At 48.2% G+C, this 208,436-nt stretch overlaps 3 protein-coding genes and 2 pseudogenes across 14 annotated transcripts; all 5 read right to left on the bottom strand.

The window, feature by feature from the left end:
• Positions 1 to 41,865: 41,865 nt before the first annotated feature.
• LOC129126594 (protocadherin alpha-C2-like) lies at positions 41,866 to 208,168 on the bottom strand. Of its 12 annotated transcripts, XM_077186627.1 has the most exons (5): positions 164,207 to 167,342; positions 79,603 to 79,661; positions 77,463 to 77,551; positions 43,684 to 43,785; positions 41,866 to 43,246 (listed from the first exon to the last, which is right to left on the bottom strand). In XM_077186627.1, exons 1-5 carry the CDS (start codon positions 166,700 to 166,702, stop codon positions 43,176 to 43,178), a joined length of 2,817 nt encoding a protein of 938 aa, XP_077042742.1. In that variant the 5' UTR covers positions 166,703 to 167,342; the 3' UTR covers positions 41,866 to 43,175. The 12 variants fall into 12 exon arrangements, with proteins under 12 accessions (XP_077042742.1, XP_054498604.2, XP_077042738.1 ...); XM_054642629.2 differs by lacking the exon at positions 164,207 to 167,342 and adding an exon at positions 205,533 to 208,168 and having other exon boundaries at positions 41,866 to 43,785; XM_077186623.1 differs by lacking the exon at positions 164,207 to 167,342 and adding an exon at positions 191,364 to 193,991 and having other exon boundaries at positions 41,866 to 43,785.
• Positions 158,274 to 161,154, bottom strand: LOC143695303 (protocadherin alpha-6 pseudogene; annotated as a pseudogene).
• LOC143695276 (protocadherin alpha-8-like) lies at positions 171,083 to 173,886 on the bottom strand. Its single transcript, XM_077186456.1, has one exon. The coding sequence runs from the start codon at positions 173,675 to 173,677 to the stop codon at positions 171,098 to 171,100; it is 2,580 nt and encodes an 859-aa protein (XP_077042571.1). The 5' UTR covers positions 173,678 to 173,886; the 3' UTR covers positions 171,083 to 171,097.
• LOC129126936 (protocadherin alpha-13-like) lies at positions 184,367 to 187,876 on the bottom strand. The gene is made up of 2 exons (XM_054643181.2): positions 184,734 to 187,876; positions 184,367 to 184,396 (listed from the first exon to the last, which is right to left on the bottom strand). The coding sequence occupies exons 1-2, from the start codon at positions 187,242 to 187,244 to the stop codon at positions 184,367 to 184,369; spliced, it is 2,541 nt and encodes an 846-aa protein (XP_054499156.2). The 5' UTR covers positions 187,245 to 187,876.
• On the bottom strand, positions 199,662 to 202,530 carry LOC129126940 (protocadherin alpha-6 pseudogene; annotated as a pseudogene).
• Positions 208,169 to 208,436: the final 268 nt, after the last annotated feature.

The raw sequence follows: 208,436 nt of genomic DNA, 5'->3' as shown, positions 1-208,436 counted from the left end.
TCCTAATGCTATTTTTTTCTTTCTGAGTATCACACCTCGCCTGACTTTGACACTTTTCTATGTGAAAAAGATGCTAAGCTTGAAGTCCTGTATCTGCCTGGGGATGTATGGCCAAGAGCCGGTTAATACGAAAGGCAAAGAAACAAACAGGGAGCCCCTAAATAAACTCCGCGATACACAAACGCTAACGAGGAGCTAACGGAGACAATGGCAAAGATAAAGCTCTCATCACACTAACAGACGGGCCATTAAAAGAATAATCTGTTGAACTCAGAGGTTCAACAAAAACTCTGTAAAAGATAAAGAAAAAAGTTCTAAAGATTCTCACGGATTATCAGGAAAAAAATGTCATGGAAGAGAACGAATTGGTTATGAGGCGTTTCAGGGGGGCTTCAGGAATTTGTAAGACTTATTGTGAGATGATGAGAGGCAGAATCAAACTCGCTAAGAAGGAGATGTCTACAGCAGACCTGTTAGGAACAGCCACGGGAAAACGGAGGTGGAGGGGATATCGAGGGGTTCTGAGCACAGTCGAGTACTGTGAAGCAGAATTTGCGCCGGAAATCGGATGAAAACCTCAGAGTCACACAGGCCCCGAAGACAGATTTACACCTCGACTGCTTCTGCAACGAATGCACTAAGGATGTGCACAGCTGCCTGCGAGCCCAGCCCAGCCTTTCTCTTAGAGAATTAAAAAATGAAGGAGGGACCAAAATACTTCTTGCATTATTTACCTGTGTCTCGAGCATTTTTAGTTCGGATTTTACTATAAAAGAAACTACGCTATTAAAAATTTTTCTAATAAAGTATCATAACCCTCTTGGGTTTGGTAACTTTTCTTTAATTTCCTAGATGTTTTCCCCTTATTTTTGTTTGCTAAAAGGAGTGACGCTGTCAAACAATACTCAAGAGATCAAGTCCTGGAAATTCTCTGATGTCTTCATTTGTTTTAAAGTAAAAACTTCGTACCTGTATAGGAGAAAGTAACAATTAGGGTTGACTTCAGGATTCCCGGAAATTTTTAACTACTAAGATCTTGCACGAACGAAGTGATTTCCGGAGACTTCCTCTTTTCACCCCTTGACTTGGAAGCGTGATAAGATCTAAACCACTGGCATAACTCAAAGGGCAGCTCCTCCTGTCTTCCCTTCGAGTGCCACGTCCATCTCTCGAGCTGCGGTCATTATCGCCAACAGAGAACTCAAACCGTAGGCCAAGCACAGCAGCAGATGTGCTGCGAAAGTGCCTTCTCTTTTTTTTTCTTGCCACACAAAAACAACTGTGACACCTGTAATCCACTTGCTTTGTGCCCATTTTTTCACCTCCGAGGGGGAAATGTGTATTTCCTTCTCCTTATCCTAATCTTTGGCATCGCTGCGCAGCAGGGGGAAAGACTCAGGCCGAGAAAAGCCTCCACAGACATTTCCTACCCTGAGGGCAGGAGCTCAATTATTGCTGCTGCCATCATTTCAGCAAGGAAATGGTGTCCTTCGGCTTCAGGTGTAAGAACAGTGATTCCTAACGGAGCTCTTGGCTGTAACAATATCTTTGCTCATCAGAAGATGCTGCTCTTCCACCGACGTTTATATTCTTTCAGAGTATATTCAGAATTCTTTTGGAGACATGAAAGAGGGTCACTTACCGTGCAGCACTAGAGAGACAATGCTGGTGTTTTCCTTTGGGTCACAACAGTGAAACGGATGGGTATTAATTAAAAAAAAGAAGTTTGAATACTGCTAGACGGAGGCACACTGTATTTTAGGACAAACGGAGGAACTATAGCCATAACAAGAAAGATTTGCATAAATGTGCCAAAGAATTCACTTATCTCCTCGGGCATACAGTGATATTGAAGGCTTCCTCATCTTTTGTTTTACTGATGACATCTTTATCCTTAGAAGACCCAAAAAACCAGTTCTCTTCATTCTGTCATTTGAAACTATGCTAGAAAAGCATTACAGCAGCAAATCCTGCTCAGTTCCTGGTATGGCTTCGTGTTTCAGGACACAGCCGGGCTAAAAGAAAATTCTGCCCGCACTTGAAACCTGAGCGATTTCAATTTCCAAAATCCTTCCTGGTCTTTCATCTGGGAATTCAGATCCGCTGAATGAAATCCCAGTGGTCCCATGCCCGGTTCTGTGGTGCCCTCGGATAAAGGTTCCTTCTCCATCCCTGGAGCCACTGCCTGCTCCCCTCCAGCACACCCTGAGGATGGGATGGCTCGGGAGGAGCCTGCAGAGCAGGAGAACAGACACTTCCCTGAGTCACAGCGTTTTCCACATCTGAGTGCTAGGACGGACCAACACTCCCGACTCTCCTTCCCGGCCAGCTCCCACGATGGATTTTTTCTTCCATCTCTGTAACAATCAGGCTGCACTCGGAATTCCCGTCTATCCCGCGGAACAGGGGCCGGAGCTCTCAGCTGGCTGCAAACGTGAGCAAAGCTGGGAGAATCATTCCTAACCTTCCGGCTCTCGGTTGTGTTGTAAACACCCGGGTACCTGTTCTGAGGCTCATTTTCCGAGACACACAGCAGCCTCCTCCCTCTGTCTGCCCTCGGTACAGCGATGCTTTCCCCGTCAGTCTGTTAAAACCAAACATTTACTTCTCCCGGCAGCAACTCTGTGCTTACCAACCAACCGACCCGGAGCTACCCCAGACCTCCGGTGAAATCCTCCCAGATCCCGCAGGGATGGCCCTGGGAGGCGATCTCCGTCCTTCACGTCCCCTGTTTCACTTTGTGCTCTCGGCTTTTCCAGGCGCGTCTCGATGCGGCGATTCCCAGCTCATCCTTTGGAAAGGCTTTAAACCGGGGCGTTTCTGCGGGCTCTCAGCCGGTGCCAGCTCCGCAGGGTCCCTCTGCTGTGACCCTGGTGTCTCCCCGGTGTCCCCCCCCGCTCCCCGCAGCACCAACGCGCGCCCAGCACGGGCCGAGAGCGCCGCTGGGCGGCCAGAGCAGGAACTGCAAGCGGAGCGTCTGCCCCGAGCCTCGGCTGGAATCTCCTCTCTCGCTTTTCGGCTACTGCAAGGACGAATTCTGAAATGTATTTCCCATCCGGACTCTTTGGCACGTAAATGCGCTCCCTTAGTATTTGTTGAGACGTTTGGTTTGGCATTAATAATCCAGGCAAAGGTGAAATGTTCTACACAAACCTTCCAACGAGTGTGCTTAACAAAGTCACAGGAAAATGTAGCAAACGCTGCTCATGTGCTGTGCACTACATTTTCCAGGAAATAAAGGCGTTTTCAAGCACAGGCTGTTTGTGAGAGGCTGAGTTTTGAATACTTTCTATTTCAGGAGATCTCCAACTGCTGTCTGTCCTCTCCTAAAGTTAAGAACCAATTCAGTGTTAACAGCAGCACGAACCTCCACTGCCTCTTGGGTCAGCTGCAATAGATTTCCAAAGAATACCTTAAAGATGAGCCTGCAGGCATTGCTCTGTGGACAGATCTCCCCCTGTTCCAGTGACTCCTTTAAAGTCAGGGCTTCTGTGTTTTGATTTAGGCAGAAATTCTGCTGCTGCTCCTCAGACAAAATGGAGAACATATTTCTTCCTAGGCATCAGTATTTCCTTTCAAATGACACCAGTTCATGAGTCCATCTGCTCTAAAACCTTCCTGTGTACCTTCCAGCTTCAAAGAATAAAGGAAAATCTCCTGCTTCAAAAGTCTAAGTTCATGGAATTCCTCAGAGACATTCTGCGTTCTCCAGTCTCCAAAGACTCTTTTGAATTCTGGACAGAAGATACCTGCCAGATTGACAGAGAGCAGGTTTAGATGAGACATTAACAAGAAATTCCTTACTGTGAGGATGGTGAGGCTCTGAGGTTGCCCAGAGAAGCTGTGGCTGCCCTGTCCTTGGCCAAGTTGGACCTGGGATAGTGGCAGGTGTCCCTGCCCATGGCAAGGGGTTGGAACAAGATGATCTTGAAGGTCCTTTCCAATCCAAACCGTTCTGTGATTCTATGTGTGCTGATTTTTCTAGCTGTAAAAGGCAAAAAATTCTCTCCTTCCTCTCTATCCATGACTATCTCAGTACTTCTCACTTGGAAATGAATCCTCTCAACTGCAACACTTTTCTACCATGAATGCCTTTTGAAGGCAAGTAAGTATTTTCATCTTTGTAAACTTTGTGCTTAGTGGGATCAAATTTTTCCACCTTTTATCTCATGCCTAGATCAAATATGCGGAAATTTTCTTCACAAATTCCTAAATCCAGGTGGGGTTTTTGTGTCCTGAAGTCTCAAATGGTCAACAAAAAATATTTCAATTTCTAGAAGTTGTGGGGCAAGTGTCATCTACTGAGATTTTTTCCCCATGTCCTTCTGTTCAATTTCTTTATGACTCCTTGCACAGTTTCCTGCAGTGGCTGTTTCAGTTGACTCAGAGGAGAAATTCAATTGGAAACTCATGTGGTCGACAGCCAAGCAGCACAAGGTTTTCAGGTAATTCAAGTTCATTGGGTAAATAACCTTGGTTTTCTCTGTGCTTTTCACAAAACAACAAAGAACAGGATGATTTTCTCAGCAACATTTGGAAAGCCTTGAAAAAGACATTTCAGGGATAGAAGTACCACACAGGCATTCATGAACAAGGGCAAGAATCCCCAGGCTTGTGGAGAAATCTTTCTATGACTGGTTAGCCAAAGATAGGAATTAGAGCTGTTTGAGCATTATAGTAAGAACCAGGCAGACCATGTGCTGTCCAGGGCAGAGAAATAGCACATTTTGTCTTAAAAGGACGTGTCAGGAAGGAATAGATATGGGAAGAGATTGGCTTTGGACAGGCTAATTTTGGAAATCTCTCTGGTCATCTGAGCAAGAAAACAGGGATTCAGCTGAGAAGCAAATTTGAGAGTGAAGGAGAGAGTGGGAGAGCAGAAGAAAGGGACAGCCAGCAATGATTTGAGGAGGGAAAGATGCTGTGCAAGAGGGACCAAGAGAGGACCAGCATGAAGCTGTTTGGTTGACAAGGCTGACCAAGCAGGGTAAGGACAAAGAAACACGGGTAGGATCCATCCTAAGAACAGCTTAGGAAGGGCTGGTTGATGTGACAGCTGTAAGAAAGGAATCACAAAAGGCATTAAAAGGAAAGTGGGGTCCAATCAGCAAGTAAAAGGGTATAGGGAATTCTGTGGAGAAGCAGGAAGGGCAGTAAATGCAGTTTGAAGTCAAAGTAGATGCATGGATCAGAAAGGAGCCAACATGGACACAAAGGATGAAGAAATAAATGAGTTAGGTAGGAGGGAGAAAGTGTATATATGATCCTGTTGTTGGGGAAGATGAAACAGGAAAGCTTTATAAATATGATTGCTTGGCAAAAGATTTTGACAATATGGAAACTATAAGTGAGATTGAAATGAAAGCAAGCTTTGAGATCCCTCAGTTACTTGAACAAGTGGAAAACAATGGCATGGCCAGCTGAAGGTGATCCCCTTTTGATGGAACAACACCCTCTGCTTGCAGACAGGCCCAAGGCTCAGAGCAGACCCTGCCAGCTTGGCAGAGGGGCCCAAAGAGGAGTTTTTAGGGTTTAAAATGTAACACAGTATGGTAATGTAATGATTCTTATAGGCTGTATGTAAATACTACAGGATTTGTATATTGGACTGGATTGGTTAGTGAGAATCAGAATATTCAACACAGAAGAAGATTTATTGTATTGTAACAGGAACCTCGCTCTCTTACCCCTTTTACTCTCTCCCCCTCTCATCCTCTCTCCCCCTCTCTTCTTTTGGGCCTGCTCTGAGCTGTGTCTGGCAGCTCCCAGCAGGGCCCTGCCCCCAGGCCCTTTGCAATAAACCCCAAATTCCATGACCTGGCTGCAGAGATCTCTCGTCTCCATCCATCCTGACCGTCCCAGCCCCCAGTTCTCCTACACCTGTAAGCTTGCACTGGTCTTTCTCCAGTTCTCAATGTCTGGCTTAAGACTTAGATTTCCTCACTTCCACTTCCTCAGAATGTCTTTCTTTCCAATGGGAGAGCAAAAAATTATCAGAAGGTATCAGCAAACCAAAAGGAACCCTTCTATCTCAGCCAGTGTAACAGGAAGTGTCCAGTACCCAACTTTCTGTCTCCTGATGCCAGGTTTGGCCCTTCTGTAAGCCAGGTTCTGAATGCTGTACCCCTTGGATGGCATGAACATACTGAGATGAGCTCTGGAAACCAGGGCCCAGTGGTACCTGAAGGGAAGGTCAGAGGAGAAGGGATTCAAGCACAGCTTCATGGACAGCCTGGCCACTGCCTGGAAGGAAAGCAGGAGTTCTGAACTGAGAACTTTTCAAATGATGCATGTGTTGGTGTGGGTTTTTTTCCTTTTCACAAACAGGATGGGACTGCTGGGATCTGTTCCTGGAGCTTTATTTGCAGCATCAGCTTCATGACACGGTTGAGACAGTAGGAAGATGGCAAAGCTCATGTACAGCCAGCAGCAGCCAAAGATTTCTTTTACAGAACATTTAAAAAACTTTTTAGCCAATGGCATATTGCTAAACCTACAGACAGTTAGTTTAGCCAATTATTAAAAGCACACACCTGCTTCACACAAAGCTTGCTTGTCTGCTTTCTATTAACAATACATAATACTCTATTATTAAGCTTAAAACCTTCTACTACCCTGCTAAGCCTATTTTTTTCTGCAGTCTTAAGGTCTATCTTAGCCAAGCCTAAGACTCAAGCTATTGTTCAATGTCCTTGCTTGCTGTACCATTGTAACTTTCTGTGCTTTCAGGTTTTGCCGCTGCAGCTAGCTCTAATTTTTCTGGTTTTTTCTGTTTCTAAGGCCTGATTTCCCAGCTTTCAGAAAATCTTCTTACCTTTACTAATTCCCACAATGTTAGCGTTCAGGAACACACAGTCACAGAATGATTCTATGCAGGTGCCTTTATTGAAGAGCTCTGGGTGTTCTCAGGGACTCTGGCTGCTCACAGTGACCCTGAGATGTGTCAGAAAGTCTCTTTTCCCTGCCTGATGCTCGAAGGAGTCAGAGCTCTTCAGTTCTCGGTCTCAAGGTTGTTTATTGTTTCTTATCTGTAAAATTCTTTCTCCTGTCCAGCTGAGGCTCGCTCAGCAGGTCAGACAGAGGCACTCTGCCTGCCCCTGGGGCAGTGTTATCTTTTTATACTAAAAACTACCTGTACAATATTTACAATTCCTTTCCAATACCTATCACCTATGTAAGACACTGAGCTCCTACTCTAAACCAATCTAAAAGTGCCAACATCACAGCAGAAGATGGAGGCCAAGGAGAAGAAGAAAGGCTGGATACACCCAGATTCCTCCATCTTGCCCCCTGAACCCCCATTCTAAAAACCCCAAAAATCTATTTTTCATGCTGTGATAAATTCACCATCATTCTACTTAAACTGTCGTGGCTTGCAGATCTTCATCTAAGCTTGGCCATTTGCTCCCCAGGTTGTAATCAAAACCACTCAGGCATCTTGGGCTCTGTGCCAGGGTCTCTGAGCCCCATGGGAGGGGTCCTGGCACTCCAGGACAGCCAGAGGGATGTCCTGGGTTCTGACAGGTGTCAGGGGCACAGACCCAGATCTGACTCTGACATGGGTTTGGGATGAACACGTTTTTGTACCCTTGTCATTACAAAAGTACATATTAATTATTAAACTTACATTGTTCTATTGCATGCATTGATTTCATCCAAGTATAGTTTTTGTAATTTCCATCAAACCCCTCAAACATTGTTTCTCATGATTCTTGTTACAATTAAACAATAATTATATCCAATTACCAAACAACCATTGCATCTAACAATCATATAATTTATCATAGTCATCAAATGATGATGTGATTATAAAAATGCAGCCTAACATTCTCCTAGGGCCTACCTTAACATTTTCTCATGGCCTACCAGGCCTACCCTTCCTTTCTAACTCCCCTGAATATTCCATGATTTTAGAAACATTTTATCCCTATACTATGAACAAGACAGAGATGAAGGGAGTGATGGTGTCTGCTCATGGCACAGGTGAACACAGATGCACCAACACGAGGGGCTCACCCCTCAATTCATGTCTTGTGCTTCTGAAGACACTGGGACCAGTTCAGCAGTTAAATAAGTGGCCAACACTATTTCTAAACCACATCCAGCTGAGTGGTAAGAGCTGTGTAACCCCAGCATAAGGGAAATCTGGTTTATGTTTTACTGAAACAGCGGAGATGTCCTTTTCTGGGAGGATATGTGGGAAAGCAAAGGGGTTTGGGGCCCTCAGTTTAACTTCCTTTGGCCTCAGCTGCAGGTCACTTTCTCCCACATGATTCCAGCAGCAACTGCAAACCAGGCACTGTCTGGGATCACAGGATGGACCTTGGGCCTCTGACACAGCTAAACCATCCCCCAGAATACAGAGTGACCACTGAACTACCCAGGTCATCCTTCACACAAAGCAGTGAAGTTTAGACTCTTGTTATCCCACTTGTATCTTGTCTTTTATTTTATATTTAAATACTTTTCTATTTTGACAAAGCTGGGCAGTGAATACCCATCTTTCTTTTGGATGATCCTTTGACATGCTCAGTGTTTTTGCCAACAACATGTAGATACTCTGAAAGAAAAGAGACTCACAGAAAAGAAAAAAAATCCATTTTGTAGGCAGAAATCCAGAGTTTATTCACTGTTTAGGCAACAGACAGGTACTCATACCTGTATCACATTTTCTAAAGGAGGGGACACACTGGTAAAGGTACACTGAAAACCAATTTCAGATTTGACAGATGCACAAACTGTTCCTAGTGAAAAATAAGGTAAACAGATACAAACCCAGCACATTTAGCAGGTACCACTGAAAGTGCATGGCAACTAATTTATTTTCCAAAGAGTTTATATCTGGATAGGTGAAACACAATCCTGATGTCATAATATTCCTACTTCCAGGTTCATACACTTGGGAGGGGGAAAAAAAGTATTTTTATATTAAAACCCCTAGATTGCATCAATGATGGAGAAGGCTAATAGAAAACAGCCGGTAGTCCCTGTAGATCTGTCATATATAAAACTATTACCACTTTTTTTTGGTCAGGCTTGACCAGATGAGACTTGGACGTTCCTTGGGATCACTTAAACGCAGTTTATTGACCAGCAGCAAGTGGCTCCTTGCCCTGGGAGCGCCGGAGGCGGCGGGGTCCAATCCGGCTGCTGCAATTCTCCCATTTTTCCACCAGATAGCAGCCGCCACAAAGGAAAAACCCAGCGGAAAAGATGCAAGTCACGGGGAGGAGCGGAGGGGCTGGACCGGGAACAGCCGGGCTGGGCAGCATCGCGGGGCCAGCTGGGAAGGGACAATCCCCCAAGAGAGGCAGGTCTCTGTATTGTCTATCATCTGTCTGTCTGTCTGTCTATCTATCTATCTATCTATCTATCTATCTATCTATCTATCTATCTATCTGTCTATCTATCTATCTGTCTATCATCTTTCTATCTATATCTATCTATCATTTCCATCTATATCTATCTATCTATCTATCTATCATCTACCTATCTCTATCTATATCTATCATCTTTCTATCTATCTATATCTATCTATCTATCTATCTATCTATCTATCATTTCCATATCTATCTATCTATCTATCTATCTATCTATCTATCTATCTATCTATCTATCTATCATCTATCTAATTTTCTTCATTTATAGATCTACCTATCGATTTATCCATCCATTCCTCCATTTATTCATCTACCTACCCATCCATTCATCTGTTATCCACCCACCCATCCAGCAGCATCCCCGTCCACAGGATCTGGGTTCTGTTCCTGCCCTGGGGAAAGGAGCACACACTCACATCCAGGGAAACCATTTCAGATCACACTCAGACTCAGAGCAAGAGGCTGGGGAGAAGGGGGAGATGTGAGGTCATGAGTGAAGCAGTGAGATTGAGAGGGGGGATCCAGAACACTGGACTGATCAGGGTTTGGGGGGGATGTAGGTCATGGAGCAGCCACAGGGATCAGTTTATCCCTTGGGGTCCCCAGTGCTGCTTTCTGTCCTTGCCACTGAACAGAAATGCAATTGCAGCAGTATTGAGCAGTGTGCTGGTTTCCCCCAGCACTGGGGCTGCAGGGCAAGTGAGGACAGCAGCCAGCTTAAACCCTGGGAATCTGGGATTGGTGTGGAGACACCAGCAGCTCAATAATCTCCTAACTTGCTTCCCTGTCAAGCCAGAGTCTCTAATGCAGAAAGTACTTGTACCTTTTAAAACATGCTTAAAGAATTGTGCCACATTCATTACTACATGCTTGTCTTCTGTTTCATCTTTACAGAAGACAAAGAAAGGGTCAGAGGCACCTCTTCAGAGAGGCTGTTGTCAGGAATACATGTATATAAAATATTTCTCATCACATGCCTTAAAGTAAAATTCCCAGATATGTCCATGACTGATTCAGTGATTTAAAATACATTTTGAGAAGCAAGCATACCCTGCACTACTGTAAATCTCCCATTTATACCTTAGGGATTTAACAAAATAGTTTGTGTCCTTTTTCTTCTTCTAAAAGTGATACCTGAAGAAGGTATGTATATATACACACATATATATCCTCTGGATATCTAATGACAGGAACTTCAGCACAGGACTGGAGTGATTCTTAGCCTTCCACTCAAAACATGCATTACATTCATTAGGAAGTGGCACTTAACAACTGAATAAGTGTCTCTTTTCTTCCTCATTTTTTTCTTTCATCTACCTCATTCTATTTTTTTATGTATTAATCAAGGTAGGTAAAGAAAGAAATACCAAAGAAAAAGGCCCCAAATCCAGTACAAAGTCACAGGTGATTCTAAGAGTGGTTAGGAATTACTCCTAATGGGCTGCCTGGGTGAATAAATTCCTTAAATTGAACTTTTTAATCCCAAACTCAAGTGAGTATTCTTTGGAACATATGGGGAAAAAAGCTCTGCCATTCTGCCCCAAACATCTGCCATTCTGAGGGGAAAACTGGGGTACTGAATACAGGGACAGGAACAGGCAAATGTTCTCTACAGCATTGCTCACTAGATGGAGCACGAGTTATTTACATTAAAATGCTAAACCAAGTAACTCCCACTTCCTACTAAATGCTCATAAAAAAGCATCACAGGATCTATTTGGCAAAACCTTTAAGATGAACAGAATAAACCTGTGTTCTTGCCTTACATAATCTTTACTTATTTATGCTCGTGGTTCACAAGTAAAACATCAGAAAATCAAGACAGATATTGAACTGCACAGGTAATTGAGGTCCAGCATCACCAGACACAGCAAAAATTTTCTCAGGAGCAGTCTTGCCTAAAGGTGAACTGCAACAGCAACAAAAGCAAATATGATAATACTGTTTTCATTTATGTAGTATGCAGAATGATGGCCCAGAGGCTCAGCAGCCTTGGAACAGTGAGACACAGCTGGCTGGAAACACAGCTTCCACAAGGAAATACCAAACTGGTCCAGGGTGTTGCAAGGGAGAAAAGCAGTGAGGCCTGGTACCAACAATAAGAGGTGGATTAAAGCAACAGCTCTAATGTGATATGACTGAGAATCTTACTTAATTTTAAACTAACAACAACAAAAAAAACCAGGCTTGTTTGTAGTTGATGAGAGAAGAAATTCTGAAAGATAATCACACAAATCTAGTAATACTGACAGCCTTTGTTCAACAGCTTCTGATTTACACTGCCTTTAAGGATAGATAAATATTTTAGGAAAGAGATCCCATCTTCTGAAACACACTCCTGCTTTCTGCTCTCACACAGAAGCCATCCATCTGTTGTCAGCTCAGTAATTTGAAATCTAGTTTAACATTACCACAGTGCACATGCTGTGTATGGCACATGGGAGCAGCCACCTCCATGCTGGACACAAATTTTTGTCAGAGATCCATGACCCCACCCCAGGGGTCAATAGCAGTAAGCACAATCCACTTAAAGAATTCCTGAATGGAAGATGCATCATGTAATGCAGCCTCCTGCATGTGTTGCAGGGTATTTATAAAGCTTCTAAAGCTTTGCAGAGAGCTTTGTTTTGTACTAAGGTGATGATTAAGAGATATAATGAAGTTTTGTCCAGCAGAGAGAGCACTTTATCAATTCCAGGTAGATAATGGCCAGTGGGTGCTCAAGACAAATAAGAAGGAAATGCAAGTTATCATCAGAAGTGTTTTTTCAAAGGTGAACCAACCAAACCCTTAAAGCTTCCCCTAGGAATAAACTCTTCTGAGCTGACAGCAAATGATAAAATCAGAAAATCTCCCCCTGACTGCCCCTCCACCTGTACCTAACAAAAGCAACCCCCAAGCTGGTGTAGCTACCAATCCACCTGAATACCCAAATTAAAAAGACTCACTAAGAATGGTCAAATGCATTTCTTTCAAAAGCCAAAGCAGTGCTCCAACAAAAGTCTTCATGCATCATTTGAAGTTTCACATCGAATTAGAGGGAGGGAGAGATGAGAAGAAATCCTTCCTGCTGGACAGACATTTGCACTTGCCTCTGAAATAAAAATGTGTGAGACCATACATAGTAAAATCTCTTGGAAAGGGATTCTCCTGTCAGCTAATGGAATGGTGAGAGACACTGAGGGCATTTCAGAGGGCTGCAGGTGCTGGTTTCTTGGCCCCTGGGAACAAATCCCTAAGTTTATTCTATTAATTAATATTGCAAATTTCTCTATATGTACATATATACTCTAATTACATATTCTTGAATCATAGCAGAATGTATACAAATAAATTTGCATAAGATTTTTCTTCCATACTTGTTCAGAGAAACTGGAAATGGCTCCTTTTTTGGTTTTTTTTATGAGGTGTAAATTCCCTAAATTCTTAGAACCCTTTGGTTTCTTAGGACCCAATAAGAAACAAAAAGTAGATAAACTTTCTTGTTACTTGTGTTATCTGAATGAGTAGAAAAGTAAAGACAGTAATAAATTATTTTAAATTGTTACAAAAGCATGTCAGTTTAAATGTGATATTTTGGTGGTTGGGCCCAAAATTATCATCATACTTTGGAAAAATATGTATGAGAATAATAAGAAAGCTGTGCTGGCAAAGATTGCATACTTCAGAGGAAAAGCACCTCATATTGTGGGTTCTTTCCCTTTCTGCTCCATTGAATGTTTTCTATAATTTTTAATAATTCAGGAGGTGGCTGTATCACCCTGAGATCACCCTGACCTTGCCTCTACTGCTCTTGTCCTGCCAGTGCCTTGGAGATTTCCTGGCTCTTGTCATGGACCCCTACTCAGAGACCCACAAAAAATTCACCATTGCTCTGCTCCTGCCTTTCTACCAGTGCTGGAAGATCCCCTGTTCAAGTATTATGGAATTGCATCATTAGAATCAGATTTCTGAAGCAGATTCTACATAGAAACCTTCCAGTCCTCTGTGGATGTTCCAGTTACTGCTGTGTGTGGTACAGACTGTCAGCCAGTACACAAATAATAATAATTAAACAGATCAGGTTAATTTATCTGTTTATTTATTTATTATTTAGCTGTTTGTTTAGTTATTACATGGATGCCCCATCCCTGAAAGTGTTTAAGGCCAGGTTGGGTGGAACTCTGAGCAACCTGCTCTGGTGGGAGGTGTCCCTCTCATGGCAGAGGGTTGGATGATCTCCCCTCAAACCCAGGACATTCTGTGATTTCCAAAACACAACTGTGGGACTTGCACACAAAGGCAAATGTCACAAGCAAGGGGAAGGAAATGTTTCAGCCATCAGGAAGCAGAAGCAATCAGGCCAACCCCCAATTCCTACACTATCATATCTTATTTATTGCTTTGTTTTAGATATTCCTCTCATTGTGTGGCAACAGCTTAAACTCATCACAAGCCTAATGAGGAGAGTGCAGCTTAATGGAAAGCAGATTATGCCAAAGAGATTTGATATCTTTCTCTGACAAGATTAAAAATAGGAATCGTAATGGAGACTGTATTGTTGATATAATATAATCAGACTTTTTTAGACTTCTGGCTTTGTGCCTCTAACATTCAGATAAAAAACCTAAAAACAAGAGCATCATGGAAAATCAGAATGGCACATACTAAATCAAATTGAATGTGTCAAGCTGATAGGCTCACTGCAATTAATGTGAATGCATCAAATAATTGCAATGAGACTTGTCCTATAAATACTGTTCTATTGTATACATATAATCTTATTTTACAATGATACAGATACATAATGACAGTATAAACGTACATTTGTTCCTGGAAAGTTTTCAGATTACATAAACATTGAGATGTGATAGTCAAGAAAGCCTGTGAGCAGATCACAGAGCTGTGAAATATTTGGCATGGCACACCAAGGGGTTTTTAATACAATAAATCCCAGTGTTCTTCCTACAGGAACAAAGAATCACATGCAGAGACCTGGCTCTGGACAGGCTGGAAATTTCTGTAGGCAACCTCTTGAACACCACTGGGATGGATGACAAAATGCATGATACCAGAAGAGCACTGAGGAGAAAATGAGCATTTCTTTGTAGCTGCTGTGACTCAGCTTCCACATGTGCCCTTCAAAACTATCTCTGGCTCACAGAGGAGGAGTCAGAGCAAAAACTGGTCTGGAACAGGACAGAGACCATAGGAACTACAGTCTCCAGCTTAACATTGGGAACTTACAGGTGGTTTGGTCAGAGTCTGATGAACAGAAATCTATCAGATGCCTCTTTAACCCAGCAAGGGCATTTGACACACCCCTGTTATTATCCAGCAGTTTAAAGAAATGGAAACAGGGAATAAATCACAATTTATAACACCTAAAGGACATGGCCAAGGCATTTGCTGTGTCACCTCCCATCTGATCCCTTTAAATCAATAGGTGGGGTCTTTCTAAAGGTGGTTCATGTTCTCCCATGAGTCAGTGGTCTTGTTGCAGGGAGAAGTGCATGTGAATATGCACAGAGCAGGTTGGAGGATCACAAAATACATCCTGTATCTGTGAAATATAAACTTTGGATCTGATGTGTTCCAGGTCAAATATGGCTTCTGTATTTGACTCTCCACTATTTAATTCCCAAATTCCAGATAACTGTTAGCTTTCAAAAATAATCTAATATGCCAATTAACGCTCAGAGTGCCCAGAAAATACATTTTTTAGCAATAGCATAAATTAAATTCAGCTTTTACTCCACTTTGTGCCCCTAGTAGTGATAGAGAACTGGAGATTTTCTCACAAGTTACTGGAACAGCAAAGTTACAAAAAGGTTCAGATTTCATACCTTTGGAAACACACAGAAGTCCCTGTCCTTCTGCTCAAGACATATGTGAGCATCAGATGCTGCTTCCTGGGAATCCATTTCCCACAGGATTCTCTCAAATGACAGAATCTCTGTGTTACCCCCCCCAGGGACTGCACACATGGGTATTAAGTAGAATAAGCTGGTGTGGTTTTCTTTTTATTCTGTCATTTTGGAAATATAACTTAACAATTCCAATTATCTTCTGAAATATAGATATAAATATAGGCTGATTCTTCAGCTGTTGCTTCTGCTGTTTATTTTCCCCTTTGAGATCTGCAGATCCAGTTCTGCTCTGCCTTTCAGTATCTCAAATATGAACTGAAGTGTTAATGCAGATGCATCTGCAGTGCCAGATGTTGGCCTCAGCCATGGCTGGAGCCAGCTCCTTGCCTCTCTGCCATGCTATATTCTGAAATTATGATTTTTTAAGAAGATGAAAATTGATGGGATGTGTTATATAATATCTTCCTCTGGCATCTGCCCATCAGACAGTGCAAAGAGTCTGACTTTAACCAGGAATGGTGTTTTCTGATGAGAGAAAATATGCTCCTTGCTGACATTAGGAACATGCTTGATCTGTGTTCTGACAGTAAACAAGGGATTCTTTAACCCTGCATTCACAGCCTGGAAGAATCCATCTGCCAAACCCTCTGCTGTAAAAGTTCCTCTGTTTCTGAAAAGGCAAAAATACAACACAGTGACTGCTTCACTGTTCCAGCATGGCCTGATAGAATCTAATAACTTACATTAGTTCTATTTGCAGCTGAAATGGTCCAGAAGGTGTAAAAGAGCAGGCAATGAAGGTGGCAGAGCTTTGGATATGAAGCTGGAGAAGAGAATGTCTGAGACAGAAACCCTGTTTGAGGCACCCCCAGAGCAGTTCACAAGGACAATGTGAGGCAAAACCAGCATCCCTTGGGAAACATTTCATTGCATAAAGCTTTTGATGCCACATTTATTGGGCTAAGAGGCAATCTGAGATGTGATAACTCAGAATGGGGGAAATATCTCACTGAAGATGGACACACTTCAAATGTTGTTAGTTACTACTTGGAATTTCAGCTGTTTGTTCAAATTCTGTGTTTGTACCTATCTAGGTCTATAAGGCATGAGCTCCAGGATGTGATTTTTGGGTAAATTCTTCTACCATAACATAACTACCTCTGCAAATAATTATTGGTTTTTTTAGTCCAAGGGAAATGCAGATTATTAAGCCATTTTTCAGTGTAATATAAAATTAATATAATTGTTATTTTTAGTTAAGGCAACACAATTATTTATCGAGCCAGCTCTGTAAATATTGATTTTGGGAAGCATTTTTGATTATCTCTGAAATAATACATTAACATTACATAATATAATCATATAGTATAATTATATGACCTGCTTATCTCTGAAATATCCTGAAAAGCAGCATCTCCTCTGGGCTGTCAGCATGGTTTTAGCTGGTGTAATCTAAGGTAAAAGGCAATGTACTCTGCAAGTCACTTGTGCACTTCGGCCATTTTTACATCACTGCTTGCTGCTTTGTTTGGTTATTTCTTTAAACCATCTACTCTAAATTAAAAATACAAGGAGTTCAAATACACTGCTGCATCTCTGTACTCTGGCACAATGATTTTCCAGAAAGCTTCCTATTTTCTAAACAGCAGTCATGAAGCTTTTGTTGTACTTTTAATTAACTCCAGCTCCAGATCCATGTGCAATCCCAGCTGATTTGTATTCTCTCTGTTTCTCTAATATCCGGGTGGCCACATCACACAGGAGAGCTCAAATGCAACACGTTCATAAATGAAGCCAGACCAAAGAAATATTATCAACTGATGAAAGTCTTGAAGGAAATTAAATGTGAGGCAAGAGAGTTTAAAATGTTTAGCTTAGGGAGAAAAAGATGAGAAAGTGAGATAGAAGTCTACAAAAATCAAAAGTGTGCCAAGACTGAAGCAAGAAGCAGCAGAGGCACAGGGACACAGAACTAAGCATGTGCACAGACTTAGAGGAAAATGTGAACTGAATGCTAAGGAGCTGTTGGGGTTTATTTACATATAGATCCCTGCAAGTCCAAACACTATCTCCATATAAAAGCACATTCTAAAATCGAAAATAGCATTTTTTGGTGAATATTCTGGAGTGAAATAGAGACCATGAAAGAAAACATTCAATCTTCTTGACCCACATGATCATTTGCCTTCTAATATCTTTTCTCCAGCTACATGTTATATTAGAAAAATTTAAAATTTACAGGGAATTTTAAGAGGAATTGCTGCAATTCCTGAAACAAATAAACATACTTAATACAAAAATTCTAGGCTTAAATTTATCCAGCTGCACAAAGAGAAGGAAAGGCATGAATAAAAATGATGAAATTTTATCTCTGCCTTACAGCTGTGCTTTTTATATGTGTCTCTAATGAACTGATCAGCATAATGCAAAGGAAGTTTATGTGCTCACCTTGTTTTTATCACCAGCAAGCCCATAATAATTCTGAACAACTTTGTTTTTGACCAGGTTGCATAAGGTTTTGACAAAGAGCACATGGCCTGTGACAGCTCAGAAATAATCAAGATATCAGCAAAACTGGCAGCAGCATTTCAGCCACGTGAGAAACAAGAACACCCATGGGAATTACTGAAGAAATGGAGTCATTAAAACAAGTCACTTTTCCCAGGAACAGCTGGTATTATTTTAGAAAACAAAACTTGCTAAAGGGAACTGGAATCTTGCCAGATCTGGTACTTAAAAAGAAAGGCAAGAAGAAGATAATAAAGGAAAAAAAATTAGAGCATTTGAAGATTAGCAACTGTGCAAAAAGGAGAAAACCTCCTTTGCAGCATCCTGAGGCAAGCACCAAAAAATGGGCCAATATTAGCATATGCATTCAGCACACTTCTGGAAGCAAGGATGTGTTTAGAAAGATTCATGTGCAATACCTGTCTTTTGTACTAAGGAAAATACAAGACTGAAAAAATTCAGAAAGGGTAACAGAGGACACCACTAAGGCGAGATGGAGCAGGCCAGCTGGACTGTTATGATTTAATTAAGGAGAGTTTGACTCAGTGGGATTCACACATGGGAGATTATTCCTATCAAATCTGACAGAATTTTTCACAGTGGTAACATATCACAGAGGGAAGCTGTGGACATAAAACCAATTTGACACTGTACTGCACACTGTTAAATTAGAAAGTTAATGATTTGGGGATATACAGCATGAAAAGCTTGCAAAAGGAAAGAGCTGACTTTGAAATCTAATACATGAACTAAAAAGATACAGTGTAGACCACATTTTAATTTATTCAGCTTCATCAAATTACATGTATCAGCCTACTCCTAATATCTTTTGGTCAACTAACCATAGAGGCATAATACTCCACTTCCAGCAAAACATGAATTCCCATCTTCTACCTAAAAATGAATAAATTGCATATTATCTAAATGTGATGAATTCTTTCTTGGATTCCAGTCTTGTCTTTTTGTCCCAGCAGCTCACTGTCAAGCACCTTTATTAAGTTCCTCCTACAATTTACAGAGCCAAAGAATTATTGAGGTTAGAATGGACCTTGTGGAGATTGTCACCACATCACACCCACTCCCTCCACCCCCCAAATCCTGGGGGCAGGAGCAGGTTGCTGAGGTTCTCAACCAATTGAATTTTGAATACATCCAGGAATGGAGATCAGTGACAGCAAGAAAGCTTTTTCCTTAATTTACCTGAATTTAGTATATTTCTATTCCTGTCTTTTTTCTAGTCTGTTTGCTTTACTCCATCTTTACTACCCTCACAGCTATTTGACTGACTTTTAATTCCCCCCTGATTCTCCTCTCCTCTCCTCTCCTCTCCTCTCCTCTCCTCTCCTCTCCTCTCCTCTCCTCTCCTCTCCTCTCCTCTCCTCTCCTCTCCTCTCCTCTCCTCTCCTCTCCTCTCCTCTCCTCTCCTCTCCTCTCCTCTCCTCTCCTCTCCTCTCCTCTCCTCTCCTCTCCTCTCCTCTCCCTACCCCCTTATCCAGGCTGTAATCCATCCCTTTGTCTGTAGGAGTATTTCAGGAGTAAGGACTGAAAGCCTTTCTCACATCAGGGTAAACAAAATCCACCATTCCTCCCTCATCCAGTGATCTAACAATGATTATGAAAAGACATCAGGTGGATCAAACATGATTTCCCCTTCGTGAATTCATGGGTACAACTCACAAACACTTCCTTGTCCTTCATGTGGCTCAAAAGGGCTCACAGGGTTATTTGCTCTGCATCCTCCCAGGGACTGAGGTGAATCTCATGAGCTCTGGTTCTGTAGATTCCTCTTCTTACCACCTTGTTCTTTGTCACCACCTCCCTCATGTCATTCAGCAGTGGGCCTATGGAAACCCAGGGCACTGGGAATATTTCTGTGTCTGCTCTGGGGTGCCCTGACCCCCAGGGCAGCACTGACTCTGACCCTCATCCATGGAGAAAGTTTCCCAGACTTCTGGATAAACTGGAATCCACAAAAGTGTGAAATAGATTATAGAGAGTAGTGTAGGTGTATCACTTGGTGAGAAATTGAGGTTTTGGGATTTTTAGTAGGTTGTGGATGGAAGCAAGATGGAGGGCACAGGGTGTCATCCTGGGTTTCTTCTTCTTCCTTCTTCTTCATGGGTTTGTTTGGCATTTTGTAATTGGGCAGAAAAGTCTGCATTGCAGCTCTTTGGGATCAGATATTGGGTTAAAAGGGAAAATAATCCAGGTGTCAGTTCTTAATTGGATAGTTTAAAGAACTCATAACAAGAGATTGTTGGCCCTTTTGTGCCTTCTAATGAAAAGCTGCCAAATCCACAGCAGTGAGACTGTTTTACTGATAAGGAATAATAAACACCTGAGTCTGAACAGGAATTACTGTCTCAAGTGCCTTCAATCCAGACCCAGAGAAACCCACAGCTGGTACCCCCACGTGGGCCCTCAGTTTATTCATCTTCCTCCTGCTGCCAGCACACCTTGCTTTTCCCACCCTTCATTACATTTAACTCCAGCTGAGCTTTGGCTTCCTTATCCTACACCTGCCTGAATATTGAACAGCTTCTCTGTGTTCCTGTGGGGTCACTCATCCCTTCTTTCACCTTCTGTATGCTTATTTTTGATATTAGAGTTGAGCCAGGAGCTATGTGACCATCAATGCAGGCTTTCTGCCACTCTCATCTGATTTTCTGGATATTCTGGAGCTTGGAGAAGGTAAAAATGTGAAATCTCCAGAGCCATCTTCTACATGGTTCTTATTTCAGCAGTTCCTGAACAGGCCAAAGCCCACTCTGCTGAAACCCGGGAGGCCACTCTGGGGTTCAGAGGCTGATTTCTGCCCAGTTCCCTCCTCACAAAATTCTTCCCTCCACTGCATGATCCCTAAATCCAAGGCTGACCCAGCCTTCACACTCCAGAGCAGTTTTTCTTGTCTATAAGCATCAGGTCCAGCAAAGAAGTTCCTCTCCTTGATTCCTCAATCAGGGAGTTTCAAGTGGGGCACTGCAGAGCCTTCCTGGCTTGCTTGTGTCCCTTCTGTTGCTTTTTCAGCAAAAATCAGAGAATGGTTTGGTTTGGGAGGAACCATGGGCCACCTTACACCAGACCAGGAAACTCAGAGTCCCGTTCAATCTGGTCTGGAACATCCCAGGGATGAGGAACCCACACCTCTCTGAACCCAGAAAATAATTTTAGAGAAACTCCAGGACAATGCTTGTCGACAAAGTTTAGAGAATATTCCTAAGCTCCCTGCTTGGCTAAGAACGAAAAGTTTGGTGATTTTGGCCCTGAAATTGTACTTGGCTAAGGCTGAAGTTATTTGTGCAAGTCCATAATGTTTCTGGATAAAAGTTTAGGGTTGAAGGCAGTCACTCTAGATATTATCACAAAAAATAACAAAGAATGGTAAAGTTTAAGAATGACTCATTTATTTTACCGAGTATTGTTTACAGCAATGTAATCTGTTACAAAGATCACTCCAAAATAGCCTAATATTTGGAAGGAAATTAAAAGCAGGCTCTGACAGTTATCTGTCCTGAAGATCAGAACTGAGGCCACACATAATGATTCTCTGTAATAACATTCAGACTCTCAGAACTCTCAGCTTGGCAGCAAGAAAGCAACATGTTTATCACTGTCAGGCTGATATTGTGGTTATTTCATAGCCAAAAAAAAATGAAAATATAGTAAGCTTCTTAGCAATAAAATGTAATAACATGTCTAAGTAAGTAAAGTCTGGAAAGTTGAGTCCTGTGTTTTCATACACATTGTAACACATTTTATAACCCACACTCTGGTGTGGCATTTAGGGGCAGATCTCACACATGTGTGAAAGCTGCATCACACCCTGCATCATGGGATCCCTGAGCTGGAAGGGGCACACAGGGATAACTGAAGTGCAGCTCTGGCTCTGTGCCTGACAGCACTGTCCAAATGCTGCTGGAGCTCTGGGCAGCCCTGGGGCCCTGCCCATTCCCTGGGAGCCGGGCAGTGCCCCACTATAGCAACGCTGCAGGGACCCCAATGAAGGAGGAACGATGAGGGGGACTCCATGGATATCATCAGAAGGCTAATTAATTACTTCATTATACTATATTATTCTGTACATCTAAAACTGCATCTGCCAAGCACTCAACCCTGCACACAACTGCACACACTGCCCTGAATGACTCATGACTGTCACCTGACAGTCCCAACACACACACACACACACACACACAGCCCTGACAGGCCAAGGAAACAAAACACCAACACTTTGGGTAAAAAATCTCCATATTGCATTCTGCTTTTGCACAAACACAGGCACAGCAAATGACAAGAATTGTGTTTTCTTTCTCTGAGGTTCAGAGAATGTGAATCCCAGAAATATTCTTGGGAAGAATTATCCCTTGCTTTTCTCTGTGAAGAGAAATGTGGGGAAAGAATCTTTTCCTGATATCCAGTCAAACCCTCCCCTGACACAGCTCCAGCCATTCCCTGGGGCCCTGCCCTGGTCACAAGAGCAGAGCTGGGAGCTGCCCCTCATGAGAAAGCTGCAGACCCTGCTGAGGTCTGACCTCAGCCTCCTCCTCCAGCTGAACCAGCCAAGTGTCCTGAGCTCCTGTGCCTTCCCCCCAGGCCCTTCACCAGCTTTGCACCCCCCCTCACAGTTTTAGAGGTCTCTAACAACTTTAGATCTCTCCTCTGCTGTGGGCCCCAAAAGTGCCCCCAGGACTCGAGGCATAACCTGCACAAAGTGGAAGTGCAGCCCTGAAACCTTGTGTCAGTATTATTCCTCAGGGAAGAAGATATATAAATTATTGTTTTTGGAGTGATTTGCAAATGGAGGGAGAAAGTCAGAGGAGGAATTCTTGCATGCCACCATGTTGTGAGGCACTTCTACACCACAAATAGAAGGGGATATTTTGCATATAGACTCTAAGTATAAGGCAACTAGATTTTAAAATTATTTTTCTTATTATCATTCTTATTCTTCTGCAGACTAAATCTCTAAGGAAAGCTTTATATTGTATGTGGATATTTTAGTAGCTCTCTGCTCTGCTGGTAAATCATCATCTATGTGAAATTTATATAAATCTGCTCCTCACAGCATCTCACTGCAGTTTTTGTTGTTCTCACAGCTTCCTGGAGCAGGGACTCTGGAGTAGCTTTGTCAAGCCAGGCCAACCTCAGGCTTGTTGTTGGGAATGCCAAGAGTCAGCACTGCCCCATCCCAGAGCTGTGCCACTCTTCCTCTGCTCAGAATTACACAGCTCCTTCAAACCTTGCTGTTTCTGGGTCCTCCCCATTACTGCTCTTCACAGCATCTGCATTGTGACAAAAGGCTGCAAAAATCTGCATTTTGGACTCTGGCCACACCATCTCTCCTTGATTAACCCCTCTTCTTCTCAAATCTCATTTACTTGATACCCCTCACAGTGGTCTCTACCACAGCCAGTGCACAGAATAATACCAGGAAAAACTTCCCAGTTGTCCAAAATGTCTTGATGTCTCAGTTGGCCCCTTGTGACATTTATATAACCACTTCCTTATTTCCCTCTTCTTACAGAACCTTGTGTGCCCTTGTGTGTGTGTCTGAAGAGCACCTACCTTTCTTACAGCTACTTATTTATGCACAGAGTTTGTGCTGACTGGTGCCCCAGAAAGCAGAAAAGGACAACCTAAAGGTAGGCATCAGTGAGCTGAAATTCAGATTCAACAGCTCTCAAACACAACTGAACTACAGCAAAGCATCAATGGAAGGAGGATGCAGATTTCTTTAAGTAAAAATAAAAAAACCTTGAGCAACAAAGGGATGCAGAGTGAAGGAAGCATGAGCAGAACAGAATGATTCACACCTGAGAGAGGCTGTGCAGCAGCAAAAGGTGATTCTTGTGCCCAGGAGCATCCAATCACACGGGCACCAGTGGGCTTGGCTCACCCCTCTGTGCTCTCAGCCTGGGCTACACAGAATTCAAGTGACAGGAGATGTACAGGGAAATCCCAGACTGCTGTGACACAGAGAGATGGCACACAAAGGAGGGGTGTGCATCATGGGGAGGGGTTACCCAGTGAGGTTTTGGTTCTTTACACATATATACAGCTTTAAATACCTCTGCTGACTGGGCTCTCCACAAAGAGGTAAATCAAATACAGCTTCTTCAAGGGTTAAACTCCTGAAAATCTCCATGGTTTAGCAAGATAGCTTTGAAAAACCCTCTGTGAGTTAAGCTTGCACTGTGCATAATCCATCTCAATTCCCATGTTTGCTACAGTGAGCACCATCTATTTTTGGAGAAGATAAACAAGTATTTATTAGCTCTTACTGCTCTTTCCCTTCATCTGGTTGTTTACCTGCTGTCCACATTTTCAATCTCCTCTTAGAGTCCTCTCCTGCCCCATCCTTGAGGTTACTGCCCTGTTTTCTCTGCTCTCCTTCCATCCCAAAGGGAGTGGTATCCACAAGCAAGGCTTGGGGTCCACATCCCAAACACATTTCTGCTTTAGCTCATGATGTTTTCATTCTGCAATTCTGCAAGAATTTGTCTTTTGGTGATGTGATCTGTCTGCTTTCCAAATAAATTTTGTTCTTCAAATCTGGTCCACTCCTAGCTAAGGAAAATTGTGTCTCTCTTCACATTTTCTTCTCAACCTCCAGGATATCTGTTATCTGTCTGCTAATATTCCTCTGTTCCTCTTCTTCCAGAAGACCTTTGTGAATCCTTGTGCCTGGCCTCATCTTCTTTTTCTCCAGTACATTTTCATTTCTTCTCTTTTGTTGACCATGTAGGTCAACAGTCCTTTTAATGGCATTTTCCTCCAACTCTGACTTCCTCTTTCTCCTCTCCTCAAACTGAAACTTAAATTTTATGTACTTGAATTTGCAGATGGATTTCAAAAAGCAACCTGGTCATATCCTAGAAATGATATGGATTAAATCACCACAATGCTGATAAAAAATTGGATCTGAAAAAAACCCAAAAAAACCAAGTCCATTGTTTAAACTATGGTTTCTGTCAATATGGGATGACATTTCAAGCATACTCCTGCAGGAATCTGTCATGCATCCAGCTCCACAAAATTATTTTACAAGCACCTTATATGCTGCTGCCATGCACAAAAAATCCTGGCTGATGCCAAACCAGAACATGGAAATAGGGAAACTTTCTGGAATTCAAAAGAGCCTTGTCAATTTGGGGGGAGAGTTTGAAATAAGACAAAATTTCCTAATGACACATTCAAAAAGGTACAGTCAGGAAGGGCAGAGCAAATAGAGCAAAATGAGGAATTAAATGAGTGAGCAGTACTGCAGAAAATATCTGGGGTTATAGTGGTTCACAGGCCATAAGATGACACTTCCAAAAAACCAGAAAATCTCATTCTGGAGTATATTATCAGAAGTGCTGTGTGTAAGACAAGGGAGGTAATTATTCTGCTCTACTTGTTACTAGTGAGAGCTTGGTTCCTGCTGTGAGTACAGCATTTAAAGAAGCAAGAACACAAAGAATATCCAACAGAGAGCAAGAAAGATAAGGGTTGTATCCAAAATCACAGTCCTGAAGATTTGTTTAGATGATAAATAAGGAGTCTGGGGAAAGGTGAGAAGAGTCTTCCAGTTTATTAAAGGTTATTGCAACAAAACCTGTGATCCATTGTTCTCTGTGTCCTCTGGAGGAGGGCAAGAAGTAATCTGCTTAATTTGCAGCAAAGAGGATTTACATTACACCCCAGAAACATTTGCCTCTCCAAGGATGGTTAAGCTCTGGAAGAGGCTAAATGGAGAGTTAGTGACATCCCTTAAGAACAGGTTTGACTGGTGTGTCAGGGATAGGATCTGCATGGATTTAAAGTTTCAAGTGAGGTAGAAAAACATTTGGTCATCTCTTGCATCTTCACTGCTCATTTTACACTACACCTACACAAACTCTGCATGTTTTGCCACTGGCCAGGCTGTGCCTCTGACCTCACTCACACTGATCAGCATTTTCACTGCAGAGCTCGCAGGAACTCCTGTGAGAGGCCTGCTGAAGTGTTTGCTAAATTACATCAAGATCTATTCCAACCATCTCTGATATAATTTGTTATTTACACACATGCTGACAAGTTTCATTAGCAGCATTATTTGATGACAACATTTTATTATGAACCAGAACAGAAACAAAAGTAAATTATTACAGGACAGATCCTGCTAGAGCAGCCTGTGACTATCAGCAGGTTGCTACAGGATTTTTGACACTGGACTTCACTAATTTCTAAAATTCTTTTGTCAAGCAATACCCACAGAATACATCATACCTGTATTTTGAAGTGCAATATTTCTCATTTGAAAACTCCAATATATTGCTTTTAATTTATAAAGCTTAATTTGTGGGTTTTTTTCCCTTGAAATCCTCTTTTTCCCCACGTGACACTGAGTGAATTCCTAGTTCCTGAGCTGCTTTGACACACAACAACCTTTTCAAATGGCAGAAACCCATTAGCCTGATATTTTCTTTTGTGACCTGCATGTAGAATTCACCTCCTTCCTAGATATGACAAGACACAATGTTAGTCTCTCAACATATAATGTGGTTAGTGGGGTTAATTACACTGAGCCTAGGAGCTTTAGATTTGCAGAAGAATAAGGTATTTTTAAGGACAGAAAGTTTGCTGCAATTTTACATTTAATGAACTCATAAACCTGTCCAGTGCCCCAAGTTAAGTGCTTTGAGTAAATTAAATTTGAATAAACAGATAAACAATATGCTTATACTGAGCTGTGATCCTGACTTTGCATTTTTAAATTTTCATAATCTTTCACTTGTCTGTTTCTGGGACTTGTATTTTTTCATGCCAGTATCAGAATCAGAATTGTTAGAGTTTCAAAATACATTACATGTTTTCTTTCTGAATGATCAATAATGTTTTCTTTCTGAAGGATCAAAAATTGCTTGAGTTCCTTTCAAAACCTCAGTTCTTGCTTTTGTGCATTATTTGAACAGGCAAGCAGTGACTGATGCACACAGCAAGGTGAGAGACTTGCACCTCCAATGAACACAAGATCCAGCAACCAAACCACAAAAGCTGGGAGAAAATAGGCAAGAATTAACATCCACCAATTATTATTACACTAGGATGGAGATGAAAGAAAATATTGTTAATGCAGACTTAAGACAGCTACTTAACATAAAACAGATCTATCAGGGAAAAAATCCAGCAAAACCGAAGTGCCAAGAGTCACAAAGTGAAGCAATCTGAACCAAAGGTGCATAAAATATTCTAGAGCAACAGGCTGGCCCAAACATAAGCCAGTTAAATTGCTGCAGCAGTTAATGTCTGAGGAGCTCAGAATTTTACCTGTCTCCATTGCTTTAAGCTTGTGAGAAGTGTACCCCATCAAGTGCTTTCAAAGGTCTCAGATTTCCAGTAGGAGCAAAGGAAATAAAAATGCTCTTTCCCTACTACTGTAAAAAACCAAAACAACAACAGCTAAAACCATCAAATAACCCAACAAAAACAACAAAAAACCCAACCACCAACAAAAAAACCCCAAAACCAACCAACCAACCAACCAACCAACCAACCAACCAACCAACCAACCAACCAAAAAAACCCAAGGAAACCCCATTGACAATTTTGTCCTTTCCTCTGGGCCTAGGTAGGAAAGGATTACTTTTCAATGCTGGACTAGCCAGATGCCAACTGTGAATCTTTTTATTACATTGAAGAACAATCATTGGTTCCAACCCAATGTTTTCCACTTTCATCTGGTATTTAAAACTATTAATTCAGAAAAACCCAGCAGAATCTCAGGAATAAGAGTGGGACAGGTTGGGATGTGTTCTCTTCACACTCACATAATAACAGAGCCAGTTCCATTGTATTTGCATGGTAAGAGCAGAAGAAAAAACACCAAAATCAGCACAGGCCCCAGTGGATCTGCCTCAGGAGCCCTGGGAGAAGCACTCTGGAGTTGCTGGAATTGCTCAGGGAATCCAAAGGCACACTGATAGCCTCGTGACTGAGAAGAAAACAGAAGGGGACAGAAGATGTTCTACACCATTTTTTGTCTTTTACTGCCTGAACCTTCATGTCATGCTTACCATACTTTAGATTTAAAGCAAATGGAGGCACCTTGACTTGTGTTCCTAATTTGTCCAGCAGATTAGGGAGATGGTGGTGGAGCTGGAACACATGAAAAAGGGAGACAACTTTTTTTTTCCATTGAGTCAGCAACATGCAGCCAGTGTAAACCACTTGTGTTTGTTCCATGCCTTTAATCTGTCTGCAGTCTGTAGAAGAATACATCCCCAGAGTCTTTAGTAGACCTTGAATTCGAGCAGCTGTCACTTTAAATTTATTTCTTCCTGTCTGGGAGCTATTTTAGTGCAAATGCAAGCACACATGCTCTGAGCACAGCTCCCAGGAGCAGCCACCATGACAGGTACACTCCCACATATCTGTGTTATCTTCTTTCAACAGGCTTGAAGCTGGAGGCAAATATTTTTCCTTTTAGTGTATTTTTTGTCTTTTGTGTATTTTTTGGCCAGTTGTGGTGGTCCTTTCCCCCACTGTTTCCAAAATCATCTTCTGTGGCATAAAGCCTTGGGTGCAGCAGTTTTGTAGAGTCTGGGGAGGTGTTGGGCTCACAGCAGCCAAAAGATCCTGGGGAAGGAGGAGCACAAGGAGCTGTTCCATGGCTCAGACCTGTTACAGATTTCTCCACTGCAATCCTTCCATGTCTGCATCTCTTGAGGTCCAGCCTGCTCTGTCAGCAATTGCTTTTCAATCATGAGAAAAGGAAATCTCAGGCTCAGGAGTCACACTGCCTCATTTCTGGCTTTTTCATTGTTCCCTGAATCCCTACAGCAAATTCTCCAGCTCTGCCTCTTTCTGTGCCTGTTTGTGCTAAATTATGAGATAGTGACCTCTAGAAGAGCCTGGATTCTATTCCATTAGTCATCCTTCCCTTTACTCTGGATAAATTGTGTTGTCATCATCCCTTGCTCCCCAAAATATTTCTAGTTTTAGAATTAGGAAGCCAAAGAAAAAAGGGAAACTTTAAATTCTAAAAATCAACCCCACTTGATTTGCCTGATGTTAACAATAACCTTTAATCTTTTCATCAACCTAGAAACCTGCATTTCTCCCACACAAACAACAATCTGCTGGGATTCAAACTGGGGAGCACAGCAGGGTGTGGCAAGGCTTAGGGAGAAGAGAGGATGGGAGCAATTTAACCAGGGGGAAAAAACCCCACAGCTCATTTAACTTATTCACTCAGGACTTGTTAATGACTAATCAATAACTACTTGACTCCAAAACCTGAACTGCTTGAAGAAGATTAGAAATAACAAAAAGTAATTTTGCTGGGCTTTCTTGCTCTGTCTAAATCAATATTTTAGTAGCTTTGCCCTGTGAAGAGACAGAAGAGGAACCTCTGGCTAGACAAGCTTCCAGAGGCAGACATCCCTAATAGCCAAAGGGTGAGATTCCCCTGTCAAAAGGAGATGTTGGTGGTGCACACTGTCACCTTGGAGTTCATTGTCTGGGCTGTCTTGACAAGGAGACAGAAATAGGCCTTTCAGGGATCACCTCACCTCACTCAGGGATAGACAAATGACTAGAATTTCAGAAGAATTTATTTCCCTCCAATGGATATGAAAGGAGACTTCGAGATTAGATCAGATGCAGATATCTGTGATGCAGACTTCTCAGATTAGTGAGATGAGTCTCACTAGACTTTGTAAATCTTGCCCACACACTTCTCATTTCTCCTATGTAACACGAAGTACATAAACACCAGATATAATATTAAATATTAGATATTTTATTCTTTCTCTAATGAGAATAGAATTCCTTAGCAGATCCCTTACCATGCTGTAACTGAGTACAACTGTACTGATTAGGGAAAAGGAGACTGCTGCCATAGGAACATTTAGGAGCCAGATAAAAGAAGACAGCTTCAAATTCTAAAAGATCTACCCCACTTGATTTGTTAGGTATTAACAATACACACAATGAATGTTTGTTGGTGCTTACTATTAATAACCATCACCAATTAGTCCCACAGGTTATTTTAACAACCTTATTCCAATTTAGCTGTAAATGGCCAATGCCATGGAGAGGGTGTCATGTAGGCAGGGCCAAGAGCTGCAGTTCTTGATAATCTCTCATTCCATGAGGTGAAGGTGATCAGTTCTGAGAAATAATTCCCCCTTTCTTTACAACCCACAAATGCAATGTTTTCTCCTTTTATAAGTGTTTCATTTTCTGGACAGTTCTAAGCCGTTCACTTGTTTGCTGCAGGGTGCTGGGGCTGGGACTTCCCCAGGCTACTAAATGTGTCTTGGCCTGTGCTGTGTTTCTTGCTTGGTGCTAGCATTTCTGTGTTTTTTTCTTTTTTAATCTCTTGCTAAGCTGCTGCACTTGCTGCCCTGACCACCACCTCACAGCTACAGCAGTCCTTTCCCAGCTTTTCAGGGTTCTTTAATCACCAGTGGCTGATCAGCAATGATCAGTTCATTGCTGGGGGCTCTGCATCAAAATGTGCCTGTATTTTCAAGGCCTTCACTGCCAGCCTGTGTTTAAATTGTGTATTTAGCTGAAGTTCACACAAGGTTCTTGGAGGAGGATTGCAACCTGGCACAATTAATATAAAGCCTGTGAGCTCTTGCTGGAAATGCCATTATTACTTTTACTGGGACAGCAGGCACATAAATGCTTATCCACTGTTTGACATGAATGTTTGACTATGGAGTTTTATCCACTGAAATAGGAATGTCCTTGTGTTTGAATTCAAAACAAAGTGGTATTAATAATATCCTGCCTATGGACTTCCTACTTCCAGGGCTGCAAAAGGTTTCCAATTTGGCTGCAGAATGTTTTGAAAGCTTCATCTTCTCTAGAAAGAGCCATCAGTCTCAAGTGCCTTGTCCAAAAGACAAGTACTCATTATACTAATGAACAAACTATAGCCTTATTTACAATTTAAAAAACTTCATTCTTCAAGCTGCTCTGTTTGAATTAGTAGCTCTTACTCCATTTATTTTTCAGTGGGATTTCTCTGCTTGCTTTAAAAAGAAGCATAAAAAGTTCAGTGGAGATGAAACAAGACTGTTACAGAAAAAAATAAACAGCCTCATCTGGAAAGTCTGCTAAGTCTTCAACAGCATAATTTCAAACTTGTGATTTAGAGTAAAACTATTTATGACAGTTTGCAACACTGGGGACTAAGAAAACATGGATAACATTTCACATATTTGAAAACAGGGGATTTTCTTTTAGACTGAATTTTCAAAAACAGCTAAGATTTTCTTACCTGGTACTGTTCAGGAAAAAAAGAGCTTAAAAGGCAGCATTTAGACCAACATCCAGCTATGTGAGGTTTCATCTTAGAAATGCCTTCCTAAAAAATTTCACAGAGAAAGAAAACAACAGATTTCTTGAAGGAAATAAATTTTGTGTAATAAGGATCATAACTAACACCAAATACTACTTGATCTTTTTCTCCATCAGAGAGCTGGTGATTTATTTGTAACAAGTTTCTGAGTCATTACTGGGGAAAAATAAATTAGAATAAAAAGGCATAAAGAAGAGAAAAGGCCAGCTCTCCTAACAAGTGAGAGAGCATCTCCTCCAATGCAACAAGGAAACTCTAAATACTTTTCCAGCTGTAAGGATATGGTTTCATCAGGCTCCACTCAGTCTTCTGGACTTCTTAAGCAGACAACTACCAAAATTTGCCATTTCTGGACAATTTCTCTAACAGCAGTAACACCACTTCTTGTAGGATCTGGTGTGGTCACTGCCCAGGCAGGCACCCCCAAAGAACAGACACTTTTATTAACATTACTCAGGTGGAAAAGGAATAGTGCCTGTAAATGCCTGGAGTCTGCATGAGCCTTTTCTTACCCATATTCACAGATAATCTTTTATTAACAAGGGAAAGGAGTGGTCACAGTGGCCTTGTTGGATGTGCTTGAGGAAGAAGCCCAGCTATGAGGCTGCAGCAGAAAATGTCTTGCACTGACAGAAAAAAGAAGTGTATGCAATAATCCACTTTTACTAAAACATGCCAGCAAAGTCAAACTTGCCCCCAGCTTTTATTGTGGAATGCTACATTTCATTACTGTTAAAAACTAGAGGTTGATGAAAGACCTTGTGCCATTTGCCCACTGCATGATCAAATTCCTGTTTTATTTGTTATTTCCTGCTTGTCCTTGTCACACAGAAGATGAACTTGACAGGGTGTCTCCATTTTGAGAGGTTGTCCTAAGTTGCCAGTCAGCCAGAGAAATGTGAACTGCCACATCTCAAAGAGCTGAAAATGGTGAAATGAAACATTCATAGTTCAAAAATCAATGCCTTTAACTCTTTCATTTTTACAGAAAAGCTCCTTTATCTACAACTCTCTTCCACATTTTTTCATGTGCTAAAAGCTCCAATTCTTTTCTAATAATTTTTGACACTTTCTCTGAGATTGTTTTCTGAGAATAGGACAATCAGGGCTCTGGAGAAAAAAAAGAGAAAGTGTGTCATGTATGCAATTTCATATTAAAGGAAACAGTTCAGAAGAACTTTACTGATTATGTGAGCAATTGAAAAAGAAACCACTGCAAAATTTCTCATCTTTTGCACCAGGGAACTGTGGAATGAGCTGATTGAAAGTAGGATTTAGGACTCTGTCTGCTGCAGCATGTACATGGCCTTGACAATTAGATTTGTGACATTTCCCTATCCTACACTAAACTGCAGCTGGCAGTGGCATTACTTTGATTATTACACATCACTGTGGCCCAAGTAAAAGATTTCATCAGAGTCCAAGCTTCAGTACACCCCACTGTTAATAAGAGGGTGACTTTCATGAGATAAGAATCAGGCCCTGAGAAGCTGTGAGAACATTGAAGGGAATGAGAAATTGCTAGATAAGTATCTGTCAAAAATGACTGCAAGAAATGAGAACATTTCTGGACAGGTTTCTTACGTGCTGTGCATGGATTTTCATTAGTGATTGTTATTTTATCACAGCATTGGCCCATGGGCTTTATCTAAAATGGCTCTTCTTCTTTGTTAAATATAAAATAGACCTTTGGTGTGATGACAGGCTGAGGAAGTTGGGGGGTTGTTCAGCCTGGAGAAGAGAAGGATGCATGGAAACCTTAGAGCAGCTCTCCAGTGTCAGAAGGGGCCTACAAAGAATCCGGAGAGGGACTTTTCATCAGGACCTGACAAGATCCAGTGAGTTCAAAGTGAAAGTGGGGAAATTTAGGTCATTCATATGGGAGAAATTCCCCCCTGTGAGGGTGGCAGGCCCTGGCACAGGTGCCCAGAGCAGCTGGGGCTGCCCCTGGATCCCTGGCAGTGTCCAAGGCCAGGCTGGACAGGGCTTGGAGCAGCCTGGGATAGTGGAAAATGTCATGTCCATGGCAGGGATTTGGAACTGGATGGGCTTTAAGGTCCCTTCCTCTCAGAATCTCTGCTGCTCACAGTGACCCCAAGATACATTAGAAAGTCTCTTTTCCCAGCCCGGTGCTCGAAGAAGGAGTCAGAGCTCTTCAGTTCTTGGTCTCAAGGTTGTTCATTGTATCTTATCTGTAAAATTCTTTCTCCTGTCCAGCTGAGGTCCACTCAGCAGGACAGTCAGAGGCACTCTGCCTGCCCCTGGGGCAGTGTTATCTTTTTATACTAAAAACTACCTGTACAATATTTACAATTCCTTTCCAATACCTATCACCTATGTTAGACACTGAGCTTCTACTCTAAACCAATCCAAAAGTGCCACCATCACAGCAGAAGATGGAGGCCAAGAAGAAGAAGGAGAAAGGCTGGACACACCCAGATCCCTCCATCTTGCCCCCGGAATCCCCATCCTAAAAACCCCAAAAAATTGATTTTTCATGCTGTGATAAATTCACTATCATTCTACTTAAACTGTCGTGGCTTGTAATTCTTCATATAAGGTGGGTAATTGTTTTTTCCAAGGGCTAAATCAAAGGCACTGGGGTCTTGGGCTCTGTGCCAAGGTCTCTGAGCCCCCTGGGCTGGGGCTCGAGTCCTCCAGGGCAGCCAGAGGAATTTCCTGGGTTCCCACACCTTCCAACCCAAACCATTCAGTGATTTTGTTCTATGATTCTTTATCTTCATTCAAGTGCAATACAAGAATTGGCTCAGGCACCTTCAGTGACTGAGTATTTTTAACACCTCTTGGAACTCTGGAGAGAGATCTGTGAAAGAGACTGAGCCACTTTGCTAAATTAGTGGGCAAAGAGCCTGAAATTTGTGTCAGGAAAAAAAAAAAAAAAAAAAAAAAGAGAAAAGATTGGAATGGTAAGTAAACAGTAAAAAGCAAAACCATGGTTTTATGAAAAATGAGTCTCATCAAATAAGTGCAATACAATTTTTAATCACTCATTGGCCTGATTTATATAGAAAAGTGTGTTAACAAAAAACCCAATCAATTTCTGTGCTTTAGTTTTCCACAACAGTGATGATATATAATAAAGCTGTAATTGAGTATCCTGAGTTGGATGGTACCCACAATGGCCATTGAAAGATTCTGGCTACAAAATATAACAGCTAGAACATGACCAGTGTGAATTTTTGGGATCTTCTGTACATCCTCAGGGGATTTCTTCTTCACCAAAGCCTTCTAAATGAATAATATATGAGAAGATACAAAATTATTTAAGGAAAAACATGCAGATGGCACATACTATCAAAATGAGACACTTAGGTCAGACTGAGCTCAACTGGTTTGGAAGGTGGAGAGCAACAGAGACACAACTCCTTTATGACATCTAAAGGCATTATCTTACAAGATGAAGAATGTAGGTCATGTGTCTGACTGGAGGAATCACATCCATAACAGCCAGGCCTGAAAAGGGCTTGGGAGCAGTCACTGAATGAATCCAGGGGAGCTTATGCTGAGCATGTCAGGGACAGTCCTGGGTGTGTAGGGGTTGCTAGGGAAGGATTGGGACACTGCCTAGTGGACTTTGGGGATGTTTGACTTTGTGTCAGCCATTGGCCACTCAAATTTACAAATGGCTAAAAATCCATGAGCCATCTGTAGCCATGAAGGAGGGACATGGCATTTCAAAGCATTTTTATGAGTTTTCTGGAGCAGAACTTGGGGTAGGTGGGAGGGTAGGACAGCAGAAAAGAAGCCAACATGATGGGCTTAGACAGGAAGTGTTTGGACAGTTTTTTCATTTTAAATGTGTGTCTAGACATGGGCAGAAATCCAGTCTTGCTGAATAAGCCCAGTTCTGCCCTTCAGGAGTGCTGGAGCAGGGGAGGAGAAGGAAGCACATAGAAAATACAGGAAGTTGTGGTTTCCTCCCTGCATTTAAAGGAAGCCAAAGGACTCATGGTTGAGCTAATTTACCAGAGCAGAGGAAATGGCCTCATCCAGCTGCACGGGCAGGAAGAAACTTGGGATCTTTCTGGATGGGATGAACCAAATCATTATTTGCCCTGTGGGTGGGTAAGCATCAGATCATCTATCTCATTTGCCACCATAATGCCATCATTGATTAGCTGCATCTATGGATTTTGTGCCTTTACACAGAGCTGGTACCAGCAGCCCAAAGCCCAGTGGCACCTACAGCCAACAACATAAACAGTATCAACACTCCTGGTGCAGTGTACACATGTCCTTCCTCACTGAGGCCAGGCAGCATGGCCAAATGCCCCTGGGGTTTAAGAGATTTTTAGTGCAAACCTCTGTGCAGGGGAAGGACAAGACCTGGCGCTAAATCAATGACCCTGTGGGGTGTGCAGCCCTCCTGTGAGTGCTCACTGCATGTGGAACATCTGGGCTGCACACACACCTGCAGTCTGGCCTATTTCTCATCCCCCACAGCTGCACAGGTCTGGCAGCAGAGCTTCACCACAGAGCTCATTTACCAGAGGGGTTTTGCTCTGGAAGTTAATCAATGCAGAACTAACTGCACCATCCATATTGATCAGGCTGTGGAGGCTTTGGCATTACAGCTCTGCAATATCCTGCTCCTTCCAGGCTGCTTTGCAGGAGCCTCTGTGCATATTAATGACTGAACCCACATGGCCTGGCAGGTTCACAGAGGAGCCCAGCAGGGCACAGTAAGGGCCTGGGCTAAAATGCTTCATAGGAATTTTAATGTTTTTCTTAGATACTAAAAAAATGGAGCAATACAACTCACAGGTCAGCAGTTCCTGCCACGAGCCCAACAGCATATTTGACAGCTTTAAAGATGCTATGGGCTGTGCATTTGTGAAAGCCTGCTTGACCCAGGGGGCCATTAACAAGCTCTGTAAGCAGACCAGCCACTCCCTGTGACTGAAAGTAAGTGCATTTAGTGACCTGGACTGACCTGTCACACTTCCAATCTCTGGTACCTTCTAATGTTGTGAAAGAATTCAGTCACACAACCCTTTTATCACTTTCTAGCTAATAAATATCTCTTTGCTGGTGCTGCTGCTGAAAATCTGACTCAATGTGGCCAGATGAGACCTACTCTTGTGCATGTGAAGGGAGCCTGAGGATAAAATAAAACTGGTTTCACCTTTTCGTGTCATTTGTTCCTTGAGAACAGAAGGAGGTATTTGTGCCTGCCATTTTCAGTGCAGTCACCCTTCAGGGTAAGATGCAGCTCATCTTCAGGATTGTATTTATATTGTGGCTGCACTAAAGTAGATTAACATGAGATTGTTACATGTGGCTTTGGAAAGATTAAGGTAGCTTTTGTGATGCTTGGTGGCTGCTTATGTTTGTACAAAGAACTTCCCGAGTCTACAAGTAGCTGGACTAACACAATTTACACACCCTTGGGGTTTGGCAGATCCTCTTTATTGTGTAAACACCCATCAGGAGCTTTGTGGATCATTTCCTCCAATGTCAGTACCTAAGTGTTCATAATCCCCTTTTAAGCATGTAAGAAGACAAGCAGATTTTAGTCCAGATTTTTCATTATTTTAGGCTTGTCTTTTATCTAGCACACACCTCAGGAAACTTCTATCCTGAAGGTGAAAGGTGAGAGCAAGTTCAGCAAAGTTAAGCCCCTTATCCTGTGACCATGTGGTGCTGGATGAAACTGCTCACAGCTGGGGTTCAGAGCATCTGGGGAGAGCCAGGTTGAAAAAGCTGCTCTGGACAGGTCCTGAGCCTCTTGTGGCAGCCCATGGAACAAGATCCTGGGTCCTCACTGAGCCTAAGGCTGTTTGCACCACGGGTGATGATGAGGAAGTTGGACATCAGCCAGTAAAGGCTTGAACAGTGTGGATAATTTGGGGGTAGGAGTGGCAATGTATGGAAGGCCTTAAGTGCCAACTTACAGAGTTGATTTGGTTTGTAATTGCTCAGCACATCACTCCACTGAGAGACTTCAGGCAGGACTCTTTAAACACCCACAGAAGGAAGTTCTTCAAGGTAGGGAGTGAGTCATGCCTCCCTTCATGGGGGCTAAGACACACTGGGGGCTTGCTTAGGATATTTTCAGTCTAGCTTCCCCCAAACCACACACATTGCTCCCACTGAGTCTGCACTAAATGGAATTTTAGCCACTGAACAGCTGAAGGATTTATTTAACAGGAAAACTATTACAGGATTAAAAGTCTAGGCTGGCTGTGATTGATGTGTTTCAACAATTATACATCTTGTCAGCCTTGCTGTGCAGCACCATTCCTGTAATTAATGGGCAAGGACTTTCTAATTCTCCTCAGTGCAGCTCAAGTGGTGCCAAGACACTCGAGGTGTTCATAAAATATTGCCAAAGGAGGTGGAATGGGGCTGCCAGGGCCAGCTCTGCTCCCCCAGCTCAGTGCTGAAGCCTGAGATCACATCTGATGCCCCAGCAGGGATGCACCAGCCACTGCTGAGCTCCCAGGGAGCCCTTCAGGGTCTCACACTTGGTTCAGGTTCAGGCATGACTCCTGCTGGGATGGCACCTTGGTGACATGGTCACCCTTCACCTTCACTGTGCCCCCCAGGTGTGCCCACACCCCAGAATTTCTGTGCCTGCTGCCATGCTGTGCCTGGAGGGGAATATTTCCCACCTGGCAGCATAAATGGGATTTTCTCTTCAGGATTCCTGCTCCACCACAGTGAAGGAACAAGGGAGCTGAGGAGTGGCAGTGACACAGACTTAGGGCTGCTCCATTGGGTGTGAAGGCCAGCTTGGTATTTCTGACCCTCTGTCAAGGTTTTAAAATCTGGTTTTTAAGCCTAGCATATCTGTTTTGTAATATGCTTCAGACATCAGTTCCTGAATGTGGATGAGTCACTTGCTGTCTCTTTGCAGACAAGAGTGACACAGCTCTGGGCACCACTGCCAGGCAAACATTTTTAACATTTTTAGTATTTTCAAGCTGTGTGGCGTTCTGAGAGATGTTTACTTCACCACATCTCTGTCATCTTTTGATGTTAATACCTGTGTCAGAGTGATTTCATGGAGGCTGTCCTCCATATGAAAGGCAATCCATGGTGCAGTGTAAGATATGCTCTTTTCATGTGGCAGAGATAAATCTGTGGTACTTCATGCTGGAGGATTTCATTCATTGGTTCTCTAAGGCAGCCTAAGGCACCTGGACTACAAATACTCTAGAAGTAGGTGCCTAATGTCACCATATTAGAATCGCTCTGAAAAATCAGATTTTCATGATACCTAAGCAGCATTATCACTGACAGTGGGTATTGAAGTGTTCTGTACAACAACATAACCATGTCCCAGATTTTTATATATACAATCATAGAATGGTTTGGGTTGGCAAGGACCTTAAATATGAACTACTTCCACCCCTCTGTTATGGGCAGGGACACATTCAACCAGACCAGATTGCTCCAGATCCCATCCAGCCTGTGCCAGGGCCTCCCCACCCTCACAGGGAAAGATTTTTCTCTAACATATAATCTAAACTGACAATCTCTTAGTTTGAAGCCATTTCCCTTGTCCTGTCACTCCAGGCCCTTGTCAATTGTCTCTCTCCATCTTTCTTGCCAGCTCCCTTCAGGCCCTGCAAGGCCACCCTGAGGTCCCCCCAAAGCTTCTCCTGTGCAGGTGAACAATGGCAGCTGTGCCAGCCTTTCCTCCCAGCAGAGCTGCTCCATCCCTCTGCTCATCCTGGAGCCTCCTCTGGCCTGGCTCCAGCAGCTCCAGCTCCTGCCTGTGCTGGGCCAGGGCTGGGGCAGCTCTGCAGGTGGGAAATCACCTGAGCACAGGGACACAGGGACACAATCCCCTCCTTTGGTGGCCACACTCTGAGATGAGCCCAGGACAGGTTTGTCTCTGTAAGTGCTTGGATGCCCACACCTCCCTGCAAAGGCAGAGCAGCGACACTGGATCCTGCAGGGATCCCTCTGGGCATCCAGAGAGAGCAGAATGAACCCAGGAGAGCAGAGAGCACAGCATCCCCCATCCAGAGCTAATGGAAAATTAATGTATATGCCATCAATATTGATTCTATAGCATGCTGGTGAAAGCTGCACAAGGTCAGCCCAACCTGATAAAGCATTTATTCTGTCAGAGCTGTGCTCTGCACTCTCTGTCTGCTCAGTTTTGGTACAGCCAAGCCACCCAGGCATGTGTGAGCCTAATTCTGATTCCAGCCACCACAGGAAGCCCTTCCCATCCAGGATTTATTATGGCTGTGCTTGGAGCCCTCAGCTCTGCTTTCCAGAGCAGCTGTTTGCTTCATGCAGGTTCAGCTGTGTGTGATACCAAAACATTGTCAGCTGTTCACTCCTTTCTCCTTCAGAGACTTGTAGAGGAAGAAACCAAAGGACTTCAGGGTACACTCACTTACCAAAGTCAAACTTTTGATTAAAGTTTGCATATTTAAAGTTTCTGCATATTTACAGGAGCCTTAGCAGAACACAGGGCTCTTGGCACTGTCTCAAAAAGGTGTTTTTGTCAAGGAGCAGTCAATAGTTTCTAAGCAATCAAATAACAGCAAAACTGAGGACCCTGCTCATTTTTTTAGGACTCAAATTATAAAAATGGCTCAGCTCTTTCCTTAATATTTGTCTTACACCAGAGCCACGAAACTGCTGGGAGGGGAGAATTGGATTTGGAAGGAAAATTGCACCTGGTTTATTTTACCCAGTTGTTGACACAAGCAGATCTTGAATGAGTGAAGTAGAAGCAGAAATGAAAGAAGATTCTACAAGGTATCAAAACTACCTGCAATTAATTTTGACTGATCTTCATATATGAAGTTTGGGAATGGCATTTTGGGTTCTGTGTTCTTCCCCTGATGTGAGATGATTGGAATATTTTTAATCAGATCCCCTCATATGATGTGCAATGACCCATGGACTGAGCAGAAAGAAACTGCACAAGACCAAGTCTTAGAAGCCTAATGTAAAATGAGATTTTTTTTAATGACAGGATGTAATTAATACACAACATAGCTCAGGTTTATTGTTATAAAAGCCCAATAGTTTTCATCACTGATCTTGTATGCACAGAAACCAGACTTCCAAAGACAATATGCTCACAGAGGGTATATATGGATTCTGAAAGGCATAAATTGCTCAAGTGGCAAAAAGCCCCAAAACTGTAATTTCCTTGTTAGCAAACTCTGCAGTGTATTTTGTCGTGCTCATTTCATTGTCAGCAGGAGGATTAAAGAATTTTTTTTTCTTCATTTGTGCTGTTATTGGCCACCTCTGGTTCTCAATTTGCATTGTTGTGTGGTGTTAAAACAGTAACCCCTAAACTGTGGTAGAATGTGCAGATCCTGCCCCCACCTACCCCTGTCCTCCAAACATATTTCTTGCCAGGGTTTCTCCTCCTGGACACCCAAAATAAGGATGTCAATGGTATCATTTGTATATTAGTTATGAAATAGCCAAATTTCACTGTAGACATCTCAGCATTCCAGTTGTCCCAGAGGGTCCAAATATGGAAAAATCTTTATAAAATCTGGTGAGGTGCCTGATTCAGTATTCAGACAACACAGTGAGTGTGTGGGATGTATATTCTCCCAGTGCATCCCAGCCTCTTTTGAAACAATTCCAGCAAGAGCTTCTCCTCTCCTCTGAGAGTTTTTTCTCTGTTCTATCAGCTCTCCAGACTGGAATGATTATCATCATTGATAATCATGCTGGATTATCTTCAGATTATGTTTTGTCTCTCCAGGCACTCAAGCATACAGTCCCCCTGCAGTAAGCACCTGCAATAAAGGCAGCATTGGTAAATGTAATATTGTGTTAAAACCAGCAAATTTGAGATATGCTGCAGCTCTTGGTTCATTTTAATAGATGCAAGCCTTGGAAAACCAGCTGTGTATGGCCACTGATGAAAAATGAATGAGTCAGACTGGCTTGCATAGGGGAAAATGCAAGCACTCAAAAGAAAAACCAATATTCAATTAAAATCTAAAAATAATCAAGTGTAGAAGATTCCTGTAAGAATTCAATCTTTGTACTGAATTTTTGCCAGAGGCATTGAGAGAGCTATTTTATGATGACTACATAACAACAGTATTCTTCTGTGTGTTTAAGCTACCACTGTAACTACAGTTGATGAACGTTTTGGGAGCTGTTGGATTAGTCACCAAATAAAAATAAACACCTAAATGTACTTGCATAGCACATTTGCATAAAAGAACAGTTCCCTCCCCAAAACTTAAGGTTTTTTTTTCCTCTTGTCTAGCCTTTAAAAGTGAATCAAGGATTATCTTTCTTAAGTAGCACCTTTTTATTGCCAGTAAAACAAGACTGGTAACAAAAGAAGACTCTAAATAGACCACATGAGGCCATTGGTGGTTCATGCTTTGAGATATGAATTCTTTTATTAGAGCTTTGCTGTGATGTTTTAAGATTTGCTGCAGGTTCTTAAAAATGAATAGGAATTGTTCTATTCTGAACTGTCAGCAGTTTGGAAACTTAAAACATCCAGGACATGTCTCAAGAAATCCAGCTGTTCTCTTTGATCCTAGATTAAAGGGCCTTTGGAAATTTCAGAGCTATGTAGTTTCTTACACAGTTCCAATTAACACGACACTTGAGCTTTATTCTGTGAATGTACAATAATGTAGAAAACTCCTTGGAATTCCCTCATCAGCCATATTCTATTTAAAAATACATGTATTGGTTTTAAATCAACATCCTCAACCACATTCAATACTCCATTTATACCCTTAGGTTTAGTAATTCACAGAACTTCAGCTTCACAGATTCTCACCAATAAATCCCAAAATGCATGCATGGCTTGGTTTAAGAAAGATATTTTACTTGTGTTTCATACACAAAAGAAACTGATAATCAACAGTGGCTTAAAAAATTAACACTACTCCACTTTTCCACAAGTGTACAAAAAAGAAATAATGAATTTACATTCAACGGTAAAGCTTAAAGTCCACTCTAATAATAGTTGCATTGACATTCACATACACAAGCACAGAATAAATATTTCAGGATTCTTATAAGAGCATACAGCATACATACAGTACTTGAATTTTACATAAGGAGTGTTAGTAGGGTCAGAAATTCATAATCTCATAGAAAAGTAAAACTAAAATCAGAAAAGGTCGTGTGGGAGGTAACACCAAGGTACTGCACAGAGCTAGCAGGTTAGTAAATCCATCTGTGTGAGGAGTTTGCTTCTGCTTCTTCATATTAGGACAGTTTGTTTGCAAAGGTGTATTCAAAGTGCAGAATAATGCAAAAAAAAAAAGATATTCTTGTATTTATTATTACATGCAAGAGGCAGCCCCCAAGTCACCCGACAGAATAAAGCTGTGATTGGCAAGTGGCCGATATAATACAGATGTTTCAGGCAATTTTTCTAAAGCACTTTAATAGCAGCAATTGTAATTTATAATGGCTCTAGACTGACTTCTGTTTGGGTTAAAGGGCATCATATTTCTTTAACATTTACAGCTATATTTCTTTATAAATAAATATCTCAAATAACAAATAGCATAGTTAATGTTACTTTTTTTCTCTCTTTTGCATAAGTGTCGTGGAAAAACTCTGACCTTTTCAGAGACATAATGTGCAAAATTATGTGGAAATAGGGACACACAGCATCACAGTTACATTCCTGGGATGTCAGCCCAGCCCTTGTTACTCTCTGAGGGCTAGCCTTACCAGGGCAATGCAGGGCTTTAAGGGACAATTTTTCCAATGGCTTGCTTGGTAAAGAGATAGAATTTATGGTGTCTTAAAGAGCTGTAAATGTGAGGTTTCATTTGAAGCAGTGTGTACAATACGTCATGTATAGGAGTCAGTATTTCCACACAGTGACTTCTCAGGATTTGATAAGTCTGCTCATCTCCTTTCAGACATTTTCTCCCCAGCCTGAACATCTTTGAACATTTGTGTTCATTAGGTGTTTCCTCTGTTGCATATTTACCAGCTCTTCTTGCATTTTATAATCTGATCTCGTATCACCTAGCTGACATCTGCACACAAATATTTCCAATCAGATAGAGGGTGCACAACATTAAAACTTTTAAACCTGTCCTGTAAGTGTCATCAAGACAGGAGCACAGGAACCACAGTGCAGAGTCCAACCTCTCACTGGCTGTACTGTGAAGATTCTCCTTTTCGGCGTAGGAGAAAGGAAACTTGTGTCTGCTTTTTAGATTCTGAAAACAAGCCAGAGTGGAGAAAAAGAGTTAACACCAGACTTAATAAAGCTTTTAAGACAAAACCTGTTAAGCAATTTAGACAGACACTGAATTTCCTGCTGATTTTCTCAAGTCTGTATATACAGGAAATTTGTTAACAATAGGAAGAAGTTGGGATTTGCTACATAGGAGAAATCTGCCATTATTACAAAAACTGGCTAAGAGGGTTTTTTCAGTATAACTCCCTCACTGGTCACTGTTCTCAGTGGTGCTGTTGCCCTTTTCTTTTTTCTCCTGAGTCTTGTTCCCCTTCTTCTTTTTCTTCTTTTTCTTGGTCTCTTCTTTCTTGCCAAAGGTTATGAAGTCACTTTTGTCAATTTGGTTGTTTGGTGGCTCCTGCCGGATGGAGATGATTGCAGGAGATCCTGGGATAATGAATTTGTCTGGCAACTCACCAGGACCACCTTGTTTGGAATTGCCGGGTCCGAATTTAAAGGTCCAGCTGTTGCTGTTCACACCAGCTCCCACTGGGGGGGACACCTCTCCCGCCTCAGGTTCTGAAAAAGTCAAAACAGCAAGAAAAGCTTAAAGCATCTTTAAACACAGGCACTCAGCGAGCAGCAGCTTTCTGTCTGAAAGGCTTCAGCCTACAGTCACTCTCTTTTGCCTGGCTGCTCGTCTGGGGGTTATCCACTGGTTCTTGTCCAGTCTGCTCAGTGTTTGCATGCACTGACCCCCTCCTCGTGCTCTTGGGTGCAACAGGCTCTGGATCCCATTTTGTTCTTTTGGATTTGAAGTGTTTGGAGTAAGAGATCACTGTGATGAAGTGTTTTACAGCAGGAAACACAGGCACGTGCATGGCATGGCAGAAGGGTGTGTTTGAGGGTGTTGAGCCTTTTGGGACAGGGTTAGAAGAGTGGCCAGGGCAGGGGGTGACAGCCTTGGCATTATGCACATCCAGGTGGGTATTTTAGCAAACCATCCTGTGATGGATGTGCCCAAAAACCCTCATGCAGGGAAAGAAGGGAGAGTGTCAAGAGGGTGGAATGGAGCCAGGCTCTGCTCAGTGGTGCTGAGCAGCAGAACAAGAGGGGACAGGAAAGGATCAGGACAAGAGGGGACAGGAAAGGATCAGGACAAGAGGGGACAGGAATGGATCAGGACAAGAGGGGACAGGAATGGATGCCCAGGAAGTTCCACCTGAACATAAGGAAGAACTTCTTTCCTGTGCAGTGACCATGCTCTGAACAGACTGCCCAGAGAGGCTGTGGGGTTGCCCTCACTGGAGATATTCCAGAACCATCTGGATGCAATCCTGTGCCATGTGATCTGCTTGAATAGTGAGGTTGGACCAGATGAGCTGCTGTGGTCCCTTCCAAGCTGACCCCCTGTGTGACTCTGAGCTGGTGCATCCCAGAGAGGAACCTGAGGCCAGCCAGCATGTGTGTTTGTGGGTAGGTATGGATGCAATGTGGCTGAGCAGCAGACACAGAGCAAAAGCAGAATAAACTGAACTGCCTGGGCAGAGACACTGCAGGATTGCTTCCATCAGGGTGCACAGTCTGGTCTCAGAAACATTGATGGTCTTCACATAATCATAGAATACCCTGATATTCTCTCTAGATCACAGTATTTTATACAGGCAAATATAAAGTGAAGTCCTATCCCCAGTTTTAGGCTTGCAGGATGAAGTCAGTTTTAATTTTGTTTCCATTATTTTGATTAGATTGAGTTAATCAGATTGAAATGTTTGCGCACGTTGCTCTGACAAGGACAAATTTCTTGCAAAATAAAATGCTACAGAATTAGGTTTTCCTGTGAGAGAAAACCTTAAGACTTGGTTGTTTTCTTTCCTTTTTTACTTTGAACATTTGTTGTAATTTACATAACTGCCAATTTTGAATAAGAACAGCATATCTATTTTAATGTATCATGGTAAGTGTTTTAACAACTGTGATCAGGGGAAAACTCAGTGTTTATGCTCTGATGCTAAAGCCCTCAAATCAGATGAAAACTTTCTTACCTAGACCCTAAAAGTGCAGTAACAAAACATGGGACTCTCACCCTTGTAACACTCCTAGGCACACACAAACCCACAACAGCACACAAACAATTCCAACACCACTGATCTGATTAAATCTCAGCATCATGCATCAGAGCTGTCCAGCTGAACAGGCAAAGATGTTTGGGGTAAAGAAGGAGGGGGAACTGTGCTGGGAAATCATTTCAGAGGGATTCCATGTCCCTTGGAAGAGGAGATGAGGACACTGGATGGGGGAGAAGAAACAGAGAAGTCCAAGCTCTCCTGCTGGTTAAAGAGGGCAGGAAGAGGAAACAAAGCAGATATTCTAGAGGGAGATCCCCAATGTTCTGCCAGCAAACACCTGGTACTGGCTGCTCTGTACCCCTGCAGCCACAATGAAGAATGCTGTATTAACTTCAGCAGCTCCTGTATTTCTTAGTCTTTAACAATTCTTCATCTTCCGTTATGTTGTTTGTACAATTTTCTATTTTATGAAATAAATGGTGTGTGGTGCATGCAGACATAAGGCTCTGCTTTTAGGTTCAAAAGCTGAAAAGACATATTTTGCTGCCTGACAACCTTTCTCCTGCCTGGCAGCAAAACAAGGCTGGGAAGCAGGATTCCTTTTTTAAGCTTTTCTGTAGTGATGCAGCAGGTCCATGTTACAAAGCCCAAGAAATGTGTGTACAAAACACATCAGAACCATCTCAGAACACATCAGTGTAAGAGGTTTTGGCACATGAAATCTTTGGCATCTCTGAAGCTCCATGGCACATGGACATGACATGACTGCTTTTACAATGTGATATTTAATCAAGAACTAGAAGACACTGTACACTTCTTTTTCCGTTAAGATTGTATTTAATGATGAAGAAGCTTTGACTTTATATTCTTTCCAGGAGCTGCTGACATTGTTTCAGTGACCTTAACATCTCAAGTCTCATATAGATTTTCTGAAGTTATTATTAACTTAGTAAAATGGAGTAAAATGGAGTAAGAGCTCCTCCATTTTATCAGTTGTAGCTTTTCTGTACATTTTCTATAGTCCTAAGCATCAGCTTCAGATTTTTTACATTTCCTGTAAGTAACAACAATGTCCTAGAAAGCCCTTTCATAATAAATGCATTAATATGAACCAGCTTTCATTTCTGCTTAATAAATTGTTTTGTTCAGGTACCTTTTATATCACTTTTGTTTCTCTGAGATGACAAATTGCAAAGGTGGAAAATGTGTGCCTTGGCCTTTTTCCAAATTATTAATCAATTGTCTTTCTGCTGCAATACAAAAATGAGAGCTTTCCTATTGCACATAATAAATTAAGCCCTATTTGAGAAATAAATCCTCTCTTTCTCTCACATAATATGCATTCCAAACACTGGCCCAGACCCAATGCTCTTTTATTGTTCCTGGCAGGAAAAAGACAGCTGAAGGTGACCTCAAATCATGTTTGACCCACCCTAGCCCTGGCTGGGGAGAACCCTCTAGCAAAGAATAGTAGAAAAATTCCTTTGAAGAGTAGAGGGTGAGAACTCTGTGGGCGGCAGAGCCACCAGAGCACAGCTGGAGCTGCAGTGCATGGCTGGGCCACTTTGGGGTGAGCATAGAAACATAAAATGATAGAAAGGTGATGGAAGGGACCCCAAATTTCACCCAGTTCCAACCCCCTGCCATGGGCAGGGACATGTTCCTCTAGGCCAGGTGGCTCCAAGCCCCATCCAACCTGGCTTTAAATACTCCCAGAGATGGGGCAGCCCCAGCTTCTCTGGGCAGCCTGAGCCAGGGCCTCACACACTTACCTTGTACTCTTCCTAATAACTGATCTATACCTTCTCTCTGTGGGTTTGAAACCATTCCCTTGTCCTGTCACTCCAGGCCCTTCCAAATAGCCTCTCTCCATCTTGTGCACTCCCCTCAGGGACTGGGAGAGGCAGTAAGGTCACCCTGAAGTGTAGGAATGTGCCCTCTGTTGATGGAGTGACCAAATTATCCTTTGTCTCCTTAAAAAGGAAAAAAGCCCAGAAGTTTCTCTCCTCAATTTGGTAAAAAGACACCTCGTAAGACCTTTAAGACTTCACCTCAAACCTAAGGCTACCCAATTAGACAGAAGCCAAAAAGTCCCACCTAAATAATTCACTAGAAAAAGAAGAGAACAAAGGAAATAATCACTTTTGTGAAGTGTTTTAGCAAGAGCAAGAACCTCTTGCCCCAAGCTCAAGTTTTCTTGACAAGAATTTTGTTATTTTGCCTTTTATTAAAACCTTTCTGTTTCCAACACTACCTCAGAAGTCATCCTACTAATTTTATACCATTTGAAGTGGCTGGACTATCTCAGGTATGATAGATCCTCTAAGAGCTCATAAGACCTAGCTCAAAGAGAAAACCCATCACTGAAGCTTCTTTTCTCCAGGCTGAGCAATCCCAATTCTCTCAGCCTTTCCTGGACAGGTGCTCCAGTCCTCTGATCAACTTATGAGGCTGAACAGAGGCCATGGGATAATGACAGTGACTTGATGTTATCCATTTGACCACACAAATTCAGTAACGTGCAAGAATCCAGGGTATCCCCGAGGCAAAAAATCTCCTGTATCAAACCTCTTGCCAGACTAATGGGGTGCCCATCCACATCTGCACTACTAAAATCTAATTCAGAGCAGGAAAACAACCCTTTAATTTGGTTCTGATTTGGCAAATCAGCTCACCAGATGAAGTCAGTAACATTTGCCACAAAAACATCTGACTTCATACATCCAAACACAACAAACCCATCCCACCTACCCTGGAATCAGGATTCTCTCAGACTGTGGGGTTTTGCCTGCACCTATGTCTGGTTTTGTCCCAGCCCCTGAACATGTTTGTTGTCCATATCAACTAAGCATTTTAATACTCCTTAATACTCACTAAGCCAAAGGAAACTAATTATCCTTACAGCTGTGTGGAGAGCTTGCATACAAAGAGACAGAGACACAGAGAGTCTAATGAGTTAATAACCATAATTTCCTACAAGTGGGGCTTCTCCAGTCCTCAGGAAATGTCTCTTCTGCATGATTTACCTGAGGACATGTGTGTTTATCTGTATTGGCAGGCTGGAAGGTCACAGTTCAGCTGCACTGACAAAGTTGTATGTTTAGGCATTTCAGATCAAGGATAAATGTCATTTACTACCTAGTTTCCAAGGCTTCCTTAAACATCTCTTCTGTTTCTTATCAGCAGGGATTCAACAACAAAAGCTTTCTCCTTATGTGTCATTTTACTTTTAATGGGATTAGTTGTACTTCTCTTGCATATTTTCTGCATCTTTAATTGAGTGCTTCAAATTTGTTTATTAAACTTAGATGAAAATCTAAATAAAACAAACCCCCTGGTTATATTTATAACACTTAATTTAAAACATTACACTTCTTTTCTTCCTACAGCTAGAGAGGGGGGTTCCCAGAGCTCATACATAAAAGCCCAGAGTCTGGTCATTTCCTGGGGTACTTTTTGAGATTACTTTGAACCTTCTCTTTTATTCTCTAGGAATACTTTAGACTTCATGTTCAATGACCAAATAATTAAATTTTTAAATGCTTGCATGCAGCAGAAGCCAAAATCTAGGCTGCACCTGCAGGTCCTGATGCTTCTTTGCCTGTGTGTCTGCAAGCTAAAATGGGAGATGAACTTTTCACCCCTTCCCTTTCCTACTCTCACCGAAATACAAATGTCTCAGTAGACTTTAAATGGAAGCCATAACAGCAGAGACTCTGCAGTTGAGTAGGTCACATATTTAGCTGGCATGAAAGGACTTCTAGGCTGTCTTTCAAAATACTTCTTTTTCCATCCCGTGACTGCTGTCTGAAGTGCACAGGCAAACTTACACAGAAAAAACCCCTCCATATCCTCAAATCACCTATGTGAAAGCTGGAGGGAATTGGGTCTGGTGCAGAGCTAATGCTTTTTCTCTTCCAGAGGCATTTAATGGTCGTGTATTGTAGCCCTCTGCCTCTCCCAGGACTTGAAAAACGTAAAAACCTCAGTCAACAGGCACTGCTTCAACAAGCTCTAATTGCTCTGAAATACCTGGTTTCCTACACAGTGTCAGATATAGGGGGTCATGTCTGCCTGGAGAAGCTGTGGGTGGCCCTGGATCCCTGTAAGCATCCAAGGTCAGGCTGGACAAGGCTTGGAGCACTCTGGGAGAGTGGGAGGTGGTGGCACTGGATGAGCTTTAAGGTCCCTTCCAACCCAAACCATTTCAGGATTCTATGTATATGTCACAGATTCCAGAAGGGAGCAGGCTGCAGGTGAGCTGTGCCCCCTCACTGATCCTCACCTGCATGCTCCAGGCAGTCCTGCTCTCAGCACAGGTTTTTCAGAGGTACCCCTGCTCTGTGCAGGAAGCCTGGACACCAACAAGGAACCAAGTCCCTAAAATTCAGCCTGTAGTAACTGTAGGTACCTACATTTCTTTTTCTTAGAGAGTTAAACACCCCTTTCTTAAATCCAGATACCAGAAATGTAGGCATCCAATCTACCATGTCTAATTTAATTCATGCTACAGTCTATAAACAAACCACCTGGTTTAAATGCTTGGTTTAAGAGGTATTGAATTGGTATTGAGGTATTGAATCGTTATCACTTTCTTTGGAGCCTTTCTTGCTTTCTACAACTCCCTGACAGGAGGCTGTAGCCAGGTGGGGATCAGCCTCTTCTCTCTGGCAACCAGTGGCAGGACAAGAGGATGGCCTCAAGCTGCACCAGGAGAGATTCAGGTTGGACATTAGGAAGGATTTCTTCACAGAAAGGGTTGTCAAGCATTGGGAGGAGCTGCTCAGAGGGGTGATGGAGTCACCATTCCTGGTGGTGTTCAAGAAATGACTGGACATGGCACTCAGTGTCCACTCTGGTGGATGCAGACAGGGTGGTGATCATTTGGACGCAATGATCTTGGAGGTGTTTTCCAACCTAAATGATTCTGTTGAAAAAAATCCTAATTTTCTTTGTTCCTCTCCTCTCTCTGCTGGAGACAGCTAACTTTTGGGTATCTAGTGAAAAAGGAGCTGAATTCTACCCTCAGGAGCCAGGTAAGCAGCACCATGGCTCAGAGGTGTCGTACTAATGACCATGCCAGAGCATTTTGGAAAAAAGAAGAAGTTTGAAACTAATCTCTTTAACAGTGGCAGCCACAAAAAATCCTGTGCAACTGTTTGCAACTTCCCCAGTCCTAATCCTTTCACAGATTTTCACTGAGGTAGGCATTGGCATCTTCTGTCCAAAAATGCCTGAGAGAGCACAGCCATGTTCTTAAGGTTACTCCATTTCCACCCCTTCAAAGGCCACATTTTAGTTATGACAGCAATGCCCCAGTACAGCTCAGAAGCTCTGGTGCAGAGCTCTGAAGTACAGGTCTGTCACTGAGATTTAAGGTGCTGTCTTTCAGATGTGGAATTTGCAAATTCATTCAATGGCAGGGCTTGCTTTCACCAGCCTGTAAAACCATCCAAGCTGAGAGGTAATGCTGAGCGATGGGTACAAACAGCCTGAAATTGAGATGTCTCATACATTTGGGGCAAAATGTCTGCTCACAGAACATATCATCACTCAGCCCAGGAATCAATATCCCATCAGGCCTGGGCTATCCCATCAGGCCTGCAGTTTCTATCTCACTGACATTTTTCTTGCTTTTGGGGAGGCCACATGGTTTTCCCCTGACCCTGCACAGCCCCAGAGCTCCAATCTGCTGTTTACTGAGAACAGGTGGTGCTCACTTCCCATAATGTGAGCTGCCCATACATCCTGAGTGCCATGAACATCCTCTCCACCTCCTATGCCTCTGCTGCTTTCTTAAGGATCCTTTGTCAGAAGAGGGCTAACTCATGTCAGAACAGATGTGCCCCTGCTCAAGGGGAGAAGAGGAAAGCATTTCTGTGCAGCTCTGTCTCCCTGCAGAGACATCTTTGACTGTGTGACATGCTCAGCCAAGACAGCAGCTTGTTTTCACTCTGTTCCACCCTTCCCCACTTTGTCCCTGTCTTTAAAAATTTGGTAGCTCGTGGAATCAGAAAATATAAAAGCTTTCGATCGAAATTAAATTGAAAGGAAATATTTTTCAATGTTCTTTTCTAGACAGCAGAACATGAGGGCTGAAGCCACTGTAAGACTCAGAACACCCCACCATTAATCACAGCCCCTTCTGTCCGCAGGTCAAAGTAGCAAAACACATTAATTAAATGAATTTGCTTAAAACTGAGATCAGGCAATAAGCAGGAAGCAAATTGCAGGGAAAGCTAGTCATTAACCTGATTTCTCTCTTCCCTGCCTCCTCTGCTGATGCTGTACTGGCTGCAGCTTCTGCCTCTGGCAGGCTTAATGAATATTCACCATGATAAAGAGTCTGAAACAGCACATCCAATGCAAACAGCGTGCACTGAAAAACCCTCTCTGTGTCATTTGGAGGATCTCTGTGGACATTCTGGCTTCACTGATCATCCCTAAGCCTTTTTGGGATTAAAAAGCCCATTTAATCTTTCTCCTTTTTTTTTCTGAAAAACAAAACAAACCAAAAACTCAAGCACACAAAAAAAAGAAAGATAATAAAAATCCATCATCAGCATGATAAAATGACAGAAATAGAACTAAAAGACAGAAACACTATTTAATCAGAACAAAACTGAACCAGTTTAACTAACACTTTGCCAAATAATCCCAAACATCACTAATGACTTCCTCAAACTGAAGTATTAAACAAAAACCCAAATAATTCTCACTGTCTGCCCTCCCATCTCTTTGACCTGTTCTGCATTAATGAATCTGGAGGAATGAACAAAATGGAAACTTCCCCCCACCAGGAGCCTGCAGCTTTAATCCAGTGCTTGGGTTTAAAGTCAGTATCATTAATCAGGGTAATTATAGCACAAATGTTGTGGGAGATTTGTAACCCCCCCACTGCTCCAACATCCAGGCATGGAGGTCACTTCCAGCTCTCTCAGGTTTCTGTCCACGCTGACACTGACAATTAATTTAAATTGAGATTATTTACCTCATTATAAAAACCAATCTTATATGGCTGTGTATTAAAGAAATTGTCTCAGCTATCAAATAGCTCTGCCAGCATACTCTGAGATATGTGAAAGCATAATTTGATTTGCTGGTACCACAGCCTGCTGTGGCCAGAGCACAGCCCAGGGTAAATGGCTTCCTGCAGCTGCTGAAGGAGCAAACAGAGCACAGGGTCTGCAGCTCCTCACACTCTTCTTTGGCTAAAAACCACTTTTCTTCCCATAAAAATATTGACTTTTTTAGGTAATATCCTTCTACTGCTGTACTTGTGCCCAGTCCTGCTCCCACAGGTAGAATTTTACCCCTTTCCTCCCCAAACTGAGGGTTAATCTGCTGCATCCCTGAGACTGCATGTGCACACATCCAGGATGCTCTTTATCATCTTTTGGGCTCTAATCAAATGTTGGACCTGGGGGATGCAGCACTGAATGTTTGTGTAGCATGAAGAGGGGATTAGAGAGATATTACTCCTGCAATATAAGAAAAAATATTTTTGGGGGGTATTTCCCTGTGTCTGCAGGCTCACAGTGTCTGTTTTAAAGAGTTCATAGCTGAAAACAGACCCCTTCCCCCCACCCAAAAAAATCCAAACCCAAACCAACCAAACAAAAAAAGATCCGAAATTATTTTCATCTTGTAAATGTGTTTTTAACACAGTGTGGGCAGTTACAGCACCAGCCATTCTGCCCTTGTTTTAATGCACACAGTAAGGAAAAGAGCAGTGAATAGTGCAGGAAAACTGAAATTGGAGCTGGGGGGACTTCTCTGCCCTTCAGCCCCTGGGAAGGGCGTGGGCAGTGGCTGAGGACAATGTGCCCATGAAGATCTGTGGTGGGTTGGTCTCAATACCACAAAGGAAATGCTTTTCTTTGCTTTCATGGCAAACCAGGTGCTGTGCAGCCTAAATGTCCTAATTAAATGTCCTCAAATGCCCTAAACTGAAAGACTAGAGCAGCAAGCAGCTCCCCGGACCCCTGCTGAAGGCTGATTTTAGGAGTGCTTGGCAGCACATCCCAAAAAGGTGGACTTGGAGTCAGATCTTGAAAGATTTTTGAGCTTTGTGGTACACATCTTCTGTTTTTACCAGGAGTGGGGATGGCACTCTAACCATCTTCAGGAGGCTGCTGCTGTGGGTGGGGTTTGCCTCTGTTATATAAGGACATGAAATATTGTAAAGAGAGCAAAAGTCACTGCAGAAGACAAAGCCCTGAATGTCAGCAGGACAGAACATGTCTGTGCACTGCTTAATCTACATTATGGAAAGCCAATTCTGGTTACTGCCTTCTGTCAAATTTAAATTTAAAAAAATAATTTTAACATACAAGCCCTTTTATGTGAGAGACAACAGGCTCGCCGAGCATCATAAATCCTGCTGTGAAGGTGAAAAGGAGGAAGCATTTCCTGGCTGCTGCTGGAGCTGTGACAGTGCCCTGCAGGCAGCCAGCCCCCTCCTGCCCTGGCTCCCTGAGCTGCTGAGCTGAAGCCAAAGCACAGACGTGCATCCTCTGCAGGCATCTCCTGCCACTGGAGGCCACTGTGCCTCTATGGGGCGATACAGGATCCACCTGGGCTCCTGTCCACAGCCCCAGTGCCTGTCTCAAAGCCTGGCTGTGATCCATCCCCAAAGAAGGAAAATTTTCCTAAAGGGAAGGCAGGATTAAATGTTTGAGTATTGGATTTCTGGCATCGAGTGGCAGGACAAGGGGAATGGCTTCAAAGTGACAGAGAATAGGTTTAGATCAGATATTAGATAAAAATCCTTTCCTGTGAAGGTGGTGAGGCCCAGGCTGAGAAGCTGTGGCTGCCCCTGGATCCCTGGAGTGTCCAAGTCCAGGCTGGATGGGGCTTGGAGCAGCCTGGAGCAGTGGAAGGTGTCCCTGCCATGGCAGGGGGCTGGAACAAGACCTTTAAGGTCCTTTCCAACCCATGCTATTCCATGATTTTGTGATTCTATGTTTTCCTAGACAGGCTTAGATTGGTTTTGTTTGTGTCCATCTTGGGGAGTGAACACTGCTAAGAGAATTGACTTCAATTCTGTCCCTCCCTCCTGTTTCCCCTCAACAAAACTTTAACAATTACCAACCTTTACATCTCTGAACAGCTCTGAAATTAATTACCAGCTCTTTACAGCTCTTACACCCTCCACAGGTACCTTACCTGAGCACAGGCCACATTACTGCAGGTGCACAAAGAGTCCAGCAGAGCTCCCAAACCTCAGTGGGGTGGGCAAGAGAGAATCCCCTCCATTTAACTGAGCACAATTAATAGAAAGGCAGTAACTATGGAAACTTGAAGCATCAATTTTAGCCTTTCAAGGCAGAATCTAATTTTAACCAACTAATTGGGTGCTTGAAGTGGTAGTGAAAGAAAAAGAGACACATTTTTGTCAGTGCTCTTGGAGGCATCTATTTTAAACATGAATGAATGTGTGAGATTCACCACTCAGAGAGGACAGAATAGTAATGGAGCAGGGACACATGAGAAATGGTCTTAGAGATAATTTTTTCTTACTTTCTTCATCATCTATGTTTAGCTTACAGACTTCAGCCATTCCTTTTGGGCTCTCAGCCCAGTAGCTCAAACCATTGCAATCTCCAGGCCAGAGGATTACAGGGTAAAGCTTTCTGTTTGGATATTCTTTAAAAAACCCCAAACACACAAAGCTTCAGACAGTGGGAAATGCAGTTCCTTGTCTCTCAGAGGCTGGAGATGGCACTGAACCTCAGAGCTGCCACCTGTTCCCTGGCTCCCTCTGGCTCTGATCTCAAATAAAGGGATAATTTTACCAGTATTTTATAGATGAAACCTGAAACTGGCCTTTTCTCTACCTATGAAGGGGAAGAAAGGGTACTATTAATGTTAAATTTAGTTTGATTTTGTTATCCCCAACTGATTTCATAATTTTAAAAGTAAACTATACCATACAGGTACATAAAATACATTTAGACCTACAAATCCTTTAGCTGACCTACTTTGACTAGTTTATCACTAAACCTCTGCAAAGTTCTCCTCCTCTGAAAGCCAATTAACCAAATACTAACCAATGTCTATTTTGATTCTCTGTTAGCCAGCAACCTGCCCTAAAAGACATCTGTCACTGTAATACCTTCCACAAAATGGGGCTGTAAAACTGAAGATATCAAAAGCCTCAGAACAGACTCTGGCAGTCACAGCACTCTTTCTCTTTCCCTTCCATAATATATATGTCACATTAGCAGCTCCCTATCATCTCCTGTTAGCATCACATCCCATTATTATTCCTTTTTACTGATACGGGATGAATGGAGCTAATAATATTCCACATCAGTTAAAAAGGAATCTTAATTAAATGTGATGGGGAAGTGCTAATACAATGTGATAAGCCCCCTGGATAAGCACACTACATAATTTCTCTCTTTTCCAGAATCCTTGAAACATTCCTTGAGAAGAAAAGGGAGGTGACCTTGCAAAGCCTCCCCACATCCCTTCTCCTTCTGCAGAAATAGTTTTGCTCTTTCAAGTGCTTGCAAGGCCCACATTTGGAGGATTCTTTTCTCAGGTTGTTGGTAAATCCAGGTGTTATGATCACTGAGAGTCATATGGGCCTTTAACTCTTTAAAGCAGATTTTTTGGTGCTGATGAGATGAACCTGCCTGACAGCTCTGGAAGTCTGGACCTCCTGGATCATGGAGCCAAAACTTCTGTTTGTCTTCTGCTGCAGCTAAAGATGTCCTCTCAAAACTGAGCCAAATGATGAATTAGGCTTTCAAAGGATAATTATAGGTGCAATTCTGCAGGCAGATCTATCACATATCAAACCCCAGCTCTGGATGGTTGTTAAAATCCCATTTAAATGTGTTTATGAACCTCCTAACTTGGTCAGTGCTTTATTCTACCTGGCCACACAAACTGAAATCACAAACTGCCAGGTGATGTGCTGTAAAGGCCACATAATACTCAATAATACTAAAATAAACTCTACAAAAAGATAACTTGGAGAGGGGGATAATACACAGCTATGGAGTATTAAGGTATATTTACCTCAGTAAAGCTAAGATCAAATTTGGCAGCTGCTGGAAATGGATGGCAGCACATTGCAAAAGGCACTTTAGCAGCTGCAGCTGCATTGGTGACTTGTCTCAGACCACACTGCCTTAAATATTCATCAGATGGTGAGTATTAATTCTGGGAGGCTCTTGGAAGTCTAACACACAAAAAGTGGGTAGAGCTACCTCACTTGATCACTATAACCATTTCAGAATAGGCCACTCATAATCCCAGTGTATGAGTTAGTAAATTATATGCTTCCTATTTCAATATTTTGATTTTAGTTTTACAGCCCCAGTCATGCTTTAAGCCAAGAGTTGTTCCCTCAATGGAACAATTGGAGAAATGGCTCAGACTTGTCCTTCCACATGAAATGATGCTTTACATTATACTCAGGAACTGCTCATTTGTTAATGAGCTCTCTTTCAAGAAAGACTCAAATAGTTGAAGTAAAACATCCAAAACTTATTTATTTAATATTCCTGCCATTTCACTTTTCTGAAGGAAATATTAAAAATGGAAGAACTGGCTTGAAACAAACAGGAAGATCAAATCTGGAAAATTAAGTATTGCACACAGATTGTAATGGAGGTAAAGTGGGTATCTGAGAGCAAAGAAGGGGAAATTAACTTTGTTTTCACATTATTGCTTAATGGAGGCTGACTCTGGAAAAAATCCTGGCTAAATTGGAGAAAATTTCTTTTACTTGTGATGCCTTTAAATGAATAGGCAGGGAAAAAAATCAAGGACAGACTGTATCTGGATTGATAGCATAGTTATTTTCCTTCCAGGAAATGTGTCATTTGCTCAGGTAACTAGGACAAGCTGTCAAAGAATAGAAACATTTAAAAGATCTTCGTGTTCATGAAGGCTAAAAGGTGATGTTATTGCTTCTTGAATCCTTCACTTCAAAAGGAATTTTAATTTGCCATCTGCTGGAATCTACATGTAGAATATTATAAAACTATTTTAAGACAAAATTAAAGCTTACACTTTCATTTTCCTGCTGTAATTGTGTGTATTACACATGTCCATGGTAATATAAAACTGGGTCATTTGTTTTGAGTTTCTGCAATTTTTGAGGTGGTGACTGACTTCTAAATTTTACACATCAGAGTCTGCTTTACCAGTTTCTTTTTCAGTCCCACAACTAGCAGGTCAAATAATGGAAGAAAGGGCTTCCTAAATTATCAATTCTGTATCTGGAAGTAGCTAAGTGGGTGCTGTCACAGAATTTTTAGGAGTGAAAGGGAGCTCTGAAGACCATCCAGTCCAACCCCCTGCTAAGGCAGGGTCACCTGGAGCAGGTGACACAGGAACGTTGTCCAGGTGGGGTTGGAACATCTCCAGAGAGGGAGATTCCCTGACCTCCACGAGCAGCTGTTCTGCCATGTTCCACTGTTCTGCCACCTCAATGTGATGAAGTTCTTCCTCATGCTCAGCTGGAACTTCTTGTGTTTTAGTTTATGGCCATTGCTCCTTGTCCTGTCACTGGGCACCGCTGAAAAGAGCCTGGCACCATCCTCTGACCCCCTTGCAGATATTTATGTGCATGAATGAGATCCCCTCAGTCTTCTCTTCTCTTGACTAAACAGGCCCAGCTTCTGTGGTCTCCCCTTATAAAAGTGATGCTCCAGACCCCTCATCATCTTTGTGGCCTCCACTGCACCCTCTCCAGTGGCTCCTTGTCTTTCCTGGACTGTGGAGCCAGGTCTCAGCTTTCCTGTATGAGTTGGGAACTCCTCACTGCAAAGGTGAGAGACCAGCATGTGTCAGAAGGGGAGCACAAAGTCAAAATGCTTCATCCTCAGACTGTGCAACCTGACAGTTCCATGGAAGGGGACTTCTTTCAGTAATTCCAATATACTCCCTTACTGGAAAGGGTAAAAAACCCAACAAACCAGGCAACTTCTGCAGCCAAATGCCAGCTGTGTGGACAGCAGCAAGAGCTGCTGATAGTATAGGGATAAAATGTTTCTAAAATCATAGGATATTCAGGGGGGGCTGGAAAGAAAGGTCAGGCCTGGTAGGCCCTGTGAAAATGTTAGGCTCATGCAAAACTGCACCTGTATCATAATTTAATGACTATGATAAATGATATGATTGTTAGATGTGATGATTGTTTGGTAATTGGATATAATTATTGCTTAATTGTAACAGAATCATGTAAAAGAATTCATTTAATTGTAAAAGAATCAAGACAAACAATGTTTGGGGGGTTTGATGGAAATTACAAAATCCACGCTTGGATGAAATCAATGTAATACAATAGAACAACATAAGTTTAATAATTAATATGTAGTTATATAACGATAAAGGTATAAAAACATGTTCACCCCAAACCTATGTCAGAGTCAGATTTGGGTCTGTCCCCTGACACCCAGAGCTCTTCAATAAAAGCACCTGCATGTAACCATTCCATGATTATGTGTTCCTGAACAGCACCACTGCCATTCATTAATCCTGATGTGCCTTGCCCCATAAGCACCAGGTGTAAATGGCTGCAACCCTTAAATTGCTTCATATGCTCTCCATGATCCACAACTGCTGCACCAAACATCACTTAAATGTATTCCCCTGACACCAGACTTGAAGAAGAAATAGCTTGGGGTAGCCAGCAGAAACACAGACCATGACAACAAGGAGGAAAAAGCTCTATTTTTATCTCTTCCTGCTGACACATGGAGCAGCACACACTTCATTCAAGCATACACACAGCTGCTCAGTGGCTGGGATTTCTGCAGCAGCTCTGAGGCTCGAGGAAGTGCAGTCAAAGCAGATATTCTCTGTTCTGAGGAGGAGAGACAGCACAAGGATGCTTTGAAATGCTCTGCTTGATCTAGTTCATTCTACTCACCAGGGAGGCACACAATTCCATATTCAAAAACATGTGTGCATATTTCCTGAAACTAGCACGAATATTTAATACCTCCTCTTGCAAAAACAAGATAATCATGCCTGCAGATCTTCCACAAGCAGCTCTGGAGCATTTTTGCCTCAGCAATCATTCAATTTGCATCTCTAGTGAAACAACTCAGTGAACAGGCAAACAGATTTTTATCTCTGTGCTTGAGCAGATCTGCCAATTGCTTAAAGTGTCAGTCTTCAGGCAGGGACAATGCCTGGAGAGGGGACAAATATTTAGGCTCAAGATCCTCTTCATCAGGAACTGTAGTGATAGGACAAGGGGGAATGGATTCAAACTGGAATAGAGGAAACTTAGGTTAGAGGAGAAATTTTTCATTGTGGGGGGGGAGACCCTGGCACAGGGTGCCCAGAGCAGCTGGGGCTGCCCCTGGATCCCTGGCAGTGCCCAAGGCCAGGCTGGATGGGGCTTGGAATAGCCTGGGACAGTGGGAGCTGTCCCTGCCCGTGGCAGGGGGGTGAAACAAGCTGATTTTTAAGGTCTCTTCCAATCAAAACCATTCTGTAGTTCTATGCTTCTACTGATATGAGCCATACAGCTTTTAGTATCTGAGAGAATCAATTAACAAAAATTAATTATGATAGCTTTACTCTTTTTTTTTTTTTTTCAGGGGCCAGAGCTTTCCCATGTTTTTTAGAGATAAAAACACAACTTAAAAAAAGAAGTGAGAGGGAAAGCCAACAATATGACAACTAAACTGTTTGCAACTACTGAAAATGTTGTGTTAATTGCTCAGCTGCTCTCTTCAGGGCCTCAGACTTCCACCAAAATTTACCAAGTGGTGAAAGTGGGGTGGCTTCACCCTCACTGAGGAAGCCCAGATAAACTCATTAATCCATGGGCATAGCAGGAATCTTCTGTTTCTCCTTCCACCCAAAGTCTCCTCTTTGTACAAATATATCTGCAACTGCACCCAAACCTGCAGAGCTTTCTTAAGGCAAAGCCCACTCTTCCCCCCTATAAATAACTCAGGAATCAGTTCATAGTCCTCCCAAAAATCCTTCCCACTCCTGCCTGCAGCTTTGATTTCATGCTTGTCTTCAGCAGCCAGAGTGAATCACCCATTTCCTGCCTCCTAATCCTCACTCTATCACAAAGCTCTGCAGGTTTTCTGCTGCTCCTCCAGGTATTTCTGCTTTGGGCTCAGTAAGAAAAGCTACATTAGGATAGAAAAATGCTGAGCAGGTGGCACTACCAAAGTCTAACACACAGAGAAAGGAATCAAGCTTGTTCCCTCGTGGCTGTTGTATTTTAAACACAATTAAATAATGAAAGAGCATCAATTACAGCCTGGATTTTCTCACATAGCTTTTTCTCCCCATGTGGGCTAGGGAATTCCATGGGAGGTTTTAGTGTCTCCAGTCTTTGCCATGTGGAATTGTGTCATACCCATTCAACCTTGACAGGTCACTTTATTTAAATATCAGTAGTTTCATGAGAATCTCAGGTTTCACATGAGAATAAAGAAACCCCAAACCATAATAAAAGTGAATTTTGGATGTTAACACACAAGAAAGCAAACAAAAGGAAGTCACTTGAGGCTTAAGTTTTGAATGTTTGGGATTGGCAGCACAGAACTGACCCAACTCAATTTCATGGTCTGTTTATCCATCCTGCTCTCTAGACCATCATGAATTTTATAACAGGTGCTTTCCCTTAGCCAGGCATCTGTGACAAACAGAACATGCTGCAGAGAAAGCAACTGCCCTCATAAATCTAATTCCAGTCAATGAAGAGCTCATGGCTGAGAATCACAGAACTGCATAATCAATAATCATGGTCTGCAAGACAGAAAAATATCTTCTGATGGCTTCCTCCAAAGCTGTGCACCAGATTCTGGATTCTTTTTCAGTATTTCAGGATTATGCAGCTTCCCTAAAGGCTGTGTGGACCAGCACTGCTATCCTGCATAACTCTATCTGGCACTTGACCTGAATATGTTTCTCCCGATTAGGCAGTGACATTCTCATCTGGAAACTCTGTTTGTACATTCAAATTGTTGTCTCAGCATAAAGGTGTGCTGGAGTTATTCTGAAAACCCAGCTGTGTGACACTGTCTGTGTTTCAGCTTTAGTTATTAGCATGATTTGGAAGCTTTCACTCCCAGATTCCAGGATCTGCTGCCTCTGATTTCTCCCAGCACATGTGTTGGGAGGTGATGAGTTTCTGTCAAGTGGTGGTGCCAACCTCAGCAGAGAAAAAAAGATTTATTAACACCTAAATAAGAATTAGCCAGTGGCTGCTAGCCTGGATTCTTCCAGATGTAGCAGGACTGCAAAGGAGGCAGAATTTCTGCCCAGCACCTCTTCTGTGCAGCAAACAGGAAACTTCACTGCCAGGTACAACAATTTGCTCCCTTTCACAAATACTGAACTGACCTCAACACCCAAATATCCCACTTACCTTAATTCATGCTGTATATTTGTCATATTTGCTAGGAGAATTGCACAGTCTCAGATCAAATCTTCTGTATGGAAAAAACCCCTGCAACAGCTGCCACTTTGCAGATCAAATAAAGGCAATTCAAACCAAAATCATCTCCTATCTCCTCAGTCCCCCTGGGAAAGTGGGACTTTGTATACAGAGCAGAAAGCCAAAAACTCAGTACATGGCAGGGCAGAAAGCAAGCTCTGCTCCACAAGAACAATTATTTGCCAGTTCAAGAGTAATACACTGACCTTAACTATCAATCTAACTCAGGATGGGAGTAGTTGTGCTTCCAAAAGTCACAAAATGTTCACAGAAATAAATACTACAGAGTTAACACAGCTCCACTTTTTACCAGTAATTACTCTGAAGTGCAAAATGCCCAGTTCTCTCATTTTATGCATGCTACATGATGGCTGCTAGAGTTCCTGAAGGCTCAAAAGCTGCTCCAGCATTACATAATCACAGAATAAAACAAAATCAAATCTATAATCTCTATGGCTTTAGAAAAAGCTGGGCAAGGCAGAGGGGTGGATGAAAAAAACCCACAACTCTAATGATGTAGAAAAACAAATAAGTTTAATTTTTTCAAAAATTAGATGATCTTTAACTACTGAGCTCTGTACATGGGGTTGGCAATAATTACTTTTCAAGGACCTTCTCAAATATAATGCTCTGCACAGCTCCAAGGAAAGGTTATTGCCATGAAATCAAAATGGCAGAGCAAATATTTAATTACTGTTTACTCCCACACCCAGGCTGTTCCTCAGCAGAGCCCAATGCAATCCTGCCCACTTTAGCCAGAATCCATCAGCATATCACCTCAATCCCAAGCAGTAGTATCAAAGACTGATGAATTGTTTGGAAATAAAAAATTCTTTGGCTTTCTAGGCACTGCATATCATTTCAGAAAGACATCAACTAAGCTGGATGACTGAGCTAGAAAAAAATTTTAAAATATACAGATAATTGGGGTTTCCAATTAAGAGTCTCCTCAGCACAACCTCAGCATTTTCATTTTTTAACAGGAGCAGGTGCAGGTCAGAGGATGACTGGTCAGGAGAGAACAATCACTTAACTTGAGCAGCCTCACTTTCCATGCAAAGCACTGGATAAACATTCTTGGAAGATTTTCCCTCATTTCCAGGACTCCAGTTGGCTACAGCCCCCTACAGCCACTTCTAGGGTGTGAGATGAGGATTCTTCTCTGGGCTGGCTATCTTTCCAAATAAAAGGTAATTCAGTGACATTGGGTGATATTCAGATGTCTAGTTCCTTTATTGTCTGCATATATCAACACTTTTTTCAAGCCCTTAAGCACTTACTCCCAGAAATGCCTCCTAAAAGCTGAGGCAAAGACAGACAGACAGTTCTGTCTGACAGAACAGAGTCCTGGCACCACAGTCAGGAAATCCTGCCTTGGGCAGGTCACTTTGTCCTCAGATGGTGGAAACAGCTGACATTATTATCAAAGGGCTGCCAATGATGATTCTCAGCTTACCCACAAATTTTAAAATAGTTATTTAGTTGTGGATTTGCTTTCTAATTGTAATGAATATAACCCTTTCCTTTCTTCACACTCTGTTCTTTCTGCAGTGCCATTACTGCATCTGATGGCCATTGCATTTCAGCAGTTCCATTAAATGTTTTTCATGGGTCTGTTTTGACTTCAGCTTGCTCTTAGAAACATCCTGAGAGGGTGTGGGAAGGGGAGAAGAACACAAATGAGTTCTCCCTTCTCTCCTCTGAATATGCTCAGGCAACACTGCAGCCCCACGCAAGAGTGACTCTGCCTGCTGGGATAAATTCCAGAAAATGGAATCTCCTGGTGCTGGGTTTCTTCCCCTCATTCTGCAATTGCCCAGCAGCCATTCAACATTAATCCAACACTGGTTCTCCAATCTAGTATTGCTGCACATCAGCATTGCTGATGATATTGCAGCTGGCAGCACAACCCGTCTGCAGTGGAACTGGGCATTGATCAGGATGCCCAGCTGGCAGCTGGATGCCTGGCAGCTCTTTGTGCTGAGGATCTGCTGAGGCTCTCTGGGGCTGCAAAATCATGCCATGGGTGTCATCCTCATCCTACATTTCCACACTACCAGGTGGGTTCTTGTACCTGGTTTGTTTAAGATTGGATGGCTGCTGTATCTATCAGGACAGAAATCAGCTTCCTAATGGTTTCTTCAAACTGGTTTGTGCAGCTTCTCTCCATCCTCCACCAAGGAAGGAAAAAAAAAAAAGAGGAAGAGCAGGAAAAATCTGTCATGCTCATGATATCTGTGCAATACAGACTAGGGATTTGTATTTTGGTTTCCTAGCAACTCTGAAGGCCAATTCAGCAGTGATTTTATACTGAGCACCAGTTCCAGGGTTGCTTCAGCTCTTCTCACAGAGAGATTTCTGAATCTGTAACTGCCTCCCTCTCTCCTTTAATGCACAGGTAAAGTGCAATCCTAGGCTGACTGCTAGATTAGTAACACCTACATTTTACTTTTATCTACATTCCATCCTCTGATGATTTTTTTATTCCACATGAAAAAATGATGAAGAGCTCTTAAGCTAGTGTTTAATCAAATTGGTCAGGGGAAATGAACAAATGGAAAGGAGAATCTGCAGATTAAAATGAAGCTATCATCAAAGAAGATCAAAGCCAGAGCTGACCTCACATCATAGCTATGAAGGACCCAGATGTAGTTTCTGCAATGTCTGTTACAAATATTTGCCATCTGTGAATGGTAAAAGGAGAAAAACCAGGCAAGAGTAATGAGGTTAATTCTAGACCTTGATGAGCACTAAGCTTTTAAAATGATATCTGGCATATAATTTCAAAATTCATAACAATGCATCAAGAAATAAACACTGGGAGCATCAGTATTTATGGCTGGGAATATATTTTCCACTGAGAACAGCTCCAAAGCTGGCAGAAATGCTCCAAGCTTTCCATCACACTGTCTGGCCAAGATGCCTCAGAGAAGATCAGGAGTTGACCTGCATGGATTTAGTCTGCACAGCCACTGGCCTCCCTGCTGGGGCTGCCAATTAGTTTCAGTTGTGAGAGTGTTTTCTGCAATGTGGCAAGTTGCCAGTGGGGAACTGGATTAAGATCACCAAATTACTTTGCCTGCCAGCCCAGAAGTAAAGCAGTTCTCTTTTCCATTTACTTCTGGATAGGTTCAGCTGCAGTTTGAAAGCCAGGATGGGTGCACAGATTTACAGCGTGGACCAACAGAAATGTGCTTTGTTCTGCCTCCAGAATTCACTGCTGAAAATAATTTTGCTGTCTAACTGCACCTGCACTCTTCAGAGGGGAAAAGGCAGGGACCCAGAGCAGTGAGCAGCATGTGTGGTCCTTGAGAAACTCTGTCACCTTTCTTGCCCCACAGAAAATCAGTTCAATGAAAAGCAAGAGGTGATGTTCCTCACAGTGCTTTATTTCTTCTAACTGAAGTCTGGGAATAAATGAAGCAGATAATCTGACACTAATGTAATTAATTTATTTTAATTCTTTGGTTTGCAGCTACACATGTGGGAGACTGCTACCTACTTAGCATAAATTTGCAGCAAGACAATAATCTGCTGAGAACAGGTAATTTTCCCTGTGTAGAGATGACATTATTCATGGTAACTGAAAGAACAAATCACCTGGAAACCGAATCAGCAGGGTGCTGCTGGCCCACTCCTCCTGCTGATGGTCTGTGCCTGCTGCAGTCACAGGGGTTTGAGGGAATTTATCCTCCACATGTGACTGAAGATATTTGATTCCAGGGATTTGGAAAGGACACTGTTACCATGAGAGTCTGTCTGTTATATTGTCAGAGATGACATCAGGAGTGGTGCAGAGTGGACAATTCAGCTGCTGTAGTTATTAATTAGGACCTCTTCACCCCCACTATGGCTGTGCAAGTTGATTTATCACTAAAATGAACATCTCTTGCTCCTGGGAGCATAGTGGATCACAGATGCAGCACAAGGTAGTGAAAAGCAGAGAGCAGGAGGGAGGAGAATGTACTTTGCAAATCCTGAGACGTGTTTAATGCAGTGTTCCTTGGTAAAGAAAATTCTAGTTTGGATTTTGGTTCTTAAAATCAAAGTTGTAAGGTCTACAGGCAGGGTTTGAAGGAAAACTGGGGGAGGAATCGTTTGCTCTGCATTTTTCAGTATTATGATAATATGTTTATTATTTATTTTGCCATTTTTCACTCACTGCCTTTGGTCAAAACATCTTTCATTTTATTCTGTCTTACAACATTCTTCCTTTAAACTCAGCTACCACATTCAAGTGATTATGTGGAACAAAAATATCAGAAAATTTAATCAAAGGGACTAAAGAAGGCTCATGGCTTTCCTGATTGTTTATAAGCATAGTGTGTGTTCTGGTTTTTCAAGTGCCTCCCCATGCATTAAAAATCTGCATATGAAAAAACTGCTGAAATGACTTGAAGATCAGAGCTTGCATCTTGGAAATAACTGTTTCTTTTTTCAAAGTTTGAATAATTTAACTAGAATAAGCTATCCAAAGGCTCAGGCACCAGGCCAGGGGGGTGTGGTTACAGGATAGGAAGGCATAACTTCAGGCAAAATCCCTTGGCCAGCTCAAGTAACCACAGGGACAAACGCAGAGAGGGAAGGGCTGAGGACCTCTCTTGCCCTTAATTGTCTAAGTGAGCCTAAGGAGATTAGCTGCACAATTAGGGATCTAATTAGTGCCACTCCCAGCCAGGACAGCAGCCTGTTTTCCATGTTATACACCTGAGGTCTGACCTACAAATGGAGTTTGAGCTCCCTGTGCAGCCCCTTAAATCCCACCTGGCACCCAAACCTCCAGAGAATCTGAGAACCCACGGGCACAGGATTTGCTTGTCAGGAAACAAATTTGCTGTTTCAAAAACTCCTTTTCAGAACAGCCCAAAAAGGAGTTATGGAGGGCAGGCATGAGACAGAACTGGGATCCAAACAGCAAATTGTAGAAGGGCTTGGGCTGGAAGGGACCTTAAAGCTCACTTAGTTCCACCCCAATGCCATGGGCAGGGACACCTCCCACTGTCCCAGGCTGCTCCAAGCCCCATCCAGCCTGGCCTTGGACACTTCCAGGGATCCTGGGGCAGCCACAGCTGCTCTGGGCAATCTGTGTCAGTGCCTCCCCACCCTCTCAGGGGAGAATTTCTTCTTAACATCCAACCTAAACCTACTCTCTAAGTTTGAAGCCAATCCCCCCTTGCCCTGTCACTCCATGCCCTCATTCTTTTGAAGCAGTTGTCCTGTTCCTATTAACCAACTCAAGAAAAAGATGAAAAATTTAATTTCATCATATTCAAACCACTCTCAGTCAGTTCTGTTCTAGCTCCAGCCTCCAGAGCTTTGTGGTGGGATGACCTGCTGCTGTTCACTGGTTTGCTCTGGTCACCTCTTGGTATCTGAGCCCAGCCCTGGATGCTGAGTGGGGACAGCCAGGCTGTACCACATCTCCTTTGTGTTCTCTGAACCTGTTTCACCCACCTGTGCAAACAGAAGCAGCACACTCTTTTTCTCAGCATAAACACATGAATGTGTTTATGCTGAGAAATGTGTGCTGGTAAAATACCAGAATGTGTGCAGGTAAAACAATTTCCACAAGACCACAAAGGGTTTCTGGTGTGGTTTTTTTCCTTCCTAATCAACCCATTTATTTTGCTAGTTGCGTGCATGCTAAGAGGGGATGCTTTTAGGGATGGCTGATTGTAATTATATAAGACAAAAGCAGAGAAGCTGCATTCAGATTCATTTCCTCCACAGCCAGAACCTTGATTTTCTGAGAATTAAATCCCCATAATGAAGGGGAAGCCTTTGTGTGCTGCTATTGCTGTTTTACATCTCTCATTGCACCCTCTGAGTGCACACAAGTAATGACTGAATGATTTCAGGGCTTAGCTCTTGGAGTAAAATCAGCATCTCCAGGTCAATGTTACATAAATAGGCAGAATGTGTGCTGGTAAAACATGCACATATTGCTTTCTCTGCCTTGGGCAGCCCTGTTCTGGAGTCTCAGCAAAACCAGGGCACAGCCAAGAGATCAGAGAGGTTCACAAGAGAGAAACATCATTATAGAATCATGGAATGGCTTGGCTTGGAAGGGGCCTTAAAGACCATCTCAATCCAACATCCTGCCATGGCAGGGACACCTTCCACTATCCCAGGCTGCTCCAAGCTCCATCCAACCTGGCCTTGGACACTTCCAAGGATGGGGATCCACAATTTCCCTGGGCAACTTGTTCCAGGGCCTTACCACCCTCAAAGGAAGGAATTTCTTCCTAAAATTTAATCTAAAGCTGCTCTGTCATTGTGAAGCCATTCCCTCCATCCTGTCACTCTTGTGGAAAGTCCCTGTCCAATGGCCCAGAGGAGCAGGCAGCAGCCTCTGCCTGCCCCTTTAGCAGCAGGGCTTGGGAGCTGCTAAAGGTCAGACTTCACAGGCAAAGGGCCTGTGAGCACTGCAGGGAAACAGGAATAACTGCAGTGTTCAGGAAGCCCTGACCTCATGGGCTCTGCATGGCTCAGCAGCTGGGAAGGAGCAGGGAAGGGGAGCCCCAAAACAGCCTCACAAAGCTCCTCATTCCCTCCTGCTGCACTGAGAGCATTTTGGGCCAGGTGGATGCTGACCACCATCCCCACAGAGCACTCTGTGATAAGAATCATTTTGATTTTCCTGTTTTTCCTCTTTTAAAAGCAGGATAATGAACATGTCCTTTGCCTTGTGTTCCCAGACTTTGTCTGCCCTGCTCATGTCAGTGGCAAGTTCCTTAAGGCAAGGCTTGTCTTGTGCTGTTTGTGTGGGCTTTGTGCAGCACCATCTGACCTGAGAGGCACTGCCACCCTACAGCACGAACAACAGACGCTGAAGCAATGCCTGCTTACAAAAATAAACACATGAAAAATACATTTATGACCCTTGTGTACAGCAAAGTGCTGCACACAGGCAGACATCCATTAAGAGAAGATTCAATATCACAGAGTGGTCTGGCCTCCCTCAACCTCATTTCTTCTTCCACCACTCACAAAATAAATAAATTCCAGACCAGAAATTCTTAGGATTACTTAGACACACCCTTCTTTTATCCATCTATTTTCTATCAGATAGTGAATTGTATATTGCAAGAGATAACAGGGTTAAACCTCATCTGGGATCATAAATATCATGGGTTGTTTTAACATTTACTTGAGTATATTTTCTTTCAAAAAAATCTAAACAGAATAAAATTAAGCCCACAGCAGTAGAGAAAGAAATAAAAAACAACCCCCAAACCATGCACACAAAAGCGAGGCACAACAGGGAAAAAATAAAGCAGCTGTAAGCTCAAGTGGAAACAATTTGATTACCATCAATTCCCTGAAGTACTGACCAGATAAACACTTGTTTAGTTTATAAGTTCTGACAAGATCACAACCCAAGGTAGTACAGCGGCAAGGGAGTGATTTTTCTATTTATTTATTGAAACTGCTGAGAAAATAATAAAGACAGGAATCAAAATCCATGTCTTCTGTGTAGCTACAAAATATTTCCAGTAAGCAGACAAGGCAAACTCACTGGTATTTTTATGAAGATCACAAAGACCAACATGCCTAAAGCAACAGAGAGTGAAAAAGTTGCTTAGATTTGAAAATCTGACTTTATTATATTTATAAAATAATTTCCTACCAGATATTTAAGAACTAATCACATCATCTGGCAAATGCTATATTTTCCCCCCCCTTTTATTTTTTGGCTCAGTTATGAGAAATATTTTTTTTTTAAGTGCAAATTTAACTTCCATTTTGAGGAAGCAAAAAGATTATTACAGAAAAGGATGAATTAAATAGACAAGGAGTTATTGCTATTAAACTTTCTCCCAGTGCCTAAATATAGAAATTATAGCCAGATAAACTGCTTACGTAAAATCTCTTTATCACTTCTTAAAATGATGGAGTCTGGAGCTGCAGCAGCTTTTGCCCACAGTTTCAGAAGACTTTCTTCATATTGTTCAGTCACAGAAAACCTCTAGCCTTTTCCTCCTTTACTCTTATTTAATTCCTGGTTTCAGAAATCTTCCAGGTCCCCTGGGTTATTTACATCTCAGCTGGAGCCATCAGTCCTGCCTTTAGGAAACCTGCATTGAAACAATCACCTCATGTGGGGTCAGAAATTGAACTTGATCTCCACTTGGGAAAATGCAACAGCTGGCTCCAGTCAGGGACAAATGTACAAATGTGGTCCTAATCCCAAAGGAAGGATGCACAGACACAGGGGCTGGACTAAATGATGAGATGCACAAATGCATGCTGGGCCTAATGAGAAAGGGAAATTCTTCTCACAAATATTTGCAGCAGGTGAAATCAAGAATTTGCCACAGTAGCTGAAGACATAAACCTTTCCAAGACCATTCTCTTTGACAGCCAAAATTAACACAAAGTCTTATTCACATATAAGAAGTCAAAGAGATCACACAATTTAGAAGTTCCCAGCATTAGCCTTTTCCAAATTCTGATGAGTCCTATCCTTTTTTCCTTACACTGAGCCTTCAAGGACTAAGGTATTAAATCTCTCATCCATGTCATCCCATTTACTTGGTACACCCTGCTGAAAAATAATGGAGCCCCTGATAAAGATCACAAACACTATTTCAGGTCAGTCATGAGGGTTTTGCAGCTAAGAGGAAAATAAATTAACAGAAAGTAAATTTAACTTTAGCCAAGTCATGACTGCAGTTTCTGTATAATATCATCTATCCTCCCCTCCTCTCTTTGCTCACTCAGCTGAACAGAAATCTAAACTAACCTATTAATTTACTCAGTCCTGGCTCCAAATATTGAAAGCCCAAAGTGCTGGTTCAACCACAGTTTGGATGGGGTGAGGCAGATGAGTTCCTGGTCATAACAGTCATCAGCTTTTAAAAAATAATGATCAGTATGTCAAGCTGCACCTGTCATAAAAATATGTATTTTGGACATGTTCTTTTGAAAAAGTCCTTTTGATTTCAAAATGCTTTTCTTCAGTCCAAGAAGCATTTGAAATTCTCAGTCCTCTCCAGCTTCCATCAGGCTGTCAAAATGAGAAGCATTTATCCCTGAAAATTCTTAGTTCAGTATGAAATATTGAAAAGGTGATGTGGGGCCAAGCTGGTGACCTACATTTCAACATTCCTGAAATAACAATACAGAGGGGAGACAGTGGACAGATGAGCAGGAAGAGACCAAAGTCATTAGATGGAAGGAAAAAACAAGAAAAATTAGAAAGAGGGAGGTACATGGCAAACCAGAGAGGTAACAAGAAAGGAAAATGGAATAAACAGAAGTGCAAAGCCAAAAAGCAGGAAGCATGCAGGGAATGTCCTGGAAATAAAGTGTTCTGGGAGCAGGGGCAAAACTGAGGACTGTACATCATGTTGAGGGTCTCAGCAAGTGGCTGGAATTGACTCGAGAATTCAATGAGCAAAATCTAAAAGTAAAATAAAAGAAAGGGATTTAGCCTTATATGGCCCTTGCAGATTATTTCTATTTCAGTTTAGGCAGGGCACTGCATCCACACAAGTAAGCTGGCATGATTTCCTTCCCCAGACCACTGAGCTGATAGATACTGCAGCTTCAAAGAATTACTTGAGTGTGCTTTAAGGGCATGATTTTTTCCATGATTCAAGAGGCTGTGAACCAAATCTCTGTGACCCTTTCCAGAAATTCTTAGGAACTACTTAGGACCTACATTTTGGGAATTTATTAATTCACTGATTTGAAGACTAATTTTCATGAGAGACATAAATAACTAGGCTGTTCTGTATTCCCCATCTTCTATTCTTTAAAATATTCCATATATGATCACAGTGTTTCTTAGACCACTAAAGATATGAATTTTAGGGCTGATATTTGGCTTTCTATGTATTTCTGGTTTTGAAGGTTGAAATTATGAAATTCTATAGAAAACTGGTTATTAATTTAAAAAATAGAGAGAGGTTCTAGCACAGCTGCATTTTCTAGTTCCTTCCATTTTAAACAGCTGCAGCATTCTGCAACAAACCAAGAACCTGGTTTTGTATTACGGTTGCTAATTAGTAATTAGCTTTTATAGCTTTAATCAATGAACTGCTAAAGCTAAGCCAGAGCAGTGCTGTTATTTGTAAATTAACCTTTAACAGTCTCAAAGAAACAGCACTTTCAGCCCCTGCAAATTCTTTGCAGTGGCTGCTTGATGAGTCTTGATCACACCCTATTTCTCTAGATGAGGAAGGACATTTGAAGAAGGAGATCAGAAATTCACTGACATTTCAGGAAGAAATTGTCCTCTACTTACAGTCACAGTGTAAAGCTGTATCATATGAAATATGTTACAACTTAGGTCTCATCACTCTGTGAGTTATTTTCTTAGGTTCTTTCTCTTTAAACTGGATTTTAGAAGACTAATTCAGTGGCCAAGAGCTTTGTGATTCTCCTGTGGGGCCCTTAACAGCTTCTCCTGTAATGCCTGCCTGATTTCAAGACCAGTGTCTGTTCTAACAGTGAGACTCAATCCCCTCTAAAACACTTTCCATTCCTTCTGTGCTGCTGTTCCAGATGCAGGCAATGTCAAATGGTTATTCCATGAAAAGAACAACTGCAGTGCAGCTCTATCACAACCTATTACCCAAGCCCAGGGTGCCAATCTTCTTTCCAGTGACCTGTGCTCAGTAGTCACTTAAAAATCAACACTGCTGTTCCCTTGGAATCAGCCTCCTGCAGACCTTCTAGCATCTCTTCCAATTGTTTCTCTCTACCAGATCCTCTGTGCTCACCTTTCTGTGCAAGATTTTTACTGGTGTGATGTGAGAAATGGAAAGATAGAAACTTCCACAAACACTGAAGGATTTGATCCTTGGAAGAAGCTCGGATTGATGTAAAAATACAATATACAGACATTAAGCAGAAGAATGATAAACTTATGTTTCTATAGTTGTAAGTAAGAATATGCCTTAAGTAAGTAAAAAAGTGTATGAATAAGATGGTGAAGGGTTTATAATGTAGGGGTGTGGCTCTATAGAGTAAGGTAAGAGTTTAGAGGTTATAATAGAAGCATTTGTGTTGCATGTGAGACAGAAGGCAATGGATAAAAGTATCCACAATGCAGCAAAATTAAGCAAAGGGGATAGGTTAGAAAAGCAAAATAAACTTTGTGGCAACTGTCCATTGGATTAGAAAGTTCTATATTGTCTTGTGACCATTTTGAGCTATGCCCAACTGCTTGCTCTCTTAAATCTCAAAGCCTCTGAGACTGATGTTTGTCTGAGCAACAAAAATTTTTAACCCAACTGTGGTCCCATCTCTTCATTAAATTATAGTGTCCCCTCTCATGCCCTTAGGTTTCTCTGTTCAGATCTCTTCTCCTTGCACTATCATCCTGTATCTCATCCTGGCCCTTCTCACAGTTTCATTGGAATGAAGTATCTCTTTCAGATACAATATTCTTGTTCAGGTTGGATTTACTTGCTTGGCATCTAAATTAGTCTGTGAAACAGAGAATTGGGAATACCACAACTAACAGTGGGTAATTATAATGATTTCTTTCCCTATCAAGGCATTTTTGGGCATTTTTTCTTAAAATCCACACAAGATCCCCTGTCCTTTCTTCACATTTTTCCCACAGTTGTTCTGTTCACAACACCCTGCCCCAAACCAGCAGCACAAAACTCACTAGGAAGACTGACTTTACTTTTCAGGAAATTTTGCTTATTTGACATATTCACAGTTGGTTCACATTTAGTTTTCTGAATTCCTAACTTATTCTGCATATCATGCCCCATCAATGCACCTTGTCTGCATTCCAGGTGATTGCAGCAGGAACCCTCCTCTGAGAGCAATACAAATTTATTCCAGAGAAACTCTAGTTCCCAGTGTAAACCCAGGGCAGCCTAGGACATTATGGACAAGGAATACCCCCAGCTAGCATGGCATGTGTGAGAAGGTCACAGGCAGGAAGTAAAGAACAGCAGAAAAATGGAATGAAACCAGGAAAGTTGAGAGACAGTTGTGAGACACATAAATTTGAGAGGACAAATGCTGAAAGATAGAGATTTAGGGTCATGAGATGCAAAGAGCTCTGTAAAAAGGGATCTTATTTATAATTTTCTTCCACCCCCCTGCCATGGGACACCTTCCACCATCCCAGGCTGCTCCAAGCCCTGTCCAGCCTGGCCTCAGACACTTCCAGGGATCCAGGGGCAGCCACAGCTGCTCTTGGCACCCTGTGCCAGGGCCTGCCCACCCTCACAGGGAACAATTTCTTCCTGCAGTGTTCCCAAGCAGTCCATGATGGTCTGTCTGATGTCCTCCTGTCCTTGGGAGAGCCCAGGCAGCGCAGACAGGCTGAAATAATTGCCCTGCATCCAGCTCTGGGGCCCCAGCACAGGAAGGACATTGACCTGTTGGAGCTTTGTAAAACAGTGTTACCACCTCTCCTCCCCAGTAATTCCCTGAGAAAAGGAAAAGAAATAGCAGATATATTTAGGAGAATGTTACCACAGCAAAATCAGAAGTACAAAATTAGTGTATTTTAGGATGGCATTTGCCTAGGCAATCTTAATTATGTCTCTTGTGCATATTTATGAGGGCAGACACTGAAATCCTAATTTCCTGAAAGTCTGTGGGCTATTGACATGGACTTCAGAGATGCCAGTAATTCACCCACAGCTTCACCTACACTCACACAGATTTCAGATGCAGATTTTATCATTAAATCCTTTTCTCTTTTACAGAGCTGTCTGAATGGAATCTTTTATTTTCCCCTCTCTACATATAGTGTGTGGCCCAGTGCCTGATTTACTGCACACATATCAAGTCTACATTGAATACAGGAGTTGAAATTTCTCATGATTGTTTTTCATCACAAATCCTTATTGTTCTCCTGAATCTTACATGTGCTATGAAAGCATCTTTAGACTGGTTTTGTCTAGCAAAAATGCATTTTGAAGCATTTGCATGACACCAGCTCTGTTTTGTAGATTGGAACCAGCAGCACAGGAAAATATACATAGATTTGTCTAATGCCTGCTAACTCTAGGCTCTGAATTATTCATAAGTCTGGTTTATTCAGAAATCTTCAGTGTTTTATATCTAGAGCAAAATTTCTGTTCATCAGTTTCTGTTATGAGCTCTCACCACTTTTGCCAATCAAGCTCCATTTATTCTGAGTTAGTTATCAAAAAAACCAGAGTTCATTCACATTAGTGGTCATCTAAAGTCTGATAGAATTGCCAAAACTGCCAAAGGACATGGAGCAGAAACCAGAAATGTGTCTTCATTCCCTGATCTCACTCTATAGCATGTGAGGGACTAACAAGATGCCCCAGAGAGCTAAACTCAAAGCCAGAGGGAGTTTGAACCTTCTTGTCCCACCTCACCCAGAAGTCTCCCAGCTGCAAACCTACAATGGGTTGGACTGGTGCCTGAGAAGATGCAAACACAATTTTAAAAATGACAGATTCACTGTTCTTTGCATGGATGAAATATTCAGTAAAGTCAACAGGAATGCTGTCAGTCAAATAAGGACCAGGTTTTGCTTGGGCACCACATATTTGCTGGAAAATGTGTGATGATGTTGGAGTTCAGCCATATGTTAGGAATTAAGGATTTACTGATTTAACACTTGACTTGTTATTACAGGTCTTGAACCTAAACCACAAAAGGAAAGAAGCACTGAAAGAGATGTGTGGGAAACTGCAAGCAGGATCCTAAAGCAGTGGTAATAATTTGCTAAATATGTGATGTACTGAGGCTACAAAAGCTAACACAACCTTTAATCCTGAGATTTCTCCATGAAACACCCGTTTGCTGTTAAGGATCAGGGACATCTAAAGCTTTTGGTTACAAAGACAGGAGAAGAATATTATCTGAAACCCACAGCAAAAAAAGAGAAAAGTCTAATTAATGTAATATCAGGGTCACTACTCCCTTGGGAGAGGACAGACAAACCAATATAACCTTCTTTGTGCTGGGATGCATTCATTGCACAAGTGCCTCACAAGTCAGGAGAGGAAGCAGCAATAAGAGCCAAGGGTTACTGCTGCTCAAACAAAGAGATGTGCAGGTTCCCAAAGCAAGTCCAAAATGGTAAGACCCAAAACAGAACAGCAAGCAGGACTCCAGACAGGGGAACAGGGCTCTGGGACCCAAATGCCACTGGACCTCCTCAGATGACAGAACCATCCTACCTTTGCACTTAGATTCTGGTGCTTTTGGGAATTGGCAGCACCAGCATGGGAACATCTGGTGATACAAACATCTGGTGATACAAACATTCAGAATGTTTGTATCCATGCTGAACTGGGTATGAGGCAAAGCACTGAGTGCTCAGTCAAGGATGATCAGTGCAGCCAAAGCCTGAGGGAAGCCTTTGCAAAGGTTGGAGTGTTCTTGTGGTGACATTTTCAAATGCAAGCTCAACAGTCACACACCCTTCATATTCTGCAAAGGCTGTGTGTTCCTGCAAAGCCTGCAGCAGAAGGAAGGCACACAAACCCCAGCTGATCATAGCCTCGAGCTCCATGAGATATTAAATTAATTCCCAAATCTGTTTCTGCAAACAGCCCTTCTGCAAGACCTTTGCAGGTTTTGCTGGGCACCATTAATTTGTGGATGTTGTAATTGTGATTGCAAACCCTCAGGTTGTTCCTCAGCTCTTTATCCAGGTGAAATTCTCATTTAAATAGAAAGAAACTTTTGCACCAAAAAGGTTAAATGAAGTAATTATCATTTTTCCTGCTGGAGACCCCACTGCCCAGCATTTGAGCTGCCTCTGTGACATGGGCATCACTCCTCATGTCAGTTCCTGACTGACAGTGCTCACAGAGCTGCCATACAGGGCTCACCACCCTACACAGGGCATCCACTGAGTTTACAGTTTAGTTTGGCTGAAAATGGCTGAAAACAGGGACTGACTGCTCCTCTATATCTTTATATTATTCCTACTCCAAAATCAAAAGTGAGAATATTTTTTTTTGTCTGCACTACAAAACATCCAGGTGATTTTTTTTTCTAAACTCCATGAGACCCTTCTGCCAATTCTTATTGACTTGCTGTGAAGTCATCAGTCAGTGACAGAGTAAATGAAGCTCCATTCTAAACCATGCTTTTTGTCATTTATTTTGACAAATAAATAATATTTTAGTTTCCATCATCATGTATGAGTGAATGAAAACAGCTAGCAAAAATTTAGGTCTGATTTCACCACAGAAAAGTAAAATGAGAACAGATATTCAAAGAGACTTACTGGCTTTGTAAAAATAACAAAGGGAAAACTGATAAGCTCCTACCCCAGTTTTACTGTTCTTTTGAAATGGAGGGCAAACCAGCTCTGGAATACACACACCTGAATACATACATCAGAACTGAACCATTATTCCATTATTCCATTACACAAACCAGTAACCTCCAAAAGCAGGGTGAGAGCTGGGATCAGGGACTCTTATCTCCAGGGCTCATTTGAGACTGAGTAAAGAAAAAGATGTATTTTTTGCTTTATTGTTCCACTCTATTTCAATTTCACATAATAATTCACAAGAACTTTATATCCAGATCACAGAATATTCTGAGTTGGAAGGTACCCACAAGGATATTGAGTCCAACTCCTCAGGGAATGGGAATTCATACAGGGGCTGAACCCACAGCTTTGGGGTTATTAGCACCATGCTCTGACCAGCTGAGCTCATCTGAGGATCTTCAGTCAGAGCTATAAAACAGAGGAAAAAGTAACCAGCAGCATTAGGAGGTCTACTGCAGTTAACATCAGTTCTTGACAAATATTCTGGATTTCACATCCTTACCTGCAGTAGCACTGGAGACTGTTGGCCACTGCTGGTCAGGCCCTGCTGCTCCTCCACGCAGGACTCCTGCCTCCTCCATATGCACAGCACTGGAAGCAGATATCACACCTGGGTTATCCAGTTCCTTTCTGCCCTGGACTTCACAGCACTTCCCATTCCTGCTACTCTTTAAAGTTCATAACTATTTACCACTGTGCAGCTACTCCTACACTACTGCATGATGCTAGCAGCATGAGAAGCATCTGCTTTGACTTGCAAAAAATACTTTTGATTATTTACTAAAACCCAGTAGTGGAAAATAACTTATAAAACAAACACACCTGCAGGACACTTTCCTCTCATTGACTGGGAGGCCCTAATAAGGAAGTGACACATCTTTGCTATTAGGATGTAGCAACATTAGGCAAATGATTAAAAAGTTGGTGGAGTTAGTTCTGAGCTTGTGTAATTATGCCATTTTAACAAATCCCACCTTCCTGGGTTACTGCACATTTCTTGTGAGCAATTCAGGAAGAGAAATGCATTTTCTCAAATGCAAAAACTAATACAGCAAATTTTGCAGTGTCACATCATGAGCACTGGGCATCAAAAGCACCAATTTACACCTTACATGGAAGGAAAAGAAAAAATCTGCTATTTTTAATACAAAACCAAGCATGATGTTTATATGCTGTTCCTTAAGAGAAACAGGATTCTGTGACTGTGTCCCTGTCTCTGCTCATGGACTTCACACTCCCTTTCACACTTCCAGCTGAATTTAAGGGACAGCTTCATCCAAATGTGGCAGACATCAAGGGCACCAAATTTCTACAAGTTTTATGAAAAAACCAGCATTTTATGAAAACCATCAACTGGGCAGGGCACACAGGCTCAGAACCTGAAATTTCAGGTAAGGACAGGGGCTGCTGATGTGAGAGAGCAGAGGAACATGTACAATTTCCCAGAAGGGCCCCATTAGTCTTGAGGGATTAAAGTAAGCTCTTACTTTTCATTAATTGTTCAAGTAGCTTCAGATAAGATCTTGTACTTTGTACAGAAAGGAATGTGGATCAACAAGAGCATGCCTGACTCAGGACCAGCAGATAAAGTGCTCAGGTAGGCAGAATTCCATCTTCAGGATCCTGCTCCCCAGACTGTTCATTGATTTTGCACTTATGGATTACAAAAAAATGAAAGTCACAGCAGGAATATAAAAGAAAGAGCTTGCCCTGTAGGCCACAAAGTCAAGCTTGCTCTGTCCTCCTTTGGTTTTGGCCCTTGAGATTCCTTTTTACACAGCATCTCAGAGGAGTCACTCTGTGTCCTCACCCACATGAAGCACAGTGTGACTCTCAATTTAGGACTTCAGTCTCATAAAAACTCTTGGCTAAAGGTACAGCATCACTGCATCAACAATTCTGAGAAACCCATGCAATGCTGCACTTTGTGATGCCACTGGGAATGGCTGCAGCCTCAGAACTGCAGCTACACCTGTGCAGGAATCTTATTAATCACATCAGCTTACACCTGAACATAGAACCAGTTTTCTAATCTGCTCAGGGAGAGCAAAAATACTGTTTGATTTAGGCTCTACAGAAAATTATAGCAGAAACTACTTGTGGTATTAGGCAGTGGATTTTCAAAGATGTCTAAAGAGATTTGGACAAAAGCTTCACTTTTCCTTCTTTGAAAATCCATCTCATATCTTCAAAAAGTCCTTTCAACTGCATTAATCTTCTTGATTGCAGCATGTGGTTAATAAACCTGCTGCAGGAACAGCTACTTTTATGGTAATGAGAAACAAGAAGATGGAAATGCAGACTGACTATTGAAACATCAGCACTGATGATTACAGGGAGCTTTAAAATAAACAAAAAGTATATAATGACAATTAAATGATTCAATAATTGGAACAATTATGCCTTGACAGTCAATGGATAGAAAAGCAGAAGGTAAAAAGAAAGAACAGCACAGCTCTACAGCATAAGATGCAAGTCAGACTGAATTTGTAGCACACAGAGATTGGAAGTGACAGCAGCAGAACTCAGGTGCTTTCCATCTCAGCACAGTTATCATCAGTCTAGGGCATCAGAAGAAACTTTGTCCTTTTCACAGAGGAAAAGGACACAATTCCCCTTCTCTGGAGAAACAGCACACATACCTTTGCATTCCTGCCCTCAGGGATGCAGAGTAGCGCCAGTCCGGGTTGGGGTGTTTTGGCTGTAGAAACAAAAGCCCAGGACAATGCTGTTAGTGGCAGTAAAACATGCTAGAAAACATCTGCATCTGGCTAATTTTGTCAGAAAAGCCTAGATGGATATAGCCAATTTTTGTGACTTGCCAAATCATCCTATAAATTTAAAGAAACTTTCAAATGGGCACGCAGGGAGTGTCTGTGCAATAAACTTGTCTGCACACCAAGGCCTGTGGCTAGAGATGATCTCTGTGGAACAACATTTAATGCTGCAAACTGGTGGAAAGTTATTTTATACATTCATCAACATTTTGGGCATAGGATAAAAAAAACCAACATCAGAAATCCAGACAATACATTGTTTGTTTACCTGGTAAGGTGAGGAAACTCAGACTCCTGCACTCAATGTTACCTACCTGAGGGTGTATAAATGTGAGGGGATGTGGAGCAGTGAGGCTTCTGCCAGAATTCAGAGGACTGCAGAGGACTGCAATGGATGGTATCAGATTTGCAGACTGCAGCAAGTCTTTTATTAAGGACAGACATGTCCATAATACCAAAACCTATTCAATTCTCCATATTCATGAGAGGGCATAAAAGGTAGAAGGGGAAAATAGCCAGCAATGCCCTCTGACCAACAAACCTCAGCATATGCTGATGTGCTGCAGCATGACTTGCTAAATAAGGAGTTAATTAAGAAATCCTCTGTTGATCAAAAATTGCTCCAGAAAATAGTTTTCACATTGTCAGGGGACTGTCACTGTAATTTTCAACTACAGCCTATGAGTGCAAGCTCAGGTCCCTTAAAATTAAGCCCTGAGGACATACCAAGGTTATTTCTCAGGATACTAAAACCATTATTCTGTAGGTGTTATTGTAGTGAGTGCTTAAGTTGAGGCACTGGAATCCAAAGACAGAACTTATATCCAAAAACATAATGGACTACATTCATTCCTGATGTGTCTTGCATGGTGCCAATCACACAAATAATAAATGACAGTAATGGTTTAATTCTCTTCAAATTATTGGAGGCAGATCAGGAATGAATTTGACCCCATTACTTGAAAGAGAAAAAGAAAGTGTTGAATGTTCTAAATTATTTAAAGCCAACTCTATCTTTTCTCTTGAGGTTTGGCATATGCTTTTCCCTGGATCAATAGGTTTTATTCAAACAAAAATGGAGCAATTACAACTTACAGTATTGCTCTATCACCACACTTCCCAGGTCCAGCATCACTCAAGGCTGAGATGCTCCTGGATGATGCACACATGAGTATTCTTTATGGTCAGAGCTACACAAAAGGGAGGAGGAGGCTGCTGTTTGCAGCCACACATTAAACATCTGTGCTAGCAATTTCCTTCCCATTTAGCCCTCCCTGTTCTCTGTCATGCTCAGGTTCTGCTGAGTTTAGCAGAAAGTGGTTTGACAAGAAGCCCATTATGCATGGTTCTAGTCTTTTCTGATTAATTCCATTTTGGCCCCAGTCCCAGGGATGTCAAAGCAACTCTAAAGTCAACCACGTAGTAACAGTCAATGAAAGAGGATAGAGAACAACACACACTGATCAGAGCCTCTCCTGAGTTTGCCTTTCTTGAGTATGAAGGGTGCTGACACCAGAGGATTTGTCTTTTCTTCTGCTGGGGTTTTTTTAATAGCAGGGCAACTGCTGGACTTCTTGTTCTATTTTGCAATTTGAGAGGTGCAGGTTATTAACTTGTACAGGCTTGTAGGCAATGTGAGGAGGAGGAGGAATCTTACCCCAGTCCCAGGCAAAACACAGATAAAGTGGGATTACATGAAAGCACTGAAAAGGTCAGACACGAGTTGGGTGGGAGTGAGAAAAGAGGAAAACGACCACTCACTCACAGTACACAGATTTTTGGGTTTTGGATGAGAACTTTCCAAATCTTGGCTAGAAAACAAAAATCTCTGTTCTGTTTGCAATAGGACATCATATCTTATATGGATGATGGTGGCAGGAGAAACCCATTAGTTAGAAATTAAACATTTTTTCACTTCACATGGATGGACCAAGACTCCTCATGTCAATATAAGAGAAATTAGGACACTGGAATTTCCAAGGGTTTCTGTCCAGAAACTCTGGCATCTTGTAGCTATTCCCAAACAGTTCTCTCTCTGCTATGACTCCTCAGGTAGGGCTGCAGGGCTGTTCCCAGAGGAGCAGAAGAAGGAAGGAGGGAACAGGATGAGAAAAATGCACTCTGGAGGTGGAACTATTGCCACAATTGACTGTCAGGGGCTGGGGTATTTTTAACTATGAAAAAAAATCAATAACTGTGACTTCTTTTTGAAGTCATTAGAGGAAGAACCAGAGCACAAGGCAGTTGGGCAGCAGCCTGCCTTTGTGCAGACCTATTTTCACCCACTTTTACCATGTGCTTGCTGCTTGACTGGGTATTTTCAGAGCTCAGCAAGAGGCACATTTGTCCCACACTTGTGTTACCACAGGTCAGTGTCCTGCAACCGACAAAATCAGTGAAATTTCTATTTTGTCAGCATAACTGGCTTCTCCTTTTGTTCTGCTACAGACCGTAATTCTTTCAGTTCCCTTTTCAGTTCCCCAAGTGAAAAGTTGTTTCAATACATCTCTAAATGAGACTGGACTAGAAAAGCAATAAAGAATGACCAGGAACAGAGGTTGAGCACAGCAGAAGCAGCAAACCTATTCAGCCATATCTCTCCCCAGCTCAGCTGCAGCAGTGCTGCCTCTTAGAAATCCATGAGGAACTGACAGTCTGCAGGGCTGGGTTGGTTTATATCTCTGGTTAAGAACAGTCCACCTTCACCAGAGCCCTCCCTGGACCTGGGCAGTGCCTCAGAGTGCAGCTGGGTCCTCAGGCAGTCCCAGGGGCTGCACAGCAGCTCTCAGTGGGCTCCTCTGCAAAGCCTGTCACAGATCTGGCTGTGAGCAGTGCAGTGTGTCCTAAACCAACCCCACCAGGACAAGGCACAGCTGTGTGAGTGCACAGAGGGAGCACAAAGAGGAACACGGGCTCTGAAGGGGTCCAGGTGCTTCCCAGCTGTAAATCCCCACATTCTCTCTATGTCACACAATGCTGATGAAGACAATATTAATCCTTTTGCCTCCCCAGCTCATTACAAAACTCTCTTTATCACAATCCAGCACATTCTGCTGGGTTGAAGGTAATTTTAGCTTGCCACTTCCCTCAGAGATTTTTGGTAGTCACATGGCAAGTCCAGCAGTCCTGTCAGTAGGTGAAAGAAATCCCATGACCCAGCACAGCAGTAATAAACCATTCCCTTTTTCCCCATCAGTTGCTTTTCCTGATTCAGTTACAGCACATCATCATCATCATCATCACAGTGTGAGAGAAGGCAGAATCTACCTAGGTGCCTAGAGAAAGGGTTTTCTCTGCACCTCATGCCACCAGTGTGCTCCTGCTGCTTCTTCCAGGCACCAGGCTCACATTTTGCAGCCACATAACCACACACATTAATGGTTCTGGTCATAAACAACCAACCCCATTGGGAAGTCTGATAATGTGAATGTATAATGTAAACCAGAGCCATCTTAGGAGCAAGAGAACTCATGCAAAATGTCACAGTTGTTTTCAAGTGGGTTAACTGAAGAATTGTTTCATTGGTTTGTGGAGAATAAATTTAGTTGAAAATGTATTGTTAAAAACATTTTCCTCAGCTCTCTTTTTTATCTAATACAGTAAGAATTTCTCCCTGGGGTAGAAGAAATTTCTGATTTTTTAAAATATTGCCCTGATCCCATATTCAATGGATCAATGCAAACACTACCTTTCACTTCAGTGGTTGCTAGAACAAAACCTGCTTGAGGTAGAGAAGCATGAATCAAATATTTACAAACAGTTACCAGATGCTGAGACTCCTAAAAACATCCTGCTTCATTCTGGTTTCCACACAAATGCACAACAGAATGACATAAGGTATATTTATCAAATGGATCTGCTTTGAAGCATTAATAAAAGCCTTTTAGAACCACTAACCACATAAGGGGCTGCTTATTTTCCAGTCAGACAATGCTGACAGGTATGAGGAAACAGAGGCTTCTATTCCTGCTTTCCTTCTGTAAATGTTTAGAATTAACCTGATGTGGAGAACAAACTATTAAATATGTGTTTATCATTCAAGAAATCAAAAAGGAAACTGGAAAAGGGTGTAGTTCAAAAGCCCAAAGCCTGGGAATGTTCATTTGCATTCCTAACTCTGAGAAAACTGAGGTGAAGGGAACAGACAAGTGCTTCTGTAAAGTGCATTTAATGAGTTCCAAGAGGAGGAAAACACCTCTGCCTCATCTTGGATGCAGATTTCTGCTGGCACAGCAGAAGCCTCAAACCCAGTGCCTGAGTGCCCTGAAGCACAGAGCACTGTCCCTGCTCAGCTCAGACACTGCCATCAAACAAAAGAACAAACATTTATAGTTAACCTTTTCAATGTCAGCAGGGCTGGAGAATTTCTTAAAGGCTTAAGTTCTTGAACTGAGATTGTAAGACATTCCACCATTAATACCTCTAAATCCTCTGAGAGAAATCTCCTGGACAGACTGCCACAAACAATGCTCTGGGGTTACTGGGTTTAGACACTTCAAAACATGCCTCCATTTAAAGCAGTATCAAAATGTGTTCAACTCCAGTGTTTCTTTTTTTTTTTCCATGTGTTTAGCAAGCTGGTTTTGAAGTGAAAAATACAGAGCAAGAGACAGAAGCAGAGCAAACAGCTCTGCTGGAAAACTCTAATGGATCTCCTGCTCTTACCACCAACAGTGTGCAGGTTTTTCCACTTTCTTTCCACAAGCTTTATTTCTGACCAACACATGAAACATCATATTTTTTCATCCACATGTGTCACCACACAAAAGGGTACAAGGAAATGTATAATATAAAAGAGTTTAGTTCTATCCAGTATCCCAACTTGATAATTAAGAATGTGCCAGGCTGCCTTCTGGGACAGAAAACTCCTGTTAAAACATTTTGGTTTGATTGTTATTTCCTTCATTGAAGGGAAAAGGCTGTCATGAGCTGCAAGGCACAAGAAATGAGCTTAACTGCACAGGATGTAAGAACAAAACAGGAATGATGAAAAGAAAAACCAAGGACCAGACACTACCCAGACATCATTCAGCATCTTCACAGGAATTTGAGGAAACAGACTCCAGATTAAAGCACTGAAACCCTTCCTGAAAATGACAGATCATCACTGCAGCAGTGCCCAGTAACAAAATCACAACTTCTCACACAACCTCTTCATAGAGTGTGCATTCCTCTTTCAAAAGCCAGGAGTCCAGGCTGCCCATAACACTCACAGCACCAGAAATGAAGCCACAGTGTGGTTTTTATCCCTTGATTTTGCCTTCACTGCCTGCCTGGTCCCTCTGCAGTAGTTATCTGATGAGAGAGCAATATCCATTAACCCTGCACTGCTACCCTTATCACCAGCCTCCTGGCAGCAATAACCATGGCCAGGATTTTCTGTGCAGCTGCATTAGTACAGTTCCTCTTTTACAAAACACCCTTGGTCTGAGTCATACTTATCAATCCATAAAGGACTGTGCAGGTAAGCAGGCTGAGCACAGAAGCAGCAGCTATTTTGCAGAACCAAGTTTCCATTCCACCATCACAACACTGGCAGTACAAAAGGAACAGCCACACAGGAGTCAGAGCTTCACCAGGTACAAATAAGCCCCCTAAACCTTATTGCACTTGTTTGCACTTCCTACTGTATCCTTCTAATGGCCCAATGAAGTCAGCCACAACTTAGTGTAATTGTTAGCATCTTTGACCTTACTAGCAAATATGAAAGGAACTAAGACTTATTGCCCCAAATGTTACTGAGATTAATCCCAAATGATTTGGAAATATTTTTCCTCTCACTGTATAAACAATATTTCAAAAATGTTAGCCACTGTAAAACCTGAGGTATGATTTTCTGTGCATAGCAAACCCATTCACCTGGTCCCATCCTCCTCAATGCAGTAGAAAATCCAGTTCCAAAAACCGTGTGGAAGAAAAAAAAAGAAAAGACCTGTTCACAGTATCCAAAAGTAACAAACAGATCAGAGACTGACTTTGTAAATTGGTGCAAGGACAATACTGCCTTACTATGCCTCACAAGGGAAGGCACAGGCTCTTAAAGGCTGATTCAGAGTTCACTTTAACTAAAAAGAGAAACACAGTTCTCTGAAAATCGAATAATGCAAAGATCATTATCCTTAAAATGCAGAATTCAGTGTTGCTAAGCAATTGATGGCATCTTCAGTGCAAACACTGAGCTTGAAACAGGGGAAAGATGTGACTTCCACTGGGTAATTAGCTAGGAACTAGTAATTAGTGAGTGCCATTACATTCAGCCATTTCCTCATATGCACATGGCCTTGATACATCTTTATAGAATGTCCTACCACAGGACAGGTTAAGAAGCAGAAAGCAAAGAATTTGTGATGAGTAAAACTTGTCAGAACTTCACCTCTGTTTAAATCATACAGAACGAGTTCAATAATTGATTCCCCTTTTGGATGACAACTCCACACAGGCAGCACCCATTAGTTTGTTCTATACATTAGTTTGTTCTATACATTTCTCTGCTTTTGTACTCCAAGTTTGGGCTGGCTTTTATGCCACTTCCTTATCTCTGCTGGTAATCAAAACTTGCTAATTCCTTGCATTCAATTGAGTGAGTCTCAAAATGTGATAGGAATCTCTTTGCTAAACTGATTTCCTACTTGCATCCAAAGTGAAGTCATTTTCAGTTAGTGCTTTTCTTCTTGCACACCTCCCACCCCAAAAATCAGCTATGAAGCGTGCATTTCACTCTTTGATTCCTCAGCATACATGCTTATAGTGCATGTCCCATATTCCCTCCTATATCAAACACATTCCAGGCATTTTATTACACTCAGAAAAATGTTAAGATACAAAAACTGCAGAGAAAGAGAAAATGTACTTCCCCTGTACCCTGCCACTGTGATTTACAGAAAAACAGTGCATTAATTTTAAATGGATTAATGCTGAATGGATGATCATTACTCACTTAAAAGCATTTTTATGGAAGACTTGCTGGCCCTTAAGATATGGGCATCTTTGCTCAACAAAAACCAGTTGCTAAAAATGCTAACATTTTCATATGTGAAAAAGTAGAAATAAATAAACAAATGAGTACTATTTCTGTGGCAAGAATACACAAGACAGGCTCCTTTCTTTCCCACCAGTTATTTCCCTGACTTTCCCCTGGCTGGGGCATAGCACACATTAATGCACAAACTGATCTCACACAATCCCATATCCCAATTATGGGATACAAACAACACACAGCAATGGCAGGATTTTCCTTTTGTGCACCAGAATTAGTCTCTCCTGTGAGTGCTGCTGAGTTCAGTCCCAACATGTGTAAAAAGGAAACTGCACAGATCATGCAAACCACACACCAACTGCAGGCTTCCTGCACAACAGAATAAAGCAACCATTAATTCTTCACTGTGGGAAAACATTGCAAAGGTTAATACATGGCTGGTCAAACCATAGGTATTAAACAATTTCCAATAGGAACCCAGCAGGCTCAAAGTTGTCACTCTGTAACTTAATGATGGTGACTTGCTGTAATTCTCTGCAAAAACGTCGCTGGGTTGTCACAGGTTAGAAAGCATAAAATGCAGCACTGGGTAGAACAAACATTATCAGAGGAGGGATTGTAGTTTTTAGACAACTAAAACACGCTCACATTAGCAAGATCCTTGCAATAATATGCTTTTCTAAATTCAACAGATTTACTTAGGTAGGAAGACAGCAGAGCAGCAAACATCCATAACTGCCATAAAGTACCCTTTTGATTTCAAAGCTAATCACTGATTATTTTTTTTCTCCTGCAATATGAGTTCTCCCATCAAAACTGCAAGATTAGATGTGTCATTCCTTAGCACTCTGTAGCAGCAGGCAATTTTAGACAGGGAAGGATGCAACACTCAGTACAGCATTTGCTGCAAAAATGAGGTGAATCTCGAACATCAGATGCATATACTGAACTTACCAACTGCACCCTGAAAGTCTCAGTATTTACCTAGAAACAAAATGCATGGCATAGATTAGATTCATTAGAACCAAGTCTCAGAGCTGAGTGCCAGCAAGCCCCTAAGGGAATATGCTTCATCTGAGTTTTCCAGCTGGAACCTCTGCCTGGGTACAGATTTGCTCAGAGCACTGTGCAGACCATTTACCAAGGTAGCCTCACCTCATTAGGAGTAATGGAGTCATTTCTAAGTATGATCAGGTTTTGTGCACTCTGCCCACTTTGTCCTGTCAGATGCCTCTCAGTCACCACTGCAGAGGGACCAGTAGTTCCTGTTGGGCCACAGGTATTGTAAAACATGAAAGTGTCACTTCCTGATCCTGCAGTCAGGCAGGCCTTATAGCAGTAGGTCTTTGTGAGAGACCCATTGCCCCTCACTTCAATGAAATGGGGCTGCACTTTTAAACCTTGGGGCAATCTAGCATCAATGTTGTTGTTGGCCTGCTTGTACAATTCAGCAGGGCTCCGTTCTCTCACAGTACAGCACCCTGCACAGCAGGAGCTCCCATACAGACTGTATCTGTAGCACTTGATGATAGAAAGCCCAATGAGTGTGAAAAGGAAAACGAAGGAGATGGCGCTCAAAGCGATAATGAGATAAAGAGTGACCTCTGAGTAATTGCTTGGGCTTTTAAAGTGTCTTCTTCTATCAGGGATGATTTTGGAGACTCTGTCCACCACAGCAATAGTGATGGATACTGATGAGGACATCGATGGCTCTCCATTGTCTCTCACCTCCACCGTCAGGTTGAAAGTGGGTGTGGTGTCCTCGCCCAGCTTGCGAGTAGTCCTAATCTCCCCAGTATGGAGCTCTATCCTGAACAAACCCGGATCTGAGGTTTGCACCAGGTAGAAGAACAACCAGGCATTTTGTCCTGAGTCTCCATCAATGGCTATAATTTTGGTTACCAAATATCCAGCATATGCTGAGCGTGGGATCATCTCCAGGGCCGCGGAACTGTTGGTTGAGGTAGGATACAGAATCTGTGGAGCATGGTCATTCTCATCCACCACATAGATGTAGACAGTGACAGTGCTGCTCAGTGGTGGGACCCCAGCATCCTGAGCCTGAACAATCACCTGGAACTCCCTCAGTGTCTCATAGTCAAAGGACCTGACAGCATACATGTTGCCACTGTCAGATTTAATGGAGACATAGGAAGCAACTGGTAGCCCTTCAATCTCTCCATCGAGCAGAGAATAGGACACGTAGGCATTTTTGGCGACATCTGGGTCAGTGGCTTTAATAGTGCACAGGAAGGCTCCGAGGGGGTTGTTCTCAGGGATGTAAACTGAGTACACAGGCTCCTCGAAGCGTGGAGGATTGTCATTGATGTCGGAGATCTCCACATGGATCACCTTCTGGGAGGACAGAGGGGGGCTCCCAGAATCAGTAGCAGTAACTGTGATGTTGTAGGCTGCTGCTTTCTCGTGGTCCAGCTTGCCCTGGGTGACCAGGGTGTAGGAGTTCTTGAAGGAGTTGAGAGTGAAGGGGAGGCCGGGGGGAATGCGCAGGCTCACCTGCTTGTTCAGCCCTGAGTCCTGGTCAGTGACACTCATCAGGGCCACCACAGTTCCTGACCTTGCATCCTCTGGCACTGGGCTGTACAGGGAGGTCAGCTGCACTTCGGGAGCATTATCATTGGCATCCACAATGTTGACCAGCACCTTGCAGTGCCCAGCCATGGAGACAGGGCCCTGATCAGTGGCTTGCACATAGATCTCATAGGAGGATGCCTCCTCATAGTCCAAAGTGCCATTAACCCGCACCTCCCCTGAATGTGGGTCCACACTAAAGAGCTGTCTCACCTTCTGGGGGGTGTAGCTGCCGAAGGAGTAGATCACATCCCCGTTAGAGCCCTCATCTGGGTCTGAGGCATTGAGTTTGACCACCAGCGTGCCAGGCAGGGAGTTCTCCAGAAGGCTCACGGTGTAGGTGGAGCGGTCAAAGGCAGGTGGGTTGTCATTGGTATCCACAACTCGCACAGAGATCTGGGCTGTGCCGGATTTGGGGGGATCCCCACCATCCACAGCAGTCAGCACCAGCTGCTGCAGGGCACTCTGCTCCCGGTCCAGTGGCTGCTGCAGCACCAGTTCCAGGAGTTTGCTGCCACTCTGGAAGCCTTTGAGGTCCAGAGCAAAGTGGCGATTGGGGCTGAGCAGGTAGTTCTGCACGGAGTTGGTGCCCACATCAGGGTCCTGGGCACTCTCAATGTGGAAACGGGCCCCGGGCACGGCAGACTCACTGATCTCCAGCCGGTAATCCTGGCGGGGGAACCGCGGCGCGTTGTCATTGATGTCCAGCACCTCCACCTCCACGTTGTGCACCTCGATGGGCTGCTCGATGACGAGCTCCAGGCTGAGGAAGCAGGAGGGGCTCAGCTCGCAGAGCGCCTCTCGGTCCATGCGCTCCCGCACCAGCAGCGCCCCGCGGCCCAGCTCCAACTCCAGGTACTGCCGGCCGCTGCCCGAGGTGATCCGCGCTCCCCTGGCCGCCAGCCGCCGCGGATCCACGCCCAGGTCGCTCGCCACGCTGCCCACGAAGGCGCCGTGCGGCAGCTCCTCCCGCACCGAGTAGCGGAGCGGCCCGCCCGCCGCCCGCCCGGCGCACAGCCCCAGCAGCAGCAGCGGGCCCAGCACCGCCGCCATGGCCGGGGCGGGGGGTGCCTACGGGAGCAGCCGGAGCCCGGAGCCGCCGAGCCCGGCCCCGGCCCGGCCTCACTCCCCGCCGCCGCCCGGCCGCCTCATGCAAGCGGCGAGCAGCAGCCGCCCGCCGGCCCCGGCCCCGCCGCCGCCCGCTCCATGCTCGCCGGCTGCCCGAAGCGGCGGCTCCGACCTCTTTCCCTCCGGCGGCTCTCAGGAGGATGAGGAGGAGGAGGAGGAAGGAGGAGGGACCGGGACTTGCCGGATCCGCTTTCTCGTGCTCCAGCTGCTGCGCGGGAGGAGGCGGGGGTGGACGCTAAGCCGCGGCTGGCGCCGGTTCAGCACCTGGGCCGGGAACAGCGGCACGGCCGGCGCCGCCCCGCGCCCCGCCCGGCCCCGCCGCCCGCGCCCACGTGTTGCGGCCCCCGGAGCTCCGGGACCCCCGGCGCCGGTGGCCGCCGAGCCTGGAGGGGCGCGGCTCCGGTGCCGTCCCCGCCGCTCCTCGTCTCCGCCCCGGCTTCGCTGCTGAAGCTCTGGGGGCGCGGGGAGGCGGCTGGGGGAGCTGACAACGGCGTTCGCTTGTGGACCTGCTGCTGCTGCTGCTGCGGCGCTGAAATAGGTCCGCTTGAGAGGGTTAAATCAGCGCAGAGCTCCGAAAAAAAATAGGCTTCCAGCCAGGTCTGGTGCCGTTTAGTGTGCTGCTGCAGTGGGTTTGACGACCTCTTTCTTGGAGACCTGCCCCTCTGCTCCATCGGCGATTCATCCTTGCTGCAGCACCATCCCCCTGCCCAACCTCTATGGGCACCCCTGAGCCGCTTGCCAGCTCCGCTCGGCTGAGAGAATTCTGCAAGTCACACCCATGAGTTACGAGCATTTAAGGGGAGCCTCAGTTTCTCATCCAACGCAATACACAGGCTCAAGGTGATCAGGTGCAGCTGCAGAGAAGGTGGAACATGATCTCTTTTCCAGTTCGTGTTTTTTCCTCCTCTCCCCTTGTGACAGAGGACTGACAAAAAAAAGTCATGAAATTGAACAAACTCAGCAGTGGGGGTGGAGATGCTGCACCTGCAATGAGTTTTACCCCAATGTCAAAAGTCCCAGCAAAGACAATAAACTTAAACCACCTAAGTCACTAAGGTGAGAGATTTAATGAGACAAACCATAGGCTGTAGTCCTCCAGGTAGGTCCAGCTATGTTGCACCTACTACCCAATTCAAGAGCTCTTTCTCTACAAGTGTTTATTTCCTTGTTGGTTTTTTCCCCATAAAGACTTTTGGAACATCCCAAAAAATCCTCTCTGGATTGGGCTGGTCTGTCAAGGGGAGGGGTGGCCCCAACATTCAGCTAAAACCTCTTTCATTGCCCTCTGTTGGCCTGGGCACCCCTCACCATGAGAACACTACAAATGTCTCTAATGTTTTTACTCCAACACATCTGATGCACAAACCTCAGAGCACAACTGCCCTCACTCTGACTCAGCACCACCAAGGACTGCTACCAATATATCAGCTTTTATCTGTGGCCACCTCTACCAGAAGAGACAACATTACTCCATTTTGACTGATGGTTCCTTTATTCTCAGCCCATCTTTGTGGCTCAAATATTTGCCCTCATATTTATTCTGATGTGCCCAGTATCCCAGTATCTGCAATTACTGCTGTCAAACCACCTGTCCTGGCTTAGGGCAAATTTGGGAGAGAACCTCTGAAGGAGGCGTCCTGTCACCTCAGGACACCACCCAACCCTGGTTTTATTTTTTAAGTAGGACAAATGTAGGTCTGTACAGACCAACAAGAGCAGCTAGAGATGCCAAAAGCCTAGAACAACTGGAAAATTGCCCATTTCAACCAGTTGCCAGGAGCCAAACACTTAGAAAAAAATTACCTTCAATTTTTTGGCTAGGTACCCACCTTCAAGATCACAATATTCACAGATTCAGAACAAAATATCTTGACAGTCTCACAAAAAAAAAAAGTGCCAAACAACAAAAGCCCCACCAAGCAAAATAGAAGAAACCCCCACCCATCAAAGAACCCAGTACCCTGCTGAATGCAGTAAAAATGAAAGTTATAGCAGCACTAACATACATGGACTCTACAGGCATGTGTCAAACCAACTTGCAGCCATCACTTAAGACAGAAGCCTGGAGAGAGACACCCTCAGCTTTTCAAAAATCACACAGCGATTTCACCAGACAGTCCAGAGATCATCTCTGCCCCACCCCTCCAGGTGTTCACCCCCAGAGTCCTCTGACAAACAAACAGAACAGCAATAAAAAAAAGGCCAAAAGCCCCAGCAAAAATGGCAACATCTAAGGCCCTGCCTTAAAGAATTGTTAATGAAAACTCTCCAGGAAATTGGCAATGCCCATGGCTGGGAGGTGATGGAAGATCAATCTCATCTCTGTAGGCCACAGCTTTCTAGCACAGGCTAATTTTACTCAGTGTGAATGAAACACATCAATCACACACCCAGGGGGGTTTAATACCAGCAAGGAACCTTCCACACTGTGTCTGCCCTCAGTGAGTTACCTGTGATTGACATTCAGGCTCTGCTCTAGTGAATTTAACAAGGAGGGGCTGATGAACCCCAAATCCTGGCCCACCTCACTCTTTACACCTTGCCTTGGTTCATCTTTGCTCTCACCCTGTGTCTCAGTGGGCAGCTGAGACTGTGCACAGCCAGAGTTTTGCAAAATACCACAGAACATAAAACTGAACAGAGATAATACACATATTCCATAATATTTTCATTCCCATCAAACTTATTTCTCAACCTCAAGCTCTTAGAAAATTTTTCTCCTACTTTTAGAATTGTAAAATATAGGATTGCCTGACCACAAATAAAATATCACTCTGATAATCATTGTATAAATTGATACTATAGCTTGGCTTATTTACAGTAGCACTGCACAAATGTCAGAGTCTTTCTCAAAAACCTTGCTTTAAAAGTTAATGCTGACTACAGAGTGGATAAGTGATATACCAAAATGTGTTCTGTTCTGATTAAATGTCCCCCAGGTCCTTTCAAATCTATATAGAATTCATCAATGTTCATAATAATTTTAGTTATTTTGCTCAGGCTTCAGTGTTAATGCTGAGTCAGTCCTGCAGGTTGTGATTTTAATTCAGGAAAAACTTCAATTGAGAAAACACTTCAGGATCTGGTCTGTAGTAATATTGATTTTTCTAGTAAGAGACAAAAATTGAGACACAGAAAAATGTAATTTCAGTTTCAATTGAATCAAGGTTTAGGGTCTTAGGTTTTTTTTCCCCAGAGTTTTCCTTTTCAGTAATTTCTTGAAATTTCATTTAAGCATTAAAATTTTGAAACACCTTCAAATCTCACTAAAGAAAAATGTATGCATTTTTCAGAATTGTTTTCAGAACAATGCCCATGAGCAAGAGAATCAGAATTCATCCCTGCAGCAAAGCCAGCTGATAAAGCTGATAACCCCTGGAGTGGTTGGGCACTGCCTGTCTGCAGTATCTATATACACAGGCCTCTGCTATTTGCTGACATTCAAAAACTGCACTGCTTTAATTAGCTTGGCTAAATTAAATAGCACAAATACAAACATACAGGTGGAGCAAAGAATACTGATTTTATCAAGCCCTGCACAAGAAAATCAAGTATATCTCAAGACAGTGATACATTGATACATATATAGCCCAGCAGGCACTGTAATAGAACTATTTCAGTATGGAAAATCCTCACATTTCTCTGCAAGTCTTCCTTGAAACTGTTCTACATATAGATATTCCTGAATTAGTAGCAGCCTGATGCAGTGCCACAGAAACATGTCTGTGCAGATTTTTCTCCTGGTAATGACACAATTATATAGAGATACACCTCTGTAGGTATTTAGGCCTTGACAAGTTCATCCATTTCAAATCACACTTATACAAGTAATTTTTTTTTCTATAAAGTTTTAACAAGGATCTTACAAACTTGCTTGGGCAGCAATAAATTTGTGTTCAATTTGCTTCACTGCAGAGCACCCGGCAAAGTCCCTCCTCTGGCTATTTCTGAGTCTCATACAGCAAAAAGAGAAACACATACTAGAAACCAGGAAAATGTGGATCTACAACATGTGAACTGAAGAACCCCAAGGTGTTTTGACATCTGAAAAGACATTTCACTTCTTTGTAAATAATTTCACTTTCAGTAACTCCTATCCCTTAAACATTTGATTCAGTGACTCAGTGTCCTTTCTAAACTGGTGGGAAGACACCAGCTCCAAGCACTGGGCTCCAGATTTCTGCATGTACCTCACAGCACACAGATTTTTAGTAGCAATGAGATTGCTTGAGCACTGTATAAAAACAGACATGGTTTCAGCCTACTGCTACAACTGTGTGCAAAAAATGTGGAGACAACTCCACAAAATCCATAGTTTAGCCATTAACAAACAGGTAATTTGTGTCATTCTCCAGAAAAAACTCAATTTCCTCTGTATGCCTGCTTCTATTTGGTGCCTGCAATTTGTCTGCCTTACTTAGAATTAAATCAAGTCCAGAGAAAGGAACATCCATCAGTCATAGGCCAGATTACATCAACCAAAGTGGAAAACATTACCAATAAATTGTAAGGGAATGATGAGTTTGTGCAGTTTCTTATACACAGCTTTTTCCTGTGAGCACCATCTTCTAGTCCATGGGTACTTATGAAGTCTATGGAAAAAACAATTTTGGTAATTTAAGGGGGACTCATGCTACTTCTTCAGTTCAGCTCCATCTTTCACTTCATGTTTTTAGGATTCCTGGAATCTTTTGCAACCCTACTCACTTCAGTGAGGGTTCCCTCAGCTCTGAAAGGGATTGTACAGGGTTTTTTCTGTGCCTTCCCATGCCTCAAGGACTGTCTGAGCAGGAAGATAGAGATGGAGATATGGCACCATAAAGGTTCTGCATTCTGTATGGAATTTCTTGGGGATGTGGGATTCCCCTTCTCCTAAAAATGCTGCAAAATGTCTCCCTGAGGGAATGTGAACTACTTCTTTCTACACTCAATTTCTTCACTCCTATGCACCAGTCATCTTCCACACTTGAATTACTTGTTGACAAGTCATCTTTTCATTTGGAACTTGCCTCTCCCATATTTGAAACAGACAGATCCTGTGCCAAATTGCTCAGCTGGATTGGCTCTGTTCTTTCATGGCTTTCCTTAAATCCACTTTCCCATTGGTAGGAATCTCACTGGTGAGAATTTCTTTTTGTATCACAGGCATCTGAAGCCAGGCTATTTAAAACATTGCTGTTATGGGAACCAAGGCTGCTAAACAGCCAGAAAAATCCTGTTTGTATTTAGGTCACAATTTCTTTGCAATAATGTTACTTGCTTGTTCTAGAAAATGTTATGTAAAGAAATTGGGGTTGGGGTACAGAGGGGGTTGGTGTTACAAATTTCAATTGAGATAAACCACAAAGATACATAGAAAAAAAATTTCCTTTTCTTCTCCTGCTTACCAGAGTACATTCAATCATTTCTCACTTCTAGTCTAAATTTTAAGGATGGAAGTGTCTGACTCATTCTGTTTGTCTTCTGCAATACTTTTCTGATGACTTTAAAATGGTTTTGTAATTTATTGCACATAATGTCACACACTGTGCCATTCTAAATGGAAGGACATTAACAATGTGGACACCAACAAAACAACTTTCACCTTTCTAAAGTCACCACCAAGCCTGTAAGTGTTCCTTCTACTGCCAAATATTTTCTTGAAAGTTTTAGTTGGTTTTTTCCTTTATCACCATTATCTCTCTTTGGAGACAGAGTCTTTATCACTTGTCCATGCAGGCTGAGATTCTCCAGCTCAATCAGCCACCACTAAATTTCACCTCAGTGAACTTGTGAGGTGCACTGAAGCCAAACAAGTTTCTTCCAGGTGATTATAATTTAATTTATTTCTCAGCTCTGGCCACTGCTTTGCTCCATACTTATATTCACATGTGTTGCATGTCCCTCTTTAGAGTTTGAGTTCTGGGATGAGGTTATGAGGCAGCTCTGACCCTCCTGAAACTTCTCTGAATGTTTAATTGAATATGTACATATGAATTCATAAATGAATAAGCACTAGCCTAGAAATTGAAGACTCAATTTAGTTTTCTGTTTTAAAGACCACTCCTGTGCTCAATTCCCTAAGTGCCTTCATCATAAGCCACAGGATGTCCACTCACTTTCTCCCTTTGTGTTAACTTTCCATATGTCTCTCCCCTCAGCGTCCTAGGAGCTTTGCATTAGTCCTTGTGGCTGTACAAGAAATACACTCTGTTCCAAAATGATGCTGATAAGGTATGCTGAGGTCTCCTTTCTCTTCGTTTTTGTCTACACAATTCAGATCAAGTAGGAAGCTAAGCACCAAACAGTGGCACAGAACCAATGGAAATGGAGACTTGGGTATAAAAATAGAGGGCAAGAATCAAAAGTACAGGCAAGGAGTAATATGAGGAACAGTCACCTTCTTCACTGCTGAGAAAGACCAAAGGCATTTTCTTTGGAGCCTGGCAGTGCCTGTCTTTAATATGGAAAAGAGATCAGGTTTGTATTATTAAAGGCTGTACAAGTACCCAGGTACTGTGGATTCCCTCTCTTGAAAACACATGCTGAGTTACATCTATTAGCTTTGTTTGTACTCCCTGCTCACTCCTAAAGTGTCTCTTAGAAGTTAACAACCTAAACCTCAATCTGCCTGGTTTGGATCTACCAAGGAATTGGCAGTTTGGAAGGTTTGAAACCACACTGTTTTAATAATGTCCTGAGTTTGCCTTTGAGTCTGTTGGAAGTATTGACTGTCAATGCCCTAACTGTAACCTGCACACCCTGTGCTGGATCAGATTTTGCTTTTTGGGAGGTTGGAGTTTTCTCCACCTTCATCTGCACTTTTCTTTCTTGCTCTCCTGCTCACTAATGACTAATGACTTTTCCAGGTTTACTCCATTTCCTAATAACATCTCCATGAATTCTCTTAGATCATGAAAGTACATCAAGCAATAGAATGATAAATTTAAGTCATAAAAGCAAATCTTAAATTTTGATTTCAATGCCTAATTTATTGAGACCTGTATTTGGGCAATCATATTCAGTTTAGAGCCACAAAACAACAATGTGAAAATCTCCTTTCCTCAGCAGCTGCCCTGCTAAGGTACTAACAGGATTACCCCTTGTACTGAACAGTTAACTCATGCTTTTGTTATTCAGAGATGCTTTCACTGCAACTTCCTTTTACAAGCCTGCCTAATCCATCCTTAACACCTCTAAAATGTTGCAGACCTTTCACTGGGAGAGGGAGAGAGAGCCCAGCCCAGTCTCACACCTGCTGCCACTCTGCCTCCTGATATTTTCAAAGCACCAGCTGAGGCAGGCAGTAACCTATTAACCTCTAACTGGGCAGGAATATCAGGTGCATTCTCTCTCCAAAGCACACCCACATGCAACTTCAGTCCCCTGTGACAATTTAAATGTGACTTAAGTGCTTTGTGCTTATTCCCTACACAGGAATTCCCTCCAATACACATTCAGTGCAGCCACCCCAGGCAGTCCAATTCACAAGTAGAAAGCTGAGGTGCACAACTGCAAGATGGTTGGACCATGCAATGGATGAATCTAAGTTGTGTTCATGTTGCTCAAAAATTTTTTCTAGTCCTTTCTTTCTCTGTGACACTTACAATGGTTTGAGTTAGAAGGGGCTTTAAAGCTCCTCTAATTCCAGCCCCTGCCATGGGCAGGGACACCTTCCCCTATCCCAGGCTGCTCCAAGCTCTGTCCAACCTGACCTTGGATATTTCCAGGGATCCAGGGGCAGCCACAGCTTCTCTGGGCACCCTGTGCCAGGGCCTCACCATGCTCACAGGGAAGAATTTCTTCCTGCTCTCTCCACATCTCTATTCCAAAGCTGAATGGGAGGTTAGCTCTGAACTACAAGGGTTTGTTTCAAACCACCAGGATATTCTCACACAGCATCAAGCTACAACTTGCTCCTGAAGTTAATATGTAAAGCAGCACAGAAGTGATGGGCAGATTTCCTCAATCTAAAATCAGACCTAAAATGCTCTTATACTGAGTTGTACAGAGCTGCCCTAAATTTCTCAAAATAATAGAACAAGTTCTACTTAATCAGACTTAAAAGTCTAACGATGACTTTCCCTTTCAAGGTTATATTTTAGAATTAACTGCTTGATTGCTCTTTTCTTGATGTTGGATAAAGTCAAGGTCAACTTTGCCAGGAAATTCAATCATTACAGCTATGCTTTTTGAAACTTAGAAGTGAAGCAACTCATGACCTCCACCCGTGGCTGCTGCAGTCAGACAGAAGTCCCAATCTTTCTGCAGCCAGAGGCTCAGCCATCACCAAGGCAGAGCTGCTGATATATCATGGACATTCCTTGCTGTAGAATGGATGAGCAGCCAAAAAAGCAATGAAGGTGTGCTCTGGGCTTCCAGAGTTCACCAGCACAGACACAGGTTGGGTACAGGGTGTTTTCACCACACCTGCCACAACAGACCAGCCAGATATGGTGTGGAGTGAACCTCTGCACTTCTTCCAGCCTTTCATGGGCTTATGATTGGTCATGGCTTAGATTTGCAATTCTCTGTGTGGTGGGAAGGAAGAAACTTGACCCCAAGGACAGAGAGAATCACAGAATATGCTGAGCTGACCCAGAAGGATCTTTGAAGTTCAACTCCTGGCCCTGCACAGGACACCCCAACAATCCCACCCTGTGCCTGAGAGTGTTGTCCAAACACTCCTTGAATTCTGGCAGGTTTGGTGCCTCAAGCACTGCCCTGAGAGCCTATTCCAGTGCCCAACCACCCCCTGGGTGAAGAAAATGTTCCTAAATCTCCTGTCCCTACTCACCAGAGAGCAGAGATCACTGCCTGCTCCCCATAAGGAAATTGTGAACTGCTATGAGATCTGCCCTCAGTCTCCCCTTCCCCTCTTTTCTCCTCTTGGGGAAAATCTCCATCCCAGAATCCACCCAGCTTTTAGCACAAATAGGAAAGGCTTTGCTGAGCACCAGGGGCAAACACCCAGGAACCCTCTACTCTCACCCCCCTTGCAGCTGCACTTTCAGCTGCAGCTCTGATACACGTGCCACATCTCATGCAACCAGATAGAAAACTAAACCCCTTCAACTATTTTAAAGAGCAGCTGAGAGCCATAAAGGAGGCAGGAGGGGATTAGAGTACAGACTCCATAAAACACACTGAATATGTGAGGATTTTTTAATATGACCAGTACTCTGCTCCACAGCTTTCTGTATTTCAAGCGTCTGCACGGGAATGGCTAAGCAAGGAAAGTAGGGCAGGAAAATATTTCATTTTGTTTGCTAATTCTCAGCAGGCATTTCTGAGCTTAGAAGATTTTTACTTCAAATCCTATTACAAAAAATCCTTCTGCCCAAACTGTGCTGTTCTTGGACTATTTATAACCTATAGCCACGTATATGATGGACAAAATGTTAATACTGCAGATTCTGCTGATATTATCTGACCTCAGGACACATCTCATTGATTTCCTTACTCAGCAGAACCAGGAGCAGCATTTGACCCTGACTTACACTCTCTGCTAAATGATTTTGGTTTATATTTGTGTTTCTCTGCAGGGTGCTGGCACACAGTGAGATTCCACACCCTCATTGCTCCCAGCTCTCTCTTAAATAGACACACCAAAGCTTGGGTTTTTTTCTTTTTTTTTCTTTCTTTTTTTTTCTTTCTTTTTTTTTCTATTGACTTGGAATCTATATTCCAGCCATTTTATGCCCTTTACTGCACTTTTCAATCTCATCATATTTAATAAGGATATCAGAACGGCACAGAGGATTGGATTCCAGCTGTGCACTTCCAAGTAGTACCTGATAATGAACCAAAATAATCTAATAATGATTCTATGCAAAAAAAAGGCCCAGCAACAATTTAGCTTCCTCATTTCTTATGAACACTTTATCAGTAGTTTGAGTTCATTATGTGTAACTAAGCTGATTTTTTCCTGTCTTTAATCCATAACTTGCACCCATTTACTTTCTTTCCTTTTGCATGCAAAGATTTAAAAAAATATTTATTTAGGATTAGTATAAAGGCAGTATGACTCTAAGTGTGTGCAAATGTTCAAGCATACAAAGAAAATACAAAACAAGGAATAACAGGAAAACAATGCATTAATTGCTACAGAGGACTCTATATGATGTTTTAATCCAAATGAATGAAGAGGAAAATTACCTAAAATAAGGTGTAAAGAAGATGGAGAAGTGAAGCTTTAAGATGCACAGTGGGGGATACAAGAGAACTGTGAAATTAAAGAATTTTACTTAAGACTATAAAAGGGGAAAGGAAACAATGATGGAAAAGGTCCCAGAGAGCACCCATTGCTAATGGGTATCAATGCCAAGTCCCAAATCAGTCTCTTGTCACAACTGAATGAGGCTGTGAGCCATGGCAGCCAATGCCCCTTGTCCCAAAGCACTGCACACAAGTGATCCTGGTCACCAGTGACCACCAGGCACTGATGCTTGGGACTATGTGGGTGTGAGTGTGCAAAATCTAGCAAGAAAATGAGTGAGAGGGGGAAACCTCAGGCATTTGCAGAATAAAATCACTTTTCCCTGCCACAAGGTGTTACACTCACTTCTGTAATCCTGATTTTCTGCATAATAATTCCAGATTCTTCTGTGCAAGACTCAATTTGCAGAGACCCTGAGAGGGGTAAGAGTTCAGTCTGAAAGGATGAGGCTGATGCCAGAAGATGCTGTGAGCAACCAAGTTAAAACAAAACCACAGACAACACTGTGTGGAGGGGCTCAGAGAAGGAAAAGCAATAATGGGTTTTACAACCCAGAGAGACTTTAGGAAAGGGATGAGGCACAGCTGAATGAGGTCTCTGCTGCAAGTCCACCTCCCTAACTACACACAGACACCAGCTCCTGCATCCTTCCTCAGCATCCCCCAGTCTCCAGCACCACTGCTGCTATTGCTGCTGGAGAGCAGGACCAGCTCCAGGCAGCTGGAGGGGCTGCAAGGAGCAGAGCAGGGGGGAGATGAGATGGGAGCAGTCAGCAACACCTTTGCACTCATCCCCTGGATGGGCACAGAGACAGGGAATGAGGCAGCAGTGAACAGATTTTGGGAAATATAACACTGTATTAAAAAAGGATTTGGCTGCATGGCATGAAAAATATCCTGTGTTGTGCAGGCTGACAGGCACACCCCAGGGTGAAACAGTGGCCAAGGGATTCAGATGATGGTGGAAAGCCACAGCTGTCCAGTTCAGGACCTGTATGCCCAGCCTCAACACTGCTGTGACAGCTCTGTCAGACTCACCAGTGCAACAAATCCACCCCTGATTGATGGCATCTGAGAGCTCTTGGAAAGGGGAACAAAGAAAAAGGGAGATGGAACATATGAGGTGGGGCAGATGATGATCAGAAGCTCAGAGGAAGGCTTGAGAAGCAGTGGCACTCATGCAGTAACAAGGAAAAAAAAACTACCCTGGAGCTAAACTGGGGCTTTAGAAATCAAGAGAAGACAAAAGCAAGGTGGAGGCAGAGGAAATTGAACACACATCATAAAAGCAGGAAGTCAGGAGAGCTGGGTTCTGCTCACTGTTACATCAGGGACTTCATCACTTTTGGCAAGGCTCTTAATTGGCTCCTAAGATGTCAGCAATATCTGGACTCAAATGGCCACAGCAGCAAGGTTTAAAGCACTGCTGCAAAGGATGCTTGGGTATTCTCAAGGAATAAGGTACATATGCACATGTATAATTTATTGTTTGCACTAGGTGCTGAAGGGAGATAAGCGTTTGGGGATTTTTAAGTAAACATTAAGTAAATCTGTTCTCAAACTTCCCTTTGGAATTCTTAAAACCTCGTTGCCGCAAAATATTTATGGTATGAATTTAGTAAGACTTCAATATTTGTTTCCTTGAGCACGAGAGTCCTTACTGAATAGATCAGAGTGATTGGCCTAATGAAATATTCCTTTAAAAGCTGGACTACATCTGGTGTTTAGCAGGAGTTAGTGCTGTAGTATTCATGCAGAATTAGCTTTGCATTTTGCATGGATCATCCACGTGGCAAAGCCAAACATTTTTGTGTACTGAGGGAAACCCACATTGTTTGTAGCAGTTCCTGGTACAGAGGCAGAGGCTGTGGGATGCAGAGGACAGGGTGTAGGAGCATCAGGGAGTAGGATGGTCAGGACAGATGGAGATGAGAGATCTCTGAAGCCAGATTGTGGAACTTGGGGTTTATTGCAAAGGGCCTGGGTGCAGGGCCCTGCTGGGAGCTGCCAGGCACAGCTCAGAGCAGGCCTGAGAGAAGAGAGGGGCAGAGAGGATGAGAGGGTGAGAGAGTAAAAGGGTAAGACAGTAAAAAAGGTAAGAGAGTGAGGTTCCCATTACAATACAATAAATCTTCTTCTGTGTTGAATATTCTATTTCTCACTAACCAATCTAGTACAAGATACAAATCCTATAGCATTTACATACAGGCTGTAAGAATCATTACATTACCATACTGTGTTACATTTTAAACCCTAAAAACTCCTCTTTGGGCCCCTTCTGCCAAGTTGGCAGGGTCTGCTCAGACCCTTGGAGCTGCCTGCAAGCAGAGGGTGTTGTTCCATCAAAAGGGGATCACCTTCAGCTGGCCACACCACTGTTTTCCAGTTGTTCAGTAACTGAGGTATCTCAAAGCTTGCTTTCATTTCAATCTCACTTATAGTTTCCATATTCTCAAAATCTTTTACCAGACAATCATATTTATAAGACTTTCCTGTTTCATCTTCCCCAAAACCAGAGTATCCTGCCTGGTCCTCAGCTGCTCTTCCCACAAGGGCACAGATCTCCCAACCTCACAGAATACATCTGCTAGCCCTGGGACACCTCAAATGACACCAGGCTTCCAGCTTTTAACAGCTCAGCTGAGCTCAGCATATTCCTCCCATCGTTGAAGAGAGAAACCACAGCAGGACATGTGAGACTCTGAGTGATAAGCAGGGATGATGATATCAAATGTACCCTCTGAAATCAATCCCCTCTCCTTGTACTAATCAAAACATTGTCCTCCACAAGCAGATAAAGCTGCAGTGTCTCAGCATGACTCCTTGCATTTGATATTCCTTGCAAACTGTGCTCTTTGGAGACAGATTTTAGGATTGTGCATGTGGAATACCAACTACCACTAGACACGTGGTTAGGAAAAAACTAAAATAATGTTCAGCTACACCAGTGTACCTCCTGGGTTTCTTTATCACTCTGAATAGTGGTTAAAGTCAGAGTTTAGAGGCCTTCAAATCCACTTCACTGAGAAGGACATATCCCTTCCCCAAGCCATTACCATGGTGGTCAGGGGAGCATTTCTGTGGAAACAGAGGCTGTCAAAGTCAGGGTTTATAGGAACACAAAAAGCAGTGTGGTTCTGTCTGCTGCTTCAGTCAGATCAGGAGACTGGGTCTGGTCCCTCTCTCAGGGGTTTATGGATTTTAAATCAGAGTGAAAGGTGAAAACATTTCTGACAGTAGGAACTAGACCTCAGGAGAAGGTAAGGAAAAAGGGACAAGCATAGGGGAGGACAAAATAAAAACAGAGAGAAAAAAGAGGGTTTGAAGGACAGGGAGGTACAAACCAATCCATATTGCTATCATCTGGGTACTTGATCTTTTAACCATGAACACCATAGGTGTCCTTCTGCTGTACACACACTGGGAACAGTCTTGACATTGTATTTCCACAAAGACTTTCAGTTCTCCTTTAATCCTTCATTCAAGAATTCTGGCACTTAAATTCACCCACAATGGGAACTCTGCCAAATTTTAACATTGATGAGTTATTTTCTGGTCTTTTTATTGTGCTGAAATATAAAAGCCTGTACAATCTTCAGCCTTGCTAGAATCTCTCTTAGAAATTAGAAACACATCATCTTCACTCCAGGTAGAAGTATTAGAAGAAAATAGCTGTTAGATTTCTTAGGTATAAAATATTTTATCTATTATCTTCTATTGTGATACAACTGTTTAATTACTATGCTGTTGCATCGTGCAACTAGTTAAGCTGTTTATGGTCATCTTTGATCTATTTATGGTCATCTTTGATACTTATTTGTTTACTTCTCTTAGTTTCTTACACTTCTTGAATATTTTTTTAGGGACACTGTGAAACAGGCTGCCACAGACAAGGTGCTGCCTTCAACAGCACCCATGCACAGGACTCACATTTTTAAACTTTTGTGCTGAAATTAGGGACCCTCCTTTTCCCTGCACCCTGGTCCTGGCACTGTGCTTCTTTTTGGTTTTTTTTTTCCTCCCAGTCCTCTGTCCTCAGTTCCAGTCCCAGGCTCAGTTTTGGTCTGGGCCACAATCATACAACTGCAATTATCCAAAGGTCCTGCCAGCTCTTGGCTGGATCAGGGCTCTCTGCTGGCAGGACTCAGAGGCAGCTGAGCTTTCCAGCTCTACCAAGGAGATTGAACAATAATTTCTCAAAAGTTTGTAACTCAGCCAACCTTAGCAGCTTTTAATGGCTATCAAACATGACACAAAGATCACTTCACAACAAATACCAAGTGCTTTTTCCAAAAGATACTTCAGCAAGACATTGAAAGGAAAGATCAGACACGTCACACATCAAAAGCAGTGTGGGCAGCAGGTCAAAGGAAGGACTGTGCCTCTCTTCTTGGTTCTGGTGAGACCCCAGCTGCAGAGCTGCCTCCAGCCCTCAGGTGCCCAGCACAGGAAGGTCAAGGACCTGTTGGAGTGAGTCCAAAGGAGGCCACCAAACTGATCAGAGGGATTCACAGAATTCACAGAATCCCCAGGTTGAAAGAGAGCTTAAAGATCATTGAGTCCAACCCAGCCCCAACCCCTCAACTCAACCCTGGCACCCAGTGCCACATCCAGGCTTTGTTAAACACACCCAGGGATGGGGACTCCACCACCTCCCTGGGCAGCCATTCCAGAACTTTATCACTCTTTGTGTGAAAAACTTTTTCCTGATATCCAACCTGAATTTCCCTTGGTGCAGCTCGAGGCTGTGTGCTCTGGTTGTGTCAGTGCTGCTGGAGAAAGAGCCCAGCCCCAGCTGAGCACAGGCCCCTTTCAGGAGCTGTGAGAGTGCTAAGGCCACCCCTGAGTCTCCTTTTCTCCAGGCTGAGCACCCCCAGCTCCCTCAGGGCTTCCTCCCAGGGTTTGTGTTCCCAGCCCCTCTCCAGCCTCGTTGTCCCCTCTGGATGTGCTCAGTGTCCCAAGGTCCTTCCCAAGCTGAGGGGCCAGAGCTGGGCACAGCACTCAGGGTGTGCCCTCACAGTGCCCAGTGCAGGGGAAGGATGCCCTCCCTGCCCCTGGATGGAGCACCACTCCTGTGAGGAAAGGCTGAGAGAATTGGGATTGCTCAGCCTGGAGAAGAAAAGCTCCAGGGTGACCTCACTGTGACCTTCCAGCACCTGAGGGAGTCTAAAATGAAAATGGAGAGAGACTGTGCAAGAGAATGGAGTTACAGAACAATGGGGAATGGCTCCCACAGCCAGGGGGCAGGGGTGGATGGGATATTGGGAATCAGGAATTGTTCCCTGGGAGGGTGGGGAGGCCCTGGCAGAGAAGCTGTGGCTGCCCTGGATCCCTGGAAGTGTCCAAGGCCAGGTTGGACATTGGGGCTTGGAGCAAGCAGCCTAAGAAATGACCAAACTGTGCAGTCAGACCTGTCTAACAGGGAATGCCCAGGTCCCACCCATCACCATCCTGAGGGTCCCTGTGATGGTAGGGTTTCTCAGACCTTTTTTGTAGGGAGTAATGGTATGAACATAGCCTAAAATGCTGAAAAGGTTTTCTTCATTCATCAGTGGACAAAGCTGAAAATACACAAGTCTGTGGCTCCATGACCACCAACTGCAATTGCTTTTGTTAAATAAAATAGAACTGTTTTAAAGCTGCTCATACTGTTGAACTTCCTTTCACCTGTTACTGAGGTGGGAGATGGCACATTAACCTATCCTTTGGTTTAAGCAAAATATCCCCCTATAAACAATATAGATTTTGTCCTGGAAGCAAATTTAGATTGGATCTTTGGATACAAGATGCTACTGCTGATAGTAATTGCTGCTGGTCCATTTTTCCTCTGTTAAAGTATTTAGAAAAACAATCCTTTTGGAAGAATTATTACTACATTAAAAATGCATGATATTAAGTGACTCATCACTATTTTTAATAGTAACTAAAAAGTGGTTTTCAGGCAGAACAGTTTTATGTATAAAATTTCACCACCTTTATTGGAAGCAAACCTGGCTTGAGCATTAGCAGTAGCCAAATATAAACTTGGAACAGTCTAAATATACAGCATTAAGGTTGATAAATAGAATAATTCTGCTACCTTTGAGGTGACTGGAAACCCTGGGTACAGAGATGTAATAAGTTATGAGATAATGCAATATACATCTGGTTGAGATTGTTAATGTGTTTGGAATGGCCACAAATTATGGAGATTTTCCAGACTGCACACATAAAACACTTACTCTAAGACTCTGATGAATTTAGAGCACATATATTTTTTTACAAAGGAGAAAAAACATGTCAGCATTTTCAGAGGGGAAAAAACCTACAACAAAATTGTAGCTCTTGTAACTCCATCCTTGTTCTACTTCTGTTCTAACACAATCTCTGTTCTACAGAAACTGTTAGGAGGGAGTAGGGACATTTCAGCTCATCCTAGGCTTTTTAAATTACCTGGCCAGCCACTATGTTTCACTTTTTTTCCCCACCCAATCAAGTTTAATCCAATACTGTCAGTTTTACAAGTTTTCCAGGAACCTCAATTACCTCCATTACCCACATTTCCCTCCTACCCTAAACGAGAATACAAACAAAAAAGAAGATAAACACTTGGTGAAGAGCTATTAATTCATAGAATGGTGACAGCTTGATGGGTTTGGATTTCATTCAAAAGCATCTGGATCCTCTTTGAGCAGGTTGAGTGAAGAAAACCTTTTTCCATAAAAGATGACATGGCAAAGGTACAGGGCCCCACCAGACTAAGATCTCATAGTGATCATATTTTTCAGTGCACATTTGTATTCTACAGCTCTATTCTGACCATGATCAAGCTGGCATCTTTCCATGGTCTGTATTAGCTCAGGTTAATTTTTCCTCTAGTTATTTTAAATAAGGTGAAAGGCATTGAAGAGGTGAAATGCCTTGTAGGGAAGCACAATGCTGTAAAGGAGAAGACAGGAATTTGCTAATTCTAATCCCTAGACAAATATATAATAAGATTAAAACAAAGATGAAAGTGCAAATTGCAGTCCTAAACCAACAACCCCAGATCCTTTGAAGCTATTCCAGCTGGCAACTTTGACTGCACAAGTCATTTGCTGGGGTGACTTTACTTCACCAGCCCCAAAAAGGTGAGATAGGGTAGCAGCTCTTTCCCTCTGGCTGCAGGGAAAAAATCACTTCCTTTTTCCAGCAGATCTCCTTCCAACCAATATGACATTGAAAATAAATAGCTTTAGAGATTTATTATCTTCAGGATATTTATGAGTGTTCAATTAAAAAAAAACAAAACAAAGCATGCACACAGCAATAAAACAAATCCAAACAAGTGAAGGATTCACTTGGAGGAATAGATATAAATAATAGAAACGACACAGGGCATATTCCACAAGATCAGTATTCTACAGAGAAGAAAACTGAGTCAACTTCTCCATTCAGAACAACACAGAATCACAGACTGGCTGAGGCTGGAAGGGTTCTCTGGAGATTGGCTGGTCCAGCCCCACTTCCTAAGCAGGATCAGCCAAGCAGGTTGTCTAGGACCACATCCAGATGGTTTTTGAATATCTGCAAGGGTGAAGACTTCACAATCTCCCTGGGCAACCTGTGCCAGTGCTCAGCATCCTCAGAGTGGGAAAAAACCAACCAACCAAAGAAATCACTTCAGCTTAGACAGACCATCCTTCTCTTTTCTTCTCACTGGGCACCCTTGAAAAGAGCCTGGCTCTATTTTCACAGAGTAATGAGATCCCCCCAGCCCCACAGCCTTGCCTCGCCTCTTCTCTTCTCTTCTCTTGGCTAAAATGTCCCAGCCCCCTGTCCTTCCACACATGAGAAATGCTTCAGTCCCTTTGCTATCTTAGAGGGCCACCACTGGCCTGTTCCAGTGACTCCACATCTGTCTTTTCTTGAAATCACAAAGCTGAAAGACTGAATTCAAGCTTTTATTTAAATGCCTTCATACTACAGGTATGATCACAATCCTGCAAATTATTATCATCTAATGAAAACTGCTTTAACCAGAAGGATATTGCACCAATCTCCACATAACTTTTGGCTACAAAGCAGAACCTAAAAGCTGTCTGAAACACATTCCCAGGACACAGAGCAAACAGCTGTGTAGTTCAAAAGATGAAAAGCCCACTCAGCTGTAAGGCTTCCCTGCTCCCTTGCTTCTGACCCCAACAAAGGAATTGGAAAAGGTTGAGAAGCAACACCACAGAACCTTTTGGAATCCGTTCCTTTGGGTTTTGTGAGGGAACATCATAAACTTTGATTTTGCAGGCTGGTGGGGCAAAGAGGTTTGACTCTTGCAGAGTAAGAAAGAAGTAAAAAGCCACTAAAAACAGTGTCAAGACCCATCAGACTGGCACCAGTCATGGGGGAGATGGAGGAACTAACAGATCAAAATATTAAAATCATTCCTTTGGAGAAGAAAGAATCCAAAGAACAAAAATATGTTCATTTTCCTTAGAGAGACTGGTCAAAGACTACAGGCTTCAAACCTCCTTTTTCTTCTTTTTTCTCTCTTTTTTTTTTTTAATATACCTTCTTTCTATGATATTTAACTTCCAGTTGCCTTATTAGCAAAATTTGCTTTTATTCTCCAAATGCCTCTGATAGCACCAAATCTTTGAGCTATTGCCCTGCCTGTTCTTTGCCTTACAAATTCTCAATTAAATATCTTATTTCCCATGTGCCTGCTTGCCCCCTTTTTAGTTTGGGTGCTGGATTTTGTCACCATTCTTTTGATTAATTGCAATTTTAAATAATCTTTAGCAAGTCACAACTCCTTTTGTTATTTTGAAACAAGCAAGCTGTAACCCCAGAAATTAATACAGTTAATCCACACTAAAATCCAGCAGCTTGTCTCCAATGGGAAGCAGAGGATGCACAAGGCATTGGCACAAAAACATGGCACACATGGACCAATGATACCCTAGAGCCACCATCCCATTTTATGGCAATTAATATTTTTTTTAATTTTCCTCTGTTTTCAGTATCTTGAGTGTGATTGAATATGTGACAAATTACTCAAGGGAATGGAAATTGCTGTCACCAAGGAAGAACCAAAACAGTGAGAGTTTAAAATCCTCAATTCCCCACTACCTGATTTCCATCATAGATTTCTGAAAGAACTGATAAATAAAAGCATAGGGATGAAGAGAATTTGTTTGGGCTTAGTTTTTGGGGGACGTTTAATATAAACCTGTCAAGTCTGAAGAAGCATAATCTCATTGAAGAAAACCAGCTGTAGATATTAATTTCAATTGGTGAAATCCAGCCTGTGTGACCACAAACCCATTACCTGTTTGTCTGGATACAAATTTGGAGGAAGAACTAAAAGAGAAGTGAAGGTACACTGAAAAGGAAGGAAAATAGTCATAGATTATCAAAGACAACAATTTGCTAGACTGGTTTTCAATTCTCCTCAATAGAAACCAACTGAAATTCATCTCATCTCTTCTGATTTTAGTAAAACATTGAATACAGTGCTGCATTAAAAGTTTAAGAGTTGGGCTATTCTAACAGCAGTTCCAGAGGACAATCATATGGAATCATTCACTTTAAAGTAAAGGTCATTCATTTACTCTCAGTGCTGTCTGTAGGCTTTGTCTCAACATATATACATATAGATAGAAATAGATATATAGATATATATAAAACAAAGATGAACTGGATGATTTGTTCTGAGCAGGTGACTAAGACTTTAAGACTTTTTAACATCTAAGGCTCAAACATCCAGCATTTAGATGGATGAATTTAGGCAGAAGAACTATCTTGGGAATTAACCTTTACCCATGCATCTCTACCCACAAAGAAGTTGTGCAATAATACCTATGTGACTGATTAATCAACTTATTAAAACTATGGAGGAGGTAATTGGCCTCCCAAGAGGAATCAGGTGAGGTATTCCCTATGACCTGGGCAAGGAAATATTCCTGTGTACATAAGAAGTCCTTTCTCTGAAACATACGTAAGTCTGGTCACATATTTGCAAGAAAAGCAAGAAATATATATCCAAAAATTAAAAACTGATGCTGAGAAGGGATATCAGCATAACCAGATAAGTGCAGAGGTGGCCATAGGAAAAAAGACTGAGAGAGATCAACTTGTTTAGCTTGGTCAAACAAAGGCTAAGAAAGGATCTGATTGCTTTCTAAGCCATGGATAAAACAAGATGCAAAGAGGGAAAGAACTGCTCATACTAAAAGGGAATTGCTGGCACAAAATCAAAAGTCTACAAACTCATAGCAAAGAACAGTTGGCAGGATGTCAGAAGAGCATTTCAAAGCCTTAGAGGAATAACTTTCCAATAGGAATAATGGGAACAGTCTAGTGAATTTTGTAATTAAAATTATTATTTTTACAATTAAAATGTAAATATTTGAATTCAAATATTTAAGATTAAATTGTGACTGATACAGGAAAGGACTGGGCTTGATCTAAATGATGTTTTCTTGTGTTATTCTTTCATACAGGGATTACCCTTCCTTGGCCCACATCACCATTCAACCCCATCCTTCCCTTCCCCTTATCCATCTCCAAATACAATCATATTACTCTCCACATCCCCTCAAGCCCTTTGTCTCAACCAGCTCCTCTTGACACTCTCCCTTCCCCTACCTCTAAAATAACACTCCAAGGCAGGCATCAGACAAGAAAAGTCAGAAGTCAGGGTCAGAAGGAGGCACTTTCCCTTGGTGAATTTTCTCTAATCACTGCTGCTTCTAGGATTTTCTGGGCCTGACCCCAAGAGTAACTTTCATAGCCAAGAAATCTTCCTAAAAACTGATTTCTTGGAACATGGACATGAGGCTGCTGGTTCTGGACAGGTTTTTATTAGCACTGACAGGAGGAATTGGGAAAGTGCTTCACTCTTACACTTGCTGTGTTGTTCCCATCAGAATGAGCCACAGGGAAGGCTTGACACACATCTGCTCTTCACTTGTGTGAGGAAGCCACTGATGCTTAGCCTGCAGCAGTTCAGCCTCAATTGCCAGCCTGTCTCAATGGAAGTGGATCCATTTTTGTCACAGGAAATGCATGCCATGTTGTGCAAAATTATTCCACTCCCATTACAGTTGAGTGAGAAAAATTCTCCATTGCAAGGTTTGCATCTATTTTTGGGTGCAACCTAAATATCGAATGCCAAGTCACAGAGAGGTCACTGTGCTCTGAATGGAGAAATATCTCACAGGCCTTTTGTGCAGCACAATGGCCAACACAAGCAAACAAAAGAACTGGAGCAATCCATGGCTACACGACAATCCAAGAAATCAGTCAGGGAAGCACTGCTTACTTTAGTAATCACTCCTGCCTTTGTATCTCACCCAGCACAGCAGCGTGCCCAGCTCTTCACTTAGCTGCCATTTATGCCATGCTGCAGAAAGACACAACAAAATACTGGAAAAGATACAATTACAGTTTACTCTACTGCTCTTATGGCCATACACAGAGCTATTCATAGCTCTAACCCAAATAGAAAACATAAAAGCACAAATGGGTCTCATGTGTCTGCATGTGTAAAAACATTCAAGCCTATTGTTTAATTCAGTAGCAAAAGCAGAATAAGAGTAAAGAAATCCACCCGAATTCTGGAAATACACCTAATTTCTGGAAATTCAATTGAATTTTCATATATGCAGCCCTTTTTCTATCCTACATGAACTGAAAATTGTAATCACCTTCTCAATTAAAAAAACCCAACAAAATAAAAATCAGGTATTTTAAAAGACATTTTACAATTCTGCTAAAATTGTAATTTAGAAATTTTCAGTGCTTTGAATGATAACTATGAAGTTGCTCCTAGTGCCTTTTAAATATATGTTGCTTTCTTTTTGTTACATTTCTATTCTTATGGACCAATAAAATCACCCCTCCTCAAAAGCTCAAAGGGTCATATAGGTTTATATTTTTAATTCCAAATGGGTCAGTCTGAAAGCACTTACAGATTGCATTTAGTCAACATCCAAAATTAAATTTTAATTTTTTTAACTGAAATTTCTAATGGTACATACATACACACACATACATGTATGGTACATACATACATACACATGTGTGTATAAACTTTATGTATTATATATATATATATAAACTTAATACATATTTGATATATATTATATGTATATAATATATATTTTATATATTATTATATATATCTATAAAGTTAATTCTACAGCTCAAATGCCACTGGAATGATCAGCACCAAATTCATAATAACCATATTAATAAGCATGATTTTGGTTTCAAGGGTAGATGGATTTTTACAGTCTCTGCCTCTTCTCCCCTACTCAGCTCAATTAATGTAAAGCCTTTGGACTTTCCACATAACCCATATCTATGGTTGCCCATCTCTGAGTATTAGAAGCCAAGGAAATAAAATTGCCAAAGATGACATCTGGGATTTATTTTGCCCACTATCAAAAAGTGCAAAAAGGTGTCTCATGATACAAGTTTAAAAATTCACCTGAATGACTGAAATACAGCAAGATGCAATGAGCCACATCACAGTTGTTCAGATTATGGAGATTAGGGATACTTGGGTATTTTTATTATCATTCGGTTCTTTAATGTGTTGGTAGCCTGAGTTTCCAGATCTTGCTCAACTGGAACAAAGAAATGAGTTGTGATTTTTTTTTGAGGGTTTTTGTTTGGTTTTCTTTGTTGTTATATACATGTCATCACTATTTTTAGTTTTGCAATTATGAACTGCTCTCCAGCCAAAGTTACACCCTCCAGACACTGTCAGGGCTCTCTCAGATACCTTCTGAGTCAAGACATTGCCAGAACACTTTCCTTTCCCCATTACAAAGGTTCTAACCCAACTTTCTTTGGTTTTCAGATCCTCAAATAATCAATGATGTTCCCAAAGTATCCAATGCATTAGGTACAGATTCTCTACATACTGCCAACTGCTATTTTCCTAGGCTCTACAGTTTCTTCAGGAATGACATCAACTCTTCTTCTTTTGCAAGACCTTGGTATTCCACACACCCCTCTTTGAACAGTGAGAAACCCACAACACCTGCAACCCCCTGCTACTACAGAGAACAAAATTTAAAACTAATTATGACTGATTAAATACTAGGAAAACCATCATCTGTAAATCAAATTTGGTCAGCACATAAATAAGGGAAGGCATGATGAACTTATTGCATAGTGAAGATCAAATTTGGAATTTATCTAGGAAGGAAAGCTTACCAAAATTCACTACCTGGAAATTTAAGAGTAATAAATCAAAATGTTATGTGGTTGAATGTATATTTGATTGTCCAAAGCAGTTATTGAAGCTACCCTTACATCAAGGTTCAAAAAGGAGCTGGGCATTTACATATTGTTAAAGATACAATAAAGATTTCAAAGGTGAAAATAAATATAATGGCTATAGATTTAGGACAGCCTCTAATAGTTGTAAACTAGAATTAAAAAACAACAGCAGAAAGCAGAGTGCACCATGTCTGTCTAACCTGAGTTCTTACATTTCCCTTGGAAACACCTGGAGCAGCTCCTACCAGACACAGAGCACTGGCCTGCACAGACCCAACAGAGGTTGGTTACTGTTATGCACACCAAGGAATTTGACAGTCTGTAGGCAAAACATCTCAAAACTTCATAAAAATATAAAGACAACTCACAGGGCCTATTAAAAATAGATATAAGACAAGAGAGAGAATCTTGGACAAGTAATGCAGCAACGCCCAGCAGATTAGGCCTGCAGACACAGCCCACCATGTGGCCCTACACTGTGATCACTGGAAGATATTTTCTCCTGTGAAATCACTCATCACGCTACTGAGAAGAAACCAGCTTGGTCAGAGGCACAGAAGAGAATTGTTTTAGATTCACAAAACCTATGGATTGCTTGGAAAGTGAGATGAGCACTCCAAGTCACACTTCCTAAAGAGGTGCTGGCTATGGGATTACAGCTATTCCACCACAGAGCTACCTCAGGCATTGAAAACCAGCATCTTGGCTCAACAAACTACTTCCCTTCAATAAAAAAAATCTCAGGAATGTCAGGGCAGGGGTAAAAAAAAAAATTAAAAAAAAAAAAATCACAGACTCTACACAGTGTATCTTAGAACCACCCATTGCTTAGAAACTTGCATGGACTTGTATCATGCCCCTACTTAGCTTGCTGAAGACAATGGCTTGGCTTGCAAGGTATTTTGTTTTCACTTACACCTTTACCTTCACTTGTGTCTGAAGGTCCTTAATGTTTACAGTGGAAAAAAAAAATCTCTTTTGTCATCCCATGACAATATTTCAGCCAAAGAGATTCTTTGCTTTAGGAAATACATAAAAGAAACTGAAATTTCCTTCAGGTGCCATGAATTGATGGCTGTTTTCCTGCAAATGCCCTCAGTATGTACTGAGCAGCCTAGTGCAGGCACAAGACCACGTGCCTGGGAGAAAACAAGTGAAAGGAAGAAGCACTTACCACGAGGACAGCGCTCAACCGGTCACTTTGGACCTGCTGCACTTGGATGCAGGGTCCTGGCACTTGTAACCTTGAGCCACTGGGAACATTCCCAGCATCTCCATTGGGAATGCTGCTGTTACCAGGCCCAAGACCTACAGATGCCCTGTACAGGTAGGTGTGAGTGAGTTTACCCACACCAGTGACCTCCAGCATGTCCGGTGGGAAGTGGGAGCTGGGCAGCATGTGCACACTGTAGCAATACTTTTTATAGTCCTCAGCTGGGCAGCAGCAGCCACTGCAGCAGCAAGTCCGGCACCGGCAGAGCCGGACGATGGCGAGGAAGAAGATGAACGCCGCGAAGATGAACGAGACACAGGCAAGGGAAACGATCAAGTAGATGTTGGTGGCATTGAGCAGTGGCGGTGGCTCCCCGCTGTCATCGAAGTCGGGCAGTGCCTGGGGCAGGGTGTCAGCCAGCAGGATGCCCACTGTCACCGTGGAGGAGAGCGGTGGATCCCCGTGGTCCCGCACCACCACCACCACCTTGTGCTTGAGGAAGTCGGTGGAGCGCATGGAGCGCGTGGTGCGCAGCTCGCCGGTGTGCGGCGACAGCTGGAACAGGGTGGAGTCGGAGGAATGGGCCAGGTGATAGGAAAGCCAGGCGTTCTGTGCATTGTCCTCGTCATCTGCCACCACTTTGGTCACCAGGTAGTCCTCATCAGCCAGGCGGGGCACAACTTCCACAGCTACTGAGCCGTTCTGGCTGGTGGGGTACAGGATGGCCGGGGCATTGTCATTCTGGTCTGAGATGTAAACATTCACTCTTATGGCAGCACTCAAGGCTGGTAACCCGTTGTCCTTGGCTTCCACTTGGAAATGGAAGCTCCTAAGCTGCTCAAAATCAAAGGCACGTTTTGCATAGATGCTCCCATTGGCCAAGTTCATAGACAAAAAGCTGGTCAGGGCACTGCCTGCAACTGTGGAATTCCTGAGCGTGTAAGAGACCCGTCCATTCTCCCCTATATCAGGGTCAGATGCCGAGACCTGGTAGAGAAAAGCACCAAGTGGATTGTTCTCCTCCACAAACACATCGAATGCGTCAGCACCAAAGACAGGAGGGTTATCATTCACGTCAGAAATCTGCACCCAAACAGTCTTCTGGGTGGTGAGAGGAGGAGAACCCAAGTCCGTGGCAGTAATGGTGATGTTGTACTCACTGATCAGCTCTCGGTCCAGAAGCTCACTGGTGACAAGGCTGTAGTAGTTTTGAAGGGAAGGCTTTAACTGGAAGGGAAGGTTTTCAGAGATCTGGCAGGTTACTTTCCCATTCTCCCCAGGGTCCTTATCCAAAATACTCAGCAGAGCTATCACTGTGCCAGGAACAGCATCTTCAGGAATGGGACTGGAAAGGGATGTAATTGTAATCTCTGGGCCATGATTGTTCACATCTGTGATTTCCACCAGCAGCTTAGCTGTGCTGGACATGCCAAATGCCCCATTATCCCTTGCCTCAATCAGCATCTCGAGAAGGGGTCTCTGAACAGCTAAAACGCCATTGACTGTCACCTCCCCAGTGTGTGGGTGAATTGAGAACATTCGCTGTAAGTCAGCAGAAGTTGTATTGCTAAAGGAATACCTGACCTCTCCATTTGGACCTTCATCCAAGTCCGTGGCATGCACTTGGACTACCAAAGTGCCACTGGGGGAGTTCTCCAAGATGCTCGCCCTGTAGACCGAGTGCTCAAATTCTGGTGCATTGTCATTGGTATCCAGCACAGTCACAATGACTGGGACATCACCAGACTTTGGAGGGTTCCCACCATCTTTGGCTGTAAGCACAAGTCTGTGAGTGGCTTGCTGCTCCCTGTCTAAGGCTTTCTTCAGCACCAATTCAGGATATTTACTCCCATCCCCGCGTATCTGCATTTCCAGATAGAAATGTTCATCAGGGCTCAGAGTATAATTCCGGACACTGTTAGCACCTTCATCCAGATCTTGGGCAGTGGGGAGTGTAAACCGTGCCCCAGGTGACAGGAACTCCGGGATGTTTATATGATATTCACTTAAGGGGAAGCTGGGGGAGTTGTCATTTATGTCCAAGACTTTGAATTCCATCCTGTAAAGCTCTAGAGGGTTTTCTAACACAAGCTCGTAATTCAGAAGACAGACAGACTTTAACTCACAAAGCTGCTCTCTGTCTATGGGCTCGTTAACAGACAAAGCCCCTGTGCTGGCATTTATATTAAAATATTGCTTACTTGAACCGGTGATCATGCGAAATTTCCGAGCTGAAAGTGTAGCTGCATCTATTCCTAAATCCTTTGCTATGTTCCCAACAGCCGCTCCACGCTCTGTTTCCTCGGCGATGGAATACACTATTTGCCCGTCCGCGGTGCAGCAAATAAGGCAGAAAACCATTAAATAGCCCCGCATGCTTCCTCTCCTGGCTCAGCTCCCCGCAGACCGGCTCAGCAGGAACATAATCCAGAATTTCAGCGAACACCCCAAGTTCCCGGCGCGAGGGAGCGATCGCGCACCGGGGCGCACCGGCGGCAAGTTCGGTGCAGGCGCGGGAGGCTCCGCGGCGGCTCCGCTCCCCCCGGGCCGTGCCGCCGGCTGCCGTGCGGGGCTCGGCGGCAGCTCCGCAGCGCTGCGCCCGCCGCCGCCGCTCGCTGTGACCGGAGCGCCGGCCCCGCGCGGTTCTTAGACGGGCAGCGGCGGCGGCGGCGCCACCCAGAGGCCGCGGAGACACCGGCGGCACCGGGGGAGGGGGCTGCGCTCCCCCCGCCGCCGCTGTCCCGCCGGCCGGCGGCGGCTTCTCCTCCCCTCCTCTTCTCCGTCTCTTTTTTTAACGCCCCGACGGAGATGGAGCGGGGGGCTGCGCGCAGCCGAGTGCGCGTCATGGATGTGCTCCCGTGAAAAAGAGAGGCAGAGCAGAGCCCCCTCCTCCCTCCGCTCCTTGCGGGAGAGGCAGCGAGAGGATGCGCTGTCAGAGAACGGCGGTGGAAGGGAAAGGTGGATGAGAAGTGACAGGCATCGGCTAAACATGGGTCAGCACAGCCCAGACACGCTCCGGCTGAGCACAACATTTCCCAGAGGGGGTTTAAGAGCACAATTAGAGGAGGCAGTCGACTCTACTACCCCTGTTAAACTTTACGGAAAAAAAAAAAAAAAAAAAAAAAAGGAGGGGGGGAAAAGCGGGGAGAAAAAAGAGAATATGAAAAAAGGAAAAAGAAAAAAGCTCTTTCTTGCTTCCCTGCTTCACCTTCTAAACAAGGGAAATTAACACCAATTATTGGAGAGAAGGGTCTCTGCTCTGACAGTCAGGTCAGCCCCAGCCACAGATGAGCTCCCATCCAGCCTCCCAAAGCAGGATGGGGGTGGCTCGGGTGGCAGGGGGAAATGGGAGGCTGCAGCAGTTCAATTACTGATATAGAAATAAATATCAGCACCAAAGAGGTTTTGCATTTAGGACACCCCCAGAGATTGTGGGGAGAGATGAGCTGATACCACACAGAGACTGCAGATCATGAGTGGAAAAAAAATAACATCAAAGCTCTCTGCTCCCCCAGCTTTCCAGACAAAGGGAACAGTTACCAAATACACCCAAAAGCAAATACAAGAGGGCAGAAGAGCATTTCAAAATATCCTCCTGGAAAACCTTCCCTGGAACGATCTTCAGCAGCAGTTTAAACTGATGGGCCCTGGCAGCAGCTCCATCTCCTCTGCTTCCACCTCCCTTCTGTGAGAGCTTGTTGTGATGAGATCCTGATCGATCAAAAGCAAGAGGCTATGAATGTGTAACAAGGACAGATCTTAACCCTTCTCATATTCATTGTGCTTCTTTCTGCAGCTGAAATTTTCCAGGCAAGTGAAACAGAACATTTCAATTATTTATAGTATACATAGGACCTTTCAAAAAGGGAGAAAATCTGGAGCACAGCCAAAAATTGTACATTAAATTAAAAAAAAAATCAATACATCTCTGCATCTTCACAACTCAGCAGAGCCCCAGGTGAGGTTCTCATCCTGGCACAGTGGAACAGAGCTTGGTCTGCTCCAGCACAACTGTCCGCAGATGTGATTTTTTTAACTCCAGGAGGTCCTGGCAGTACCTGAACGTTGCATTTTACTTCTGCTCATTGATGCTACAGAATCCCTTACAGATCAGGGGTAGCAGAGGTGGCAGCAGAAAGCTGAGAGAAAGTTACAGAGCTGCTGCTGTGCACCTCAATCCACAGAGGACATAAACCTGCCAATAACCCATTGCACACTGCATACAATGCAAATACTCATCGTTTGCTGCTTATCCCTTCTTCCTTTCTTGATTGTTAAGGGCAGAAATGCCCAATTCCTATCCAATCACTACAGAATTATCATCCAGCCTCCCCCCACTCCCAATCTGCCCTAGATTCCTCTTCTGCAATGATGTCATCTACAATACCTGAGAAGCTGCTGGGTTTTCTGCTCTGTAGTGATGCCCAGTCATTCTAAACACCCTGAACCAATGCAATAACATCTATTAAAGTCACAGGAAAGACTGATGCATGTTCCTAACATTAACCTGCAGCAAGGATAAATCCATCTGTCTGGGAAGAGCTGAAAAGCCACATGTTGATCCCTCAGGTGCGCACACAGGTAAAACACACAGCCTCTACCTGCCCATCTGTGACTCAGCTTACAATGAGGAAACCCAAGAATTTTGGGCTCAACATCCTCCTGTTGAGCAGACAAACCCCCTCAAAGGCAGATTTTCCTCAAATATAATATTGGAATGACAAGCTGTAGTTATTCATTGTGGTGTCTGAAATACTAGCAGTGCTAGCAGAAACTGATTAGTGAATGGCCAAAATGAAAGTAATTGCACATTTACCTCTCAGATGTACTCATCTTTTGAGACGTATCAGCAGCCTACAATGATACTAGTCTTTATTCCATTCATTTACCACTCAGTTCTTCATCTTTCTGCTATATCTCTAATTTTGCAGCATTGCCCAGTGCTTGTTTACAGGACTCTAAGTGAATTTGTCTTCACTTGTTTTTAACAGTTTTTAAACTTCACCACCCTGCTTTTGTGTTTTGGCATAGCTTGTCCTCCTGTCATTTTCCACTGGGCACAGGGATGTGTCAGGCAGCTTTGCTCACCAGAATGTGCATGTAGCCAGCACCATCTCAGCACCCAGATCCTGCCATGCTGCCTGCCCAACCCAGCACACGAGTTTCTGATCCCCACACCACTCAGGTAAGCAGCTCTGGGTCACAGCCAAGATCCAGTGCTCATTAATATTAAATATCGAGGGTCAGTCACAACACAGACACTGCTGCCATGAAGGGAATAACACAATTGTGCCACGGGGGCAGAATCCAGCCTTGCCTGTTGTGTGGAGCCACTGCTCTGCTTGGCTGAGTCCCAGGCGTGTTCCTCCCTGCCTGTTTGTGCTTTCCCTTCCACATCCAGCTCAAGGCAGTCCCAAGTGTGCCTTTATACACAGGGTCCCTACTCACATTTTGGGCCACCCTTCCGCCTAATCCTTCTTTTCAGGCTCTCCAATCTCAAAGGTCTCCTCTCCATTTCAATTCACTGACTCTAATTACATTACTATGCTGTATTAAAGAATTAAGTTGTATTAAACACCTTTAACACAGACACTTTCCTTGGTATCACAGCAGATAATTTAAACCTCCTCATCCTACATTTGCCTTCAGTTTGCCATATCCAAACAATTCCCTATTCCCTCCTCTCTGCTGGACCCAATCTTAGAGCCCGTTTGACCCAGCTGATGGAGGAATTCATCTTTGTGATCCTTCTGAGGTACCATTCACTTCCACACGACCCCTCACCATGTCTCACTCCCTGACATGTTCAGAGAGCTCTTCCTCCGTGTTCCTCTGCCTGCCTGGTGCTTGCCCTTGCGCCGCCTCGGGGCGCACTCATTCTCCCTCCCTGCCTTACATTTCCAGCCAATCCTCCCCTTTTTCTGCGGTTAGACATCGCTAGTCCAGCCACATTGTGCTTCTGGTGGCTGCCAGAAGAAACTGTTACACCAGCAAAGGCAAAAACGAAAGGTGAAGACCCAAACTGGTTTGTGTGGTGGCTGTGGAGCACCACACGAAGGGACACTCGTGCTTGAACATCATCATGATGTCAGCGATGATTTAAAAGCGCCGTTTCCGCGGGCAATGCATCGGAGGTGGTGCCTTCAATGGAGGTTTGCAGGACACGTCCTGCTCGGTGCTGGGGCTTGGGACAATCCCAGGGGCGCTCACCAGAACCGAGGGGCGCCCGTTGGTGCTAAATTAGGGCACTGAACTCCAGAGGGAGACAGCAGGGGAATCTGTGAAGGAGAACGGACGGAACAACAGCTCCGCTGTTTCTCCTCCTACGGAAACCGATGAGCTCTGCGCGGCGCAGGTGCCCCCGGAGGGCAGCTCCAGCCCCCTCCGCCGCCCAAAGGAGCGCATGAAAAGCTCCCACAACAATGGGAACCCGGCAGCGCACAGGGTCTGCCTGCGAACCAAGGACGACCGGACCTCGGATGGAGCCCAGATCGCCCCCACAGAGCCGCCGATGGAGATGCAAGGACCTCGCTATTCCCTTTCACACGAGAAGAAGGACGGGGGTGCCCCAGAGACCCCAAACACCGGGCTCCTCCCTCTCGGGAGGTGTGGCAGGCAGCCCGCCCTGAGCCCTGCGGGAGCCCCCAGCCCAGGCTCGCTCTCAGCCCCGTGCGTCTCCCGGTGGATGGGACGGAAACAACTTGGGCATCATCGCCGGGCTGATCTGCTCTGAGCCCCTCTTCTTTGCCAAGGCGGGCTGTGCCTGCTGGCAGAGCGAGCAGTGGTGTCAGGATGCCCTTCAAAAAGCTCGCAGCTGCTCCTTGGGGACGCGGGAGCAGAGATGACTTTTAGCTATCAGCAGCCTGGAGTAACGAACCCCTAACGCAGAGGATTTCTATATTCCCACGAAAATCCTCATTACCCGCATGGAGGCACAGAAACAGGGACCCACTGCACGCTATTCAGTACATCGCGGGCAAGATCTCGTCTCTTTAACACGAGGACACAGTTCGGTCTGTTGACCCCCAGTCAGAGACCACCGGACTTGACGGAAGCTGCCGGGGATGACACCAGCGACAGCGGCTACGGGGGCTCAGTCCCGCTCGGGCGGCAGGAGCGCCTCCGAGCTGAGCACTCGGAGTCTCAGCCAACTCCGAGGCAGCAGTGCCGAGCATTTCCTTGCATTTAAAATCTCGTTTGGAAGCTGTGAAACATCCTCCGGCCGCCACGGCGGAGCAGGCGCTGCTGCCGCTTCCCCCCCCCTTCTCCCGCCCCCGGAGCCGCCCGCAGCAGCGCTCGGCAGCGATCCCGGCTGCCAGGATTGCTCTGGGTCTGATAACACTGCCTGAATCAGCGCCACTCTCCAGAAAAACGGGCGGCGGCAAGAGCAGCCTGGGCTTGCAGCGACTGACGGCTCTGCGCGAAACTGGCAGCGTTTATTCAAGGCACTGACGGATATTCCAGAGCCTTCTGTTAACCACTCCTGCCCGGACTATTCCGCGAGGTAAAAGCATCCACGAGCTGTTTCTAAAGTTAAGATTACTTTATGTTTCTAACAGAAATATTAAAATATTTTCTTGACAGTGCACGTCTACAACAAACCCCGAAAAACTCTTCAACTCATTATTACAGTCAGAGAAACCAAGGGGAACCGAACAGAAGCCAAATCCTGCCCTGCCCCAAACGGCACTGAGACCCCCATATAGCCCTTAATCATAACCCAAAGAAACCAGTTGCTTCCCACATCTATGCACAAATGCTGCTTCTCCATCTTTTGTAGAGGCAGTTAAATCTATTTATAAGCTTAAAATACACGGTTTTCCTTTAGAAAATTGCGGTTCCGTCACACCCATGTGAATAAAGGAAAGAAGTGACAGGTCTACAGAGCTGGGGCGGACCTTGCTCCTCACAATTGAAGGAGTTCACGCATAGTTAAGTGGTGATCACCCACTCCCCTTCAGCACGCGACTCCCGTTCATGATCAAAGGAGACTAAATAAACAATCCCCAGCAAATACACAAAGAACTCAAAGTTAAAGCCGGTACTAAGTGACCTAAGAGAAGAAAAGAGAAAATCGTGGGACACATTGAAATGCTTTTCTACGGATCGACGAGAGATAAGCCATTTCTGCAATACTTTTCAAAAAGGATATGGAGTTTTAAAAATTCATTGCTGTTGTCTGTACACCTATAAACACCATTCTAGTAACTTTGGAAACAACGATCCATCATTTAAATTCTACAGTCCGTGTCCTTCCTCTAGAGAGCTCTATTAGCTCATAACAAAACCAATTGCACTTAGTCAAAATAAAAATACCGCGTTTACAGAGATCACTGTGTCTTAAAAACATGGGGATTAACCAAACTAATTGAATGCATAACACGAAATATATACGTACTGCTTGTTTTTATTACCCCGGCAGCTTTACACATTTCGCTTTTAAGCTATAGAGAAAATTAAATGAGATAGAAGAGATCTTCACTTTTCTCCTTAAAAATTGTTTTAATTTTCTGGCACTGAACAAGAAACACTAAACATGAGCCTGAAGTCTTATCTCAAAGAGTACTTTGAAGCTGGCCGAGATGAGAACCGAGTCAACTCAGTGCCATCAGAGCAAGGAGAAGATCAGCTGATAAATCATGGTGTTGAAAACAACCCGGTAATTAAACAATCGCTCTCTGCGTCGGGAAATCACTGAGGAAAATAGTGCCGAAACTGTTCTCTTGGTATTTTCTGCTCTGCTGCCGAGAGAGCCAAAAGCTTTCAAGCTACCATCATTGAACGCCACACACAAAAGTTTTCCGTTCTAATTTTCCCTTCACCAATTTCCCGCCTTTCTCCTCTCTCACCAAGTTTGGACTCTTTTTTCTATAGCGTATTTCTGTACGAATGGAATAAAAGAGACGCCCCATCACTACGAAAAGTGAGATCAGGTCGTGGGGAATGGTAAATCACCACCCCGTTCCTCAAACAGTTCTCCATCTCTCCACAAAGCATCCTGGATTTTCCTGCACGCCGCGCTCACACACGCACATATTTTCGATGGACTTCCAGAGTCAAAACAACGCTCACAACTTCCACCAACGTTCATCAGCTCTTTTCGCCCCAAAATTATCACATCGTGTATTTCAGTTTCTCACGACAGGCGAATCGCGACAATCAGAAAGCTTCTAAATCTAAAAACTCACGAGCGCACCTTGGCGCTTCACTGATACGTCATCAAATAAGGCGTTCCAAGACACAATTACATTCACCTTGAGGGAGATCTCAAACTACTGAACAACTCACAATCAATTTGAAAGGCGCTTTAAACAGGAAAATAAAACATCCCTAGCAATGCAATTTTACGCTAAAGAGACAGAAAAACCAAAAATTTTAAATACCACTAAAAAAATGACGTCCGATGCAAGACACTTTGTTAAAAGTGAAAGAAGAAAACACGAAAATTTTGAGGGGCAGTCAGGTATAGAGAAAAAGAAATTTCAAAATGTGAACACGCACATAGAAGGAACATCATCATGTTTAAATGCAATACACTGCAAAGCTAGGACGTCATTCTAAAAATCTTATCACAGAAAAAGTGCTCTAATACATCGAAGATTCATGTATTAAGGAAATCGTACTACCAAAGAGAGAAACAAAAATGTCGAAGACTCTTACCAAGCTTGAAGCAAGAGGGGAGACAGACGGCCCCTTCCCAGCAGAACCATTTTCTGCAGCAGGATCGGGCGGCGGCGGAGGGAAGTTGGGGCTGAAAACCATGAGGTCGCTCTTGGCAGCGCCGTCCGCCACGCACAGGCTGCGGCTGTGGCGCTGCGAGTAGGACCAGCTGCCCACTTCGCTGGCGCACACGAGCGTCGTGGGCCCGGGCCCCGAGAGCACGGCCGCCCGCGGCGCCCAGCGCGACGCCCCGTACAGCACCACGGCCAGCAGGAAGAGGCTGGACACGGCGCAGATGGCCACCACCAGCCACACGTTGGTGGCCGCGCTCGCCGCGCCGGGCCCCAGCTCCGCGCCCGCCGCCGAGCGCGACACCGCCGACGACGACGCCGCCGCCGAGGAGCCCGCGGCCAGCGCCGCCTCGGCGGCCTCGAGCAGCGACACGCTGAGCGTGGCTGTGGCCGAGCGCGCCGGCTCGCCGTGGTCGCGCACGACGATCAGCAGCCTCTGGCGAGGCCCGTCCGCCTCGTCCAGCGCCCGCGCCGTGCTCACCTCGCCGCTGTAGAGCCCCACGCGGAACGGGCCCTTGCCCCGCGGCTCCCACAGCTCGTAGCGCAGCCACGCGTTGTAGCCCGAGTCGGCGTCCACGGCGCGGATCTTGGCCACCACCTGCCCCGCCGGCGCCCCCCACGCCGCCCACGCCCACAGCGTGCCCGACTCCGAGCCCGCCCCCGCCAGCGCCGCCGCCGCCGCCTCCGCTGCCGAGCCCGCGGCCGGCAGCAGCGCCGGCGCGTTGTCGTTCTCGTCCAGCACGAACAGCTGCACCGTGGCGTTGCCGCTCAGCGCCGGCTCCCCCGCGTCCACCGCGCGCACCTCGAACTGCAGCACCTGCAGCTCCTCGTAGTCCAAGGGCTGCAGCGCCCACAGGCGCCCGCTCTCCGCGTCCACCGACACGTAGCTCGACGCCGGACGCCACCCCATGCCACCCGACGACGACGACGACCCCGCCGCCCCGCCCACGCCCACGCCCAGGCCGCCGTCCCACACCGAGTAGCTGACGCGCCCGTTGGCCGCCTCGTCCGGGTCCCGCGCCCACAGCCGCGCCAGCTCCGCGCCCGCCGCGTTGTTCTCCCGCGCCAGCACCGTGTACACGGCCTGCGCGAACAAGGGCGCGTTGTCGTTCACGTCCGACACCGGCACCCGCAGCCCGCGCCTGGCGCGCAGCGCCGGCGCCCCGCCGTCCTCCGCACGCACCTCCACCTCGTACTCCGACACCCGCTCCCGGTCCAGCGCCTCGCGCAGCACCAGCGAGTACGAGCCCAAGAACGTCGCCTCCAGACCGAACGGCGACGCCGGCCACACCCAGCACCGCACGCGACCGTTCTCCCCCGAGTCCCGGTCCGACACGCTCAGCAGGGCCACCACCGTCCCCACCGACGCATCCTCCGCCACCGGCACCGACAGCGACGTCACCCACACCTCCGGCGCGTTGTCGTTCACGTCCAACACCTCCAGCACCACCTTGCAGTGACCCGACAGCGGAGGGGAGCCTTTGTCCCTTGCTTCTACAGGAATCTCGTAGCTATTAATTTCTTCATAGTCTAATTTGCCCTGCAGTCTGATTTCCCCTTTGTTTTCGTCGATTGTGAACATTTCTTTAACTTTTGTACTAACACGTCTACTAAATAAATATATAATATCGCTATTGATCCCTTCGTCAGGATCCGTGGCACTAAGCGTGACTAACAGAGTCCCGAGCTCTGAACCTTCTAGAGCTTTAACTTTATACACAGACTGGTTGAACTGGGGCGGATTGTCGTTCGCATCCAGCACCGAGATCACCAACTCCATGGTCCCCGTCAGAGACGGCCGGCCCCCGTCAGTCGCCGTCAGCACCAACCGGTGCACGGGAATCGTCTCGCGGTCCAGAGATTTCGTTAAAATAAGACCCAAAGATGCACTCTGGTCATTATTCCCCTGATGATCAAGACTGAAATACTCGCTGGGGCTGAGTGTGTAGGTGAGCTGCGCGTTCGCTCCGATATCCGCATCCGACGCGCCCTCCAGCGGGAAACGAGACCCCGGCAAAGACAGTTCCGCGATGTTAAGGGTTTCTTCGTCCACACGGAAGACGGGGGCATTGTCGTTGATGTCGGTGACCTCCAGCTGCACATGGAAGACGCGCAGCGGCCGCTCCAGCAGCACCTCCAGGCGCAGCGCGCACGGCGCGCTCTTGCCGCACAGCTCCTCCCGGTCGAGCCGCGAGCTCACCAGCAGCGCGCCGCTCGCCCCGCTCACCTCCACGCTCGCCCGCCGGCCCTGCGCCACCAGCCGCAGCCGCCGCGCCTCCGCCTCGCCCGCCTCCAGGCCCAGGTCCTGCGCCAGACGGCCCACCACCGTGCCGGCCTTGGCTTCCTCCGGCACCGAGTAGCGCACCTGCCCGCCCGACAGCGCCCAGGCCGCCTGCAGCACCAGCACCCGCAGCACGGGCCCCCACCGCATCGCCGCCGCTGTCGCCTCCGGTCCCTTCCCTGGCTCTGACCGGTTCTCCGCCGCTCCCCCGCCGTCCGCCTTAGGGTCTCCCTGGGATAAGCGGCACGCCGCTCCGCTTTCCCGGCGCCCCGCCCGGGCCTGTCCGGCGCATCCTTTCTCCGGCTGACGGTACCGTGACTGAGGCTCGGGGAGGAGCTGCCGCCCTTCCGTGGCTCACGGCGCCTTCGCGGCCAACAGCGGCACCTGGTGTCCGACCGCGGCTCCTCCCGTGAGCAGCCGCCTGCTGCCCTCCTCCCGCTGCGGCTCCGCGCGGGGTCGGACCTGCCGTGGCTCCGCCCGCTCGGCCGACGCGCTCCGAGATTTCCCTTCCGAACACTGCCTTCCTCCGCAGCCGTAATAGTTGGTCCTTTTGTCTCCTTCCCTTCTCCTTCTCTTCTTCCTGTTCTCCTTCTTTAAGGCACTTAAACTGAGAAGCACTTACTTGCCAAAATGTACATTCAATTGAACGCCCATATTAACCTAGGAATCATTCCGAGGAATATCTTCACTGCATAAAGCTACTTATGATCTCCAGACTTCATCTTCTCTCATGCCTGAGGAGGCATAACTCAATTTTCTCATTTATGTTTTCTTCCGGAAGATACTTCAGCTGTTTCCTCTGCAGGAGAAGACTGTATCCTTGATCTTCCATCTATAGAAAGTACTCAGGTCTTCAGAAGACATCGATTCACATGTAATGTACTTAGTCTAGTCCAGGAATGCTAGAAACTAACAGAAATTGCTTACCTTTTCATGGCTTTGTGACAGGGATGTAGCTGAGCAATTCCACATTGTCTTCTTGGTTTTTCGTAGAGTAAATAATACAGTAAGCCCATCATATTACAGAGTACCTGTGTCTGTCCATAGCAGAATTGTTTTACCTTCTGAAGTGTATTTCCAATCTAGTAAAGCATCAGCAAATACCAATTCCAAAGACTTTCAACTCCGTCAGCGACTCCCTAACTCTACGCTCTCAACATTCCAACACAGCAGAAATCCTCTCAGAAGGGTGAAATAGCGCAGGGAACCTGAACTCTCTCATCTTTATGTATCAGTATTTTCTCTAAGTTTTATCCCCCAAGTGTAGTTGCACAATGAAGGTCAAGGTCTTGGTTATCATTTTTAGGCAGGTAGAAACTCACAGTATGGCAAAACCGTGTGCCTGTTACTGATGGAGATGAGCTGCTGCAGGACACAGCAGAATCATTCAACCATGGCACAACTGGGGATGAGATAAAAGGGTTGCACCACTGTTCTGGCAAGGCACAGTTCATCTCATAACAGGTTCCCAGGCTCCCACCTTATCTACTGACATAAAGACATCAGAGTCTCTTCTCTACACAGCTACAGCATTTTCTGCTGCCCTTGCCCTCTAGGCCAGGCAGTAACAGAAACCAGGGAATTTCACAGATTACTGAGTTGCTGGTTATACTACAGGAAGAATCAACGATGCATGCACCCAAAGGTAAAAAGCAACAGCAAAAAAAGGAACATACAAAACGCTAAAAAAGTCCATGCAGGTCTGTCAAGAGATATTTTTAATGATACCTGCTGCTATTCTAACTGTTGTCTTGATTTATTTCTAGGTCTCCATTGTTAGGCCTGTGTTCAAGGATCACTGTTCAAAATTTCAGGGAAGCAGGGCTGAAAAAGCAAACAGGTTTTTTCCATCCTCTCAAATCCCTGCTGTATTGCCAACATTTCTGTATCCGTTTCTATGAAGGCAGAAACAAATGAAACCTGAAGCCTCACAGCTTTCTCTCAAAGTAAAATTGACCTTAAGAGATTACAAGACAGTGAAGCACAGTTCAGTGAAAATATTATTGGGCAATGACACTACAGCATCAGTGCAGGAGGAGTAACTCTGGAGCTCAGAATTCTCTAGCACTTAGGCTTAACATTTTTTCCAGTGAAATCTTCTGTTCCAGTAGTTTGCTTTCTGATTATGGAGCATTGTGGAGCCACCCTTTATTTTTCAGCTGTATCTATTAAGCTGAATTAATATTATAATGTATATATTAAGGAGCACAGACTCTGAAATAAAAGAGCATTATTTGGCAGCATTGCTTTCACTCACAATTGCCAACACATCTCCTGATAAAGTCAAGCTAAATCACTCTCTGGAAACTGGGAGTTTCAAGCATCATCCATCTTCATTTCCACATGATTATCATAAGGCAAGCACACAATGAGACAAAAAAAAATCAGTTTATTTAAAAACCTATTCTCAGGGAAGGGAAAAACAAAATTAAATTAAGTAAACACAAATAAGATCATGTCAAAACCCCACAACATCCTAGAAATACAATGCCTATGACTGATGACTACATAGGACTACCCAAGTCAGAAACAAAACTGAGGTGCTTCTACAAATACATTAATCACCAAAAACAAGTCCTCTACCAACATGTCTTGCTCAGTCTAGCACTACAGCTGCACATTTTGACATCTGCTTTGCTTTGTGTTCTTCTGCAATTAAGTACCTTACATCAGAAAGTTCATTTCAATCATGCTTCGAAGGGGGAAGTGTGAAATGCATCTGTCATTTTCACGTCCATAGTAATTCTGTAGTACTTCACAAATTAATATATACCATGCACAGTGAAGAGACAAGAACTTTAAATATAGATTTTTGTTTCAAAGGTGCAACAGAGGAGGAGAGACATTTGAGTAAGAAAAGACTGGAAACCAGCAATTCACAGCAGTTAAAAGCAAGAAATTCATTAGAACTGCCCCACCTGTAAGACAGGGAAATGTGGGCAAGTGAAGACACTCCATTCAAAATGAAAGACTGAAAGAGGCGCTCAGAGTTGTGATTAACTCCACAGATGGAAGAAAATCAGACCTGATAAGACCAGCAAGATAAGGTTAACACTCCAGTCGGGCAGAAATCTTTATCAAGAATTATTCTATTTAGTAACTCACGAGGGGATCTCAGAAAGTTATGAACAGTGATGTATCGAAGATTACAGGAGATATCACCCTATGAAGCAGAGTTCAAATACAGGTCTGCAAGAAATAACTGCAGAAAAAGATGATGACTCTGAAGACCTTGGTAAGAAAATGGCAAAATATTTTTGATGCAGGGGACTACAAAGCAGAGGAGACAAGAAAAATATGTGGCTTCAAGAGAGATTATGACTGATTCTGAAACAGCTACTGAAGGTTCTAGAACTACAAAATAGAGAAGAAAGTGACATACAGATGAACTCTATTCTCAATGATATCAAAAATGCAAGACTCACAAGACACTGCAAGAAAAAAAAGTATTTCATTCAACTTGGCACCGAGGTCAGCAAGACTTAAGTATTTTGCCAAGCTCCCCTCCTTAACAAGGTTAAAAGAAGAGAGAAGATCACACTGGCATAAAAAACCTGCCAAGATACAACACATTACAGGCACCGAAGAGGAGGGACAATACAACCAGCACCCAGTGGGTAAATGACCATTACACATGGACCGCCCCCGCGGCGCGAGGGCGGAGCATGACTCCAGGCAGGAAGTGCCCAAGGGGCGGGTGAGAGGGGACGGAGCGAGAAAGAGAGAAACACTGACCGTGCCGAGGAGAGCGGAGGGCTCCGGCTGCGTGTCCTTGGCTGCAGGGCCGGGCGGCGGCGGAGGGAAGTTGGGGCTGAAAACCATGAGGTCGCTCTTGGCAGCGCCGTCCGCCACGCACAGGCTGCGGCTGTGGCGCTGCGAGTAGGACCAGCTGCCCACTTCGCTGGCGCACACGAGCGTCGTGGGCCCGGGCCCCGAGAGCACGGCCGCCCGCGGCGCCCAGCGCGACGCCCCGTACAGCACCACGGCCAGCAGGAAGAGGCTGGACACGGCGCAGATGGCCACCACCAGCCACACGTTGGTGGCCGCGCTCGCCGCGCCGGGCCCCAGCTCCGCGCCCGCCGCCGAGCGCGACACCGCCGACGACGACGACGCCGCCGAGGATCCCGCGGCCAGCGCCGCCTCGGCGGCCTCGAGCAGCGACACGCTGAGCGTGGCCGTGGCCGAGCGCGCCGGCTCGCCGTGGTCGCGCACGACGATCAGCAGCCTCTGGCGAGGCCCGTCCGCCTCGTCCAGCGCCCGCGCCGTGCTCACCTCGCCGCTGTAGAGCCCCACGCGGAACGGGCCCTTGCCCCGCGGCTCCAACAGCTCGTAGCGCAGCCACGCGTTGTAGCCCGAGTCGGCGTCCACGGCGCGGATCTTGGCCACCACCTGCCCCGCCGGCGCCCCCCACGCCGCCCACGCCCACAGCGTGCCCGACTCCGAGCCCGCCCCCGCCAGCGCCGCCGCCGCCGCCTCCGCTGCCGAGCCCGCGGCCGGCAGCAGCGCCGGCGCGTTGTCGTTCTCGTCCAGCACGAACAACTGCACCGTGGCGTTGCCGCTCAGCGCCGGCTCCCCCGCGTCCACCGCGCGCACCTCGAACTGCAACACCTGCAGCTCCTCGTAGTCCAAGGGCTGCAGCGCCCACAGGCGCCCGCTCTCCGCGTCCACCGACACGTAGCTCGACGCCGGACGCCACCCCATGCCACCCGACGACGACCCCGCCGCCCCGCCCACGCCCACGCCCAGGCCGCCGTCCCACACCGAGTAGCTGACGCGCCCGTTGGCCGCCTCGTCCGGGTCCCGCGCCCACAGCCGCGCCAGCTCCGCGCCCGCCGCGTTGTTCTCCCGCGCCAGCACCGTGTACACGGCCTGCGCGAACAAGGGCGCGTTGTCGTTCACGTCCGACACCGGCACCCGCAGCCCGCGCCTGGCGCGCAGCGCCGGCGCCCCGCCGTCCTCCGCACGCACCTCCACCTCGTACTCCGACACCCGCTCCCGGTCCAGCGCCTCGCGCAGCACCAGCGAGTACGAGCCCAAGAACGTCGCCTCCAGACCGAACGGCGACGCCGGCCACACCCAGCACCGCACGCGACCGTTCTCCCCCGAGTCCCGGTCCGACACGCTCAGCAGGGCCACCACCGTCCCCACCGACGCGTCCTCCGCCACCGGCACCGACAGCGACGTCACCCACACCTCCGGCGCGTTGTCGTTCACGTCCACCACCTCCAGCTCCACGCTGCAATGACCCGACAGCGGTGGTGTCCCTTTATCCGTCGCTTCGATTTGCAATTCGTGTAAACGAACGTCTTCAAAGTCCAAAGTACCCTTCAGTCTGATCTCGCCCGACGTGGAGTCAATGGTAAAGAGTTCTTTGTTACCAATAGGAGTCGAACCCAAGATGCTGTAAGAAAACTCCTTATTGCTTCCTTCGTCCGGATCCGTGGCATTCACACGTACTACGAGTGTCCCCTCTGTAGCGTTCTCCGGCAGCTGCACTTTATAAACAGACAAGTTGAACTGGGGCGGATTGTCGTTTGCGTCCAGCACCGAGATCACCAGCTCCATCGTGCCCGTCAGAGACGGCCGGCCCCCGTCAGTCGCCGTCAGCACCAACCGGTGCACGGGAATCGTCTCGCGGTCTAAAGACTTTGAGAGTACCAGAAACAGAGACTTTCTGTTTTCATCCGACGATTTAACATCGAGTGTAAAATATTCGCTGGGACCTAGTGTATAGGAGAGCTGCGCGTTCGCTCCGATATCCGCATCCGACGCGCCTTCCAGCGGGAAACGGAAACCAGGAGGGGAGTTCTCCGATAAAGTGAGGTTTTTCCGGGCGGCGGGGAAGACGGGGGCATTGTCGTTGATGTCGGTGACCTCCAGCTGCACATGGAAGACGCGCAGCGGCCGCTCCAGCAGCACCTCCAGGCGCAGCGCGCACGGCGCGCTCTTGCCGCACAGCTCCTCCCGGTCGAGCCGCGAGCTCACCAGCAGCGCGCCGCTCGCCCCGCTCACCTCCACGCTCGCCCGCCGGCCCTGCGCCACCAGCCGCAGCCGCCGCGCCTCCGCCTCGCCCGCCTCCAGGCCCAGGTCCTGCGCCAGACGGCCCACCACCGTGCCGGCCTTGGCTTCCTCCGGCACCGAGTAGCGCACCTGCCCGCCCGACAGCGCCCAGGCCGCCTGCAGCACCAGCACCCGCACCAGCGCCGCACAACAACGCTCGCCCATCCTTCCTGCCGCTCTGCCCGCCGCCGCCGCCGCCGCTCTGCCTGCCGGCCCCGGTCCGGGCCCCGCACGGCTCCCCGCCGCCGCCCGGACGCGCCGCCTCTGCTGCCCGGCCCGAGCCGCCCCCCCCGCGCTCACAGCCGGGCTCTCCGCCGCACCGGGGCGGAGCCGCCCACACCGAGCCGTTCCTGAGCCTGCAGCGACACCGTGCGCTGCTCCGCCGCCTCACACGCTCCGTGACAGCGCCTGTGCCTCCGCTCCCTCATGGCCACCTCCTCTGCTGTTTCTTCTTACCGTGCTCCTTTTATATTTTATCCTTTGGACTTTTACCGCTGCTCTCTTCTTACCCCTTCTGCTATCTCGCCCGTCGCCTCCGGAGCCTGACTGCAGAAAAAGCAAGCTGGATCCACCAACTCGACTTACGTGGCATTAGCGTCGGAGCGCGGAATATTCTCATGGAGGCGGGGGCTCTTGAGAACCAGCTCCACCCAGCGCTTAGAGGTAAGGTCCTTTCGTACGGCTCATCTCCTTTGCTGTTGATTTCTTTTTCGTCTTTCTCTTCTTCCATTCTTAATTACCTTCTTGTCTAATACCTTCATAGCATTTTCTTTCTCTTCTCTCACTCCTTTTATATCTTCCCTTCTTGCTCTTCTCCCTTTCTGTTTACAGTGACAGCATCTGGGACATACCAGTAAATTCGTCCGTCCATCCTTCCTTTCTTCCATTTTCCCATCTTCCTCTTCACTCTCCTTATGCACACCACATACTCTCTTCTTCCTCATCTCCTTTACCAATGTATTTTTCATTACTTCACTCTCCACATGAAGCACAAACACACCATTATTGACAATTCTCGTTCCTCTTGCTGACATCTTTCATCTTTCCACGCAAGGAGCAAAGTTCCTGCTCACTTCAAGTCTGTGCCAGACTGACAGATTGCTCTTTCACCTCACCTTCTGGAAGGAAACCACACTCTTCGGGCTCCATCCTCTCAAGGGAGAGAATTCGCAGCCCTCTCAAACGCAGGACCAATCCCTTGGTACTTTGACATTGCTGTAAACAGACTTGACTAAGCACAAACAACCCAGAGAATCTTCCTCTGGAACTCAAAGACATCAAGGCCAAGCACACCAATCCATCCTGAATGCTGAACACCACAGCTTCTGACACTTTTCATATACTCTGATGAAGAGCTGTTCTTCAGGCCTCATTTGGCTCCTGATGCTCAATGTAAATTTCTGGCTCCATATTTCAGGCAGACCAGCACAGTCAGAAACACACAGCAAGAAGGTCCATCCCCAGGGGCAAATCCCTCTGTGCAGCCAGATCCAAAGGGTAGAGGCAACAGAGTCATTTTATCTCTGTCATTTTCTCTGAGAAAACACTCCTGACTCCCAACACATCCACTCTGAGAAATGTGTTAGGGCCCCTCCTTCATCCATGATTGCTGTTATTTGTGTCTGGAGAAAGAAGTTAGGAATGGGAGGAGGCAGTGGTGCTCTGCTGATCCAGTAAAGGAATCAAAGAACATTTCAAACTTGAAGGCACCCATAAGCATCATCAAATCCCACTCCATATCCAGGCGCATTTGGTCAATCCAAGGTACAAGTGAAATCAGACTCATCTTCTTTAGGCAGCAGGAACTTACCTGAAGCATCCTTGGCTCTTTCTTCAGAAAATATTTACTGTCAAGAGAGGGAATTCAAGCATATTTTCTTTTAATATTCTGAAGCATATTTTCTTTTAATGTTATCAGAGATTTCTGGAGAGGATGAATAAGGGGAAATGACCCACATTCTGCAAAAGCCTCTAAATCACTGAACAGAGCACAACGCTCCTTCATGTACTTTTTGCACATGCTAAAATATATGATCCTGCAAATCTAAGGACATTCTCCCAACCTCAGCCTCAGCTTAGAAGACTGGAAAATCCATCTCTCATACCCTTGGTCAACTACTGGGAACTCTGCTACCTGACAGCTGCCAAAATTCAGCAGTCTGCATTTCATCCACTGTTAACAACACATGGCCAATGCAAAAGAAGAAAAATGAAAAAGATGGAATGTTTTCGCAAAAGGAGAGAAGAAAACTAGAAGGTTCCATTCCACCATATTAAAATGCCAAGTCTGTAAACTTCTTGGTTATTCACAGAAGTTTTTCCACTCCCTATCAAGACATGAGCAGAGATATAAACCAGGAGAGCTTCAGAGAAGATTGACCAAGCAAGACTGATAATTGGAAACGCTGCTGTTTCACCAACACCATCTTTTCAAAAGCAAGGGATCTAAGTTGTGTATGGGAGATGTCTTCACATCTGCCAGGAAGAGCACAGAGAATACCAAGGATACACAGGACTTCAGGAGCACCTGAGAGGATCCCAGGAGAGCAACCCTGGGTGACAGGTGTCTTCACAAGGTTTTCCAGTGGAATCCTCTATACCAAGAACTGGGAAATGAATCTCCAGCTAAGCAGCTGGAGCTTTTCTTCCCCTCTGATAGGGCTTGTGCTCCACAGCACCTGCATTTCCTCAGTAAAGAAACTTCTCCACTCAAAGTCACTGTGTCCATGAGAGAGGGCCCAAGCAGTACTCCATACCACTCGGAGGATTACAGCTGTAGCAGCCAAACTGCCCCACAAAAACAGCTTGCCCCAGCAATAAAACCCACTCTGAGCATGATCCAGGCCTTTGCACATCCCCACCTTCCCTCACAATTGGCACAAAGACATTAGGAAGAGATGCAATTCACCCTAAACATGCTGACCTTTTCAGCAATCTTAGATGGAAACACCACAGAGCTACACTTTAGAGATGTTTAAAATTCTGTGATCAGAGTCACAGCTCTGATCCTGGCCCAGATGAATTTTTATTTTGAGAGAACCACACCAAATGCTGAAGCACAAGCACAGTCAAACTGTGGGAGAGAATTTCTACAATAACATCAGGGCTGGGCTGCTCTGCAGGGTTTGCTGTGGCCATGCAGGTGTCAGGGTTAAGCATGACCAGGGAACACCCATTTCTACTGAGGCTGACCCTGCAAGTGCTCAGGTAGGAGATATGAGGCACACACAGATTATACCCTCTTCCTCATCACATCCTCTTGCAAATCCCACTTGACAAGCAGCAAGGAACCATCCTGGCAAAATCAACAGCTCAGGAAGCTGCTTTAGAGGTGGACTCCTACACAAGGACTCCAACAAGCTCTAGTCCTATCCTCACACAATGCCGTCCTCCAAAGGGGGAAGTGGTTCATTAAACAATCTTCATCATTGCATTTCCTCTTACCAACACAGTCCGTACAGTAATGATGTATCAGCACAAACCTCTTTCTGTTCTGGGAGAACTTCATCACCTCAAAGGACTTGGTGGCCATTTCAATACCACACAGCCTCTTGAGGTCCAAAAGGTCCCCAGGTCCCGGACCACAGAGTCTTGCAAAGGATCCCAGGCAGGAGCACTCTGTGCCCATCCTGCCTCACAGTTTTCTCAGGGTATCCTTCATTCATGACACTGGGACATGAGTTCTCAAGACAACCACATCATGACTCATTCTTGTCTTAACACATGGCCCATGCCATTCTCAATGAATTCCACCTTCCTCAGGCAGCTCTTCTGCTCAAGGTCACATCAATACAAACCTGGACCTAACCCTGCCACGGCCACACTCACTTTACTAAACATGCTACACTTTGCTTCCCTTACAGAAAGGAAAAAATAATACAATGGAAAAGGTGATAGTAAAGTCGCTGCTGCCTTTCCTACTTTCTTAATGAGCCTGATGGTGGAACCTAAATGCAGAATTGTTGTTTCCACAGGGAGTCAAATAGTTGAAATTCCAAGTGTAATTTTGTGTCACATCTCAGGCAAGGAAAATAAAAGAGGACAGTTTTCAATAACAATCCTGACCTAATACCAACATAGTCAGAAGTCAGCAAAGGCATTAAGTCAAAACAACGTGACTGGGGGACTGTCACCACCATGGCTCGTCTTGAACTCCTGCACCAAGCTGGCATTGAAACCCTTCATGGAAAAACGTAACAAAGTTGCCTGCAAAGCTGGCATCTCCGAGTACCTCTCACAGCAACAGGCAGTGATTTCATTCCTGAGTAAAACTCCTGCCCAGCACAGCGAGACTCACCTGCGGATGGTAATTGCTCTGAGGTGCCATAAAAACTTAATTCTGCTTCCACGCACCAAGAACTTGCAAAACCAGGCAAGGAAAGGCCGACGATGGAAATGGCCCTCTAACATCCTTAAACACCCACTGCCCTAAGGCTGCGGGGGCGCGACCTCCCTAGAAGCAAGAACGACCCAGGGGGCGGGAGAGAATGGACTGAGGGGAAAAGTGGCGAAGATAAGAGCGAGATGCGAACAAGGCAGTGCCACTGACCGTGCCGAGGAGAGCGGAGGGCTCTGGCTGCGTGTCCTTGGCTGCAGGGCCGGGCGGCGGCGGAGGGAAGTTGGGGCTGAAAACCATGAGGTCGCTCTTGGCAGCGCCGTCCGCCACGCACAGGCTGCGGCTGTGGCGCTGCGAGTAGGACCAGCTGCCCACTTCGCTGGCGCACACGAGCGTCGTGGGCCCGGGCCCCGAGAGCACGGCCGCCCGCGGCGCCCAGCGCGACGCCCCGTACAGCACCACGGCCAGCAGGAAGAGGCTGGACACGGCGCAGATGGCCACCACCAGCCACACGTTGGTGGCCGCGCTCGCCGCGCCGGGCCCCAGCTCCGCGCCCGCCGCCGAGCGCGACACCGCCGACGACGACGACGACGACGCCGCCGAGGATCCCGCGGCCAGCGCCGCCTCGGCGGCCTCGAGCAGCGACACGCTGAGCGTGGCCGTGGCCGAGCGCGCCGGCTCGCCGTGGTCGCGCACGACGATCAGCAGCCTCTGGCGAGGCCCGTCCGCCTCGTCCAGCGCCCGCGCCGTGCTCACCTCGCCGCTGTAGAGCCCCACGCGGAACGGGCCCTTGCCCCGCGGCTCCCACAGCTCGTAGCGCAGCCACGCGTTGTAGCCCGAGTCGGCGTCCACGGCGCGGATCTTGGCCACCACCTGCCCCGCCGGCGCCCCCCACGCCGCCCACGCCCACAGCGTGCCCGACTCCGAGCCCGCCCCCGCCAGCGCCGCCGCCGCCGCCTCCGCTGCCGAGCCCGCGGCCGGCAGCAGCGCCGGCGCGTTGTCGTTCTCGTCCAGCACGAACAGCTGCACCGTGGCGTTGCCGCTCAGCGCCGGCTCCCCCGCGTCCACCGCGCGCACCTCGAACTGCAGCACCTGCAGCTCCTCGTAGTCCAAGGGCTGCAGCGCCCACAGGCGCCCGCTCTCCGCGTCCACCGACACGTAGCTCGACGCCGGACGCCACCCCATGCCACCCGACGACGACCCCGCGGCCACACCGCCCAGGCCGCCGTCCCACACCGAGTAGCTGACGCGCCCGTTGGCCGCCTCGTCCGGGTCCCGCGCCCACAGCCGCGCCAGCTCCGCGCCCGCCGCGTTGTTCTCCCGCGCCAGCACCGTGTACACGGCCTGCGCGAACAAGGGCGCGTTGTCGTTCACGTCCGACACCGGCACCCGCAGCCCGCGCCTGGCGCGCAGCGCCGGCGCCCCGCCGTCCTCCGCACGCACCTCCACCTCGTACTCCGACACCCGCTCCCGGTCCAGCGCCTCGCGCAGCACCAGCGAGTACGAGCCCAAGAACGTCGCCTCCAGACCGAACGGCGACGCCGGCCACACCCAGCACCGCACGCGACCGTTCTCCCCCGAGTCCCGGTCCGACACGCTCAGCAGGGCCACCACCGTCCCCACCGACGCGTCCTCCGCCACCGGCACCGACAGCGACGTCACCCACACCTCCGGAGCGTTGTCGTTCACGTCCAACACCTCCAGCTCCACGCTGCAATGACCCGACAGTGGTGGTGTCCCTTGGTCTGTCGCTTCAATACGAAAATCAAACACACTGACTTCCTCGAAGTCCAGGGCTGCTGTGAGGTGAATTTCTCCCGTGTTCGGATTGACGGAAATCACATCTTTTCCACTCGGGGGAATGAAGCTGTTCGCTGTAAAGGTCACTTTGCTATTAGTTCCCAAATCCGGATCCGTGGCATTCACCCTCGTCACCAGCGTCCCCACCTCAGCACTCTCCGGCAGCTGCACTTTATACACAGACTGGTTGAACTGGGGCGCGTTGTCGTTTGCATCCAGCACCGAGATCACCAGCTCCATTGTCCCCGTCAGAGACGGCCGGCCCCCGTCTGTCGCCGTCAGCACCAACCGGTGCACGGGAATCGTCTCGCGGTCCAGAGATTTCGTTAAAACGAGATCGGGTACAATATTTCGCTCATTCGATTTCTGTAAATCCAGAGAGAAATGCTCGCTGGGGCTGAGTGTGTAGGTGAGCTGCGCGTTCGCTCCGATATCCGCATCCGACGCGCCCTCCAGCGGGAAACGAGACCCCGGCACAGACAGTTCCGCGATGCTGAGGTTTTTCCGGGCGGCGGGGAAGACGGGGGCATTGTCGTTGATGTCGGTGACCTCCAGCTGCACATGGAAGACGCGCAGCGGCCGCTCCAGCAGCACCTCCAGGCGCAGCGCGCACGGCGCGCTCTTGCCGCACAGCTCCTCCCGGTCGAGCCGCGAGCTCACCAGCAGCGCGCCGCTCGCCCCGCTCACCTCCACACTCGCCCGCCGGCCCTGCGCCACCAGCCGCAGCCGCCGCGCCTCCGCCTCGCCCGCCTCCAGGCCCAGGTCCTGCGCCAGACGGCCCACCACCGTGCCGGCCTTGGCTTCCTCCGGCACCGAGTAGCGCACCTGCCCGCCCGACAGCGCCCAGGCCGCCTGCAGCACCAGCACCCGCACCAGCGCCGCACAACAACGCTCGCCCATCCTTCCTGCCGCTCTGCCCGCCGCCGCTCTGCCTGCCGGCCCCGGCCCGGGCCCCGCACGGCTCCCCGCCGCCGCCCGGACGCGCCGCCTCTGCTGCCCGGCCCGAGCCGCCCCCCCGCGCTCACAGCCGGGCTCTCCGCCGCACCGGGGCGGAGCCGCCCACACCGAGCCGTTCCTGAGCCTGCAGCGACACCGTGCGCTCCTCCGCCGCCTCACACGCTCCGCGACAGCGCCTGTGCCTCTGATCCATCATGGCCACCTCCTCTGCTGTTTCTTCTTACCGTGCTCCTTTTATATTTTATCCTTTGGACTTTTACCGCTGCTCTCTTCTTACCCCTTCTGCTATCTCGCCCGTCGCCTCCGGAGCCTGACTGCAGGAAAAGCAAGCTGGATCCACCAACTCGACTTACGTGGCATTAGCGTCGGAGCGCGGAATATTCTCATGGAGGCGGGGGCTCTTGAGAACCAGCTCCACCCAGCGATTAGAGGTACGGGCGTTTCGTACTGCTCATCTCCCTCGCTGTTGTTTTCTTTTTCGTCTTTCTCATCTTCCATTCTTAATTACCTTCTTGTCTAATACCTTCATAGCATCTTCTCTCTTCATCTCCTCTCCATTTATGTCTTCCCTTCTTGCTCTTCTCCCTTTCTGTTTACAGTGACAGCATCTGGGACATACCAGTAAATTTGTCCGTCCATCCTTCCTTTCTTCCATTTTCCCATCTTCCTACTCATCTTCACTCTCCTTATGCACACACATACTCTCTTCTTCCTCATCGTCATTGCCAATGTATTTTTCCATTACTTCACTCTCCCCATGAAGCACAAACACACCATTGGTGACAGTTCTTCTTCCTCTCGTTGACATCTTTCATCTCTCCACTCAAGGAGCAAACTTCCTGCTCACTGCAATCTGTGCCAGACTGACAGATTGCTCTTTCACCTCACCTTCTGGAAGGAAATGACACTCTTCAGGCTCCATCCTCTCAAGGGAGGGAATACACAGCCCTCTCAAACACAGGCGCAATCCCTAGGTACTTTGACATTGGTGTAAACACACTTGACTAAGCACAAACGAACCAGTGAATCTTCTTCTGGAACTCAAAGCCATCAAGGCTCAGTATATAATTCCAGCCTGAATGCTGAAAAAAATTTGGAGCAACCACAGCTTCCAAGCACTCTTCATATACTCTGATGAAGAGCTGTTCTTCAGGCATCATTTGCCACCTGCATGCTGAATGTAAATTTCTGACTTCTTAATTCAGGCAGGCCAGAACAGTCATAAACACACAGAAAGAATGTCCATCCTAAGGGGGAAATTCCCTGCAAAATGCCTCTGTGCAGCCTGATCCAACAGGTAAAGGCAACAGAGCCATTTTATCTCTGTCATTTTCTCTGAGAAGACACTCCCAACTCCCAACACATCCACGCTGAGAAATGTGTTAGGGTCCCTACTTCTTCTGTGCTTGCTGTTATTTGCTCATACTGTGTCTGGAGAAAGAAGTTAGGAATGGGAGGAGGCAGTGGTGCTCTGCTGATCCAGTAAAGGAATCAAAGAACGTTTCAAACTTGAAGGCACCCATAAGCATCATCAAGTCCAGCTCCAAATCCAGGCACATTTGGTCAATCCAAAACAAAGATACCTTGACTAAACACATATAAAGGTACAACTGTATTCCAGACTCATCTTCTTTAGGCAGCGGGAACTTACCTGAAGCATCCTTGACTCCTTCTTCAGAAAATATTTACTGTCAAGAGAGGGAATTGATTCTGAAGCATATTTTCTTTTAATGTTATCAGAGATTTCTGGGGAAGATGAATAGGAGAAAATGACCCACATTGTGCAAATCCTCTAAATCACTGAACAGAGCACAACGCTCCTTCATGTACTTTTTGCACATGCTAAGTAGAAGAGATGCTGCAAATCTAAGGATATTCTCCCAACCTCAGCCTCAGCTTAGAAGACTGGAAAATCCATCTCTCATACCCGTGGTCAACTACTGCAAACTCTGCTACCTGACAGCTGCCAAAATTCAGCAGTCTGCATTTCATCCACTGTCAACAACACATGGCCAATGCAAAAGAAGAAAAAGTTTTAAAAGATGGAATGTTTTGGCAAAAGGAGAGAAGAAAACTAAAAGGTTCCATTCCACCATATCAAAATGCCAGGTCTGTAAACTTCTGGTTATGGACAGAAGTTTTTCCACTCCCTATCAAGACAAGAGCAGAGATATAAACCAGGAGAGCTTCAGAGAAGACTGACCAAGCCAGACTGATAATTGGAAACGCTGCTGTTTCACCAACACCATATGTTCAAAAGCAAGGGATCTAAGTTGTGTATGGGAGATGTCTTCACATCTGTCAGGAAGAGCACAGAGAATACCAAGGATACACAGGACTTCAGGAGCACCTGAGAGGATCCCAGGAGAGCAACCCTGGGTGACAGGTGTCTTCACAAGGTTTTCAGTGAAATCCTCTATCCCAAGCTCTGGGAAATGAATCTCCAGCTAAGCAGCTGGAGCTTTTCTTCCCCTCTGATAGGGCTTATGCTCCACAGCATCTCCATTTCCTCAGTAATAAACTTCTCCACTCAAAGTCACTCTGCCCATGAGAGAGGGCCCAAGCAGTACTCCCTGCCACTCAAATTACAGCTGTAGCTGCCAAACTGCCCCACCAAAAAACGTTGAACCAGCAATAAAACCCACTCTGAGCATGATCCAGGCCTTTGCACATCCCCACCTTCCCTCACAACTGGTAAAAAGAACTTAGGAAGAGATGCAAAGCCACAGAATGTCTGGCAGACTGTGTGAAATTCACCTTAAATGTGAAACACTTTTTCAGCAATCTTAGATGGAAACACCACAGAGCTACCCACTAGAGATGTTTAAAATTCTGTGATCAGAGTGACAGCTCTGATCCTGGGACAGATGAATTTTTATTTTGAGAGAACCACACCAAATGCTGAAGCACAAGCACAGTCAAACTGTAGGGGAGAATTTCTACAATAACATCAGGGCTGGGCTGCTCTGCAGGGTTTGCTGTGGCCATGCAGGTGTCAGGGTTAAGCACGACCAGGGAACACCCATTTCTACTGAGGCTGACCCTGCAAGTGCTCAGGTAGGAGATATGAGGCACACACAGATTATACCCTCTTCCTCATCACATCCTCTTGCAAATCCCACTTGACAAGCAGCAAGGAACCATCCTGGAAAAATCCACAGCTGAGGAAGCTGCTTTAGAGGTGGACTCCTACACAAGGACTCCAGCAAGCTCCAGTCCTACCCTCCCACAATGCATTTCTCAAAAGAGGGTAGTGGTTCATTAAACAATCTTCATCATTGCATTTCCTCTTACCAACACATTCCATACAGTAATGATGTATCAGCACAAACCTCTTTCTGTTCTGGGAGAACTTCATCACCTCAAAGGACTTGGTGGCCATTTCAATACCACACAGCATCTCAGGGTCCACAAGGCCTCCAGCTCCAGAAAGAACTTCTGCAAAGGATCCCAGGCAGGAGCACTCTGTGCCCATCCTGCCTCACAGTTTTCTCAGGGTATCCTTCATTCATGACACTGGGACATGAGTTCTCAAGACAACCACATCATCACCCATTCTTGTCTTAACACGTGGCCCATGCCCTTCTCAGTGAATTCCACCTTCCTCAGGCAGCTCTTCTGCTCAGGTCACATCAAAACAAACCCGGACCTAACCCTGCCACGGCCACACTCACTTTAGTAAACATGCCACACTTTGCTATCCTTACAGAAAGGAAAAAATAACACATTAGAAAGGGTGATAGTAAAGTCACTGCTTCCTTTCCTACTTTCTTAATGAGCCCGATGGTGGAACCTAAATGCAGAATTGTTGTTTCCACGGGGAGTCAAATAGTTGAAATTCCAAGTGTAATTGTGTGTCACATCTCAGGCAAGGAAAATAAAAGAGGACAGTTTCCAATAACAATCCTGACCTAATACCAACATAGTCAGAAGTCAGCAAAGGCATTAAGTCAAGACAACGTGACTGGGGGACTGTCACCACCAAGGCTCGTCTTGAATTCCTGCACCAAGCTAGCATTGAAACCCTCATGGAAAAACGTAACAATGTTGCCTGCAAAGCTGGCGCCCGGGGTACCTCTCAGAGCAACAGGCAGTGATTTCATTCCTGAGTAAAACTCCTGCCCAGCACAGCGAGACTCACCTGCGGATGGTAATTGCTCTGGGGTGCCATAAAAACTTAATTCTGCTTCCACGCACCAAGAACTTGCAAAACCAGGCAAGGAAAGGCCGACGATGGAAATGGCCCTCTAACATCCTTAAACACCCACTGCCCTAAGGCTGCGGGGGCGCGACCTCCCTAGAAGCAAGAACGACCCAGGGGGCGGGAAAGAATGGGTGGAGGGGAAAAGAGGCGGAGAAGATAAGAGCGAGATGCGAACAAGGCAGTGCCACTGACCGTGTCGAGGAGAACGGAGGACTCCGGCTGCGTGTCCTTGGCTGCAGGGCCGGGAGGCGGCGGAGGGAAGTTGGGGCTGAAAACCATGAGGTCGCTCTTGGCAGCGCCGTCCGCCACGCACAGGCTGCGGCTGTGGCGCTGCGAGTAGGACCAGCTGCCCACTTCGCTGGCGCACACGAGCGTCGTGGGCCCGGGCCCCGAGAGCACGGCCGCCCGCGGCGCCCAGCGCGACGCCCCGTACAGCACCACGGCCAGCAGGAAGAGGCTGGACACGGCGCAGATGGCCACCACCAGCCACACGTTGGTGGCCGCGCTCGCCGCGCCGGGCCCCAGCTCCGCGCCCGCCGCCGAGCGCGACACCGCCGACGACGACGACGACGACGCCGCCGAGGATCCCGCGGCCAGCGCCGCCTCGGCGGCCTCGAGCAGCGACACGCTGAGCGTGGCCGTGGCCGAGCGCGCCGGCTCGCCGTGGTCGCGCACGACGATCAGCAGCCTCTGGCGAGGCCCGTCCGCCTCGTCCAGCGCCCGCGCCGTGCTCACCTCGCCGCTGTAGAGCCCCACGCGGAACGGGCCCTTGCCCCGCGGCTCGCACAGCTCGTAGCGCAGCCACGCGTTGTAGCCCGAGTCGGCGTCCACGGCGCGGATCTTGGCCACCACCTGCCCCGCCGGCGCCCCCCACGCCGCCCACGCCCACAGCGTGCCCGACTCCGAGCCCGCCCCCGCCAGCGCCGCCGCCGCCGCCTCCGCTGCCGAGCCCGCGGCCGGCAGCAGCGCCGGCGCGTTGTCGTTCTCGTCCAGCACGAACAACTGCACCGTGGCGTTGCCGCTCAGCGCCGGCTCCCCCGCGTCCACCGCGCGCACCTCGAACTGCAACACCTGCAGCTCCTCGTAGTCCAAGGGCTGCAGCGCCCACAGGCGCCCGCTCTCCGCGTCCACCGACACGTAGCTCGACGCCGGACGCCACCCCATGCCACCCGACGACGACGACGGCCCCAGGCCGCCGTCCCACACCGAGTAGCTGACGCGCCCGTTGGCCGCCTCGTCCGGGTCCCGCGCCCACAGCCGCGCCAGCTCCGCGCCCGCCGCGTTGTTCTCCCGCGCCAGCACCGTGTACACGGCCTGCGCGAACAAGGGCGCGTTGTCGTTCACGTCCGACACCGGCACCCGCAGCCCGCGCCTGGCGCGCAGCGCCGGCGCCCCGCCGTCCTCCGCACGCACCTCCACCTCGTACTCCGACACCCGCTCCCGGTCCAGCGCCTCGCGCAGCACCAGCGAGTACGAGCCCAAGAACGTCGCCTCCAGACCGAACGGCGACGCCGGCCACACCCAGCACCGCACGCGACCGTTCTCCCCCGAGTCCCGGTCCGACACGCTCAGCAGGGCCACCACCGTCCCCACCGACGCGTCCTCCGCCACCGGCACCGACAGCGACGTCACCCACACCTCCGGAGCGTTGTCGTTCACGTCCACCACCTCCAGCACCACCTTGCAGTGACCCGACAGCGGGGGCGTCCCTTTATCTGTCGCCCTTATATTTAGGTCGTATAAATTAACTACTTCGAAGTCCAAGGCGCCCGTCAGTCTGATCTCCCCTGTGTTCGCATCAATGCTGAATAAATCTGAGTCAGAGGGAGGAACAATAGTATCGATTTCATATCTCACATCTCTATTACTTCCTTCGTCCAGGTCCGTCGCATTCATCCGCGCCACAAGTGTGCCTTGTACGGCGTCCTCAGACAAATGTACATTATACAGAGATTGGTTGAACTGGGGCGCGTTGTCGTTTGCGTCCAGCACGGAGATCACCAGCTCCATGGTGCCCGTCAGAGACGGCCGGCCCCCGTCAGTCGCCGTCAGCACCAACCGATGCACGGGAATCGTCTCGCGGTCCAGAGATTTCACGAGTACAAGAAAAAGAGACTTACTGCGAGAGTTACTGTTTTCTTCCTCTATTCTGAAGTGATCGCTGGGGCTGAGTGTGTAAGAGAGCTGAGCGTTCGCTCCGATATCCGCATCCGACGCGCCCTCCAGCGGGAAACGAGATCCGGGCATTGTAGATAACTCTGCGATGCTGAGGTTTTTCCGGGCGGCGGGGAAGACGGGGGCATTGTCGTTGATGTCGGTGACCTCCAGCTGCACATGGAAGACGCGCAGCGGCCGCTCCAGCAGCACCTCCAGGCGCAGCGCGCACGGCGCGCTCTTGCCGCACAGCTCCTCCCGGTCGAGCCGCGAGCTCACCAGCAGCGCGCCGCTCGCCCCGCTCACCTCCACGCTCGCCCGCCGGCCCTGCGCCACCAGCCGCAGCCGCCGCGCCTCCGCCTCGCCCGCCTCCAGGCCCAGGTCCTGCGCCAGACGGCCCACCACCGTGCCGGCCTTGGCTTCCTCCGGCACCGAGTAGCGCACCTGCCCGCCCGACAGCGCCCAGGCCGCCTGCAGCACCAGCACCCGCACCAGCGCCGCACAACAACGCTCGCCCATCCTTCCTGCCGCTCTGCCCGCCGCCGCCGCCGCCGCTCTGCCTGCCGGCCCCGGCACGGCTCCCCGCCGCCGCCCGGACGCGCCGCCTCTGCTGCCCGGCCCGAGCCGCCCCCCCCGCGCTCACAGCCGGGCTCTCCGCCGCACCGGGGCGGAGCCGCCCACACCGAGCCGTTCCTGAGCCTGCAGCGACACCGTGCGCTCCTCCGCCGCCTCACACGCTCCGTGACAGCGCCTGTGCCTCTGATCCGTCATGGCCACCTCCTCTGCTGTTTCTTCTTACCGTGATCCTTTTATATTTTATCCTTTGGACTTTTACCGCCGCTCTCTTCTTACCCCTTCTGCTATCTCGCCCTTCGCCTCCGGAGCCAGACTGCAGGAAAAGCAAGCTGGATCCGCCAACTCGACTTACGTGGCATTAGCGTCGGACCGCGGAATATTCGCATGGAGGCGGGGGCTCTTGAGAACCAGCTCCACCCAGCGATTAGAGGTAAGATCGTTTCGCCCTGTTCATCACCTTCGCTGTTGTTTTCTTTTTCGTCTTTCTCATCTTCCATTCTTAATTACCTTCTTGTCTAATACCTTCATAGCATCTTCTCTCTTCCTCTTCTCTCACTCCTTTTTTCTTCCTTTCTTCCTCTTCTTTTCTGTTTACAGTGACAGCATCTGGGACATACCAGTAAATTCGTCCGTCCATCCTTCCTTTCTTCCATTTTCCCATCTTTCTCCTCATCTTCACTGTCCCTAAGCACACCACATACTCTCTTCTTCCTCATCTCCTTTACCAATATATTTTTCATTACTTCACTCTCCCCATGAAGCACAAGCACACCATTGTTACAGTTCTCGTTCCTCTCGTTGACATCTTTCATCTTTCCACCCCAGGAGCAACTTCCTGCTCCCTTCAATCTGTGCCAGACTGACAGATTGCTCTTTCACCTCACCTTCTGGAAGGAAACCACACTCTTCGGGCTCCATCCTCTCAAGGGAGAGAATTCACAGCCCTCTCAAACACAGGCCCAATCCCTAGGTACTTTGACATTGCTGTAAACAGACTTGACTAAGCACAAACAACCCAGAGAATCTTCTTCAGGAACTCAAAGCCATCAAGGCCCAGCACACCAATCCATCCTGAATGCTGAACACCACAGCTTCTGACAGTTTTCATATACTCTGATGAAGAGCTGTTCTTCAGGCCTCATTTGCCTCCTCCATGCTGAATGTAAATTTCTGGCTCCATATTTCAGGCAGGCCAGCACAGTCAGAAACACACAGCAAGAAGGTCCATCCCCAGGAGCAAATTCCCCATCAAATCCCTCTGTGCAGCCAGATCCAAAGGGTAGAGGCAACAGAGTCATTTTATCTCTGTCATTTTCTCTGAGAAAACACTCCTGACTCCCAACACATCCACTCTGAGAAATGTGTTAGGGCCCCTCCTTCATCCATGATTGCTGTTATTTGTGTCTGGAAAAAGAGGTTAGGAATGGGAGGAGGCAGTGTTGCTCTGGTGATCCAGTAAAGGAATCAGAGAACATTTCAAACTTGAAGGCACCCATAAGCATCATCAAATCAACTCCATATCCAGGCGCATTTGGTCAATCCAAGGTACAAGTGAAATCAGACTCATCTTCTTTAGGCAGCAGGAACTTACCTGAAGCATCCTTGACTCCTTCTTCAGATAATATTTACTGTCAAGGGAAGAATTGGTTTGAGGCATATTTTCTTTTAATGTTATCAGAGATTTCTGGGGAAGATGAATAGGAGAAAATGACCCACATTCTGCAAAAGCCTCTAAATCACTGAACAGAGCACAACGCTCCTTCATGTAATTTTTGCACATGCTAAGTAGAAGAGATGCTGCAAATCTAAGGACATTCTCCCAACCTCAACCTCAGCTTAGAAGACTGGAAAATCCATCTTTCATACCCATGGTCAACTACTGGAAACTCTGCTACCTGACAGCTGCCAAAATTCAGCAGTCTGCATTTCATCCACTGTCAACAACACATGGCCAATGCAAAAGAAGAAAAAATTTTAAAAGATGGAATGTTTTGGCAAAAGGAGAGAAGAAAATTAAAAGGATCCATTCCACCATATCAAAATGCCAGGTCTGGCAACTTCTTGGTTATGGACAGAAGTTTTTCCACTCCCTATCAAGACAAGAGCAGAGATATAAACCAGGAGAGCTTCAGAGCAGACTGACCAAGCCAGACTGATAATTGGAAACGCTGCTGTTTCACCAACACCATATGTTCAAAAGCAAGTGATCTAAGTTGTGTATGGGAGATGTCTTCACATCTGCCAGGAAGAGCACAGAGAATACCAAGGATACACAGGACTTCAGGAGCACCTGAGAGGATCCCAGGAGAGCAACCCTGGGTGACAGGTGTCTTCACAAGGTTTTCCAGTGGAATCCTCTATCCCAAGCTCTGGGAAATGAATCTCCAGCTAAGCAGCTGGAGCTTTCTTCCCCTCTGATAGGGCTTGTGCTCCACAGCATCTCCATTTCCTCAGTAATAAACTTCTCCACTCAAAGTCATGACAGAGGGCCCAAGCAGTACTCCCTGCCACTCGGAGGATTACAGCTGTAGCAGCCAAACTGCCCCACAAAAACAGCTTGCACCAGCAATAAAACCCATTCTGAGCATCATCCAGGCCTTTGTACATCCCCACCTTACCTCACAATTGGCACAAAGACCTTAGGAAGTGATGCAATTTACCCTAAACGTGCTGAGATTTTTCAGCAATCTTAGATGGAAACACCACAAAGCTACATAGTAGAGATGTTTGAAATTCTGTCATCAGAGTGACAGCTCTGATCCTGGCCCAGATGTATGTTTATTTTGAGAGAACCACACCAAATGCTGAAGCACAAGCACAGTCAAACTGTGGGGGAGAATTTCTACAGTAACATCAGGGCTGGGCTGCTCGGCAGGGTTTGGAGTGGCCGTGCAGGTGTCAGGGTTAAGCATGACCAGGGAACACCCATTTCTACTGAGGCTGACCCTGCAAGTGCTCAGGTAGGAGATATGAGGCACACACAGATTATACCCTCTTCCTCATCACATCCTCTTGCAAATCCCACTTGACAAGCAGCAAGGAACCATCCTGGCAAAATCAACAGCTGAGGAAGCCGCTTTAGATGTGGACTCCTACACAAGGACTCCAGCAAGCTCCAGTCCTACCCTCCCACAATGCCTTCCTCAAAAGAGGGAAGTGGCTCATTAAACAATCTTCATCATTGCATTTCCTCTTACCAACACATTCCATACAGTAATGATGTATCAGCACAAATCTCTTTCTGTTCTGGGACAACTTCATCACCTCAAAGGACTTGGTGGCCATTTCAATACCACACAGCATTTCAGGGTCCACAAGGCCTCCAGCTCCAGAAACTTAGAACTTCTGCAAAGGATCCCAGGCAGGAGCACTCTGTGCCCATCCTGCCTCACAGTTTTCTCAGGGTATCCTTCATTCATCACTCTGGGACACGAGTTCTCAAGACAACCACATCATGACTCATTCTTGTCTTAACACATGGCCCATGCCATTCTCAATGAATTCCACCTTCCTCAGGCAGCTCTTCTGCTCAAGCTCACATCAAAACAAACCCGGACCTAACCCTGCCACGGCCACACTCTCTTTAGTAAACATGCTACACTTTCCTTCCCTTACAGAAAGGAAAAAATAATACAATGGAAAAGGTGATAGTAAAGTCGCTGCTGCCTTTCCTACTTTCTTAATGAGCCTGATGGTGGAACCTAAATGCAGAATTGTTGTTTACACTGGGAATCAAATAGTTGAAATCCCAAGTGTAATTTTGTGTCACATCTCAGGCAAGGAAAATAAAAGAGGACAGTTTTCAATAACAATCCTGACCTAATACCAACATAGTCAGAAGTCAGCAAAGGCATTAAGTCAAGACAACGTGACTGGGGGACTGTCACCACCAAGGCTCGTCTTGAATTCCTGCACCAAGCTAGCATTGAAACCCTTCATGGAAAAACGTAACAATGTTGCCTGCAAAGCTGGCGCCCGGGGTACCTCTCAGAGCAACAGGCAGTGATTTCATTCCTGAGTAAAACTCCTGCCCAGCACAGCGAGACTCACCTGCGGATGGTAATTGCTCTGGGGTGCCATAAAAACTTAATTCTGCTTCCACGCACCAAGAACTTGCAAAACCAGGCAAGGAAAGGCCGACGATGGAAATGGCCCTCTAACATCCTTAAACACCCACTGCCCTAAGGCTGCGGGGGCGCGACCTCCGTAGAAGCAAGAACGACCCAGGGGGCGGGAGAGAATGAATGGAGGGGAAAAGAGGCGGAGAAGATAAGAGCGAGATGCGAACAAGGCAGTGCCACTGACCGTGTCGAGGAGAGCGGAGGACTCCGGCTGCGTGTCCTTGGCTGCAGGGCCGGGCGGCGGCGGAGGGAAGTTGGGGCTGAAAACCATGAGGTCGCTCTTGGCAGCGCCGTCCGCCACGCACAGGCTGCGGCTGTGGCGCTGCGAGTAGGACCAGCTGCCCACTTCACTGGCGCACACGAGCGTCGTGGGCCCGGGCCCCGAGAGCACGGCCGCCCGCGGCGCCCAGCGCGACGCCCCGTACAGCACCACGGCCAGCAGGAAGAGGCTGGACACGGCGCAGATGGCCACCACCAGCCACACGTTGGTGGCCGCGCTCGCCGCGCCGGGCCCCAGCTCCGCGCCCGCCGCCGAGCGCGACACCGAGGACGACGACGACGCCGCCGAGGATCCCGCGGCCAGCGCCGCCTCGGCGGCCTCGAGCAGCGACACGCTGAGCGTGGCCGTGGCCGAGCGCGCCGGCTCGCCGTGGTCGCGCACGACGATCAGCAGCCTCTGGCGAGGCCCGTCCGCCTCGTCCAGCGCCCGCGCCGTGCTCACCTCGCCGCTGTAGAGCCCCACGCGGAACGGGCCCTTGCCCCGCGGCTCGCACAGCTCGTAGCGCAGCCACGCGTTGTAGCCCGAGTCGGCGTCCACGGCGCGGATCTTGGCCACCACCTGCCCCGCCGGCGCCCCCCACGCCGCCCACGCCCACAGCGTGCCCGACTCCGAGCCCGCCCCCGCCAGCGCCGCCGCCGCCGCCTCCGCCGCCGAGCCCGAGGCCGGCAGCAGCGCCGGCGCGTTGTCGTTCTCGTCCAGCACGAACAGCTGCACCGTGGCGTTGCCGCTCAGCGCCGGCTCCCCCGCGTCCACCGCGCGCACCTCGAACTGCAGCACCTGCAGCTCCTCGTAGTCCAAGGGCTGCAGCGCCCACAGGCGCCCGCTCTCCGCGTCCACCGACACGTAGCTCGACGCCGGACGCCACCCCATGCCACCCGACGACGACGACGACGACCCCGCCGCCCCGCCCACGCCCAGGCCGCCGTCCCACACCGAGTAGCTGACGCGCCCGTTGGCCGCCTCGTCCGGGTCCCGCGCCCACAGCCGCGCCAGCTCCGCGCCCGCCGCGTTGTTCTCCCGCGCCAGCACCGTGTACACGGCCTGCGCGAACAAGGGCGCGTTGTCGTTCACGTCCGACACCGGCACCCGCAGCCCGCGCCTGGCGCGCAGCGCCGGCGCCCCGCCGTCCTCCGCACGCACCTCCACCTCGTACTCCGACACCCGCTCCCGGTCCAGCGCCTCGCGCAGCACCAGCGAGTACGAGCCCAAGAACGTCGCCTCCAGACCGAACGGCGACGCCGGCCACACCCAGCACCGCACGCGACCGTTCTCCCCCGAGTCCCGGTCCGACACGCTCAGCAGGGCCACCACCGTCCCCACCGACGCGTCCTCCGCCACCGGCACCGACAGCGACGTCACCCACACCTCCGGAGCGTTGTCGTTCACGTCCAACACCTCCAGCACCACCTTGCAGTGACCCGAGAGTGGAGGGTTTCCCTGATCTGTAGCATCCACTTGCAGGCGGTAGAGACTAACATCCTCAAAGTCTAATTTACTCCTGAGACGAATCTCTCCAGTTTTTCTATCAATTGCGAAAACGCCTTTTCCATCCTGAGGAAACAAAGTCTCGAGAGAATACGAGATATTACTGTTTGAACCTTCATCTAAATCCGTGGCATTTAATTTAATTACTAAGGTGCCCTGTTCTGCATTTTCTGGCAGTTGCACTTTATACACAGACTGGTTGAACTGGGGCGCGTTGTCGTTTGCATCCAGCACCGAGATCACCAGCTCCATTGTCCCCGTCAGAGACGGCCGGCCCCCGTCAGTCGCCGTCAGCACCAACCGGTGCACGGGAATCGTCTCGCGGTCCAGAGATTTCCTGAGCACCAGGAATAAGGACTCACCCTCCATTTCGGTTTTTTGCAAATCCAGAGAGAAATGCTCGCTGGGGCTGAGTGTGTACGTGAGCTGCGCGTTCGCTCCGATATCCGCATCCGACGCGCCCTCCAGCGGGAAACGAGACCCCGGCACCAATGATTCCGCGATGCTGAGGTTTTTTCGGGGAGCGGGGAAGACGGGGGCATTGTCGTTGATGTCGGTGACCTCCAGCTGCACATGGAAGACGCGCAGCGGCCGCTCCAGCAGCACCTCCAGGCGCAGCGCGCACGGCGCGCTCTTGCCGCACAGCTCCTCCCGGTCGAGCCGCGAGCTCACCAGCAGCGCGCCGCTCGCCCCGCTCACCTCCACGCTCGCCCGCCGGCCCTGCGCCACCAGCCGCAGCCGCCGCGCCTCCGCCTCGCCCGCCTCCAGGCCCAGGTCCTGCGCCAGACGGCCCACCACCGTGCCGGCCTTGGCTTCCTCCGGCACCGAGTAGCGCACCTGCCCGCCCGACAGCGCCCAGGCCGCCTGCAGCACCAGCACCCGCACCAGCGCCGCACAACAACGCTCGCCCATCCTTCCTGCCGCTCTGCCCGCCGCCGCCGCCGCCGCTCTGCCTGCCGGCCCCGGCCCGGGCCCCGCACGGCTCCCCGCCGCCGCCCGGACGCGCCGCCTCTGCTGCCCGGCCCGAGCCGCCCCCCCGCGCTCACAGCCGGGCTCTCCGCCGCACCGGGGCGGAGCCGCCCACACCGAGCCGTTCCTGAGCCTGCAGCGACACCGTGCGCTCCTCCGCCGCCTCACACGCTCCGTGACAGCGCCTGTGCCTCCGCTCCGTCATGGCCACCTCCTCTGTTTCTTCTTACCGTGCTTCTTTTATATTTTACCCTTTAGACTTTTTCCGCCGCTCTCTTCTTACCCCTTCTGCTATCTCGCCCGTGGCCTCCGGAGCCTGACTGCAGAAAAAGCAAGCTGGATCCACCAACTCCACTTACGTGGCATTAGCGTCGGACCGCGGAATATTCGCATGGAGGCGGGGGCTCTTGAGAACCAGCTCCACCCAGCGCTTAGAGGTAAGGGCGTTTCGTACTGCTCATCTCCTTCGCTGTTGATTTCTTTTTCGTCTTTCTCATCTTCCATTCTTAATTACCTTCTTGTCTAATACCTTCATAGCATCTTCTCTCTTCCTCTTCCCTCCCTCCTTTTATGTCTTCCTTACTTGCTCTTCTCCTTTTCTGTTTACAGTGACAGTATCTGGGACATACCAGTAAATTCGTCCGTCCATCCTTCCTTTCTTCCATTTTCCCATCTTCCTCCTCATCTTCACTATCCCTAAGCACACCACATACTCTCTTTTTTCTCATCTCCATTACCAATGTATTTTTCCATTACTTCACTCTCCCCATGAAGCACAAACACACCATTGGTCACAGTTCTCGTTCCTCTCGCTGACATCTTTCATCTTTCCACTTAACGAGCAAACTTCCTGCTCACTGCAATCTGTGCCAGACTGCCAGCTTGCTCTTTCACCTCACCTTCTGGAAGGAAATCACACTCTTCAGGCTCCATCCTCTCAAGGGAGAGAATTCACAGCCTTCTGAAACAAAGGCCCAATCCCTAGGTACTTTGATATTGGTGTAAACAGACTTGACTAAGCACAAACAACCCAGTGAATCTTCTTCGGGAAATCAAAGCCATCAAGGCTCAGTATATAATTTCCTGAATGCTGAATAAATTTGGAGCAACCACGGCTTCCAAGCACTCTTCATATACTCTGATGAAGAGCTGTTCTTCAGGCCTCATTTGCCATCTGCATGCTGAATGTAAATTTCTGGCTTCATAATTCAGGCGGGCCAGAACAGTCAAAAACACACAGAAAGAATGTCCATCCTAAGGGGGAAATTCCCTGCAAAATGCCTTTGTGCAGCCTGATCCAACAGGTAAAGGCAACAGAGCCATTTTATCTCTGTCATTTTCTCTGAGAAGACACTCCCAACTCCCAACACATCCACTCTGAGAAATGTGTTAGGGTCCCTACTTCTTCTGTGCTTGCTGTTATTTGCTCATACTGTGTCTGGAGAAAGAAGTTAGGAATGGGAGGAGGCAGTGGTGCTCTGCTGATCCAGTAAAGGAATCAAAGAACATTTCAAACTTGAAGGCACCCATAAGCATCATCAAGTCCAGCTCCAAATCCAGGCACATTCGGTCAATCCAAAACGAAGATACCATGACTAAACATATATGAAGGTACAACTGTATTCCAGACTCATCTTCTTTAGGAAACAGGAACTTACCTGAAGCATCCTTGACTCCTTCTTCAGATAATATTTACTGTCAAGAGAGGGAATTGATTCTGAAGCATATTTTCTTTTAATGTTATCAGAGATTTCTGGAGAGGATGATTAAGGGGAAATGACCCACATTCTGCAAAAGCCTCTAAATCACTGAACAGAGCACAACGCTCCTTCATGTACTTTTTGCACATGCTAAGTAGAAGAGATGCTGCAAATCTAAGGACATTCTCCCAGCTTCAGCCTCAGCTTAGAAGACTGGAAAATGCATCTCTCATACCCGTGGTCAACTACTGCAAACTCTGCTACCTGACAGCTGCCAAATTTCAGCAGTCTGCATTTCATCCACTGTTAACAACACATGGCCAATGCACAAGAAGAAAAAATTTTAAAAGATGGAATGTTTTGGTAAAAGGAGAGAAGAAAACTAGAAGGTTCCATTCCACCATATTAAAATGCCAAGTCTGTAAACTTCTTGGTTATGCACAGAAGTTTTTCCGCTCCCTATCAAGACAAGAGCAGGGATATAAACCAGGAGAGCTTCAGAGAAGACTGACCAACAAGACTGATAATTGGAAACGCTGCTGTTTCACCAACACCATATGTTCAAAAGCAAGTGATCTAAGTTGTGTATGGAAGATGTCTTCACATCTGCCAGGAAGAGCACAGAGAATACCAAGGATACACAGGACTTCAGAAGCACCTGAGAGGATCCCAGGAGAGCAACCCTGGGTGACAGGTGTCTTCACAAGGTTTTCCAGTGGAATCCTCTATACCAAGCTCTGGGAAATGAATCTCCAGCTAAGCAGGTGGCTGGAGCTTTTCTTCCCCAGTGATAGGGCTTATGCTCCACAGCATCTCCATTTCCTCAGTAATAAACTTCTCCACTCAAAGTCATGACAGAGGGCCCAAGCAGTACTCCCTGCCACTCAGAGGATTACAGCTGTAGCAGCCAAACTGCCCCACCAAAACAGCTTGCCCCAGCAATAAAACCCACACTGACATGATCCAGCCCATTGCACATCCCCATCCTCCCTCACAATTGGCACAAACACCTTAGGAAGAGATGCAATTTACCCTAAACGTGCTGAGCTTTTTCATCAATCGTAGATGGAAACACCACAGAGCTACACATTAGAGATGTTTAAAATTCTGTGATCAGAGTCACAGCTCTGATCCTGGCCCAGATGTATATTTATTTTGAGAGAACCACACCAAATGCTGAAGCACAAGCACAGTCAAACTGTGGGGGAGAATTTCTACAATAACATCAGGGCTGGGCTGCTCTGCAGGGTTTGGTGTGGCCATGCAGGTGTCAGGGTTAAGCATGACCAGGGAACACCCATTTCTACTGAGGCTGACCCTGCAAGTGCTCAGGTAGGAGATAGGAGGCACACACAGATTATACCCTCTTCCTCATCACATCTTCTTGCAAATCCCACTTGACAAGCAGCAAGGAACCATCCTGGCAATATCAACAGCTATGGAAGCTGCTTTAGAGGTGGACTCCTACACAAGGACTCCAGCAAGCTCCAGTCCTACCCTCCCACAATGCCTCCCTCCAAAGAGGGTAGTGGTTCATTAAACAATCTTCATCATTGCATTTCCTCTTACCAACACATTCCATACAGTAATGATGTATCAGCACAAACCTCTTTCTGTTCTGGGACAACTTCATCACCTCAAAGGACTTGGTGGCCATTTCAATACCATACAGCATCTCAGGGTCCACAAGTCTTCCAGCTCCAGAACCACAGAGTCTTGCAAAGGATCCCAGGCAGGAGCACTCTGTGCCCATCCTGCCTCACAGTTTTCTCAGGGTATCCTTCATTCATCACTCTGGGACATGAGTTCTCAAGACAACCACATTATGCCTCATTCTTGTCTTAACACGTGGCCCATGCCCTTCTCAATGAATTTCACCTTCCTCAGGCAGCTCTTCTGCTCAAGGTCACATCAAAACGAACCTGGACCTAACCCTGCCACGGCCACACTCACTTTAGTAAACATGCTACACTTTGCTTCCCTTACAGAAAGGAAAAAATAATACAATGGAAAAGGTGATAGTAAAGTCGCTGCTGCCTTTCCTACTTTCTTAATGAGCCTCATGGTGGAAGCTAAATGCAGAATTGTTGTTTCCACAGGGAGTCAAATAGCTGACGTGCCAAGTGTAATTTTGTGTCACATCTCAGGCAAGAAAAATAAAAGAGGACAGTTTTCAATAACAATCCTGACCTAATACCAACATAGTCAGAAGTCAGCAAAGGCATTAAGTCAAAACAACGTGACTGGGGGACTGTCACCACCAAGGCTTTTCTTGAATTCCTGGACCAAGCTGGCATTGAAACCCTTCATGCAAAAACGTAACAAAGTTGCCTGCAAAGCTGGCACCCGGGGTACCTCTCACAGCAACAGGCAGTGATTTCATTCCTGAGTAAAACTCCTGCCCAGCACAGCGAGACTCACCTGCGGATGGTAATTGCTCTGGGGTGCCATAAAAACTTAATTCTGTTTCCACGCACCAAGAACTTGCAAAAGCAGGCAAGGAAAGGACGACGATGGAAATGTCCCACTAACATCCTTAAACACCCACTGCCCTCAGGCTGCGGGGGCGCGACCTCCCTAGAAGCAAGAACTACCCAGGGGGAGGGAGAGAATGGGTGGAGGGGAAAAGAGGCGGAGAAGATAAGAGCGAGATGGGAACAAGGCAGTACCACTGACCGTGCCGAGGAGAGCGGAGGGCTCCGGCTGCGTGTCCTTGGCTGCAGGGCCGGGCGGCGGCGGAGGGAAGTTGGGGCTGAAAACCATGAGGTCGCTCTTGGCAGCGCCGTCCGCCACGCACAGGCTGCGGCTGTGGCGCTGCGAGTAGGACCAGCTGCCCACTTCGCTGGCGCACACGAGCGTCGTGGGCCCGGGCCCCGAGAGCACGGCCGCCCGCGGCGCCCAGCGCGACGCCCCGTACAGCACCACGGCCAGCAGGAAGAGGCTGGACACGGCGCAGATGGCCACCACCAGCCACACGTTGGTGGCCGCGCTCGCCGCGCCGGGCCCCGGCTCCGCGCCCGCTGCCGAGCGCGACACCGCGGACGACGACGACGACGGCGCCGAGGATCCCGCGGCCAGCGCCGCCTCGGCGGCCTCGAGCAGCGACACGCTGAGCGTGGCCGTGGCCGAGCGCGCCGGCTCGCCGTGGTCGCGCACGACGATCAGCAGCCTCTGGCGAGGCCCGTCCGCCTCGTCCAGCGCCCGCGCCGTGCTCACCTCGCCGCTGTAGAGCCCCACGCGGAACGGGCCCTTGCCCCGCGGCTCCAACAGCTCGTAGCGCAGCCACGCGTTGTAGCCCGAGTCGGCGTCCACGGCGCGGATCTTGGCCACCACCTGCCCCGCCGGCGCCCCCCACGCCGCCCACGCCCACAGCGTGCCCGACTCCGAGCCCGCCCCCGCCAGCGCCGCCGCCGCCGCCTCCGCTGCCGAGCCCGCGGCCGGCAGCAGCGCCGGCGCGTTGTCGTTCTCGTCCAGCACGAACAGCTGCACCGTGGCGTTGCCGCTCAGCGCCGGCTCCCCCGCGTCCACCGCGCGCACCTCGAACTGCAACACCTGCAGCTCCTCGTAGTCCAAGGGCTGCAGCGCCCACAGGCGCCCGCTCTCCGCGTCCACCGACACGTAGCTCGACGCCGGACGCCACCCCATGCCACCCGACGACGACGACGACGACCCCGCCGCCCCGCCCACGCCCAGGCCGCCGTCCCACACCGAGTAGCTGACGCGCCCGTTGGCCGCCTCGTCCGGGTCCCGCGCCCACAGCCGCGCCAGCTCCGCGCCCGCCGCGTTGTTCTCCCGCGCCAGCACCGTGTACACGGCCTGCGCAAACAAGGGCGCGTTGTCGTTCACGTCCGACACCGGCACCCGCAGCCCGCGCCTGGCGCGCAGCGCCGGCGCCCCGCCGTCCTCCGCACGCACCTCCACCTCGTACTCCGACACCCGCTCCCGGTCCAGCGCCTCGCGCAGCACCAGCGAGTACGAGCCCAAGAACGTCGCCTCCAGACCGAACGGCGACGCCGGCCACACCCAGCACCGCACGCGACCGTTCTCCCCCGAGTCCCGGTCCGACACGCTCAGCAGGGCCACCACCGTCCCCACCGACGCGTCCTCTGCCACCGGCACCGACAGCGACGTCACCCACACCTCCGGAGCGTTGTCGTTCACGTCCAGCACCTCCAGCACCAACTTGCAGTGACCCGATAGCGGAGGAGTTCCCATGTCTCTCGCTTCAATACGAAAATTAAATACCTTGACTTCCTCGAAGTCCAGGGCTGCTGTGAGGTGAATTTCTCCCGTGTTCGGATTGATGGAAATAACATCTTTTCCACTCGGGGGAATGAAGTTAGTTACGGTATATTTCACCTCACTGTTAATTCCCTCGTCCCCATCCGTGGCATTCACCCTCGTTACCAGCGTCCCCACTACAGCGCTCTCGGGCAGCTGCACGTTATATACGGATTGGTTGAACTGGGGCGCGTTGTCGTTAGTGTCCAGCACCGAGATCACCAGCTCCATGGTGCCCGACAGAGACGGCCGGCCCCCGTCAGTGGCCGTCAGCACCAGCCGGTGCACGGGAATCGTCTCCCGGTCCAGAGGTTTCGTTAAAACGAGTTCAGGTTCAATATTTCCATCATTCGATTTTTGTAAATCCAGAGAGAAATGCTCGCTGGGGCTGAGTGTGTACGTGAGCTGCGCGTTCGCTCCGATATCCGCATCCGACGCGCCCTCCAGCGGGAAACGCGACCCCGGCAGAGTTGTCCATTCCGCGATGCTGAGGTTTCTGCGGGCGGCGGGGAAGACGGGGGTATTGTCGTTGATGTCGGTGACCTCCAGCTGCACATGGAAGACGCGCAGCGGCCGCTCCAGCAGCACCTCCAGGCGCAGCGCGCACGGCGCGCTCTTGCCGCACAGCTCCTCCCGGTCGAGCCGCGAGCTCACCAGCAGCGCGCCGCTCGCCCCGCTCACCTCCACACTCGCCCGCCGGCCCTGCGCCACCAGCCGCAGCCGCCGCGCCTCCGCCTCGCCTGCCTCCAGGCCCAGGTCCTGCGCCAGACGGCCCACCACCGTGCCGGCCTTGGCTTCCTCCGGCACCGAGTAGCGCACCTGCCCGCCCGACAGCGCCCAGGCCGCCTGCAGCACCAGCACCCGCACCAGCGCCGCACAACAACGCTCGCCCATCCTTCCTGCCGCTCTGCCCGCCGCCGCCGCCGCCGCTCTGCCTGCCGGCCCCGGCCCGGGCCCCGCACGGCTCCCCGCCGCCGCCCGGACGCGCCGCCTCTGCTGCCCGGCCCGAGCCGCCCCCCCGCGCTCACAGCCGGGCTCTCCGCCGCACCGGGGCGGAGCCGCCCACACCGAGCCGTTCCTGAGCCTGCAGCGACACCGTGCGCTGCTCCGCCGCCTCACACGCTCCATGACAGCGCCTGTGCCTCTGATCCGTCATGGCCACCTCCTCTGCTGTTTCTTCTTACCGTGCTCCTTTTATATTTTAGCCTTTGGACTTTTCCCGCTGCTCTCTTTTTGCCCCTTCTGCTATCTCGCCAGCCGCCTCCAGCGCCGCACAGCACACAAAAGTATTTGAATCCACCAACTCTAATTTCGTGGTATCAGAGCTGGAATGCAGAACTGTAACCGAGGCACAGCCTGTTGACAACCAGCTCCGGCCAGCACTTTGAGGCAACGTCAGTGAGTAATCCTGATTTTAAATTTCTTCTCTTTGTCATCTTCCATTCTTGATTCTCTCCTTGTGCCATTCTTTCGTAGCATGTTCTTTCTATTTTTCTTTCCCTTCTTCCTTTCCTTCTTTTTTCTCTCCTTTGTCAGCTTCTTCCCTTTTCGTGTATAGTGATAGTGTCCGTGACTTGCCAGTCAACTCATTTATAGATTGTCCTTTCTCTCTCTCTTCTTCTACTACTTTCTTCTTTCCTTCTTTTTCTCTATATCCATCTTTCCTTCCTTCAATACACTCTTCTTGCTTTCAATTTTCTTCCATTTCCATCTTCCGTTCACTTTTCCCTTACCAAGAAGGGAATTGCCTTACCATCTCTTCAACATTCTTGACATGGTGTAGTGACACATTCTTTGGGAAAAGCTTTCATTCCTCTTCCCTTTTGACTGCAAGGAAGTGTTCAGACAAGGCATGGCAGCATGCTCCAAATTTCAAAAAGCTTCTCATTGACTAACAATGTACCACATCAAAACCAAGTAATTAAAGGCACGCAGGGCAGATGTCTTCACAAGCAGCAATACCAGAAAGAACAACAGTACCCTAAGAGATGCCGAACTTCTGGAGGTCCTGACAGGATTCCAGGAGAGCAGCACTGTGTCATGGGTCATCCTCATGATATTCTACTGTGATTCTGTATCTTACACCCTGGGAACTGGGATCTCTGCAGTTAAGCAGACATTCTCTACTCCCTCCCCAAACCCCAAAGACGTACTCAAATTCTCTCCTTTCCCTCATGCCTGGCACAAATATACAGCGTGCTGCAAATGCATTCTGTGCCTCTTTGACTTTTCCCTCATGCCAGGATGCTTTGTGCCTTTTCAGCAATAGCACATACAAACCAAGTTCTTAAACATTCTGTGATTGGAGTACTGAACAGTACTGACCCCAATCCCCACAGATCATCTTCTTCAAGAGATCACACCAAAAGCACAAGTACACTCAAAATGTTAACCGGATGAGAGAATTTCAAGAATAGAAAACCAGAGTTGGGCTGTTCTGTAGATGTGGAGGATTGGTGTGTACATCCAGACACCAGAATAAGCCATGTGTGGTAACAGGAATCACCATCTCTAGCCAGACTGACCGTGCAAGACCACAAGAAAGGGAAGAATAGCACCAGGTTAACCCCATCTCTTCAACTGCCCTTAAAAATCAGCTCTGAAGAGATGAAGCAAAGATCCACCATGGTAAGAGCTGTGGAAGCTGCTATAAATGCTCTACAATACACATGGGAAGCAGTTTGTAGTGCCACCCTCCCACAACAACACCACCAAAACAGCAGCAAAAATGTTCATCAGTCTGCATGTTACCAACTGTCACCCAACAGTTCCCTGTGTCAGGCCAGAGCAGCACAAGGAACTGTCTCTGATGGAGATACTCATAACCTCAAAGGACTCCATGGCCATTTCAATACCATGTATTATCTCAAGATACAGAAGGTCTGCAACACCAGATGCTTGGAACAATGGAAACGATCTTGGGCAGAAACACGCTGGGCCCATCCTGACTCCTGCTTTCCTCTAAGCATCCTCCATTCCATTCCCCAGTCTGGAGCAATTATTCTCCAGACGAGGATATAATTCCCATTCCAGTCCTCCTATATGACCCATTGTCTCACAAATTATTTCATGTTCCCTCAGAGGAGGCTTCCCAGTGTTCAAGGTCACGTTTCAAACCAGGACATGGCCAGGACCTGCTCAGCGACACTGCTGCATTCACCTCTGTGACAAAGCACAATTTCCTTTCCTACATCAGGGGACAATTCGACTTCAGCTCACCCTTCCCAGCAATGAGAGTACTGTGAAATCCACACAGATGGCATCACATACATGGTCTAGCAGACTCTGCAGGTGCATCTTGAGCTCTGGTTGTGAGACCTGAGACCAATATTTACTGGAGCAGTCATGCTGGGACAGCTCTTGTGGCAATGGACACTGATGTCATGCTGAGAGAGACCAAGCAACACAGTAATGAACTCACCAATACAGTGGCTATGTACTGTGCAGAAGAAATTTTTTGTTGTCATTGTTGTTTAGAAGAGGATTTACAAGGAACTTTTCAGTGTTCCAAATGTAAATACTGAAAAAACACACCAAAGAAAGGTCAGTGTCCATCAAGTCACCTGTTCATCCAGGAATGCAAATTAACAACTACACCTAACAAAAACTGGGAGGCCAAAAAACTATGAAAAGCAACAAAGCCTTCCTAGTTTCCATAATGACAGGAGGACAGAAGTCCAAATGGTCACATAGCCTTGCATCTCTTGTAGAGAAGAAATGCCAGAACATGACACCAGAGAAGAAACCACACATGATACCACCACGGTCAGCAGTCAGCAAAGGCAATGAGGAGATACAAAGAGCCTGGCAGACGGTCAACACCACAGCAAGCTCGAGTGGAAAACCTACACAACCAGAAAGAAGGAAGGCTGTCTCCAAAACTGAAGCCTCGAGGCATCACAGGACATCTCTCATCACAATCAGCAGGCATTTCATTCTAGGGCAGAACAATTCATATCCACAGCTACAAATTTCAAGTGCGTACCCTAAAGGGTATACAGAGATACCCACCCTCTTCAAGGACGAGGCAGCAAATACCAAGGGCCAATTAACACATCTAAGCACCCATCCCCTTCAGGCGGCGGGGGCAGAGTCCGGTTAATACGAGAAACAGTTTGGCAAACGAGAGACAAGGGGCAAAGGGGGAGAGAATAGAGGCGAACAAGGCAGGGCCACTGACCGTGTCGAGGAGAGCGGAGGGCTCCGGCTGCGTGTCCTTGGCTGCAGGGCCGGGCGGCGGCGGAGGGAAGTTGGGGCTGAAAACCATGAGGTCGCTCTTGGCAGCGCCGTCCGCCACGCACAGGCTGCGGCTGTGGCGCTGCGAGTAGGACCAGCTGCCCACTTCGCTGGCGCACACGAGCGTCGTGGGCCCGGGCCCCGAGAGCACGGCCGCCCGCGGCGCCCAGCGCGACGCCCCGTACAGCACCACGGCCAGCAGGAAGAGACTGGACACGGCGCAGATGGCCACCACCAGCCACACGTTGGTGGCCGCGCTCGCCGCGCCGGGCCCCAGCTCCGCGCCCGCCGCCGAGCGCGACACCGCCGACGACGACGACGACGACGACGCCGAGGATCCCGCGGCCAGCGCCGCCTCGGCGGCCTCGAGCAGCGACACGCTGAGCGTGGCCGTGGCCGAGCGCGCCGGCTCGCCGTGGTCGCGCACGACGATCAGCAGCCTCTGGCGAGGCCCGTCCGCCTCGTCCAGCGCCCGCGCCGTGCTCACCTCGCCGCTGTAGAGCCCCACGCGGAACGGGCCCTTGCCCCGCGGCTCCCACAGCTCGTAGCGCAGCCACGCGTTGTAGCCCGAGTCGGCGTCCACGGCGCGGATCTTGGCCACCACCTGCCCCGCCGGCGCCCCCCACGCCGCCCACGCCCACAGCGTGCCCGACTCCGAGCCCGCCCCCGCCAGCGCCGCCGCCGCCGCCTCCGCTGCCGAGCCCGCGGCCGGCAGCAGCGCCGGCGCGTTGTCGTTCTCGTCCAGCACGAACAGCTGCACCGTGGCGTTGCCGCTCAGCGCCGGCTCCCCCGCGTCCACCGCGCGCACCTCGAACTGCAGCACCTGCAGCTCCTCGTAGTCCAAGGGCTGCAGCGCCCACAGGCGCCCGCTCTCCGCGTCCACCGACACGTAGCTCGACGCCGGACGCCACCCCATGCCACCCGACGACGACGACGACCCCGCCGCCCCGCCCCCGCCCAGGCCGCCGTCCCACACCGAGTAGCTGACGCGCCCGTTGGCCGCCTCGTCCGGGTCCCGCGCCCACAGCCGCGCCAGCTCCGCGCCCGCCGCGTTGTTCTCCCGCGCCAGCACCGTGTACACGGCCTGCGCGAACAAGGGCGCGTTGTCGTTCACGTCCGACACCGGCACCCGCAGCCCGCGCCTGGCGCGCAGCGCCGGCGCCCCGCCGTCCTCCGCACGCACCTCCACCTCGTACTCCGACACCCGCTCCCGGTCCAGCGCCTCGCGCAGCACCAGCGAGTACGAGCCCAAGAACGTCGCCTCCAGACCGAACGGCGACGCCGGCCACACCCAGCACCGCACGCGACCGTTCTCCCCCGAGTCCCGGTCCGACACGCTCAGCAGGGCCACCACCGTCCCCACCGACGCGTCCTCCGCCACCGGCACCGACAGCGACGTCACCCACACCTCCGGAGCGTTGTCGTTCACGTCCACCACCTCCAGTTCCACTCCACAGTGACCCGACAGCGGTGGTGTCCCTTGGTCCGTCGCTTCAATACGAAAATCAAATATACTGACTTCCTCGAAGTCCAGGGCTGCTGTGAGGTGAATTTCCCCAGTCTTCGGATTGACGGAAATTACATCTCTTCCACTCGGGGGAATGAAGCTGGTTGCGGTAAAAATAATTTTCGAGTTAATACCCTCATCCGCATCCGTGGCGTTCAGTCTTATCACGAGTGTTCCCTCTGTAGCATTCTCTGGCAGCTGTACTTTATACACGGACTGGTTGAACTGGGGCGCGTTGTCGTTTGCATCCAGCACCGAGATCACCAGCTCCATTGTGCCCGTCAGAGACGGCCGGCCCCCGTCAGTCGCCGTCAGCACCAACCGGTGCACGGGAATCGTCTCGCGGTCCAGGGGTTTCGTTAAAACGAGTTCGGGTACAATATTTCGCTCATTCGATTTTTGTAAATCCAGAGAGAAATGCTCGCTGGGGGTGAGTGTGTAGGTGAGCTGCGCGTTCGCTCCGATATCCGCATCCGACGCGCCCTCCAGTGGTATCTGAAACCCAGGAGGGGAGTTCTCCGATAACGTGAGGTTTTTTCGGGGAGCAGGGAAGACGGGGGCATTGTCGTTGATGTCGGTGACCTCCAGCTGCACATGGAAGACGCGCAGCGGCCGCTCCAGCAGCACCTCCAGGCGCAGCGCGCACGGCGCGCTCTTGCCGCACAGCTCCTCCCGGTCGAGCCGCGAGCTCACCAGCAGCGCGCCGCTCGCCCCGCTCACCTCCACGCTCGCCCGCCGGCCCTGCGCCACCAGCCGCAGCCGCCGCGCCTCCGCCTCGCCCGCCTCCAGGCCCAGGTCCTGCGCCAGACGGCCCACCACCGTGCCGGCCTTGGCTTCCTCCGGCACCGAGTAGCGCACCTGCCCGCCCGACAGCGCCCAGGCCGCCTGCAGCACCAGCACCCGCACCAGCGCCGCACAACAACGCTCGCCCATCCTTCCTGCCGCTCTGCCCGCCGCCGCTCTGCCTGCCGGCCCCGGCCCGGGCCCCGCACGGCTCCCCGCCGCCGCCCGGACGCGCCGCCTCTGCTGCCCGGCCCGAGCCGCCCCCCCGCGCTCACAGCCGGGCTCTCCGCCGCACCGGGGCGGAGCCGCCCACACCGAGCCGTTCCTGAGCCTGCAGCGACACCGTGCGCTCCTCCGCCGCCTCACACGCTCCGCATCTTCGCTCGCGCTGCCGACCCGCTATGGGTATGTTTTCTGCCGTCTCTTGCTGTCGGGCTCCTCTTTTTTTTCCTTTACATCTTCCTCTTTCTTTTCACGTCATCTTTCATTTTTTCTTATTCTTGTTTTTTAACTGCCCTTTTTATTTGTCTTGCTCCCTTGCAAATCCTTCTTTCCGGTCATGTTTCGTTTACCTTACCTTTTTTCTTTGTACCCTTTTCTCTTTCTTCTTTGTCTCTCTTCTTTTTCGTCCTTGTTATGCCACTCTCCATTCTTTCCACTCCTTTCCCATCTCTTTTCACCCTCCTGTATACTTTACCCACACTGCATGCTCGCCAGTTTTCTCTGGCGCCGCAGGGACCATCAGATGCGGGACCATCAGCGTTACATGACATCATTGCTGGGGAGCTGTGCTGCTCCAGCCAAGGCTGTTAGGAACCAGGTCTGCTCTATATATACTGATAAGTTCGGTGTCTGCTCGTCAGGTCTATGGTCTGTTTTAAATTCACATTCTTCCTTCATTTATTCCTTTTGTCCTGGCTTTAGTTTTATTTGCATGGCTTCTTTATTTCCTTTACTCCTATTATTATTAATAGTAGTACTTATATTTTCCTTATGCTATTTGAATTTTCCCCAATCCTTTTACCCTCTTTCTCTTCTCTTTCCTTGTTCTTTCTCTATGTCTTTTTATTCCTGCTTAATCCTGTCCTAGGTCTTTTCCCCCTTCCTCATTGATTTCCATCTTATCTCTTTGATCTTTTTTTTTTCCTTCTCTAAAATATTTTCCAAATCCTCACAACGCTGTTTGAGAATATCTATCTTTCTTCTTCTTTTACCTGACTTCTCATGTACCTCCTTGTTTTGCTGATTTGGTTTTTTAAAAATATTCTTTCTATAGTTTTCCTTCTTTCTCTTCTCCCTTCCTCTCATCCTTTCTTGTCCTTGCTTTCTCTGCTCTTGTACTTCCATAATTACATCTTCTGGACATCCTTTCCTTCAACAAAATATTTTTAAAATACCTACACTGCACCTTCCATGAACCACTGACGTGCCCTTGGGGCCTGAGTCTCATTTCTCTTCCCTACACCTCCTGTTTGTGTAGAGAAGGAGCAACCTGCTTGCTGTCCATGCACCTCCACCTTCCCTCCCTCCAGGAAACAGGACACACTCTTCAGTCTCCAGTGCTCCCAAGGACCCAACAAAAACACAGCAAGGCAGGCAGATGGCAAAGAACAGCTCTGCTACATCAAAGAGGTTCCACCACTCTCTGACACAGAAGCTGAAGCCACAATTTATTGGGATATCTCTGCATAGAGGCCTGGAAGAGTCCCAACAAATCAGGGAATTTTCTCATTCCAGATCTCAAACCTATCACAGCCCAGCATGACAACCCTCCTGAAAGACCTTAAAAAGCACTGGGCAGCCACAGCTCCTGAGGATTCATCATGGACCTCAATCCTTCCAGAGTCACTTTCCTCTTGCATGTTCTAAGTTCTTCTCTTCCTTTCTGGAAGGCACTCACTGCCTAGACAGCACACCAAGAACCTTGGTATCTACGAGGCCCCGCGGAAAATCTCTCACTCACCTTGGAATGATCCACTTGGCACACACTCCAACAAAAGCCGTGAAGGTAACACCACAACAGTGCCACTATGAACACTCCCTTGACCTCCTACACATCTGTTTGGTGAAATGAATTTTGGTCCCTCCATTCCTGCTTGCTGGCACCCACTCAGGCTGTGCCTGGAAGCATCGAACAGGAATGAGAGCAGGTAACAGCTGCTCTGCTGGTCCAACGGGGGAACATTCTGCTGATTCAACAAAAAAATGCCACAACTGAACAGGAACTAAATTACACCAGTCTCAAGACCATCCCCATTTGTTCTACGACTTACCTGTTCTGAACTGGTGCCTTCTTCAGAAGATAAATATTTTTTAGTCAGGAAAGCTGGTTTTAAAGGATAATTATGCTTAACATTATCAGTGTTTCTTGGGACGATGGCCCAAAAAATATCACTTATGTTTCACAGAAACCAGATAAGATGCAGTGTCCATTATGCACTTCTCTCCCAGGGGAAAAGGGAACCAGACCTGTAAGCTACAGAAATTCTCTCAAAGTAAACCTCAGAAGAGAGGAATAGACATTCCCCAACACTGATGGACAAGGGCCCAAATATCTGCCACGTTGCCAATGAGAGACAGGAAATAAACACAACAACAAACAAACCCAGCAAGACAAAAGCATGTGCAGTTCAATAGGTAAGAGAATAACAATAATAATAATAAAGTCCCATTCTCCTGTATTGAAATGCAACTTTTGGCAATATCTTGGATACCATGACCCATCTAGCAAGAAAAGAGCAGAGAGGCAATAAGGGAAGGATTCAGAGAAGGCTCTGCTGCATGATCCAAATTCCAAAAGGTTCTCTTTCACCAACAACATCCCACACCAAACCCAAGTAATTAAAGGCACGAAGGGCAGATGTCTTCACTAAGAGCAATACCTGGAAGAACAACAGTGCCCTAAGTTATGCAGAACTTCTGGGTGTCCTGAGAGGATCCCAGGAAAGCAGCACTGTGTGGTGGAACCATTCCTGAAGTTCTCTCCTGGAATCCAATATTTTGCAACCTGGGAACCGGGACCTCCACAGCAAAACAGACATTCTCCATTTCCTCCCCAAATATGTATGCAAATTCTCCCCTTTCCCCACGCCTGCCACAAAGAATATACAGGGTCCTGCAAATGCATTCTGTGATTCTTTGACTTTTCCCTCATGCCAGGATGCTTTGTGCCTTTTCTGCAATTTCAAATACAAATCGAGTTCTTAAAGGTTCTGCAATTATAGCAATGAACAACACTGATTCCAGTCCCCTCAAATATTATTCAAGGAAATGACACCAAATCTGAACCACAAGTCCAGTCAAAATATTAACTGAGTGGAAGAATTTCTACAATAGAAAACCAGAGCTGGGCTGCTTTGTAGATGTGGAGGATTGGTGTGTACATCCAGACACCAGAATGAGCCAAGTGTGATAACAGGAATCACCATCTCTACCCAGACTGACCATACCAGGAGCACAAGAAGGGGAAGAAAAGCCCAAGACTACACCCAGCCCCTCAACTGCCCTTAAATATCCATGTCTCAAGAGAAGCACAGATCGACCATGGCTGGAGCTGTGGAAGCTGCTGTAAGCACCCTACAATACACATGGAAAGCAGTTTGTAGTGCCACCCTCCCACAACAGCACCAATACAGCAGCAGCAAAAATGTTCATCAGTCTGCATGTTCCCAACTGTCACCCAAACACATTTCCATTTGTCGGGCAGCACAAGCAACTGTCTCAGATATAGATATTCATAACCTCAAAGAATTCTGTGGCCATTTCAATACCAAATATTATCTCAAGGTCCAAAAGGCCTCCAACATCACATCCTTGAAACTTGGGAAAGGATCCTCTGTGCTGATCCTGCCTCCTTCTAGGCATGCTCCATTTCTCACTTGGTAAGATTAACTCTGGAAACAAGGCATCATCTCACATCTTCTTATGACATGGACCATGATTTTACAGATTATTTCCAGCTCCCTCATATAAGCCTTCCCACTGCTCCAGAACACCATCCCAGTTTTCACAATGACTCTGTTGGTCCAACCAAAATGGAGAAATTACACTCTGCCGATTGAAAATACATTAGACCACAAGTCCAACTGTCCCCACAACTCTTGTAGAGGAAAATGACAGAGGATGAGAACAGAGAAGAAACCACATGTGATCCCATCAAAGTCAGCACTCTGCAAAGGCAAAAAGGCAGTACACAGTGCCTGGGGGGCTGCTACCAGCACAGCCTCCTGCTTTTGGGCTCCTACACTTAACCCGGGAGAAAACATTACACACCAGACAGCAAGAGAACTATCTGCAAAGCTGACCCCTTAGAGAAGTGATTTCATTTTAGGGGAAAACAATTCATATCCACACCAGCAAACCTTAGCTGCAGACCGTAAGAGCACAGGGCTGCAGCTACACATTTTTCACTAGCAAGCATTCTCGTCCTACTAGCAGGAATTCTGGTACTCCGGGAGGACCCTGCGACACATGCAAAGGTGCCTTTGATTTCTTAAGCTCCCGTCAAGTACCCACCGCTCTCCGGCCGCGGCAATTTGGCCTGAATCACAGCACCGACTGCGCAGGGCACAAAAGAAAAAGAGCCAAAAGAAGGAGAGAATAAGTAAGGCTGAGCAAAGCATTGCCACTGACCGTGTCGAGGAGAGCGGAGGGCTCCGGCTGCGTGTCCTTGGCTGCAGGGCCGGGCGGCGGCGGAGGGAAGTTGGGGCTGAAAACCATGAGGTCGCTCTTGGCAGCGCTGTCCGCCACGCACAGGCTGCGGCTGTGGCGCTGCGAGTAGGACCAGCTGCCCACTTCGCTGGCGCACACGAGCGTCGTGGGCCCGGGCCCCGAGAGCACGGCCGCCCGCGGCGCCCAGCGCGACGCCCCGTACAGCACCACGGCCAGCAGGAAGAGGCTGGACACGGCGCAGATGGCCACCACCAGCCACACGTTGGTGGCCGCGCTCGCCGCGCCGGGCCCCAGCTCCGCGCCCGCCGCCGAGCGCGACACCGCCGACGACGACGACGACGACGCCGCCGCCGAGGATCCCGCGGCCAGCGCCGCCTCGGCGGCCTCGAGCAGCGACACGCTGAGCGTGGCCGTGGCCGAGCGCGCCGGCTCGCCGTGGTCGCGCACGACGATCAGCAGCCTCTGGCGAGGCCCGTCCGCCTCGTCCAGCGCCCGCGCCGTGCTCACCTCGCCGCTGTAGAGCCCCACGCGGAACGGGCCCTTGCCCCGCGGCTCCAACAGCTCGTAGCGCAGCCACGCGTTGTAGCCCGAGTCGGCGTCCACGGCGCGGATCTTGGCCACCACCTGCCCCGCCGGCGCCCCCCACGCCGCCCACGCCCACAGCGTGCCCGACTCCGAGCCCGCCCCCGCCAGCGCCGCCGCCGCCGCCTCCGCTGCCGAGCCCGTGGCCGGCAGCAGCGCCGGCGCGTTGTCGTTCTCGTCCAGCACGAACAGCTGCACCGTGGCGTTGCCGCTCAGCGCCGGCTCCCCCGCGTCCACCGCGCGCACCTCGAACTGCAACACCTGCAGCTCCTCGTAGTCCAAGGGCTGCAGCGCCCACAGGCGCCCGCTCTCCGCGTCCACCGACACGTAGCTCGACGCCGAACGCCACCCGACCCCCGACGACGACGACCCCGCCGCCCCGCCCCCGCCCAGGCCGCCGTCCCACACCGAGTAGCTGACGCGCCCGTTGGCCGCCTCGTCCGGGTCCCGCGCCCACAGCCGCGCCAGCTCCGCGCCCGCCGCGTTGTTCTCCCGCGCCAGCACCGTGTACACGGCCTGCGCGAACAAGGGCGCGTTGTCGTTCACGTCCGACACCGGCACCCGCAGCCCGCGCCTGGCGCGCAGCGCCGGCGCCCCGCCGTCCTCCGCACGCACCTCCACCTCGTACTCCGACACCCGCTCCCGGTCCAGCGCCTCGCGCAGCACCAGCGAGTACGAGCCCAAGAACGTCGCCTCCAGACCGAACGGCGACGCCGGCCACACCCAGCACCGCACGCGACCGTTCTCCCCCGAGTCCCGGTCCGACACGCTCAGCAGGGCCACCACCGTCCCCACCGACGCGTCCTCCGCCACCGGCACCGACAGCGACGTCACCCACACCTCCGGAGCGTTGTCATTCACGTCCAGCACCTCCAGCACCAACTTGCAGTGACCTGATAGCGGGGGCGTCCCTTTATCTGTCGCCCTAATATTTAGGTCGTATAAATTAACTACTTCGAAGTCCAAGGCGCCCGTCAGTCTGATCTCCCCTGTGTTCACATCAATGCTGAATAAATCTGAGCCAGAGGGAGGAACAATAGTATCGATTTCATATCTCACATCTCTATTACTTCCTTCGTCCAGGTCCGTCGCATTCATCCGCGCCACAAGCGTGCCTTGTACGACGTCCTCAGACAAATGTACATTATACACGGACTGGTTGAATTGAGGAGCATTGTCGTTTGCGTCCAGCACGGAGATCACCAGCTCCATTGTCCCCGTCAGAGACGGCCGGCCCCCGTCAGTCGCCGTCAGCACCAACCGGTGCACGGGAATTGTCTCGCGGTCCAGAGATTTCGTGAGTACTAGAAAAAGAGACTTACTGCGAGAGTTACTGTTTTCTTCCTCTATTCTAAAGTGATCGCTCGGGCTGAGTGTGTACGTGAGCTGCGCGTTCGCTCCGATATCCGCATCCGACGCGCCCTCCAGCGGGAAACGAGACCCCGGCAGAGACGATTCCGCGATGCTGAGGTTTTTCCGGGCGGCGGGGAAGACGGGGGCATTGTCGTTGATGTCGGTGACCTCCAGCTGCACATGGAAGACGCGCAGCGGCCGCTCCAGCAGCACCTCCAGGCGCAGCGCGCACGGCGCGCTCTTGCCGCACAGCTCCTCCCGGTCGAGCCGCGAGCTCACCAGCAGCGCGCCGCTCGCCCCGCTCACCTCCACGCTCGCCCGCCGGCCCTGCGCCACCAGCCGCAGCCGCCGCGCCTCCGCCTCGCCCGCCTCCAGGCCCAGGTCCTGCGCCAGACGGCCCACCACCGTGCCGGCCTTGGCTTCCTCCGGCACCGAGTAGCGCACCTGCCCGCCCGACAGCGCCCAGGCCGCCTGCAGCACCAGCACCCGCACCAGCGCCGCACAACAACGCTCGCCCATCCTTCCTGCCGCTCTGCCCGCCGCCGCCGCCGCTCTGCCTGCCGGCCCCGGCCCGGGCCCCGCACGGCTCCCCGCCGCCGCCCGGACGCGCCGCCTCTGCTGCCCGGCCCAAGCCGCCCCCCCGCGCTCACAGCCGGGCTCTCCGCCGCACCGGGGCGGAGCCGCCCACACCGAGCCGTTCCTGAGCCTGCAGCGACACCGTGCGCTGCTCCGCCGCCTCGCACCGATCGCAATAGCACCTGTGCCGCCGCCTCGGATGGTAATCTCCTCTGCAGTGTTTTGATTCACTTCTCCTGTTTTCTTCTCTGTTTTTTGGGGTTTGTTTGTTTTCTTTTTTCCTGTGTTGGCGTTTGCTTGCAAATATACTTTTCCTTCCTCCGTCTTTTTATTTTTTCATTTTGCTTTCTTGACTCTCTTCTCTGCCTTTCACAATCTGTCTTTCCCTTTCCTTTTTTTTTTCCTCCTCTCTTTATTATTTCATGCGTCCTTGTCTTTCGTTTTTCTCCTTTTTTGTATTTATTTTTCTTTTAACTTTTTCCCCCCTTCCTTCCCTACATTTTATTCCATTTCTGTTCTGTTTCCATCATTCTCTTCTCTTCATTCTGCTGCCAATTCTCAACTCTGCGGCGCCGTCGCTGTGCCAACCATCCCGCTGGATTCGGGCCATCAGCGCCGGAGGTGCTCTAACCAAGGGAGAGGCTGTTAGGGAACTGCTCCGTTCTGCATCAATAGGTACAGTCCGTGCATGCTCTTGAGCTCCTTTTCTTGTTTTCTTTCTTTGTATTCTTCATTGTATTCTTTATCCTTTCTTCGTTACATCCTTGTGTCATTAATTTCTATCACGTTTCTACCTTTTTTCGTTCCCCTCCTCTATTTCCTCCTTTCTGTTCTCCTTTCCTACCCTCCTCCCTTCCTGTGTACAAGGATACTGTCAGTGACATGCTAGCGATCTCTTTTGTAGTTTCTCAACCTCTCACTCTTCCTTCTTTCTATTGCTTTTTTGTTCTTTTCTGCTTCTTTTCCTTGCCTGCATTGCTTCCTCCTTCTCTTTCTTCACAACCTCTCTTCCTTATCCTGTCCTTCTCATCTTTTGTCTTTGCCTTTCCTTTGTTTCCTTACACAACGTGTTTTCTGTGCGATTGCATCACTTTCACCATGCAGCACGGAATGAAAGCAAGCTCTCATTCCTCTTCCCCACCATCTTCCATCTGTCCAGAAGAGGAACAACTGTCCTGCTTTCCAGGCTGTTCAAAACAGACTGAGGGCTGCTTCACCTCTCCTTCAGCTAAAAGACCACACTCTCAGCTCCTTTCCTCTCAACAAAGAGAATTCGCCACACTCTGAAACACAAGCCCAAGACCCAGCTACTTCAACGCCTGTGCAAAAAGGTCCCAAAGATCCAAATCAACCCAGGGCATTCTTTCAAATGAGAGCTTACAGCCATTGGAGCACAGTACACCAATGTGCCACGGTGGCTGAGAAGGCAGGGGAACACCACAGCTTCTGAGAGCTCCATGTGTCTCAACTAAGATCTACGTTTCTGGCCTCATTTATCACATGTATGGTGAAAGCCAAGCTCTTGCTTCTCCTTCCAGGCTCACATGCTCTGCCAGAACAACACAGCATCTTTTCCAGGGGCATTAGTCCCAATGGAATCTCTCTCACTTTGCAGCAAACTCCACCCAGCCAAAGCTGCAAAGGTAACACTGTTGCATTTCCCCGTGAATATCCCCTCAGCTCCCAGCACACCCACTCTGAAAAACACATGAGGGTCCCCCCTCCATCCATCAATGCTGTCTCTAATTCACACCGTGCCTGCAAGCAGAAGGAACAATGGTGCTTTGCTGGTCCAGTCATAGGATATCTCAAATAGGAAGGGACTCGTAAGGATCAACAATTCCAACTCCCAATCCAGGCAGCCTTTGGTCAATCCAAGATGAAGGTTCTGAGACTCAACCTCAGGAACAGAGGTACAGCTGTCTCACACACTCATCTTTTTTAGCTAGAAGGGACTTACCTGCAGCATCACTGGTTGCTTCTTCAGAATGGAAACGTTTGCAGGGAAGGGGAAAAGAGGAATTATGTATTTTTCCCACAGTGTTCTCAGACATTTCTGGGGACAATGGATTGGGAAAAACAACACGCATTCTTCAAAACTCTTGAAATCACTGGACAGAGCAGAGGGGAAGCAGGAGAAGCACTGGAAAGCTAAGGATGTTGTCTCAGCCTCAACTCAGAATGCCAGAAAAGCAACACTTACACTGATTGCAAATTGCCAGAAAATCTGCCACCCAAGGCCTGCCGAAATTCATCAATCTGCATTTCACCATCTGTTACCAAGACATTGCCAATGGAAGAGAAGCAAAACGGAGAAATGGGCAGTTTTGGTAAGAGGAGAGAAGAAAAACAAAGGATCCCATTCCACTATATTTAAACACAAGCTTTGCCAATTTCTTGAAGGGCAATTCATCCACTGCCTAGCAAGACTAAGCAGGGAGTTTACCAAGGAGAAGTTCAGAGAAGTCTGGCCAAATATGATCAAAATGTGACGAAGCTCCTATTTCACCAACACCACTTCCCATCAAAAGCAAGTGATCCAAGTTGTGTATGACAGGTGTCTGATATCTGGCAGGAAAACCATGGAGAACACCAAGGAATGGGGATATGCAGGACTTCTGAGAGGATCCCAGACAAGCGTCCCTGTGTCTCCCGGGCTTTGTTTTTCAAGGTATTCTACTTGCATATTCTATCCCTTGACCCTGGAAATTGCCTCTCCACAGCTAAACAGATATTCTCCAGTTCTTCCTCAATAATACAGTCCCATGTTCAACACAATGTCCTCATTTCTTCAGGGAAGAAACTTCCCCACTCAAAGTCACCCTCCTCTTGATGGATGTCTTGAGGCCTTCTCCATGCCACTTACAGGACTACTGCCACAGTAGGCAGACACAGTGCCACCATGACAGACCAGCTCTTAGAACTCATTTGGAGCATAAACCAGGCCTTCAGCTCCCCTCACAACTGGCACAAAGAACTTATGCAATAGTGCAAACTCACACAGAATTTGGCAGACTCTTCCCAGCTGTGTGAATTGCACCATGAATATGCTTTGTGCTTTTCAGCCATCTAAAGAGGAAACAGCATGGAGCTCCACAACAGAGTTCATAAAGATCCTGTGATTAGTGGTGTCACAGCTGTGATCCCAGTCCACACAGACTTTAGACTGGAAGTGCTACATCAAATGCTAAAGTGCAAGTGCACTCACGGTATCAATGTGTGGAAATCCCCATTGTGGATAATAATTCTATGATATAACACCAGGGCTGGGCTGCTATGCAGGGTTTGACGTATATGTACACATTTAAGAGTTAACTGTATCAAGGGGACATGGCACTGCTACCCAGGCTGATAGTGCAAGTGCACAAGCAGGGGAAACAAGCACACAGAGATTACCCCCACTTTCTCAACACGTCTGTTTACTAATCCCATCTGAGGAGAAACAAGGAACCATTATAGCAAAGTCTATGAATGTGCAAGTGACTGGGGATGCCCAGTACAGCAGGCTGAAACTCCACCCTCCCACAACTCCTTTCTCAAAACAAGCAGGCAAGGGTTCATCAGACAACATTCAGCATTCTGCATGGCATCTCCTCTTACACATCTCCTGTGGTAATCACTCAGTAGCACAAGGGACTCTCTCAGGTAGAAGATATTCATAAGGTCAAAGAGTATGTTTGGCATTTCAAAACCACGTAGCTATCTGAAGATCCATAAAACCTGCACATGAAGACACTTTGGATCCTGGAGATCATCCTGTGAAAGAACACTATGTGTTCATCCTGCTTCATTCCTCTAGGTATCCTGGGACATGTATTCTCAAGACAAATACATCAACTCCATTTCTTGTCTTATCTCATGACCCATGTTCTCCCCTTGGAATTCCAGTTCCCACAGACAGATCTTCCCACTGCTCAAGGTCACCCCTCACACCAGGAAATTGTCAGGCCCTACCCAGTACCACAGGCCACAGATTCACTCCCCACTTCAAGGCCCATTTCAAGTTTACTTATCCTTCTCAGCAACGAAAGCATCACAAAACACTGACAGACAATATCATGTACAAGGCTGAACATGTACAAGGTATCATGTACATGTACAGCACACTTTCTGCAGCTGACCCATCGTGTTTTGCAATCCTGCAACTATCTCAGAAGAAACAATGACCTGGTAACAATAATCTTTTCAAAGGTGATGTCAAGAAATCTCTAAATGGGAATGGCACTGATGTCATGCTCTGAGAGAGAAACCAAAATGCTGGGGAGCATATGAGTGTAACATGCAAATCTGACCATCTACAGGAACGCTATTTGAGATTTGGTGGGGAAAGCTGGGGCTTGGGCGTTGATATTTCTTTCTACTTGCAGAGAGGAATATTGCCCCAAGGCTTCTGAAATAATGTGGCTGTCGATACAAATTTGGAAAGGGCAAAACTAGCCAGGGTATTTCATGACACTTCTCTGAAGGGAAACGGAAATACACAATGTGGGGACTGGGAAGCAGGAAGAGAAACAAATTTTACCTTTGCCACATTTACTTTTGGTCACGCTGGGCTGCCTGAATCCATACATTACTAAGAAAAGCAAGAAGATACCTCAAAAAATAACATAGAAAAACTCTATACTGCCTTTATTGCATCCTTAATGAGTGTAGTGGAGAATCCAACTAGAGACTATTTTCCATTGACACCTAAAGAGCCACATTGCATCACATCTCTTGCAGAGGGAAATGAAAGAAAAGATGTTTCAGGAACAATCCAGAATAAAACAGGCATCGTATCAATCAAGAACAGCAATAAGGCGGCGTGTAATGCTGGGAGGACTGTCAGAACCACAGCCTGTCTGTCTTGCACTCCTTCGGCAAACTCGGGTGGAAATGCCAAACACAACCAGGCAAGACAGTTTCCAAACCTGACATCCTAGGGCGCCTCTTGTCACAACAGGCAGTGATTTCATACTAGAACAGAACAGTTTACACAAGAAGCAGCAAAGTGCAGCTGCGGCCCATAACTGCTCTGGGGTGCGGCAATAATTCCATATTCCCCCTAAGGGCAGATGCAAATATACCATTGATATCCTTAAGAATACGTCAAGTACTCAGTGCTCTCAGGCCGTAGGAAAGGAGCCTGGATTACCGCATAGCCTGCACGCCTAGGGAGACAGAGGGTAGGATATGAGTAAAAGAAGAGCAAGGTATTGCCACTGACCGTGTCGAGAAGAGCGGAGGGCTCCGGCTGCGTGTCCTTGGCTGCAGGGCCGGGCGGCGGCGGAGGGAAGTTGGGGCTGAAAACCATGAGGTCGCTCTTGGCAGCGCCGTCCGCCACGCACAGGCTGCGGCTGTGGCGCTGCGAGTAGGACCAGCTGCCCACTTCGCTGGCGCACACGAGCGTCGTGGGCCCGGGCCCCGAGAGCACGGCCGCCCGCGGCGCCCAGCGCGACGCCCCGTACAGCACCACGGCCAGCAGGAAGAGGCTGGACACGGCGCAGATGGCCACCACCAGCCACACGTTGGTGGCCGCGCTCGCCGCGCCGGGCCCCAGCTCCGCGCCCGCCGCCGAGCGCGACACCGCCGACGACGACGACGACGACGCCGCCGAGGATCCCGCGGCCAGCGCCGCCTCGGCGGCCTCGAGCAGCGACACGCTGAGCGTGGCCGTGGCCGAGCGCGCCGGCTCGCCGTGGTCGCGCACGACGATCAGCAGCCTCTGGCGAGGCCCGTCCGCCTCGTCCAGCGCCCGCGCCGTGCTCACCTCGCCGCTGTAGAGCCCCACGCGGAACGGGCCCTTGCCCCGCGGCTCCCACAGCTCGTAGCGCAGCCACGCGTTGTAGCCCGAGTCGGCGTCCACGGCGCGGATCTTGGCCACCACCTGCCCCGCCGGCGCCCCCCACGCCGCCCACGCCCACAGCGTGCCCGACTCCGAGCCCGCCCCCGCCAGCGCCGCCGCCGCCTCCGCTGCCGAGCCCGCGGCCGGCAGCAGCGCCGGCGCGTTGTCGTTCTCGTCCAGCACGAACAGCTGCACCGTGGCGTTGCCGCTCAGCGCCGGCTTCCCCGCGTCCACCGCGCGCACCTCGAACTGCAGCACCTGCAGCTCCTCGTAGTCCAAGGGCTGCAGCGCCCACAGGCGCCCGCTCTCCGCGTCCACCGACACGTAGCTCGACGCCGGACGCCACCCCATGCCACCCGACGACGACCCCGCCGCCCCGCCCGCGCCCACGCCCAGGCCGCCGTCCCACACCGAGTAGCTGACGCGCCCGTTGGCCGCCTCGTCCGGGTCCCGCGCCCACAGCCGCGCCAGCTCCGCGCCCGCCGCGTTGTTCTCCCGCGCCAGCACCGTGTACACGGCCTGCGCGAACAAGGGCGCGTTGTCGTTCACGTCCGACACCGGCACCCGCAGCCCGCGCCTGGCGCGCAGCGCCGGCGCCCCGCCGTCCTCCGCACGCACCTCCACCTCGTACTCCGACACCCGCTCCCGGTCCAGCGCCTCGCGCAGCACCAGCGAGTACGAGCCCAAGAACGTCGCCTCCAGACCGAACGGCGACGCCGGCCACACCCAGCACCGCACGCGACCGTTCTCCCCCGAGTCCCGGTCCGACACGCTCAGCAGGGCCACCACCGTCCCCACCGACGCGTCCTCCGCCACCGGCACCGACAGCGACGTCACCCACACCTCCGGAGCGTTGTCGTTCACGTCCAACACCTCCAGTTCCACTCGGCAGTGACCCGACAGCGGTGGCGTCCCTTTATCAGTCGCTTCTATCTCCAGGTCATATGACTGAGTGTCCTCGAAATCCAGGTCCCCGGAAGTCCGTATTTCCCCGGACTTTTCTTCGATTTTGAAAAGGTCCTGAATTTTGGCAGAAACCGCGTTGCTAAAAGAATAATATATTTCTTGATTGATTCCCTCATCTTTGTCTGTCGCTGTTAGCTGGAAAAACACAGTTCCCGGCACCGTATTTTCCCGTAGCTTAACTTTATACACAGACTGGTTGAACTGGGGCGCGTTGTCGTTTGCATCCAGCACGGAGATCACCAGCTCCATGGTCCCCGTCAGAGACGGCCGGCCCCCGTCTGTCGCCGTCAGCACCAACCGGTGCACGGGAATCGTCTCGCGGTCCAGAGATTTCGTTAAAACGAGAAGGACGTATATTTTTTTTTCGTCTTTAGAACTGACTTCCAAAGAGAAATGCTCGCTGGGGCTGAGTGTGTACGTGAGCTGTGCATTCGCTCCGATATCCGCATCCGACGCGCCCTCCAGCGGGAAACGAGACCCAGGAGGGGAGTTCTCCGATAAACTGAGGTTTTTCCGGGCGGCGGGGAAGACGGGGGCATTGTCGTTGATGTCGGTGACCTCCAGCTGCACATGGAAGACGCGCAGCGGCCGCTCCAGCAGCACCTCCAGGCGCAGCGCGCACGGCGCGCTCTTGCCGCACAGCTCCTCCCGGTCGAGCCGCGAGCTCACCAGCAGCGCGCCGCTCGCCCCGCTCACCTCCACGCTCGCCCGCCGGCCCTGCGCCACCAGCCGCAGCCGCCGCGCCTCCGCCTCGCCCGCCTCCAGGCCCAGGTCCTGCGCCAGACGGCCCACCACCGTGCCGGCCTTGGCTTCCTCCGGCACCGAGTAGCGCACCTGCCCGCCCGACAGCGCCCAGGCCGCCTGCAGCACCAGCACCCGCACCAGCGCCGCACAACAACGCTCGCCCATCCTTCCTGCCGCTCTGCCCGCCGCCGCCGCCGCCGCTCTGCCTGCCGGCCCCGGCCCGGGCCCCGCACGGCTCCCCGCCGCCGCCCGGACGCGCCGCCTCTGCTGCCCGGCCCGAGCCGCCCCCCCGCGCTCACAGCCGGGCTCTCCGCCGCACCGGGGCGGAGCCGCCCACACCGAGCCGTTCCTGAGCCTGCAGCGACACCGTGCGCTGCTCCGCCGCCTCACACGCTCCGTGACAGCGCCTGTGCCTCCGCTCCGTCATGGCCACCTCCTCTGCTGTTTCTTCTTACCGTGCTCCTTTTATATTTTATCCTTTGGACTTTTCCCGCTGCTGTCTTCTTACCCCTTCTGGTATCTCGCCAGCCGCCTCCAGCGCCGCACAGCACACAAAAGTATTCGAATCCACCAACTCTAATTACCTGGTATCAGAGCTGGAATGCAGAACTGTAACCGAGGCAGAGCCTGTTGACAACCAGCTCCGGCCAGCACTTTGAGGCAACGTCAGTGAGTAATCCTGATTTTAAATTTCTTCTCTTTGTCATCTTCCATTCTTAATTCTCTCCTTGTGCCATTCTTTCGTAGCACGTTCTTTCTATTTTTCTTTCCCTTCTTCCTTTCCTTCTTCTTTTCTCTCCTTTGTCAGCCTCTTCCCTTTTCCTGTATAGTGGTAGTGTCCGTGACTTGCCAGTAAACTCATTTATAGATTGATAGATTGTCCTTTCTCTCTCTCTTCTTCTACTACTTTCTTCTTTCCTTCTTTTTCTCTATATCCCTCTTTCCTTCCTTCAATACACTCTTCTTGCTTTCAATTTTCTTCCATTTCCATCTTCCGTTCACTCTTCCCTTACCAAGAAGGGAATTGCCTTACCATCTCTTCAACATTCTTGACATGGTGTAGTGACACATTCTTTGGACAAAGCTGTCATTCCTCTTCCCTTTTGACTGCAAGGAAGTGTTCAGACAAGGCATGGCAGCATGCTCCAAATTTCAAAAAGCTTCTCATTGACTAACAGTGTTCCACATCAAAACCAAGTAATTAAAGGCATGCAGGGCAGATGTCTTCACAAGCAGCAATACCAGAAAGAACAACAGTACCCTAAGAGATGCCGAACTTCTGGAGGTCCTGACAGGATTCCAGGAGAGCAGCACTGTGTCATGGGTCATCCTCATGATATTCTACTGTGATTCTGTATCTTACACCCTGGGAACTGGGATCTCTGCAGTTAAGCAGACATTCTCTATTCCCTCCCCAAACCCCAAAGATGTACTCAAATTCTCTCCTTTCCCTCATGCCTGGCACAAATATACAGCGTGCTGCAAATTCATTCTGTGCCTCTTTGACTTTTCCCTCATGCCAGGATGCTTTGTGCCTTTTCAGCAATAGCACATACAAACCACGTTCTTAAACGTTCTGTGATTGGAGTAGTGAACAGTACTGACCCCAATCCCCACAGATCATCTTCTTCAAGAGATCACACCAAAAGCACAAGTACACTCAAAATGTTAACCGGATGAGAGAATTTCAAGAATAGAAAACCAGAGTTGGGCTGTTCTGTAGATGTGGAGGATTGGTGTGTACATCCAGACACCAGAATAAGCCATGTGTGATAACAGGACTCACCATCTCTAGCCAGACTGACCGTGCAAGACCACAAGAAAGGGAAGAATAGCACCAGGTTAACCCCATCTCTTCAACTGCCCTTAAAAATCAGTTCTGAAGAGATGAAGCAAAGATCCACCATGGCAAGAGCTGTGGAAGCTGCTATAAATGCTCTACAATACACATGGGAAGCAGTTTGTAGTGCCACCCTCCAACAACAACACCACCAAAACAGCAGCAAAAATGTTCATCAGTCTGCATGTTACCAACTGTCACCCAACAATTCCCTGTGTCAGGCCAGAGCAGCACAAGGAACTGTCTCTGATGGAGATACTCATAACCTCAAAGGACTCCATGGCCATTTCAATACCATGTATTATCTCAAGATAAAGAAGGTCTGCAACACCAGATGCTTGGAACAATGGAAACGATCTTGGGCAGAAACACTCTGGGCCCATCCTGACTCCTGCTTTCCTCTAAGCATCCTCCATTCCATTCCCCACTTTGGAGCAATTATTCTCCAGACGAGGATATAATTCCCATTCCAGTCCTCCTATATGACCCATTGTCTCACAAATTATTTCAGGTTCCCTCAGAGGAGGCTTCCCAGTGCTCAAGGTCACATTTCAAACCAGGACATGGCCAGGACCTGCTCAGTGTCACTGCCCCATTCACCTCTGTGACAAAGCACAATTTCCTTTCCTACATCAGGGGACAATTCGACTTCAGCTCACCCTTCCCAGCAATGAGAGTACTGTGAAATCCACACAGATGGCATCACATACATGGTCTAGCAGACTCTGCAGGTGCATCTTGAGCTCTGGTTGTGAGACCTGAGACCAATATTTACTGGAGCAGTCATGCTGGGACAGCTCTTGTGGCAATGGACACTGATGTCATGCTGAGAGAGACCAAGCAACACAGTAATGAATTCACCAATACAGTGGCTATGTGCTGTGCAGAAGAAATTTTTTGTTGTCATTGTTGTTTAGAAGAGGATTTACAAGGAACTTTTAAAAGCATTCCAAATGTAAATACTGAAAAAACACACCAAAGAAAGGTCAGTGTCCATCAAGTCACCTGTTCATCCAGGAATGCAAATTAACAACTACACCTAACAAAAACTGGGAGGCCAAAAATCTATGAAAAGGCCACAAAGCCTTCCTAGTTTCCATAATGACAGGAGGACAGAAGTCCAAATGGTCACATAGCCTTGCATCTCTTGTAGAGAAGAAATGCCAGAACATGACACCAGAGAAGAAACCACACATGATACCAGCACGGTCAGCAGTCAGCAAAGGCAAGGAGGAGATACAAAGAGCCTGGCAGACGGTCAACACCACAGCAAGCTCAAGTGGAAAACCTACACAACCAGAAAGAAGGAAGGCTGTCTCCAAAACTGAAGCCTCGAGGCATCATAGGACAACTCTCATCACAATCAGCAGGCATTTCATTCTAGGGCAGAACAATTCATATCCACAGCTACAAATTTCAAGTGCGTACCCTAAAAGGTACAGAGATACCCACCCTCTTTAAGGACGAGGCAGCAAATACCAAGGGCCAATTGACACATCTAAGCACCCATCCCCTTCAGGCGACAGAGGCAGAGCCCGGTTAATACGAGAAACAGTTTGGCAAACGAGAGACAAGGGGCAAAGGGGGAGAGAATGAATACAGGCGAGCAAAGCGGTGCCACTGACCGTGCCGAGGAGAGCGGAGGGCTCCGGCTGCGTGTCCTTGGCTGCAGGGCCGGGCGGCGGCGGAGGGAAGTTGGGGCTAAAAACCATGAGGTCGCTCTTGGCAGCGCCGTCCGCCACGCACAGGCTGCGGCTGTGGCGCTGCGAGTAGGACCAGCTGCCCACTTCGCTGGCGCACACGAGCGTCGTGGGCCCGGGCCCCGAGAGCACGGCCGCCCGCGGCGCCCAGCGCGACGCCCCGTACAGCACCACGGCCAGCAGGAAGAGGCTGGACACGGCGCAGATGGCCACCACCAGCCACACGTTGGTGGCCGCGCTCGCCGCGCCGGGCCCCAGCTCCGCGCCCGCCGCCGAGCGCGACACCGCCGACGACGACGACGACGACGCCGCCGAGGATCCCGCGGCCAGCGCCGCCTCGGCGGCCTCGAGCAGCGACACGCTGAGCGTGGCCGTGGCCGAGCGCGCCGGCTCGCCGTGGTCGCGCACGACGATCAGCAGCCTCTGGCGAGGCCCGTCCGCCTCGTCCAGCGCCCGCGCCGTGCTCACCTCGCCGCTGTAGAGCCCCACGCGGAACGGGCCCTTGCCCCGCGGCTCCCACAGCTCGTAGCGCAGCCACGCGTTGTAGCCCGAGTCGGCGTCCACGGCGCGGATCTTGGCCACCACCTGCCCCGCCGGCGCCCCCCACGCCGCCCACGCCCACAGCGTGCCCGACTCCGAGCCCGCCCCCGCCAGCGCCGCCGCCGCCGCCTCCGCTGCCGAGCCCGCGGCCGGCAGCAGCGCCGGCGCGTTGTCGTTCTCGTCCAGCACGAACAGCTGCACCGTGGCGTTGCCGCTCAGCGCCGGCTCCCCCGCGTCCACCGCGCGCACCTCGAACTGCAGCACCTGCAGCTCCTCGTAGTCCAAGGGCTGCAGCGCCCACAGGCGCCCGCTCTCCGCGTCCACCGACACGTAGCTCGACGCCGGACGCCACCCCATGCCACCCGACGACGACGACGACGATGACCCCGCCGCCCCGCCCACGCCCACGCCCAGGCCGCCGTCCCACACCGAGTAGCTGACGCGCCCGTTGGCCGCCTCGTCCGGGTCCCGCGCCCACAGCCGCGCCAGCTCCGCGCCCGCCGCGTTGTTCTCCCGCGCCAGCACCGTGTACACGGCCTGCGCGAACAAGGGCGCGTTGTCGTTCACGTCCGACACCGGCACCCGCAGCCCGCGCCTGGCGCGCAGCGCCGGCGCCCCGCCGTCCTCCGCACGCACCTCCACCTCGTACTCCGACACCCGCTCCCGGTCCAGCGCCTCGCGCAGCACCAGCGAGTACGAGCCCAAGAACGTCGCCTCCAGACCGAACGGCGACGCCGGCCACACCCAGCACCGCACGCGACCGTTCTCCCCCGAGTCCCGGTCCGACACGCTCAGCAGGGCCACCACCGTCCCCACCGACGCGTCCTCCGCCACCGGCACCGACAGCGACGTCACCCACACCTCCGGAGCGTTGTCGTTCACGTCCAAGACCTCCAGCACCAACTTGCAGTGACCCGACAGAGAGGGTGTCCCCTTATCCCTTGCTTCGATTTGTATCTCATATAAAGGAACCTCTTCATAGTCCACGGTGCCCCCCAGGTTTATTTCACCCGTCCTGGCATTTAAAAGGAAAATGTTCACCCCCTTTTCTGGAAAAGTATTGCTCACACTAAATGTCACCTCTCCATTACTTCCCAAATCTGGATCCGTGGCATTCACCCTTGCCACCAGCGTCCCCACCTCAGCGCTCTCCAGCAGCTGCACTTTATACACTGACTGGTTGAACTGGGGCGCGTTGTCGTTTGCATCCTCCACCGAGATCACCACCTCCATGGTGCCCGTCAGAGACGGCCGGCCCCCGTCAGTCGCCGTCAGCACCAACCGGTGCACGGGCATCGTCTCGCGGTCCAGGGGTTTCGTGAGTACCAGAAACAGGGATTCTCGGTATTCCTCACTCCGATGCAAATCCAGAGAGAAATGCTCGCTGGGGCTGAGTGTGTAGGTGAGCTGCGCGTTCGCTCCGATATCCGCATCCGACGCGCCCTCCAGCGGGAAACGAGATCCGGGCATTGTCGATAACTCTGCAATGCTGAGGTTTTTTCGGGCGGCGGGGAAGACGGGGGCATTGTCGTTGATGTCGGTGACCTCCAGCTGCACATGGAAGACGCGCAGCGGCCGCTCCAGCAGCACCTCCAGGCGCAGCGCGCACGGCGCGCTCTTGCCGCACAGCTCCTCCCGGTCGAGCCGCGAGCTCACCAGCAGCGCGCCGCTCGCCCCGCTCACCTCCACGCTCGCCCGCCGGCCCTGCGCCACCAGCCGCAGCCGCCGCGCCTCCGCCTCGCCCGCCTCCAGGCCCAGGTCCTGCGCCAGACGGCCCACCACCGTGCCGGCCTTGGCTTCCTCCGGCACCGAGTAGCGCACCTGCCCGCCCGACAGCGCCCAGGCCGCCTGCAGCACCAGCACCCGCACCAGCGCCGCACAACAACGCTCGCCCATCCTTCCTGCCGCTCTGCCCGCCGCCGCCGCCGCTCTGCCTGCCGGCCCCGGCCCGGGCCCCGCACGGCTCCCCGCCGCCGCCCGGACGCGCCGCCTCTGCTGCCCGGCCCGAGCCGCCCCCCCGCGCTCACAGCCGGGCTCTCCGCCGCACCGGGGCGGAGCCGCCCACACCGAGCCGTTCCTGAGCCTGCAGCGACACCGTGCGCTGCTCCGCCGCCTCACACGCTCCGTGACAGCGCCTGTGCCACCGCTCCATTAAGACCATCTCTTCTGCTTTTTCGTGTTACGCTGCTCCTCTTTCTTTTATTGTTTTTCCTAATCGCCTACTGTGTTCTTGTAAGTATTTCTTTCTTCTTTCTCGTCTGAATTTCTTCCCATATATTTCTTTTTTCCTCCAATTTTCTGTATTGAATAATTTTTATTTTCCCTTCTCTTTTCTGCCTCTTTGCCTCTTTCTGCTCTTTTATACTTTTCTTTCTTCTTTCTTCCCCGTTCCTTCTTTCTCCATCTTCCTCTCGTCTTCACCCTCGCTGGCAGGTCTCCAGCCGCTTCCGGCGCCCCTTCTGAAACCATCAAAGCCAGAGTGATCAGCGATAATTATGGAGCATCAGGTCCAGAAAGTGCTGCTCTCACCAGGGGTGAGGCTGTTAGGGACCAGCTCTGTTCAGCCTCGAGAGAAACTCGGTGAGTGCTGGTCCTTTATAGTGTCTTCTGTTCTTTTTGCCCACTTGCTTCCTTGGTTCACACTTGCATGGATTCCCTCCTTTCTTTTTATTGTTCATCTTTATCTCCTTATGCTGTTTTCTTTACTTCTTCCCTTTTCTGTCTTTTATATTTTCTAGTTCTCCTTCCCTATGTCTTCTCTTTCCTGCTCTTTTTACTTCACTTCCTGTTCTTTCCCATCCTTGTCTCTCTATTATTATTTTCCACCTGTACGAAAAGACTTTCCAAATGTCTACAGCTTGTTGGTGATGATGGATGTAAATGTCTTTTTGAAAGGGCTCTCATTCCTCTTTGCATCGATTCCTCAATTTCCTTTTGGTTTTTTCTCCATCACTCTTGTACCCTCGGGAACAGAATCACCAACCCCATCTACTGGGATGTGTAATTAAAAGGTGCACCAAATATTACAAACAACTCAAGAGAGTTTTTCATTCTCAAAGCCATCACAGCCCAGCACACCAATGATCCAAGAATGTTACAAAACTCTTGGCAAACACAGCACCCAAACACTTTTCATATACCTCGTGTATTCTACCAATATAATCAAAGGTTTTTCTCTATGACTCATGTTCCACCTGCACAGCCAACTAAAAGCAACCAGGGGAACACCACTGCATTGTCACTGAGAAAATCTGCTGCATTCCAAACGCATCTAATCCAAGAAAGGCATTAAGGTAATTTCTCCATCTGTCCTTGCTTCCACACGCTCACCCCATGCCAGGCAGCAACAGGAAAGAAATGAGAGCAGACAGTGGTGCTCCAAACCTACAGGCATTTCAATCCAGGCAACATCCAGTCTGGATAGACAATGCTCCAGTCTATTCAACATGAAGACACCACAGCTGAGCAGGAACCAAAGTACATTTGTCTCTCACATACAGCCCCTTCAGGTACAAGTGACTTACCTGTAGCATCACTGGTGTCGTCTTCCGAAAAAAAAAGAAATATTTTCAGAACAGGAGAATTGGTTTTAAGGGACATTATACCCTAAGAATGTAATTTTGCAGCATACTGAACAGAAAAAAAATACATTCACCAAGAGCTTTGAAAAACAGGGACACAGTGAGTAGTACTTCCTTTTGCACTTCTATCACCAGGGAAGCAGGAGGGACACCTGAAAGTTAGCAATATTCTCTCAACAGCAGCCTCAGCTCGAGAGAGTGGAAAAACTTTCCCCAGGACCAATGGATTACTGTCTAAACATCTGCCACCTGACAACTGCCAGTATTTCACCATCTGCATCTCATCCACTGTTACACATTGCCAATGTGAGAGAAGAAAAAAGGGTGAGTGTAGGGGAAGAAAACAAAGTAATGTGTCCCACTGTACCTGAAATGCCAGGTCTGACAACATCTTGAATACAGAGAGCACTTCTTCCCCTCCCTAGCTACACCAAGATCAGAGGAATTGCTCAGGCAACATTCTGAGAAGGCTGGCACAATTACACTAATTTCAGAAAGCTTTTGAAACTTTACACAAATTTCGAAAATTTCGAAAGTCCAACAACTTTCCACAACAAAGACAAGCAATTAAAGGTGTGCATTGCAGGCACTTTTACAAGCAGTAACATCACATAAAACAACAAAGCTCAAGGATGTCCAGACCTGCTGGACGTCCTGAGAAGATCCCAGAAGAGCAGCCCTGTGTGCTGGGCTTTTTCTCCATGTTTTCCACCGGCATCCTCTATGCTGTGCCACTGGAAATGAGGCCTCTACACCTAAGCAAACATTCTCTATTTCATCCACAATGACACAGACCACGTTCTACTCAGCATCTCTGTTCCCCTGAGGCAACTCACTTCCCCACTCAGACTCCCCCTCCCCACCGTACAGGTCCAGGACCTACCTGATGCCATTCGAGGAATCCCCGCCAAAATCTCAAACATTTCTCAACTCCAGCAATATGTCCCATCTGTAAATCACACTCTGTATAGCATCTAAGCCTTGGCACCACTTCACCTTCCCTCATGATCAGCACAAAGAACATGTGAAACTCTTCAAAACTACACAGCCTTCAGCAGGCTCTTCCCACCTGCATGAAATTTACCGTGAACACTTTGCTTCTTTTTAGCAACCTCACATGAAAATAGCACAGAGCTGCACATTAGAATTCTTAGAGATTCTGTGATCAGAACATGATGGGAGTCAGCATACGTGGCTTTTGATCTTCAAGAAAACCACACCAAATAATGTAGCACAAGCACTCAAACTAATTACACACAGAGAATTTGTACTGCAGAAATCTTGAGCTGGGATGCTGTGCAAGGTTTGCAGAGCCCTGGGTGACAACAGGACACATCATCTCTACCAGGTCCAAGTCCACAAAAAGTAGAAGTCGAGTGCACAAAGATGGCACTCACCCCTCATTACATGCACTGAGATAACAACCAAAACACTGACAAGCACAACACCATAATGGATTATACTGACTGTGTAGGAGAAATTGGTTTGGGTTTTCTTGGTAGGGGTAATTATCTGGATTGTTGGTTTGCTTTCTTTTCATAAAAGGTTATTTGTACAGCTTTTGAAGTGATGCTGCTGTTGATATGAATTTTGATAGAACATCAAAAGACTGCATGGTATTTCCTACTAGTTCTCTGGCCAGAAAAGTGCATTCACAACCTGAGGAACAGGGGAGCAAGGAAAAGAAAATTCCACTTTCTAACACTTACCCTTGGAGAAAACACTTCACTCAGAAGACAATATTTCTAAGCAGAGTAACAAGATCCTTGGGAACAGATCATAGGAAAGGTTCTCCACATCTCCCTGTTTCATAATGTCTTTAGCGTTAGAAGCGAATTTGATGGTTTATACATCCATTGACAGACAAAAAGATAAAACCCAATTTCCAACTTGCACAAAATTGTTAGAGAGCAGAATCAGAGAGGAGGAAGCCTATATATGCTAGGAAACAAAACCTAAACACAGGACAGTCCACCAATGCCTGGGAAATGTGAACACCACAGCCTGCATGTCTTTACACTCATGAAATAAAGTCCAGTAAAAATGCGACCCACCAGAGAAAATGCGCATATTCTGCAAAGCTGACAACTCTTATCGCAAGGGACAAGGATTTCATTCTACGGGAGAATTCACACCCAGAACACAAACCAAACCTACGGACAATGGGCGTTGAACGGTGCGCTAACGCATTTGTTTTCCTTCCATCACCCTAATAACCTCAGAACACGAGCAAGAGCCGGGTAGAACCAGGGTCAGATGAAAAGGTACGATTCACATCCTGAACCCCTGAAGCACTCGCCAAGCATCGACCGCCAACAGCCCGAGGGGCGGAGCTCGGCTCCAAGGAGCAACTGCACAAGAGGCGGGAGAGACTGGCAGACAGAGGAAGAGCCACCAGAGAAGGGATGAAGGAGAAAAAAGTATTGCCACTGACCGTGTCGAGGAGAGCGGAGGGCTCCGGCTGCGTGTCCTTGGCTACAGGGCCGGGCGGCGGCGGAGGGAAGTTGGGGCTGAAAACCATGAGGTCGCTCTTGGCAGCGCCGTCCGCCACGCACAGGCTGCGGCTGTGGCGCTGCGAGTAGGACCAGCTGCCCACTTCGCTGGCGCACACGAGCGTCGTGGGCCCGGGCCCCGAGAGCACGGCCGCCCGCGGCGCCCAGCGCGACGCCCCGTACAGCACCACGGCCAGCAGGAAGAGGCTGGACACGGCGCAGATGGCCACCACCAGCCACACGTTGGTGGCCGCGCTCGCCGCGCCGGGCCCCGGCTCCGCGCCCGCCGCCGAGCGCGACACCGCCGACGACGACGACGACGCCGCCGAGGAGCCCGCGGCCAGCGCCGCCTCGGCGGCCTCGAGCAGCGACACGCTGAGCGTGGCCGTGGCCGAGCGCGCCGGCTCGCCGTGGTCGCGCACGACGATCAGCAGCCTCTGGCGAGGCCCGTCCGCCTCGTCCAGCGCCCGCGCCGTGCTCACCTCGCCGCTGTAGAGCCCCACGCGGAACGGGCCCTTGCCCCGCGGCTCCCACAGCTCGTAGCGCAGCCACGCGTTGTAGCCCGAGTCGGCGTCCACGGCGCGGATCTTGGCCACCACCTGCCCCGCCGGCGCCCCCCACGCCGCCCACGCCCACAGCGTGCCCGACTCCGAGCCCGCCCCCGCCAGCGCCGCCGCCGCCGCCTCCGCTGCCGAGCCCGCGGCCGGCAGCAGCGCCGGCGCGTTGTCGTTCTCGTCCAGCACGAACAGCTGCACCGTGGCGTTGCCGCTCAGCGCCGGCTCCCCCGCGTCCACCGCGCGCACCTCGAACTGCAGCACCTGCAGCTCCTCGTAGTCCAAGGGCTGCAGCGCCCACAGGCGCCCGCTCTCCGCGTCCACCGACACGTAGCTCGACGCCGGACGCCACCCCATGCCACCCGACGACGACGACGACCCCGCCGCCCCGCCCACGCCCAGGCCGCCGTCCCACACCGAGTAGCTGACGCGCCCGTTGGCCGCCTCGTCCGGGTCCCGCGCCCACAGCCGCGCCAGCTCCGCGCCCGCCGCGTTGTTCTCCCGCGCCAGCACCGTGTACACGGCCTGCGCGAACAAGGGCGCGTTGTCGTTCACGTCCGACACCGGCACCCGCAGCCCGCGCCTGGCGCGCAGCGCCGGCGCCCCGCCGTCCTCCGCACGCACCTCCACCTCGTACTCCGACACCCGCTCCCGGTCCAGCGCCTCGCGCAGCACCAGCGAGTACGAGCCCAAGAACGTCGCCTCCAGACCGAACGGCGACGCCGGCCACACCCAGCACCGCACGCGACCGTTCTCCCCCGAGTCCCGGTCCGACACGCTCAGCAGGGCCACCACCGTCCCCACCGACGCGTCCTCCGCCACCGGCACCGACAGCGACGTCACCCACACCTCCGGCGCGTTGTCGTTCACGTCCAAGACCTCCAGCACCAACTTGCAGTGACCCGACAGCGGAGGAGTTCCCTTATCTGTCCCTTTAATATGTAGTTCATATAAATTAACTGTCTCGAAGTCCAGGGTGCCCGTCAGTCTGATCTCTCCACTATTTGCATCGATGCTGAATAAATCTGCTGAGAGGGGTACAATAGTATCAATATCATATACCAATTCACCATATATTCCTGTGTCGGAATCCGTGGCGTTCACTCGACCTACAAGAGTCCCCTCTAATGCGTTTTCGGGCAAAACTGCATTATACACAGACTGGTTGAACTGGGGCGCGTTGTCGTTCACGTCCATTACGGAGATCACCAGCTCCATGGTGCCCGTCAGAGACGGCCGGCCCCCGTCAGTCGCCGTCAGCACCAACCGGTGCACGGGAATCGTCTCGCGGTCCAGAGATTTCGTGAGTATCAGAAACAAGGACTTAGTACGCGAATTGCTGTTTTCTTCCTCTATTCTAAAATGCTCGCTGAAGCTGAGTGTATAGGTGAGCTGCGCGTTCGCTCCGATATCCGCATCCGACGCGCCCTCCAGCGGGAAACGAGACCCCGGCACCAATGATTCCGCGATGCTGAGGTTTTTCCGGGCGGCGGGGAAGACGGGGGCGTTGTCGTTGATGTCGATGACCTCCAGCTGCACATGGAAGACGCGCAGCGGCCGCTCCAGCAGCACCTCCAGGCGCAGCGCGCACGGCGCGCTCTTGCCGCACAGCTCCTCCCGGTCGAGCCGCGAGCTCACCAGCAGCGCGCCGCTCGCCCCGCTCACCTCCACGCTCGCCCGCCGGCCCTGCGCCACCAGCCGCAGCCGCCGCGCCTCCGCCTCGCCCGCCTCCAGGCCCAGGTCCTGCGCCAGACGGCCCACCACCGTGCCGGCCTTGGCTTCCTCCGGCACCGAGTAGCGCACCTGCCCGCCCGACAGCGCCCAGGCCGCCTGCAGCACCAGCACCCGCACCAGCGCCGCACAACAACGCTCGCCCATCCTTCCTGCCGCTCTGCCCGCCGCCGCCGCCGCTCTTCCTGCCGGCCCCGGCCCGGGCCCCGCACGGCTCCCCGCCGCCGCCCGGACGCGCCGCCTCTGCTGCCCGGCCCGAGCCGCCCCCCCGCGCTCACAGCCGGGCTCTCCGCCGCACCGGGGCGGAGCCGCCCACACCGAGCCGTTCCTGAGCCTGCAGCGACACCGTGCGCTGCTCCGCCGCCTCGCACGCTCCGTGACAGCGCCTGTGCCTCCGCTCCGTCATGGCCATCTCCTCTGCTGTCTCCTCCTTTGTGCTCCTCTTATTTTTCTTATCTCCTTTTCTTTATCGTTTGCTATTTGCTTACATAGATGCATTTCTTTCGCTCCTCTTCTCCTTCCTTTCTTCCATCCGTTTATTCTCTAGTTTTCATCGGTTTTCCTTTCCCTTCCGTTTCCTACTCTTTCCTTTTTAGTCTTCCTCTTGTTTTCTATTGTTTTCTCTCCACACTGTCCTTTTGCTTTATTGCCCTGCCCTAATCTTTAAGCCATTTTACCTTCCTTTCTTATCATCCCTCTTCCTTATTCCCTCCGGCAATTCGCCAGTTGCCTCCTGCGCCGCAGCGCAGGAAAACCATCGATGTTGGAGTTCTAATCATGGGTTATCAGTGATAATTATGGTATCTGCGCCGGGGCGCGGTGCTCCAGCCGTGGAAAGGCTGTTCCGGAGGAGCGCTTCTCAGCGTGTAAACAAGGTCGGTGCCTGCTGATCAGGTCCTTTATCTTCCTTCCTTTTGCTTCCATTCTCTTGTATCTTTGTTAATTCCTTGCTCCATTTCTGTCTTAATTATTTCTTTTATCGTCGCCTTTCTTGATATATCCTTTTCTCCTTCATTTTCTTTTGCTATTTTTCCTCTTCTTTTTCTCTCTTTTCCTTCTATTTCCTGGTTCTCTTTCCCTATGTCTACTTCATGCTCTTAACAGTCATATATTTTCTTCCTCTTTCTCATTTTCTTTCCTTATCTCTTACGTGCTTCTATTTCCTTTACTAACATTCTTTCCAAATGTCTATGTAATACTAGCAATGAGCACGTTCTTTGAATAATGTTCTCATTCTTCTTCCTTGCAACAGTTCATTCCATTGCTTCTTTTTTCCACTTCTTTCTCCTTTTTCTTATTCCGTTTTATCACTTTTTTATGGCTTTGCTTTTTCTTTCTCTCCTCGCTGTCAAGTCTTTCCCTCCGCTCGTCTGTTGTCGCCATCCTTGTATCTTCTATTGTATATTTTCCCCTTAAGGAAATGTTTTTAAAATAGCTACACCATCACACCATGAAGCACCAACATGCTTTAGCAACAGGACACTCCCCCTCTACCTCTCTACCTAGGACAGGGAATAGCCTTCTTGCTTTCCTCCCATTCCATGCACCTGCAGTTTCCTCTCCCTTCAGGATCCAATCCATGTTTGGAGCCTTCAGTCATCTCAAGGACCCAAGAAATAAATCAACAAAGCAATCATATAGTAAAGAACAGCTTTGTTACATCAGAGAAGAGTCCACCAATTCAGACATCTAATACAAAAAAGGCTCCAGAGACCCAGTTATCAAGGGACTCTCTCATCTACAAAATCAACCCCATCAGAGTCCACCATGATAATCCTCCAAGAACACTGCAAAAAAAAAAAAAAAGCCTGATGACACCACATTCCTCATTTAACTCGATGGAGAGCAATTCTGCCTGACTCATTTTTCACCTGCAGAGCTATCACAAAATTCACCACAGCACTGTCACTGTAAGCATCCTCTGCATGCCCAGCACATCTACTCCTAGAAAAGCATTGAGGTCACTTCTCCATCTGTCTTTCCTTCCCTCTACTCACCCTGTACTAGGAAGCAGCAGAATCAAGTGAGAGCACATAATGTGCTCCAGACCTACAGGGAATTTCAATTCAGGCAATATTGAGTTGATCCAATGTGAAGATACCACAGCTGAACAGGTGATGCCTTGAGAGGCTACCTAGAACAGAGGCTGGACAGTGCTAAAGGAATGAAGTATGGAATTTATTTAAAAGGCTTTCACAGAATGCACCTTGGGCAGTACAAGAACCAACTGAGGATACACCCAAGATGGATAATGGGTCACGAGTTTTCCCACTCTTATCAGTTTTGGTCCATTTAAATATTGGGGTTGATTGTCCAATTACAGCTTCCGGTTATTAAGTCACATCCTCCCACATTGCTCTCCTCAATTCACTGCTGGTTGCACTTCTTGGGCTGGATCCTGCAACAGTGTTGTTGGTTCTGGGGCTGGAAAAGGATTGTTTTGTCTGACTGAACTTTGAGGAGAACTTCCTAACAGTTTATATAAAATTCAGAGTTATATATTAATGCAGTACAGAATCTGGAAAACTTGGAAAAATATATCAGTAAAGCTAAAACTTTACTGATCATCATAGGAACCAAAGTACACCTGTCTCACACACAGCCTCTTCTGATGGGACTAACTCACCTGTAGCATCACTGGTTGCTTCTTCAGAAAAAGAAACTCCAGGACCAGGAGTACTTGTTTTAATGGACAGTGTCCCTTAGTGCCAGCTAGAAGACCAAGATCAGGGAAATGACTGATGCCATGTCCCAAGAAAGGCTGGCAGAATGACACAAATTTCAAAAAGTCTTCTCTTTTACCAAGAAAATTCCATATCCTAGACAAGTGATTCAAGGCATGGATGGCAAGTTACTTCATAAGCTGTAATATCACAGGGAACAACAGAAAACAAGAATACAGAGAACTGCTGGAGGTCCTGAGAGGATCCCAGAAGAGCAGCACTATGTGGTGGGCATTTTCTCAAGGATTTCTATTGGCATCCTCTGTCACGAGGCCAAGGAAATGAGATCTCCACAGCTAACCAGGCGTTCTCCACAATGCTGCAGGTCGTGTTCTACTCAGCATCTGCCTTTCCCTGGGGCAACATTCCTCCCCACTCAAATTCACCCTCCCCATCACACAGGCCCAGGCCTAATTTTGTGCCACACGCAGGATCACTGCCAAAATATCAAACATTACTCAACCCCAGCAACATGCCCTCCCTGTAAATCCCACTCTGCATGTGATCCAGGCCCTTGTACTTCCTCATCTTCCTTCATGGTCACCACAAAAGATGTACACAATGTCTAAAATCTCTTCCCAGCTACATGATCTTCACCGTGAATGCTTTGCTCCCATTCAGTAATCTCAGTTGGAATTGCCACAGAGCTGCAAGTTAGAGTTCATAAAAATTCTGTGATTAGAGCTGTTACAGCTCTGATTCCAGTCCACACAGATTTATTTCTTCAAGAGAACACAGCAAGTGCCAAAGCACAAGAGCACTCACAGGGTCAAGCACATGGGACAGCTTGCACAGGATGAACTGGGCAAATCATGCAGGTTTTGGGGTGTTCTTGCAGATATGAGAACGATCCACATGTGACATCAAGACACACCATCTCTACTGAGGCCACTTGTGCAGTGCACAAGTAAAGAAAGTTGAGCACATCAAGATTACAGCCACATGTAATAAAATAAATCCTTGTAAATCCCACCTGAGGAGGAGCAAGGAATCATCATGGCAAAATCTACAGCTGTAGAGACTATTACACAAGGATAGCAACTTGAAGCATTCCCCTCCTACAACATCTTGAAACCTTGAACCTGAAAAAGTTGTTTCATCAGACAACATTCAGCACTCTCCATCTCACCAGCTCTTACTGTCACTTGCTGGGGTTTCTGTACAAATCACGAACAGGACGGGGCTGCTGGGGAACGTGCCTTGAGCTGTTTGATTTTCCAGCATCACTCTCATTCCATGGTTATGACAATGGGAAGATGCCAGCAGCTCACATTCCAGACAGCAGACAAAGAACTTAATGTTACAACTTACTTTAAAAGTTTTTTGACCAATCACACAAAGCAAAAGCACATTGACGGTAGCTACATCCAACCACTATAAGCAAATGTCCCTTCGGTTAAACAATGCTTGCTTATGTCAAATACAAGACCTGCTTGTAAGCCTTAAAACACAATGCACAGAGCTCCATTATTAAGCTTAGAACTTCCTAATATCTCACTAGATAAACTTTTCTGTAGCTTACGGAGTTATTCTAGACAAGCATTAATACACAGACCATTGTTCTGTTTATCCTTACTTTTCTACTTATATAATTTTTCTGCTGACAAATCTCATGGCTACTGCTTAGCTATAATCACAGTTCTGTTGTCTCTGAGGCCTGCCTTTTGCATTTTTCCCAAAATCCTCTGATTTTAAGGATTCCCACACTTACCAACACATGGCCTACACCAGGCAGGCAGCAGCAGCAGAGACAGTCCCTGGTGGAGAGACTCCTCACTGCAAGGGACACTGGGGGCATTTCAGTATCACACTCTCATCTCTTTACCAGGAGGGCCTCCCACTCCAGACCCATAGGAAGCAGGAAAGCATCCTCAACAAAAACACTCTGTTCTCATCCTGTCACCCTTTCCTGTACAAATCCTTCACTCACCCACTCTGAGACGTGTTCTGAAGACAAATATATAACCTCATGATATTTTCTAATATGCTCTATGGTCTCCCCAAGGATTTTCACTTTCCCCACACAAGTCTTTCTGCTGCTCATGGTCACCCTTCCAATCAGAAAAGGCCCAGGCCCTACACTATACAACAGACCACAGTTTCCTTTCCTACCACAGGTTCAACATGACAATGGCTTATCCTTCCCAGCAATGACACACTGTAAAAATCCACGGATGGTATCATCAACACAGTGTATAAGAGATGCTCTGCTGCTGACAACTCATGCTTTGTAATGCTTCTCTATGGGAATACTATTATCAAAGGTGATGTTGGAACCTCTAAACAGGAATGGCATTGATTTTGTGCTCCAAGAACCAAAACTGTGGCAAGGACACTACTCTAATAGATGATACTGCCTGTCTTGGAGAATGTTACTTGAGAATTGGTGGGGAAAGATGATCCTTGGATTTTGCGGGCTATTTGTTTATCTGTTCATTACAGAAATGAAGATTTCCACAGTTAAAGTCCTTTTAAGTCTTGATCATTGCTACGATATTTGATGCAAATTTTGAGAGAACATCAAAAAAGGACAGTATACTTCACACTACCTCGCTGGTCAGAAATGCAAATCCTCAGGAACAGGGCAGCAGGAAAGCAACAGATAAATTTCCCTTTTGAAACACATACCTTGGATCACGCTTTATACTAAGCAGAACAGCATGATACTTACCAAAAACATAGAAAGATCATAGGAAATCTTTGCCACAACTACCCTATTTTCTAAATGAGTCTCATAGTAGAATGGTAATAGAGAACTTTTGTCCTTGAATATCCACTATTCACCTTGATTCATACCTTCACATGACCATAATTGAAGACGAGGAGGGCAGTTTTCAATAAAAAAGACAAATGAAAACCAGCACGGTTATCAGTCAGCAAAAGCATGGAGCTGGTACACAGTGCCCACGAGTGTCACCAACACCGCCTGGCTGTCTTGAACTCGTTCACCCAAACTGGGTGGAAATGCTACACATGAGAAATAGAAACCCCTTGCTGCCTGCAAATCTCACACCACCGCGCACCTCTTGTCTCACAGAAAACTAATTTAATTCTAGAGCAGAACAACTCGCATTTTGGGGACCAAACCTCACCTGCCTACAGTAACTGCTCGCAGATGCTGATTTATTTATATTCTGTATCCCCCTAGAAAGAACTGGGGGCCCAAGCAAGGTCACGGTGACAGATGCAAACGTGTCATTTTCATTCTTAAAGACCAGATAGGTAACCAAGATCAGTAAGCCGTGGGAAATGACCCAGCTGAAAGCAGCATCAAGTAAGAGAGCGGATAAAAAGGAGCAGAGAAGGGAATGAAGGAAGGAAAACTGACCGTGTCGAGGAGAGTGGAGGGCTCCGGCTGCGTGTCCTTGGCTGCAGGACCGGGCGGCGGCGGAGGGAAGTTGGGGCTGAAAACCATGAGGTCGCTCTTGGCAGCGCCGTCCGCCACGCACAGGCTGCGGCTGTGGCGCTGCGAGTAGGACCAGCTGCCCACTTCGCTGGCGCACACGAGCGTCGTGGGCCCGGGCCCCGAGAGCACGGCCGCCCGCGGCGCCCAGCGCGACGCCCCGTACAGCACCACGGCCAGCAGGAAGAGGCTGGACACAGCGCAGATGGCCACCACCAGCCACACGTTGGTGGCCGCGCTCGCCGCGCCGGGCCCCGGCTCCGCGCCCGCCGCCGAGCGCGACACCGCGGACGACGACGACGACGCCGAGGAGCCCGCGGCCAGCGCCGCCTCGGCGGCCTCGAGCAGCGACACGCTGAGCGTGGCCGTGGCCGAGCGCGCCGGCTCGCCGTGGTCGCGCACGACGATCAGCAGCCTCTGGCGAGGCCCGTCCGCCTCGTCCAGCGCCCGCGCCGTGCTCACCTCGCCGCTGTAGAGCCCCACGCGGAACGGGCCCTTGCCCCGCGGCTCGCACAGCTCGTAGCGCAGCCACGCGTTGTAGCCCGAGTCGGCGTCCACGGCGCGGATCTTGGCCACCACCTGCCCCGCCGGCGCCCCCCACGCCGCCCACGCCCACAGCGTGCCCGACTCCGAGCCCGCCCCCGCCAGCGCCGCCGCCGCCGCCTCCGCTGCCGAGCCCGCGGCCGGCAGCAGCGCCGGCGCGTTGTCGTTCTCGTCCAGCACGAACAGCTGCACCGTGGCGTTGCCGCTCAGCGCCGGCTCCCCCGCGTCCACCGCGCGCACCTCGAACTGCAGCACCTGCAGCTCCTCGTAGTCCAAGGGCTGCAGCGCCCACAGGCGCCCGCTCTCCGCGTCCACCGACACGTAGCTCGACGCCGGACGCCACCCGACGCCACCCGACGACGACGACCCCGCGGCCACGCCGCCCACGCCCAGGCCGCCGTCCCACACCGAGTAGCTGACGCGCCCGTTGGCCGCCTCGTCCGGGTCCCGCGCCCACAGCCGCGCCAGCTCCGCGCCCGCCGCGTTGTTCTCCCGCGCCAGCACCGTGTACACGGCCTGCGCGAACAAGGGCGCGTTGTCGTTCACGTCCGACACCGGCACCCGCAGCCCGCGCCTGGCGCGCAGCGCCGGCGCCCCGCCGTCCTCCGCACGCACCTCCACCTCGTACTCCGACACCCGCTCCCGGTCCAGCGCCTCGCGCAGCACCAGCGAGTACGAGCCCAAGAACGTCGCCTCCAGACCGAACGGCGACGCCGGCCACACCCAGCACCGCACGCGACCGTTCTCCCCCGAGTCCCGGTCCGACACGCTCAGCAGGGCCACCACCGTCCCCACCGACGCGTCCTCCGCCACCGGCACCGACAGCGACGTCACCCACACCTCCGGAGCGTTGTCGTTCACGTCCACCACCTCCAGCACCACCTTGCAGTGACCTGATAGCGGAGGAGTTCCCATGTCTCTCGCTTCAATACGAAAATTAAATACCTTGACTTCCTCGAAGTCTAGGGCGCTGGTGAGGTGAATTTCCCCTGTGTTCGGATTGATGGAAATCACATCTTTTCCACTCGGGGGAATGAAGTTAGTTACGGTATATTTCACCTCACTGTTAATTCCCTCGTCCGCATCCGTGGCATTCACCCTCGTCACCAGCGTCCCCACCCCAGCGCTCTCCGGCAGCTGCACTTTATACACAGACTGATTGAACTGGGGCGCGTTGTCGTTTGCATCCAGCACCGAGATCACCACCTCCATGGTGCCCGTCAGAGACGGCCGGCCCCCGTCAGTCGCCGTCAGCACCAACCGATGCACGGGAATCGTCTCCCGGTCCAGAGATTTCGTTAAAACGAGTTCAGGCTCAATATTTCCATCATTCGATTTTTGTAAATCCAGAGAGAAATGCTCACTGGGGCTGAGTGTGTACGTGAGCTGCGCGTTCGCTCCGATATCCGCATCCGACGCGCCCTCCAGCGGGAAACGAGACCCCGGCACAGACGATTCCGCGATGCTGAGGTTTCTGCGGGCGGCGGGGAAGACGGGGGCATTGTCGTTGATGTCGATGACCTCCAGCTGCACATGGAAGACGCGCAGCGGCCGCTCCAGCAGCACCTCCAGGCGCAGCGCGCACGGCGCGCTCTTGCCGCACAGCTCCTCCCGGTCGAGCCGCGAGCTCACCAGCAGCGCGCCGCTCGCCCCGCTCACCTCCACGCTCGCCCGCCGGCCCTGCGCCACCAGCCGCAGCCGCCGCGCCTCCGCCTCGCCCGCCTCCAGGCCCAGGTCCTGCGCCAGACGGCCCACCACCGTGCCGGCCTTGGCTTCCTCCGGCACCGAGTAGCGCACCTGCCCGCCCGACAGCGCCCAGGCCGCCTGCAGCACCAGCACCCGCACCAGCGCCGCACAACAACGCTCGCCCATCCTTCCTGCCGCTCTGCCCGCCGCCGCCGCCGCCGCTCTGCCTGCCGGCCCCGGCCCGGGCCCCGCACGGCTCCCCGCCGCCGCCCGGACGCGCCGCCTCTGCTGCCCGGCCCGAGCCGCCCCCCCGCGCTCACAGCCGGGCTCTCCGCCGCACCGGGGCGGAGCCGCCCACACCGAGCCGTTCCTGAGCCTGCAGCGACACCGTGCGCTGCTCCGCCGCCTCACACGCTCCGTGACAGCGCCTGTGCCTCCGCTCCGTCATGGCCATCTCCTCTCTGTTTCTTCTTACCGTGCTCCTTTTATATTTTATCCTTTGGACTTTTCCCGCTGCTCTCTTTTTACCCCTTCTGGTATCTCGCCAGCCGCCTCCAGCGCCGCACAGCACACAAAAGTATTCGAATCCACTAACTCTAATTACGTGGTATCAGAGCTGGAATGCAGAACTGTAATCGAGGCAAAGCCTGTTGACAACCAGCTCCGGACAGCACTTTGAGGCAACGTCTGTGCGTAATCCTTATTTTAAATTTCTTCTCTTTGTCATCTTCCATTCTTAATTCTCTTCTTGTGCCATTCTTTCGTAGCATGTTATTTCTATTTTTCTTTCCCTTCTTCCTTTCCTTCTTTTTTTCTCTCCTTTGTCAGCTTTTTCCCTTTTCGTGTATAGTGATAGTGTCCGTGACTTGCCAGTCAACTCATTTATAGATTGTCCTTTCTCTCTCTCTTCTTCTACTTTCTTCTTTCCTTCTTTTTCTCTATATCCCTCTTTCCTTCCTTCAATACACTCTTCTTGCTTTCAATTTTCTTCCATTTCCATCTTCCGTTCACTTTTCCCTTACCAAGAAGGGAATTGCCTTACCATCTCTTCAACATTCTTGACATGGTGTAGTGACACATTCTTTGGACAAAGCTGTCATTCCTCTTCCCTTTTGACTGCAAGGAAGTGTCCAGACAAGGCATGGCAGCATGCTCCAAATTTCAAAAAGCTTCTCATTGACAAACAATGTTCCACATCAAAACCAAGTAATTAAAGGCATGCAGGGCAGATGTCTTCACAAGCAGCAATACCAGAAAGAACAACAGTACCCTAAGAGATGCCGAACTTCTGGAGGTCCTGACAGGATTCCAGGAGAGCAGCACTGTGTCATGGGTCATCCTCATGATATTCTACTGTGATTCTGTATCTTACACCCTGGGAACTGGGATCTCTGCAGTTAAGCAGACATTCTCTATTCCCTCCCCAAACCCCAAAGACGTACTCAAATTCTCTCCTTTCCCTCATGCCTGGCACAAATATACAGCGTGCTGCAAATGCATTCTGTGCCTCTTTGACTTTTCCCTCATGCCAGGATGCTTTGTGCCTTTTCAGCAATAGCACATACAAACCACGTTCTTAAACGTTCTGTGATTGGAGTAGTGAACAGTACTGACCCCAATCCCCACAGATCATCTTCTTCAAGAGATCACACCAAAAGCACAAGTACACTCAAAATGTTAACCGGATGAGAGAATTTCAAGAATAGAAAACCTGAGTTGGGCTGCTCTGTAGATGTGGAGGATTGGTGTGTACATCCAGACACCAGAATAAGCCATGTGTGATAACAGGACTCACCATCTTAAGCCAGACTGACCGTGCAAGACTACAAGAAAGGGAAGAATAGCACCAGATTAACCCCATCTCTTCAACTGCCCTTAAAAATCAGCTCTGAAGAGATGAAGCAAAGATCCACCATGGCAAGAGCTGTGGAAGCTGCTATAAATGCTCTACAATACACATGGGAAGCAGTTTGTAGTGCCACCCTCCCACAACAACACCACCAAAACAGCAGCAAAAATGTTCATCAGTCTGCATGTTACCAACTCTCACCCAACAGTTCCCTGTGTCAGGCCAGAGCAGCACAAGGAACTGTCTCTGATGGAGATACTCATAACCTCAAAGGACTCCATGGCCATTTCAATACCATGTATTATCTCAAGATACAGAAGGTCTGCAACACCAGATGCTTGGAACAATGGAAACGATCCTGGGCAGAAACACTCTGGGCCCATCCTGACTCCTGCTTTCCTCTAAGCATCCTCCATTCCATTCCCCACTCTGGAGCAATTATTCTCCAGACGAGGATATAATTCCCATTCCAGTCCTCCTATATGACCCATTGTCTCACAAATTATTTCAGGTTCCCTCAGAGGAGGCTTCCCAGTGCTCAAGGTCACATTTCAAACCAGGACATGGCCAGGACCTGCTCAGTGTCACTGCCCCATTCACCTCTGTGACAAAGCACAATTTCCTTTCCTACATCAGGGGACAATGCGACTTCAGCTCTCCCTTCCCAGCAATGAGAGTACTGTGAAATCCACACAGATGGCATCACATACATGGTCTAGCAGACTCTGCAGGTGCATCTTGAGCTCTGGTTGTGAGACCTGAGACCAATATTTACTGGAGCAGTCATGCTGGGACAGCTCTTGTGGCAATGGACACTGATGTCATGCTGAGAGAGACCAAGCAACACAGTAATGAATTCACCAATACAGTGGCTATGTACTGTGCAGAAGAAATTTTTTGTTGTCATTGTTGTTTAGAAGAGGATTTACAAGGAACTTTTAAAAGCATTCCAAATGTAAATACTGAAAAAACACACCAAAGAAAGGTCAGTGTCCATCAAGTCACCTGTTCATCCAGGAATGCAAATTAACAACTACACCTAACAAAAACTGGGAGGCCAAAAAACTATGAAAAGGCCACAAAGCCTTCCTAGTTTCCATAATGACAGGAGGACAGAAGTCCAAACGGTCACATAGCCTTGCATCTCTTGTAGAGAAGAAATGCCAGAACATGACACCAGAGAAGAAACCACACATGACACCACCACGGTCAGCAGTCAGCAAAGGCAATGAGGAGATACAAAGCGCCTGGTAGACGGTCAACACCACAGCAAGCTCGAGTGGAAAACCTACACAACCAGAAAGAAGGAAGGCTGTCTCCAAAACTGAAGCCTCGAGGCATCATAGGACAACTCTCATCACAATCAGCAGGCATTTCATTCTAGGGCAGAACAATTCATATCCACAGCTACAAATTTCAAGTGCCTACCCTAAAGGGTTACAGAGATACCCACCCTCTTCAAGGACGAGGCAGCAAATACCAAGGGCCAATTAACACATCTAAGCACCCATCCCCTTCAGGCGGTGGGGGCAGAGTCCGGTTAATAACAACAACAGTTTGGCAAACGAGAGACAAGGGGCAAAGGGGGAGGGAATAGAGGCGAACAAAGCAGTGCCACTGACCGTGTCGAGGAGAGCGGAGGGCTCCGGCTGCGTGTCCTTGGCTGCAGGACCGGGCGGCGGCGGAGGGAAGTTGGGGCTGAAAACCATGAGGTCGCTCTTGGCAGCGCCGTCCGCCACGCACAGGCTGCGGCTGTGGCGCTGCGAGTAGGACCAGCTGCCCACTTCGCTGGCGCACACGAGCGTCGTGGGCCCGGGCCCCGAGAGCACGGCCGCCCGCGGCGCCCAGCGCGACGCCCCGTACAGCACCACGGCCAGCAGGAAGAGGCTGGACACGGCGCAGATGGCCACCACCAGCCACACGTTGGTGGCCGCGCTCGCCGCGCCGGGCCCCAGCTCCGCGCCCGCCGCCGAGCGCGACACCGCCGACGACGACGACGACGACGCCGCCGAGGATCCCGCGGCCAGCGCCGCCTCGGCGGCCTCGAGCAGCGACACGCTGAGCGTGGCCGTGGCCGAGCGCGCCGGCTCGCCGTGGTCGCGCACGACGATCAGCAGCCTCTGGCGAGGCCCGTCCGCCTCGTCCAGCGCCCGCGCCGTGCTCACCTCGCCGCTGTAGAGCCCCACGCGGAACGGGCCCTTGCCCCGCGGCTCCCACAGCTCGTAGCGCAGCCACGCGTTGTAGCCCGAGTCGGCGTCCACGGCGCGGATCTTGGCCACCACCTGCCCCGCCGGCGCCCCCCACGCCGCCCACGCCCACAGCGTGCCCGACTCCGAGCCCGCCCCCGCCAGCGCCGCCGCCGCCGCCTCCGCTGCCGAGCCCGCGGCCGGCAGCAGCGCCGGCGCGTTGTCGTTCTCGTCCAGCACGAACAGCTGCACCGTGGCGTTGCCGCTCAGCGCCGGCTCCCCCGCGTCCACCGCGCGCACCTCGAACTGCAGCACCTGCAGCTCCTCGTAGTCCAAGGGCTGCAGCGCCCACAGGCGCCCGCTCTCCGCGTCCACCGACACGTAGCTCGACGCCGGACGCCACCCCATGCCACCCGACGACGACCCCGCCGCCCCGCCCACGCCCACGCCCAGGCCGCCGTCCCACACCGAGTAGCTGACGCGCCCGTTGGCCGCCTCGTCCGGGTCCCGCGCCCACAGCCGCGCCAGCTCCGCGCCCGCCGCGTTGTTCTCCCGCGCCAGCACCGTGTACACGGCCTGCGCGAACAAGGGCGCGTTGTCGTTCACGTCCGACACCGGCACCCGCAGCCCGCGCCTGGCGCGCAGCGCCGGCGCCCCGCCGTCCTCCGCACGCACCTCCACCTCGTACTCCGACACCCGCTCCCGGTCCAGCGCCTCGCGCAGCACCAGCGAGTACGAGCCCAAGAACGTCGCCTCCAGACCGAACGGCGACGCCGGCCACACCCAGCACCGCACGCGACCGTTCTCCCCCGAGTCCCGGTCCGACACGCTCAGCAGGGCCACCACCGTCCCCACCGACGCGTCCTCCGCCACCGGCACCGACAGCGACGTCACCCACACCTCCGGAGCGTTGTCGTTCACGTCCACCACCTCCAGCACCACCTTGCAGTGACCTGACAGTGGGGGCGTCCCTTTGTCTGTCGCGTCTACTTGCAGGCGATAGAGATTAACATCCTCAAAGTCTAAGTCGCCCGTAAGAAAGATCTCTCCGCTATTTTTGTCAATTCTGAAAACGTCTTTTCCGTCCTGCGGGGACAGCATCTGGAGCGAATAGGAGATATTACTGTTCACCCCCTCATCCAGATCCGTGGCATTTAGTCTGATCACCAAAGTGCCTCGTTCTGCATTTTCCGGTAGCTGTACTTTATACACAGACTGGTTGAATTTAGGCTCGTTGTCGTTCACATCCAGCACCGAGATCACCACCTCCATGGTCCCCGTCAGAGATGGCCGGCCGCCGTCTGTCGCCGTCAGCACCAACCGATGCACGGGAATCGTCTCCCGGTCCAGAGATTTCCTGAGCACCAGGAATAAGGACTCACCGTCCTCCTCCGTTTTTTGTAAATCCAGAGAGAAATGCTCGCTGAAGCTGAGTGTGTAGGTGAGCTGCGCGTTCGCTCCGATATCCGCATCCGACGCGCCCTCCAGTGGGATCTGAAACCCAGGAGGGGAGTTCTCCGATAAACTGAGGTTTTTTCGGGCGGCGGGGAAGACGGGGGCATTGTCGTTGATGTCGGTGACCTCCAGCTGCACATGGAAGACGCGCAGCGGCCGCTCCAGCAGCACCTCCAGGCGCAGCGCGCACGGCGCGCTCTTGCCGCACAGCTCCTCCCGGTCGAGCCGCGAGCTCACCAGCAGCGCGCCGCTCGCCCCGCTCACCTCCACGCTCGCCCGCCGGCCCTGCGCCACCAGCCGCAGCCGCCGCGCCTCCGCCTCGCCCGCCTCCAGGCCCAGGTCCTGCGCCAGACGGCCCACCACCGTGCCGGCCTTGGCTTCCTCCGGCACCGAGTAGCGCACCTGCCCGCCCGACAGCGCCCAGGCCGCCTGCAGCACCAGCACCCGCACCAGCGCCGCACAACAACGCTCGCCCATCCTTCCTGCCGCTCTGCCCGCCGCCGCTCTGCCTGCCGGCCCCGGCCCGGGCCCCGCACGGCTCCCCGCCGCCGCCCGGACGCGCCGCCTCTGCTGCCCGGCCCGAGCCGCCCCCCCGCGCTCACAGCCGGGCTCTCCGCCGCACCGGGGCGGAGCCGCCCACACCGAGCCGTTCCTGAGCCTGCAGCGACACCGTGCGCTGCTCCGCTGCCTCACACGCTCCGTGACAGCGCCTGTGCCTCCGCTCCGTCATGGCCACTTCCTCTCCTGTTTCTTCCTACCGTGGTCGAATTTCTTTCTGTGTTTCTTTGTCTCTTTTGTCTTCCCTTCTTGCCTTTTCTTCCTTCCTTAGCCTTCTCTAGTTTCTCAGTTGTCTCTTATTTTTTCTTTCCGTTTTACTTCCCTTTC

The sequence above is a fragment of the Agelaius phoeniceus genome, chromosome 15 (assembly GCF_051311805.1).
Source record: "Agelaius phoeniceus isolate bAgePho1 chromosome 15, bAgePho1.hap1, whole genome shotgun sequence".
Lineage (NCBI taxonomy): Eukaryota > Metazoa > Chordata > Aves > Passeriformes > Icteridae > Agelaius > Agelaius phoeniceus.
Note: the sequence above shows the minus strand (reverse complement) of the source record. Positions and strands in the feature narration are given on the sequence as shown.

Excerpts from the sequence above, each read along its gene's own strand:
- LOC143695276 (XM_077186456.1), bottom strand. The coding sequence starts at position 173,677 with ATGGGCGAGCGTTGTTGTGCGGCGCTGGTGCGGGTGCTGGTGCTGCAG.
- LOC129126936 (XM_054643181.2), bottom strand. The coding sequence starts at position 187,244 with ATGGGCGAGCGTTGTTGTGCGGCGCTGGTGCGGGTGCTGGTGCTGCAG. Across the intron at positions 184,397-184,733 it reads CCTCCGCTCTCCTCGGCACG|GTTTTCCACTTGAGCTTGCT; the intron begins GTCAGTGGCACC and ends CTGGTTGTGTAG.
- LOC129126594 (XM_054642629.2), bottom strand. The coding sequence starts at position 208,028 with ATGGGCGAGCGTTGTTGTGCGGCGCTGGTGCGGGTGCTGGTGCTGCAG. Across the intron at positions 79,662-205,532 it reads CCTCCGCTCTCCTCGACACG|CCAAAACACCCCAACCCGGA; the intron begins GTCAGTGGCACT and ends TTGTTTCTACAG. Across the intron at positions 77,552-79,602 it reads CTGAGGGCAGGAATGCAAAG|TGCTGTGCATATGGAGGAGG; the intron begins GTATGTGTGCTG and ends ATCTGCTTCCAG.